The 288,358-nt window shown below is 44.7% G+C and overlaps 7 protein-coding genes across 8 annotated transcripts; 2 read left to right on the forward strand and 5 right to left on the reverse strand.

The window, feature by feature from the left end:
* The first annotated feature begins 12,919 nt into the window (after positions 1 to 12,919).
* On the forward strand, positions 12,920 to 194,848 carry NPHP1 (nephrocystin 1). Of its 2 annotated transcripts, XM_066595813.1 has the most exons (23): positions 12,920 to 12,956; positions 45,707 to 45,925; positions 74,384 to 74,602; positions 127,676 to 127,763; positions 140,972 to 141,045; positions 144,451 to 144,511; positions 147,806 to 147,933; positions 150,037 to 150,196; positions 153,401 to 153,502; positions 154,736 to 154,827; positions 157,568 to 157,619; positions 157,756 to 157,840; positions 159,852 to 159,946; positions 163,079 to 163,207; positions 164,539 to 164,613; positions 166,288 to 166,398; positions 168,575 to 168,657; positions 174,243 to 174,319; positions 178,232 to 178,331; positions 178,720 to 178,832; positions 181,998 to 182,071; positions 192,315 to 192,359; positions 193,317 to 194,848. In XM_066595813.1, the coding sequence occupies exons 3-23, from the start codon at positions 74,598 to 74,600 to the stop codon at positions 193,593 to 193,595; spliced, it is 2,028 nt and encodes a 675-aa protein (XP_066451910.1). In that variant the 5' UTR covers positions 12,920 to 12,956; positions 45,707 to 45,925; positions 74,384 to 74,597; the 3' UTR covers positions 193,596 to 194,848. The 2 variants fall into 2 exon arrangements, with proteins under 2 accessions (XP_066451910.1, XP_066451911.1); XM_066595814.1 differs by lacking the exons at positions 12,920 to 12,956; positions 45,707 to 45,925; positions 74,384 to 74,602 and adding an exon at positions 109,203 to 109,271.
* On the reverse strand, positions 32,229 to 34,166 carry LOC136619780 (protein kinase C delta type-like). The gene is made up of 3 exons (XM_066594544.1): positions 33,797 to 34,166; positions 33,556 to 33,599; positions 32,229 to 33,279 (listed from the first exon to the last, which is right to left on the reverse strand). Exons 1-2 carry the CDS (start codon positions 34,144 to 34,146, stop codon positions 33,575 to 33,577), a joined length of 375 nt encoding a protein of 124 aa, XP_066450641.1. The 5' UTR covers positions 34,147 to 34,166; the 3' UTR covers positions 32,229 to 33,279; positions 33,556 to 33,574.
* On the reverse strand, positions 34,178 to 45,606 carry LOC136620144 (protein kinase C delta type-like). The gene is made up of 5 exons (XM_066594860.1): positions 45,539 to 45,606; positions 34,752 to 35,005; positions 34,511 to 34,573; positions 34,239 to 34,351; positions 34,178 to 34,200 (listed from the first exon to the last, which is right to left on the reverse strand). Exons 2-5 carry the CDS (start codon positions 34,967 to 34,969, stop codon positions 34,178 to 34,180), a joined length of 417 nt encoding a protein of 138 aa, XP_066450957.1. The 5' UTR covers positions 34,970 to 35,005; positions 45,539 to 45,606.
* On the reverse strand, positions 63,189 to 67,072 carry LOC136620145 (protein kinase C delta type-like). The gene is made up of 6 exons (XM_066594861.1): positions 66,827 to 67,072; positions 64,849 to 65,102; positions 64,603 to 64,665; positions 63,889 to 64,443; positions 63,648 to 63,691; positions 63,189 to 63,369 (listed from the first exon to the last, which is right to left on the reverse strand). Exons 1-5 carry the CDS (start codon positions 67,070 to 67,072, stop codon positions 63,667 to 63,669), a joined length of 1,143 nt encoding a protein of 380 aa, XP_066450958.1. The 3' UTR covers positions 63,189 to 63,369; positions 63,648 to 63,666.
* On the reverse strand, positions 86,190 to 89,880 carry LOC136619665 (protein kinase C delta type-like). Its single transcript, XM_066594429.1, has 6 exons — positions 89,674 to 89,880; positions 87,702 to 87,955; positions 87,461 to 87,523; positions 86,747 to 87,301; positions 86,506 to 86,549; positions 86,190 to 86,225 (listed from the first exon to the last, which is right to left on the reverse strand). Exons 1-5 carry the CDS (start codon positions 89,878 to 89,880, stop codon positions 86,525 to 86,527), a joined length of 1,104 nt encoding a protein of 367 aa, XP_066450526.1. The 3' UTR covers positions 86,190 to 86,225; positions 86,506 to 86,524.
* LOC136619666 (protein kinase C delta type-like) lies at positions 122,882 to 125,758 on the reverse strand. Its single transcript, XM_066594431.1, has 3 exons — positions 125,552 to 125,758; positions 123,827 to 124,080; positions 122,882 to 123,440 (listed from the first exon to the last, which is right to left on the reverse strand). The coding sequence occupies exons 1-3, from the start codon at positions 125,756 to 125,758 to the stop codon at positions 122,882 to 122,884; spliced, it is 1,020 nt and encodes a 339-aa protein (XP_066450528.1).
* Positions 194,849 to 217,808: 22,960 nt separating the features above from the next.
* On the forward strand, positions 217,809 to 240,727 carry MALL (mal, T cell differentiation protein like). Its single transcript, XM_066595815.1, has 4 exons — positions 217,809 to 217,995; positions 237,791 to 237,961; positions 238,728 to 238,886; positions 240,129 to 240,727. Exons 1-4 carry the CDS (start codon positions 217,888 to 217,890, stop codon positions 240,189 to 240,191), a joined length of 501 nt encoding a protein of 166 aa, XP_066451912.1. The 5' UTR covers positions 217,809 to 217,887; the 3' UTR covers positions 240,192 to 240,727.
* Positions 240,728 to 288,358: the final 47,631 nt, after the last annotated feature.

The following is a 288,358-nucleotide window of genomic DNA, read 5'->3' on the forward strand; positions in this document are numbered from 1 at the left end:
GGGTTGGAATGGAGGTTCTAGTACCCTGTTGTACCGCCTCTAGCTTGGATACTAGATGTGATACAGGCAGGCATGGAGGCTCTAGTACCCTTTTGTACCTCCTCTAGCTTGGATACAAGATGTGATACAGGCAGGCATGGAGGCTCTACTACCCTGTTGTACCGCCTCTAGCTTGGATACAAGATGTGATACAGGCAGGCATGGAGGCTCTACTACCCTGTTGTACCGCCTCTAGCTTGGATGCAAGATGTGATACGTGTGGGCATGGATTTTCTAGTACCCTGTTGAGCCTCCTCTAGCTTGGATACAAGATGTGATACAGGTAGGCATGGAGGCTCTAGTATCCTGTTGTACCGCTTCTAGCTTGGATACAAGATGTGATACAGGCGGGCATGGAGGCTTGAGTACCCTGTTGTACCTCCTCTAGTTTGGATTCAAGATGTGATACAGGTGGGCATGGAGGCACTAGTACCCTATTGTACCGCCTCTAGCTTAGATACAAGATGTGATACAGGTGGGAATGGAGGCTCTAGGACCCTGTTGTACCTCCTCTAGCTTGGATACAAGATGTGATACGGGCGGGCATGGAAAACTCTAGTACCCTGTTGTACCACCTGTAGCTTGGATACAAGATGTGATATGGGCAGGCATGGAGGCTCAAGTACCCTGTTGTACCTCCTCTAGCTTGGATACAAGATGTGATACGGGCGGGCATGGAAAACTCTAGTACCCTGTTGTACCACCTGTAGCTTGGATACAAGATGTGATATGGGCAGGCATGGAGGCTCTACTACCCTGTTGTACCGCCTCTAGCTTGGATACAAGATATGATATGGGTTGGAATGGAGGTTCTAGTACCCTGTTGTACCGCCTCTAGCTTGGATACAAGATGTGATACAGGCGGGCATGGAGGCTCTAGTACCCTGTTGTACTGCCTCTAGCTTGGATACAAGATGTGATACGGGTGGGCATGGAGGCTCTAGTACCCTGTTGTACCACCTGTAGCTTGGATACAAGATGTGATATGGGCAGGCATGGAGGCTCAAGTACCCTGTTGTACCTCCTCTAGCTTGGATACAAGATGTGATACAGGCGGGCATGGAAAACTCTAGTACCCTGTTGTACCACCTGTAGCTTGGATACAAGATGTGATATGGGCAGGCATGGAGGCTCAAGTACCCTGTTGTACCTCCTCTAGCTTGGATACAAGATGTGATACGGGTGGGCATGGAGGCTCTAGTACCCTGTTGTACCTCCTCTAGATTGGATACAAGATGTGATACAGGCAGGTATGGAGGCTCTACTACCCTGTTGTACCGCCTCTAGCTTGGATACTAGATATGATATGGGTTGGAATGGAGGTTCTAGTACCCTGTTGTACCGCCTCTAGCTTGGATACTAGATGTGATACAGGCAGGCATGGAGGCTCTAGTACCCTGTTGTACCTCCTCTAGCTTGGATACAAGATGTGATACAGGCAGGCATGGAGGCTCTACTACCCTGTTGTACCGCATCTAGCTTGGATACAAGATGTGATACAGGCAGGCATGGAGGCTCTACTACCCTGTTGTACCGCCTCTAGCTTGGATGCAAGATGTGATACGTGTGGGCATGGATTTTCTAGTACCCTGTTGAGCCTCCTCTAGCTTGGATACAAGATGTGATACAGGTAGGCATGGAGGCTCTAGTATCCTGTTGTACCGCTTCTAGCTTGGATACAAGATGTGATACAGGCGGGCATGGAGGCTTGAGTACCCTGTTGTACCTCCTCTAGTTCGGATTCAAGATGTGATACAGGTGGGCATGGAGGCACTAGTACCCTATTGTACCGCCTCTAGCTTAGATACAAGATGTGATACAGGTGGGAATGGAGGCTCTAGTACCCTGTTGTACCTCCTCTAGCTTGGATACAAGATGTGATACGGGCGGGCATGGAAAACTCTAGTACCCTGTTGTACCACCTGTAGCTTGGATACAAGATGTGATATGGGCAGGCATGGAGGCTCTACTACCCTGTTGTACCGCCTCTAGCTTGGATACAAGATATGATATGGGTTGGAATGGAGGTTCTAGTACCCTGTTGTACCGCCTCTAGCTTGGATACAAGATGTGATACAGGCGGGCATGGAGGCTCTAGTACCCTGTTGTACTGCCTCTAGCTTGGATACAAGATGTGATACGGGTGGGCATGGAGGCTCTAGTACCCTGTTGTACCACCTGTAGCTTGGATACAAGATGTGATATGGGCAGGCATGGAGGCTCAAGTACCCTGTTGTACCTCCTCTAGCTTGGATACAAGATGTGATACAGGCGGGCATGGAAAACTCTAGTACCCTGTTGTACCACCTGTAGCTTGGATACAAGATGTGATATGGGCAGGCATGGAGGCTCAAGTACCCTGTTGTACCTCCTCTAGCTTGGATACAAGATGTGATACGGGTGGGCATGGAGGCTCTAGTACCCTGTTGTACCTCCTCTAGATTGGATACAAGATGTGATACAGGCAGGTATGGAGGCTCTACTACCCTGTTGTACCGCCTCTAGCTTGGATACAAGATATGATATGGGTTGGAATGGAGGTTCTAGTACCCTGTTGTACCGCCTCTAGCTTGGATACTAGATGTGATACAGGCAGGCATGGAGGCTCTAGTACCCTGTTGTACCTCCTCTAGCTTGGATACAAGATGTGATACAGGCAGGCATGGAGGCTCTACTACCCTGTTGTACCGCATCTAGCTTGGATACAAGATGTGATACAGGCAGGCATGGAGGCTCTACTACCCTGTTGTACCGCCTCTAGCTTGGATGCAAGATGTGATACGTGTGGGCATGGATTTTCTAGTACCCTGTTGAGCCTCCTCTAGCTTGGATACAAGATGTGATACAGGTAGGCATGGAGGCTCTAGTATCCTGTTGTACCGCTTCTAGCTTGGATACAAGATGTGATACAGGCGGGCATGGAGGCTTGAGTACCCTGTTGTACCTCCTCTAGTTTGGATTCAAGATGTGATACAGGTGGGCATGGAGGCACTAGTACCCTATTGTACCGCCTCTAGCTTAGATACAAGATGTGATACAGGTGGGAATGGAGGCTCTAGTACCCTGTTGTACCTCCTCTAGCTTGGATACAACATGTGATACAGGCAGGCATGGAGGCTCTAGTACCCTTTTGTACCGCCTCTATCTTGTATAAAAGATGTGGTGTGGGCGGGCATTGAGGCTCTAGTACCCTGTTGTATCGCCCCTCACCATGGATACAAGATGTGATGTGGGCGGGCATGGAGGTTCTAGTAGCCTGTTATACTGCCTCTAGCTTGAAAACAAGATGTGATACCGGCGGGCATGTAGGCTCCAGTACACTGTTGTACCGCCTCTAGCTTGGATACAAGATGTGACACAGGCGGGCATGGAGGCGTACAGGTTCTGTACGGTATCCTGCAACATATGTGGGTAAGAAACTGGATCAGTGAAATGGTACATACTCTGATTGGGTCACTATTACTAGTGGGGTACCACACGGGGCGGTTTAGGCTCTATTCGTTTTATTAGTGACCTGCTGGAAGGATTGCACAGTAAAATATTGATATTTTCAGAGGATACAAAACAATGTAAAGAAATGAACACACGAGAGGACACAAGGCGGCTGCAAGAAAAGCTGGATAAGTTGGGGGCTGGGCAGAAAAGTGGCAAATAAGGTGAAACACTGACAAATGTAAGGTTCTGCACATGGGCAGAGGAAATACAGTGTTTCCACGAAAATAAGACTGACATATTAATTTTTGCCACAAAAGAAGCACAGTGTCTTGTGGCAAACGGAATGGGCGGACTACAATACCCAGAGAAGTTATCAATAAAAGGGTTCAAGAGGGGCATGGATGCCTTTCTTGAGCGATACAATATTATATGTTATAATCATTAATAACATCAGAAGGGTCGGTGATCCAAGGATTATTCCAATTGCCAGATTGGAGTCCGAAAAGATTTTTTTCCCCTTAAATGGGGAAAATTGCCTTTGACCTTATTGAGTTTTTTTTGCCATCCTCTGGATCAACATTGGAGGGTAATAGGCTGAACTGGATGGACATATGTATTTTCGACCTTACATACTATGTTACTATATGGGTCCAACAGTTGCTGTAACTCACCCTTTACATCATGCAAACTCATTGGCTGTCGAAGTTGGTGTGTCAGATGGTCCCAAACGCTATCTTTTCTCCTTAGGGAGAGCACTTAGACGGTGAGTGAGGAGACTCATATGGCCATGCACGCTCCTCTGGGTAATATGCAAATAAGGGAGATGGAATAAAACCTCTACAGTGCCACCTATTGGAAGGCAGCATTCTTTTTAAGTCTGACTTTGGCTTGAAGGAATGCTGCCTTCCAATAGGTGGCACTGTAGAGGTTTTATTCCATCTCCCTTATTTGCAGATGGTCCCATACATGTTCTATTGGCGATAAATGTAGCGACCGGGCAGCCACAGAAGTGTGGTAATGTTGTGGAGGCTCCTGTGACACCTTTGCTGTTTGTGGCTGAGCATTATCCTACTGGGCAATGCTTTCTTGAATCGTTCAGCACAATATAGCGCTACGGGTATATTCTTGTGTTCTAAATCAGGGTTACGTATGAGCTGCTCAGAGAATCACTGACAGATCACAAAGAATTTGTGTAAGGGCAGACTTACACGGCCGTATGCGGAAAGCCCTGTGTGATTCCTGCAGGGTTTTACTGCTGTGGAGTCAGCAGTGAGCCAGCCTATCGCCACATATGGCAGCCATATTGTACTGCGCATGACAGCGTCTTTCATGTACGCTACCATGTGCAGTCATCCTGTTTTTTTGTTTACATTTCCTGTACTGTTGCTTTTCAATGGAGCATATATACGCCGCCTGTATGCAATGTATGTGAGCAACATAGCGTAAGGGAATGTATTTGATTGCCTGAAAATTACCGTGTATCACACGTGCGGACATTGCTTGCGTAATACATAGTAATCTTATGCCTGTGTGAGCCCGACCTAAATCACAAATGATTCACTTTATGTTAACAAGTACCAGTATTTATAGTCCTTCTAGACAAAAAAAACAAAAAGATTGAAAACAAGGCTAGAGGACCCTGACATATATATATATATATGCAGAACTTGTTACAATTCATTAATTATTTGCTATTAAAACTTAGCACATGCAGTGACGTCGGTCTCTGGACAAAACTCTTTGGTCACGTGTCGATTGCTGTATCTTGGATTATAAATTGGTGAATATATAAGAATTCCTCAGCTTAGTTAAAGGGGCTGTCTCGCGGCGAAAGCGATTTTTTTTTTAAATGGACCCCTGCATTATGCCCTGTGAAAAAGAAAGCATGTGTTAGTTTTTAACAAGCACATTGCACTTACCTGCATCAGCGTTCTGCAGCTTCTTCATTTCTTCTTTTAAAGATGGCGCCGCTGGTCTTCTCCCACGGTGGACCGCGGGTCTTCCCATGGTGCACCGTGGATTTTCTTCTTCTGTCTTCCACGTTCCACTGCCGATACAGCCACCTCATTGGCTGATCGCCACCACGTGACAGAGGCGGAGCTACGATGACGACGCGGTGACCAGCTCTCCGGCACGAGCGGCCCCATTCACCAGGCAGAAGACCGCACAGCGCAAGCGCGTCTAAAAAAGCAAGAAGCCAGCGAAATTAGACGGATCCATGGAGACGGGGACGCTAGCAACGGAGCAGGGAAGTGGATAACTTCTGTATGGCTCATAATTAATGCACGATGTATATTACAAAGTGCATTAATATGGCCATACAGAAGTGTATAACCCCACTTGCTGCCGCGAGACAACCCCTTTAAGGCTTACATGGTTAAGAATATATTTATAGAAGATCAAATGAAGAATCTTTTATCATGTGTTTTAGTATTTGTATGAGCGAAAGTCAATCACAGTTTTCCTTCTTCAGACCTAGTAAACTTTTGATTGTCGTGTTCATATGCCAAAATATCTGAATACTTGTGTTAAGTAAGTTAAAAAATGAAGTGTGGAACAAGATGGTGTCCAGCAAACACTATGGTTTATCTCACACAACCCTGCCATGACAGTGACTGACTGTCGTATGTGATGGTTCCCACCAGACCATCACACCAGCAGGGGGCAGTGTGCCGCTCAACAGCAAAGGCAGGATTGTGGTGCTCACCCTGAGGGCTCCAGACATGAACACTGCTGTCACCAGTGCCTAAACTAAACCTGGATTCGGCGCTGCAGACAACCCAATTCTATTCCGTAGCAGTCCAGTTTAGTCGTTCATGACACCACTGCAAACACAGGCAACAGCAGGTGGGTGTCAAAGGCAGTACACGTAATGGGCACGATGAGACCGGATGTCCTTCAGCTAAGTGTCTGGAAATGGTTCGGACAGACACAGGGACCTGTAAAGATGGTTCCACCTGTCTCCGGAGAGCGGACCACAAAACAATTGGCCTTGTTGGTCGATCAGACGACCCTCTGTACTGGTGGTCTGTCACGGGTGACCGGAGCCCGGTCACCTTGTGTGTCCTCACACATCCACTGGTCCCAAATCCTCCTAATAGTCTGGTCAGACCGGCCAAGGTGGTGAGCAACACATCGATACAACCATCCAGATTCTCACATCCCAGTAATAGGACCGTCTCAGACTCTGGTAACGGAACAAAATTCTTCTTTGCATCGTAGAGGCGTCTAGTGGTCAAAAAGCTCTACACGAGCGGAAGAAGAGGTCACTACACACAAGGTGCCTCTGAGAGCCTTTTAGAGGGAGGAACCACTTTTAGGGCCTCAAGTGGCAAGACTGTTCATCTAATCACACCACAATACATTTGCATATCTGCCTGAGATGTAACTGCATGCCGAGTTTTGCTCCAAAACAACAACTTCTTCTAGGGGACTGATTCTTATTTTTTCCTTTTACAAAGAGTGTGTGTGAATGGGAATGCAGTAATTACCCAGAGCCAGCATGGGTTTGTAGCACATAAGTCATGCCAGACTAATCTAATTCCCTTCTATGACAGAATCACCCACTGATCAGGGAAATGCGGTGGATATAGTATATCTTGACTTCAGCAAAGGATCTGACAAAATCTTATACCATCCTTATTGAAAAAAATGACCAAATATGGTATCAACAAGGCAACTGTTAGGCTAACTTCAGACGGGCGAGTGCGACATAAAGCATGCAGTTTCCTGGTGGATGCGAGGCGTTTGTATATCAAAACCGCCTCATCACTTAGGAGAAGTAGTGATCGCACAACGCACAAATCTCGCTCATGTGAGGCCGGCCTGAAGTGGATTCCTTCTAGGTGCCTGTTTTTTTTTATAACGTGTGCACGCACCTAAGTGGTGTGGATTTTGTTGCGGACCTGCCTCGGGTTTAACCCTTGTCCGTCAAGTGCAGTAATCGTCAGCATAAATGGGCATGCTGCGGATTTATAGTCCTATACGGGGCAGAAATTTACCACTTTGTTTGGAGTTTATTTTAAGTCTCTCCCACATGGCTTGTATTGTAAATGAGGCAGAATTTGCATAGTGATTCCTGCAGTGGAAATTTCACAACATTTCCACGGTATGTGAAGATGGCCTGAGGGTGCGTTCACACGTCGGGGATTTGCTGACGATTTTGTTGCAGATCTTCTGCAGATATCACCCTCTCAATTAAATTCAAGTTGAGTGCAAGTTTTAAGTCACCGTTGGCAGAAGAAAACTAGTAATCACCGAAGGGAACAGAAATGAAATAAAATTTAACCTTTATTAAATATATTTTTAAAAGTTTTATTCAGTGAAGATATGTAAAAAGGTTGTTATATAAACTTCAACAACCCAACTTATTGTGACCCCTTGACTCCTATATTCAGATCAAGCCTCTATAGAATAGCTTCCTCTCTGATTGTTCTGCCCTGAGAATAGACAATAAATGATTGTATCAGCTTACAAATGTATACTGCGTTGAAATCCTGTGTATTGTATATAGTTCCTCATTTATATTTCGCAATAAGCGATAGATCTTTAGAAGCTAAATTGTCCCCAAAGATTTAAATTACTCAGATGACTCCCTCTACCATTTTCTATTATAGGTTAACCGTAATCACATATTGTATATCAAGTCTATATCATAGTATAGCCAAAGAATAAGGGTAAGGATATGTAGTAAGTGTTCCTTAATATAAAATCATCACTACAATATGTATCATTGAATTGATATACGTCTTGTTTAAGTCAGAGTGTAAATTATCCTTACCCTTATTCTTTTGTCTATACTATGATATAGACTTGATATACAATATGTGATTAAGGTTAACCTATAATAGAAAAGGGTAGAGGGAGTCATCTGAGTGGTTTGAATGTTTGGGGACAATAGAATTTAACAAATTTAGCTTCTAAAGATCTATCGCTTCTTGTGAAATATAAATGAGGAGCTATATACAATACACAGGATTTAAACATAGTATACATTTGTAAGCTGATACAATCATTTATTGTCTATTCTCAGGGCAGAACAATCAGAGAGGAAGCTATTCTATAGAGGCTTGATCTGAATATAGGAGTCCCCTTTAGACCCCGGTTATGATCTGAATAGAACCGGGCTATCAACTTTACCATGAACAGGAATATATCTAATACTATCCTTTAATCTATAGGGGTCTCCAGAGTGATATTAACAGTATAAGTGAATTATATATATATATTCACTTATGATAGGAATAAGTGGTCACAATAAGTTGGGTTGTTGAAGTTTGTATAACAACCTTTTTACATATCTTCACTGAATAAAACTTTAAAAAATATATTTAATAAAGGTTAAATTTTATTTAATTTCTGTTCCCTTCGGTTATTACTAGTTGAAGTTTTCCATTACTGCTTCTTGCAGTTTTCAAAAAAGCCAAACTTGACTTGTGCTACGTCTCCATTGAATTCAATGGCAATGCAAAGTCACTGGGCTACACTGGGATCTTGGGTGACATGACCCCTGTTGTGGTCAAAGTTGCCATGTAGCTGTAACCTTAAACAATGGCCTGCTGCATTGTATGGTCCAATCAAACCCTTGTGTTTGTTTCCCTTGCCCTGGCAGGCAACCCTCACAGAGCAACTACTTGGCAACTTAAAGGGGTTGTCCCGCGCCGAAACATTTTTTTTTTGTTTTTTTTTAACCCCCCCCCCGTTCGGCGCGAGACAACCCCGATGCAGGGGTTAAAAAAACAACCCACACAGCGCTTACCTGAATCCCGGCGGTCCGGCGTCTTCATACTCACCTGCTGAAGATGGCCGCCGGGATCCTCTGTCTCCGTGGACCGCAGGGCTTCTGTGCGGTCCATTGCCGATTCCAGCCTCCTGATTGGCTGGAATCGGCACATGACGGGGCGGAGCTACACGGAGCCGGCATTCTGCACGAGCGGCCCCATAGAAGACTGCAGAAGACCCGGACTGCGCAAGCGCGGCTAATTTGGCCATCGGAGGCCGAAAATTAGTCGGCTCCATGGGAACGAGGACGCCAGCAACGGAGCAGGTAAGTATAAAACTTTTTATAACTTCTGTATGGCTCATAATTAATGCACAATGTACATTACAAAGTGCATTAATATGGCCATACAGAAGTGTATAGACCCACTTGCTGCCGCGGGACAACCCCTTTAATGATAATTTATTACAGGACTCATATTACGTGTTGGAGATAAAGAACTATTCAGAATTTTATATCTGATCATGCTATTTGTTACGTCCGTGCAGCGTACTAAACCCGCAAACACACTCCCATAGAATTTGCAATGACAAATTACATCACTCCAGGCAAAGACAGAAGGAAACCTGTCCCTTACTAATCAGGGAAAGTTGGGGCACCCCTGCCTAAAAGTACAGCCCCACTGTTGAACCTGGTTATCCCTTATTAGGAGAGATGCACCAAACACAGGACACATACCTGTTCACACCTATAAACAGAACAGGACAGTTCATACAGCATGTCTGGCCATCTGCACAGACCCAATGCACAAGCCGCTGTCCACACCAACACACCAGGTGATGCATACCACACAGAACAGGAACCCAACTCAAAGATCACATGCAAACAGCTAGTAAACAATAGGTAGTCCAAATGTCCTTACACCAAGGGAAAGAGAGTCAGCCACTGTGCTGACATAAAGGGAACAGTGTTAGGAATCAACTATCTGACCATACATAACATCAGACGTCTGTAGGCAGCACTTGTAAAAGGGGAAGGAAGCGGGAATCTGCATAAGATGCAGATGGGGAAAACAGGTCTCCAGACCATCCTCAGGGAGGGTGAAAGAGACACTTCAGATTAACAAGCATACCACAGACTGAGTAAAATAACTAAATTAGAAGTCTGCAAAAAGAGTGCACACGTCCTAAGGGGGAAAGAGATGGCAACCCTTCCTACTCACACCACATCATATAGGTCTTATCTATACGGGCCTCGTGCGGACGCAAACATGTCAGATAGGATGGGAATAAAACCCAGGTACATAGCACACAGGGGTCTGATACAAAAGGTAAGGCTGGTCTTTATGTTATGTCCGCTGAGTGCACCATGCCTCAGAATGGACGCAGTGGAGATATCACGCTCAAACAAGGACACGTTGGCTGCGTAACCTGAGATACTACACAAACGCACACACGGAACACCAAGGGACAGTGAACTGCGTACTTGGGAACAGGACTCACAGACAGACATAACATATGACTGAAAAACGCCCAAAACACTCAGCAGCATACCTGCACACATAGCCGGATGGAATAACTATAGAATATGCAAGATATTAGTTTGTATTTTGGCAAAGATACTGAAGCCAGCGAGCCCACTTCAAGGGACCTCGTTATCTTGTGGGTCCCTACTCTAATGAGACAACTAATTTCAGGAAACGTGCCTGCAAGTGGGATGATCGTTCTGATATGAACGGCCCCACCCAGAAACCTAAGGACCTAACTTGCCCAAAGATGGTAAACAATCAAAAGCAGGACAGGACACAGTTCACAACAACACACTGGTGATTGCATGCAACACAGAACAGAGATGCTCATACACCACATATCTGGCCACCTGCACAGGTCCACAGAACACATCACTGTTCACACACATGTCCGACCACCTGCACAGACACACACACTACACATCATGCATGTGAGTGAAGGGATACCAGCTTCCTCTTCCAGAGGGACTGGTATATATACAGCAGATATGATTAGCAATGGAGATTGGCTGGCTGGAGAAATCTACACCCAGCTAACACAATTATTCCACACCTGTAAAGGTGTGCTCCTGGAAACCCGTAGTACTACAGGTCCAAGCAGCACAACCTAACACTTCTGATCCAACTTCTGCCCCTATTCAATGGGAGGCTCTGAAATGTAGTCTAAGGCCGCCTGCAGACGGGCGTAAATTCCATGGCGGGATTTCCCACGGAATTTCCGCCCCTGGAAGCTGCCATAGGATTGTGTTAACAAACGCAATCCTACGCAGACGGACGCAATTTGGCCGCGTGAAATCTCGCGCGGCAAACAAATCGCGGCATGCTGTATTTCTGAGCGGGCCTCCGCTCTGCGCATGCGCCGGTAGCCGACACATGAAAGAGTCGGGGCCGCGGGAGCAGGTGAGTGTCACGCTGCTCTCTGCAGACGCTCGAGTCAGGTCCCGCTGCGAGAATTCTCACAGCCGTATCCGACTCGGCCGTCTGCAGGCAGCCTTAGAGTTCCTTTTTTTTTTTTCTCACAGTGGCAATCTGAATTCTTTGTATGGGCATGTAAAGGGTTCACAGAGGGAGCGTGCTCGCTCTGTGATGTCATTGGGCTCTGTGATGTAATCGCAGAGAGTCCGACTGGTTGCCATGGCAACAGGACGCCACCTACTGGCGTCCTGTACTGCCAATGCTTATGATGACTAATCCAAGCGATAAAGCATTGCAGGACAGAAGTCCTGCAATGCCTTATCATAGCGATCATAGGTGCTGTGGTGCAAGTCCCCCACAGGGACATAAAAAGTGTTAAAAAAAAGTTCAAAATAATGGAAAATAAAAGAAAAAAAATAAGCATTTTACCTTCCAAAAAATACAAAAAAAGTTTACAATATAGTCTATGTACCCAAAAATGGCACAAATAAAAACTACAGTTCGCCACGCAAAACAGAAGCCCGTATACGGCCTCATCGACGGAAAAATAAAAAAGTTATGGCTTTTGAAAAATGGAGATGAAAAAAATACCAAAAATCGTTTGGTCCTCAGGGACAAAATAGGCCACGTCCTTAAGGGGTTTAAAAGTACAACTTGTCGCGGAAAAAAAAAAAACTCACAGCATCTTTGACAAAAAAAGAATAACGTTCGGGTCTTTTGTATATCTGCGACCATACAGAAAAATGGTTTCTATCCACGGTGAAATAGAACATGCTGCGTATCACACAATTCCGACATGCTAATGTGAGCGGAACTGTGTAATCCAATGCGTATGAATGAACCTCGTATTACTGCGAATGAAACGCTCGCACAATCCGCAATTCAAATCCGGTCGTGTGAGACCGGCCCAACAGTGCGCCCTGCCAGATTACCTCAGCTGCTTCCACCTCCGGGCAGATGGCGGTGTCTCACCACCTTCTCGGTGCCAGAGCGGTTTTATTTTCATGCTGGTGGTGCTGTAGGAGTTTTTTCTTTTTTTGAGGCTTCTTTTATTTAACCATCCATTTTCTTAAACTTTCATCCCTTTCATCTACTTCTGTGACACCATATCCACCATATCCATGCTGTTTATAGTGCATACCTCTATCACCACCAAGTGGTGGAAAGCAGAACTGCTGCCATATAATTCGGCAGCGTTGACTAGAGTCGTGGGTGTTTCTAAGGCAACAGGGAAGCTCCATCTGCGGCCACTAGTGATGACGTAGAAGCTCCCCTTCGGGCTCTTACGACTGGCAGAAGCTGGAAGGCTGCAGATATGGGGTATTTACGTTGTATTGTTGTTTTGTCCTTCTGATCAGGGTGTTTAGTAGTTGTGGAGGCACAATGCAGGATTTGAGGAGGATCTGCAGCAGACTTCAAATAGTGTGGGTTTACCCACTGCAGAAAATCTGCGCCAAAACCAAACATGCAAATATCATTGAATCTGCAGCAAAATCCGCAGTATAGTTTCCACTACGGATTTTGGCACAGATCTTTACCAAAATCCATGCCGCGATCCGGAACAGATTTCATTCCTTCGCTTGGTGCGGATTTTGCCGTGTATCCTGCTGCTGTGGAAGGAATATGTGGAAATACGGTTTTTCGTGTTTAAATTCCGCATGCAGATTTTGCCAAATAACAGGACAAAAATTCTGCGTTCAGATCCCCATAAAAACCGCGCCATAAAGCTGTGGGTTTTGCCTCAGTTTTTGAGGTGGAATTAGCCGTAGAAAGTTCCGCGGTGAATTTCACCGTATGAGCCTACGCTGAGGGCGCGCTCACACCTGCCGGATCTTGGGGTGGATCTGTATCAGAATACACACAATTTGCTGCAAAATTTGTTGCGATCCGCAGCTGATTACACTCCATCAACTGAGGGCTCCCACACACTTACGTTTTTTTAACGCGAATATCAATGGGACTTTCTAATGTTAAAAATGCATCGCACAAAAAGCGCAGAAGCAAAAACTTGTGATACGTTTGTAACATTAGAAAGTCACATTGACATTTGCATTAAAAACACATAAGTGTGTGGGGGCCTAAAGGGCCGCTAGCTGTGAACGTGCGCTAAGGCTACATGCACATGGGAGAGCGCGATATCGGGCGTTTTACAGAGATGATGCTGATATCCCCCATGCTATAGTCTCCATAAGTGTAACATCCTATAGATATGCCACGACCGTCTCAGATGGTAATACTCATGTAACTCATTTCAGTAATGGCTGAAGTATTGTATTAGACCACAGAGTGAAGCAGGGGCTGTCTGTCGGGGGGCTGTGTCTGCGCTCTCCATTTACCTGACCAAATGTATTATTATTAGGGTGCTTTCACACGGGCCGGAATTAGTCCACAGTACGCACAGCGAGGCGCCGGGAATTCTGCACCAAAGTCTGCAGGCGCTGATGTGGGCGCATCCAACTAACTAATCCTGTCGTGTGTGTAAGCACGGTTAGGCTGGGTTCCCATGGAACGGAAATCTCGCAGCTTGGCCGCACCGAAAAACCACAAGATTTCCGCGGGAGAGCCGCAGCTTCAAAACCCACTGCATTTCGCCGCAGGTTGTGGAGGAGTTTGGCCGCCGGCGTTCCGTTGCGGCTTTTTCTCCCCATAGAGAGGAGAGAGGTCGCAACGGCAAAAAAAAGAATTGACATGCTGCAGCTGTCAAATCCGCGCTGCATCACCGGTTCTGCCCGGCTTTGCCATGGTCAATTGGCCGCCCTGTGGGGACGATATTTTTGCAAAATCTCGTCCACATGGCTGGCTAATCCCAGGATTAGGAGCCGCCGGCGGATTTTTCACACCGAAATTCTGCACAGAATTTCCATGGCAAATCCGTTCTGTGTGAACCCTGCCTTAAAGTTTAAGAAGAAGTGAGAAGGCAAGAAGGAATAAGGAGCCGCGGGGATAAAGGCCATCTAGTATTGTAGAGCAAAACAAGTCTGTAGGAAACTGTTATGTAATGAGTGCAGAAGCAATGAACCCGGGAGCAAATCTATAAAAGCAGACATGCAGTTATGTGGTTGGAGGGGAAATGTGCCTACAGGATATAAGATGAAAAGATAGAACTGGCGGTATTAGGCTGGGTTCAGACAGAGCGGATTCCCATCGTAAATCTTGCGGTTTGGCCGCAGCAAAAACCGCGAGATTTCCATCGGGAGAACCGCCGCGGCTTAAACCGCGGCCCGGCTGCTTGCTTTTCCATTGCGGCCGGCGCTCCCATAGAGGAGAGCGCGGCCGTGACCTAAATAAACAAAAAAGAAAAGGTAAATAGACATGCTGCTTCTCTTGAAACCGCGGCTTCAGCCGGATTTACCGCAGCGGATTAGCCGGCCCGTGTGGACGAGGTTTCTGAGAAATCTCGTCCACATGGCTGGCTAATCCCAAGATTAGCGGCCGCGGGCGGATCTGCTGCGACACAACCGCACCAAATGCGCCCTGTGTGAACCCAGGCTTACTGTAGGAGTAAGAAAAGGGAGAAGAAGAGAGAACTATGAGGCCATGAAGGTTTAGATGACACCATATCAAATGATGGAAAGTTCTATATTTTTGTCCTATAACTGTACATTTGGTAGTGACTGTTCTGAATATTGAGCGTTCCCTCAGTCATTTCAGTGGAACAAAGCTGCAATATTCACAAGGGCTGCTATGATAAGTATAGCGTTATGAGTAAGGCCCAGCCTGCAACATCTGAAGGAAAGGCCAAGACTTGTAAAAGCCCCGATAACTCCTGTAACAAAGAGCAACGGCAAGAAAATGTTTACTACAAAGATCTCTTTTAAATGGGTGCTGATAGATGAGTCTCACGGCTGCCGCTAAGTACTGAGGGGCCTTTATTAGGCCCATGGCTATACCTTAATATCCTCAGCCCCGGTAATCTCTATGGGACAGAGGGGAACCCCTTACCTTGTGATGCCATGATCACTATTGATCGCAGTATCACAAAAATTAAACGGCTATGATAGGAGTTTTCTTCCATTCTGGCCATTGCCCCTTTATCATAGCTACCACTTATGGGTGTTTGCATGTGCCCAACTGCTGTGCCATCACATTACCATAAATGTGCAGCGCTGGGTGATAAGCGCAGGCGCCCAATGCCATCCATTGACAGGTGGTAATGCCAGAGCTCCATCCAGACCTTGTTTCATCACTTCCATCAGATATATTGTCCCAACAGTATATGTGGACCCGCCGTGCCACTAACTGATATGGGTTGGGGCTATTCCTGAGGGAAGCAGCTGGGATTCACCCTTTAACCCAGACTATACAGATTTTACCCTCTACTGGGGTGTAAGGCCATGCGGAGGCCAGATGAGGCACAGAATGACTTAGGTTGACAATAATAAACAGGTCCATGAAGTTCAGCCGTTTCGGATGACTTATAACCCTCAGTGCCATTTGTTATTAGATAAACCTCCAGCCCTTCTTTAAATGTCTTCTATTGTCTTAGCAGTTGCCCCCCTCTTGGAGAAAGATGTTTCATAGCTTCCCTGCTCTACTTGTAAAGAACCCTTTCCTATATAGATGCCATAATCACCTGTCTTGCACATGTAACCAATGTCTCCTGGTTCTTTGCTCAGTCCTTGGGAAGAATAAATCCCGTGCCACTTCTTTGTACGGAGCGCACATATATGTATCACCTTTAAGAGGGATCTGGACGGGACAGATTTGCCGCTCGATTTCTGTGAGGAACCTCAGCACGGATATTCCCTGGCATTTAGGCCCAATGCCCACCGACGGGTTATCGCTGCGGAATTCGCGGCCAAATGTGAATTCCGCAGTAATGTCCGTCCATAGCATGCCATGTTAAAAGATTCTTCCACACTGACGAGCGGACATAAACTGCGATTTTCCACACGCGGGGAGGAATCACAGCATGCTATATTTTGTGCGGAAAATCGCACGGATGGCATCCATTGCAATCAATAGAAGCCGTCCGTCACGCCTCGAGTTGCCGCGGATCCGCGTCATCGCCGACGCGATGGCACGTCATGCCCTGCACTGCGCATGTGCCGGACAGGTGAATGTGGGTCTCTGGGGGTCACTTTTGGGGAAACTGGGTCAGATTCCGGTGCAAGATTTCGTAGTCGGAGTCTGACCCGGCCGTGGGCAGGAGGCCTTACAGGAGCAGTAGAGTAGATCAGAGTTTGAAAATCCCCTCCACAAGCTGCGGAAATAATCCACATAAAACCTGTACGGAAATTGATATACGGTGCAGAATTCAGTTCCACGGCATGTCAATTTTATCGGATTGCCGCTGTGGAATTCACCTCTTCTCAATGAGGGGGAGAATTCTGCGTAGAATACACAATAAAACCCGTTTCAAAATCCGTGTGTTTTAAGGTAGGCTTTCATAGCAATGGTGCGGCGTCCCCTGTACTGCGCATGTGCCACCCAGCCCATTGCCAGCGAAGTAGAAGACGCTGGGGTCACCGGCCTGGCACCGGGGCCAACTCTGCTGCTGTTCCGAACCCACCCGTGTGCAGCAGGCCTAAGACGTCTCTTCTCCAAGCTGGACAAGCCAGTTGTCTTTTCTAGTCTCTCATTATGAAACCCATCCCATTTAATAATCTAGTCGCCCGCTTTAGAACCCTCTCCAGCTCGCCTCTTTACTGATCCCCCTACTGGAGATATGGCCTTATAGGGGTTTAGAGGGATATTACTCTGGGATCTCAGGTTTTTATCTCTTTTTCTTAATCCTAATTGTTTTTGCTGCAGCTGCTTGACATCACTGTGTTTATCTGTAACCAGTATACCCAAGTCTGTTGCTTCTGCCCCCAGCTCTGTGCCCTTTAGGCCTCCCTCACACGGGCATTTTTGTACATCATTTAGCGCTGCGTTTCAGCACTGTACAACGCTCCTATTCATTTCAATGGAGCTGCTCACACAAGCGTTAAAACGCCGCTCTTTGAAAGTGATATATGTTCTATTTTTGGCCGTTTTCAATTGTGCGTCGCCCATTGAAATGAATGGGCAGCGGTTTCAGTGCTGCTGAAAATGCGGCACAACTTGGTAGCACGTTTTTGGCAGCGTTAAAGACAGGTTGCTACCCTGATTTTTTTGGAACGGAGTGTAGGTGGGGGTGTGTGTGCTTGAAATATAAGCCCTACCCCGGAAGCTACATTACTTTTAAAAAAAGCACTACTCACCTAGCAGGTGCCATCCGGGTCCCTCCCGCTGCTCTCCAGAGCTCCGGGCAAGCTTCCAGGAACTTATCACCAACAGGGCATCTCTTGATGGTAATGGGGCTTGAAGACCCCGCCTCCAGCAAGAGATTGCTCTGATTGGTTCTTCGAGCGTGGATTTAGCCAATCGGAGCCAGTGCTCGTTGAACCAATGACAATGAATGGCTGTGAATGGTGCATCAAGCGCTGGCTCTGATTGGCTGAGCCTGAGGCTCAGTCAATCAGAGCAGTCTCTTGCTGGAGCCGGGGTCTTCAAATCCCTTTACCATCAAGAGATGCTCTGTTAGCGATGACAAGTGCAGGGAAGCCGGCAGGGATGCCAGAGAACAGTAGAGGGACCCAGACGGCCCCAGCTAGGTGAGTGTAAAGCCTCCCTCACACAGTTCTGTCGTTTTTAGCCAATGAGTGCCAAATTAGAACATGCCACAATTTTTTTTTCGTGTCAGTAATATGGACTATTGGCATCGCCTGTTTTGGGAAAAGTGCGCACGTGACGCACACTGACAATAAGCCTGTGTTTACCAGCCTTAGGGTGACTATCCACCAGCGTTTTTTTTTCCACTGCGAATTCGCTGCATTTTTTTTCCAGTTGTCAGTGGGGCTTTCTAATGTTAAAAACGCAATGTTGCGTTGCGTTTTTAACATTAGGAAGTCCCATAGACAATTGGAAAAAAACGCAGCGACTTTGCAGCGGAAAAAAAAAGGTAGTGGGTAGTTACCCTAACAAGGGTACATTTTCCTGCGTAAGAGTCAGTGTTCTTGCCTATATTCAGGGAGCTGTATTCAAATATGGCAACCAAAATTGTCTGTCAGGCATGAAGTTATAGATGTCATAAAAAAGTAGGATATTCAATATTGTACAATTTAGTAACTTCCCATATTTTCCTGGAAGTTCTTTTTTTCTCCATCTGCCAGCTGCTTGTATCTAGGATTTACTGTTCATGGGGACATTTATAAAACATACCTAATTACAATTATATCGACACTTCTTTACTCTACTGTTAGGTCTCATATCCGCGGCACGTGCGGATACCGTGCAGAGAATCCAGCAATACCCATGGCAAGAGGACATTACTTAACCGTCCGGATCCTCTGTGTGGCAGTGCGGGTACTCCATCTGCTACACTGCGCAGTGGATTTAAAAAAAAAAAGGCTCACTTTCCCATGGGATCCGCAAAACGTCCGCACTTTAATGAAATGAAAGGTCTGCACTTCAACGAAAGCCTCCCGTACAGGACCCGCAGCAAAATGAAGCATGCTTAAATTAAAAGGGGTTGTCTCGCGAAAGCAAGTGGGGTTATACACTTCTGTATGGCCATATTAATGCACTTTGTAATATACATCGTGCCATACAGAAGTTATTCACTTACCTGCTCCGTTGCTAGCGTCCACGTCTCCATGGCTCCGTCTAATTTCGCTGGCTTCTTTCTTTTTTAGATGCGCTTGCGCTGAGCTGTCTTCTGCCTGGTGAATGGGGCCGCTCGTGCCGGAGAGCTGGTCACCGCGTCATCATCGTGGCTGTATCGGCAGTGGAACGCGGAAGACAAAAGAAGAAACTCCACAGTGCACCATGGGAAGACCCTCATGTCCACGGGCAAATTATGAATTAAAATCTGGAGCGTTTTTCCTGCACGCAGATCCGCACCCTATAGGGATGCATTAGACACCGGCAGGTAGTTAAATACCTGCGGATGTCATTTTTCCCTGCAGGCGCAGGTTCCGTGTGCAGGAAAAAATCCGGACATGCTCCATTTTAGTGCGGGTCTTCAGCGGGGACGGCTCCCGCAGGCTTCTATTGAAGCCGTCCAGATCCGCGGGAGACCCGCACCAGAATTTAACTCACCTGCTCCAGACGGTAGGGGTCTTCCCTTCTTTACGGACGGATCTTCTTTCTTCGGCCCGGCGCATACGCGCGCCACTCAGCCGGCGTGCCGAGTACATCTGCCAGGCCGAAGAAAGAAGATCCGGCCGCGATGTAGAGAAGATCAGGCCGCAAAGAAGAGAAGATCCGGAGCGTGCGGAGAGGTGAGTAATTCTTATTTCCAGAGCGTCATACCGACGGCCCTATTACATATGGAGGTTGCCCTCTGACCCAGGTAGGGACAGGAAGAGTTTAAAAGCACCTCCCTTTCCACCCGTGCTTCAGTGTCTTCCTGTCCCTACGGTGGGACAGAGGAGCAGCTTCAGAGCTGCAGGAGAAGGAAGAAATCTGCGGAGGCAAGAGACTTACCGCAAGGAATACTTACCGCACGCTGTGTGGCCCCCCTGGAGGGGTAGAGGTCGGGGCCGCACACTCAAGAGTCCCTGCATCCCCGACCTGCACCGCCGACGTAGCCGTAAGTCGCCTCAGTAGCGCTGGTCTCCCTCGCGCGGATCGCATGTTCGGGCCGCCGCTGCCGCGATGGGATAGTTCCTCCTGGCAGGGGAACGGCAGCGGCGGCCTCCCTGGACCTCGGGCGCATAGCGGTGACGTCATCCGACGCGGTGACGTCACGCGCACAACGTAGGGGGCGTGGCTACCGGCGAGAACCCGGAAATGGCGCCAAGTTTGAAAATCCTCCCCTTAAAAGCAGGCTAAACTCCCAAGGAGGATCCTGCTGACTGCCAGCAAGTGTATGTGAGTATGTCTACCTGCGACAGCTCAGCACGTGAGGGAGAGATTGACACCCTACCAACTGTAAGTAGGCTATACGCCAAAAAAGAATGCGCAAATGGTCACTTGTACAGCGGATGCATATATGTTCCCCTTCTTGTCTCCCCTCTCCCCCACTTTCATGGGTAGATGGATAAGGAGGGTCCAAAGAAAATGGACCCGAGGAAAAAATCGAAAAAATGCGTCCTATGCAACAAAAGGCTCGAGGAGAGCTATAAAAAACCCCTATGCGAGGAGTGAGTGTATTACCACAAGTAATGCTCCTGAATCCAACGCTTGCACTGCTATAACGGTGAATTGCTCTGCCTTCACAGATGCATGGGGAAAATTCTCGCAGAGGAGAAAGCAGCATTCAAATCCGATATCCGCTGCATGATAAGGGAAGAGCTGCAAGCTTCCATGGCGTCCCTTCCCCAGGCCCAGCCAGGTCCGTCACGGGTCCCTAAAAGACCTAGGCAGACCGAGTCGGCGAGTATGGTCTCCGGTGAATCACTGGAGCTCCTGTCCGAAGGGGAATTAGAGGACCCACCAGTTCCCATAGAAGCCGAGAAGAAATATTACTTCTCATCAAGCGACATTGCGCACCACATCAAGGCGGTGAGGGAAACAATGCAAATTGAGGAAGATAACCCGCCAAGAACAATCCAGGATGAGATGTTTGGCGGCCTCCGATCCAGGAAAAAGATCATGTTCCCGGTCAACCAGACGCTGCAGCAAGTGATTACGGACGAATGGCAGGAACCGGAAAAAAGGATAACGGTTCCAAGAGAAATCCGAAACCGGCTTGCATTCGCTACCGAGGACGTCCGCCTGTACAGGGAAACCCCTAAGGTGGACATCCAAATCGCAAAAGTGGCCAAGAAGACCCTCTTGCCCTTCGAGGACACCTCCCAGCTATCCGATCCGATGGATAAAAAAATCGACGGATTAATGAAGAAAGCCTGGGAGGCAACATCCTTCACTATCGAGGCTAACATAGCCTCAACCTCAGTGGCTAGATCCATGGCGCTCTGGCTAAACAGGCTAGAAGCCTCCATAAAGGATCGGGCCCCCAGAGAGGAGTTGGCCAGCTGTCTCCCCCTCTTAAAAATGGCTACCGCCAGGGGCGTACCTAAAGGCTCAGGGGCCCGGGTGCAAAATTTCAGCTCGGGGCCCCCCCACCCCGGGCCTCCACCCCACACGCCCCCGTACCCATACCTAGATCGTGCTGCATACTTGATCTGCCCCATGGCGTAATCTTTCCAAACATGATGCATTTCCTGCACTACATGAATATTTGTTTGTAGCCCCGCAGGCCACTCTCACACACACCGCTTTTTACCGCTATTAGCACAGCGCCCCGAGTGCCGTACTAACCGCAGTACAACAACTCCCATAGATTTCGATGAGGTTACTCAAATTAGCGCTCGAACATGGTGTTTCTAACACTGTGATTTTCGAGAGCTGTCTGTTCTGTTCCTGCATTTTTGTGGTTTTTAACACACCTCATCACCCATCACAATGATGGGGTGCATTGAAGAGTGCTGTCAAACGCTGTAACCTGTGTCCGAAAACGCTGCTCGAAATTACGGTAAAAATGCCACGATTTTGAGCTGCGTTTTCTGAACACGTGTGAGAGCGGCCTTAGGGGGGTCATGTTTATGTTGCACTTTAGAACCACAATTAAGACACATAAAAACCTGCATGCAGTATTTAAAGACCGCGTACGGTATTAGGGTGACTGCCCACTACAGTTTTTTTTCACGACGAAATTTGCAGGGTTTTTTTTTTCTGCAGGGGTCTATGGGACTTGTAATGTTAAAATCACGATCGCGCAAAACCGCGATTTCGCGGTAAATTGCGATTTTCCGCGATCGTTATTTTAGCATTACAAGTCCCATAGACCCCTGCAGAAAAAAAAAACCCTGCAAATTTCGCCGTGAAAAAAAAATGTAGTGGGTAGTCACCCTAAAGGAGCTGCAGACACAATTAATAACAGCATGCGGTTTTGATGCGGTTTTTAATTGCGTGTAAAGGGTGCAAATAAATACAGTAAATCCAGGGAGAAGGAGAGGGAGAGAGATACACACACAGAGACACACACACACACACACACAGATATACACACACAGATATACACACACACACACAGATATACACACACACACACAGATATACACAAACAGAGACACACACACACACACACAGATATACACACACACACAGATATATACACACACACACACACAGATATACACACACACACAGATATATACACACACACACAGATATACACACACACAGATATACATACACACACACAGATATACATACACACACACAGATATACACACACACACAGATATACACACACACACAGATATACACACACACAGATATACACACACACAGATATACACACACAGATATACACACACACACAGATATACACACACACACAGATATACACACACACACAGATACACACACACACACACAGATATACACACACAAACACACACAGATATACACACACACACACACACACACACACACAGAGATACAGATAGATACACACACACACACACAGATATACACACACACACAGATATACACACACACACACAGATATACACACTTACCCCAGGGCTCGGTCCACTTCTCCTCTATGTGACAGCAGCAGCAGCAGGAGAGGTAAACTCAGAAGCTTCCCCGTTCAGCAGGAAGCAGGGGGGGCAGCACATGATCCCTGTCCCCTGCCGTCCCATGTGACCTCCTCCCTCCTCCCCTGCCGGCCCATGTAAGTACCTCCCTGCTTTTCCTTTCAGGCTGGCTGTTCTGACTGCCGCATCATGCGGGGGAAAGAACTGTCAGCCATTAATGCACTGAATGTGCATGGGTGTATGTCGGAGGGCGGCTCCGGGGCCCCCTGAGCTCACGGGCCGGGTCGCCATGGCGACCCCAGCACCCCCTGACGCTACGCCTATGGCTACCGCCTTCCTGGCTGACGCATCAGCGGAGACGGTAAGATACGGGGCAAAAACCGGAGTCCTCAGCAACTCAGCGAGAAGGGCATTATGGCTGAAGACTTGGGCCGCAGACATTACATCAAAAAATAAGCTCTGCGCCATCCCCTTCCAAGGGGAATATATGTTTGGGCCCGTCCTGGACAAAATCCTGGAAAAAGTCGGCGACAAGAGTAAAACCCTGCCCGACAGACAACCTTTCAGGAAACCATCCTTCCCGAAGAGGACGCGCCAGCCACCTCCCGAAGTTAAAGGGAAAGGGAAGACTGGAAGATGGTCGTACCCCAAGGGAGGTCGGGGTAAGGAAGTCCAACCCTCCCCTGAACAAACAGGGGGTAGATTAGCGGGCTATCTAATCCAGTGGCAAGGGGTAACATCTAACCCCTGGGTACTCCGAATAATTGAAGCGGGGTACCAAATTGAGTTCCACTCGCTACCCCCTAGGAGATTCCTCATAACCTCCCCTGGGTCCCTACAGGAACAAGGGAACCTCATAAAAGGTGTTCAGGAACTCAAGGACCTAGGGGTCGTTACACAAGTCCCTGATTACGAAAGGGGTGAGGGATTCTATTCCCCCCTATTTCTAATAAAGAAACCAAACGGTTCCATTAGGACTATATTTAATCTTAAAGCCCTAAATAAATTTATCTTGTACAAAAAATTCAAGATGGAAACAGTAAGATCCATTGTCTCACTAATAGATCGAGATAGCGTAATGTGCACCATAGATCTTAAAGATGCATATTACCATGTCCCAATAACGGCAGCCCATCACAAGTACCTGAGATTTGCTCTGCGGGAGGGAGACAAAATCCAACATTACCAATTCACGGCCCTTCCATTCGGAATCTCCACCGCCCCTCGGGTGTTCACGAAAATCGTAATAGAGATGGTAGCCTACTTCAGGCGGAACCAGATCCGCATATTTCCATATCTGGATGACTTTTTGTTGGTGTCAAGGACGGAGAAGACCATGCGTATAGACCTATCCATGGTCTTGTCCACCCTAAACAGTTTAGGGTGGATAGTTAACAAACAGAAGTCCGACTTGAACCCTGGTACACAAAAGGTGTACCTGGGTGTATTACTGGACTCCCACATCCAGGAATCCCGGCTTCCATCATCTAGGAAGGAAGACCTCACCCAAAGAGTAAACTCCCTCTGTCAGGCTACGACGGTTTCCATTAGAGAAGCAATGAAGGTGCTGGGCATTCTGACAGCTTGCATTCAGATAGTCCCATGGGCACAAGCCCATACCCGGCAACTACAAGGATTTATCCTTGCCAACTGGGACAAACGGCAGACATCCCTGAATAAGAAGGTGAGCCTGTCCGTCCGAGTCAAAGAGTCCCTACGCTGGTGGACCTCACAGAGGAACCTAAGCAAAGATACCTCTTGGTCACAAGAATCTACTGTACCCATCACAACAGATGCCAGCAAAACAGGATGGGGAACTCAAGTAGCCGACCTAAATCTACAGGGAATCTGGGACCCCCAAGTAGCTAAACGCTCATCCAATTTCAGAGAACTAAGGGCAATCTGGGAGGCCCTTCAGGCAGCAGAACCCCTTATAAAAGGAAGGCATGTCAAAATTCTAACCGATAATATGACAGCTCTGTCATTTGTTCGTCACCAGGGGGGAACGCGACACCCACACCTGCAACAACTGGCAACAAAGATACTCCGCTGGGCGGAATCCAACGTGCTGTCCTTCTCAGCGATCCACTTAAAAGGGTCCACAAACGTCGCTGCCGACTTCCTGAGCAGACAGAGCATTCATCCAGGAGAATGGGGACTGAACCAGCGAGTCTTCGACCAACTAATCTGCCAGTGGGGAGAACCGCAGATAGACCTGTTCGCCACGAAGAAAAATTCAAAGTGCCAGGACTTTTACTCGCTGAACCCCAGAGACAATCCATGCGGGGTAGATGCCCTGTCCCAAAGCTGGGACATGGACCTAGCCTACGCCTTTCCTCCCTTCCCACTGATCCCCTGCACCCTCAGGAAAATCCAAACCAGCCGGGCGTCAGTCATACTAGTTGCCCCTATGTGGGACAAAAGGCCCTGGTATCCCCTGCTAAAAGCCTTGGCGATCCGAGGTCCATTCCTACTACCAGCCGTGGAAGATCTTCTCCTCCAGGGCCCACTAACATACCCAGGGGTCGAGAAAGTGAAGCTAGCAGCATGGATGCTGAAAGCATGATACTGCGTGGGAAGGGACTCTCCCATAATGTAATTACTACCCTGACAAAAAGCCGTAAACCTATCACGACAGCTATCTACGATAGGATATGGAAGAAATTCACAGAGTTCTGTAAAATAGAGCCAGGGAAAATCCCAGGGATTGACATTCCCGTAATCCTGGAATTTTTGCAGGCAGGCCTAGAAAAAGGCCTTAGTCCTAGAACCCTTAAAGTTCATACAGCAGCACTAGGGTCCTACCTAGATTTTCCCTTGGCAGAACACCGCTGGGTGCGTAGGTTTCTCAAAGGGGCAGAACGGCTTCGACCCTTTGTTAGAGAAACTTTTCCTACCTGGGACCTAAATATAGTCTTAACTAGCTTTTGCCAACCCCCCTTCGAACCCCTCTCACAACTCTCCTTGAGGCTACTCACGCTAAAAGTTACCCTTTTAGTTGCCATAACTTCGGCTCGGAGAATAGGGGAATTGCAAGCATTACATTGTATTGAACCATACATGGTAATACAAGACGACAGGATTACCTTCAAACTAGACCCAGCCTTCCTTCCGAAGGTAGTGTCAAAATTTCATAGGGAGCAGACGATCACTCTGCCCTCCTTCTGTCAAAATCCCCGTAACGAGAAAGAGAGAGAATTCCATAACCTAGACGTTAGGAGAGCTGTTCTAGCGTACCTAGAGGCCACCCGTTCTTTCCGTAAAAATAACCACCTCTTTATCCAATTTCAGGGGCCGGCAAAAGGAAAGACGGCAACTAAGAGCACCATCGCGAGGTGGATCAAGACCGCCATCCAAGAGGCATATAAAGCCAGGGGGTCTCGATCCTCCGGGGAAAATTAGAGCCCACTCCACTCGCGCTCTCTTCTCCTCTTGGGCAGAAAAAGGCCAGGCGTCTGCCAAGCAGATTTGCAAAGCGGCAACCTGGTCTAGTATACATACATTTACCCGACATTACAGGGTTAACGTCCAGTCGGACAAAGACCTGAGTTACGGACGGAAAGTCCTTCAGGCAGTGGCCCCACCCTAGAGCCACGTATAATCTGGTATACTCCATATGTAATGGGGCCGTCGGGATGACGCTCTGGAAAGATACGGATTACTTACCGGTAGTCCCATTTCCAGGAGTCATCACGACGGCCCATAGTTCCCTCCCTTTTAGAATAATTTATGTTCTTCAAATGTAAATATGACCGAATAAAGGTAAAATTTGGTTTAGTAAACATTGTCCACCGTAATAATTTATAAGTCACTGAAGCACGGGTGGAAAGGGAGGTGCTTTTAAACTCTTCCTGTCCCTACCTGGGTCAGAGGGCATATGTAATGGGGCCGTCGTGATGACTCCTGGAAATGGGACTACTGGTAAGTAATCCGTGTCTTTTCAGCCCTCATGTCTGCGGGGCAGGAGGGACCCGCTACGGATTCTCCATGGTGAATCCGTAGCGGGCCTGATTTTCCCCGTGGACATGAGGTCTTAAGGTTATTATCTGCATATCTGTTCCTGACAGCCAAAATCTGAGCAGAAATTTTGAATCAGCAGCCAAAACTCATTTTTTGCCACACCGCTCTTTTCATCTGCCGGGATTCTCTTTTAATACCCTCTAATAATTTGCATATAATAGTATCGCAGGTGTCAGACTTATAGGATGGTAGTTGCATGATTCACATATTTGGCCTCATGTCCACGTGGAAAAGATTATTTAAAATCCGCAGCGTTTTTCCTGCATGTGGATCTGCGCCCCATAGGGATGCATTGGACACGCACAGGAAGTTATATACCTGCGGATGTCATTTTTTCCTTCAGGCGCGGATCCGCGTGCGGGAAAAAACCCGCGACATGTTCCATTTTCGTGCGGGTCTCCCGCGGGGACGGCTCCTGTAGGCTTCTATTGAGGCCTAAGGAAGCCGTCCGGATCCACGAAACGCCCGTACCAGAATTAAAACTTACCTGTCCGGACGCTGCGGATCTTCTTTCTCGGCCTGGCGGATGTGCCTGGCGCATGCGCGCGGCACGCTGCTGACGTGCCAAGCACATCCGCAGGGCCGAAGAAAGAAGATCCGGCCGCAACGGAGGGAAGATTCGCAGCGTCCAGACAGGTGAGTTTATTCTTATTTTCAGCCTCATGTCCCTGGGAAAGGAGGGACCCGCTGCGGGATTCTGCATGGAGAATCCGTGGCGGGCCTGATTTTCCCCGTGGACATGAGGCCTTTACCCTTCTTAAGTCGCACCTGTGCTTTCAAAAACGTTTTGACATCATCTTCTAAAGCATTTGACACCGTGCCGCATAATGGGTTAATATATAAGATGAGACAGCTCAGTCTTGGCGAAAACGTGTATCTGGGTAGAGAACTGGCTCGGAGATAGAAAGCAGAGGGTGGTAATAAATGGTTTGTACTCTGATTGGGTCACCGTTACTAGTGGGTACAGTGCAGGTACTCTGAATATTGCTACAACATCCGCCAGCTTCCAATCTTGAGGTTCTGAACCTGTTGCTAGAGTCTAAGGAGCAGCCGGCATGGCCTCCTCCTTGACCCAGGGCTCCGTTCCAAGTCCGTCTTTACACTGTGTTTATTCTGCAACTCCGCAGCGTTTCTGAACACCACACATATGGGGGCACTGTGGTTTGGGCAGCGTGAGCCCAGTGATGCCAGCTAGGCCAGGGGCTTATATATATGGATGGACCAGTCAATACTAAAAGTGAACAATTGCTTTTTGTTGTCTCATTACATTAGATCACCATTAAACCTATGTGACCCATTACTTTACATTCTATAGGAAGCTCCATAAATATTGCTTTGCCATCCACTTCATCCTCATTCCCCATAAAGTCAAGGACAAGCTATATCCTAACAACCGACTCTTCTTGTCTCCCTTCTATTCCAACACGTCCATTTACAACATCTCACAAGTCATTTTCTCCTCTTCATCTGAAGGGCGTCTAACGATCTGTAATTGTTCATTAGTAGAACCCGGATGTCAATGATGGCTGCAGAAACTTGTCAGTAACGGCTGGAGATGTCCCACTTGGTACTCCGTAGGACACAGCGGATCGGACGAGCCGTCGGCTTCATGGTTTATAAAGCTGTTATTATGGCAGGAGCTTTGGTTGGTTTCATGGAAATATATCATCATATTCATACCTGGGGTCAGAGCCCTACACTATACTGTCCTTGCTGCTGAAGGGGAATCTATGGGTTATTAAAGGGAATGTCACACAAAAAAAACATTTCCCCTATCCACATGATAGATGTAATCAGTGGGGTACCAGAGCTCCGTCCTCCCCCAGTCTGATACTTATCCGCTATACTATGGATGGGTGAGAAGTTATATTCATGTCACAACCACTATAAAGCCAAGGGTTCACTTACTTTTTTTTGGTAAATCTGGTATAATAACAAATCCAGCGACTCTGGCCATCATGTAACTGGGCGGTTCTTCCCACTGAAGTAAGAATGACCGCGTCTAATGAGATGCGGAGATCTCTGAATATTGTCAGCAGTTTATATGGACAGTTACTGGATAATTCAATTACTTCTCATTATTGGGGCTGCAGCAGACGGCACCCGGCCAGCAATTACCCGTTATAGTCAGGATGAGCGCGGCTTCAGATCAGCGTGATAATCACCACCGCCTGATGGGACGAAACAAAAGCATTGATTTCTATTAGCGGTATTCTTATCTGTAGTATTATCTGAATGTATACTCTGCTGGGAAAGATAGGTCTTGCCTTATATTTAAGCAGATATACGCTGGCGGCTCCCATAGACTCCTATGGGAGCTGCAGATAAAGGGAGGGAGGGGGAGTTTAATGCCAAAAGCGTACAGGTGCCTCTATTTAGGCATTATTAGTCATCCAAGGATTTATGCCGACCAAGGGATTTCCGCGCTGTGCCGTATTTTTTGCTAATACATTGCACCAGGGCATATGAATCGACAAAAAAATGTTAGTTTTGGCCACGACTCAATCACAGCCTTTTCCTTTTCACGTGTATTTTGACCAAGATGCAGCTGGCGTGCAAACGCATTACTCATGTGGAAGAGCATTTGGAGATACGCTTTATAGCAGCCTCATAGATCATTCACACAGTGGTCAGGATGGACTCATAGCTTCTAGGCATGTTCTATGACCTGTGCAAAGGTCATTTGGCAGGGAGGGGAGGAGGTGAGCTGTGACCATCACCTTTTTTGAATGGTAGATCCTGTTTTATCCATATGAAGGGTAGGTGTTACCTTCCATTGCAATCCTGCCTGTGATAATAATGAGATGACAGTTGCCGGGTGCAACATATTAGCAAAAAAATACGCCGCAGCACGGAGATCCCTCGGTTCTTTACAGAACAGAAAAGTCAGCTTATCATTTGGGCTCAGGTGTTTAAAAATATAGGATTTTAGGGTTTTTTAAAATACAAATCATGACTGTTTGTTTTTTTTAAATTATTTTTAAAGTATCCAAAAATTCTTAAAAACTATTCTCATTAAGGCCGGCTTCACACGGGTGAGAAAATTGTGTTAGATTTGTGTATTGCGAGACGCACAAATCTTGCACAATTATGAACCCCATTCTTTTCACTGGGGTCATACACATGAGCGATGTTTTCACGTGTGGCACCGCGATGCGATGTTGTGTGGGAAACAAATCGCGGCATGTTGTATATTCCTGTGTGCTCTTGCATCGCAGCGCCTATTGTGTGCCATGGGCCCGGCGGCAGCATCGCGCCACGTGTTAGGTACACAATGCGAGGTCTCCTAATGAAAACAATGGGATTAACTCTGCAATCCTCCGCTGCGACACAGTAATGTGAGGCTATTTTGATATAGAAACACACATGGGGGTGTGATTCACGGCCACTTATCGCCCTCGCTTGTGGGAAGTTAGTCCATGGGTTTCATTGGGTTCTTTCACGCGGCACGCTGCATTGTCCCGCTCATTAGTGCTGGAAAAGAACCCCTCTGACACCATTAAAGAATTTGGCCATTTTAGTGGCTGGGAACATCGGTACGTATTTTTTTGCGCACGACTTGTACGTGCAAAAAGTCCAAACACAGTTGTGTTCATAAATAGACAACTTGTATTCTGCAGAAACGCATCCACTCCTGTGCAGACGGCATATTCAGAAGAGCGGCCTGATTTGGGTTTGTGAAAACCTGACCAATTGTAATACATGTCTATTGTCCGTGCTGACCTGTATTTGTTCCGTGTGTCACCCGTGTGTCATGTGTTTTTTTTATTTGTGTACAAAACGGAACAAGGCCCAATTTTTTTTTCTAGCTTTGCCAGCAAACGTGTTAGAAACGGAGCACCGATGGAAACATATAAAAGCCTCCAGTATGATAGAAGGTCGGATATTTCCTGATATTTTTCAGGCATCATAGATGGTAAAAAAATTGTTACATAAATAAAAAAAAATATACATAACAAAGAAAATGACCCAAAGCCAACGTCAACCAAAACTGCCACCGTATGCACCCTGTAATCTAAAACCATTCGTATTACATATCAAAACGAGAAACAGCGCTTAGCTAATCACAGGCAGTGCTTGGCCATTCATTAAATTAAAGACAGTGATTGGCTGAGCGCTGTGACCAATCATAGGCAGCACTCAGCTGTCATTTAATCAATAGCTGAGTGCTGCCTGTGATTGGCTGAGCGCTCAGCCAATCAGATACATTCCTTTGAGAAGGTGGGGATTTTACATCCCCACCTTCTCAAAGAGATTCAGAGCAGTGCATGGAGAAGAAGCTGCTGGATGCGCCTGAGCAGCTGCTAAGAGGTGAGTATATATATATATATATATATTTTTTAACACATTCTAGGGATGATTTTCAGGGACGGACTTATATTTAAATCCCTTCCCCTAAAATCCCTGCAGGGCTTGCCGGCAGCCCATTGCTTTCAATGGGGATGCAGAAGCGCCGGTCCCATTAAAAGTAATGGGAGAACATCGCAATCTTTTGCCACAGCTATCACAGTGCTGTCACAGTGTTCAGTGACAATGGAGCTTCCTGCGGAGGTGAAAAAAACTTCTGCCACAGCTGTGGCAGGGGATTCTTTACTCCCCGCAGCGAGTCCCCTTGTCACTGAACACTGTGACAGTGCTTTCACAGTGCTCACTGACAAGGAGACTCCCCGCTGGGAAATATTGACATGCACCACAGTCTATGGTGCACGCATGTCCTATCATTTACAGGTGCTCACATTTGTACGCCTGTAAAACACGGACATGTGAACACACCATAGAGAACCAATGGTTCTATTGACGCATGGTTTTGTGCGCACCTATGTACGCATACGCTCATCTGAAAGCACCCTAAGTGGTGACCCTGTGGTTTATGCACTCTTGATGATCCATCTATTCTTCTTAGAACTCAAAAAGACAGATGTGATCTGAAGGGTGATTGAGTGTAACTACACGGGCGCCCCCTCCCCCCATCACTGCTCCTTAGGTATACGATCCCTAGTGGCATTGAGAGAACATTAAGATATCCAATAGAAATAAAGACACCGACACAAAGATCTATGGAGAAAGAACATTTTATTTCTAGTTATAGGAAATGGTAGATTTTTTTTATAGGGGAATGTTGAGGCTGTTGATCCAGAGGAAGGCGAAAACCCTTTGATAGGAAAAAGCCAATTATCCTTGTATAAAGGGGAAAAATTCCTTCCTGACCCCAAATATGGCGATCAGAGCAAGTCCCAAGATCAAAGCCGAAATCTGACCTGACTTTATAAAATGTATTATTGTTTCCATAAATCTATATAAATCTATTACCATTTATTGTTTGTGTGAGATATAATGTGTATTGGACTAAAGCTGTTTATAGACTGTGTTGATCCTGAGGAAGGCGAAAACCCCCTTCAGGAAAGAGCCAATTATCCTGTTTTAAGGGGGGAAAATTCCTTCCTGACCCCAAATATGGCGACCAGAATAAATCCCAGGCTCAAACGCCAGCCGCTCACCTCCCTAGTGTATGTGATGTCAGCTAAAGATTGTGTTTCTTTATGTTTATATTATGTTATTTATGTGGCTGATTCCTTATAAATAAGACCTAACCCTATTTACGGCTGTGAGTTAATCCAGAGGAAGGCAAAAACCTCCTTGAGGTATGAGCCAATTGTCCTCAAGTTGGAAAAATTCCTTCCTGACCCCAAATATGGCGATCAGAGCAAGTCCCTGGATCAAAGCCAACAACTACACCTGTCTGTGTGTATACTTGTGTCTATGTATGTGTTAGTGTCTACACTAGTGTCTAACCTTCATGTATGTGGTGCGTGCTACTTACCCGGCCTGTGCCGAGGTCTTACTAGTAACCAGGAGTTCAGGGATAATAGTCACTCGGGCTATTGTTCCTGAACTCGCCAGTTACCAATCAAGCACAGACCGCTCCTGGGGGCGTAGAGGGTTTTCAGGACAGGATGATGTCTGATGTCAGCTGCAGGATGTTGGGGTTCGGGGTAGCATGATGGTAAGGTAGGATGTAGTTGGTGGAGAGAGGATGTCGTTGGTAAGCCGGGGTCTTCTACAGCAGCAGAGTCGTGGGTTCAGCAGACAGTTGGCACGGGCCGAGCCTACAAGACATAAGAGGGAATTATCAGTTTTACCAGTTGTGGATATAAACCAGTGAACTAATGTAACATGACGACTTGTATCATGATCTGATTTGTATCTGATCTAAAGAAAAGATATTTTATATATTAAACTTTCTATGGTGTGTGAGGTTCTGCTACAGCGTATGGATATAATTGTCGGTGTCCTGTTCGTATAGGTGTATATAGGTTTACAGATGTGTGTAGGTGTATATAGGTGTATAGATATGTATGTGTAGGTATATAGAGGGTACTTACCAGATGGTTGAGGCTTCCTTCACAATCGAATTCTTCTCGTCATCCTAAGAAGAAGCACAGACATAGTAATTACAGGAGCAATTATAATGTAGCCGAGGAGGGAGTAGTCTGCGGACCAGACATGGTGACATGAAGCAGGGTTATTATATGACCTCCTGTGCTGTCTGACACCAGAGGAACAATGATGGTGAACACAGAGGTCTGCCTGAAGAACATCATTCCTGGAGGAGGAAGATCTTACCGGGTCCAGCTTGGTGAAGTGTACGAGAATCCGTCTATGGGGTGAAGAGGTGTCCCATCCTCCGGCCACGGAAGGTCTCGGTTCCTCGGAACTCTGCTGAAGGGCTTGAATGGCGGTTCTGCTCTTCTCAGTTCCAGCTCCTCCCAATTTACGGTGTTGAAGAAGCGGTGACCTCTGATGTTCTTGTGGACACCCAGCCTCTTCTTAGGCTTCTTTCGCAGCAGTCTCTTCACAAGATGCTTTACGTCCGCATCCAGCCAGGATGGGAATTTTGGCTTCTTTCTTTTGATGGACTTGATGATCTTCCTCCTGGAGGAGCCTTGGTAGAAAGGGGACTGTCCTGTTGCCATCCAGGATACGACAATCCCCAGGCTCCACCAGTCAACTGCTGCGTCGTAGTCTTTCTTACGAAGCACCTCTGGGGCCATGAATCGGTATGTGCCCGTCACTCCGCTGATCTTCTTAGACGGGACAACGCCGTCTTGGGCCAGCCCCAGGTCAATCAGGCGGATGTGTCCATCTCCGTCCAGCATGATGTTCGCCGGCTTTATGTCACTGCAATGAAAAAAAGAGAAATGTTAATCTGTTCAGTGATACAGAGGACTTAGGAATGTACCGCAGCCAAACCAGACCTAACTCAGGACTCTGGGAAAGCTGGGTACATTTTCTTCACCATCACAAGGAAGCAGGGAAATGTGGGACAGTTGTACTTACCGGTGGATGATGTAGCGTCGGTGCAGGAACTGGAGACCGCATGCTATCTCCGCTGTGTAGAATCTGAGAAAAGAGTGTAGTATCAATGACATGACATCATTCCCCTGACATCATGTTACCATCATAGTGTCACCACCAGAAGAGGCGCTGTTTATGGCAGCCTGTACGCCCTCCACTCTTCTGTACCTGTCATGTCGCCCTCAGTACCCCCCCTCCGTCTCCTGATTAGTCATTTACTCACCTCACATGGTTGATGTCCAAGCTGCCGCACATCCTGATCATAGCTGCCAGGCTTCCGCCGGACAGATACTCCGTGATGAAGTAGGCCCGGTCTGCAGACTGCTGTGCGGCGTACAGATGGCAGATGAAGGGGCAGTCTTGGGCCTTTAGGAGTATCCGCCGCTCTCTCCTTATGCTGTCTGCCTTGCTCTTTTCTCTGTCGACAACCTTGATGGCCATGAAGGTGTTCCTTCCGGGGAAAGATGCCAGGACCACCTCAAGAGAACAAATAGGAAATTATCACTGACAGCCGCCAGAGCGGAAAGTCATATACATTTATTACATGGGGTATTTATCGCTAGGCCGCCTTCACACGACCAAGAAGAGCGCGCAAGATTTGTGCGCAGCGAAATGCACAAATAAGAACCCCATTCAAAAGAAAGGAGTTCTTATTTGTGCGTCTCACAATTGCCACGAAGCAGATTTACAATCCGCATTGTGAGCATAGAGCTGGGCGCACACGACATATAGAAATTGCGTATTATGCAGGCGCTGTAAACCCATGTGATACGCTATATCTCGCAGGTAATTTATTGCATTGTCTTACGCAGTGCCGCTCACATTCGCTTGTTGGAATTGCGTAATACGCAAATGCAAAATAGAACGCAGCATGTCCTATTTTGCCGCATACATAAGCAAAATGGAGCCCATTGTTCTCTATTGTTGCGTATATACCCTCCACAATGGAATTAACATTAAAGGGGTTGTCCCGCGCCGAAACGGGTTTTTTTTTTTTTCAACAGCCCCCCCGTTCGGCGCGAGACAAACCCGATGCACTGGTTAAAAAAGAAAACCGGACAGTGCTTACCTGAATCCCCGCGCTCCGGTGACTTCTTACTTACCTGGTGAAGATGGCCGCCGGGATCTTCTCCCTCGGTGGACCGCAGGGCTTCTGTGCGGTCCATTGCCGATTCCAGCCTCCTGATTGGCTGGAATCGGCACGTGACGGGGCGGAGCTACACGGAGCCGCTCTCCGGCACGAGCGGCCCCATTCAGAAGAGAAGAAGACCGGACTGCGCAAGTGCGTCTAATCCGGCGATTAGACGCTGAAAATTAGACGGCACCATGGAGACGAGGACGCCAGCAACGGAGCAGGTAAGTGAATAACTTCTGATAACTTCTGTATGGCTCATAATTAATGCACAATGTACATTACAAAGTGCATTAATATGGCCATACAGAAGTGTATAACCCCACTTGCCTTCGGCGGGACAACCCCTTTAATTTACACCGTCTAATGCAGAAAGATAATCACAAAAACATTTTGGATGGATTTTTTTTTATTAGTGGAAACAAACATTATATAGTATTACATCGCAGTATTATAATAAGTAGACATTACCAGCGGACAGTTTGGATACGGTAAATCTAGCTGCGGCTCGGACCTTTTCCACAACCATCATTCAGAGCTTTGGGTCACCTTGCCCAAAGCAGGTTCTCACACCCTTTATTCACTCCTGTGGACTTGGACCCCTGGGACTGCGGCCCCCGAGACCACGGCTAGTGTCCCCCCCTCTCAGTATTAAGGCTGATATAGTGGAAGATCTTCTCTAAATATAGTGTAATAATACCAAGTTATATTCGGGCATGTTTGTCTTCAGGCATTTTATGACCTTCTTTATATGGCTTTAGCGCCTCAGTCTGGGCCTTTTCCAACCTCCTCCTTGGACTGGGGTCCTGCGTTACACCCGCCTGCTGTCTGCAATACCCTCAGCACTTCCTTTTTTGTTACCCAGATATTAAAAAAGTTAATAAATTCTTAAACTTGAAACAAAAATATGCATTTTTGCCACAGCTCTGCCACACTTGGCGTAAAAAACTGCATCAGAACCGCTGCAAAAAAAGAATCCCCACATTTGATCCCCACAATCAAAGCTATCTGTCCCTTGAGTAGAAAAAGCTTATAAATTCATATATATATAATTAAGTCATATAACTTACCTCGCTGAAGCTTCCTCTGCCCAAGATCTGAAGGGCGGTGAAGCGATTGATGTTAAATCCGCGGTCTGATGGTAGAGGGTCCTGGCTGGTGCCCGGTCTTGGCTCCTCATCCTCTCCGCTCCTCCTCCTCTTTATCTCCGTGAGTCCAATCAAATTGTCCTCTTCTCTCTTACGCTTTTCGGCATTTCTATGTCCATTGGACGACATTTTTCTCAATCCAGTAGTCTTCGCTCCAACCGCTGCCGTCGTCAGTTGAAAGGAAATGGCAGTTGGTCGAGTGGAGGTCAAAGGTCAGTGAAGCTGCCAGTACTTTGCTTGCCAGTACCCTGCTCTGCCATATACACTGTGATGTGGGCACCATGAGTGATGGTCTAGTGCCCAAAGAAATGGAGAAATTCATTGCTGGTTCTTCTAGTGCCACATTTTTAGTAGATGGGCAGGGATGGCACTTCATGTCTGGGTTGGCAGCGGTGCCCATAGTTTATCAGAAACATCTGGAGTTTTGAAAACTTACAGTTGTGTGGACATCGAAACAAACCCGCTGGAGGGATAAACCATAAATTGTACCAATGAGAGGAATAATAAAGCCTTGTGAGGGTCATTTTCTGCTGCATTGGCGTGTATTTCCATAGGTTACAATGGGCAGCGCCCTCGCCAGCGCAGATCTGGGTGTAGCGTGGGGAGATGCTTCTATGAAGGTTACAGACGGATTTATCCTCAATGGGGGTTTATTTTGAGGTGTGGAATTTTAGAAAGGGGTCACACAGAAATATTAGGAGGGTCTTATAAATCTACGGTCGCGGTGTGAGTTATTGTTGGGGGCTGTAAATTGGCGCAGTAATGTATATACGGTATTATAGGACTTTTTATTTAGACTGATCCAATAAAGACTATTTTATTAGACAAGTTTGTGAGTCCAATCTGAAGTCTGGGAGACGGAGAGGTTGTGTACAAGGTATAGCCGGGTTTATGGTTTCAACAGACGAGCGTGTAACAGAATACGCTCACTGCTGCGCATTTTTTGTGTGTGCAGTGAACAAGTGTATTTAACGCTCATGCTTGTGTAAATACGGAGCGTATGTCTGCAGGCACCATTTGTTCGCACAAGCGGGGGAATCGCTGCTCCCTGATTTAAAAGGCTAACTTGCCTAAAGTGGCGCCTGTGATTGCAGGTAGGCGCTGCGCTTAGTGCCAACCCACGCGGGCAGATGTGCGTGCCTCGCACCTCACATAGACTCTGTGGGACTTTTTGGTGCACAAACATAAGATAGGGCAGAAAAATTGGTAATGAACCAGTTAAAGATCAGTGGGTTGTATTCTGCACATTCTCTTCTATCACACGCATCTGTTTAATCCCAAAAATCACATACGAATGCATTTTTTTTTTTTTTCAGGCACCCATAGTAAATAGTGGGCATTCATGAACAAAAGCACAAAGATAGGTCCTGCTGCAATGTTTCACTATGGGTGCGAACAAGAAAGCATCGCTAATGTACATTAACCCATTGTAACCAGTGGCTTATTTTCCCATGCGAGTTCCATCCATTTCGCAATCAGACAGAACTCGCACGGGAAAAACATTTGCGTAAACAATCCCTGAGAAGCACATCTAGTGTGATGGCAATTCAAAAGTCAGAGAAGGAAAACCCCTGTCCATGTGCAGCCATGCTCCGTAGCGGTGAGTGGAGTTGCGTAGACGGCCATTTGTTTTTCCCTTACTCCGCAGACATGTTTTTTAACGCGGCCCTATTGCGGTCTGATTGTTTGGATGACAGTCACACATTCAGGGCGCCTCTACTTATATACAAGACATGATACGGGTGGGCATGGAGGCTCTAATACCCTATTGTACCGCCTCTAGCTTGGATACAAGATGTGATACAGGAGGGCCTGGAGGCTTTAGTACCCTATTGTACCTCCTCTAGCTTGGATACAAGATGTGATGCAGGTGGGCATGGAGACTTTAGTACACTGTTTCACCGCCTCTATCTTGTATACAATATGTGGTGTGGGCGGGCATGGAGGCTCTAGTAGTACCCTGTTGTACTGCCTTTAGTGTGGATACAAGACGTGATACTGGTGGGCATGGAGGCTCTAGTACCTGTTATACCACCTGTAGCTTGGATACAAGATGTGGTACAGGTGGGCATAGAGGCTCCAGTACCCTGTTGTATCACCTCTAGCTTGAATACATGATGTGATACAGGTGGCATGGAGGCTCTAGGAAACTAGCGCAGTGTTGAATCGCTACTAGCTTGGATACAGGATGTGATACAGATGGGCATGGAGGAACTAGTACTCTATTGTACCGCCTCGAGCTTGGATACAAGACGTGATACAGGCAGGCATGGAGGCTCTAGTACCCTGTTGTACCGCCTCTAGCTTGGATACAACATGTGATACAGGCAAGCATGGAGGCTCTAGGAAACTGTTGTATCGCCTTTATCTTGTATACAAGATGTGGTTTGGGCAGGCATGAAGGTTTTAGTAGCCTGTTATACCGTCTCTAGCTTGGATACAAGATGTGATATGAGCGGGCATGGAGACTCTAGTACCCTGTTGCATGGCCTCTAGCTTGGATACAAGGTGTGATACAGGCAGGCATGGAGGCTCTAGGACAGTGTTGTACCACAACTAGCTTGGATACAACATGTGATACAGGCAGGAATGGAGGCTCTAGTACCCTGTTGTACCGCTTCTAGCTTGGATACAACATGTTATACAGGTGGGCATGGAGACTCTAGGACCCTGTTGTACTGCTTCTATCTTGTATACAAGATATGATAACAGCGAGAATGGAGGCTCTAGTACCCTGTTATACCATCTCTAGCTTGGCTACAAGATGTGATATGGGCGGGCATGGAGGCTCTAGGACCGTGTTGTACCACTACTGGCTTGGATATAAAATGTGATACAGGCGGGCAAGGAGGCTCTAGTACTCTGTTGTACCGCCTCTAGCTTGGATACAAGATGTGATACGGGCAGGCATGGAGGCTCTAGTACTCTGTTGTACCGCCTCTAGCTTGGATACAAGAAGTGATATGGGCAGGCATGGAGGCGTAGAGGTTCTGTATAGTATCCTGCAGCATATGTGGGTAAGTAACTGGATCAGTGATAGAAAGCAGAGGGTGGTTATACGAAGGGGTGCTGATAAGTCTTTGGCTTTACCCAGAAAGAAACAAGATAGGAAGATGAAACGTTACATTTCTTCCACATACTCTCCACTGATGCCAACACACTTCTTACATCGGTATTCAAAGTTCTGTAAGCCTTGCAAAAAGAAGGATTTCGGTTGTGCCTCAAACCGGTCATCATCAGAGCTGCCTTCAATTGGTCCAAAAGTTCAATGTGATTCCGTGCATTGATGGTGGAACCATTTTGAAGGTAGTCCACTAGCATCACGCCCCATATCCCAGAACACAGATGCCAAAACCTTTGTGGCTGATTTTTGCACCCTGAACTTCTTTGGGCGAGGAGAACCACTGTGCCTCCACTCTTTTGACTGATCCTTGGTTTCAGATCATACAAATTAATCCAGGTCTCATACATAGTGACCAGTCGATCCAGGAAGTTCTTATCAGTCCGGAAACGCTGACAAACGGACCGGGAAGTTTTCACTCGCATGCTTTTCTGATCTGTTGTCAAACATTTGGGGACCCACTTTGCAGATGGCTTCTTCATGTTCAAATGTTCATAGATATTTGCATTCTACCATTCAACCCATGTTACCAGGAAGAGAATGCTCTTGCAGCGCTGAGGACGACACGGAAGACTGCCGGAGTGCCTAGAGAGCGGAACAGGGACAGCGCCTGTGAGGTGAGTACTTTTTTATGTAGTGTAGCTAGGGCTTATTTTCAGGGGAGGGCTTATATTACAACCCCCCTTAAAATCAGGGTAGGCCTTATTTTTGGGGGTAGGTCTTATTTTCTGGGAAACATGGTACATGTCACCATTACACACTGAATGGGAAATCACTGGGTAACACTGATATGAAAAAGGACTTGGAGGTTTTTGTTAACTGTAAACTTAACTGGAGCAACCAGTGTCAGGCAGCTGCTGCCAAGGCAAATAGGATCATGGAGTGCAACAAAAGATGTCTAGGGGCACATGATGAGAACATTGTTGTTCCTCTTTACAAGTCACTGGTCAGATCACACATGGAATATTGTGGACAGTTTTGGGCACCGATACTCAAGAAGGACCTATCAGAGCTTGAGCGGATACAAAGGTGGCAACTAAAGTAATAAACGGAATGGGCGGACTACAATACCCAGAGAAGTTATCAACAAAAGGGTTCAAGAGGGGCATGGATGCCTTTCTTGAGCGATACAATATTATATGTTATAATCATTAATAACATCAGAAGGGTCGGTGATCCAAGGATTATTCGAATTGCCAGATTGGAGTCCAAAAGGATTGTTTTTAAATGGGGAAAATTGCCTTTGACCTTATTTGTTTTTTTTGCCTTCCTCTGGATCAACATTGGAGAGTAATAGACTGAACTGGATGGACATATGTATTTTCGACCTTACATACTATGTTACTATATGGGTCCAACAGTTGCTGTAACTCAGTCTTTAGATCATGCAAACTCATAGGCTGTCAAAGTTGGTGTGTCAGATGGTCCCAAACGCTACCTTTTCTCCTTAGGGAGAGCACTTAGACGGTGAGTGAGGAGACTCATATGGCCATGCACGCTCCTCTGTGTAATATGCAAATAAGGGAGATGGAATAAAACCAGCAAAAGTCTGACTTTGGCTTGAAGGAATGCTGCCTTCCAATAGGTGGCAGTGTAGAGGTTTTATTCCATCTCCCTTATTTGCAGATGGTCCCATACATGTTCTATTGGCGATAAATGTAGCGACCGGGCAGCCACAGAAGTGTGGTAATGTTGTGGAGGCTCCTGTGACACCTTTGCTGTTTGTGGCTGAGCATTATCCTACTGGGCAATGCTTTCATGAATCGTTCAGCACAATATAGCGCTACGGGTATATTCTTGTGTTCTAAATCAGGGTTACGTATGAGCTGCTCAGAGAATCGCTGACAGGTCACAAAAAATTTGTGTAAGGGCAGACTTACACGGCCGTATGAGGAAAGCCCTGTGTGATTCCTGCAGGGTTTTTCCGCTGTGGAGTCAGCAGTGAGCCAGCCTATCGCCACATATGGCAGCCATATTGTACTGCAAATGACAGTGTCTTTCACGTACGCTGCCATCCGCAGACTTCCTGTTTTTGTTTGTTTACATTTTCTACACTGTTTCATTGCAATGGAGCATATATACGCCGCCTGTATGCAATGTATGTGAGCAACATAGCGTAAGGGAATGTATTTGATTGCCTGCAAATTATCGTGTATCACACGTGCAGACATTGCTTGCGTAATACATAGTAATCTTATGCCTGTCCTAAATCACAAATATTGAAAACAAGGCTAGAGGACCCTGACTTAGATATATGCAGAACTTGTTACAATTCATTAATTATTTTCTAATAAAACTTAGCACATGCAGTGACGTCGGTCTCTGGACAAAACTCTTCTTTAGTCCCGTGTCGATTGCTGTATTTTGGATCATAAATTGGTTAATATCTAAGCATTCCTCAGCTTAGTTAAGGCTTACATAGTTAAGTATATGTATATAGAAGATCAAATGAAGAACCTTTTATCATGTGTTTTAGCATTTCTATGAGGGAAAGTCAATCACCGTTTTTCTTCTTTAGGCCTTGTAAACTTCCGATTATCGTGTTCATATGCCAAAATATTTCAATACTTGTGTTAAGTAAGGCCCCCTGTCCACGGCCGCGGGGGAGGAGGGGAGAGCGCTGGCAGGTCTCTAAGGTAAGCCTATCTGACAGATAGGATCACCGTGGGGAATCATGGCAGTCGCAGCATGCCGCGATTTAAATCCCATGAGCAGAGAATCGTTAGGATTCTCCACTCATGGACGCTGACGCTGCGCTTTCCATAACAACCCTATGGAAAGCTTCACAGAGCGTGATCCGTGGGCAATTTATCGCAAGCAGATCCTCGCCTGTGGACAGGCTGCCGAGGTTACAAAATTAAGTGTGGAACAAGATGGTGTCCAGCAAACACTATGGTTTATCTCACAAAACCCTGCCATGACAGTGACTGACTGTCGTATGTGATGGTTCCCACCAGACCATCACACCAGCAGGGGGCAGTGTGCCGCTCCACAATAAAGGCAGGATTGTGGTGCTCACCCCGAGGGCTCCAGACACGAACACTGCCGTCACCAGTGCCGAAACTAAACCTGGATTTGTGGCTGCAGACAACCCAATTCTATTCCGTAGCAGTCCAGTTTAGTTGTTCATGACACCACTGCAAACAGAGGCAACGGTGGGTGTCAAACGCAGTACACGTAATGGGCACCATGAGAGCAGATGTCCTTCAGCCAAGTGCCTGGAAATGGTTCGGACAGACACAGGGACCTGTAAAGATGGTTCCACCTGTCTCCGGAGAGCAGACCACAAAACAATTGGCCTTCTTGAGCTATCAGATGATCCTCTTTACTGGTGGTCTGTTAAGGGTGTCCTGAGCCCGGTCACCTTGTGTGTCTTCATACATTCGCTGGTCCCAAAACCTCAGTCTTTTCAGAACGGTCCGTGGGGGACAATTCATCGATACGACCAACCAGCTTCTCATTTCCCAAGAATGCGCCCCTCTCAGAATCTCTTCTCTGCGTCGTAGAGGCGTCTAGTGGTCAACAATCTCTACACAAGTGGAAGAGGAGGTCACTACACACAATGTGCCTCTGAGAGCCTTTATAGGCCAAGGGGGGAACCACTTTTAAGGCCTCCGGGGGCAAGGCTGTTCATCTAATCACACCACAATACATTTGCTTATCTGCCTGAGATGTAACTGCATGCCGAGTTTTGCTCCAAAACAACAACTTCTTCTGGGGACTTTTTTTTTTCCCTTTTACAAAGAGTGTGTGTGAATGGGAATGCAGTAGAGATGAGCGAACGTACTCGGTAAGGCCGATTTCGCAATCGAGTACCGCGATTTTCGAGTACTTCACTACTCGGGTGAAAAGATTCGGAGGTCGCCGGGGGGCGTGGCGTGGCGTGGTGGAGCGGGGGGTAGCAGCGTGGAACAGGTGGGAGCTCTCTCTCTCTCCCTCTCCCCCCCTACTCCCCTCTGCAACCCCCCCGCTCACCCACAGCGCCCCCGAGTACTTTTCACCCGAGTAGTGAAGTACTCGAAAATCGCGGTGCTCGATTGCGAAATTGGCCTTACCGAGTACGTTTGCTCATCTCTAGAATGCAGTATTTACGCAGAGCCAGCATGGGTTTGTAGCACATAAGTCATGCCAGACAAATCTAATTCCTTTCTATGACAGAATCACCCACTGATCAGGGAAATGCGGTGGATATAGTATATCTTGACCTTAGTAAAGCATTTGACAAAATCTTATACCATCCTTATTGAAAAAAAAATGATGAAATATGGGATTAACAAGGCAACTGTTAGGCTAACTTCACACGGGCGAGTGCGACATAAAGCATGCAATTTCCACGCGGATGCGAGGCGTTTGTATATCAAAACCGTCTCTCATCACTTAGGGGAAGTAGTGATCGCACAACGCACAAATCTCGCTCATGTGAGGCCGGCCTGAAGTGGATTCCTTCTAGGTGCTTGGTTTTGTTTTACGACATGTGCACGCACCTAAGTGGTGTGGATTTTGTTGCGGACCTGCCTCGGGTTTTAACCCTTGTCCGTCAAGTGCAGTAATCGTCAGCATAAATGGGCATGCTGCGGATTTATAGTCCTATACGGGGCAGAAATTTACCACTTTGTTTAGAGATTATTTTAAGTCTCTCCCACATGGCTTGTATTGTAAATGAGGCAGAATTTGCATCGTGATTCCTGCAGTGGAAATTTCACAACATTTCCACCGTATGTGAAGATGGCCTAGGTGTGCGTTCACACGTCGGGGATTTGCTGACGATTTTGTTGCAGATCTGCAGATTTCACCCTCTCAATTAAATTCAAATTGAGTGCAAGTTGAAACTTTCCATTACTGCTTCTTGCAGTTTTCAAAAAATCCAAACTTGACTTGCGCTGCGTCTCCAAGGGCTACACTGTGATCTTGGGTGACATGACCCCTGTTGTGGTCAAAGTTGCCATGTAGCTGTAACCTTAAACAATGGCCTGCTGCATTGTATGGTCCAGTCAACCCTTGTGTTTGTTTCCCTTGCCCTGGCAGGCAAGGCCACCTACTAGCGTCCTGTACTGCCAGTGCCTATGATCACTAATACAAGCGATAAGGCATTGCAGGACAGAAGTCCTGCAATGCCTTAACATAGCAATCATAGGTGCTGTGGTGCAAGACCCCACAGGGACATAAAGAGTGAAAAAAAAAAAGATGTAAAAAAAAAACCTTCTTGTGCTTTTCCCCATATTAACATAAAAAATGTTTTTTAACATATTTGGTATCACCATATCCGTAATAATGCATACAATAAACTGAACACGCTTTTTATCCTGCAAGGAAACCCCCCATCCTAAAAAACGAAAATGAAAAAAAAAAAGCATTTTGCCTTCCAAAAAACGCAAGAATAACGTTCGGGTCTTTTGTATATCTGCGACCATACAGCAAAATGGTCTCTGTCCACGGTGAAATAGAACATGCTGCGTATCACACAATTCCGCACATGCTAATGTGAGCGGGACTGTGTAATCCAATGCATATGAATGAACCATGTATTACTGCGAATGAAACGCTCGCAGAATCCGCCATTCAAATCCGGTCGTGTGAGACCGGCCCAACAGTCCGCCCTGCCAGATTACCTCAGCTGCTTCCACCTCCGGGCAGATGGCGGTGTCTCACCACCTTCTCGGTGCCAGAGCGGTTTTATTTTCATGCTGGTGTTGCTGTAGGAGTTTTTTCTTATTTTTGAGGCTTTTTTTATTTACCCATCCATTTTCTTAAACTTTCATCACTTTCATCCCTTTCAGCTACTTCTGTGACACCATATCCACCATATCCATGATGTTTACAGTGCATACCTCTATCACCACTAGCAGCACTGCAGCCATATAATTCGGCAGCGTTGACTAGAGTCGTGGGTGTTTCTAAGGCAACAGGGAAGCTCCATCTGCGGCCACTAGTGATGACGTAGAAGCTCCCCTTCGGGCTCCAACGACTGGCAGAAGCTGGAAGGCTGCAGATATGGGGTATTCACGTCGTATCGTTGTTTTGTCCTTCTGCTCAGGGTGTTTAGTAGTTGTAGAGGCACAATGCAGGATTTGAGGAGGATCTGCAGCAGACTTCAAATAGTGTGGATTTACCCACTGCAGAAAATCTGCGCCAAAACCAAACATGCGAATATCATTGAATCTGCAGCAAAATCCGCAGTATAGTTTCCACTACGAATTTTGGTACAGATCTCTACCAAAGTCCATGCCGCGATCCGGAACAGATTTCATTCCTTCGCTTGGTGCGGATTTTGCCGTGTATCCTGCTGCTGTGGAAGGAATATGTGGAAATACGGTTTTTCATGTTTAAATTCCGCATGCAGATTTTGCCAAATGACAGGACAAAAAGTCTGCGTACAGATCCCCATAAAAACTGCGCCATAAAGCTGTGGGTTTTGCCTCAGTTTTTGAGGTGGAATTAGCCGTAGAAAGTTCCGCGGTGAATTTCACCGTATGAGCCTACGCTGACGGCGCGCTCACACCTGCCGGATCTTGGGGTGGATCTGTATCAGAATACACACAATTTGCTGCAAAATTTGTTGCGATCCGCAGCTGATTACACTCCATCAACTGAGGGCTCCCGCACACTTAGGTTTTTTTAACGCGAATGTCAATGGGACTTTCTAATGTTAAAAATGGATCGCAGAAAAAGCGCAGAAGCAAAAACTTGTGATACGTTTGTAACATTAGAAGGTCTCATTGACATTCGCGTTAAAAACACATAAGTGTGTGGGGGCCTAAAGGGCCGCTAGCTGTGAACGTGCGCTAAGGCTACATGCACATGGGAGAGCGCGATATCGGGCGTTTTACAGAGATGATGCTGATATCCCCCATGCTATAGTCTCCTTAAGTGTAACATCCTGTAGATATGCCACGACCGTCTCAGATGGTAATACTCATGTAACTCATTTCAGTAATGGCTGAAGTATTGTATTAGACCACAGAGTGAAGCAGGGGCTGTCTGTCGGGGGGCTGTGTCTGCGCTCTCCATTTACCTGACCAAATGTATTATTATTAGGGTGCTTTCACACGGGCCGGAATTAGTCCACAGGACGCACAGCGAGGCGCCGGGAATTCTGCACCAAAGTTTGCTGGCGCTGATGTGGGCGCATCCAACTAACTAATCCTGTCGTGTGTGTAAGCATGGTTAGGCTGGGTTCCCATGGAACGGAAATCTCGCAGCTTGGCCACACCGAAAAACCACAAGATTTCCGCGGGAGAGCCGCAGCTTCAAAGCCCCACTGCATTTCGCCGCGGGTTGTGGAGGAGTTTGGCCGCCGGCGTTCCGTTGCGGCTTTTTCTCCCCATAGAGAGGAGAGAGGTCGCAACGGCAAAAAAAAGAATTGACATGCTGCAGCTGTCAAATCCGCGCTGCATCACCGGTTCTGCCCGGCTTTGCCATGGTCAATTGGCCGCCCTGTGGGGACGATATTTTTGCAAAATCTCGTCCACATGGCTGGCTAATCCCAGGATTAGGAGCCACCGGCGGATTTTTCACACCGAAATTCTGCACAGAATTTCCATGGCAAATCCGTTCTGTGTGAACCCTGCCTTAAAGTTTAAGAAGAAGTGAGAAGGCAAGAAGGAATAAGGAGCCGCGGGGATAAAGGCATCTAGTATTGTAGTGCAAAACAAGTCTATAGGCAGCTGTTATGTAATGAGTGCAGAAGCAATGAACCCGGGAGCAAATCTATAAAAGCAGACATGCAGTTATGTGGTTGGAGGGGAAATGTGCCTACAGGATGTAAGATGAAAAGATAGAACTGGCGGTATTAGGCTGGGTTCAGACAGAGCGGATTCCCGTCGGAAATCTCGCGGTTTGGCCGCAGCAAAAACCGCGAGATTTCCATCGGGAGAACCGCCGCGGCTTAAACCGCGGCCCGGCTGCTTGCTTTTCCATTGCGGCCGGCGCTCCCATAGAGGAGAGCGCGGCCGTGACCTAAATAAACAAAAAAGAAAAGGTAAATAGACATGCTGCTTCTCTTGAAACCGCGGCTTCAGCCGGATTTACCGCAGCGGATTAGCCGTCCCGTGTGGACGAGGTTTCTGAGAAATCTCGTCCACATGGCCGGCTAATCCCAAGATTAGCGGCCGCGGGCGGATCTGCTGCGACACAACCGCACCAAATCCGCCCTGTGTGAACCCAGGCTTACTGTAGGAGTAAGAAAAGGGAGAAGAAGAGAGAACAATGAGGCCATGAAGGTTTAGATGACACCATATCAAATGATGGAAAGTTCTATATTTTGGTCCTATAACTGTACATTTGGTAGTGACTATTCTGAATATTGAGCGTTCCCTCAGTCATTTCAGTGGAACAAAGCTGCAATATTCACAAGGGCTGCTATGATAAGTATAGCGTTATGAGTAAGGCCCAGGCTGTAACATCTGAAGGAAAGGCCAAGACTTGTAAAAGCCCAGATAACTCCTGTAACAAAGAGCAACGGCAAGAAAATGTTTACTACAAAGATCTCTTTTAAATGGGTGCTGATAGATGAGTCTCACGGCTGCCGCTAAGTACTGAGGAGCCTTTATTAGGCCCATGGCTATACCTTAATATCCTCAGCCCCGGTAATCTCTATGGGACAGAGGGAACCCCTTACCTTGTGATGCCATGATCGCTATTGATCGCAGTATCACAAAAATTAAACGGCTATGATAGGAGTTTTCTTCCATTCTGGCCATTGCCCCTTTATCATAGCTACCACTTATGGGTGTTTGCATGTGCCCAACTGCTGTGCCATCACATTACCATAAATGTGCAGCGCTGGGTGATAAGCGCAGGCGCCCAATGCCATCCATTGACAGGTGGTAATGCCAGAGCTCCATCCAGACCTGGTTTCATCACTTCCATCAGATATATTGTCCCAACAGTATATGTGGACCCGCCGTGCCACTAACTGATATGGGTTGGGGCTATTCCTGAGGGAAGCAGCTGGGATTCACCCTTTAACCCAGACTATATAGATTTTACCCTCTACTGGGGTGTAAGGCCATCCGGAGGCCAGATGAGGCACAGAATTACTTAGGTTGACAATAATAAACAGGTCCATGAAGTTCAGCCGTTTCGGATGACTTATAACCCTGAGTGCCATTTGTTATTAGATAAACCTCCAGCCCTTCTTTAAATGTCTTCTATTGTCTTAGCAGTTGCCCCCCTCTTGGAGAAAGATGTTTCATAGCTTCCCTGCTCTACTTGTAAAGAACCCTTTCCTATATAGATGCCATAATCACCTGTCTTGCACATGTAACCAATGTCTCCTGGTTCTTTGCTCAGTCCTTGGGAAGAATAAATCCCGTGCCACTTCTTTGTACGGAGCGCACATATATGTATCACCTTTAAGAGGGATCTGGACGGGACAGATTTGCCGCTCGATTTCTGTGAGGAACCTCAGCACGGATATTCCCTGGCATTTAGGCCCAATGCCCACCGACGGGTTATCGCTGCGGAATTCGCGGCCAAATGTGAATTCCACAGCAGTGTCCGTCCATAGCATGCCATGTTAAAAGATTCTTCCACACTGACGAGCGGACATAAACTGCGATTTTCCACACGCGGGGAGGAATCACAGCATGCTATATTTTGTGCGGAAAATCGCACGGATGGCATCCATTGCAATCAATGGAAGCCGTCCGTCACGCCTCGAGTTGCCGCGGATCCGCGTCATCGCCGACGCGATGGCACGTCATGCCCTGCACTGCGCATGTGCCGGACAGGTGAATGTGGGTCTCTGGGGGTTACTTTTGGGGAAACTGGGTCAGATTCCGGTGCAAGATTTCGTAGTCGGAGTCTGACCCGGCCGTGGGCAGGAGGCCTTACAGGAGCAGTAGAGTAGATCAGAGTTTGAAAATCCCCTTCACAAGCTGCGGAAATAATCCACACAAAACCTGTACGGAAATTGATATACGGTGCAGAATTCAGTTCCACGGCATGTCAATTTTATCGGATTGCCGCTGTGGAATTCACCTCTTCTCAATGAGGGGGAGAATTCTGCGTAGAATACACAATAAAACCCGTTTCAAAATCCGTGTGTTTTAAGGTAGGCTTTCATAGCAATGGTGCGGCGTCCCCTGTACTGCGCATGTGCCACCCAGCCCATTGCCAGCGAAGTAGAAGACACTGGGGTCACCGGCCTGGCACCGGGGCCAACTCTGCTGCTGTTCCGAACCCGCCCGTGTGCAGCAGGCCTAAGACGTCTCTTCTCCAAGCTGGACAAGCCAGTTGTCTTTTCTAGTCTCTCATTATGAAACCCATCCCATTTAATAATCTAGTCGCCCGCTTTAGAACCCTCTCCAGCTCGCCTCTTTACTGATCCCCCTACTGGAGATATGGCCTTATAGGGGTTTAGAGGGATATTACTCTGGGATCTCAGGTTTTTATCTCTTTTTCTTAATCCTAATTGTTTTTGCTGCAGCTGCTTGACATCACTGTGTTTATCTGTAACCAGTATACCCAAGTCTGTTGCTTCTGCCCCCAGCTCTGTGCCCTTTAGGCCTCCCTCACACGGGCATTTTTGTACATCATTTAGCGCTGCGTTTCAGCACTGTACAACGCTCCTATTCATTTCAATGGAGCTGCTCACACAAGCGTTAAAACGCCGCTCTTTAAAAGTGATATATGTTCTATTTTTGGCTGTTTTCAATTGTGCGTCGCCCATTGAAATGAATGGGCAGCGGTTTCAGTGCTGCTGAAAATGCGGCACAACTTGGAAGCACGTTTTTGGCAGCATTAAAGACAGGTTGCTACCCTGATTTTTTTGGAACGGAGTGTAGGTGGGGGTGTGTGTGCTTGAAATATAAGCCCTACCCTGGAAGCTACATTACTTTAAAAAAAAGCACTACTCACCTAGCAGGTGCCATCCGGGTCCCTCCCGCTGCTCTCCAGAGCTCCGGGCAAGCTTCCAGGAACTTATCACCAACAGGGCATCTCTTGATGGTAATGGGGCTTGAAGACCCCGCCTCCAGCAAGAGATTGCTCTGATTGGTTCTTCGAGCGTGGATTCAGCCAATCGGAGCCAGTGCTCGTTGAACCAATGACAATGAATGGCTGTGAATGGTGCATCAAGCGCTGGCTCTGATTGGCTGAGCCTGAGGCTCAGTCAATCAGAGCAGTCTCTTGCTGGAGCCGGGGTCTTCAAATCCCTTTACCATCAAGAGATGCTCTGTTAGCGATGACAAGTGCAGGGAAGCCGGCAGGGATGCCAGAGAACAGTAGAGGGACCCAGACGGCCCCAGCTAGGTGAGCGTAAAGCCTCCCTCACACAGTTCTGTCGTTTTTAGCCAATGAGTGCCAAATTAGAACATGCCACAATTTTTTTTTCGTGTCAGTAATATGGACTATTGGCATCGCCTGTTTTGGGAAAAGTGCGCATGTGACGCACACTGACAATAAGCCTGTGTTTACCAGCCTTAGGGTGACTATCCACCAGCTTTTTTTTTTCCACTGCGAATTCGCTGCATTTTTTTTCCAGTTGTCAGTGGGACTTTCTAATGTTAAAAACGCAATGTTGCGTTGCGTTTTTAACATTAGGAAGTCCCATAGACAATTGGAAAAAAACGCAGCGACTTTGCAGCGGAAAAAAAAAGGTAGTGGGTAGTTACCCTAACAAGGGTACATTTTCCTGTGTAAGAGTCAGTGTTCTTGCCTATATTCAGGGAGCTGTATTCAAATATGGCAACCAAAATTGTCTGTCAGGCATGAAGTTATAGATGTCATAAAAAAGTAGGATATTCAATATTGTACCATTTAGTAACTTCCCATATTTTCCTGGAAGTTCTTTTTTTCTCCATCTGCCAGCTGCTTGTATCTAGGATTTACTGTTCATGGGGACATTTATAAAACATACCTAATTACAATTATATCGACACTTCTTTACTCTACTGTTAGGTCTCATATCCGCGGCACGTGCGGATACCGTGCAGAGAATCCAGCAATACCCATGGCAAGAGGACATTACTTAACCATCCGGATCCTCTGTGTGGCAGTGCGGGTACTCCATCTGCTACACTGCGCAGTGGATTTAAAAAAAAAAAAGTCTCACTTTCCCATGGGATCCGCAAAACGTCCGCACTTTAATGAAATGAAAGGTCTGCACTTCAACGAAAGCCTCCCGTACAGGACCCGCAGCAAAATGAAGCATGCTTAAATTTAAAGGGGTTGTCTTGCGAAAGCAAGTGGGGTTATACACTTCTGTATGGCCATATTAATGCACTTTGTAATATGCATCGTGCCATACAGAAGTTATTCACTTACCTGCTCCGTTGCTAGCGTCCACGTCTCCATGGCTCCGTCTAATTTCGCTGGCTTCTTTCTTTTTTAGACGCGCTTGCGCTGAGCTGTCTTCTGCCTGGTGAATGGGGCCGCTCGTGCCGGAGAGCTGGTCACCGCGTCATCATCGTGGCTGTATCGGCAGTGGAACGCGGAAGACAGAAGAAGAAACTCCACAGTGCACCATAGGAAGACCCTCATGTCCACGGGCAAATTATGAATTAAAATCTGGAGCGTTTTTCCTGCACGCAGATCCGCACCCCATAGGGATGCATTAGACACCGGCAGGTAGTTAAATACCTGCGGATGTCATTTTTCCCTGCAGGCGCAGGTTCCGTGTGCAGGAAAAAATCCGGACATGCTCCATTTTAGTGCGGGTCTTCAGCGGGGACGGCTCCCGCAGGCTTCTATTGAAGCCGTCTGGATCCGCGGGAGACCCGCACCAGAATTTAACTCACCTGCTCCAGACAGTATGGGTCTTCCCTTCTTTACTGCCGGATCTTCTTTCTTCGGCCCGGCGCATACGCGCGCCACTCAGCCGGCGTGCCGAGTACATCTGCCAGGCCGAAGAAAGAAGATCCGGCCGCGATATAGAGAAGATCAGGCCGCGAAGAAGAGAAGATCCGGAGCGTGCGGAGAGGTGAGTAATTCTTATTTCCAGAGCGTCATCCCGACGGCCCCATTACATATGGAGGTTGCCCTCTGACCCAGGTAGGGACAGGAAGAGTTTAAAAGCACCTCCCTTTCCACCCGTGCTTCAGTGTCTTCCTGTCCCTACGGTGGGACAGAGGAGCAGCTCCAGAGCTGCAGGAGAAGGAAGAAATCTGCGGAGGCAAGAGACTTACCGCAAGGAATACTTACCGCACGCTGTGCGGCCCCCCTGGAGGGGTAGAGGTCGGGGCCGCACACTCAAGAGTCCCTGCATCCCCGACCTGCGCCGCCGACGGAGCCGTAAGTCGCCTCAGTAGCGCTGGTCTCCCTCGCGCGGATCGCATGTTCGGGCCGCCGCTGCCGCGATGGGATAGTTCCTCCTGGCAGGGGAACGGCAGCGGCGGCCTCCCTGGACCTCGGGCGCATAGCGGTGACGTCATCCGGCGCGGTAACCTCACGCGCACAATGCAGGGGGCGTGGCTACCGGCGAGAACCCGGAAATGGCGCCAAATTTGAAAATCCTCCCCTTAAAAGCAGGCTAAACTCCCAAGGAGGATCCTGCTGACTGCCAGCAAGTGTATGTGAGTATGTCTACCCGCGACAGCTCAGCACGTGAGGGAGAGATTGACACCCTACCAACTGTAAGTAGGCTATACGCCAAAAAAGAATGCGCAAATGGTCACTTGTACAGCGGATGCATATATGTTCCCCTTCTTGTCTCCCCTCTCCCCCACTTTCATGGGTAGATGGATAAGGAGGGTCCAAAGAAAATGGACCCGAGGAAAAAATCGAAAAAATGCGTCCTCTGCAACAAAAGGCTCGAGGAGAGCTATAAAAAACCCCTATGCGAGGAGTGAGTGTATTACCACAAGTAATGCTCCTGAATCCAACGCTTGCACTGCTATAACGGTGAATTGCTCTGCCTTCACAGATGCACGGGGAAAATTCTCGCAGAGGAGAAAGCAGCATTCAAATCCGATATCCGCTGCATGATAAGGGAAGAGCTGCAGGCTTCCATGGCGTCCCTTCCCCAGGCCCAGCCAGGTCCGTCACGGGTCCCTAAAAGACCTAGGCAGACCGAGTCGGCGAGTATGGTCTCCGGTGAATCACTGGAGCTCCTGTCCGAAGGGGAATTAGAGGACCCACCAGTTCCCATAGAAGACGAGAAGAAATATTACTTCTCATCAAGCGACATTGCGCACCTCATCAAGGCGGTGAGGGAAACAATGCAAATTGAGGAAGATAAACCGCCAAGAACAATCCAGGATGAGATGTTTGGCGGCCTCCGATCCAGGAAAAAGATCATGTTTCCGGTCAACCAGACGCTGCAGCAAGTGATTACGGACGAATGGCAGGAACCGGAAAAAAGGATAACGGTTCCAAGAGAAATCCGAAACCTGCTCGCATTCGCTACCGAGGACGTCCGCCTGTACAGGGAAACCTCTAAGGTGGACATCCAAATCGCAAAAGTGGCCAAGAAGACCCTCTTGCCCTTCGAGGACACCTCCCAGCTATCCGATCCGATGGATAAAAAAATCGACGGATTAATGAAGAAAGCCTGGGAGGCAACATCCTTCACTATCGAGGCTAACATAGCCTCAACCTCAGTGGCTAGATCCATGGCGCTCTGGCTAAACAGGCTAGAAGTCTCCATAAAGGATCGGGCGCCCAGAGAGGAGTTGGCCAGCTGTCTTCCCCTCTTAAAAATGGCTACCGCCTTCCTGGCTGACGCATCAGCGGAGACGGTAAGATACGGGGCAAAAACCGGAGTCCTCAGCAACTCAGCGAGAAGGGCATTATGGCTGAAGACTTGGGCCGCAGACATTACATCAAAAAATAAGCTCTGCGCCATCCCCTTCCAAGGGGAATATATGTTTGGGCCCGTCCTGGACAAAATCCTGGAAAAAGTCGGCGACAAGAGTAAAACCCTGCCCGACAGACAACCTTTCAGGAAACCATCCTTCCCGAAGAGGACGCGCCAGCCACCTCCCGAAGTTAAAGGGAAAGGGAAGACTGGAAGATGGTCGTACCCCAAGGGAGGTCGGGGTAAGGAAATCCAACCCTCCCCTGAACAAACAGGGGGTAGATTAGCGGGCTATCTAAGCCAGTGGCAAGGGGTAACATCTAACCCCTGGGTACTCCGAATAATTGAAGCGGGGTACCAAATTGAGTTCCACTCGCTACCCCCTAGGAGATTCCTCATAACCTCCCCTGGGTCCCTACAGGAACAAGGGAACCTCATAAAAGGTGTTCAGGAACTCAAGGACCTAGGGGTCGTTACACAAGTCCCTGATTACGAAAAGGGTGAGGGATTCTATTCCCCCCTATTTCTAATAAAGAAACCAAACGGTTCCATTAGGACTATATTTAATCTTAAAGCCCTAAATAAATTTATCTCGTACAAAAAATTCAAGATGGAAATAGTAAGATCCATCGTCTCACTAATAGATCGAGATAGCGTAATGTGCACCATAGATCTTAAAGATGCATATTACCATGTCCCAATAACGGCAGCCCATCACAAGTACCTGAGATTTGCTCTGCGGGAGGGAGACAAAATCCAACATTACCAATTCACGGCCCTTCCATTCGGAATCTCCACCGCCCCTCGGGTGTTCACGAAAATCGTAATAGAGATGGTAGCCTACTTCAGGCGGAACCAGATCCGCATATTTCCGTATCTGGATGACTTTTTGGAAAATCCAAACCAGCCGGGCGTCAGTCATACTAGTTGCCCCTATGTGGGACAAAAGGCCCTGGTATCCCCTGCTAAAAGCCTTGGCGATCCGGGGTCCATTTCTACTACCAGCCGTGGAAGATCTTCTCCTCCAGGGCCCACTAACATACCCAGGGGTCGAGAAATTGAAGCTAGCAGCATGGATGCTGAAAGCATGATACTGCGTGGGAAGGGACTCTCCCATAATGTAATTACTACCCTGACAAAAAGCCGTAAACCTATCACGACAGCTATCTACGATAGGATATGGAAGAAATTCACAGAGTTCTGTAAAATAGAGCCAGGGAAAATCCCAGGGATTGACATTCCCGTAATCCTGGAATTTTTGCAGGCAGGCCTAGAAAAAGGCCTTAGTCCTAGAACCCTTAAAGTTCATACAGCAGCACTAGGGTCCTACCTAGATTTTCCCTTGGCAGAACACCGCTGGGTGCGTAGGTTTCTCAAAGGGGCAGAACGGCTTCGACCTTTTGTTAGAGAAACTTTTCCTACCTGGGACCTAAATATAGTCTTAACTAGCTTTTGCCAACCCCCCTTCGAACCTTTCTCACAACTCTCCTTGAGGCTACTCACGCTAAAAGTTACCCTTTTAGTTGCCATAACTTCGGCTCGGAGAATAGGGGAATTGCAAGCATTACATTGTATTGAACCATACATGGTAATACAAGACGACAGGATTACCTTCAAACTAGACCCAGCCTTCCTTCAGAAGGTAGTGTCAAAATTTCATAGGGAGCAGACGATCACTCTGCCCTCCTTCTGTCAAAATCCCCGTAACGAGAAAGAGAGAGAATTCCATAACCTAGACGTTAGGAGAGCTGTTCTAGCGTACCTAGAGGCCACCCGTTCTTTCCGTAAAAATAACCACCTCTTTATCCAATTTCAGGGGCCGGCAAAAGGAAAGACGGCAACTAAGAGCACCATCGCGAGGTGGATCAAGACCGCCATCCAAGAGGCATATAAAGCCAGGGGTCTCGATCCTCCGGGGAAAATTAGAGCCCACTCCACTCGCGCTCTCTTCTCCTCTTGGGCAGAAAAAGGCCAGGCGTCTGCCAAGCAGATTTGCAAAGCGGCAACCTGGTCTAGTATACATACATTTACCCGACATTACAGGGTTAACGTCCAGTCGGACAAAGACCTGAGTTACGGACGGAAAGTCCTTCAGGCAGTGGCCCCACCCTAGAGCCACGTATAATCTGGTATACTCCATATGTAATGGGGCCGTCGGGATGACGCTCTGGAAAGATACGGATTACTTACCGGTAGTCCCATTTCCAGGAGTCATCACGACGGCCCATAGTTCCCTCCCTTTTAGAATAATTTATGTTCTTCAAATGTAAATATGACCGAATAAAGGTAAAATTTGGTTTAGTAAACATTGTCCACCGTAATAATTTATAAGTCACTGAAGCACGGGTGGAAAGGGAGGTGCTTTTAAACTCTTCCTGTCCCTACCTGGGTCAGAGGGCAACCTCCATACGTAATGGGGCTGTCGTGATGACTCCTGGAAATGGGACTACTGGTAAGTAATCCGTGTCTTTTCAGCCCTCATGTCTGCGGGGCAGGAGGGACCCGCTACGGATTCTCCATGGAGAATCCGTAGCGGGCCTGATTTTCCCCGTGGACATGAGGTCTTAAGGTTATTATCTGCATATCTGTTCCTGACAGCCAAAATCTGAGCAGAAATTTTGAATCAGCAGCCAAAACTCATTTTTTGCCACACCGCTCTATTCATGTGCCGGGATTCTCTTTTAATACCCTCTAATAATTTGCATATAATAGTATCGCAGGTGTCAGACTTATAGGAGGGTAGTTGCATGATTCGCATTTTTGGCCTCATGTCCACGGGGAAAAGATTTATTTAAAATCCGCAGCGTTTTTCCTGCATGCGGATCCGCACCCCATAGGGATGCATTGGACACCCGCAGGAAGTTAAATACCTGCGGATCTCATTTTTTCCTTCAGGCGCGGATCCGCGTGTGGGAAAAAACACGCGACATGTTCCATTTTCGTGCGGGTCTCCCGCGGGGATGGCTCCTGCAGGCTTCTATTGAGGCCTAAGGAAGCCGTCCGGATCCGCGAAACGCCCGTATCAGAATTAAAACTTACCTGTCCGGACGCTGCGGATCTTCTTTCTTGGCCTGGCGGATGTGCCCGGCGCATGCGCGCGGCACGCTGCCAACGTGCCAAGCACATCCGCAGGGCCGAAGAAAGAAGACCCGGCCGCAACGGAGGGAAGATTCGCAGCGTCCAGACAGGTGAGTTTATTCTAATTTTCAGCCTCATGTCCCTGGGAAAGGAGGGACCCGCTGCGGGATTCTGCATGGAGAATCCGTGGCGGGCCTGATTTTCCCCGTGGACATGAGGCCTTTACCCTTCTTAGGGCAAGCACCCACTGGCGTTTTTTTACCTGCGTTTTGCGTTTTGCGTTTTTCCTGCACAGGCATAGAGATAACATGTGTTCCTGTCCACTGGCGTTTTTTTTGCGTTGCGTTTGCGTTTTTAACATAGGAGCTGTCAGTTGCATATGTGTCCTTATTTTTCTCCATGGAAATTAATGGAAAAGCCGCAAAAACGCCGCGAAAACGCCGCGGAAAACGGGCGGAAAAAACGCGGGAAACGCGGCGAAAACGCGGCGTTTTTTTCCCGCGGAAAACGCAAACGCCAGTGGGTGCTCGCCCTAAAGGCGCAGCTGTGCTTTCAAAAACGTTTTGACATCTTCTAAAGCATTTGACACCGTGCCGCATAATGGGTTAATATATAAGATGAGACAGCTCAGTCTGGGCGAAAACGTGTATCTGGGTAGAGAACTGGCTCGGAGATAGAAAGCAGAGGGTGGTAATAAATGGTTTGTACTCTGATTGGGTCACCGTTACTAGTGGGTACAGTGCAGGTACTCTGAATATTGCTACAACATCCGCCAGCTTCCAATCTTGAGGTTCTGAACCTGTTGTTAGAGTCTAAGGAGCAGGCGGCATGGCCTCCTCCTTGACCCAGGGCTCCGTTCCAAGTCCGTCTTTACACTGTGTTTATTCTGCAACTCCGCAGCGTTTCTGAACACCACACATATGGGGGCACTGTGGTTTGGGCAGCGTGAGCCCAGTGATGTCAGCTAGGCCAGGGGCTTATATATATGGATGGACCAGTCAATACTAAAAGTGAAAAATTGCTTTTTGTTGTCTCATTACATTAGATCACCATTAAACCTATGTGACCCATTACTTTACATTCTATAGGAAGCTCCATAAATATTGCTTTGCCATCCGCTTCATCCTCATTCCCCATAAAGTCAAGGACAAGCTATATCCTAACAGCCGACTCTCCTTGTCTCCCTTCTATTCCAACACGTCCATTTACAACATCTCACAAGTCATTTTCTCCTCTTCATCTGAATGGCGTCTAACGATCTGTAATTGTTCATTAGTAGAACCCGGATGTCAATGATGGCTGCAGAAACTTGTCAGTAACGGCTGGAGATGTCCTACTTGGTACTCCGTAGGACACAGCGGATCGGACGAGCCGTCGGCTTCATGGTTTATAAAGCTGTTATTATGGCAGGAGCTTTGGTTGGTTTCATGGAAATATATCATCATATTCATACCTGGGGTCAGAGCCCTACACTATACTGTCCTTGTTGCTGAAGGGGAATATATGGGTTATTAAAGGGAATGTCACACAAAAAAAACATTTCCCCTATCCACATGATAGATGTAATCAGTGGGGTTCCAGAGCTCCGTCCTCCCCCAGTCTGATACTTATCCGCTATACTATGGATGGGTGAGAAGTTATATTCGTGGCACAACCACTATAAAGCCAAGGGTTCACTTACTTTTTTTTGGTAAATCTGGTATAATAACAAATCCAGCGACTCTGGCCATCATGTAACTGGGCGGTTCTTCCCACTGAAGTAACAATGACCGCGTCTACTGAGATGTGGAGATCTCTGAATATTGTCAGCAGTTTATATGGACAGTTACTGGATAATTCAATTACTTCTCATTATTGGGGCTGCAGCAGACGGCACCCGGCCAGCAATTACCCGTTATAGTCAGGATGAGCGCGGCTTCAGATCGGCGTGATAATCACCACCGCCTAATGGGACAAAACAAAAGCAACGATTTCTATTAGCGGTATTCTCATCTGTAGTATTATCTGAATGTATACTCTGCTGGGAAAGATAGGTCTTGCCTTATATTTAAGCAGATATACGCTGGCGGCTGCCCATAGACTCCAATGGGAGCTGCAGATAAAGGGAGGGAGGGGGAGTTTAATGCCAAAAGCGTACAGGTGCCTCTATTTAGGCATTATTAGTCATTCCAAGGATTTATGCCGACCAAGGGATTTCCGCGCTGTGCCGTATTTTTTGCTAATACATTGCACCAGGGCATATGAATCAACAAAAAAATGTTAGTTTTGGCCACGACTCAATCACAGCCTTTTCCTTTTCACGTGTATTTTGACCAAGATGCAGCTGGCGTGCAAACGCATTACTCATGTGGAAGAGCATTTGGAGATACGCTTTATAGCAGCCTCATAGATCATTCACACAGTGGTCAGGATGGACTCATAGCTTCTATGGGAGACTGTTCTATGACTGTTCAAATCATGACTGTTTGTTTTTTTTAAATTATTTTTAAAGTATCCAAAAATTCTTAAAAACTATTCTCATTAAGGCCGGCTTCACACGGGTGAGAAAACTGTGTTAGATTTGTGTATTGCGAGAGGCACAAATCTTGCACAATTATGAACCCCATTCTTTTCACTGGGGTCATACACATGAGCGATGTTTTCACGTGTGGCACTGCGATGTGATGTTGTGTGGGAAACAAATCGCGGCATGTTGTATATTCCTGTGTGCTCTTGCATCGCAGCGCCTATTGTGTGCCATGGGCCCGGCGGCAGCATCGCGCCACGTGTTAGGTACACAATGCGAGGTCTCCTAATGAAAACAATGGGGTAAACTCTGCAATCCTCCGCTGCGACACAGTAATGTGAGGCTATTTTGATATAGAAACACACATGGGGGTGTGATTCACGGCCACTTATCGCCCTCGCTTGTGGGAAGTTAGTCCAAGGGTTTCATTGGGTTCTTTCACGCGGCACGCTGCATTGTCCCGCTCATTAGTGCTGGAAAAGAACCCCTCTGAAACCATTTAAGAATTTGGCCATTTTAGTGGCTGGGAACATCGGTACGTATTTTTTTGCGCACGACTTGTACGTGCAAAAAGTCCAAACGCAGTTGTGTTCATAAATAGACAACTTTTATTCTGCAGAAACGCATCCACTCCTGTGCAGACGGCATATTCAGAAGAGCGGCCTGATTTGGGTTTGTGAAAACCTGACCAATTGTAATACATGTCTATTGTCCGTGCTGACCTGTATTTGTTCCGTGTGTCACCCGTGTGTCATGTGTTTTTTTTATTTGTGTACAAAACGGAACAAGGCCCAATTTTTTTTTCTAGCTTTGCCAGCAAACGTGTTAGAAACGGAGCACCGATGGAAACATATAAAAGCCTCCAGTGTGATAGAAGGTCGGATATTTCCTGATATTTTTCAGGCATCATAGATGGTAAAAAAATTGTTACATAAATAAAAAAAAATTACAGATTAAAAAAAAAAAAAAACATAACAAAGAAAATGACCCAAAGCCAACGTCAACCAGAACTGCCACCGTATGCACCCTGTGATCTAAAACCATTCGTATTACATATCAAAACGAGAAACAGCGCTTAGCTAATCACAGGCAGTGCTTGGCCATTCATTAAATTAAAGACAGTGATTGGCTGAGCGCTGTGACCAATCATAGGCAGCACTCAGCTGTCATTTAATCAATAGCTGAGTGCTGCCTGTGATTGGCTGAGCGCTCAGCCAATCAGATACATTCCTTTGAGAAAGTGGGGATTTTACATCCCCACCTGCTCAAAGAGATTCAGAGCAGTGCATGGAGAAGAAGCTGCTGGATGCGCCTGAGCAGCTGCTAAGAGGTGAGTATATATATATTTTTTTTAACACATTCTAGGGATGATTTTCAGGGAAGGACTTATATTTAAATCCCTTCCCCTAAAATCCCTGCAGGGCTTGCCGGCAGCCCATTGCTTTCAATGGGGATGCAGAAGCGCCGGTCCCATTAAAAGTAATGGGAGAACATCGCAATCTTTTGCCACAGCTATCACAGTGCTGTCACAGTGTTCAGTGACAATGGAGCCTCCTGCGGAGGTGAAAAAAACTTCTGCCACAGCTGTGGCAGGGGATTCTTTACTCCCCGCGGCGAGTCCCCTTGTCACTGAACACTGTGACAGTGCTTTCACAGTGCTCACTGACAAGGAGACTCCCCGCTGGGAAATATTGACATGCACCACAAACCTATGGTGCACGCATGTCCTATCATTTACAGGTGCTCACATTTGTACGCCTGTAAAACACGGACATGTGAACACACCATAGAGAACCAATGGTTCTATTGACGCATGCTTTTGTGCGCACCGATGTACGCATACGCTCATCTGAAAGCACCCTAAGTGGTGACCCGGTGGTTTATGCACTCTTGATGATCCATCTATTCTTCTCATCACTCAAAAAGACAGATGTGATCTGAAGGGTGACGAAGTGTTACTACATGGCCGCCCCCTCCCCCATCACTGCTCCTTTGGTATACGATCCCTGGTGGCATTGAGAGAACATTAAGACATCCAATAGAAATAAAGACACCGACACAAAGATCTATGGAGAAAGAACATTTTATTTCTAGTTATAGGAAATGGTAGATTTTTTTTATAGGGGAATGTTGAGGCTGCGTTGATCCAGAGGAAGGCGAAAACCCTTTGATAGGAAAAAGCCAATTATCCTTGTATGAAGGGGAAAAATTCCTTCCTGACCCCAAATATGGCGATCAGAGCAAGTCCCAAGATCAAAGCCGAAATCTGACCTGACTTTATAAAATGTATTATTGTTTCCATAAATCTATATAAATCTATTACCATTTATTGTTTGTGTGAGATATAATGTGTATTGGACTAAAGCTGTTTATAGACTGTGTTGATCCTGAGGAAGGCGAAAACCCCCTTCAGGAAAGAGCCAATTATCCTGTTTTAAGGGGGGAAAATTCCTTCCTGACCCCAAATATGGCGACCAGAATAAATTCCAGGATCAACGCCAGCCGCTCACCTCCCTAGTGTATGTGATGTCAGCTAAAGATTGTGTTTCTTTATGTTTATATTATGTTATTTATGTGGCTGATTCCTTATAAATAAGACCTAACCCTATTTACGGCTGTGAGTTAATCCAGAGGAAGGCAAAAACCTCCTTGAGGTATGAGCCAATTGTCCTCAAGTTGGAAAAATTCCTTCCTGACCCCAAATATGGCGATCAGAGCAAGTCCCAGGATCAAAGCCGACATCTACACCTATCTGTGTGTATACTTGTGTCTATGTATGTGTTAGTGTCTACACTAGTGTCTAACCTTCATGTATGTGGTGTGTGCTACTTACCCAGCCTGTGCCGAGGTCTTACTAGTAACCAGGAGTTCAGGGATAATAGTCACTCGGGCTATTGTTCCTGAACTCGCCAGTTACCAATCGAGCACAGACCGCTCCTGGGGGTGTAGAGGGTCTTCAGGAGAGGATGATGTCTGATGTCAGCTGCAGGATGTTGGGGTTCGGGGTAGCATGATGGTAAGGCAGGATGTAGTTGGTGGAGAGAGGATGTCGTTGGTAAGCCGGGGTCTTCTACAGCAGCAGAGTCGTGGGTTCAGCAGACAGTTGGCACGGGCCGAGCCTATAAGACATAAGAGGGAATTATCAGTTTTACCAGTTGTGGATATAAACCAGTGAACTACTGTAACATGACGACTTGTATCAGGATCTGATTTGTATCTGATCTAAAGAAAAGATATTTTATATATTAAACTTTCTATGGTGTGTGAGGTTCTGCTACAGCGTATGGATATAATTGTCGGTGTCCTGTTCGTATAGGTGTATATAGGTTTACAGATATGTGTGTAGGTGTATATAGGTGTATAGATATGTATGTGTAGGTATATAGAGGGTACTTACCAGATGGTTGAGGCTTCCTTCACAATCGGATTCTTCTCGTCATCCTAAGAAGAAGCAGAGACATAGTAATTACAGGAGCAATTATAATGTAGCCGAGGAGGGAGAAGTCTGCGGACCAGACATGGTGACATGAAGCAGGGTTATTATATGACCTCCTGTGCTGTCTGACACCAGAGGAACAATGATGGTGAACACAGAGGTCTGCCTGAAGAACATCATCCCTGGAGGAGGAAGATCTTACCGGGTCCAGCTTGGTGAAGTGTACGAGAATCCGTCTATGGGGTGAAGAGGTGTCCCATCCTCCGGCCACGGCAGGTCTCGGTTCCTCGGAACTCTGCTGAAGGGCTTGAATGGCGGTTCTGCTCTTCTCAGTTCCAGCTCCTCCCAATTTACGGTGTTGAAGAAGCGGTGACCTCTGATGTTCTTGTGGACACCCAGCCTCTTCTTAGGCTTCTTTCGCAGCAGTCTCTTCACAAGATGCTTTACGTCCGCATCCAGCCAGGATGGGAATTTTGGCTTCTTTCTTTTGATGGACTTGATGATCTTCCTCCTGGAGGAGCCTTGGTAGAAAGGGGACTGTCCTGTCGCCATCCAGGATACGACAATCCCCAGGCTCCACCAGTCAACTGCTGCGTCGTAGTCTTTCTCACGAAGCACCTCTGGGGCCATGAATCGGTATGTGCCCGTCACGCCGCTGATCTTCTTAGACGGGACAACGCCGTCTTGGGCCAGCCCCAGGTCAATCAGGCGGATGTGTCCATCTCCGTCCAGCATGATGTTCGCCGGCTTTATGTCACTGCAATGAAAAAAAGAGAAATGTTAATCTGTTCAGTGATACAGAGGACTTAGGAATGTACCGCAGCCAAACCAGTTCTAATTCAGGACTTTGGGAAAGCTGGGTACATTTTCTTCACCATCACAAGGAAGCAGGGAAATGTGGGACAGTTGTACTTACCGGTGGATGATGTAGCGTCGGTGCAGGAACTGGAGACCGCATGCTATCTCCGCTGTGTAGAATCTGAGAAAAGAGTGTAGTATCAATGACATGACATCATTCCCCTGACATCATGTCACCATCATAGTGTCCCCACCAGAAGAGATGCTGTTTATGGCAGCCTGTACGCCCTCCACTCTTCTGTACCTGTCATGTCGCCCTCAGTATCCCCCCCCCCCTCCGTCTCCTGATTAGTCATTTACTCACCTCACATGGTTGATGTCCAAGCTGCCGCACATTCTGATCATTGCTGCCAGGCTTCCTCCGGACAGATACTCCGTGATGAAGTAGGCCCGGTCTGCAGACTGCTGTGCGGCATATAGATGGCAGATGAAGGGGCAGTCTTGGGCCTTCAGGAGTATCCGCCGCTCTCTCCTTATGACGTCCGCCTTGCTCTTTTCTCTGTCGACAACCTTGATGGCCATGAAGGTGTTCCTTCCGGGGAAAGATGCCAGGACCACCTCAAGAAAACAAATAGGAAATTATCACTGACAGCGGCCAGAGGGGAAAGTCATATACATTTATTACATGGGGTATTTATCACTAGGCCGCCTTCACACGGCCAAGAAGAGCGCGCAAGATTTGTGCGCAGCGAAATGCACAAATAAGAACCCCATTCAAAAGAAAGGAGTTCTTATTTGTGCGTCTCACAATTGCCATGAAGCAGATTTACAATCCGCATTGTGAGCATAGAGCTGGGCGCACACGACATATAGAAATTGCGTATTATGCAGGCGCTGTAAACCCATGTGATACGCTATATCTCGCAGGCAATTTATTGCATTGTCTTACGCAGTGCCGCTCACATTCGCTTGTTGGAATTGCGTAATACGCAAATGCAAAATAGAACGCAGCATGTCCTATTTTGCCGCATACATAAGCAAAATGGAGCCCATTGTTCCCTATTGTTGCGTATATACCCTCCACAATGGAATTAACATTAAAGGGGTTGTCCCGCGCCGAAACGGGTTTTTTTTTTTTCAACAGCCCCCCTGTTCGGTGCGAGACAAACCCGATGCACTGCTTAAAAAAGAAAACCGGACAGTGCTTACCTGAATCCCCGCGCTCCGGTGACTTCTTACTTACCTGGTGAAGATGGCCGCCGGGATCTTCTCCCTCGGTGGACCGCAGGGCTTCTGTGCGGTCCATTGCCGATTCCAGCCTCCTGATTGGCTGGAATCGGCACGTGACGGGGCGGAGCTACACGGAGCCGCTCTCCGGCACGAGCGGCCCCATTCAGAAGAGAAGAAGACCGGACTGCGCAAGCGCGTCTAATCCGGCGATTAGACGCTGAAAATTAGACGGCACCATGGAGACGAGGACGCTAGCAACGGAGCAGGTAAGTGAATAACTTCTGATAACTTCTGTATGGCTCAAAATTAATGCACAATGTACATTACAAAGTGCATTAATATGGCCATACAGAAGTGTATAACCCCACTTGCCTTCGGCGGGACAACCCCTTTAATTTACACCGTCTAATGCAGAAAGATAATCACAAAAACATTTTGGATGGATTTTTTTTATTAGTGGAAACAAACATTGTATAGTATTACATCGCAGTATTATAATAAGTAGACATTACCAGCGGACAGTTTGGATACGGTAAATCTAGCTGCGGCTCGGACCTTTTCCACATCCATCATTCAGAGCTTTGGGTCACCTTGCCCAAAGCAGGTTCTCACACCCTTTATTTATTCCTGTGGACTTAGACCCCTGGACTGCGGCCCCCGAGACCACGACTAGTGTCCCCCCTCTCAGTATTAAGGCTGATACAGTGGAAGGTCTTCTCTAAATATAGTGTAATAATACCAAGTTATACTCGGGCATGTTTGTCTTCAGGCATTTTATGACCTTCTTTATATGGCTTTAGCACATCAGTCTGGGCCTTTTCCAACCTCCTCCTTGGACTGGGGTCCTGCGTTACACCCGCCTGCTGTCTGCAATACCCTCAGCACTTCCTTTTTTGTTACCCAGATATTAAAAAAGTTAATAAATTCTTAAACTTGAAACAAAAATATGCATTTTTGCCACAGCTCTGCCACACTTGGCGTAAAAAACTGCATCAGAACCGCTGCAAAAAAAGAATCCCCACATTTGATCCCCACATTTATCAAAGTTCCCTGTCCCTTGAGTAGAAAAAGCTTATAAATTCATATATATATAATTAAGTCATATAACTTACCTCGCTGAAGCTTCCTCTGCCCAAGATCTGAAGGGCGGTGAAGCGATTGATGTTAAATCCGCGGTCTGATGGTAGAGGGTCCTGGCTGGTGCCCGGTCTTGGCTCCTCATCCTCTCCGCTCCTCCTCCTCTTTATCTCCGTGAGTCCAATCACATTGTCCTCTTCTCTCTTACGCTTTTCGGCATTTCTATGTCCATTGGACGACATTTTTCTCAAAGCAATAGTCTTCGCTCCAACCGCTGCCATCGTCAGTTGAAAGGAAATGGCAGTTGGTCGAGTGGAGGTCAAAGGTCAGTGAAGCTGCCAGTACTTTGCTTGCCAGTACTTTGCTTGCCAGTACCCTGCCCTGCCATATACACAGTGATGTGGGCACCTTGAGTGATGGTCTAGTGCCCAAAGAAATGGAGAAATTCATTGCTGGTTCTTCTAGTGCCACATTTTTAGTAGATGGGCAGGGATGGCACTTCATGTCTGGGTTGGCAGCGGTGCCCATAGTTCATCAGAAACATCTGGAGTTTTGAAAATTTACAGTTGTGTGGACATCGAAACAAACCCGCTGGAGGGATAAACCATAAATTGTACCAATGAGAGGAATAATAAAGCCTTGTGAGGGTCATTTTCTGCTGCATTGGCGTGTATTTCCATAGGTTACAATGGGCAGCGCCCTCGCCAGCGCAGATCTGGGTGTAGCGTGGGGAGATGCTTCTATGAAGGTTACAGACGGATTTATCCTCAATGGGGGTTTATTTTGAGGTGTGGAATTTTAGAAAGGGGTCACCCAGAAATATTAGGAGGGTCTTATAAATCTACGGTCGCGGTGTGAGTTATTGTTGGGGGCTGTAAATTGGCGCAGTAATGTATATACGGTATTATTGGACTTTTTATTTAAACTGATCCAATAAAGACTATTTTATTAGACAAGTTTGTGAGTCCAATCTGAAGTCTGGGAGACGGAGAGGTTGTGTACAAGATATTGCCCGGTTTATGGTTTCAACAGACGAGCGTGTAACAGAATACGCTCACTGCTGCACATTTTTTGTGTGTGCAGTGAACAAGTGTATTTAACGCTCATGCTTGTGTAAATACGGAGCGTATGTCTGCAGGCACCACTGATTCGCACAAGCGGGGGAATCGCTGCTCCCTGATTTAAAAGGCTAACTTGCCTAAAGTGGCGCCGGTGATTGCAGGTAGGCGCTGCGCTTAGTGCCAACCCGCGCGGGCAGATGTGCGTGCCTCGCACCTCACATAGACTCTGTGGGACTTTTTGGTGCACAAACATAAGATAGGGCAGAAAAATTGGTAATGAACCGGTTAAAGATCAGTGGGTTGTATTCTGCACATTCTCTTCTATCACACTCATCTGTTTAATCCCAAAATTCACATACGAATGCATTTTTTTCCTTCAGGCACCCATGGTAAATAGTGGGCATTCATGAGAAAAGCACAAAGATAGGACCCGCTGCAATGTTTCACTATGGGTGCGAACAAGAAAGCATCGCTAATGTACATTAACCCATTGTAATCAGTGGCTTATTTTCCCATGCGAGTTCCATCCATTTCGCAATCAGACAGAACTCGCACGGAAAAAACATTTACGTAAACAATCCCTGAGAAGCACATCTTGTGTGATGGCAATTCAAAAGTCAGAGAAGAGAAACCCCTGTCCATGTGCAGCCATGCTCCGTAGCGGTGAGCGGAGTCGCTTAGACTGCCATTTGTTTTTGCCCTTACTTGGCAGCCATGTTTTTTAACGCGGCCCTATTGCGGTCTGATTGTTTGGATGACAGTCACACATTCAGGGCGGCTTCACACAGGCGGATGTGTTTTTGCGCACGCCTCAGCACAACGTATTTGCGATATGTAGGAGGCTTTTTTGCGTGCGTATTGGCACATATTTTACTGTACTTTTTAGGCTAGCTTTGAACGGGCGAGCGCGATATGGGGCCGTTTTTGCACACGGAAAAGAAAAATGGAACACCAAAGTGTAAAATAGAAGCACGCCATCTATATGGACATGCAACCGGATTAAAATGGGATAAGGGCCTATTCAGACAAACGTGTCCAATTTAGATCTGTGAAAAAATGGAACAATTTTAATCTGCGTCCGTGTCCGCATTGCGTGTGCCTGTTTTTTAGGGCGCCTTTACACTGGTGATGAAATTGCACCATTTTGTCAGCGCTGCGAGAAATCGCAAAATGATGCAGTTAATGGCTAACAATGGCTCCCTTCACACGTGCGATATATTAACGCTTGCCACACATCGTTAAAACAGAATCACAGCTTGTCCATTCTCTTTGTGATCTTGCCCGTTCTGGACTCCCCACGACAAGGAAAAAAAAATCCCTCGCCTAGAAGAAGATGAAGGAATCGAATGATATTGTATGTGTGATTATAACGCTGATATAAGTGAGTGATCACAATATCAGAGCAAAAGGAGAATATATTGTGGAGAACAGAGTCCTAGAAGAGAGGCTCTACTACCCTGTTGTACCACCTCTAGCTTATATACAAGACATGATACGGGTGGGCATGGAGGCTCTAATACCCTATTGTACCGCCTCTAGCTTGGATACAAGATGTGATACAGGCAGGCATGGAGGCTCTAGTTCCCTGTTGTACTGTCTCTAGCTTGGATACAAGATGTGATACAGGCAGGCATGGAGGCTCTAGTACCCTGATGTACCGCCTCTAGCTTGGATACAAGATGTGATATGGGCGGGCATGGAGGCTCTGGTACCCTGTTGTACCGCCTCTAGCTTATATGCAAGACATGATACGGGTGGGCATGGTGGCTCTAATACCCTATTGTACCTCCTCTAGCTTGGATACAAGATGTGATGCAGGTGGGCATGGAGGCTTTAGTACCCTGTTTCACCGCCTCTATCTTGTATACAATATGTGGTGTGGGCGGGCATGGAGGCTCTAGTAGTACCCTGTTGTACCCCCTCTAGCGTGGATACAAGACGTGATACTGGTGGGCATGGAGGCTCTAGTACCTGTTATACCACCTGTAGCTTGGATACAAGATGTGGTACAGGTGGGCATAGAGGCTCCAGTTCCCTGTTGTATCGCCTCTAGCTTGAATACAACATGTGATACAGGCAAGCATGGAGGCTCTAGTACCCTGTTGTATCGCCTTTATCTTGTATACAAGATGTGGTATGGGCAGGCATGAAGGTTTTAGTAGCCTGTTATACCGTCTCTAGCTTGGATACAAGATGTGATATGAACGGGCATGGAGACTCTAGTACCCTGTTGCATGGCCTCTAGCTTGGATACAAGGTGTGATAGAGGCAGGCATGGAGGCTCTAGGACAGTGTTGTACCACAACTAGCTTGGATACAACATGTGATACAGGCAGGATCCATTATTTATCCATCTCCCTTATTTGCAGATGGTCCCATACATGTTTTATTGGCGATAAATGTAGCGACCGGGCAGCCACGGGAGTGTGGTAATGTTGTGGAGGCTCCTGTGACACCTTTGCTGTTTGTGGCTGAGCATTATCCTGCTGGGAAATGCTTTCTTGAAACGTTCAGCACAATAGAGCGCTACGGGTATATTCTTGTGTTCTAAATCAGGGTTACGTATGAGCTGCTCAGAGAATCACTGACCGGTCATAAAGAATTTGTGTAAGGGCAGACTTACACGGCCGTATGCGGAAAGCCCTGTGTGATTCGTGCAGCGTTTTACCGCTGTGGAGTCAGCAGTGAGCCAGCCTATCGCCACATATGGCAGCCATATTGTACTGCGCATGACAGCGTCTTTCACGTACGCTGCCATCCGCAGACGTCCTGGTTTTTTTTGTTTACATTTTCTACACTGTTTGATTGCAATGGAGCATATATACGCCGCCTGTATGCAATGTATGTGAGCAACATAGCGTAAGGGAATAAGGGAATGTATTTGATTGCCTGCAAATTATCGTGTATCACACGTGCAGACATTGCTTGCGTAATACATAGTAATCTTATGCCTGTCCTAAATCACAAATATTGAAAACAAGGCTAGAGGACCCTGACTTAGATATATGCAGAACTTGTTACAATTCATTAATTATTTTCTAATAAAACTTAGCACATGCAGTGACGTCGGTCTCTGGACAAAACTCTTCTTTAGTCCCGTGTCGATTACTGTATCTTGGATCATAAATTGGTTAATATCTAAGCATTCCTCAGCTTAGTTAAGGCTTACATAGTTAAGTATATGTATATAGAAGATCAAATGAAGAACCTTTTATCATGAGTTTTAGTTTTTCTATGAGGGAAAGTCAATCGCAGTTTTTCTTCTTTAGGCCTTGTAAACTTCCGATTATCGTGTTCATATGCCAAAATATTTCAATACTTGTGTTAAGTAAGGCCCCCTGTCCACGGCCGCGGGGGAGGAGGGGAGAGCGCTGACAGGTCTCTAAGGTAAGCCTATCTGACAGATAGGATCACCGCGGGGAATCACGGCAGTCGCAGCATGCCACGATTTAAATCCCATGAGCAGAGAATCGCTAGGATTCTCCACTCATGGACGGACGCTGGCGCTGCGCTTTCCATAACAACCCTATGGAAAGCTTCACAGAGCGTGATCCGTGGGCAATTTATCGCAAGCAGATCCTCGCCTGTTGACAGGCTGCCGACATTACAAAATTAAGTGTGGAACAAGATGGTGTTCAGCAAACACTATGGTTTAGCTCACAAAACCCTGCCATGACAGTGACTGACTGTCGTATGTGATGGTTCCCACCAGACCATCACACTAGCAGGGGGCACTGTGCCGCTCCACAATAAAGGCAGGATTGTGGTGCTCACTCCAAGGGCTCCGGACACGAACACTGCCGTCACCAGTGCCGAAACTAAACCTGAATTTGTGGCTGCAGACAACCCAATTCTATTCCGTAGCAGTCCAGTTTAGTTGTTCATGACACCACTGCAAACAGAGGCAATGGTGGGTGTCAAACGCAGTACACGTAATGGGCACCATGAGAGCAGATGTCCTTCAGCCAAGTGCCTGGAAATGGTTCGGACAGACACAGGGACCTGTAAAGATGGTTCCACCTGTCTCCGGAGAGCGGACCACAAAACAATTGGCCTTCTTGAGCTATCAGATGATCCTCTTTACTGGTGGTCTGTTAAGGGTGTCCTGAGCCCGGTCACCTTGTGTGTCTTCATACATTCACTGGTCCCAAAACCTCAGTCTGTTCAGAACGGTCGGTGGGGGACAATTCATCGATACGACCATCCAGCTTCCCATTTCCCAAGAATGCGCCCCTCTCAGAATCTCTTCTCTGCGTCGTAGAGGCGTCTAGTGGTCAACAATCTCTACACAAGTGGAAGAGGAGGTGACTACACACAAGGTGCCTCTGAGAGCCTTTTATAATCCAAGGGGGGAACCACTTTTAGGGCCTCAGGTGGCAAGACTGTTCATCTAATCACACCACAAAACATTTGCCTATCTGCCTGAGATGTAACTGCATGCCGAGTTTTGCTCCAAAACAACAACTTCTTCTGGGGACTGTTTTTTTTTCCTTTTACAAAGAGTGTGTGTGAATGGGAATGCAGTAGAGATGAGCGAACGTACTCGGTAAGGCCGATTTCGCAATCGAGTACCGCGATTTTCGAGTACTTCACTACTCTGGTGAAAAGATTCGGAGGTCTCCGGGGTGCGTGGCGTGGTGGAGCAGGGGGTAGCAGCGTGGAACAGGTGGGAGCTCTCTCTCTCTCCCTCTCCCCCCCACTCCCCTCTGTAACCCCCCGCTCACCCACAGCGCCCCCGAGTACTTTTCACCCGAGTAGTGAAGTACTCGAAAATCGCGGTGCTCGATTGCGAAATCAGCCTTACCGAGTACGTTGGCTCATCTCTAGAATGCAGTAATTACCCAGAGCCAGCATGGGTTTGTAGCACATAAGTCATGCCAGACAAATCTAATTCCTTTCTATGACAGAATCACCCACTGATCAGGGAAATGCGGTGGATATAGTATATCTTGATTTCAGTAAAGCATTTGACAAAATCTTATATCATCCTTATTGAAAAAAAATGATAAAATATGGGATCAACAAGGCAACCGTTAGGCTAACTTCACACTGGCGAGTGCGACTTAAAGCATGCAGTTTCCACGCGGATGCGAGGTGTTTGTATATCAAAACCGCCTCTCATCACTTAGGGGAAGTAGTGATCGCACAACGCACAAATCTCGCTCATGTGAGGCCGGCCTGAAGTGGATTCCTTCTAGGTGCTTGGTTTTGTTTTACGACATGTGCACGCACCTAAGTGGTGTGGATTTTGTTGCGGACCTGCCTCGGGTTTAACCCTTGTCCGTCAAGTGCAGTAATCGTCAGCATAAATGGGCATGCTGCGGATTTATAGTCCTATACGGGGCAGAAATTTACCACTTTGTTTAGAGATTATTTTAAATCTCTCCCACATGGCTTGTATTGTAAATGAGGCAGAATTTGCATCGTGATTCCTGCAGTGGAAATTTCACAACATTTCCACCATATGTGAAGATGGCCTAGGGGTGCGTTCACACGTCGGGGATTTGCTGACGATTTTGTTGCAGATCTGCAGATTTCAGCCTCTCAATTAAATTCAAATTGAGTGCAAGTTGAAACTTTCCATTACTGCTTCTTGCAGTTTTCAAAAAATCCAAACTTGACTTGCGCTGCGTCTCCAAGGGCTACACTGTGATCTTGGGTGACATGACCCCTGTTGTGGTCAAAGTTGCCATGTAGCTGTAACCTTAAACAATGGCCTGCTGCATTGTATGGTCCAGTCAACCCTTGTGTTTGTTTCTCTTGCCCTGGCAGGCAAGGCCACCTACTAGCGTCCTGTACTGCCAGTGCCTATGATCACTAATACAAGCGATAAGGCATTGCAGGACAGAAGTCCTGCAATGCCTTAACATAGCAATCATAGGTGCTGTGGTGCAAGACCCCACAGGGACATAAAGAGTGTAAAAAAAAAGATATAAAAAAAAAGAAAGTGTAAAAAAAAAACCTTCTTGTGCTTTTCCCCATATTAACATAAAAAATGTTTTTTAACATATTTGGTATCTCCATATCCGTAATAACGCATACAATAAACTGAACACGCTTTTTATCCTGCAAGGAAACCCCCCATTCTAAAAAACGAAAATGAAAAAAAAAAAGCATTTTGCCTTCCAAAAAACGCAAGAATAACGTTCGGGTCTTTTGTATATCTGCGACCATACAGCAAAATGGTCTCTGTCCACGGTGAAATAGAACATGCTGCGTATCACACAATTCCGCACATGCTAATGTGAGCGGGACTGTGTAATCCAATGCATTTAAATGAACCACGTATTACCGCGAATGAAACGCTCGCAGAATCCGCCATTCAAATCCGGTCGTGTGAGACCGGCCCAACAGTCCGCCCTGCCAGATTACCTCAGCTGCTTCCACCTCCGGGCAGATGGCGGTGTCTCACCACCTTCTCGGTGCCAGAGCAGTTTTATTTTCATGCTGGTGTTGCTGTAGGAGTTTTTTCTTATTTTTGAGGCTTTTTTTATTTAACCATCCATTTTCTTAAACTTTCATCCCTTTCAGCTACTTCTGTGACACCATATCCACCATATCCATGATGTTTACAGTGCATACCTCTATCACCACCAGCAGAACTGCAGCCATATAATTCGGCAGCGTTGACTAGAGTCGTGGGTGTTTCTAAGGCAACAGGGAAGCTCCATCTGCGGCCACTAGTGATGACGTAGAAGCTCCCCTTCGGGCTCTAACGACTGGCAGAAGCTGGAAGGCTGCAGATATGGGGTATTTACGTGGTATCGTTGTTTTGTCCTTCTGCTCAGGGTGTTTAGTAGTTGTGGAGGCACAATGCAGGATTTGAGGAGGATCTGCAGCAGACTTCAAATAGCGTGGATTTACCCACTGCAGAAAATCTGCGCCAAAGCCAGCCATGCGAATACTGCGAGTCTGCAGCAAAATCCGCAGTATAATTTCCACTACGAATTTTGGTACAGATCTCTACCAAAGTCCATGCCGCGATCCGGAACAGATTTCATTCCTTCGCTTGGTGCGGATTTTGCCGTGTATCCTGCTGCTGTGGAAGGAATATGTGGAAATACGGTTTTTCATGTTTAAATTCCGCATGCAGATTTTGCTAAATGACAGGACAAAAATTCTGCGTACAGATCCCCATAAAAACTGCGCCATAAAGCTGTGGGTTTTGCCTCAGTTTTTGATGTGGAATTAGCCGTAGAAAGTTCCGCGGTGAATTTCACCATATGAGCCTACGCTGAGGGCGCGCTCACCCCTGACGGATCTTGGGGTGGATCTGTATCAGAGTACACACAATTTACTGCAAAATTTGTTGCGATCCACAGCTGATTACACTCCATCAACTGAGGGCTCCCGCACACTTAGGTTTTTTTAACGCGAATGTCAATGGGACTTTCTAATGTTAAAAATGGATCGCAGAAAAAGCGCAGAAGCAAAAACTTGTGATACGTTTGTAACATTAGAAGGTCCCATTGACATTCGCGTTAAAAACACATAAGTGTGTGGGGGCCTAAAGGGCCGCTAGCTGTGAACGTGCGCTAAGGCTACATGCACATGGGAGAGCGCGATATGGGGTGTTTTACAGAGATGATGCTGATATCCCCCATGCTATAGTCTCCATAAGTGTAACATCCTATAGATATGCCACGACCGTCTCAGATGGTAATACTCATGTAATACATTTCAGTAATGGCTGAAGTATTGTATTAGACCACAGAGTGAAGCAGGGGCTGTCTGTCGGGGGGCTGTGTCTGCGCTCTCCATTTACCTGACCAAATGTATTATTATTAGGGTGCTTTCACACGGGCCGGAATTAGTCCGCAGGACGCACAGCGAGGCGCCAGGAATTCTTCACCAAAGTCTGCAGGCGCTGATGTGGGCGCATCCAACTAACTAATCCTGTCCTGTGTGTAAGCACGGTTAGGCTGGGTTCCCATGGAACGGAAATCTCGCAGCTTGGCCGCACCGAAAAACCACAAGATTTCCGCGGGAGAGCCGCAGCTTCAAAACCCACTGCATTTCGCCGCGGGTTGTGGAGGAGTTTGGCCACCGGCGTTCTGTTGCGGCTTTTTCTCCCCATAGAGAGGAGAGAGGTCGCAACGGCAAAAAAAAGAATTGACATGCTGCAGCTGTCAAATCCGCGCTGCATCACCGGTTCTGCCCGGCTTTGCCATGGCCAATTGGCCGCCCTGTGGGGACGATATTTTTGCAAAATCTCGTCCACATGGCTGGCTTATCCCGGGATTAGGAGCCGCCGGCGGATTTTTCACACCGAAATTCTGCACAGAATTTCCATGGCAAATCCGTTCTGTGTGAACCCAGGCTTAAAGTTTAAGAAGAAGTGAGAAGGCAAGAAGGAATAAGGAGCCGCGGGGATAAAGGCATCTAGTATTGTAGTGCAAAACAAGTCTATAGGCAGCTGTTATGTAATGAGTGCAGCAACAATGAACCCGGGAGCAAATCTATAAAAGCAGACATGCAGTTATGTGGTTGGAGGGGAAATGTGCCTACAGGATGTAAGATGAAAAGATAGAACTGGCGGTATTAGGCTGGTTTCAGACAGAGCGGATTCCCGTCGGAAATCTCGCGGTTTGGCCGCAGCAAAAACCGCGAGATTTCCATCGGGAGAACCGCCGCGGCGGCTTTGAAGCGGCCCGGCTGCTTGCTTTTCCATTGCGGCCGGCGCTCCCATAGAGGAGAGCGCGGCCGTGACATAAATAAACAAAAAAGAAAAGGTAAATAGACATGCTGCTTCTCTTGAAACCGCGGCTTCAGCTGGATTTACCGCAGCGGATTAGCCGTCCCGTGTGGACGAGGTTTCTGAGAAATCTCGTCCACATGGCTGGCTAATCCCAAGATTAGCGGCTGCGGGCGGATCTGCTGCGGCACAACCGCGTCAAATCCGCCCTGTGTGAACCCAGCCTTACTGTAGGAGTAAGAAAAGGGAGAAGAAGAGAGAACAATAAGGCCATGAAGGTTTAGATGACACCATAGCAAATGATGGAAAACTCTATTTTGGTCCTATAACTGTACATTTGGTAGTGACTATTCTGAATATTGAGCGTTCCCTCAGTCATTCCAGTGGAACAAAGCTGCAATATTCACAAGGGCTGCTATGATAAGTATAGCGTTATGAGTAAGGTCCAGCCTGCAACATCTGAAGGAAAGGCCAAGACTTGTAAAAGCCCCGATAACTCCTGTAACAAAGGGCAACGGCAAGAAAATGTTTACTACAAAGATCTCTTTTAAATGGGTGCTGATAGATGTGTCTCACGGCTGCCGCTAAGTACTGAGGGGCCTTTATTAAGCCCATGGCTATACCTTAATATCCTCAGCCTCGGTAATTGCTATGGGACAGAGGGAACCCCTTACCTTGTGATGATCACTTTTGATCGCAGTATCACAAAAATTAAACGGCTATGATAGGAGTTTTCTTCCATTCTGGCCATTGCCCCTTTATCATAGCTACCACTTATGGGTGTTTGCATGTGCCCAACTGCTGTGCCATCACATTACCATAAATGTGCAGCGCTGGGTGATAAGCGCAGGCGCCCAATGCCATCCATTGACAGGTGGTAATGCCAGAGCTCCATCCAGACCTGGTTTCATCACTTCCATCAGATATATTGTCCCAACAGTATATGTGGACCCGCCGTGCCACTAACTGATATGGGTTGGGGCTATTCCTGAGGAAAGCACCTGGGATTCACCCTTTAACCAAACTATATAGATTTTACCCTCTACTGGGGTGTAAGGCCATGCGGAGGCCAGATGAGGCACAGAATGACTTAGGTTGACAATAATAAACAGGTCCATGAAGTTCAGCCTTTTCGGATGACTTATAACCCTGAGTGCCATTTGTTATTAGATAAACCTCCAGCCCTTCTTTAAATGCCTTCCATTGTCTTAGCAGTTACCCCCCTCTTGTAGAATGAAGTTTCATAGCTTCCCTGCTCTACTTGTAAAGAACCTTTCCTACATAGATGCCATAATCACCTGTCTTGCACATGTAACCAATGTCTCCTGGTTCTTTGCTCAGTCCTTGGGAAGAATAAATCCCGTGCCACTTCTTTGTACGGAGCGCACATATATGTATCCCCTTTAAGAGGGATCCGGACGGGGCAGATTTGCCGCTGGATTTCTGTGAGGAACCTCAGCATGGATATTCTATGGCATTTAGGCCCAATGCCCACCGACGGATTATCGCTGCGGAATTTGCGGCCAAATGTGAATTCCACAGCAGTGTCCGTCCATAGCATGCCATGTTAAAAGATTCTTCCATGCTGACGAGCGGACATAAACTGCGATTTTCCACACGCGGGGAGGAATCACAGCATGCTATATTTTGTGCGGAAAATCGCACGGATGGCATCCAGTGCAATCAATAACAGCCGTCCGTCACGCCTCGAGTTGCCGCGGATCCGCGTCATCGCCGACGCGATGGCACGTCATGCCCTGCACTGCGCATGTGCCGGACAGGTGAATGTGGGTCTCTGGGGGTCACTTTTGGGGAAACTGGGTCAGATTCCGGTGCAAGATTTCGTAGTCGGAGTCTGACCCGGCCGTGGGCAGGAGGCCTTACAGGAGCAGTAGAGTAGATCAGAGTTTGAAAATCCCCTCCACAAGCTGCGGAAATAATCCACACAAAACCTGTGCGGAAATTGATATACGGTGCAGAATTCAGTTTCATGGCATATCAATTGTATCGGCATTACCGCTGTGGAATTCACCTCTTCTCAATGAGGGGGAGAATTCTGCGTAGAATACACAGTAAAACCTGTTTCAAAATCCGTGTGTTTTAAGGTAGGCTTTCATAGCAATGGTGCGGCGTCCCCTGTACTGCGCATGTGCCACCCAGCCCATTGCCAGCGAAGGAGAAGACGCTGGGGTCACCTGCCTGGCACCGGGGCCAACTCTGCTGCTGGTCCGAACCCGCCCGTGTGCAGCAGGCCTAAGACGTCTCTTCTCCAAGCTGGGCAAACCGGTTGTCTTTTCTAGTCTCTCATTATGAAACCCATCCCATTTAATAATCTAGTCACCCGCTTTAGAACCCTCTCCAGATCGCCTCTTTACTGATCCCCCTACTGGAGATATGGCCTTATAGGGGTTTAGAGGGATATTACTTTGGGATCTCAGGTTTTTATCTCTTTTTCTTAATCCTAATTGTTTTTGCAGCAGCTGCTTGACATCACTGTGTTTATCTGTAACCAGTATACCCAAGTCCGTTGCTTCCGCCCCCAGCTCTGTGCCCTTTAGGCCTCCCTCAGGCCTCCCTCACACGGGCATTTTTGTACATCATTTAGCGCTGCGTTTCAGCACTGTACAACGCTCCTATTCATTTCAATGGAGCTGCTCACACAAGCGTTAAAACGCCGCGCTTTGAAAGTGATATATGTTCTATTTTTTGCCATTTTCAGTTGTGCGTCGCCCATTGAAATGAATGGGCAGCGGTTTCAGTGCTGCTGAAAATGCAGCACAACTTGGTAGCACGTTTTTGGCAGCGTTAAAGACAGGTTGCTACCCTGATTTTTTTGGAACGGAGTGTAGGTGGGAGGCGGGGGTGTGTGTGCTTGAAATATAAGCCCTACCCCGGAAGCTACATTACATTAAAAAAAAGCACTACTCACCTAGCAGGTGCCATCCGGGTCCCTCCCGCTGCTCTCCAGAGCTCCGGGCAAGCTTCCAGGAACTTATCACCAACAGGGCATCTCTTGATGGTAATGGGGCTTGAAGACCCCGCCTCGAGCAAGAGATTGCTTTGATTGGTTCTACGAGCGTGGATTTAGCCAATCGGAGCCAGTGCTCGTTGAACCAATGACAATGAATGGCTGTGAATGGTGCATCAAGCGCTGGCTCTGATTGGCTGAGCCTGAGGCTCAATCAATCAGAGCAGTCTCTTGCTGGAGCCGGGGTCTTCAAATCCCTTTACCATCAAGAGATGCTCTGTTAGCGATGACAAGTGCAGGGAAGCTTGTAGGGATGCCAGAGAACAGTAGAGGGACCCAGACGGCCCCAGCTAGGTGAGTGTAAGGCCTCCCTCACACAGTTCTGTCGTTTTTAGCCAATGAGTGCCAAATTAGAACATGCCACAAATTTTTTTTTCGTGTCAGTAATATGGACTATTGGCATCGCCTGTTGGGCCTCGGAAAATTGCGCACGTGACGCACACTGACAATAAGCCTGTGTTTACCAGCCTTAGGGTGACAATCCACCAGGGTTTTTTTTTCCACTGCGAATTCGTTGCATTTTTTTTCCAGTTGTCAATGGGACTTTCTAATGTTAAAAACGCAATGTTGCGTTGCGTTTTTAACATTAGGAAATCCCATAGACAATTGGAAAAAAAACACAGCGAAATCGCAGCGAAAAAAAAAGGTAGTGGTTAGTCACCCTAACAAGGGTATATTTTCCTGTGAAAGAGTCAGTGTTCTTGCCTATATTCAGGGGGCTGAATTCAAATATGGCAACCAAAATTGTCTGTCAGGCATGAAGTTACAGACATCATAAAAAAGTAGGATATTCAATATTGTACCATTTAGTAACTTCCCATATTTTCCTGGAAGTTCTTTTTTCTCCATCTGCCAGCTGCTTGTATCTAGGATTTACTGTTCATGGGGACATTTATAAAACATACCTAATTACAATTATATCGACACTTCTTTATTCTACTGTTAGGCCTCATATCCGCGGGACGTGCGGATTACGTGCAGAGAATCCAGCAATACCCGCAGCAAGAGGACATTATTTACCTGTCCAGATCCTCTGTGTGGCGGTGCGGGTCCTCCATCTGCTACACTGCAGATGTGGGCAGGCGTGCAGTCCGGTCCACCACTGCACACGCGCAGTGGATATAAAAAAAAACAAAAAATGTCTCACTTTCCCATGGGAACCGTGAAATGTCTGCAGTTCAATGAAATGAAACGCCTGCACTTCAATAAAAGCCGCCCATACAGGACCCGCAGCAAAATGAAGCATGCTGCAATTTGTTTTCCAGACCAAAAGGTCCGCAAATCAAATCTGCATGCTTAAATTTAACTGCAGGCGCCCATGATCGTCTATGGGAAGCTTGAACTGCGGATCGTCCGTGCGGGTGCCCCCTGTAGATTCTGCAATACAGTTTTGCCTGTGGACATGAGGCCTTAAGGTTATTATCTGCATATCTGTTGCTGACAGCCAAAATCTGAGCAGAAATTTTGAATCAGCAGCCAAAACTCATTTTTTGCCACACCGCTCTATTCATGTGTGAGGACTCTCTTTTAATACCCTCTAATAATTTGCATATAATAGTATCGCAGGTGTCAGACTTATAGGATGGTAGTTGCATGATTCACATTTTTGGCCTCATGTCCACGGGGAAAAGATTATTTAAAATCTGCAGCGTTTTTCCCGCATGCGGATCCGCGCCCCATAGGGATGCATTGGACACCCGCAGGTAGTTAAATACCTGCGGATGTCATTTTTTCCTTCAGGCGCGGATCCGTGTGCGGGAAAAAAATCGCGACATGCTCCATTTTAGTGCGGGTCTCCCGTGGTGACGGCTCCCGCAGGCTTCTATTGAAGCCTATGGAAGCCGTCCGGATCTGCAGAACACCCGCACCGGAATTAAAACTTACCTGTCCGAACGCTGCGGATCTTCTTTTTTCTCCGGCCAGGATGGAGGGAAGATCCGCAGCATCCGGACAGGTGAGTTTATTCTTATTTTCAGCCTCATGTCCCTGGGAAGGGAGGGACCCGCTGTGGGATTCTGCATGGAGAATCCGTGGCGGGCCTTTACCCTTCTTAAGGAGCACCTGTGCTTTCAAAAACGTTTTGACATCTTCTTCTAAAGCATTTGACACTGTGCCGCATAATGGGTTAATATATAAAATGAGAGAGCTCAGTCTGGGTGAAAACGTGTATCTGGGTAGAGAACTGGCTCGGAGATAGAAAGCAGAGGGTGGTAATAAATGGTTTGTACTCTGATTGGGTCACCGTTACTAGTGGGTACAGTGCAGGTACTCTGAATATTGCTACAACATCCGCCAGCCTCCAATCTTGAGGTTCTGAACCTGTTGCTAGAGTCTAAGAAGCAACCGGCATGGCCTCCTCCTTGACCCAGGGCTCCGTTCCAAGTCAGTCTTTACACTGTGTTTATTCTGCAACTCCGCAGCGTATCTGAACGCCACACATATGGGGGCACTGTGGTTTGGGCAGCGTGAGCCCAGTGATGCCAGCTAGGCCAGGGGCTTATATATGTGGATGGACCAGTCAATACTAAAAGTGAAGAATTCCTTTTTGTAGTTCTCTCCATTACTGTAGGCTGTTGTCACATTACATTAGATCACCATCAAACCTATAGGACCCCTTACTTTACATTCTGACGGTTCTTCCCACTGAAGTAAGAATGACCGCGTCTACTGAGATGCGGAGATCTCTGAATATTGTCAGGAGTTTATATGGACATTTACTGGATAATTAAATTACTTCTCATTATTGGGGCTGCAGCAGACGGCACCCGGACAGCAATTTCCCGTTATAGTCAGGATGAGCGCCGCTTCAGATTGGCGTGATAATCACCACCGCCTAATGGGCCGAAACAAAAGCATTGAGTTCAATAGTTTCCATTAGCAGTATTCTCGTCCGTAGTATTATCTGAATTTATACTCTGCTGGGAAAGATAGTTCTTGCCGTATATTTAATCAGATATACGCTGGCGGCTCCCATAGACTCCTATGGGAGCTGCAAATAAAGGGAGGCAGGGGGAGTTTAAATGCCAAAAGCTGACAGGTGCCTCTATTTAGGCATTATTAGTCATTCCGAGGATTTATGCCGACCGAGGGATTTCCGCGCTGCGGTGTATTTTTATGCTAATACATTGCACCAGTGCATATGAATCATAATAAAAAAAATGCTAGTTTAGGCCGCGACTCGATCACAGCCTTTTCCATTTCACGTGTATTTCGACCGAGATGCAGCTGGCGTGAAAACGCATCGCTCGTGTGGAAGAGTCCCATGAAGATACGCTTTATAGCAACCTAATAGATCATTCACACAATGGACAGGAGGGGATGCATAGCTTCTATGGGAGACTGTTCTAGGCATGTTGTATGACCTGTGCAAAGGTTATTTTGCAGGGAGTGGAGGAGGTGAGCTGTGACAATCACCTTTTTTGAATGGTAGATCCTGTTTCATCTATATGAAGGGTAGGTGTTACCTTCCATTGCAATCCTGGCTGTGATAATAATGAGATGACAGTTGCCGGGTGCAACATATTAGCAAAAAAATACGCCGCAGCACGGAGATCCCTCGGTTCTTTACAGAACAGAAAAGTCAGCTTATCATTGGGCTCAGGTCTGTATGAAAATGTAGGATTTTAGGGTTATTTAAAATACGAATCATGACTGTTTTTTTTTATTTTTAAAGTATCAAAAAATTCTGAAAAACTATTCTCATTAAGGCCGGCTTCACAGGGGTGAGAAAATTGTGTTAGATTTGTGTATTGTGTATTCTTTTCACTGGGGTCATACACATGAGCGATGTTTTCCCATGTGGCACCGCGATGCGATGTTGTGTGGGAAACAAATTGCAGCATGTTGTATATTCCTGTCTGCTCTCGCATCGCAGCGCCTATTGTGTGCCATGGGCCCGGCGGCAGCATCGCGCCACGTGTTAGGTACACAATGCGAGGTCTCCTAATGAAAACAATGGGATAAACTCTGCAATCCTCCGCTGCAGCACAGTAATGTGAGGCTATTTTGATATAGAAACACACATGGGGGTGTGATTCACGGCCACTTATCGCCCTCGCTTGTGGGAAGTTAGTCCAAGGGTTTCATTGGGTTCTTTCACGCGGCACGCTGCATTGTCCCGCTCATTAGTGCTGGAAAAGAACCCCTCTGAAACCATTTAAGAATTTGGCTATTTTAGTGGCTGGGAACATCGGTACGTATTTTTTTGCGCACGACTTGTACGTGCAAAAAGTCCAAACGCAGTTGTGTTCATAAATAGACAACTTTTATTCTGCAGAAACGCATCCACTCCTGTGCAGACGGCGTATTCAGAAGAGCGGCCTGATTTGGGTTTGTGAAAACCTGACCAATTGTAATACATGTCTATTGTCCGTGCTGACCTGTATTTGTTCCGTGTGTCACCCGTGTGTCATGTGTTTTTGTTATTTATGTACAAAACGGAACAAGGGCCAATTTTTTTTTCTAGCTTTGCCAGCAAACGTGTTAGAAACGGAGCACCGATGGAAACATAAAAGCCTCCAAGTGTGATAGAAGTTCGGATATTTTTTTATATTTTTCAGGCATCATAGATGGTAAAAAAATTGTTACATAAATAAGTTTAAAAAAATTACAGAATAAAAAAAAATATGTATACATAACAAAGAAAATGACCCAAAGCCAACGTCAACCAGAACTGCCACCGTATGCACCCTGTGATCTAAAACCATTTGCATTACATATCAAAACGAGAAACAGCGCTCAGCCAATCACAGGCAGCGCTTGGCCATTCATTAAATTCAAGCCAGTCATTGGCTGAGCGCTGTGACCAATCCCAGGCAGCACTCAGCTGTCATTCAATGAATGGTTGAGTTCTGCCTGTGATTGGCTGAGCGCTCAGCCAATCAGATACATCCCTTTGAGCAGGTGGGAATTTTAAATCCCCACCTATTGAAAGAGATTCAGAGCAGTGCAGGGAGAAGAAGCTGCTGGATGCACCTGAGCAGCTGCTAAGAGGTGAGTGTGTGTATATATATATATATATATATATATATATATAATATAATATTTAACACATTCTAGGGCTGATTTTCTGGGAAGGGCTTATATTTAAAGCCCTTCCCCTAAAATCCCTGCAGGGCTTGCCGGCAGTCCATTGCTTTCAATGGGGATATAGAAGCGCCGGTCCCATTGGAAGCAGTGGGAGAACATCGCAATCTTCTGCCACAGCTATCACAGTGCTGTCACAGTGTTCAGTGACAAGGGAACTTCCTGCAGAGATGAAAAAAACCTCTGCCACAGCTGTGGCAGGGGATTCTTTACTCCCCGCGGCGAGTCCCCTTGTCACTGAACACTGTGACAGTGCTTTCGCAGTGTTCAGTGACAAGGGGACTCCCCGCTGGGAAATATTGACATGCACCACGGACCTGACCCGGTGGTTTATGCACTCTTGATGATCCATCTATTCTTTTTAGAACTCAAAAAGACAGATGTGATCTGAAGGGTGACGAAGTGTTACTACATGGGCGCCCCCCTCCCCCATCACTGCTCCTTTGGTATACGATCTCTGGTGGCATTGAGAGAACATTAAGACATCCAATAGAAATAAAGACACCGACACAAAGATCTATGGAGAAAGAACCTTTTATTTCTAGTTGTAGGAAATGGTAGATTTTATTATGGGGAATGTTGAGGCCGTTGATCCAGAGGAAGGCGAAAACCCTTTGATAGGAAAAAGCCAATTATTCTTGTATAAAGGGGAAAAATTCCTTCCTGACCCCAAATATGGCGATCAGAACAAGTCCCAAGATCAAAGCCGAAATCTGACCTGACTTTCTAAAATGTATTATTGTTTCCATAAATGTATATAAATCTGTTACCATTTATTGTTTGTGTGAGATATAAAGTGTATTGGACTAAACCTGTTTATAGACTGTGTTGATCCTGAGGAAGGCGAAAACCCCCTTCAGGAAAGAGCCAATTATCCTGTTTTAAGGGGGGAAAATTCCTTCCTGACCCCAAATATGGCGACCAGAATAAATTCCAGGATCAACGCCAGCCGCTCACCTCCCTAGTGTATGTGATGTCAGCTAAAGATTGTGTTCCTTTATGTTTATATTATGTTATTTATGTGGCTGATTCCTTATAAATAAGACCTAACCCTATTTAAGGCTGTGAGTTGATCCAGAGGAAGGCAAAAACCTCCTTGAGGTATGAGCCAATTGTCCTCAAGTTGGAAAAATTCCTTCCTGACCCCAAATATGGCGATCAGAGCAAGTCCCTGGATCAAAGCCGACAACTACACCTATCTGTGTGTATACTTGTGTCTATGTATGTGTTAGTGTCTACACTAGTGTCTAACCTTCATGTATGTGGTGCGTGCTACTTACCCGGCCTGTGCCGAGGTCTTACTAGTAACCAGGAGTTCAGGGATAATAGTCACTCGGGCTATTGTTCCTGAACTCGCCAGTTACCAATCAAGCACAGGCCGCTCCTGGGGGTGTAGAGGGTCTTCAGGAGAGGATGATGTCTGATGTCAGCTGCAGGATGTTGGGGTTCGGGGTAGCATGATGGTAAGGCAGGATGCAGTTGGTGGAGAGAGGAAGTTGCTGGTAAGCCGGGGTCTTTACAACAGCAGAGTCGTGGGTTCAGCAGATAGTTGGCACGGGTTGAGCCTACAAGACATAAGACAGAATGGTCAGTTTTACCAGTTGTGGATGTAAACCAGTGAACTTCTGTAACATGACGGCTTGTATCAGGATCTGATTGGTATCTGATCTAAAGAAAAGATATTTTATATATTAAACTTTCTATGGTGTGTGAGGTTCTGCTACAGCGTATGGATATAATTGTCGGTGTCCTGTTCGTATAGGTGTATATAGGTTTACAGATATGTGTGTGTAGGTGTATATAGGTGTATAGATATGTATGTGTAGGTATATAGAGGGTACTTACCAGATGGTTGAGGCTTCCTTCACAATCGGATTCTTCTCGTCATCCTAAGAAGAAGCAGAGACATAGTAATTACAGGAGCAATTATAATGTAGCCGAGGAGGGAGTAGTCTGCGGACCAGACATGGTGACATGAAGCAGGGTTATTATATGACCTCCTGTGCTGTCTGACACCAGAGGAACAATGATGGTGAACACAGAGGTCTGCCTGAAGAACATCATCCCTGGAGGAGGAAGATCTTACCGGGTCCAGCTTGGTGAAGTGTACGAGAATCCGTCTATGGGGTGAAGAGGTGTCCCATCCTCCGGCCACGGCAGGTCTCGGTTCCTCGGAACTCTGCTGAAGGGCTTGAATGGCGGCTCTGCCCTTCTCAGTTCCAGCTCCTCCCAATTTACGGTGTTGAAGAAGCGGTGACCTCTGATGTTCTTGTGGACACCCAGCCTCTTCTTAGGCTTCTTTCGCAGCAGTCTCTTCACAAGATGCTTTACGTCCGCATCCAGCCAGGATGGGAATTTTGGCTTCTTTCTTTTGATGGACTTGATGATCTTCCTCCTGGAGGAGCCTTGGTAGAAAGGGGACTGTCCTGTCGCCATCCAGGATACGACAATCCCCAGGCTCCACCAGTCAACTGCTGCGTCGTAGTCTTTCTCACGAAGCACCTCTGGGGCCATGAATCGATATGTGCCCGTCACGCCGCTGATCTTCTTAGACGGGACAACGCCGTCTTGGGCCAGCCCCAGGTCAATCAGGCGGATGTGTCCATCTCCGTCCAGCATGATGTTCGCCGGCTTTATGTCACTGCAATGAAAAAAAGAGAAATGTTAATCTGTTCAGTGTTACAGAGGACTTAGGAATGTACCGCAGCCAAACCAGTTCTAATTCAGGACTCTGGGAAAGCTGGGTACATTTTCTTCACCATCACAAGGAAGCAGGGAAATGTGGGACAGTTGTACTTACCGGTGGATGATGTAGCGTCGGTGCAGGAACTGGAGACCGCATGCTATCTCCGCTGTGTAGAATCTGAGAAAAGAGTGTAGTATCAATGACATGACATCAGTCCCCCGACATCATGTCACCATCATAGTGTCCCCACCAGAAGAGGCGCTGTTTATGGCAGCCTGTATGTCCTCCACTCTTCTATACCTGTCATGTCGCCCTCAGTATCCCCCCTCCGTCTCCTGATTAGTCATTTACTCACCTCACATGGTTGATGTCCAAGCTGCCGCACATCCTGATCATCGCTGCCAGGCTTCCTCCGGACAGATACTCCGTGATGAAGTAGGCCCGGTCTGCAGACTGCTGTGCGGCGTACAGATGGCAGATGAAGGGGCAGTCTTGGGCCTTTAGGAGTATCCGCCGCTCTCTCCTTATGCTGTCTGCCTTGCTCTTTTCTCTGTCGACAACCTTGATAGCCATGAAGGTGTTCCTTCCGGGGAAAGATGCCAGGACCACCTCAAGAGAACAAATAGGAAATTATCACTGACAGCGGCCAGAGGGGAAAGTCATATACATTTATTACATGGGGTATTTATCACTAGGCCGCCTTCACACGGCCAAGAAGAGCGCGCAAGATTTGTGCGCAGCGAAATGCACAAATAAGAACCTCATTCAAAAGAAAGGAGTTCTTATTTGTGCGTCTCACAATTGCCACGAAGCAGATTTACAATCCGCATTGTGAGCATAGAGCTGGGCGCACACGACATATAGAAATTGCGTATCATGCAGGCGCTGTAAACCCATGTGATACGCTATATCTCGCAGGCAATTTATTGCATTGTCTTACGCAGTGCCGCTCACATTCGCTTGTTGGAATTGCGTAATACGCAAATGCAAAATAGAACGCAGCATGTCCTATTTTGCCGCATACATAAGCAAAATGGAGCCCATTGTTCTCTATTGTTGCGTATATACCCTCCACAATGGAATTAACATTAAACGGGTTGTCCCGCGCCGAAACGGGTTTTTTTTTTTTTCAACAGCCCCCCCCCCCCCGTTCGGCGCGAGACAAACCCGATGCACTGGTTAAAAAAGAAAACCGGACAGTGCTTACCTGAATCCCCGCGCTCCGGTGACTTCTTACTTACCTGGTGAAGATGGCCGCCGGGATCTTCTCCCTCGGTGGACCGCAGGGCTTCTGTGCGGTCCATTGCCGATTCCAGCCTCCTGATTGGCTGGAATCGGCACGTGACGGGGCGGAGCTACACAGAGCCGCTCTCCGGCACGAGCGGCCCCATTCAGAAGAGAAGAAGACCGGACTGCGCAAGCGCGTCTAATCCGGCGATTAGACGCTGAAAATTAGACGGCACCATGGAGACGAGGACGCTAGCAACGGAACAGGTAAGTGAATAACTTCTGTATGGCTCAAAATTAATGCACAATGTACATTACAAAGTGCATTAATATGGCCATACAGAAGTGTATACCCCCACTTGCCTTCGGCGGGACAACCCCTTTAATTTACACCGTCTAATGCAGAAAGATAATCACAAAAACATTTTGGATGGATTTTTTTTATTAGTGGAAACAAACATTATATAGTATTACATCGTACTATTATAATAAGTAGACATTACCAGCGGACAGTTTGGATACAGTAAATCTAGCTGCGGCTCGGACCTTTTCCACAACCATCATTCAGAGCTTTGGGTCACCTTGCCCAAAGCAGGTTCTCACACCCTTTATTTATTCCTGTGGACTTGGACCCCTGGGACTGTGGCCCCCGAGACCACGGCTAGTGTCCCTCCCTCTCAGTATAAGGCTGATACAGTGGAAGGTCTTCTCTAAATATAGTGTAATAATACCAAGTTATACTCGGGCATGTTTGTCTTCAGGCATTTTATGACCTTCTTTATATGGCTTTAGCGCCTCAGTCTGGCCCTTTCCAACCTCCTCCTTGGACTGGGGTCCTGCGTTACACCCGCCTGCTGTCTGCAATACCCTCAGCACTTCCTTTTTTGTTACCCAGATATTAAAAAAGTTAATAAATTCTTAAACTTGAAACAAAAATATGCATTTTTGCCACAGCTCTGCCACACTTGGCGTAAAAAACTGCATCAGAACCGCTGCAAAAAAAGAATCCCCACATTTGATCCCCACAATCAAAGCTATCTGTCCCTTGAGTAGAAAAAGCTTATAAATTCATATATATATAATTAAGTCATATAACTTACCTCGCTGAAGCTTCCTCTGCCCAAGATCTGAAGGGCGGTGAAGCGATTGATGTTAAATCCGCGGTCTGATGGTAGAGGGTCCTGGCTGGTGCCCGGTCTTGGCTCCTCATCCTCTCCGCTCCTCCTCCTCTTTATCTCCGTGAGTCCAATCAAATTGTCCTCTTCTCTCTTACGCTTTTCGGCATTTCTATGTCCATTGGACGACATTTTTCTCAATCCAATAGTCTTCGCTCCAACCGCTGCCGTCGTCAGTTGAAAGGAAATGGCAGTTGGTCGAGTGGAGGTCAAAGGTCAGTGAAGCTGCCAGTACTTTGCTTGCCAGTACCCTGCTCTGCCATATACACTGTGATGTGGGCACCATGAGTGATGGTCTAGTGCCCAAAGAAATGGAGAAATTCATTGCTGGTTCTTCTAGTGCCACATTTTTAGTAGATGGGCAGGGATGGCACTTCATGTCTGGGTTGGCAGCGGTGCCCATAGTTTATCAGAAACATCTGGAGTTTTGAAAATTTACAGTTGTGTGGACATCGAAACAAACCCGCTGGAGGGATAAACCATAAATTGTACCAATGAGAGGAATAATAAAGCCTTGTCAGGGTCATTTTCTGCTGCATTGGCGTGTATTTCCATAGGTTACAATGGGCAGCGCCCTCGCCAGCGCAGATCTGGGTGTAGCGGGGGGAGATGCTTCTATGAAGGTTACAGACGGATTTATCCTCAATGGGGGTTTATTTTGAGGTGTGGAATTTTAGAAAGGGGTCACCCAGAAATATTAGGAGGGTCTTATAAATCTATGGTCGCGGTGTGAGTTATTGTTGGGGCTGTAAATTGGCGCAGTGATGTATATACGGTATTATTGGACTTTTTATTTAGACTGATCCAATAAAGACTATTTTATTAGACAAGTTTGTGAGTCCAATCTGAAGTCTGGGAGACGGAGAGGATGTGTACAAGGTATAGCCGGGTTTATGGTTTCAACAGACGAGCGTGTAACAGAATACGCTCACTGCTGCGCATTTTTTGTGTGTGCAGTGAACAAGTGTATTTAACGCTCATGCTTGTGTAAATACGGAGCGTATGTCTGCAGGCACCATTTGTTCGCACAAGCGGGGGAATCGCTGCTCCCTGATTTAAAAGGCTAACTTGCCTAAAGTGGCGCCTGTGATTGCAGGTAGGCGCTGCGCTTAGTGCCAACCCACGCGGGCAGATGTGCGTGCCTCGCACCTCACATAGACTCTGTGGGACTTTTTGGTGCACAAACATAAGATAGGGCAGAAAAATTGGTAATGAACCAGTTAAAGATCAGTGGGTTGTATTCTGCACATTCTCTTCTATCACACGCATCTGTTTAATCCCAAAAATCACATACGAATGCATTTTTTTTTTTTTTCAGGCACCCATAGTAAATAGTGGGCATTCATGAACAAAAGCACAAAGATAGGTCCTGCTGCAATGTTTCACTATGGGTGCGAACAAGAAAGCATCGCTAATGTACATTAACCCATTGTAACCAGTGGCTTATTTTCCCATGCGAGTTCCATCCATTTCGCAATCAGACAGAACTCGCACGGGAAAAACATTTGCGTAAACAATCCCTGAGAAGCACATCTAGTGTGATGGCAATTCAAAAGTCAGAGAAGGAAAACCCCTGTCCATGTGCAGCCATGCTCCGTAGCGGTGAGTGGAGTTGCGTAGACGGCCATTTGTTTTTCCCTTACTCCGCAGACATGTTTTTTAACGCGGCCCTATTGCGGTCTGATTGTTTGGATGACAGTCACACATTCAGGGAGCCTCTACTTATATACAAGACATGATACGGGTGGGCATGGAGGCTCTAATACCCTATTGTACCGCCTCTAGCTTGGATACAAGATGTGATACAGGAGGGCCTGGAGGCTTTAGTACCCTATTGTACCTCCTCTAGCTTGGATACAAGATGTGATGCAGGTGGGCATGGAGACTTTAGTACACTGTTTCACCGCCTCTATCTTGTATACAATATGTGGTGTGGGCGGGCATGGAGGCTCTAGTAGTACCCTGTTGTACTGCCTTTAGTGTGGATACAAGACGTGATACTGGTGGGCATGGAGGCTCTAGTACCTGTTATACCACCTGTAGCTTGGATACAAGATGTGGTACAGGTGGGCATAGAGGCTCCAGTACCCTGTTGTATCACCTCTAGCTTGAATACATGATGTGATACAGGTGGCATGGAGGCTCTAGGAAACTAGCGCAGTGTTGAATCGCTACTAGCTTGGATACAGGATGTGATACAGATGGGCATGGAGGAACTAGTACTCTATTGTACCGCCTCGAGCTTGGATACAAGACGTGATACAGGCAGGCATGGAGGCTCTAGTACCCTGTTGTACCGCCTCTAGCTTGGATACAACATGTGATACAGGCAAGCATGGAGGCTCTAGGAAACTGTTGTATCGCCTTTATCTTGTATACAAGATGTGGTTTGGGCAGGCATGAAGGTTTTAGTAGCCTGTTATACCGTCTCTAGCTTGGATACAAGATGTGATATGAGCGGGCATGGAGACTCTAGTACCCTGTTGCATGGCCTCTAGCTTGGATACAAGGTGTGATACAGGCAGGCATGGAGGCTCTAGGACAGTGTTGTACCACAACTAGCTTGGATACAACATGTGATACAGGCAGGAATGGAGGCTCTAGTACCCTGTTGTACCGCTTCTAGCTTGGATACAACATGTTATACAGGTGGGCATGGAGACTCTAGGACCCTGTTGTACTGCTTCTATCTTGTATACAAGATATGATAACAGCGAGAATGGAGGCTCTAGTACCCTGTTTTATCGCCTCTACCTTGGATACAAGATGTGATACGGGCGGGTATGGAGGTTCTAGTAGCCTGTTATACCATCTCTAGCTTGGCTACAAGATGTGATATGGGCGGGCATGGAGGCTCTAGGACCGTGTTGTACCACTACTGGCTTGGATATAAAATGTGATACAGGCAGGCATGGAGGCTCTAGTACTCTGTTGTATCGCCTCTAGCTTGGAAGCAACATGTAAAATGTGATATAGGCGGGCAAGGAGGCTGTAGTACCCTGTTGTACCTCCTCTAGCTTGGATACAAGATGTTATACGGGCAGACATAGAGGCTCTAGTACCCTGTTGTATCGCCTGTACCTTGGATACAAGATGTGATACGGGTGGGTATGGAGGTTCTAGGAGCCTGTTGTACTGCTACTAGCTTGGATACAAAATGTGATACAGGCAGGCAAGGAGGCTCTAGTACCCTGTTGTACCGCCTCTAGCTTGGATACAACATGTAAAATGTGATACAGGCGGGCAAGGAGGCTGTAGTACCCTGTTGTACCTCCTCTAGCTTGGATACAACATGTGATACAGGCAGGCAAGGAGGCTCTAGTATCCTGTTGTACCTCCTCTAGCTTGGATACAAGATGTGATACGGGCAGGCATGGAGGCTCTAGTACCCTGTTGTACCTCCTCTAGCTTGGATACAACATGTGATACAGGCAGGCAAGGAGGCTCTAGTATCCTATTGTACCTCCTCTAGCTTGGATACAAGATGTGATACGGGCAGGCAAGGAGGCTCTAGTACCCTGTTGTACCTCATCTAGCTTGGATACAAGAAGTGACACGGGCAGGCATGGAGGCGTAGAGGTTCCGTATGGTATCCTGCAGCATATGTGGGTAAGTAACTGGATCAGTGATAGAAAGCAGAGGGTGGTTATACCAGGGGGTGCTGATAAGTCTTTGGAAAGAAAGAAACAAGATAGGAAGATAAAACGTTACATTTCTTCCACATACTCCCCACTGATGCCAACACACTTCTTACATCGGTATTCCAAGTTCTGTAAGCCTTGCAAAAAGAAGGATTTCGGTTGTGCCTCAAACCGGTCATCATCAGAGCTGCCTTCAACTGGTCCAAAAGTTCAATGTAATACCTTGCATTGATGGTGGAACCATTTTGAAGGTAGTCCACCATCAGCACACTCTCCTTATCCCAGAACACAGATGCCATCACCTTAGTAGCTGATTTTTGCACCCTGAACTTCTTTGGGTGAGGAGAACCACTGTGCCTCCACTCTTTTGACTGCTGCTTGGTTTTAGGGTCATACAAATAAATCCAGTTCTCATCCATAGTGACCAGTCGATCCAGGAAGTTCCTGTCAGTCCGGAAACGCTGACAAATGGAGCTGGAAGCTTTCACTCGCATGCTTTTCTGATCCCTTGTCAAACATTTGGGGACCCACTTTGCAGATGTCTTGTTCATGGATAACGACACAAACACGTTCACGAGAAATCTCCATGATGTCCACTATTCCTTTAGCTGAAATTGGCCGATTCTCCAGTATGAGGTTGTGCAGAGCATCGACGATCTCCGGGACAACCTCCCTCGGTCGTCCAGGACTGTTGTAGTGACTGCTGTAGTGATCACTGTTGTAGTTAGTGACTGTTGTAGTGATCACTGTTGTAGTGACTGCTGTAGTGATCACTGTTGTAGTGACTGTTGTAGTGATCACTGCTGTAGTGACTGCTGTAGTGATCACTGTTGTAGTGACTGCTGTAGTGATCACTGTTGTAGTTAGTGACTGTTGTAGTGATCACTGTTGTAGTGACTGCTGTAGTGATCACTGTTGTAGTGACTGTTGTAGTGATCACTGTTGTAGTGACTGTTGTAGTGATCACTGTTGTAGTGACTGCTGTAGTGATCACTGTCGTAGTGACTGTTGTAGTGATCACTGTCGTAGTGACTGCTGTAGTGATCACTGTTGTAGTGACTGTTGTAGTGATCACTGTTGTAGTGACTGTTGTAGTGATCACTGTTGTAGTGACTGTTGTAGTGATCACTGTTGTAGTGACTGCTGTAGTGATCACTGTCGTAGTGACTGTTGTAGTGATCACTGTTGTAGTGACTGCTGTAGTGATCACTGTTGTAGTGACTGCTGTAGTGATCACTGTTGTAGTGACTGCTGTAGTGATCACTGTTGTAGTGACTGCTGTAGTGATCACTGTCGTAGTGACTGTTGTAGTGATCACTGTTGTAGTGACTGCTGTAGTGATCACTGTTGTAGTGACTGTTGTAGTGATCACTGTTGTAGTGACTGTTGTAGTGATCACTGTTGTAGTGACTGTTGTAGTGATCACTGTTGTAGTGACTGCTGTAGTGATCACTGTCGTAGTGACTGCTGTAGTGATCACTGTAGTGATCACTGTTGTAGTGACTGTTGTAGTGATCACTGTCGTAGTGACTGTCGTAGTGATCACTGTTGTAGTGACTATTGTAGTGACTGCTGTAGTGATCACTGTTGCCATAAGCTACAAACACAAAAGTTTGAAAACACATATTAGAGACATAAGGTTTTTGATGGGATGTAACATTCGTTACCATAGAAACAAAAAAGAACACAAAGCCAAAGACTTATCAGCAGCCCCTCGTAAATGGTACATACTCTGATTGGGTGACTATTTCTAGTGGGGTACCACACGGGGCGGGTTTAGGCTCTATTTGTTTTATTAGTGACCTGCTGGAAGGATTGCACAGTAAAATATTGATATTTGCAGAAGATACAAAACAATGTAAAGAAATGAACACACGAGAGGACACAAGGCGGCTGCAAGAAAAGCTGGATAAGTTGGAGGCTTGGGCTGGCAAATGAGTTGAAACACTGACAAATGTAAGGTTCTGCACATGGGCAGAGGAAATACAGTGTTTCCACGAAAATAAGACTGACTTATATTAATTTTTGCCACAAAAGAGGCAGAGTGTTTTAATTTTGGCGGTGGGGGGATGGGTGGTGGTGGTGGCTGCATTCTACCATTCAACCCGCGTTACCAGGAAGAGAATGCGCTTGCAGCGCTGAGGATGACACGGAAGACTGCCAAAGTGCCTAGAGAGCAGCGAGCGGGACGGGGACAGCGCCTGAGAGGTGAGTACTTTGTTTTTCATGTAGTGTAGCTAGGGCTTATTTTCAAAGGAGGGCTTATATTTCAACCCGCCTTAAAATAAGAGTAGGGCTTATTTTTGGGGTAGGTCTTATTTTCTGGGAAACATGGTACATGTCACCATTACACACTAAATGGGAAATCACTGGGTAACACTGATATGAAAAAGGACCTGGAGGTTTTTGTTAACTGTAAGCTTAACTGGAGCAACCTGTGTCAGGCAGCTGCTGCCAAGGCAAATAGGATCATGGGGTGCATCAAAAGAGGTCTGGGGGCGCATGACGAGAACATTGTTCTTCCTCTTTACAAGTCACTGGTCAGACCACCCATGGAATATTCTGTACAGTTTTGGGCACCGATACTCAAGAAGGACATATCAGAGCTTGAGCGGATACAAAGGTGGCAACTAAAGTAATAAACGGAATGGGCGGACTACAATACCCAGAGAGGTTATCAACAAAAGGGTTCAAGAGGGGCATGTTTGCCTTTCTTGAGCGATACAATATTATATGTTATAATCATTAACCCATTCCCGCTGCAGGGCGTAAGTTTACGTCCTGGGAGCGGGGTACTTCCCGCAACAGGGCGTAAACTTACGTCCTGGAGATAGCGCTGGATCATATGTGATCCAGCGCTATCCCGCAGCGGGAGCCGGCTGTCAGTCACAGCCGGCGTCTCGCTGCAGCAGCGGGGGGACATCGGAGATGTGCCCGCCACTGTTAACCCCTTCCCTGCCGCGATCTAAGTAGATCGCGGCAGGGAAAGAGTTCACAGCGGGAGCGCGGCTCCCTCTGTGTCTCCGGCCGGAACTCGCGATGTCATCGCGAGAGCCCGGCCTGTCACCATGGCAACAGGACGCCAGACACTGGCGTCCTGTATTGCCTATGCCTAAGATCGCTGTATGAGCGATAAGGCATGGGAGAGCAGTAGCTCTGCCATGCCTTATGACAGCGATCATCAGGGCAGTGATTAAAGTCCCTCAGAGGGACACAAACAGTGTAAAAAAAAGAAAGATTTAAAAAATGAATTAAAAAAAAATGTAAAAAAAAGAGTAAAAAAACCATTTTTTATGCTTTTTCTCAGATTAGCATAAAAAAAAGGTAAAAATAAAATAAAACCCCACATATTTGGTATTGTCGCGTCCGTAACGATGCGTACAATAAGTTGCACATGCTTTTGACTGTGCACCGAAAAAAACGCTAAAAAAAAAAGCTAAAAAACTGAGGCAAAATGCTCATTTTTAGCATTTTGCCTCACTAAAAACGCAATAAAAGTGATCAAAAAAGTCGTATGTACGCCAAAATGGTACCAATAAAATCTACAGCTCGTCTCGCAAAAAATAAGCCCTCATAGAGCTCTGTACATCAAAAAATAAAAAAGTTACGTGACTTTGAATGCAGCAATTTAGAATAGAAAAAAGATTTCCAAAAAAAAGGGTTTTTATTGCAGAAAAGTGGGAAAACCTAAAAAAAATGTTAGAATTTTGGTATTGTTGTAACCGTACCGGTCTGCAGAAAAAATGGAAAGTCTCATTTATGCTGCATGATTAACGGTGTAAAAAAAAAATAAAAAAATCTATGGCAGAATTGATGCGTTTTCTCTCTCTGCTATCATTAAAAAAAAATAAAAAAATTTTACAATATAGTCTATGTACCCAAAATTGGCATCGATAAAAACTACAGTTCGCCACGCAAAAAACAAGCCCTTATACGGCCGCGTCCACGGAAAAATAAAAAAGTTATGGCTTTTGAAAAATGGAGATGGAAAAATACCAAAAAATCGCTTGGTCCTCAACGCCAAAATAGGCTGTGTCATGAAGGGGTTAATAACATCAGAAGGGTCGGTGATCCAAGGAATATTCCAATTGCCAGATTGGAGTCCAAAAGGATTTTTTTTTCCTTAAATGGGGAAAATTGCCTTTGACCTTATTGGTTTTTTTTGCCTTCCTCTGGATCAACATTGGAGAGTAATAGGCTGAACTGGATGGACATATGTATTTTCGACCTTACATACTATGTTACTATATGGGTCCAACAGTTGCTGTAACTCACCCTTTACATCATGCAAACTCGTAGGCTGTTGAAGTTGGTGTGTCAGATGGTCCCAAACGCTATCTTTTCTCCTTAGGGAGAGCACTTAGACGGTGAGTGAGGAGACTCATATGGCCATGCACGCTCCTCTGGGTAATATGCAAATAAGGGAGATGGAATAAAACCTCTACAGTGCCACCTATTGGAAGGCAGCATTCTTTTAAGTCTGACTTTGGCTTGAAGGAATGCTGCCTTCCAATAGGTGGCACTGTAGAGGTTTTATTCCATCTTCCTTATTTGCAGATGTCCCATACATGTTCTATTGGCGATAAATGTAGCGACCGGGCAGCCACGGGAGTGTGGTAATGTTGTGGAGGCTCCTGTGACACCTTTGCTGTTTGCGGCTGAGCATTATCCTGCTGGGAAATGCTTTCGTGAATCGTTCAGCACAATATAGCGCTACGGGTATATTCTTGTGTTCTAAATCAGGGTTACGTATGAGCTGCTCAGAGAATCACTGACCGGTCACAAAGAATTTGTGTAAGGGCAGACTTACACGGCCGTATGCGGAAAGCCCTGTGTGATTCCTGCAGGGTTTTACCGCTGTGGAGTCAGCAGTGAGCCAGCCTATCGCCACATATGGCAGCCATATTGTACTGCGCATGACAGCGTCTTTCACGCACGCTGCCATCCGCAGACTTCCTGTTTTTTTTTTGTTTACATTTTCTACACTGCTTCATTGCAATGGAGCATATATACGCCGCCTGTATGCAATGTATGTGAGCAACATAGCGTAAGGGAATAAGGGAATGTATTTGATTGCCTTCAAATTACCGTGTATCACACGTGCAGACATTGCTTGCGTAATACATAGTAATCTTATGCCTGTGTGAGCCCGTCCTAAATCACAAATGATTCACTTTATGTTAACAAGCACAACCCCCCCCCCCCCCAAATATTGAAAACAAGGCTAGAGGACCCTGACATATATACAGTATATATATATATGCAGAACTTGTTACAATTCATTGATTATTTGTTATTAAAACTTAGCACATGCAGTGACGTCGGACTCTGGACAAAACTCTACTTTAGTCACGTGTCGATTGCTGTATCTTTTATCATAAATTGGTTAATATCTAAGCATTCCTCAGCTTAGTTAAGGCTTACATAGTTAAAGGGGTTGTCCCGCGGCAGCAAGTGGGTCTATACACTTCTGTATGGCCATATTAATGCACTTTGTAATGTACATTGTGCATTAATTATGAGCCATACAGAAGTTATCAAAAGTTTTATACTTACCTGCTCCGTTGCTGGCGTCCTCGTCTCCATGGTGCCGACTAATTTTCGGCCTCCGATGGCCAAATTAGCCACGCTTGCGCAGTCCGGGTCTTCTGCTGTATTCAATGGAGCCGCTCGTGCAGAATGCCGGCTCCGTGTAGCTCCGCCCCGTCACGTGCCGATTCCAGCCAATCAGGAGGCTGGAATCGGCAATGGACCGCACAGAAGAGCTGCGGTCCACGGAGGGAGCAGACCCCGGCGGCCATCTTCAGCAGGTGAGTATGAAGACGCCGGACCGCCGGGATTCAGGTAAGCACTCTCCGGTTTGTTTTTTTAACCCCTGCATCGGGGGTTGTCTCGCGCCGAACGGGGGGGGGGGGGGGTTAAAAAAAAAAAAAACGTTTCGGCGCAGGACAACCTCTTTAAGTATATGTATATAGAAGATCAAATGAAGAACTTTTTATCATGTGTTTTACTATTTTTATGAGGGAAAGTCAATCACCGTTTTTCTTCTTTAGGCCTTGTAAACTTCCGATTATCGTGTTCATATGCCAAAATATTTCAATACTTGTGTTAAGTAAGGCCCCCTGTCCACGGCCGCGGCAGAAGAGGGGAGAGCGCTGGCAGGTCTCCAAGCTAAGCCTATCTGACAGATAGGATCACCGTGGGGAATCACGGCAGTCGCAGCATGCCACGATTTAAATCCCATGAGCAGAGAATCGCTAGGATTCTCCACTCATGGACGCTGACGCTGCGCTTTCCATAACAACCCTATGGAAAGCTTTACAGAGCGTGATCCGTGGGCAATTTATCGCAAGCAGATCTTCGCCTGTGGACAGGCTGCCGACGTTACAAAATTAAGTGTGGAACAAGATGGTGTTCAGCAAACACTATGGTTTATCTCACAAAATCCTGCCATGACAGTGACTGACTGTTGTATGTGATGGTTCCCACCAGACCATCACACCAGCAGGGGGCAGTGTGCCGCTCCACAATAAAGGCAGGATTGTGGTGCTCACTCCAAGGGCTCCGGACACGAACACTGCCGTCACCAGTGCCGAAACTAAACCTGGAATTCGCCGTTGCAGACAACCCAATTCTATTCTGTAGCAGTCCAGTTTAGTTGTTCATGACACCACTGCAAACAGAGGCAACGGTGGGTGTCAAACACAGAACACGTTATGGGCACCATGAGAGCAGATGTCCTTCAGCCAAGTGCCTGGAAATGGTTCGGACAGACACAGGGACCTGTAAAGATGGTTCCACCTGTCTCCGGAGAGCGGACCACAAAACAATTGGCCTTCTTGAGCTATCACATGATCCTCTTTACTGGTGGTCTGTTAAGGGTGTCCTGAGCCCGGTCACCTTGTGTGTCTTCATACATTCACTGGTCCCAAAACCTCAGTCTGTTCAGAACGGTCGGTGGGGGACAATTCATCGATACGACCATCCAGCTTCCCATTTCCCAAGAATGCGCCCCTCTCAGAATCTCTTCTCTGCGTCGTAGAGGCGTCTAGTGGTCAACAATCTCTACACAAGTGGAAGAAGAGGTCACTACACACAGGGAGCCTCTGAGAGCCTTTATAGGCCAAGGGAGGAACCACTTTTATGGCCTCAGGTGGCAAGACCGTTCATCTAATCACACCACAAAACATTTGCATATCTGCCTGAGATGTAACTGCGTGCCGAGTTTTGCTCCAAAACAACAAGTTTTTCTAGGGAACTGTTTTTTCTTTTCCTTTTACAAAGAGTGTGTGTGAATGGGAATGCAGTAATTACCCAGAGCCAGCATGGGTTTGTAGCACATAAGTCATGCCAGACTAATCTAATTCCCTTCTATGACAGAATCACCCACTGATCAGGGAAATGCGGTGGATATAGGTTAAGGCAGTAACGTTGGGGACAGAGGCCCCATATAGTGGAGGCCGCACATGACGCGGGGGGGCAGACAACTTGAGCAGTAAGGGAAGGTAAGGGTTAATGAAAGTTAGGGGGTTTGGTAGAATGTTCTGGGAGGTAAGGTAAGGGTTAACGAAAGTTAGGGTGTATAGTGGAATGTTCTGGAATCAGGGGGGGAAGATAGTGATTGGTAGAAGGGGTAGAAGGCGGGGGGATATATAAGTAGGGGGTTAGAGGCAGCGCCATCTTTTCCAGAGAAATCTGCGTGTCAGAAAGTACGGGAAAAGGACTTACCATGGCTGAGATAGATAGGTTGTTGCAGGAGCTCAGGGCAGCGGCGTCTGTTCATGGCCAGGACTGGCTGCAAGCCCAGGTGTCTGGTCTGCTAGGCAATGTCGGTGGGGGAGAAGCAGTTCCAGCAGTGCAGGAGAGGAGGTTGCGGCGGGCTAGACCTCCGTCGCGGCTGCGAGATGATGACGTCACCCCTCCAGCTCGTCGGCGGCTCCGGAGCCCCTCCGGGGACCCTTTGGGCAGCGGTTCCCTTCCTAAGCCTCGGGGAGAGGAGCAGCGGTCCAGGAGGAATCCAAGCAGGCTGCCGGTGAGCACGGTGAGCAGGGGCTCCCGCTCCGGTCAGGGGGCGGGGCCTGCAGCATCAGTCGGCACACAGCAGGCAGGAGGAACGGAAGCCTCCCCTGGTGATGCACCGGCTGGGGGAGCTTCTGGCAAGCGTCCAGCAACGAGAGGAACGGCCGCAGGGGCTGGTTGCAGCGTCAGGACCAGTGGGAGGAGGAGATTCCCTACGGCGGCCCCCCGTGGTGATGTACCGGCCAGGGGCCGGACCAGACAGACCAGATCAAATGTGCAGTCTCCTGTGATGGATAGTCGGCGACAGATTTCGGAGGGTGCTGCTGGCAGCGGCACAGTGCGAGTCCGGTCGGTCGTGGTTGTTCCGGGCCGGGGACAACGAGCGGGGACCAGTCAGAGCGCAACGGCCGAGCTGGCAGGACAGCGGCTGGAAGACGGCGAGCTTGCAGAATCGGGGAGCGACGAGGATCTGACGACTTCCCGGGACCCGGCTGATGGTGACACAGCTTCCATGCAGCCTGGTGAGCATAGCTCAATGTCATGTTTGTCAAATGCATTATGTGATAGAGAGTTAGTGAGTGAAAGTTTGGGGGTGAATGCTAGTAACTTGAGAGGTGAGTTTGGGGGTGAATTACGGGAGTTGCTAGGTAACGTTAGGGAGCTTTTGCAGCGGTGTGATAGGGAGAGGGGGACGGCATTACCAATCCCGTCTCCGGTGGCGGCATGGGTTCCGCAAGGGGGTAGAAGCGCAGTGGGGCTCATGGAGGGCCCGGGTTTTTTAGTGCCGGCGGAGGTTCAGCGTGGTGCGGGGGTGACGGTAGCAGTGCAGACAGAGAAGGATGGGGAGGCAGTAAGGCTTGATGACAGGGCAAAAGGTGAGGTCTATGTATGCTTTGAGGGCCCGCTAGGGGCTCATTTAAAGAAGGAGGTGCGTGAAAAGATCTGGAAAGACGAATACGTCGAGATCTTTTCATTGCTGCCTCTTGAAAAATTTAATTTAGAGAAAGGGAAGAGAACGGAGACCAAAAAAGAAGAGGAGGAGAAAAAACGCTGGAGGCTGATTCCACAAACGTTTGCGAACTGGCTTCAGGCGTTTGCTATTTTGGCCGGGGTCATTGGGGAAAAGGCGCCAGAAAATTGTTCGGCCCTTTTCTGCTACATGGATTCCATAGGTGAGGCACATAGGACTTACGGGGGTCAGGCGTGGTTGCGTTATGACGAGCAATTTCGTCAACGCAAAGCAGTGCGCCCCAATATCCGGTGGGATCACAAGGATATTGGTTTGTGGCTCAAGGTCATGGCCCCAGCACGGTATGGGCAGTCCTTTCCTGGGAGTGCCGGATCTTCCGGCACAAGCAGTGGAGGAAGTTCTGCCGCGAGCGGCGGGGCATCAGGAGTGCGGAAGGCGGGTTTTTGCTGGCAATTTAACGAAGGCCAGTGTAAATTTGGAGCCAGTTGTCGTTTCAAACACAACTGCTCCGTGTGTAGCGGAACGTCCCATGGGGCGTCAAAATGTTTTAAGCGCGGAAAGGGAAAATCGGCAGGGTCGGATAATAAGAGGGAGGACGCCGGTGAAGGTTCTAGAGATGGCCCCCTTTCTAAGTAGGTATCCAGATGTGGAGAAAGGGCGGCTGCTATTATTGGGGTTTTCCGAGGGTTTTAGAATCCCGGCCCCTTTGCATCAGGTTCCTTGCGCGCTAAAAAACCTACGTTCGGCGTTGCAATTTCCGTCGGTGGTGAAGGAGAAGCTGGAGAAGGAAGTCCAGTTGGGACGTATGGCAGGGCCATTTTCGGCCCCCCCACTTCCTAATCTGGTGATTTCTCCATTGGGGGTGGTTCCTAAGAAGGAACCAGGGAAGTTTCGCCTTATTCACCATCTGTCTTTTCCAAAAGGTGAGTCGGTGAATGACGGGATAGATCCTGAACTCTGTTCAGTGGTCTACACGTCATTTGATGCAGCGGCAAAATGGGTGCAGCGATGCGGTAAGGGGGCACTATTGGCAAAGACAGATGTGGAATCGGCGTTTCGTTTGTTGCCAGTTCACCCCGACAGTATTCATTTGCTGGGGTGTGTTTGGGAGGGTCAGTTTTTTGTAGATCAATGTTTGCCTATGGGGTGCTCGATTTCTTGCGCCTATTTTGAGGCATTTAGTTCGTTTTTAGAGTGGGTGGTTAGGGACGTGTCCGGTTTGCAATCCATTTTGCATTACTTGGACGATTTTTTGTGTATAGGTCCGGCAGGTTCAAGCGTGTGTAGTTCCCTTTTGTCTACGGTGCAGTGGGTTGCTACAAAATTTGGGGTTCCATTGGCACCCGAAAAGACGGAGGGTCCAGTTACTTGCTTGAGTTTTCTTGGTATCACAATTGATACTGAGAAGATGGAATGCCGCTTGCCGGAGGAAAAATTGATTGCGCTACGTTTGCATTTGGGGAGGGTAGCTCAAGCAAAGAAGGTTACCTTGCGGGATTTGCAGTCGTTGCTCGGTAAATTGAATTTTGCTAGTCGAATTATACCGATGGGGCGAGTATTTTGTAGAAAAATGGCGCGAGCGACGGCCGGTGTTAAAGCAAGTCATCATTTTGTGCGTATCTCTACTGAGATCCGTGCAGATCTTTCAGTTTGGTCCTCCTTTTTGGTTAAGTATAATGGGAGGTCGTTGTTTATTGACCAGGCGGTGGATAATTTTGATTGTGAATTATTCACGGATGCGGCTGGGGCGTTTGGTTTCGGAGCATTTTTTCGGGGTCAATGGTGTGCAGGTCATTGGCCGGACGAATGGCGGCGATGCGGGGCCGTAAAAAATTTAGTATTGCTGGAACTGTTCCCAATTGTAGTAGCGGTGTCGGTCTGGGGTGAATGGTTTAGGAACAAGAAGGTGCGGTTCCATTGTGATAATTTGGGAGTAGTGCAGGTGATTAATAGTGTGTCGGCCCGGTCGCCGCCAGTAGTGGATCTATTACGGCATTTAGTCTTGGTTTGTTTGTCTTTGAATGCATGGGTGGTAGCGGTCCATGTTCCGGGGGTGGAGAACAACATAGCGGATTCTCTTTCTCGTTTCCAGTGGGATCGTTTTCGGGAATTGGCGCCGGAGGCGGAACAGGAGGGTCTGCGGTGTCCACCGGAGCTATGGACCGTGGTCGACGTGCGGCGGAGCAGTTGATTATCGGTTCGTTGGCACAGGTTACATGGTCGGCTTATTTATCGGCGTGGGAGCAGTGGCAGGGATGGTTGAGTGGGTTGAGAGGGGATCTGTCTGAGGATGATCAGGTGACGGCGTTACTTGCGTGGTTGGGTAATGTGTCCCTTATGGAGTGGTCAGTGGCGAGGGTCAACCGTTTTATGGCTGGGTTGGCTTTTGGTTTTAAGTCTCGAGGGCAGCGAGATTTGACAAAGGCCTTCTTGGTGCGGCAGGCGTTGAGAGGCTTTCGGAAGGATAAGCGAGTAAAAGATAGGCGGAGGCCGATTACTTTTGAATTGTTGGAAAGGATGGGCGTGGAGTTGGGAAGTTTTTGCACAGACGCTTTTGAGTTGCGGCTTTTTCGGTGTGCATTTGCGTTCGCGTTTTTCGGGGCTTTTAGATTGGGGGAATTAGTCTCCCCCAGTAAGGCAGTTCAGGGGGGTTTAGCTAGGTCGGATGTGGTCGCGTTCGGCAACGGGTTGCAAATCTGGTTGCGGCGGTCTAAAACGGATCAAATGTGCAAAGGCAAAGAAATTTCTTTGTCGCAGGTGCCTGGGGCATTGATGTGCCCGGTACGTTGTTTTAACGAGTATGTACATTTGCGGGAAGAGGTTACGGGGCCGTTGTTTTGCCATAAGGACGGGTCTTTTTTGTCGCAGTATCAGTTCAACGCGGTGTTGCAAAAAACTATGTCGGTTTTGGGGTTGGCAGGAGCCGTATATTCGTCTCATTCTTTTCGGATTGGGGCCGCAACGGAGGCTGCGCAGTGGGGCTTATCAGCAGAAGCGGTAAAAAAGATTGGAAGATGGGAGTCCAGTAGATATCGGCTGTATGTGCGGCCTGAATCGGTGTAATCGGTTGTGGTAAGAGTGGTTTGAGTGTTGTCATAAAAAAAAAAAAAAAAAATGTTTCCGTTGTAAGATGTCATACAGAGGGGGAATAACTGGATTATGTATGATTCCTGGTTTTTGTATCCCATTTCAGGTCCCATTTTAGGTCCCAGGTATCCTGTGTTGCTTTGGCTGATGGGACACTCTTTCGTGTACTGGGCTGCAGAGAGGGCAAGGGTGAGACCGACAGGGAGGCAGTTAGGGTTCGCGAAGGAGTTAGTATCAGTGCGTTGGTTGGGTGTGAGGGGCATGAAGTGGAGCCAGGTGTTGCGGGATGTAGATAACTATGTGAGATTAGACAGGAGCCCGGACATTTTGGTCCTGCATGTTGGGGGCAACGACTTGGGGAGTCGCCCGGCGCGTGAGTTGCGCCGTGACATCACGCATGACTTCCTTCGTTTGCGTTGCCTCTTTCCATGCATGATCATTGTGTGGTCAGAGATTATTCCGAGGAGGAGCTGGAGGGGGGTTCGCTCAATCGAAGGGATTAACCGGGCCAGGGTAAAGTTGAACAGGCACGTGTCAGCTTTCGTTGGGAGGAATGGAGGTGTCAGCGTTCGGCACATCGACTTGGAAAAAGGTGAGGGAAACTACTGGGCAGCCGATGGGGTCCACCTTAACGATATTGGGACCGATCTGTGGGCAGTTGCCATTCAGGAAGGTGTAGAGAGGGCATTAGGCTTGTTGGGGGCGGCGCAGACTGAGGTGTAAGTCGTGCTTGCGTTGGCGGGTGGGGGGTCCTTGGAGTAGTTGGAAATCGTGTGGGGGGGGGGAGTTGGGTGGGCATGGGCTCACCTGTTTAGACTCCCTCCTTAGGTAGTAAGATGGTGTCTGGTGCGATTACTTGGGATGTGGAGGGGGCAGTAGACTCCCTCCGCCTTAAGTGACGGTAGTGGTAGCCACCCAATGGGCGGCCTGTTGCCCTTGAGCCTGTATGCCGGCTGTGGGGCGAAGTTCTGGTTTTTATGGTATTGTCGCACCAGAGTTGGTAACTCCAAGGACTCCCCCCTCGTGCATTGGTATAATCTTGTGTGTTTTTGTTATATATTTTGTTTGTTAATAAACTGGCTGCTGTGGCCAATTTAGCCAAAATAAGTCTATGTGTGATTTTTGGGGGGTGAAAGGGGGGTAGATGGCTACAGCAAAAGGGCGTTCTGCCCTCCCCGGGTCAAGGTTAAGGCAGTAACGTTGGGGACAGAGGCCCCATATAGTGGAGGCCGCACATGACGCGGGGGGGCAGACAACTTGAGCAGTAAGGGAAGGTAAGGGTTAATGAAAGTTAGGGGGTTTGGTAGAATGTTCTGGGAGGTAAGGTAAGGGTTAACGAAAGTTAGGGTGTATAGTGGAATGTTCTGGAATCAGGGGGGGAAGATAGTGATTGGTAGAAGGGGTAGAAGGCGGGGGGATATATAAGTAGGGGGTTAGAGGCAGCGCCATCTTTTCCAGAGAAATCTGCGTGTCCCACCCTCCCGCCCGTATTATTTGGTGAGAAGGTGTGGGGGATCTTGTTTGTCATGGCAGCTTGGCGGGTGGGGGGTCCTTGGAGTAGTTGGAAATCGTGTGGGGGGGGGGGGTTGGGTGGGCATGGGCTCACCTGTTTAGACTCCCTCCTTAGGTAGTAAGATGGTGTCTGGTGCGATTACTTGGGATGTGGAGGGGGCAGTAGACTCCCTCCGCCTTAAGTGACGGTAGTGGTAGCCACCCAATGGGCGGCCTGTTGCCCTTGAGCCTGTATGCCGGCTGTGGGGCGAAGTTCTGGTTTTTATAGTATTGTCGCACCAGAGTTGGTAACTCCAAGGACTCCCCCCTCGTGCGTTGGTATAATCTTGTGTGTTTTTGTTATATATTTTGTTTGTTAATAAACTGGCTGCTGTGGCCAATTTAGCCAAAATAAGTCTATGTGTGATTTTTGGGGGGTGAAAGGGGGGTAGATGGCTACAGCAAAAGGGCGTTCTGCCCTCCCCGGGTCAAGTATATCTTGATTTCAGTAAAACATTTGACAAAATCTTATATCATCCTTATTGAAAAAAATGATGAAATATGGGATCAACAAGGCAACTTAGACTAACTTCAGACGGGCGAGTGCGACATAAAGCATGCAATTTCCTTGCGGATGCGAGGCGTTTGTATATCAAAACCGCCTCATCACTTAGGAGAAGTAGTGATCGCACAACGCACAAATCTCGCTCATGTGAGGCCGGCCTGAAGTGGATTCCTTCTAGGTGCTTGGTTTTGTTTTACGACATGTGCACGCACCTAAGTGATGTGGATTTTGTTGCGGACCTGCCTCGGGTTTAACCCTTGTCCGTCAAGTGTAGTAATCGTCAGCATAAATGGGCATGCTGCGGATTTATAGTCCTATACGGGGCAGAAATTTACCACTTTGTTTGGAGTTTATTTTAAATCTCTCCCACATGGCTTGTATTGTAAATGAGGCAGAATTTGCATCGTGATTCCTGCAGTGGAAATTTCGCAACATTTCCGCCATATGTGAAGATGGCCTGAGGGTGCGTTCACACGTCGGGGATTTGCTGACGATTTTGTTGCAAATCTTCTGTAGATTTCACCCTCTCAATTAAATTCAAATTCAAGTTGAAGTTTTCCATTACTGCTTCTTGCAGTTTTCAAAAAGTCCAAACTTGACTTGCGCTGCATCTCCATTGAATTCAATGGCAGTGCAAAGTCACAGGACTACACTGGGATCTTGGGTGACATGACCCCTGTTGTGGTCAAAGTTGCCATGTAGCTGTAACCTTAAACAATGGCCAATCAACCCTTGTGTTTGTTTCCCTTGCCCTGGCAGGCAAGGCCACCTACTAGCGTCCTGTACTGCCAGTGCCTATGATCACTAATACAAGCGATAAGGCATTGCAGGACAGATGTCCTGCAATGCCTTAACATAGCAATCATAGGTGCTGTGGTGCAAGACCCCACAGGGACATAAAGAGTGTAAAAAAAAAGATAAATAAAAAAAGAAAAATGTAAAAAAAAACCTTCTTGTGCTTTTCTCCATAATAATATAAAAAATGTTTTTTTAACATATTTGGTATTGTTGTATCCATAACAACGCATACAATAAATTGAACACGCTTTCTATCCCGCAAAGAACCCCCCCCCCCCCTCCTAAAAAACGACAACAAAAAAATAAGCATTTTGCCTTCCGGAAAACGCAAGAATAATGTTCAGGTCTTTTGTATATCTGCCACCATACAGCAAAATGGTCTCTATCCACGGTGAAATAGAACATGCTGCGTATCACGCAATTCCGTCATGCTAATGTGAGCGGAACTGTGTAATCCAATGCATATGAATTAACCATGTATTACTGCGAATGAAACGCTCGCAGAATCCACAATTCAAATCCGGTCGTGTGAGACCGGCCCAACAGTCCGCCCTGCCAGATTACCTCAGCTGCTTCCACCGCCGGCAGATGGCGGTGTCTCACCACCTTCTCGGTGCCAGAGCGGTTTTATTTTTTTGTTGGTGTTGCTGTAGGAGTTTTTTCTTATTTTTGAGGCTTCTTTTATTTAACCATCCATTTTCTTAAACTTTCATCCCTTTCAGCTACTTCTGTGACACCATATCCACCATATCCATGCTGTTTACAGTGCATACCTCTATCACCACCAAGTGGTGGAAAGCAGAACTGCAGCCATATAATTCGGCAGCGTTGACTAGAGTCGTGGGTGTTTCTAAGGCAACAGGGAAGCTCCATCTGCGGCCACTAGTGATGACGTAGAAGCTCCCCTTCGGGCTCTAACGACTGGCAGGAGCTGGAAGGCTGCAGATATGGGGTATTTACGTTGTATTGTTGTTTTGTCCTTCTGCTCAGGGTGTTTAGTAGTTGTAGAGGCACAATGCAGGATTTGAGGAGGATCTGCAGCAGACTTCAAATAGTGTGGATTTACCCACTGCAGAAAATCTGCGCCAAAACCAAACATGTGAATATCATCGAATCTGCAGCAAAATCCGCAGTATAGTTTCCACTATGGATTATGGCACAGATCTTACCAAAGTCCATGCCGCGATCCGGAACAGATTTCATTCCTTCGCTTGGTGCGGATTTTGCCGTGTATCCTGCTGCTGTGGAAGGAATATGTGGAAATACGTTTTTTTGTGTTTAAATTCCGCATGCAGATTTTGCCAAATAACAGGACAAAAATTCTGCGTACAGATCCCCATAAAAACCGCGCCATAAAGCTGTGGGTTTTGCCTCAGTTTTTGAGGTGGAATTAGCCGTGGAAAGTTCCGCTGTGAATTTCACCGTATGAGCCTACGCTGAGGGCGCGCTCACACCTGCCGGATCTTGGGGTGGATCTGTATCAGAATACACACAATTTGCTGCATATTGTGATGCGATCCGCAGCTGATTACACTCCATCAACTGAAGGCTCACGCACACTTACGTTTTTTTAACGCGATTATGAATGGGACTTTCTAATGTTAAAAATGCATCGCACAAAAAGCGCAGAAGCAAAAACTTGTGATACGTTTGTAACATTAGAAGGTCCCATTGACATTTGCGTAAAAAAAACGCAAGTGTGGGGGAGACTAAGGCTGGGTTCACACGGGGAGGATTTGCAACGGAAATTCCATCTGGAATTTCGCCGCAGCAATTCCACCTGCGGCCGCTAATCCCGGGGTTTGGCCAGCCATGTGGACAAGATTTCTCAGAAATCTCGTCCACACGGGACGGCAAATCCGCTGCGGCAAAGCCGGCAGAAGCATGCACTGTGGCGCGGATTAGCCGGCCGCAGCAAGCTGTTTCTTTTTCTTCCTCCGCTGCGACCGCGCTCTCCTCTATGGGAGTGCCGGCCGCATCGGAAGAGCGAGCGGCTGGGCCGCTTCAAAACCCGCGGCTAAGTGCCGGGGGTTTTGAAGCAGTGCTTCTCTCGGCGGAAATCTCGTGTTTTTTTGCTGCGGCCAAACCGCAAGATTTCCGCCGGGAATCCGCGTGTGAGAAGCCAGGCTTAAGGGGCGGCTGATGCTGCGGATACGAATCAAAATGAGCACAACCTCCGCTAGCTGTGAACATGCGCTAAGGCTACATGCACATGGGAGAGCGCGATATCGGGCGTTTTACAGAGATGATGCTGATATCCCCCATGCTATAGTCTCCATAAGTGTAACATCCTGTAGATATGCCACGACCGTCTCAGATGGTAATACTCATGTAATACATTTCAGTAATGGCTGAAGTATTGTATTAGACCACAGAGTGAAGCAGGGGCTGTCTGTCGGGGGGCTGTGTCTGCGCTCTCCATTTACCTGACCAAATGTATTATTATTAGGGTGCTTGCACACGGGCCGGAATTAGTCCGCAGGACGCACAGCGAGGCGCCGGGAATTCTGCACCAAAGTCCACTGGCGCTGATGTGGGCGCATCCAACTAACTAATCCCGTCCTGTGTTCCCCTTTAGGCTGGGTTCCCAGGAGATGCAAATACCGCGGTATGGCCACACCAAAAAGCCACGAGATTTCCACGTGCATTTCACAGCGAGCTTTGGAGCGGTTCGGCCACCGGCATTCCGTTGCGGCTCTCTCTCCCCATAAAGAGGAGAGAGGCCGCAACGGGAAAAAAAGAATTGACATGCTGTGGCTGTTAATTCTGCACCACTCTTCCGGTTCCGCCTGGCTTTGCCGCAACGGATTGGCTGCCCCGTGTGGACGAGATTTTAGCAAAATCTCGTCCACATGGCTGGCTAATCCCGGCCATCTAGTATTGTAGTGCAAAACAAGTCTATAGGCAACTGTTATGTAATGAGTGCAGAAGTAATGAACCCGGGAGCAAATCTATACAAGCAGACATGCAGTTATGTGGTTGGAGGGGAAATGTGCCAGAATGGAAAAGATAGAACTGACGGTATTACTGTGGGAGTAAGAAAAGGGGGAAGACAAGGAGAGAACAATGAGGCCATGAAGGTTTAGATGACACCATATCAAATGATGGAAAGTTCTGTATTTTGGTCCTATAACTGTACATTTGGTAGTGACTATTCTGAATATTGAGCGTTCCCTCAGTCATTTCAGTGGAACAAAGCAGCAATATTCACAAGGGCTGCTATGATAAGTATAGCGTTATGAGTAAGGCCCAGCCTGCAACATCTGAAGGAAAGGCCAAGACTTGTAAAAGCCCCGATAACTCCTGTAACAAAGGGCAACAGCCAAGAAGATGTTTACAGCAAAGTTTCCTTTTAAATGGGGGCTGATAGATGAGTCTCACGGCTGTCGCTGAATATCATCCACCCCGGTAATCGCTATGGGACAGAGGGAACCCCTTACCTTGTGATGCCATGATCGCTACTGATCGCAGTATCACCAAAAGTAAACGACTATGATAGGAGTTTTCTTCCATTCTGGCCATTGCCTCTTCATCACAGCTCCCACTTATAGGTGTTTGCATGTGCCCAACTGCTGTTACCATATTACCATAGATGTGCAGCGCTGGGTGATGAGCACAGGCGCCCAATGCCATCCATTGACAGGTGGTGATGTCAGAGCTCCATCCAGACCTGGTTTCATCACTTCCATCAGATATATTGTCCCAACGGTATATGTGGACCCGCCGTGCCACAAACTGATTTGGGTTGGGGCTATTCCTGAGGGAAGCACCTGGGATTCACCCTTTAACCCAATCAATATAGATTTTACCCTCAAATATACCTACACTGGGGTGTAAGGCCATGCGGAGGCCAGATGAGGCACAGAATTACTTAGGTTGACAATAATACACAGGTCTGTGAAGTTCAGCCATTTTGGATGACTTATATCCCTCAGTGCCATTTGTTATTAGATAAACCTCCAGCCCTTCTTTAAATGCCTTCCATTGTCTTAGCAGTTACCCCCCTCTTGTAGAAAGACGTTTCATAGCTTCCCTGCTCTACTTGTAAAGAACCCTTTCCTATATAGATGCCATAATCCCCTGTCTTGCACATGTAACCAATGTCTCCTGGTTCTTTGCTCAGTCCTTGGGAAGAAAAGGGCCTTATGTCCACGGGGAAAATCAGGCCCGCCGCAGATTCTCCATGCAGAATCCTGCAGCGGTTCCCTCCTTTCCCGCGGACATGAGGCTAAAAAGATTAAACTTTCTGTCCGGACGCTGCGAATCTTCCGTTTGTCGCGGCCGGATCTTCTTTCTTCGGCCCGGCGGATGTGCTCGGCATGCGCCGGGCACTCCATTTTTTTTTAACTCCTGCTCTCCCACGCTCCTGCGCCAGAGAGCAGAGTTTCAGGTACGGGTGTGCCGCGGATCTGGACGGCTTCCATAGGCTTCAATAGAAGCTTGCGGGAGACCCACACTAAAAATGGAGCATGCCGCGGGTGTTTTCCCGCAGACGCAATACGCGCCTCAGGGGGAAATGACATCTGCAGGTATTTAACTACCCGCGGGTGTCCAATGCATCCCTATGGGGCGCGGATCAACCTGCGGGGAAAACGCTTCGGATTCTTAATTTTATTTTACCACTGGACATGAGGCCTTAATCCTGTGCCACTGCTTTGTACGGAGCGCACATATATGTATCAACTTTAAGAGGGATCTGGACAGGGCAGATTTGCCGCTGGATTTCTGTGAGGAACCTCAGCACGGATATTCCCTGGCATTTAGGCCCAATGCCCACCGACGGATTATCGCTGCGGAATTCGTGGCCAAATGTGAATTCCGCAGTAATGTCCGTCCATAGCATGCCATGTTAAAAGATTCTTCCATGCTGACGAGCGGAAATAAACTGCGATTTTCCACACGCGGGGAGGAATCACAGCATGCTATATTTTGTGCAGAAAATCGCACAGATGGCATCCATTGCAATCAATGGAAGCCGTCCGTCAAGCGTCAAGTCGCCGCAGTCCGCGTCATCGCCGACGCGATGGCACGTCATGCACTGCACTGCGCATGTGCTTGACAAGTGAATGTCTCTGGGGGTCACTTTCGGGAAAACTGGGTCTGATTCCGGTGCAAGATTTCGTAATCGGAGTCTGACCCGGCCGTGGGCAGGAGGCCTTACAGGAGCAGTAGAGTAGATCAGAGTTTGAAAATCTCCTCCACAAGCTGTGGAAAGAATCCACACAAAACCTGTACGGAAATTGATATGCGGTGCAGAATTCAGTTCCACGGCATGTCAATTTTATCGGATTGCCGCTGTGGAATTCACCTCTTCTCAATGAGGGGGAGAATTCTGCATAGAATACACAATAAAACCCGTTTCAAAATCCGTGTGTTTTGAGGTAGGCTTTCATAGCAATGGTGCGGCATCCCCTGTACTGCGCATGTGCCGCCCAGCACATTGCCAGCGAAGGAGAAGACGCTGGGGTCACCTGCCTGGCACCGGGTCCAACTCTGCTGCTGGTCCGAACCCGCCATGTGCAGCAGGCCTAAGACGTCTCTTCTCCAAGCTGGACAAGCCTGTTGTCTTTTCTAGTCTCTCATTATAAAACCCATCCCATTTAATAATCTAGTCGCCCGCTTTAGAACCCTCTCCAGCTCGCCTGTTTACAATGTGGAGCCCAAAACTGATCCCCTAATGGAGATGTGGCCTTATAGGGGTTTTAGAGGGATATTACTTTGGGATCTCAGGTTGTGCCTGAAATATAAGCCCTTCCCCGGAAGCTACATTACGTTAAAAAAAGCAGTACTCACCTAGCAGGTGCCATCCGGGTCCCTCCCACTGTTCTCCAGAGCTCCAGGCAAGCTTCCGGGGACTTGTTATCATCGACAGAGCATCTCTTGAGGGTAATGGGGCTTTAAGACCCCGCCTCCAGCAAGAGATTGCTCTGACTGGTTCTTCGAGCGTGGATTTAGCCAATCGGAGCCAGCGCTCGTTGAACCAATGACAATGAATGGCTGTGAATGGTGCATCAAGCACTGGCTCTGATTGGCTGAGCCTGAGGCTCAGTCAATCAAAGCAGTCTCTTGCTGGAGGCGGGGTCTTCAAATCCCTTTACCATCAAGAGATGCTCTGTTAGCGATGACAAGTGCAGGGAAGCCGGCAGGGATGCCAGAGAACAGTAGGGGGAACCAGACGGCGCCAGCTAGGTGAGTATAAGGCCTCCCTTACACAGTTCTGTCGTTTTTAGCCAATGAGTGCCAAATTAGAACATGCCACAATTTTTTTTTTTGTGTCAGTAATATGGACTAAGGCCTGTGTTGACCAGCCTTAGGGTGACTATCCACCAGCGTTTGTTTTTTCCGTTGCGAATTAGAACATGCCACAATTTTTTTTGTGTAATATGGACTATTGGCATCGCCTGTTGGGCATGGGAAAATTGCGCACATAATGCGGGATGACAATAAGCCTGTGTTGACCAGCCTTATAAGGGTATATTTTCCTGTGTAAAAATCGGTGTTCTTGCCTATATTCAGGGGGCTGTATTCAAATATGGCAACCAAAATTGTCTGTCAGGCATGAAGTTACAGACATCATAAAAAAGTAGGATATTCAATATTGTACCATTTAGTAACTTCCCATATTTTCCTGGAAGTTCTTTTTTTCTCCATCTGCCAGCTGCTTGTATCTAGGATTTACTGTTCATAGGGACATTTGTAAAACAAACCTAATTACAATTATATTGACACTTCTTTACTCTACTGTTAGGCCTCATATCCGCGGCACGTGCGGATACCGTGCAGAGAATCCAGCAATACCCGTGGCAAGAGGACATTACTTAACCGTCCGGATCCTCTGTGTGGCAGTGCGGGTACTCCATCTGCTACACTGCGGATGTGGGCAGGCGCGCAGTCCGGTCCACTAATGCACATGCGCAGTGGATTTAGAAAAAAAAAAAAGTGTCACTTTCCCATGGGATCCGCGAAACGTCCGCACTTTAATGAAATGAAAGGTCTGCACTTCAATGAAAGCCTCCCATACAGGACCCGCAGCAAAATGAAGCATGCTTAAATTTAAAGGGGTTGTCTCGCGAAAGCAAGTGGGGTTATACACTTCTGTATGGCCATATTAATGCACTTTGTAATGTACATTGTGCCATACAGAAGTTATTCACTTACCTGCTCCGTTGCTAGCGTCCACGTCTTAACTTCGCTGGCTTCTTTCTTTTTTAGACGCGCTTGCGCTGAGCGGTCTTCTGCCTGGTGAATGGGGCCGCTCGTGCCGGAGAGCTGGTCACCGCGTCGTCATCGTAGCTCCGACTCCGTCACGTGGTGCCGATCAGCCAATGAGGTGGCTGTATCGGCAGTGCAACGCGGAAGACAGAAGAAGAAACTCCACGGTGCACCATGGGAAGACCCGCAGTGCACCGTGGGAGAAGACCAGCGGCGCCATCTTTAAAAGAAGAAATGAAGAAGCTGCAGAACGCTGATGCAGGTAAGTGCAATGTGCTTGTTAAAAACTAACACATGCTTTCTTTTTCACAGAGCAGAATGCAGGGGTCCATTTAAAAAAAAAAATCGCTTTCGCCGCGAGACAACCCCTTTAACTGTAGGCGCCCATGATTGTCTATGGGAAGCTTGAACTGCGGATCTTCCGTGCGGGTGCTCCCTGTAGATTCTGCAATGCAGTTTTGCCTGTGGACTTGAGGCCTCATGTCCACGGGCAAATTATGAATTAAAATCTGGAGCGTTTTTCCTGCACGCAGATCCGCGCCCCATAGGGATGCATTAGACACCGGCAGGTAGTTAAATACCTGCGGATGTCATTTTTCCCTCCAGGCGCAGGTTCCGTGTGCAGGAAAAAATCCGGACATGCTCCATTTTAGTGCGGGTCTTCAGCGGGGACGGCTCCCGCAGGCTTCTATTGAAGCCGTCCAGATCCGCGGGAGACCCGCACCAGAATTTAACTCACCTGCTCCAGACGGTATGGGTCTTCCCTTCTTTACGGCCGGATCTTCTTTCTTCACATACGCGTGGCACTCAGCCGGCGTGCCGAGTACATCCGCCAGGCCGAAGAAAGAAGATCCGGCCGCGATATAGAGAAGATCAGGCCGCGAAAAAGAGAAGATCCGGAGCGTGCGGAGAGGTGAGTAATTCTTATTTTCAGCCCTCATGTCTGCGGGGCAGGAGGGACCCGCTACGGATTCTCCATGGAGAATCCGTAGCGGGCCTGATTTTCCCCGTGGACATGAGGTCTTAAGGTTATTATCTGCATATCTGTTCCTGACAGCCAAAATCGGAGCAGAAATTTTGAATCAGCAGCCAAAACTCATTGTTTGCCACACTGCTCTATTCATGTGCCGGGATTCTCTTTTAATACCCTCTAATAATTTGCATATAATAGTATCGCAGGTGTCAGACTTATAGGAGGGTAGTTGCATGATTCACATTTTTGGCCTCATGTCCACGTGGAAAAGATTATTTAAAATCCGCAGCATTTTTCCTGCATGCGGATCCGCACCCCATAGGGATGCATTGGACACCCGCAGGAAGTTAAATACTAGCGGATGTCATTTTTTCCTTCAGGCGCGGATCAGCGTGCGGGGAAAAACACGCGACATGTTCCATTTTCGTGCGGGTCTCCCGCGGGGACGGCTCCTGCAGGCTTCTATTGAGGCCTATGGAAGCCGTCCGGATCCACGAAACACCCGTACCAGAATTAAAACTTACCTGTCCGGACGCTGCGGATCTTCTTTCTCGGCCTGGCGGATGTGCCTGGCGCATGCGCGCGGCATGCTGCCGGCATGCTGCCGGCCGCAACGGAGGGAAGATTCGCAGCGTCCAGACAGGTGAGTTTATTCTAATTTTCAGCCTCATGTCCCTGGGAAAGGAGGGACCCGCTGCGGGATTCTGCATGGAGAATCCGTGGCGGGCCTGATTTTCCCCGTGGACATGAGGCCTTTACTCTTCTTAAGGCGCAGCTGTGCTTTCAAAAACGTTTTGACATCTTCTTCTAAAGCATTTGACACCGTGCCGCATAATGGGTTAATATATAAGATGAAACAGCTCAGTCTGGGCGAAAACGTGTATCTGGGTAGAGAACTGGCTCGGAGATAGAAAGCAGAGGGTGGTAATAAATGGTTTGTACTCTGATTGGGTCACCGTTACTAGTGGGTACAGTGCAGGTACTCTGAATATTGCTACAACATCCGCCAGCTTCCAATCTTGAGGTTCTGAACCTGTTGCTAGAGTCTAAGAAGCAGCCGGCATGGCCTCCTCCTTGACCCAGGGCTCCGTTCCAAGTCCGTCTTTACACTGTGTTTATTCTGCAACTCCGCAGCGTTTCTGAACACCACACATATGGGGGCACTGTGGTTTGGGCAGCGTGAGCCCAGTGATGTCAGCTAGGCCAGGGGCTTATATATATGGATGGACCAGTCAATACTAAAAGTGAAAAATTGCTTTTTGTTGTCTCATTACATTAGATCACCATTAAACCTATGTGACCCATTACTTTACATTCTATAGGAAGCTCCATAAATATTGCTTTGCCATCCGCTTCATCCTCATTCCCCATAAAGTCAAGGACAAGCTATATCCTAACAGCCGACTCTCCTTGTCTCCTTCTATTCCAACACGTCCATTTACAACATCTCACAAGTCATTTTCTCCTCTTCATCTGAATGGCGTCTAACGATCTGTAATTGTTCATTAGTAGAACCCGGATGTCAATGATGGCTGCAGAAACTTGTCAGTAACGGCTGGAGATGTCCTACTTGGTACTCCGTAGGACACAGCGGATCGGACGAGCCGTCGGCTTCATGGTTTATAAAGCTGTTATTATGGCAGGAGCTTTGGTTGGTTTCATGGAAATATATCATCATATTCATACCTGGGGTCGGAGCCCAACACTATACTGTCCTTGCTGCTGAAGGGGAATCTATGGGTTATTAAAGGGAATGTCACACAAAAAGAACATTCCCCCTATCCACATGATAGATGTAATCACTGGGGTACCAGAGCTCCGTCCTCCCCCAGTCTGATACTTATCCGCTATACTATGGATGGGTGAGAAGTTATATTCGTGGCACAACCACTATAAAGCCAAGGGTTCACTTACTTTTTTTTGGTAAATCTGGTATAATAACAAATCCAGTGACTCTGGCCATCATGTGACTGGACGGTTCTTCCCACTGAAGTAACAATGACCGCGTCTAATGAGATGCGGAGATCTCTGAATATTGTCAGCAGTTTATATGGACATTTACTGGATAATTCAATTACTTCTCAGTATTGGGGCTGCAGCAGACGGCACCCGGCCAGCAATTACCCGTTATAGTCAGGATGAGCGCGGCTTCAGATCAGCGTGATAATCACCACCGCCTAATGGGACGAAACAAAAGCAACGATTTCAATGGTTTCCATTAGCGGTATTCCTGTCCGTAGTATTATCTGAATGTATACTCTGCTGGGAAAGATAGGTCTTGCCGTATATTTAATCAGATATACGCTGGCGGCTCCCATAGACTCCTATGGGAGCTGCAGATAAAGGGAGGGAGGAGGAGTTTAATGCCAAAAGCGTACAGGTGCCTCTATTTAGGCATTATTAGTCATTCCAAGGATTTATGCCGACCAAGGGATTTCCGCGCTGTGCCGTATTTTTTGCTAATACATTGCACCAGGGCATATGAATTGACAAAAAAATGTTAGTTTTGGCCGCGACTCAATCACAGCCTTTTCCTTTTCACGTGTATTTTGACCAAGATGCAGCTGGCGTGCAAACGCATTACTCATGTGGAACAGCATTTGGAGATACGCTTTATAGCAGCCTCATAGATCATTCACACAGTGGTCAGGATGGACTCATAGCTTCTATGGGAGACTGTTCTATGACTGTTCAAATCATGACTGTTTGTTTTTTTTAAATTATTTTTAAAGTATCCAAAAATTCTTAAAAACTATTCTCATTAAGGCCGGCTTCACACGGGTGAGAAAACTGTGTTAGATTTGTGTATTGCGAGAGGCACAAATCTTGCACAATTATGAACCCCATTCTTTTCACTGGGGTCATACACATGAGCGATGTTTTCCCGTGTGGCACCGCGATGTGATGTTGTGTGGGAAACAAATCGCGGCATGTTCTATATTCCTGTCTGCTCTTGCATCGCAGCGCCTATTGTGTGCCATGGGCCCGGCGGCAGCATCGCGCCACGTGTTAGGTACACAATGCGAGGTCTCCTAATGAAAACAATGGGGTAAACTCTGCAATCCTCCGCTGCGACACAGTAATGTGAGGCTATTTTGATATAGAAACACACATGGGGGTGTGATTCACGGCCACTTATCGCCCTCGCTTGTGGGAAGTTAGTCCAAGGGTTTCATTGGGTTCTTTCACGCGGCACGCTGCATTGTCCCGCTCATTAGTGCTGGAAAAGAACCCCTCTGACACCATTAAAGAATTTGGCCATTTTAGTGGCTGGGAACATCGGTACGTATTTTTTTTGCGCACAACTTGTACGTGCAAAAAGTCCAAACGCAGTTGTGTTCATAAATAGACAACTTGTATTCTGCAGAAACGCATCCACTCCTGTGCAGACGGCATATTCAGAAGAGCGGTCTGATTTGGGTTTGTGAAAACCTGACCAATTGTAATACATGTCTATTGTCCGTGCTGACCTGTATATGTTCCGTGTGTCACCCGTGTGTCATGTGTTTTTTTTATTTGTGTACAAAACGAAACAAGGCCCAATTTTTTTTTCTAGCTTTGCCAGCAAACATGTGTTAGAAACGGAGCACCGATGGAAACATATAAAAGCCTCCAGTGTGATAGAAGGTCGGATATTTCCTGATATTTTTCAGGCATCATAGATGGTAAAAAAATTGTTACATAAATAAATTTTTAAAAAATTACAGATTAAAAAAAAATATATACATAACAAAGAAAATGACGCAAAGCCAACGTCAACCAAAACTGCCACCGTATGCACCCTGTGATCTAAAACCATTCGTATTACATATCAAAACGAGAAACAGCGCTTAGCTAATCACAGTCAGTGCTTGGCCATTCATTAAATTCAAGACAGTAATTGGCTGAGCGCTGTGACCAATTACAGGCAGCACTCAGCTGTCATTTAATCAATAGCTGAGTGCTGCCTGTGATTGGCTGAGCGCTCAGCCAATCAGATACATTCCTTTGAGCAGGTGGGGATTTTACATCCCCACCTGCTCAAAGAGATTCAGAGCAGTGCATGGAGAAGAAGCTGCTGGATGCGCCTGAACAGCTGCTAAGAGGTGAGTATATATATACATTTTTTAACACATTCTAGGGATGATTTTCAGGGAAGGGCTTATATTTAAATCCCTTCCCCTAAAATCCCTGCAGGGCTTGCCGGCAGCCCATTGCTTTCAATGGGGATGCAGAAGCGCCGGTCCCATTAAAAGCAAATGGAGAACATCGCAATCTTTTGCCACAGCTATCACAGTGCTGTCACAGTGTTCAGTGACAATGGAGCTTCCTGCGGAGGTGAAAAAAACTTCTGCCACAGCTGTGGCAGGGGATTCTTTACTCCCCGCGGCGAGTCCCCTTGTCACTGAACACTGTGACAGTGCTTTCACAGTGCTCACTGACAAGGAGACTCCCCGCTGGGAAATATTGACATGCACCACAAACCTATGGTGCACGCATGTCCTATCATTTACAGGTGCTCACATTTGTACGCCTGTAAAACACGGACATGTGAACACACCATAGAGAACCAATGGTTCTATTGACGCATGCTTTTGTGCGCACCGATGTACGCATACGCTCATCTGAAAGCACCCTAAGTGGTGACCCGGTGGTTTATGCACTCTTGATAATCCATCTATTCTTCTTAGAATGCAAAAAGACAGATGTGATCTGAAGGGTGATGGAGTGTAACTACACGGGCGCCCCCTCCCCCCATCACTGCTCCTTAGGTATACGATCCCTAGTGGCATTGAGAGAACATTAAGATATCCAATAGAAATAAAGACACCGACACAAAGATCTATGGAGAAAGAACATTTTATTTCTAGTTATAGGAAATGGTAGATTTTTTTTATAGGGGAATGTTGAGGCTGTTGATCCAGAGGAAGGCGAAAACCCTTTGATAGGAAAAAGCCAATTATCCTTGTATAAAGGGGAAAACTTCCTTCCTGACCCCAAATATCGCGATCAGAGCAAGTCCCAAGATCAAAGCCGAAATCTGACCTGACTTTCTAAAATGTATTATTGTTTCCATAAATGTATATAAATCTATTACCATTTATTGTTTGTGTGAGATATAATGTGTATTGGACTAAAGCTGTTTATAGACTGTGTTGATCCTGAGGAAGGCGAAAACCCCCTTCAGGAAAGAGCCAATTATCCTGTTTTAAGGGGGGAAAATTCCTTCCTGACCCCAAATATGGCGACCAGAATAAATTCCAGGATCAACGCCAGCCGCTCACCTCCCTAGTGTATGTGATGTCAGCTAAAGATTGTGTTTCTTTATGTTTATATTATGTTATTTATGTGGCTGATTCCTTATAAATAAGACCTAACCCTATTTAAGGCTGTGAGTTAATCCAGAGGAAGGCAAAAACCTCCTTGAGGTATGAGCCAATTGTCCTCAAGTTGGAAAAATTCCTTCCTGACCCCAAATATGGCGATCAGAGCAAGTCCCTGGATCAAAGCCGACATCTACACCTATCTGTGTGTATACTTGTGTCTATGTATGTGTTAGTGTCTACACTAGTGTCTAACCTTCATGTATGTGGTGCGTGCTACTTACCTGGCCTGTGCCGAGGTCTTACTAGTAACCAGGAGTTCAGGGATAATAGTCACTCGGGCTATTGTTCCTGAACTCGCCAGTTACCAATCGAGCACAGGCCGCTCCTGGGGGTGTAGAGGGTCTTCAGGAGAGGATGATGTCTGATGTCAGCTGCAGGATGTTGGGGTTCGGGGTAGCATGATGGTAAGGCAGGATGCAGTTGGTGGAGAGAGGAAGTTGCTGGTAAGCCGGGGTCTTTACAACAGCAGAGTCGTGGGTTCAGCAGATAGTTGGCACGGGTTGAGCCTACAAGACATAAGACAGAATGGTCAGTTTTACCAGTTGTGGATGTAAACCAGTGAACTTCTGTAACATGACGGCTTGTATCAGGATCTGATTGGTATCTGATCTAAAGAAAAGATATTTTATATATTAAACTTTCTATGGTGTGTGAAGTTCTGCTACAGCGTATGGATATAATTGTAGGTGTCCTGTTCGTATAGGTGTACAGATATGTGTGTAGGTGTATATAGGTGTATAGATATGTATGTGTAGGTATATAGAGGGTACTTACCAGATGGTTGAGGCTTCCTTCACAATCGGATTCTTCTCGTCATCCTAAGAAGAAGCAGAGAAATAGTAATTACAGGAGCAATTATAATGTAGCCGAGGAGGGAGTAGTCTGCGGACCAGACATGGTGACATGAAGCAGGGTTACTATATGACCTCCTGTGCTGTCTGACACCAGAGGAACAATGATGGTGAACACAGAGGTCTGCCTGAAGAACATCATCCCTAGAGGAGAAATATCTTACCGGGTCCAGCTTGGTGAAGTGTACGAGAATCCGTCCACAGGGTGAAGAGGTGTCCCATCCTCCGGCCACGGCAGGTCTCGGTTCCTCGGAACTCTGCTGAAGGGCTTGAATGGCGGCTCTGCCCTTCTCAGTTCCAGCTCCTCCCAATTTACGGTGTTGAAGAATCGGTGACCTCTGATGTTCTTGTGGACACCCAGCCTCTTCTTAGGCTTCTTTCGCAGCAGTCTCTTCACAAGATGCTTTACGTCCGCATCAAGCCAAGATGGGAATTTTGGCTTCTTTCTTTTGATGGACTTGATGATCTTTCTCTTGGAGGAGCCTTGGTAGAAAGGGGACTGTCCTGTCGCCATCCAGGATACGACAATCCCCAGGCTCCACCAGTCGACTGCTGCGTCATAGTCTTTCTTACGAAGCACCTCTGGGGCCATGAATCGGTATGTGCCCGTCACTCCGCTGATCTTCTTAGACGGGACAACGCCGTCTTGGGCCAGCCCCAGGTCAATCAGGCGGATGTGTCCATCTCCGTCCAGCATGATGTTTGCCGGTTTTATGTCACTGCAAAGAAAAAAGAGAAATGTCAATCTGTTCAGTGATACAGAGGACTTAGGAATGTACCGCAGCCAAACCAGTACTAATTCAGGACTCTGGGAAAGCTGGGTACATTATCTCCACCAGGGAGATGTGGGAAAGTTATGCTTACCGGTGGATGATGTAGCGTCGGTGCAGGAACTGGAGGCCACATGCAATCTCCGCTGTGTAGAATCTGAGAGAAGAGTGTAGTATCAATGACATGACATCATTCCCCTGACATCATGTCACCATCATAGTGTCACCACCAGAAGAGGCGCTGTTTATGGCAGCCTGTACGCCCTCCACTCTTCTATACCTGTCATGTCGCCCTCAGTATCCCCCCTCCGTCTCCTGATTAGTCATTTACTCACCTCACATGGTTGATGTCCAAGCTGCCGCACATTCTGATCATTGCTGCCAGGCTTCCTCCGGACAGATACTCCGTGATGAAGTAGGCCCGGTCTGCTGACTGCTGTGCGGCGTACAGATGGCAGATGAAGGGGCAGTCTTGGGCCTTTAGGAGTATCCGCCGCTCTCTCCTTATGACGTCCGCCTTGCTCTTTTCTCTGTCGACAACCTTGATGGCCATAAAGGTGTTCCTTCCGGGGAAAGATGCCAGGACCACCTCAAGAAAGCAGATAGGAAATTATCACTGATAGCCGCCAGAGGGGAAAGTCATATACATTTATTACATGGAGTATTTATCACTAGGCCGCCTTCACGCGGCCAAGAAGAGCACGCAAGATGTGTGTGCAGCGAGATGCACAAATAAGAACCTCATTCAAAAGAAAGGAGTTCTTATTTGTGCGTCTCACAATTGCCACGAAGCAGATTTACAATCCGCATTGTTAGCATAGGGCTGGGCGCACATGACATATAGAAATTGTGTATTATGAAGGCTCTGTAAACCCATGTGATACGCTATAGCTCGTATGCAATTAATTACATTGTCTTACGCAGTGCCGCTCACATTCGCTTGTTGGAATTGCGAAATGCCCAAATGCAAAATAGGACGCAGTATGCCCCCTTTTGCCGGATACATAAGCAAAATGGAGCCATTGTTCTCTACTGTTGCGTATATACCCTCCACAATGGAATTAACATTAATTTACACCGTCTAAGGCCTCATGTCCACGGGGAAAATCAGATTCGCTGCGGATTTGTAACGCGGATTTGGGCTGCGGATGCACTGTAATTGTCTTTTACTTTTCATGTGGGAGATCAATTGAGCTATGTGCTCTATGAGGTTCCGCACACGTGATCCGCACTAAAATGGAGCATGTCCATTATGCTCCACAAATTTTTTAATTACCATCCGCCGGTATTTATCTACCCGCGGGTGGTCAATGCATTCGTATGGGGCGCGGATCCACGTGCGACAAAAACGCTGCGGATTTTAATTCTTATTTTCCCCGTGGACATGAGGCCTTAGGCAGAAAGATAATCACAAAAACACTTCAGATGCAATTTTTTTTTATTAGTGGAAACAAACATTATATAGTATTACATCGCAGTATTATAATAAGTAGACATTACCAGCGGACAGTTTGGATACGGTAAATCTAGCTGCGGCTCGGACCTTTTCCACAACCATCATTCAGAGATTTGGGTCACCTTGCCCAAAGCAGGTTCTCACACCCTTTATTCACTCCTGTGGACTTGGACCCCTGGACTGCGGCCCCCGAGACCACGTCTAGTGTCCCCCCTCTCAGTATTAAGGCTGATACAGTGGAAGGTCTTCTCTACACATGGTGTAATAATACCAAGTTATACTCGGGCATGTTTGTCTTCAGGCATTTTATGACCTTCTTTATATGGCTTTAGCACATCAGTCTGGGCCTTTTCCAACCTCCTCCTTGGACTGGGGTCCTGCGTTACACCCGCCTGCTGTCTGCAATACCCTCAGCACTTCCTTTTTTGTTACCCAGATATTAAAAAAGTTAATAAATTCTTAAACTTGAAACAAAAAAAGCATCCAAAAAATATGCATTTTTGCCACAGCTCTGCCACAATCCCCACATTTATCAAAGTTCTCTGTCCCTTGAGTAGAAAAAGCTTATAAATTCATATATATATAATTAAGTCATATAACTTACCTCGCTGAAGCTTCCTCTGCCCAAGATCTGAAGGGCGGTGAAGCGATTGATGTTAAATCCGCGGTCTGATAGTAGAGGGTCCTGGCTGGTGCCCGGTCTTGGCTCCTCATCCTCTCCGCTCCTCCTCCTCTTTATCTCCGTGAGTCCGCTCACGCACTCCTCTTCTCTCTTACGCTTTTCGGCATTTCTATGTCCATTGGACGACATTTTTCTCAATCCAATAGTCTTCGATCCAAACGCTGCCGTCAGTTGAAAGGAAATGGCAGTTGGCCGAGTGGAGGTCAAAGGTCAGTGAAGCTGCCAGTACTTTGCTTGCCAGTACTCTTCTCTGCCATATACACAGTGATGTGGGCACCTTGAGTGATGGTCTAGTGCCCAAAGAAATGGAGAAATTCATGGCTGGTTCTTCTAGTGCCACATTTTTAGTAGATGGGCAGGGATGGCACTTCATGTCTGGGTTGGCAGCGGTGCCCATAGTTCATCAGAAATTTCTGGAGTTTTAGAAAACTTACAGTTGTGTGGACATCGAAACAAACCCGCTGGAGGGATAAACCATAAATTGTACTAATGAGAGGAATAATAAAGCCTTGTGAGGGTCATTTTCTGCTGCAGTCAATATGTGCCCATCATCCAGATACATGACGGGTATTTACATAGGTTACAATGGGCAGCGCCCTCGCCAGCGCAGATCTGGGTGCAGCGGGCGGAGATGCTTCTATGGAGGTTACAGAGGGGTTCATCCACAATGGGTGTTTATGCTGAGGTGTGAAATGTTAGAAAGGGGTCATATAGAAATATTAGGAGGGTCTTATAATTAAGCGGTCGCGGTGCGAGTTTCTGTAGGGGCTGTAAATTGGCGCAGTGATGTATATACGGTATTATAGGACTTTTATTTAGGCTGATCCAATAAAGACTGTTTTATTAGACAAGTTTGTGAGTCCAATCTGAAGTCTGGGAGACGGAGAGGTTGTGTACAAGATATCGCCCGGTTTAGGGCTTAGACAGACGAGCGTGTAACAGAATACGCTCACTGCTGCGCATTTTTTGTGTGTGCAGTGAACAAGTGTATTTAACGCTCATGCTTGTGTAAATACGGAGCGTATGTCTGCAGGCACCACTTGTTCGCTCAAGCGGGGGAATCCCTGCCCCCTGATTTAAAAGGCTAGCTTGCATTAAGTGGTGCCAGTGATTGCAGGTAGGCGCTGCGCTTAGTGCCAACCCGCGTGGGCAGATGTGCGTGCCTCGCACCTCACAGAGGCCTTGATGGGACTTTTTGTTGCACAAATACCCACGGTTTGGCTGCACTGAAAAAACACGGGAATTCTGCTGGAAAAGTGCAGCTTCAAAACCCACAGCATTTCGCTGGGGGTTTTGAAGTGGTTCGGCCGCTGACATTCCGCTGCGGCTTTCTCTCCCCATGGGGAAAAAAAATTGACATGCTGCATCTTTTGATTCTGCGCCCCAACACTGGTTCCGCCCGGCTTTGCAAATTCTCGTCCAAATGGCTGGGCAATTACGGGATTAGCGGCCGCAGGCGGATTCGCCACATGTGAACTTCCGCATGGAAAATCCGTGGCAAATCCACCCCGTGTGAATCTAGCCTAAAACCTGTAGGGATGTCCCCTTGCCAGAGGCCATTAAAGGGGTTGCTATTGGATTCTGGCTGGACAGCATCCTTGGGACTACTATGGGGGTTACTGTTACTACTAGGGCCACTATGCGGTTCATATTGGAGCCCATTCACACAGACATAAGCCCATTTTGGTCGTGTAAATGCGCTGCTCACACAAAGAACAATGCAGACAGGCTCATTGAAATGGTGCGCAAATACACAGTGGATATGCAGGTTGTGTATTCACTGTGTATTTCCCCCCCCGCCCATTCACTTCAGGGTCCTATGGCAGTGCATAATACACACCAAAACAGGTCAAGTAAACTGGTCCTTACTATACAATTGGCCCTTTAAAGGCAACCAAAAGGCTGATGTGGCCTTTGGTGAAAGTGAGTTTGACCCCCCGATATACAGTATAGCATCCGTCTTTATCTTGTATGCTATTTTGCTTTCCTGATGGGTATTTTATTTGTCTCCATCTAAGTAACTTTGTTCTGTTTTCTTTTGCTTAGGGAATTGTTGTACAAGACCATGTCTGCGAAAAAGACGAGAGGACCTCTGCAGAACGCCATAAAAGTGACAGACGACCTGAAGCGTCAGGTATATATGACTCCAAAATGTGTCTGAACGTATACTTCACCCATTGTGAACTAAAGGCGGACTTACACATTAGATGAACGCTGGTAAAGCTCGCAGGCTTTAACACGACCGGCTGATCATGTGATGTGTACGGGGGATCCCTGACTCTAAAACTGGTGGCAAACGTTAGGCGAAAAAAAGGATCGGGCTGTTGGATTCAACATAACAAATGCTTTATTCTCACAAGAGATAAGCTGCTGTAGTCTAGTCTGGCAGCGGCTTTTTCCTGTCTCCCTGTTGAGAACATCTGCACGATTAGTCAACAAGTATCTACGGGAGCGAGTGTATGCGGGGACGAGTGTCGGGCATCGTTTGCCATCTAAATGGGCCATAAGGTGTACAGCCAACTTTACTTGTTTCACAAATTAATATTAATCTTTGCATAAAGAAGTTACACAGCGTTCTAGTGAACTTTCTGTGTCAACTTTTCAGTGTGTTCAAGATCTCTGCTGTCAGGCATTCAGTAGGAACTTTCAGATTTTACTTCCAGTGGATAATCATCTGCCCTGGTCATGTGATATACACATACATACACATGGGTGCGTGGTTCGTGCGTTGCAATGCTAAAGGCTTATTCACGAGAGTGGTTTTCCTCTGTCATTGGGTGTCCCCGCAGAATGCCTCGCCCATTGTTTTCAATGAGGCCTTAAAAGCTATTGCACGGTACTTGCATGCCGTACGATATGCATGAGAGTGTGATGTGATGTTTGCCATTTAAGTCAATGGGATACACTTGTGATCCATTCACACGCCTGAGGATCACAATTTCACAGAAGCGATGCAAGGCATTTTTGAACCAAGAACTGTTCGCATCTCCATGAAAAATGCACTTGGCAAGCACGATATCGGGTTGAGTTTCTGGGCCTGAGATCGCTCTTGCCCAAGTGAATGTAGCCTAATGATGCATGCTAGTGCACAGTGTGCTTCAGGTAGTCCGAGAAGCTGGTGTGTGTTTGTTTTTCCAAACCCGGACGGTTGCTTTAACCTCTTGGGATGTGATTTTTTTGGGGGGGGATTTTCATCTCCACTTTTTAAAAGCCATAACTTATTTATTTTTTCCATTGGGATGGCCGTATGAGGGCTTGTTTTTTGAGTAGCAAACTGTACTTTTTATGGGTACCATTTTTGGGTACATATACTATATTGTACAACTTTTTTCTTTAGAGCAGTGAGCGAAAACGCATCAATTCTGCCATTGTTTTAAAATTTTTTTTGCAGTGTTAGGGCTCCTGCCCACAGATGGATATTTGCCGCCGTATCCGCGGCAGGTGCCTGCACTGCAGATCCACAGCAAATAGCGCCTATTGCAAGCTATGGGAAACCGATTCTTCCTGCACACTTGCACGAAACCAATTTTGGTTTCCGCAAGTGGAGGAAAAACAGCAGCATGCTCTATTTTTTTGCAGATTCCGCACAGACAGCTTTCATTGAAGTCAATGGAAGCCGTCCGATCCACGGCCCTTCTGCGATGTAATTGCGAAAGGGTCACGGGTTTTGCGGGATGACGCAGGTGAAGCAGGAGTTTTAAAAGAAATCTGTACTGCACGTGTCCAAGCCACTGACACAGGGCTGGCTGCAGGGTCGTTGTGGAGAATGTTCTTTTGCCATTGCCCTTCTCCCCCACTGTATTATTATAATATCATTTTAGTGGAATTAGGAATAGTCATCTATTTCAATTATACAAAATACTCAGGGCAAACTAATGTGAAGGTCCCCCTTGCGTGTTACCCCACTGGCCTACTTTTGTAAACACTGGTGAAACTTTTCAAAAGTCTCCATAGGTCCTTTTTTTTCTTTAGTGCATCTAATTAAAATATTTGCCAGTAAACACTCTAGTAACTTTTATTGCACAGGGTGGACCACGCAAAATTGGCTCGGCACCTCACTCTCAGCTGTCTTAAGGTCCATTCACATGTAGCAGCAATGTTGTGGATTTTCTATTGTGGAAAATCTGCAACAATTCTGCATCAAAATCTGTGTCAAAGTCCACAGCATTAGAGTGGATTTTGGTGCGGATTCGCAGCAGAATTTATGCATTCAATTGAAAGGGTTAAATGTGCTGCAGATCCATGGCAAAGAAACGTTAAAATCCTCCTCAAATGTTAAGGTTTTTGGTGTGGATCTGAACTAATCACAACGCAGCTTGCATTTTACCCTAGCAGTCAGCATAAGAAATGAAAGCTGCGCTGTGATTGGTTGCGATGGGTAACAAAGGTTTTCTTTTAGACAGCTTTCATAAAAGTGCGGTGCCGGGATACTTTTCCGTGGCCGACTCTGTAGATGCTGTGATAATCATGAGTGTGAAGCAAAGCATGTAGTTACAGAATGCATCCACATGAGGGCAGAGTTGTTTTGAAAACAATCCACACAACATCAGGCTAAAAGATGTGTATATTTCTGTATATACAGTATTAGATATATTGTTCATTTACTACTAAGCAACTTGCACTGTACTTTTTCGCTACTTTAGGTAGTCTGGCTATGATACTGCTATCTAAGGTAGTCAAAATGTGCTAGTGGTCACAACACAAGACCACGCTGTTTACAGTATAGGACAGTTTTACTTAAAACGAAGTTGACCTCTTACTGTCCCCTTTGACCACAGAGGGACGCCAACCCCTAAGGGCTGTCTCACACGGGCATACTGTCCTTGCGCGTTGCGCCTGCCACACACGGTGCTAACATCCCACTGATTTCTATTGGGCCGCTCACGTCTATGATGTATATATATATTTTGCGCACTTATTTGCAACATGTTCTATTGTAGCATGTATTATGTATGCATACACGCTAAGATAGGCTATGGGCACTGGCGTCACACAGCAAGTAAGCATATAGATGCATGCGTGCTAGCGCAAGGGAGATGCACGTTGTGTCCGCAGGAGCATACGCTCGTGTGATTCCGGCCTGAGACTGTGGTCATGATGTAGCAGAATGTCATTTGAGTAGGATAGGAATCTTGAGGGAACGGTTTTAGGTTATGCGGCTCTTAGAAAATGACGGTTCCCTTTAACACCTTGTTTTCTTTTACATCTCTCTTGGATTAGGAGATAAAGTCTAAGTAAGCATAACTTGAGGCATACCATGTATGCATTGTGGATGACACATATACCGGCCTGGTATGACACCATCAATGTTCCCTTGTATTGCCATCATATTCAAATAGTGATTCATGATCTGGCAAGCAACCGATGACATTTTAAGCATTGTTTGTTACATATTAGTAAGAAAGGTTCACCTGTGCAGAATAATCTGTTCTCACAGAGTTTAGCTTTGAAATGTTAAAAGGGTTTTCCAGTTTAGACGGGTCATCAGTAGTTGATCAGCTCTGACGAAAATAGCGCTTTTTCATTTTTTTCCATTTCATCCTACTTAGAAACTAAGTCAATGGAAATTTTAAAAAGTTAAGGTTGTTTGAATGTGGGAGGAAAAAGCCAAAATGAGAAAAATGATCTTAAAAGGTTTAAACCATATTGCAAACAAATGGTTTTCAGCACCAAATACTTGGATTTAAGTAAAAATGCTCCCAAAGGTGTGCCCTTAAAGGCTTGAAATTCTCTACTTGTGGCCTACTGCGTGCTACAGGTTCCCTCAAACTGGAAGCGGAATGTAATGTCCAATAAAGAGACGACTGCGGAGCTCTTGTGTTCGGGGATGCCTTCTGCCTGCAGCAGGGATGGATCTTTTATTACTAGTATATTAGAAATGTCAAAGGCCAGTTGGCTGAAACGCGTTGAGCGTTCAGGTGTACCTCTTCTGTAATAAATAAAGAAGACTAAAAGTGGTTGAAGCCTTCCTCCCATCGTTCTTTATATTAGAACTGGTACACGCCGCAGTTTTGTAGGTTTTATTGTTGCTCATGGGTTTCAGCTTAGCATAGATCCATAATTGTAAAGCAGTGACAGTGCAGGGCAGGCCTGATACCTCTGATGTGCATTCAGGAATGTGCAGGAGTAGATTATGTGGCCTCACATCAGAGCTTTAAATAAGTGATTTCCAGGTAAGAAACCGAGCACTCCCAAGTAATCAGTCACTGCGACTGTAACACATGCTGACGTATGAGGTGTCCGTAAAATAAGAGTACCCGCCATGCTGATTGTATAGGTTCACTCAATTTTTCTAGTTTTTATTGATATTTATACAGTTTCTCAAGTGTACTTTAAAATGAAAGCATTGAACAAATAAACTGGTTAAGGTGAAAAATAATTATTAACTTTGTTTCACCAAATTCTAGATTTTTGACTCTTCAAAGTAACCACCTTTAGCTGATATAACAGCTTTACACAATCCAGGCATTCTTTCTACAATTGCATTCATATATTGTTCATATATTTCTTCCCAACATCGTTGCAGAAGTTCCCATAAATGCGCTACACTTGTAGGTTGCTTGCATTCACCCTCCTGTCCAGTTCATCCCAAACAAGCTCAATAGGTTTAAGGCCTTATGTCCACAGGTACGCACGGTAGAATCCTGCAGTGGTTTCCACCCAGGCCCGCAGCCATGAGGCCAAAAATGACACTTACTCACCTGTCTGGATGCTGCTGTGCTGTCCTCCGTCGCAGCCGGATCTTCTTTTTTCTGCCCGGCGGATGTGCTCAGCATGCCGGTGATGTGACGCGCTTTTTTTCTTTTTCTATCTCCTGCTCTCTGGCGGATCCGCAGCACAGCCACAGTGACAGCTGTGGCTGTGTCACGGATATGACAGCCTCCATTGAATTCAATGGAAGCTGTCCTGGCGGGATCCGCAGAAAAATGGAGTATGCACTGATTTCTTTCCGCGCGTGTGATCCACATGCCGGGAAAATAAATCACATCCGCATGCATTAAATTGCCCTGTGGATGCTAATGCATTCCTATGGCCTTCTAGATCTGTGGATCTCCTGCGCGGGAGACTTATGCAGATTTTATAATTAAAATTCGCCAGTGGACATTGGGTCTAAGCCTAAAGACTGTACAGGTCATTCATTCTTTAAAACCTACTGGCTTCTTCTTGTCTTCTTAAGTAGTTCTGACATAACCTAGAAGTATGTTTTGGATTATTGTCTTGCTGTAATATGAACCCCTGACCAACTTATGATAGCAATGTGCCCGGTCCTGAAGAGCAAACCTAGCAGCCCTTTTTTATGTGCTCCCTTAGGGCACATGGATGTCCTAGAAGGAGTTCTGAATAGGGGACACCCTTCTGTAGGTCAGGATGGAGGGCCACTAAATATTAGTTTTCTATCAATCTGCTCAGCTCCTTTTGCTCTATAATGTACTGCCCGATTTTGCAGCTTTATGCGGATCATTACATGAAAGAATTTTGAGAGAGCTGTTAGTTGAAATGTATCCTGCAGCAGACGTGTATGAGCGAGCGTAACTTCTCTGGTATTAACCCTTTCCAATCCACTGTCTGACCTCTGAAGACATTATGATTTAAGACTGTACAGCTCCGATGTTGGAAGACGTCCGTCGGGGTTCTCTTACTGTATATTGCCAGCCTCTCTGCTGTCGGAGCCTATCCAACGTGTTACCTCATGCAGTACTGTCTTTAGCCAGAATATAGCGCCGTTGTATAACAGCAGAAAAAGAGTAAGTCCCCTAGGAAAACCAGAATACAAATTGGATTGGAAAGGGTTAACAGCTGATCTGGGGGTTCAGAGGCTGAAGAGTAATCAGCTGATTAAAAAACTTAATTTCAGCCACATTGGAGGGCTTTCAACCATTAACTGCTTGTTTATATTTTTGCCATTGAATTTCATTGTGGTTCAAGTGAAGATGTTAGCTTGGCCACCCCAATAATTTTAAAGGGTTTGAGAAAATATAAAAAAAGTTGTTTTTTTTATTTATTTTTTTGCAAAACCGTTACCTCTCTTGTCCATGGGTGGTGTCTGCTATTGCAGCTCAACACATCCACTATCCATTGATGTGAGACAGAGCTCACAGACCCAGAACAATGCTGCTCATCAGTGGCATGCCAGAACTGATAAGCAAAGCTTTACTTTTACAAAGGGTAAAAAAGATTGTGCTGGGTCTTGCTCTCAAGCCCCCATTCAAACAGCTGTTTTTGCTAGGAAGGGTGGAGCCATGACCAAGCAAGCATTTACAATGCCATGCTAGGTGAAGAGAAATATAATATTTAATGGTAGCCATTCAGATGAATGCCCGTCCATGTAACGCAAAGACTTCTCAAGCCCGCCTGAATGGGAGTTGCTTGTGCAACGTAGCTCTCTGTTCAGGGCTTATAGAGTGGTATCGTGAGCTGGGGGACCTTCTGCTATGTTGTCCATGTGCTTTAATAGAGTATATGGACCAGGGTTGTCTTCATGAGACCCCCACCCCTTTAAGACAGTGTTTACAGCTCATTATCTGTACATATTAGCAAATGCACTGGGAAGGCTCCCGGCATTTTCGCCAACTGTATCAATGGGGCCCCATGCACTTGATGTAAAGGCCCATTTACACGCAACGATTATCGCTCAAAAGCCATTGTTTGAGCGATAATCATTGTGTGTAAATGCTGTCATCTTTCACTCTTTGGCTAAACGATGATTTTTAGGTGAGCATAAAATCCATCTTTCAGCCAGAGAGATAATAACACAAAACATGTGCTGTGTTTGCTGTCCATGCTGCTATATTCTCCACGGGAGTGCTAATTACATTGTATTCAACTTGCAACCCCGCAGCAGAACAAAGGAGCTGAATTCAGAGAACAGACCAATTGCTGTTCTCTGCATACAGCTTCTGGAAGCTCCTTTACATGCAAATGAAGGTGATAAGCTGCTAATGGACATTAGTGTCCATTAGAAGTTTATGCAAAACGATTGCTCAAAACCAATCTTTTGAGCGATTATCTTTGCGTGCAAATGGGCCTTAAGAGCTCATGCCCACGGTTGGGTCAGATTCCTCCTGCAAAGAATCAGATCTGGTGCCCCCCAGAGACCCTATACTCACCTGCCTGTCCTGTCCGGTGAGCAGGCACGCATGTGCAGTTCAGCGCATGATGCATCGGTGCTGGGCTGTGACGCAGATTCCCGCAATACTCCCGCAGTGCTTACAGCAGAAGTATCGGGGCATGGATGGCTTCTATTGACTGCAATGGAAGCCGTCCGTGTGTTTTTTTCACACAGCATAGAACATGCTGCGATTCTCCCCAGCGGGCGGAAAATCGCAATTGATTTCCGCTCGTGGGCAGGGGAGAATCATTTAACGCTGTATGTCTATGGACGGACATTGCTGTGGAATTCGCGGTGGGTGTCTGACCATGATTTCTGCAGTGATAATCCATCCGTGGGCATTCGGCCTAAGAGTTCCTCTTGGCGTGTGATAGGAGTTTCCTGCAGATGCAATTTTCTAATGTACATACACAGGTTTAACAATTGTGAACAAATGCTTTAAGTGACCTTTCCTGCCAATTCTCTTAAGTTTCCTCTTGTTACTGGGCATTCCGTGATGAAGCAGTGACATTAGACTGTATTCCATAGCAGACAATGACCAGCGCAGGTTAGTATTCACTATGGAATGCTGGCTATGTGAAACTATGACAGCTTTAGCATTCAGAGAAATCTCATCCCTCTTATGTTCCATGGCAAGTTGCTAATTATGTGTTTAGAATAATTACAGCATACTTTTGTCAGCTGCCTTCAACACTGACTGGGCAATGATTAGCATTGGTTCAATTGTGATCATTTTTTACATTAAGTAAATACGTATCCAGTATTCTCCTCCCTATATCTAGGTTGGCTTAAAGTGGTTTGTCCACAACTAGAAAAAAAAAAGTCTGCTGTTTTTCAAGATACAGCACCACATCTGTCCACAGGCTGTGTCTGGTATTGCAGTTTAGCTCATTTCACTTGAATGTTAATGCCCATACAACACTTAGCAGTTTCCATCAAGTAATGTCTACCATCACAGTGCCCATTGAGTAGGATCATACAGTAGTTGCAGTCCTACTAGTGCCCGTACTTTTGTGCCCCTCAACATACTTGTGCCCGTGCCATAGCACTAGTCCTAGTGTTGTCATTAGAAATGTGCTAAAAAGTCTTAATTGTATATGTTAATAATTGAACTAACATAGTACTGAAGTGAAACGGGGCAAGAATTCGGTAATTACAGCAGATGCTAATCGCAAAAGGTTTGTTCGGTTCTCAGACAGTTTTTTAAATCATAGCTGCGAATGTGTTAAAATAACAAAAGCAGCGATACTTACCTTCCTCTCTCCCAGCGATCCAGCGCTGGAACCCCACAGTCCTCCCAGACAAATCATAGAACGCAGCAGTCAGGCGCTATTCTTCTTAGCAGTAATGCTAAGGGAACGGCACCCGACCGCTGTGGCCTCTGATTGGTGAACAGCTGTTGACGGATCTGATTACAGCTTGTCTATTATAATCTATTATAATATTATAATGTCCCTTTTACACGGGCCGACAGTCGAGTAAACAACCGCACGAGTGCTTACATTACTGCTAAGGTCGTTAGCACTCGTGCAAAGCATTTACACAGAGAGACTTCACCGCTGGATCGTGGACTTCTCGCTCAGCGCTTCTCAGCCCGAGATCCAGCAATGGTTTTTAAGTTTGTTTCAAAGAATGTTGAGCGATAATTGCCCCGTGTAAATGGCCCATAAGGGCGGTTTCACATCTGCGTCAGAACCTCTGGCCGGAGGTTCCACCACAGATGCCGCTGCATACCCCAGAAGAAAAGCACTGCATGCAGCACTTTTTCCTCCGTACAAAAACCGGCCAGCTTGGGTGTAAAATAGGCGGACTACATTATAGTCAATGTGGTTCACCCGGCGCTGTTTGGCTCTGTCCAGAGATGGAACCACTCGGCTGCGGGGATTTTCCTTTCCTGCTCCCCAAATGAAGCAGGAAAGCAGAATCCTCAGCACATACAGGCGGGTCGGATTCTGCATGCGGAATCCCGCAGCGTAACCCGGTCCTGGCAGCCGTGGCGTACGCACAAACCTGCTTTTCTTTTCTTCAATCTGTACTACAGATGGTCGGACATGCGCAGTACAGATTTTTTTTTTAAAATTCCTGCTTTTCCCACGTCATTGCCCAGCGATGACGCAGAAACCGCGACCTTACCGCAATGTCAATTGCGGAAGGGCCGCGGATCAGACAGCTTCCATTGACTTCAATGAAAGCTGTCCTTGTGGAATCCGCTCAAAAATTGAGCATGCTGTGATTTTTCATCCGCGGGTGAAAACGGTAAATGGTTTATGCTGGTGTACAGGAAGAATGCCTTTTTCATAGCATGCTATGGGCAGTATTTGCTGTGGAAGCCGAACGCGGACACTCGCTCTGTATTCCATAGTGCAAATCTAGCCGTGTGCATGAGACCTTAAGCCACTCTCACACACAATTCTTTTTACAGCATTTTCCGTCAAGTTTCAAACGCCGCGCTAAACCCTGTAAAACGCCTCCATCAATTTCAGTGGGGCTTCGCAGACTAGTGTTCAACGCAGCGATATTCAGGATTCTCGCTGTGGGATGCAGACCCGTGCCCCCGCAGAGGCCTGCGGCTCACCCGCTCCCGGCGTCTTCCGTCTCTGCTATGTGCCGGCTGCCTGCGCATGCACAGAGCAGAGCCGGCCCTACTGACATTTCCGTGCGGGCCTCTGAGAGACCTGCACAGAAATAGAACATGCCGCGATTTGTTTTCCATGTGTGTTTTCACACGGACAAATCGCGGCTGTGTGACACAATTCTATGCAGGCGGGCACGGACGAAAATCCTGCGGGAAATCCCACTGCAGAATTTCCGCCTGTGTGCAGGGGGCCTTTTAGTGCTTTTTAACGCACCTCGTCAGCCATTGTCATGATGGGGTACATTAAAAAAACGTGTACATTAAAAAAGAATGTGTTCAAAAACGAGTTAAAATATCGTGTTTGAAGCGGTGTGTGTGAGAGCGGCCTAAGGGTGCTTGTACATGCAGCGATTCTCCACCAAAACACAGACTCCATTGATCGCCACCTGAACCTCTTACCATCCCTTTTAAGATATTCTCTACATGTTTATTTTTAAGGCAATTCCATTAGACATACTACAAAAGTGTGATTTCTCTTTGGCTTTCACAATCCCAAGTGAGAGATTTGGGGATGATCCCAAAGGTCAGATCCCTAACCGTCACAGTTTTATGGCACAGTGTGTCTAATTCATATACCATAAGTTATCAGAACTTGGTTACAAGAGAAAGCCTTTTATTATACATATCTCGTACATCTGACATGTTTGACCTTTTGTATATTTTTGTAATGGGGATGATCAGCAATTGCATTTTAGATATGTGTAATGCAAATATAAATTCATGATTTCTAGGTAGTTATGCAATAGAGAAACCAATGGCGGTGATGCCTGATTGTCATTTACATTGATCGAGTATTTTTTGGGTGTGATGCTTTAGAGGCATGAAGAGCTTTTTGAGTCATTGTTATTTATATGATACTAGGAGTGTCGGCTTTATGAGAACACCTGACCACACCTCGATGTTGCCTACACGAACTGCTGAAATCCTTCTTGGACAAGTAAAACTGATGTTGCTATCAGCTTGTTAATCATATCCATTTAATGACTTGATTCCAAAATTGTAGCAAGCAATAAAATTTTAAGATGTTTGAGTGTTCAAATCAAAAAGCATCAGTAGATATAATTCCTGAAGATCTTAAGAGTTGTATTCAGCCCATTAACTTCTACATGCTCCACTAGTACTTGTACAGAACTTGTCAAGGTTGACGCCCAGCTTTCTCAAACTCTTGAGTACTGGGTAACTTGGTGGATTCACATTGTGGTCTATTAACCCTTTCCAATCCAATTTTTATTCTGGTTTTCCTAGGGGGCTTACTCTTTTTCTGCTGTTATACAATGGCGCTATATGCTGGCTAAAGCCAGTACTGCATGGGGTGACACATTAGATAGGCTCCGACAGCAGAGAGGCTGGCAATATACAGTAAGAGAACCCCGACGGACGTCTTCCAGCATCGGAGATGTACAGCCTTAAATCATTATGTCTTTGGACGTCAGACAGTGGATTGGAAAGGGTTAAAGCTGGGTTACAAACCCTATAGAAACAGTTACTCACCCTGTTTTCCTCTAGGAGATATGAGTGAAATGTAATGTGTATGTAAGGCCGCTTTCACATGGGCAACAAAATCGCGTGAGACTTTGTTTTTCGTCGCATTGCAACGCACAAAATTGCGGTTTTCATGCAATGCGACTTTAACATTAGAAAATAAGCCCTACTCCAAAAATAAGCAGTATCTGCACTCCAAAAAAAGAATACTTACTTAAAAGGCTGAGGCCAGGTCCTCCCACTGCTCTCCGGAGCTCTGTCACGTGTCCTGCAGTTGTCGTTCGCCCACAGAAGATCACTTCCTGGTTGTAGGATTGATAAATCCCACCTCCAGGGAGCAATGGCTCTGATTGGTTTTCGAGCTCTGCTCAGCCAACCAATGCAACACTGGGTGAACCAATGCGATGGCTGTGAATGATTCATCCAGCGCTGCATTGATTGGCTGAGCAGCGGCCAAAGAACCAGTCAACAACCAGCATGTTGTGGAGGCGGGGTTTATGAATTGGCTGAGCTGCGGCATTGATTGACCAATTTATATATCCCACCTCTACAATGTGATGGCTGTGAATGGTTCTTCGGACACTGCTCAACCAATCAGAGCCATCGCTTTCTGAAGGCGGGATTCATAAAATCACTAGGAAGTGATATTCTGTGGGCGAACGAGGACTGCCGGATGCGTGGCAGAGCTCCGGAGTGCAGCAGGAGGACCTGGAACAAGCCTTTTAGGTAAGTATTGCTTTTTTCTTGGAGTGCAACTAAGGCTTATTTTCAGGGTAAGGCTTAACTTTCTTGCTATAAAATTGCACGATTTTATCACCAGCAGCGATGCACGCTTTTTCACAAGAAAACGCAACGCTAATACTACAAAACCATGGAGACAAAGCTGCTATATTACCATGATTTTGTTGCGGTGATATTGCTGTCACCCATGTGAAAGAGGCATAAATGTTAAACTAGGTTTACGGTCCAAAAATATACTAAAGGGAACCCATTCCATTGAAAATGCAGTCCATTGTGCAGACAGCATCTTATAGAGCATGAAGAGCTGAGCAGACTGATGTATGGTTTTGTGGGAAAAGATATACCCTGCAATGTATTGGTCTGACCTTAGGAGTCCAGTGGGCGGTCCTAATCAGTGACTGACAGCTAGCTCTGTATGTGCTCCTGTATCTCATGCAAAGAATGCATCAATCATTGAATGAAACCACTCACTGGATTCTGATGCCAAGTTCAGAGCCCCGGCGCAGATCCAGTATCAATTCCTGGATGAATTGGCATAGTATACAGCCTTATTTCAACTGGAAAAATGCTGGAGAGATGAGTGGAAGCTGGACGGACACCATTATAGTCAATAGGGTCATCCAGCGCCATTTGAGTTCAGCGTGTTTCTTTCCTCTTGTTCCCCTCTTGTGACGGAGCCGAACAATGGAAAATCTAGCGCAGGTAAAGGAAATCCTGGTGGATCCTATAGAGATTGATGCAGTTTGTTACAAATTTTTTTATGGATCTGAAAGACACCGAAGTCCAACGTTATCCTGCAGTGTACTATAATGGGGCCCAGAGGCTGGATGAAGCATAAATTGCTACTTTCTGTCTGGTCTCTTTGTTTGTAGTTTCAGCAAAAGTGACTGGAAATATAATACTGTTGTTCTTCTGGTCAAAATGACAAAAATTTTAATGATCACTGACAAAACTGATTGCAAGAAAAATGGATGCCAGTGATATCCATTGTGCGGCGCATCAGCTTAATGTCATGATTTCCGCAAGACCGGAGACTGCAACAGAAGTGTGAACAGGGCCTAATGTACACTATTCCTAAACTTTGTCTCTATGCATCAATCACAGATACGTTTACATAGCATGTTATCTAAGACAGGTTCTTCTGTATGTAAAAGCTGCTATAGAATTGGCACGCCTTCACATGAGATTATTGCAATCAAGAGGCAAAATTGGGGTGTGGTGTATAATAAAAAGTTGCAGCCTATCTTGACCCCAGCGTTTCCTTATCGTGCAGAACCCCTTTTCATAGTGTCTAGATTCACCTTATGTTTGTGTCCATAGGCTGAAAATATCATTGGACATTTACACTACTGTAATTCTTTTTATTTGTATCTAGTTTGATGGTTTACTTCAGGAGACACTAGAAAAGGATGTTTTGGAGCCCAAAATCAGGAAAGATATTTATGAAAGGTAAGTTAATACCTATAAAGTAAGGCCTCATGTCCACGGGGAAAATCAGGCCCGCCGCGGATTCTCCATGCAGAATCTGCAGCGGGTCCCTCCTTTCCCGTGGACATGAGGCTAAAAAGAAGATTAAACTTACCTGTCCGGATACTGCGGATCTGCCCTCCGTCGCGGCCGGATCTTCTTTCTTTGGCCTGGCGGATGTGCTCGGCACGCCGGCAGCGTCCCGCGCGCATGCGCCGGGCACTCCATTCTGTTTTGAACTTCTGCTCTCTCACGTTCCTGCGCTGGAGAGCAGGAATTCAGCTGCAGGTGTGCCGCGGATCCGGACGGCTTCCATAGGCTTCAATAGAAGCCTGCGGGAGCCGTCCCCGCGGGAGACCCGCACTAAAGTGGAGCATGCCGCGTTTTTTTCCCCTGCAGACGCAATCCGCGACTCAGCGGAAAATGACATCCGCAGGTATTTAACTACCTGCGGGTGTCCAATGCATCCCTATGGGGCACGGATCACGCGTGCGGGAAAAACGCTGCTGATTTTAAATTACAATTTAGCAGTGGACATGAGGCCTAAAAGATATAAGGCCATACTTTACAGTTTCCACCCCACACCTTAATAATGTCCATTATGTAATAGCCAGATTTAGTTTACCGTATTACGAGAGGATTTCTAAGTAGTAGTGCAGTTAAAACCTGGAATTTTCTGCTTTTCTTGTTTAACCAGCTGGTTGGCAAATCCTGCTAGAAACCTTCATTAAACATTAATATGGTATTAAAAACATTTACTGTTTACCTTATTCAACCTCGTATAGACAGTAAAACTAATATTATTTTCAGTCACTACTTTTAAAAGAGCTTGAACTAATTAGTTTAGAAAACCCATTTTCAAATACTCTTAGGCTAACTTCACACGGGGGAGCGTGATATGGGTCCATGAATCCCACCCCCATATTGCACTCCCCACCAGGTGAACATCCCAGGGAATTCATGCCAAAATAGCCTTGCATCACTTCAGGAAAGAAGCAATCCACAGCTGTCATAGCTATGGCGGAAGATCACAGAGTTTCTCCCGTTGCTTTCAATGGGAGACCTCGCGATGTTACCGCCGGCCTCATTGAAAACAATGGGCGCTGCGATGTGACCGCACACAGAAAGATAGAACATGCTACAATTTCTTTCCTGTATAGCATCACAGTGCCATGCAGGAAATCACCGATTAAGAGCATGACCCCATTCAAAATAATGGGGTTCATATTTGTGTGTCTCGCAACACACAAATCTCGCGGGAGTTTTGTGCATTGCAAGACACACAAAACTTGTGCAAACATGAACTCCATTCTTTGAACTGGAGTTATACACATGTACAATATATTGTTATTTTTTTTTCTATTTATTTTTTTCCTCACAGCAGGAGGAAAAAAAATCGCTGCATGTCCTATAATTTTCATGTCCCTCAGAACACATCGCCCATTGTTTTTATCGTCACAGTCAAGCACATCTCATGCTGTGTGATGTGCACACAAGTGCGATATGTTTTCCATTGAAATCAATGGGAAACACTTGCGATCCTCCAATGCGCGTGAAACAAGTGCCGGAATATTGGATGAAAAACGCCTCGCATCCGCCGGTAAAGCCCACGTTGATCAGTGCGATTTTAGGCTGTATTTCTCGTCCCGATGCCACGTTTAACCATGTGAAGGTAGCCTTAGTAAAACCTAAGGTAAAAGGGTAGAATGGGGCGCAAAAAAATAATAAAAAATGTTCTCAGTTCTCTGTAAAAACATAGTCCTACTCCTTTCATTGCTTTTCTGAATCTTGGGGTCTGTCTGTAGGGAGAGGTGGGTCAATAAGAGTCACACTGTTTGACATCATTTCCAGGCCTTGGAATGATGAAAATAGTCCAAGGAAAGAGATAGGTAGCCCTAGTGCTTCGACTTCGTGAATACTTTGCATAATTAAGGGAATTAAAGCACAGCATTTTTTTTTTTTTAACTCCTATTGGCTTACCATTTTTAGGAGAGGCCATGGTGTCACAAATTCTGTGTTCTATAATGAGTGGGCCAAAAAAACACATTTAAAGCACATCCTCCCCAAAGCAGATATAGGCTTATAGCAGTGATGGCGAACCTTTTAGAGACTGAGTGCCCAAACTGCAACTCAAAACCCACTTATTTATTGTAAAGTGCCAACATGTCAGGGGGCGGGGCTTATCACAACGTATGATTTTTATCCCCGTCGTTCTTAAAAGGACAAGGCTGTTTCAAAATAGACTGGGTGCAGATTTTGACTTCTTTTGGATGCGGAAATGCTGTGGAATTTGCCATGGAAATTTCCGCTGAGGACATTCTGCAGCATTTCCACCTCGTGCAAACATATCCCAGCAGTGATATTGACCCCTCCCCCAGAGCGGCCCCAGCAGTAAGGGTGACCCCCCCCCCCCCGGAGGAGCCTCAGCGCCAATAGTGACTCCCCCAGAGTGGCTTTTGTGGTTATAGTGTCCCCGCACAGCGGCCCCATCGGTAATAGTGACATCCCACAGTGGTCTTGGTGGTAAATAGTGACATCCCACAGTAGCCCCAGTAGTAATAGTGACATCCCACAGCAGCCCCCAGTAGTAATAGTGACACCCCACAGTGGTCCCCAGTAGTAATAATGACACTTCACAGCGTCCTCGGTAGTAATAGTGACATCCCACAGTAGCCAGTAGTAATAGTGACATCCCACAGTGGCCCCCAGTAGTAATAGCGACATCCCACAGTGGCCCCTCCCTATGAGGCCCAAATCCCCCCCACCTCCTCTGCTTGGCACTGTTGCTGCCACTGATCCCAGGAGCATACTGTGATGTGCTGCCAGACACCTCCTCCCCTCCCCTGCTCTCGCGGAACCAAGTAGGAGACGTCAGAGGAGGGGGGAGGAGGATCCCGGCTGCACACTGACATCACAGTGTGCGCCGGGATCAGCGCCTCTAGCAACCCTGCTGAGTGAATACCAGCAGGGGAGCTACGGCACCCCTGCCGGTATTTACTAATGTGGTGAGCGGCCGGCGGCGGCGGCAAGTGCCACCTGGGAAGGCTCTGAGTGCCGCCTCTGGCACGCGTGCCATAGGTTCGCCACCACTGGCTTATAGGCTCTTGGCTCTTCATCTCTGTATGCCTTGTATCTGTTCCCAATGGAGAGTTACAAGGCCCTATACAATCTTTCTCCAATATAGCCCATGGGAGGAGTGGAAACCGTCAAGTGCTCTTACTCATCTACTGTATTTCCATAAACTTTACCTTTCGACCAAAAAGATGGGTTCAGGTACTTTCTTTAGATTAAGGTCCCTTTGGTCAGAAACAGTTTAATTGTATGAAAACCCCTTTATTTTATTCTGATGTAGTTACAGTATGTTAATTGTTCTCTCATTTTTTATAGATGTGTTATTCTTAATCACGGAATTCAAAAAAACAGAGAGGCGCTTCAGAGACTGAAAAAGGTAAGCAAATAATTTATATGTTGTTCTGTATCAGAAGTCTGTGTGCATTATATGTAATATTGGATAAAGTAGCTCATAACTATTGTTCACTTAAAGGAAGGGAGGGGCCATGCATAAATAATCTTTAAGAATGCTGTTAGTGAATGGGAACATTCTCCATTATGTTTCAAAGGTGTTTCAAAGGTTTCTCCAAAATACCTATGGTCTCCTTTTCCTCATAACTGAGATCTTCCACATTGCTTATTTATTTAGCTGCCCATCTCTGCATATTATGAATTCCATAATGTCCTCTTTTTAAACTGAAGGCCCCATGAAATACCATACACCTTAAAAGAATAAGGCCCAATGCACACCGGCATGTTTGTATTGCGGAATGCAGAGCGGGCATCTGCCTCTGGATTCCGCAGCAAATATTGCCCGTAGACATGCTATTGACTTTTCACCCCTCTATTCCAGCACAGATTCTGCGCGGATGTCTTCCATTGAAGTTAATGGAAGCTGCTCGATCTGCAACCCTTCCGCAATCATCATTGCGGAAAGGTCGCAGAATCCGCATCATGGCCTAGCAACGACGCGGCATAATCTATACTGCGCATGTGTGCTGATGCATCGGCTGACGCATCTGCATTACGGATTGTGAAGAATCCGGAGAGGTATGCAGGGTAAAGAAGTGGCAATATAAATGATAGTAGTCCAATAAAAATAACCTTTGGTGCTCCATGTTCTTTAAAAAGGCAAGCTATGTTTTGGCCACTTTTTCTAGCTTGTAAAAGGCCTTTTAGTGGCTGAAACGTAGCTTGCCTTTTTAAAGAACATGGAGCAATAAAGGTTATTTTTTATTGGACTACTATCATTAATGCTGCCACTTCTGTACACTATTTTAGGATTATATGTGGAGTTTTTAGGTTCAGACTCCGATTCGGTGGCTTGCATTTTTTTCACCTCACCCTGAGTGGGCATTGACCGAGTGCTGCTGGAGACCACTGTTTCTGGAGAGGTATGCAGGAGTCAGCGGCCGGGCACAGGGTCGGATTCCGCTGCGGGATCCCACATGCGGAATCCGACCCGGCTGTGTGCATTTAGCTAACTTTGGGTTTTCTTAGTTTTTTTTAGGGGGAAGATGCTTGAATTTTACGAACAATTTTAGGATAAATTGTAATATTCATCATCAGAGAATTTTGTGTTTCTTCTCAAACAGTTTCTAAACTTTGACAGCTTTGGCAGATAAGCAGTGAGTACAGGGTTCTGATGTTAGGTATCTGAGTACAGAAGGGACCTCTGTTAACTGTGTAGTTAGGAGCCTTCTTATCAGCTGCTTATTAAGGCCCATTTACACAGGACGAATGTCGGGGAAAACAATGCCCAACACTCATCCCCGCATGTCCTCACTCCCCAGCTGTCACACAGGAGCTAGTATCGCTGGCTCGCTCACGGAGCGGCAAGCAGAGGGACAGGGTAGTGCAGGAGATTTCTCTCCTCTCGCTCCCCCGCCATTGACATAACACAGCGGCCATTCACTACTGAGCGGCCACCATTTACCCTGAATGTTGATCGATGTGACAGTCTCTGCCACAGAAGTATGAAATAGCTGATAAGAGAGGTGAAAATATGGCTTCTCCATACTCAGATAAAAGAGTTGTGCATGGGAGGGAGATCTTTAACCAGAGTATTGAGGAGCCCTCTTTTCAGCTCTCTTATCGGCAGTTTCATACTTCTGTAACGGAAGCTGTCACAGAATCATACACTTCTGCTACGACCAATTGTCACGGACAGCGGTTTATAAGTCTGACAGTGACCAATCTCTGACGTCGACACCAGGGGCAGACCTGTAAGGCCGATTCAGTTGCAGCTCCCCGGATCCTGCAATCGCCCAAGATGGGAGCTCAAATCGCACCCTGTAAGGCCTAACACACCCAAACACACTTCACTGCCACCACTGACCATTGCCAACAGGTAGGTCAGCCACCACACACACACACAGTCACCACACTTCGGAGTTACGGATCTCTTAAATTGTTCAAGGAAGACTAATAAAGTTTAAATTTTTACTATACAAAAGGAGGTAACGGTGCTTACATAAAAATATACAAAAGGGGATTTACATAAGAGGGTAAAGAGCTACAAGTACACACAAACAGTATAAAACAAAAGGGACAAAATAAGAGAAAACACCAGGAAGCCACTGCAGAAAGGGGGACAGACAGACTGCAACTTAAGTGCCACTCCGGGGGTCTGACGTGTTGGGTAGGGAACCCAATAAATTTTAACGACTCCACAGAACCACATCCCCGTCTGCCCTTTTCTGACGTTCTCAAGGGTAGGTTGATCATCTGTATCGAACTCTGATTGAACATTTCAACTATATTTTCCCGGGAGACGCTCCAATGGAAAGATATGGCTGCCATGTTTAATCTCAGGAATCCACCTATGCATGGATACCAAACATTATATGGGATAGATGATCGGTCTATACATATAGGCAATTCTGGGGGTCGCACATCGATGGGGGTAACTGTACCAGGTCTGCAGTGTCCTCATGGTTCTGAAAATGTACCTGACGTTGATCTGGGGCCTTTGGGTGACCCAAAATCTCCATGATAAAATTCTCCTTTGATAAGAACACTAGTCACGGTGCTGAAACGTCTTGCTGAAATATAAGAGGCGACAAAGGCCTGTCACTGGATAACTTTATGTCCATCGGGATCAAGGACTTCCTGGGACAAATGGGCATCAAAGGTCCCTGCAGATGTGAGGGTGGGAGGAATGAATATTGAGGAGTTCAACCTAGCTTTCCCCTAGTCCAGAATGATGGCAAATTGACACAGAAAGCTCGGTGACACTTTACTGATATCATTATATCACAGAGGCTGCTGGCAGAATCTATCTATGGAGTGTAATAAGCAGCTGATAAGAGGGCTCCTCGGTACACAGTTAACAGCGGTCCCTCCTGCACACGGACACTTCACATCCGAACTCTGTACTCACTGCTTAACTGCAGTGGCTGTGGAATGCCCTATCAAAGAAAGCTTAGAAGCTGTTTGAAAAGAAACTAAGCTAAATCCTCTGATGGTGGATCTTACTAATTATCTTAAAGTCTTATATAAAACTCAAGCATTCCCCCCCCAAAAAAATAAATTTGTTTGGTTGTTCTTTGACTCTCGGTGCATCAGAATTACATTGTATTGCATTTTTTTCAGTTTTTGACTAATTATGACGCATTGTCTTCAGTAGTAAAGCCATTGTAAGATCTGCTTTTTAAAAGCACAATGTATCGTCTTTCTCCTTCACCTTTAGACGGATGAACCGGCACCTGTTGGGAACTATGACCAGAGAAAAGAGGATGAAGAGCGGAGATTGGTGCAGCTGTCTAACCAGTTACAGAATCTTGCTAAGACTTTAGCACATGAGGAAGAAGATGTCAAGTAAATGTTATCAGAAATACTAAACACAAGTTTACTTTTCTAAACAATGACTACTTCAATAATGTCTTATCAGATTAGAGAGGACCTGCTGCTCACCTGTCATGTTTATTTTAGTAAACCTGTATTCCCCACATAATGACCAATCTAGATCACCCTTTCTCCTAACTCTGTTTTTTTTTTTCCTTTCTCCTGAATATTTATGAATACATTAACAACTGGGTGTTACAGTTCTTATATAAAGGATGTGTCCTTACATGGTCCGGAACTATTAGCAGTCATTGAACACTGTCAAACACACCACCAACTGGCAACACCCAGGTGTCCTCACGTTCTGGGAGGAGTAACAAATTCTAAGAGCAGATGCTTCAGACATGCTATTCAATGAAAATGGAATTATGTGATAAACAGGCAGGCCTGGAGACCTGATGGGTCCTCTTCTGGTATCTAAGATATTTACTCTAATTGGAAAAACTTCCCCATTAGAGATGAGTGAGCACCCAAATGCTCGAGTTTGCGTTATTTGAGTCTAGCGTTTCGTAAAATTCGAGAGCACTACTCGAGTAACAAACCCAATTGACTACAATGGGAGACTCGAGCATTATTGTATGTGGGACGCCAAGTGCCTCGTTTTTTTTCCCTAGGTTCGTCCCTCCCCCCCTCTTCTCTCTCTCCCCCTCTTCTCTCTCTCTCTCTCTCCCCCTCTTCTCTCTCTCTCTCCCCCTCTCTTTTCTCTCTCTCTCTCTCTCTCTCCCCCTCTCTTCCCTCCCTCTCTCCCCTCCTTCTTCTCTCTCTCTCTCTCTTCCCTCCCTCTTCTCTCTCTCTCTCTCTCTCCCCTCCCTCTTCTCTCTCTCTCTCTCTCTCTCTCTCCCCTCCCTCTCTCTCTTCCCTCCCTCTTCTCTCTCTCTCTCTCCCCTCCCTCCTCTCTCTCTCTCCCCTCCCTCTCTCTCTTCCCTCCCTCTTTTCTCTCTCTCTCTCTCTCTCTTCCCTCTCTCTCTCTTCCCTCCCTCTTCTCTCTCTCTCTCTTCCCTCCCTCTTCTCTCTCTCTCTCTCTCTTCCCTCCCCCTCTCCCCCTGTTTACCAGACAAAAAAATTGCCAGTGACGCACGCTGCGGCGGGGAGGGGCCAAAACAGAGACGTCATAGCGGGGAAAAGCCAAAAACTGGGTCGGGGTCAAACACGGCTTGATGCTTGTTCGAGTAACAAGCACCATCAAGTACACTAATACTCGAACGAGCATCAAGCTCGGCAGAGTATGTTCGCTCAACTCTATTACCTATTCAAAAATGTATCTGTGTCTCTTCCAAGATGTTTGAGGATTTTCTTTTTTCTGCCCAGATACCTTCCATGCCTCTTCATATCCTGCACCCTAAACCTATGCAAGTACCAAATGTTATTCAGTGTACTGCCATTCATGTAATAAATGCCAGCGTCTGGACTGCACAAAGATGCCTGCCAGCACCGAATAGCATGTCAGTTGAGGATATAAATTTGACCTCTTGATACCTAGTAAAATTTACAAGACTGAGTAACCTATGAGAATTGTGTCATTGCATAATAATATTTGTTTAAGCCTTCGAGCAATTTGAATAGGTAAACCCCAACCTTTAAAGAGATATTCCCATTATCTTGTGGATATGCCATAAAAGTTTGATAGCTGCGTGTAACTTCTCTGGGACCCACTCTTATCTCGAGAATTTCGTTGCCAGGCCTGGCTGGATGCAGTGGTTGGAGGTTGATAGTATGGAAATAGTGAAATTGGCTATCTTGTGCTATTTCCATAGCTTCTGTAGAAGTGAATAGAAGTTACAGAAATGGTGCAGCTAGTTGTGCTATACTCGTACTATCCCATAACTCCTATTCACTTCTATGGGAGTTATGGAAATAGTATAGCACAGCCTGCTTTGTTGTTTACATACTCCTTGCCACCACTTAAGAGAAGCATTGCCTTCATGGCCTTGATTGACCGAAATGGAATTACCCCTTTAAAATAGTGACCCCCTAAAAAAAAGCGTTGTTTGTACCAGAAATCTAGTGTAGAAGGCAGGAGATACAAATGTTATTACATTTGGTTAAAGCACAATGTTCCCTACTTTTTACTAATAGAGATACAGGTGACGATGACGAGGAAAGTGAAGAAGAGGAGGATGAAGAGGACGAAGAAGAAGAGGAGGAGGAAGAAGAGGATGAATTAGATGTAACTGCAAAACACTTTATAACTCTTGGAGATTTTCAGGCTCAGCAGAAAGAAGATTTAACATTTCAAGTAAGGACTTGTCATGTATTGATATATAATTATTGTGGGTTATATGAAAACCTCCCTTTATTAATATGGAATTCTTCTCTTATGCCCATGACAGCACCCATGAAAGCTTGCCTCCTATGGGTGCTATGATGGGCTCATGGAAAACCGATTACCAGTATGGAATCTTGTTTGTTTCTTCCTAAAATCACTAACAATTCAAATATGTGATAAATTTCCATAAAAGTTTGATTTTTTTCTTTATCAAATAGAAGATAATAGAAATCCATGCAACTTGCAAACTAATTACAGTAGCATGCAAAGTCTACTGTTGTCTATAAAGAGAAAAAAATACACAGATGAGAGGAATTAAAAGATTTCTTGTATGAAATTGCTTTGTTTGCAATCTGTTTATTATGTAAATAGTCGTGGGGGGATCCCTACTTTCTGTGGATCAAAAAGATGAAACCGATTCATATACAGTAAACCCTTGAGTAGCATTGCTCTTAAGTAAAGCTGCTTTCAACTTAAGTCGATGTGTCAGGGCAGCAGCGGTCCCCCAAATAAAGTTGCATTCCTCAGATAAGGGCGCCGCTCAGTGAGCTGGCGCGCAGCTGATGCCAGTCACTTCCTGCTTCTCCTGCATCAGTGTGCGCCTACTCCTCCCCCTCCCCTCTCCACAGTGCACGGCTGAACGTTGCTGTGTCTGCCTGCCTCCTGATACAATACAGCAGCTAAATCCCCAAAGTGCCGGCTGAACGCTGCCTGCCTCCTGAATCCCCACTGTACTGCAAAATGTAAGTACTGTACAGATAAGTACAGTACAGTAAAGAAACGTTTGCAAATAAATACTGCAGTCCTAGGTAAAAGCACAGATAACACAGTGATACATACTGCTAATGATGTCCCTGCAGTCCTATGTCAAACCACAGATAACACAGTGATACGTACTGCTATAATGATGTCCCTGCAGTCGTATGTCAAATCACATATAACACAGTGATACATACTGCTAATGATGTCCCTGCAGTCCAATGTCAAAGCACAGTAAGCTAAATGTCCAAAAACCTGTTAAATGTTAATTTATTCTTTACAGTTGTGTTTTATATTTATTCAGTATTGTTTTTGTTTTTGGTATTAAAGACCAGAGTTATTCTCTAGAGATGAGCGAGTATACTCGCTAAGGCACAGTACTCGATCGAGTAGTGCCTTAGCCGAGTATCTCCCCGCTCGTCTCTAAAGATTCGGGGAGCGGCGGGGGAGAGCGGGGAGGAACGGAGGGGAGATCTCCCTCTCTCCCGCCCGCTCCCCGCTGCAACTCACCTGTCACCGGCGCCGGCCCCTGAATCTTTAGAGACGAGCGGGGAGATACTCCGCTAAGGCACTACTCGCTCGAGTAATGTGCCTTAGCGAGTATACTCGCTCATCTCTATTATTCTCTATTAAATGGGGGTTTGTGTGTTTTTGGAACGTCTAGAACCAATTAATTGGATTTACATTCATTCCTATGGAAATAATGTCCGCAACTAACATTGATTTCTACTAAAGTCTATTGCTTCTGGACGGATTAATGACGTTAGTTAAGGTTCTACTGTACTTTATTTGTGACTTTGGACGGAGTTGATAAAAATATCAAATCACAGAAGTTTCGAAAGGGGTCTGTGGATCTTTGGCACATTAAACTAGAAAACGTGTGTGTGTGTGTGTGTGTGTGTGTGTGTTAGCTGGTTTCTATATTACTTCCTTTATTCTCAAGAACTTCTTATTCTGACATGCTGCTTGTGGATTTTCAAGTTCAGAGCTACATGGGCATAAATTACTCTCTGAAGGCTGTATTTACATGGCCGAGTATCGGGTACGATTTTCATGTACGTGCAAATCACAAGATGTTCCAATTGTAAAAATAGAAACTCACATTGCACTTGCATGAAGATCACACTTACACGTGAGTACAATCCAATTTATTTCTGTCTCCCATGGGTGACCATGGGCGATTCTGGAACAATATTGCTCAAAAATAGGACATGCTGCAGTTTTTCAATCGCACACTATTGATGCTAGCGAAAAATTGCTCATGTAAATTAACCAAATGGGTTATTTTCCCATGCAAGTTCCATCCATATCGCAATCAAACAAAACTTGCATAGGAAAATTGTTTGTGTAAGTACACCCTAAGGGTGCATTCACACGAACGTATATCGGCTCGGTTTTCACGCCGAGCCGATATACGTCGTCCTCATCTGCAGGGGGGGGGGGGATGGAAGAGCCAGGAGCAGGAACTGAGCTCCCGCACCCTCTCTGCCTCCTCTCCACCCCTCTGCACTATTTGCAATGAGGAGAGGCGGGACGGGGGCAGGGCTAATTTGTGAAATTTAGCCTTGCCCCCGCCCCGCCTCCTTTCATTGCAAATAGTGCAGAGGGGCGGAGAGGAGGCAGAGAGGGGGCGGGAGCTCAGTTCCTGCTTCTGGCTCTTCCATCCCCCCCCTCCTGCAGATGAGGACGACGTATATCGGCTCGGCATGAAAACCGAGCCGATATACGTTCGTGTAAATCCACCCTTAGGGATACATAACATATTGTGTGTGAATAACAATAATTTGTCCTGACCACGGATGCTTCTATAGTTTTCAGAAGTTGGTTGACAGGATATTCTAATTAATGCTATATGTCAAGTTGTATTTTTTTAGATAGACTGGAGAACAAATTGGTTGCAAAGGCGACCGCAGCCTTTAATCTTAACTACAGAACCAAGCTTCGTTAAATGGAACCTGTCAGTTGGTTTTACTCCACTTGACCATAACTACCATGTTACTCAGCTCGTTAATAGCTTTACGATCATGCTTTTAGATAAACTGTCTGATACTGAATAATGTAATACTGAATAATGTAATAAATTAAGTTATAATCATGTACGCAAAGTTTGCATATTATCTACGACTAGTCATCTAGGCAGTTACATTAATATGGCATGTCATACAGTCCAGGCTGTAATCGCTTGTAGTATGTCTGATGTCACAAATAATATCCAGCATTACCCGAACCATTCCTGAAATACTGCACATGCCCCGTGAGTCCTATTTCATGGACATGTGCAGCTAAGTGGGGCGTACACAAATCATATAGAAGTTAACCAGAAAACTACTGTGTGAAGAAAGCTATGATGTTCTTTTGTCATTTTCTCTGCGGACTAAAATAAATTCACTAGACATGTATTTTATACCTTTACAGAAAGGAGAAGTGCTGCAGATTCTAAACAAAAAGCCTGATGGCTGGTGGGTGGCCCAAAACTCTAAGGGGGTTCAGGGTCTAGTACCCAAGACCTACTTGCAGGTGAGTCCCAAATTAAATGTCTTCTACTTAAAGAACTAATTTCAAGTCCCGCTGTAAAATACTATTACCATTCTCTTACAAGATGCCCTACCGTTTCATCATTGTGTGAAGCAGTACACTTAGTCATGAAATCTATTAGCATAATTCACCCATGCACAATGTAGTTGTTTACTGCAACTGCAGGCAGATCTCAGCTGATTGCCGAGTAACACCTGGACTTATGATATTCCAGGTGCCATCCAGCAATCAGTGGGATTCCGCCTGCAGTTGGACAGATAAATGGACTACATACAAGCACCCTAAGGCTTCTTTCACACGAGCGCATATTGGTCAGCGTTTTTACGGCCGGCCAATATATGCTTCCACCTGGGGCATAGAAGTTTGCGAACAGGCGCACAAATCTAGCGTCTGTGTGCAAGTTCACATGGCATAGGGCCCGGTGCATATGCATCGAGCTCAACATGCCGACGCCCATTTCCCCTCTCTCCCCATCGCAGGCTCACCTCTCCTCTCCTCCATGCCCCACCCCTCCCATTGACAGCTATGGACAAGGGGCAGGGAGAAGGCGATAGCTTAGCTCTACCCACGCCCCGCCCCTTGTCCAAAGCCATCAATGGGAGGAGGCGGGACGGGACGGTGCTTGGCTCTGCCCTGATCCGCTCCCTTCCATTGTACAAAACGAGTGAGGAGGAGATGAGAGGTGAGTCTGCACGGAGGGAAATAGAGCAGAGGGAAGGAGTTTAGCAGCTATGCCGCTAAACTCCCTCCCACCTACGGCCGCTGCATGGGCTCCTACTGGAGACGTATTCTGGACCAAAAGATAGTTCCAGGACTATCTTTTGGGACGGACGTAAAAATGCCCGGCGCTATATTGGCCTTGCCGGGCGCTTTTATGTCTTAGTAATACGCCCATGTGATCTGATGCATTGGAATCCAATGCATCAGATCACAGCGCATATCGGCCGGCCGTGAAAACGGCGGCCAATAAGCGCTCGTGTGAAAGAAGCCTAACTTTGCTTTTGATATAACCAGTGCTGAAAAATGGCTGTTTTCATTGATCAATATTGCATAATATGCATCTTGGCTATTTTTTAAGACTTCTGTAGATGGAAGAATCATATTTTTTTCCCAAGACAAAAAAGATATTAATGCCTTAGCAATTAGTCCTTTAGCAATACAGAGAAAGCATTTTGATTACTTAATGAAGGTGTCTTTATATTTTATAATTCAAAGGTGTACAAAGGGGCCGACCAAAGTCCAGGTTCCAGTGAAGAAGAAACTGAAGATGAGGAGGAAGAGTCAGCAGAAGCGAATGTTACTAAGAGGTGATATAAGTGTTGTGCTAATTTCATTGTATATTTCTTCCTGTTGGATTTACATAAATTGCAAAAATATCTCAATGTGTCGAGAGACGTAAGGGAGCTTTTAGACAGAACGATAATTATTGTTCAGAAGATCATTCAAACGAGCAAAAGCGAACAATTTTGTTCTAAATGTGAGCCAATGACTAAATAATGAACGATGATCATTCACTTTTCGTTCATCATTCATTTGCTGCAGGAATAAAAACCATTGCTGGCTCATTCACTTATCATTCGGTTTAAACGGCAATCGTTCAATCCCTCTCATTTGCTTATACTGTGAATGTGGAAGACTGAACGATTCTTGTTTGAACGAGCCAACAATGCATCTGCCTGTCTAAACGGGCTGGAGGAGAGCGAACAAGCTAGCAGGGACGTCTCATTCAAACGATAGATGGCTTTTCCAAAAGGACCCAAGAATAGCCCTTTGAGCATCACTGCAGATTTTGCACTATAACCCTCCTTTTTATCTTACTTTTTTGACAATGATGTAATTTCTTGCAGCAGTGATGACCACAATAATACCCGTTAGAGACAGCCACATTGCTCCTTGTAACCCCCACAACAGGGCTAGCTACACAACTTGACTTACCTTCTACTATCCTTTGAAAGTGTGAAGTTACTGCAAGTGGCTAGTTGATGCAAGGGGCAGGCTTCTTCCTGTCCTGATATCCTCCTAAAAGTTAGTAGCTCTTGAACTATAGAAATTACATTACAGGATGTATTGTGATACCAAAGCTCATACTGTCAAACAGACCCCAATTCTGAGTGGCGGGGCATTCTTTACTCCCCGCAGGGATCAAGAAATCCTCTGCCACAGCTGTTATAGCTGTGGCAAGGGATTCTTTACTCCCCGCGGGGAGTCCCTTTGGCACTGATCACTATGACAGTGCTGTCATATTGATGTGCACCACAGACCTATGGTGCATGTATGTCCTCTTTTTTGCAGGTATGCGCGTTTACACCCCTGTAAAACACAAACATGTGAACACATCATAGGGAACCAATGGTTCTAATAGGCGCGTATTTTTCTGCACACAAATGTACGCACATAAACGCGCTTGTGTTAATTCACCTGTAAACTGCGGACTGCATCTCAACAGGAGAGATGTCAGTGTGCTGCCCTGATGGTTTAGGGTCCTATTACACAGGATGATTGTCAGGTGCTTAAACGCACAACGGTCGTCAAAGCAATAATCGCTCAGTTAATGGAGGTGGAGCAGACTGGAGATCGCTTCCATCCACCCGCCTCCATTCGCAGTAAACATGCATAAATAAACAATTGCCTGTTTACCCAGGCCGATCCCTTTGATTATTATGCCTACCTAAACTGCGCAACAAACAATAAGAGAAGAAATTTTCTTCTCTATTTCCTTCTGCTCCCTCTTCTCTTGACCCTTCTAATCAGCCAAATTATGACCACACAAAAGTTTATTTGCTGTGGTCATAAATTAGCTAAGAACATTCAGTAGAGAAGAAAGCAAAGAGAAACTAATAGTCCTTTTACACTAATGGACTCAAACATTCCTCCGAACGTTTGTTTGCCCAAGATTCGAGCCATGTTAAACTGCCAATGATCTTCAGATGAAGGAGCAATCGCATGGAACACTTGATTAAAATTTTGTACAAGATGAAAAAAGTATTTAGTGGGACTGCATTTTCCAGTATCAAGTGTTCCTATCAGTATTCAAATCGTCAGAATAAACTCTTTAGATATGCTGAGCCATCTAAAATGCTTGATTACAGCTCTGTAGCCTCAAAATTGTTAATGCATATCTGGATCGGTGAAAGATAAATAATGCAAGGTTGCTCAACATTTTTTGTAGATTAAAGCCATAGGAACTGTAAAATTCTAAAAATGTCATGTCATTTCAACAGGAAATCAAGATCTGCTTTTTCCAATTATGTTATCATAAATATATCAATTGAATTTAAACTCTTTACCTTCATCCACAAAGCCCTCGACAGCACTGCACCACCCTACATTGCTTCCCTCATCTCATTCCACCACCCAGTCCGCGCCTTCCTCTCCACCAACGAAATCAGATTAAGCGCCCCTTTAACTCGAATCTCTCATTCCCACCTCCAAGACTTCTCCAGAGCAGCACCGGTCCTCTGGAACGCACTACCCAAAACTATCTGGGCAATCCCTGATTCGCACAACTCCAGGCGTGCTCTAAAAATGCACCTCTTCAGGGAGGCATACCATATCCTCTAAACCAAACCCCTCTTTACTCCCCCTGATTGCATGCTTCCTGTCCTACTGACTGCAATCCCTGCTAGACGGCCCCTGCAGTCATACCGTTTCAGCCACTTTATGGCTCAATTTGACTATTGTCTGTGTATAGCATCCCACACTCTCCACCTCGCCATACCGTGCACATCTCCAGCCCCTTTACCTTCTGTATCACCCCATTATCTGTAGTATGTAAGCTAGTTGGAGCAGGACCCTCATCCCTACTGTCTCCATCAATTGCTCACTACATGTAACCGTGGTTTTACTTCTGTTCCCCCTGTTTTGGAAGAGCTGCGGAATATTTTGGCGCTATATAAATAAAGATGATGATTACTATTATATGTCATGTAATCATGAAGGTTCTGTCTTGCAGTTGCTTTGGGACAGGGTATTCATCTGTACGTAATTGGATTCTATAACTGCAATTTTGGGTAAATATATTCTTATTTTAATTGTCTATTTTAATAGGCCTGCAGAAGACACAGTATCTCAGATGAGTACTTCTAAGAAAACCCAAGAGGTAGGCAGTATGTCATTTATTATAGAGACTTTCATTTTCAAAATTACATTCCGTTATTGTTAGTAATAAAACTATAAGATTTTCGCATTCTGTGTCTGAAGATAATTTGACTAGGATATGTTTCTTCTTATTGAAGATGAGTGCTACAGAAGCACTGGCCACAATGGGCACAATCCCTTCTGGGTTCCGACCGTCAACTCTGTCACAGCTTCTGGAAAATGGTAAAAATTCTGTGCTTGTTCTGAAAGTGTTTTATGTTATATGAATGATTACAGTATACCCTATGTATGGCTTGAGCTTAAAGGGGCTGTCTGATTTGCACAATTCCAGTTGCGATTGATCGCCCCACTCCCTCCCCACTATCAACTGTCGTTGGTAGTGTAGGCTAAGACTGTGTTTATTTTTACTGCAGTGGCGCTTCAGGAGAAACAATATTATATGGTGCCTATAGAAATCAATATCCTGTTCCTTATGAGACTGGCATTCGAGAGAGAAATTCTCTTTTGTAGTTGCTTCCCATTCACGAATGCAGAAGGGTCCTAAGTAGTGGACGCTCTTCTATTACAGCCAAATCCTTAACAGGACAGATGAATTGATTTTTATGTTAGTTTTTGCAGTGTATTCTTTATAACCTGATTGATTGTAGCCAAGTAATTACTGTATAGTAAATCCTATAGTAAACCCCTATGTGATACATTGTAGCTTTTTGGTACACACCTCTGATAATGGTATTTACTAATCAGTTGCCTTAAAGGGAAAGTGTCATCAGAAAATTACCGTATATACCGGCGTATAAGGCGACGGGGCGTATAAGACGACCCCCCAACTTTCACCTTATACGCCGGTAATACAGTGGAGAAAAAAAAAAATCATTACTCACCTCCCCCAGCGTTCTGTCGCGCTCCGGCAGGATGTCGCTCGCTCCTCGTCCCCGGCGCAGCATTGCTTTCTGAATGCGGGGCTTGAAATCCCCGCCTCCAGAAAGCTAATACACACGCCGTCAGCCAGTTACAACCATTCAATGACATCATTGAATGGCTGTGATTGGCTAAAACACACGTGGCTTCAGCCAATCACACTATTCAATGACATCATTGAATGGGTGTGATTGCTAACACACGTGCGCCTTCAGCCAATCACAGCCATTCAATGCTGTCATTGAATGGCTGTAACTGGCTGACGGCGTGTGTATTAGCTTTCTGGAGGCGGGGATTTCAAGCCCCGCATTCAGAAAGCAATGCTGCGTCGGGGACGAGGAGCGACATCCTTCCGGAGCGCGACAGAACGCCGGGGAAGGTGAGTAATGATTTTTTTTTTTTACACTTTTTTTTTTGTATTACCGGCGTATAAGACGACCCCCGACTTCAGAGCAGATTTTTCGGGGTTCAAAAGTCGTCTTATACGCCGGTATATACGGTAACTATTGTATTAATCAAGTTTTTATGTTAGCCATAGTTTAAGAATTTTTGGTGTGCTTTAATTTAATTTTTGATGTTGCAATCTATATTTTAAAAAATCCTAAAAACTGCAGTTTTCACACTAACCACTGAGTCTAATAAGAGTATGATACTTCTTGTTCTGTGGAGAAAATTACTTAGCAGTCGTATAATCATTACAGGCAGGATTACAATGAAAGCTGACCCTTACTGTAGGTATAGATAACACAGGATTCACCATCTGCTATAGGTGATGGTCACAGCTTACCTACTACCCTTCCCTGCACAATGACCTCTGCACAGGTCACAGATCATGCCTAGAACAGTCTCCCATAGAAGTCAATGTGTTCTTTGCATTGTGTCTTTACTGTCCATTGTGTGAATTACCCATGATTTATGCTCTAAAGCTTCTCCATGTGCCATTAAATACTGACAAGCAAGATGGTAGCCCTCACAGTCATGTATAGACAATACAATAATAAATTCTGCAATCACAAAATAAAATCAGACTAAGTGTACTATTTAAAGGGATAGCATAACAAAAATATGGCTTTTTTCTTTCAAGAACAGCGCCATACCTGTCCACAGGTCGTGTGTGCTACTGCAAGAAAGCCCCTTTCCATTCAATGAAGCTGAAATGCAATACCAGACAGTACCCATAGACAGCTGTGGTGCAAGCAGGCATGTTTTTGTAATCCTGAACGAACACCTTAATTAATATATCATTGTTACAATTGTTAATATTGTCTGAACAGTAAAATAAAAACACAAAAAATGGACTACATTTCTCATCTAGGAGATCAATACAAGGCCGGTAGATACCTCCAACCTGAGCTCACCACTTCACAGCTGGGCTTTAAAGATTTATTGTGGAATTCAGGGAGAGGAGAGGTAAGTTCTAATATAGCTGTATAATTTATTAGTAATGCTTATGAGATTCAAAACTGAAGGGGCTGTCCATTGTAGTTTTGTGTCCCCCCCATACTATGCTTCATTAATATACTTGCCATGGTACTAGAGTGCTGATTCAGCATGTGACAGGTGAAGACACCAGGGCTTCTGACCTGGGGATGTCTCGTAAACATGTCCATGTGGGCTTCTAACGTAGAAGCCTCGACCTCTTTATAGGACGTCACTGATATCTATATCATCCCCTCGCTGCCACCAATGTTGTTATATGTGGGGAAACGTCTTTAAAGTCACAGGAACGACTGCTGAAGAGGATCTACTTGTATGTCCTTTGTGCGCAGGGTTAATGTGCAGGCTTGGAAGTCATGTTCATGGCTGGTGAGTGCATGCGGATCGTGGCTGTTAACCCTTTAAATGCCACTGTTTTTTCTTAATTGTAAAAGATTATGCATATTAAGATTTTAAAAAACACAATTCCTGTATTTCTTAAATTCAGAACAACCCCCCCCCCCCCCCCCAAACATTTGGCATCACTGTATTTGTAAAAGTTTGATCTATCAAAATAACGCAGTTTTTAAAGATTTATTTTTTTAATGTAGTACAGCAGAAAAAATTTAAATTAAGAAATACGTGATCATACTGACCCACAGAATAACACTACCATGTCATTTTTGCCATAGTGTGTACGCCATAAAAACAGGACCGCACCCTCAAAGATGGAGTAATTGCTTTTTTTTCCATTTCAATCTGACATTTGAACTTTTTTTTCAGCACATTATATGGTGCATTAAGTAGAATCATTGAAACGTACAATTCGTCCCGCAAAAAACAGGCACTCGGACTGCTACATCGATGGAAAAAAAAGTTATGATTTTTTTGACAGTTTGGAAGACAAAACAATAATGAGACAGCAAAGAAATGACTATGTTATTTAAGGGGTTAATGAGTGCTCATGAACATGACAGCCTTGAAATACTTTGTGTCATTATTGAGACAAGCACTCTCTATGTTGGGAGATACACAATACCCTAATTTAGGCAAAAAAGAAGGCTGAGAGAAGACTTAACAGCGGTCTACAAATATGTGAAGGGCTGTCACAGTGCAGAGGGATCAGCCCTATTCTCATTTGTACAAGGAAAGACTAGAAGCAATGGGATGAAACTGAAAGGGAGGAGACACATTTATTAGACAGTGAGGGTGATCAATGAGTGGAACAAGTTACCACAGGAGGTGGTGAGTTCTCCTTCAATGGAAGTGTTCAAACAAAGGCTGAACAGACATCTGTCTGGGGTGATTTAGTGAATCCTGCATTGAGCAGGGGGTTGGACCCGATGACCCTGGAGGTCCCTTCCAACTCTACAATTCTATGATTCTATGATTCTAGGCCCTAAAAGCTAATGTTGAAAAGCGCAGCCCCACTAAACATGTTGTTTGCCTACATAAGAGGTGTACATGGATGGTTTCTTGGCACAGAACCTGCGCACACATACAATATTTCATTTTTTATTGGTTAAACCTAGTTTGTGTGAGGCCATGATTTGTGCAAGTCAAATGTGTTTCGTATCCTTGTATGACACTGTGAACCTGAGAGCCAATAAACTTTGCAGGTGACAAGCTGACTCATTTACTAAGGAGTATTACTTTATCATACATCTTACTTTACAAGCAGGAGCTTTATGTGAATCCATATCTCCTGGTAATACTCTGCAGACATAAAGTATCATGTGCTGGCAGTTTTCAGAAGCCTGTAGTACCTGTAAGGTAGCTGGTGCGGACGGTCAGGCTATCAAGGATGCTACACACAGCTCACCTTGTCTACGATCAGATTAGGGCTTCGTTCACCACAATGTTGGAGATTTAGTTCAGAGCTGCTGTTGCTGAATGCCATTCAAACCCCCAATGAAATAGCGCTGCGTGACAGAAAACAAATGGATTCCATTGCAATCAGTCAGGTCCATTCAATGCCATTCCTGATGGCGATGAACGATTATTCTGGGAACGTGCTGTCAAAGAAAGTTCTTTTCTCTGACTGCTGGACAAAAATTTCAAATGTGTTTGAATTGTTTCCATCTGATGATGATGATGTGTGATTGGTCAGCTAAAATGTTGTTAGATTTCACCCGAGAAATGATTGTTTTAGTTGAAAACGTCCATCTACATCAAACTTGGGGTTTCACATGGGTGATAAAATCGCAAAGTTTTGTGCATTGCATTGTGCATTGCGAGACGCATGAAAATAAGAATCCTCCTTATAAGGGGTCTATTTACATGGGTGATTTGCAGCGAGTCTCACATGAGAATAGATGTGCAGTCTCCCGCGCAGGACACGAACGGAGTCTTCATGTCCTGTGCGATTCAAGTCGCACTCAAGAATGGCAGACGCGACTCACGCTTGCCCATGTGAATCCACCCTAGGGCCGGCTTCACACTGGCTAGAAAATTGCACAAGATTTGTGAGTTGCAGAATGTACGAATATGAACCCCATTCTTTTGAATGAGGTCCTACACATGAGCAATTTTTTTTCCCCGCGCCGCAATGTGATGCAGGTAACAAATCGCGCCACTTACTATCTGTGGCCGTGCTTTCGCATCGCCCATAGTTCTCAATGGGACCAGTGGCAGCATCGTACCACATGCTAGGTGCACATGGTGCAATGCGAGCTTCCCCCATTGAAAACAATTGGAGAACGTCACTTCCCTGAAGTGATGCTAGGTGGTTTTGTTACAAAACACCTCACATCTATTGGGAAATCGCATATTGGCGAGCACAAAATTGTGCGGTAATGCATCTTATTTCACCTGAACAAACCATCTGCTGTGCTTTTTCATATACTGATTAATATAGTGTATCCTGCCAGCCTGGCATTATTTACTGCTATTTACTATCTATTCTGCATATTAGTAGTTTATGCTGCTTGGCACACTTAGACTTTATTACGTCTCATGATCTCAGCTTCACTTATTTGTTACTTGAGTCCACTAGTGTCAGTTGTCGTGCCTAAACCCCATTATTTCGATGTGCTAAAGATCCATTCTCTGCTCCGTCCATGCTCTGCTGCAGCAGTCCATATCGTTTTGTATGTGTAATGGCGGTCTATTCATTTCTAAATGCAGATTCTGCCTCTGCCTACTCGAGTCTCCGTGTTTTTGACATTATGGAGCTGTAAGATGATACCTCTCCCTGGGGCTAGCATTCAGATTCTCAGCAGACATGTACGATTCTGTCTATTTGATGGCAATAAGGTAAGCATAAAAATGAGTGCACTGGAATCAATTAGAATAGTCATAGTTTTAGGACGAATGAAGAAAACGCCAATAAATATCGGACATATTACCTCTCAGATACACAATACTGGAAATATTAACATTGTTAAGTTTTATTGATCTGTTTCTTTGTTACATGTGTCTTAGGGAAAGCTACATGATGCCCACTAAGGCCATAATGGTTGTCATCCAGCTTTCCCAGACCCAAATCTGCCTAGATATGCTGTAGCTGATCAGTATCAGTAGAAAAATGAATATGTTACACAGACCTTGTTTACTGTTAATGGTTTTAAAATCATGACTCTTGACCTAATACCTGTAAAACAGAATATAGCACCTTTTCATCCCTAAGGGCTCATGTCCACGGGTGGTTTTTCACAGCGTATCATGTTTGTGATGCACGGCCGTTTGAATGGAGTCAATGAAAGTCACTGGATGTCCATGTGATACACGGGCATGCTCGATGCACTCGCAGCCACATGCGGTCTCTGGCGGCAGAGTTGGTATTTACAAACAACCGTAAAACGCTGCAGGGAGACAGTAATTATGTTAAGTACAAAAAGCCATCAATAACATGAACAGTATGTATCTGTAGCATAGTTATTTTTCTCACCGCTATGGGTCGTATGTGTCTTCATCAACCTCCGGTTCTCTACCAAAGGCCTGGTGGTTCGAAGGTTATGCACAGATAACCTAACAGCATAGCTATTCCTAGCATTACAGTCTTCTGGACAGTGCAGTGTGCTCGGATGTTATCCTTGGGATTTGTTGGAGCCATTCCCCAAGTTCTACTACCACCACCAGGACCACTTTGGCCTTCACATTCTAGATGCTCTCTAATTGTTCTATTAGGCCCTGGTACTTCTCCAGCTTCTCATACTCTTTCTTTTTATCACCACCGCTGTCTTCTTTTTCTTGTCAATTAACACAATATCTGGTTGGTTGGCCAATACCTGTTTGTCCTTATCTGGATGTCTGATAGGATCTTAGTACTGTTATTCTCCACAACCTTCTGTGGAGTCTCCCATCTGGATTTTGGAGGGTTTAGCCCATACGCTGGGCAGATATTCCTGTGCACAATTACCGTTACTCCGTTGTGCCGTTCAGTGTATATTGATCCTGCTTTCGTTGAACTGTCTTTGAGGCCTCTCTGCATAGTCTACACCTACTTCTATGGATCTGGTGCTTCGCGACTGTTCTTATGCTGCTATGATCAATGCCGCAGTGCTGTTTTTGACTCCAGCCACTGGTAGGAGAGATACATATTTATATATTCATTTCTGTATAGTGCTGTATTTTTATATTTTCAGGTTCTAAGCAACATTCATACCGTAAGGGCTGCATGGTTGCCCAAAAACTCAAGAACATGGACGTTTTCTCCTCGGGTAATTGTCTTTATGGTTTATATTAGCTTATTTTGGTGCTGTATGCTTTATGACATGCTGTTTATTTACAGGTCTACTGTTGTTCTAAAGCAGACCCGTCAGAAGAAAATCATATTACCATTTACTAAAATTATACACCATATAGCACTATGGGTGAAATTGTATTCTGTATCCTTGTGAGTTTAGGCAGCAGCACCAAATCTGCCCTAAGGCCCCTTTACATGGAACGAGTCGTTCAAATGAGTGAAAATGAATGATATATTTGAGTGCAAACACAGTTGACGATCGAACGACGAACGATAAATCATTCTCTTTTCATTCATCATTTATTTTATGCAAGCATAATAATCATTGTTTGCTCATTCTCTAACACTGGTCAACACTGAAATTATTACTGACATTCGGACTGAAAGGTCCTAATCTGTAGTATCTTGGGTGCGGAACGCAAATATGATCATGAAAATTTTTTATTGGCTCTCATTTTGAAGATATTTCATATAGTTCATTTTCTGTGTTTCACGGTGTAAATTTATCCAGTAGCACTCTAAAAATATCCTTAGGGGCCTACCCACTTGCGTTTTTTTAGCGCAAATGTCAATAGGACTTTCTAATGTTCAAAACACATCGCAAGTTTATACTCACCTCTCTGCCGCTGTTGGGACTCAGACGCGTCTAGCCACTTGGATCTCCCGGTAGTGTAGTGATGTTCTTTCAGCAGGCGGGGATTTAAAATCCTCGCCTGCTGAAAGGGTTGTATCTGATTGACTGAGTGCTCAGCCAATCACAGGCAGCGCTCAGCCATTCATTAAATGACAGCTGAGCTCTGCCTTCAATTCAATTAAAGCCCTTCCCTGAAAATTACTGCAGGGGTTGCTGGCAGTACATTGCTTTTAATAGGGGCGGCGGCCCCATTGAAAGCAATGGTGCATGAAACTGCATTCACCCGTGCTTTTGCACATATGCGGGGGGGCGGTTTCGTGCACACCCATGTACGCGCGAACGAGGTCTTAAATTGAATGTGTGAAGACTGCTATGGAACTACATCAAAAACATGTCTAAATCAATACCAATAGTGCAGGTTTTGATAACTATTTTCTGCACCACATTTGCTACATGTGAATATAACCTGCATTCATGCGTGTTTGTGCACGTACGTGAGCATGCCGGTTTTGTGCACACCTATGTATGCACGAGCACAAGCTTGTGTGAATGAGGCCAAACCTCTCATGCTTTAAAGTGTAACTGTGGTTTTCAAAAATTTTTGACATATCACAGAGGCATGTCAAAAATTTTGACCACAAGGGGTCTGGATCATGAGACTCCCTCTAGTGCTAAAAAGAAGCAACTAAAATGTTTATTCCGGCACTGTCACTGCTCTCTAGCTGAATCATTCGACTTTCTTTTGAGCCCATCTTCCACTAGTAAACAGTGACAACGCTCGGATGAACGCATCAGTTGCTTCTTCTAGTGGATCTATAGGGATCTCGGCACCCAGATTCCCAGCAATCAAAACTTTTGACCTGTTCTTATGACATGCTAAAAGTTTTGGAAAGCACAGTTACTCTTTTTAAGTTAAATTAAAAACGTTTTAATTCCAGGTACTTATGGTTCCTAAAACCCATTTGATTAACTGATTTAGAATGTATATTTAGGATTGTGACTTTATCTGCTTAGGTCACTGGTATTCTTCCAAGTCTACTGGATGGTGACTGTTTTGTGAGGTCTGGAAGTCAGTCCCCCGAAATAGGAATCCTCTTTGAAATTGGAGTTACATATATTCGCAATGTAAGTGATCCATGGAATGATAAAGAATGGATGATTATCATATGTAGCACTTCTATCGTCTGTCTCGAGACTATAGCACTCCTGCACTTACATATTGCATGTTTCTGTAAAAATGTAATGATCTCATTATGTACAGATTCTTTTAAAGTGTATGTAATTTTTCAGGTTTTGCCGCAGCGAAAAAAATGCAAGATTTCCGCCAGGAAAGTGCTGCTTCGAAACCCGCGGCATTTAGCCGCGGGTTTTAGAGCGGGTTGGCCGCATGCTTTACTATTGCGGCTGGTGTTCCTATAGAGGAGAGTGTGGGCGCAACAGGAAAAACAAAAAATAGACATGCTGCGGCCGGGGAATCTGCACCGCAGCGCTGGCTTCTGCTGGCTTTGCCACAACGGATTGGCCTTCCCGTGTGGACGAAATTTTTGACAGATCTAGTCCACATGGCTGGCTAATCCCGGGATAAGCCGCTGTAGGCGGATTTGCCGCAGTGAAATTCCGGAAGGAATTTCCGCGGCAAATCCGCCCTGTGTGAGCCCAGTCTTAAAGTGTTAAAGACGTTAGCTACTTTATGATGAAATCGATACAAAATGTTTTTAATATGACTGTGAAACACTAGTATACTTGTGTTGCAACTTCTCTTCCATTCTTCTGTATGATAAAGCTATGTCCTGTGTTGGCCCTGCTTCCTCCTCCCATCCTCAAATCTCCTCTATGCATAAGTTGGCTGTTTATGGAGGGGCATGTGACCAGAAACATCACTCGGCCTCCTCCACTGCATCTGCATCAGTTTCCTTTGGGTAGTGTATAGATATGGAGGAGGCTCAGTGGTCACATTCCCCTCCATAAGTACCCATCTTATGGATGGTGGTCATTTCAGGATTTGAGAAGGATATGCAGCCAGAAGCGGGTATAAACTAAAGAATAAGACACAAGTTGCATTATGAGTATATTATTAAGTGTCACACAGTCATATTAAAAATGCTTAATGCTGATTTCACCTTAAAATTGGCATTAAATATTGGATATGTATATTCTAAACCCAGTATTTTTGGCAAACCAGCTAGCAATTTGACGTATTTTTCGCTTTATAAGATGCACTTTTTCCGCCTCCAAAGTGGGGGGGGGGGGGGGGGGGAGTTCCTGCGTCTTATAATGCGAATGTGGCGAAAATTCGTTCTGATCGCCATTTTTAGCGCGATCGCGAATTTAACGCGCGGACGCGATTTATTTAGCACGATTGCGCGTTACATTCACGATCGCGTGAACAAATGTGCGATCAGTTAGAAGATTTCTCTCCTCCTGTCAAAAAAAAAAATCAGTACTCACCTCCCCCGGCGTTCTGCGGCGCTACTGCAGGCTGTCGCTCCCTCCTGGTCCCCGGCAGAGCATTGCTTTCTGGACGCAGGGCTTGAAATCCCCTCCTCCAGAAAGCTAATACTGTGATTGACTAACACACGCCGTCAGCCAATCACAGCCATTCAATGACATCATTGAATGGCTGTGATTGGCTAACACACGTGCGCCTTCAGCCAATCACAGTATTAGCTTTCTGGAGGCGGGGATTTCAAGCCCTGCGTCCAGAAAGCAATGCTCTGCTGGGGACCAGGAGGGAGCGACAGCCTGCAGCAGCGCCGCAGAACGCCGGGGGAGGTGAGTACTGATTTTTTCCCCCCTATTTTCCCGCTCTAAAACGGGGGTGCGTCTTATAGACCGGTGCATCTTATAAGGCGAAAAATACGGTAATATGTATGTTTTTGGGAATTTTGGCTTCCCCCTTGGCCAATTCTTTGTTCTCCTGAGAGGTAAGCTTTGACTCAGATTTCCGTTATTGACTTATCCATCTTCCTCTAATGAAATAAACATGTATACTTGGATCTGTTTATGTGTTAGTCAGGGAAGATAGTTGTCTAATATGTATAGCCAGCATAGTTGCATGCAATAGAACATGGAAGGCTTGGGTGTTTGAACAAAAGCAGAAAATATAAGAGTACAACATCCATATGGGTAGGTTCATTATAGAACAATACTGTCTAACTGTATCTCCATGTATGACCGAATAAGCTATTATACATTACAGATGTAAGTTAGAAGCTTTTTCTCTCGGCTATAAATGTCAAAATATAGCAGAATTACTTGAGTAGAGTAAGCAAATTGATTGTGTTCCATTCCTCCACTGCAGTCCACCGGAGAGAGAGGAGAGCTAAGCTGCGCTTGGGCTTTTTTAAAACTCTTTGATGTGAATGGAATACCATTACCTACCCGGTAGGTTGAAGCTCTATGTTTCTGAGACTAAAATGAATGTTTCTTTCCCATTGAGATATTGGGCATATGGCTTATATTTGTATTTTTTTTACCATTTAATTTTTTACGTAAACTGCATATTAGAAAGTATAGAGAATCCTCCTGCTAAATGTGGCAATAAACGTGAAGACCAACAGTAAAAATAATGGGTTATGCTTTCAAATTATTCTTGCTCTTTAGTGGTAAATACTATCAATGTAATATTCCAAAAAATACAAAGCAGCACTCGGGAGCTCTAAATGGCAACCAAAATGGTTTCCAACACGCCGAAGATGTTTTTCTAATGGTAGTGAAAGAGAGAATTCTTCTGTATTTAGCAGCTGTGACTCACACTGGACACGCATGCTAGGTTACTGGGTCCCTGAACCACATGTTGCCCAAATGGAAGGGCAACGTCAGCGCTGTGCTGCTGCCACCTCCCTTGTGTGTAACATGAGCCACATGGCTAGTGGCTGCCATCAAGGGGGAAGCAGATTTTAATTTCAATACATTTTTATTCAAGGGTGACAATTGTACAGCCATATATATGCATTAGTTGCTCAATAAAAGGAATCACATTGTGACATGTAACAATACATTTTTTTATACTCATAACATTTGTGAGTAAACCTTATCTTATCTCTTGTTTTAATTCAAAAGTGAGTGAAGTAACTTTGGTTTAACTTGATCTGATGAAGGGATAGTAGGGGGGTGGGAAGTACGAAGGGAGGGAAATGACGGAAGGTGGGGGGAGAGGAACTTGGAAAGCTAGAGAGATAGGGGTAATGGGAACATGGGGCAGTAGGGAGCCACATTTTGTTTAGAAGGTTTCCATATATGCATCAGTATTGACTTGGAGGTGAACGGGGAATCCTATCAAGAGAAATGAGAGGGATCTCCAAAAAGGAGGAAGGAGATTTTGAGTGGGCTCATGTAATTACTATGGACAGCAGGTTCAGATGAGTAGGCTCAATTACTGCAAAGAACTTACTTAATTACTTTAAACAAAAGAGAGGGGGATGAACGGGCTTAATTAATTACTATGGACAGCCAGGGAAGGGGGGGGGGGGGGGACAGGCTTAATTAATTACTATGGATGACTCATTTAATTACTATAGAGGATGGGGAGGATTAATGGACACAGTTAATTACTATGGACAGCAGGAAGGAGGGGGGGACATGGTAAATGACTATAGACTGCTTAATTAATTACTATGGATGGCTCAATCACTATGGATGGAGGGGGTGAAGGGCACATTTTATTTTGAATTGGTGGGATGAGCAGGCTCAGTTCATTACTGTGGGGAGTGGAGACGAATGGACTCATTACTAGACTGTGGGGGCTGAATTTATTGCTATGGTCTGAGGTGAGTGAAGTGATAGAGTTCATTACTATGAGGGTGGGGATGGCAATGATCAGACTGATTTCATTGCTGTGGATGTTTGTGGGTGGGGGTATTGGGGAGGGTTCGCCTTTGACTTCACTAGTTTGTCATGGTTGCTCTGGACCTCTGAATGTAATTTTACCATAGGGTGTTAGGGAAGCTCTGGATGTGGTTTATACTGTGGGAGTAGCATCTATATCCTAGATGTATTTAAGCTGACCGACTCAAAAATTTTATTCTGCTTCTAAATTTTTCAGGTTAGGAGCCAATGGGTTAGGAGCTCCTAGGTAATTTTTTACATTTTTGGTTCTTTAGTCTGAAGCCACTGAAAAGCCTTATCCGGTCAGGGGCGATTATTTAGATCTGTAACCACAGATTCCCATTTTGGCATGTCCATAAATATCTAATAGATGGGGGGTCCTGTGACCTCATTTACTGATTTAATGCAGCCATCAGCGATCATTTATACCAGTATGACTAATTATGATCTCTACAGTAAAATGCAGTAATCGACTCTTTCTAAATCTCTCATAGACTTCGATGGAATGAGCATGCACTGCCTTGTCTACACCTCACCATATGAAAGGGCTTTCCCCCCTATATCTTTACAAAGGTTATGAATCATCTATGATACGTCACCGATGAATCTTCATTTGATGGGTGTTACTTTGTCTGACAATTCTGCGCCCTTTCACATCCATGTCCAAGAAACCTTTCTTTTCTAGGTCCTTGAATCTGCTTAATTATGAAGTGAAACATTCTTCTCCACATTTTTCTCATTACTTTAAATTTGGTCAATTTGCCACTCAGGAATCTTGTACGGCAGAAAAGGCTGCTATATTGACTGTCGCTGAAGTTTCTTTGAAAGCCACATAATTATATTTTTCATTCCATAAATATTATTAGATATGCAAGGTATTTTATTATAGATCAATATGACTGCCTGAAATCTGGCAACACTTAATGATATACTAGAACGTCTCCTACAATTATAGTCCGTGTCTAGGAACATAAAGCAATGTGATCATTGGAAAAAGGCAAGTCAGTTGAGTCATCTGATGGTAGTGTTTAGAAAATGTAAGACTTAGCCTGAAATGACCCGCAGTCAGGAAGCCAAATTATTTTATTTGATTGTAAAGTCGAATATACAAGCTAGAAAAATCCTAAGTAGCTCATTGCCCAGAGGCCACGTACAAACTCTCTCCATTTCTGGCTACTAATTCATTACTGGTGATGCACAGTAAATATACCCTTCATATACAGTATGTCAATATTATGTAGCCATTATAATTTATGAATGTTTTACAGCCTATTAACTGACAGGGAATGTTTTGATGATTAGTGGAGTCTGATCATAAAATCAAACCATAAAAAACTTTTATATATTTACATTATATTCATATAGACAGTGTAACATTCTCAGCAAACCTTTGCAAATGTTGGCCATTTTGATGCCACCAGTTACTTGTTTTGGGTCTCATAATCTCTTGGGAGTTTCTTTCTGGCTTCTTTTAGTCCATAACACCACAAGTCAGTACATGGCATGTCATGACCTGTTTTTTGTATGTAGACGATATTCTCTGTACCAACACAGGGAATATTATACTATGAACCAGAGCTAAGTGAAGTATTGAAATGACTCAAAACATTCCCCTATCCGGCCTCTTGGGAGTCATGGCAGCCTGGGACTGAACATTTGCCTATCTTAAGAGAATGCCTGTTAAAATACAGTATATTGCAATACTATAGTATTGCGGAATATATGGCATAAACGATTGAACAATTGCAAGTTCACGTCCCTCCAAAAAAAAAACTTTCATCACATTAAAAAACAATAAATTGAAATTTGGATTTCAGCTGAACAGAGAACGCTATCAGAAAAAAATATGCAGTGCCAGAATTGCAATTATTTTTTTTTTGGTCACCCTCGTCTCCAAGAAAAAAATGAATTAAAAGCAATCAAAAAATCATATGCACCCCAAAAAGGAGCTTGTTTTTATTGGTACTAATCTACAACTTACCTGACAGCTGGAAACCATTCCACCCAGTGCCCAGTGGGTATGAATATACTCATTACTCGCACTCTCATGATTCCCGGTCTCATTTATACAATATTCTACTTGGTTAAGCATTACTAGCTAAGATATGGCATATCCCAATAGAAGAACTGGTAATTTCTGACTCATATCCAAGGGGCACTGACTGTCAGTGGCGACTCCCTACATTCTTGTTAAAAGACAAAAACCTTGTAAGCCTTCTTAGGGAATGGTGGCTAGAGTTTGCCCATGACAATTGGGAGTATGCCTTCATAGTTTTCTGGGAGACCACTAAAGCAGTCTTTAGAGGTCAGCTCATATCTCCTGCTACTGTCCTAGAGAAGATAAATTGTAACCAATTTCAGAAAGCCAGTATAAATTAAGAGAGTCCTATACAACTTTCAAGAGGGTAGAAACACTGAATGCAAATGAAAAATGGGTTTTGAGTAAACACGAGTTTGACGTATGGGTAGAACGTTGAGAACGTTGCATTAAATCGCAGCTGGATCTGGACCTTCTTTGCTGTGTGGACAAGTCAGGGCGACTGCCAGCTAACATGGCCAGGGGTTGGCAACCTGTGACCATTATTCAACAACTTAAAAGGGCTGCATTTTGGGGGACTTCTATGGGTCATTTTAAACTGATGTGCCAGGGAACCTGGTTTTAGAGTTGGGGTTTTCTGACATGTGTAACACTTCCTCGGCTCACTTTAGAGCAATAGGAATTTCAAAACGCCACAACAGAGACAATACAGGATGTAATTAAACTTCTCCCGGCAGGCTCAGATGGATATACAGCTGAATTCTTTAAAGCCTTGCAGGTAGAAGTCATTCACAGGTTATCAGGGTTATTTAATACCATACTGATGGGTAATGCCCTTACGCCCCATATATATATCCTACATACAACTGTTACCGAAAAAGGGGAAAGGAGAACCGTAATCCTATAAGCCAAATTCCCTGATCAATCAGGAGCTCAAAATCTTCTCCAAACTGATGGTCAATAGACTGACCATAGCCCTTTCATCTCTGATTTCACCCTCGAATGTAGGCTTTGTGCAGGGAGGGTCGGTGGTAATGAATGTTAGTAAAGCGCTGATGGCATTGGACAGGGGTCATGGGTTGAACCATGGGGAGAGAAACCTCCGGCCCTGGTCACTATTGACGCAGAAAAGTTGTTTGTTAAAGTTCGATGGGGGTGGCAGCAACAGGCTCTGGATGTTCGGTTCTTTTGCTAGGATTTAAAGGTATTTAATTGTGCCAGATAATGAATATAGCGATATAGGTTTGTCAGGACACATTACATTGTCGCCTCAAGGCGAGCTTCAAGTTTATATTTTTTATGGAATGTTGTCTCCTTTTTGTTCTGTCTAGGGGCCTGCAAGCTCTGTTTCCTTGCTGTTCGTTTTTGTTTAGTGAAGTGGAATTTAATCCCTCTGCTTTGTTTGGTATATCTCTGGTTTGATGTCAAAACAAAGCTTGTTAAAAAAAATTTCAAGTCAAAATTTTTGGTGCTTTACAAGTAAAACACTGGTGCCAAGGATCGCAGAAGACGTTTAGGATTGCATTTTGGTGCAGTTTTCAAGTTGCATTTTTAGACAGTTTTGGATACCACAGCTTTGGGTCACACCACAATGCAGAGTCTGAACATTGTCCATTGTGTCATGGGGTGTGAATTATTGCCATCTGTCGTGCGAATCATAGGTGTTCAAAGAAGAGATAAAACGTGTATTCACATGTGGTCATGCCATGGTGTTTACTTTGTAGCACAGGTTACTACACCAATATAAAGGCCCCCTTTACTCATTAGCCAAAAGTCATCTAAACCCAGAGATTTCTATAAGACCAGCTAACTATTTGAAGGATCATCTGGCATGTTAAATTTCAACGCCAAATCCTCTTATTCACCCTGGAGATCAGCTGCCGCCACATCTATCTCACTGTTGTTTTTTCCACTGTCCCCATGGGAAACGTGAATGATTGGCCGAACTGAATGTTCATGTTTATGGGGGAGCCAGGTAAAATAGCTGTCGACCCAATGAGTATTTAGCCTGGAGCTATTGAGGGTGTATGGGAACCTAAAATCTCTGCTTTTAGACATAACCTGATAATTAACTTCTTTAGACTTTTTTTTTATTTCTGTTTAGGACATATGAACTGACATTACATGGTGGAACTCCATATGAACGAGGAGTAGAAGTTGATCCATCTATTTCAAGACGAGGTATGCGCAGACAGTATCATTTTTTATTCAAGTCCCGAGAATTGAATGTTCTTGAAAATGCTTAGCTCTCCAAAGTGCTGTGCATGTCAGATGAGGAAACAATATTCTTTCTACTACATTTCCACAAATTCAGCAAATAACAAGTATTGTTGGATTCAAATTAGCATTTATCCCTTGCAGACAATTAATTAATTTCTTGTCTCTTAGACCGTCACGGATATAGAATTTAAAAATTGAAATTTTATTAGGAATTATTTTAAAAATGAAGGCCAACCAAAGAAAAACAATTACATAAAACGTATAGTGACAGGACAGACAAACAACTAAAAAGAGGGATCTTGGGATGGGCGAGGGAGGGAATTATGTGTCACCCACTCCCGTCTAACCATCACCAGAATCCTCAAGAGTCACTTGTGATTTAGTTGATGGGGCAGATCTCCCTATCAAGGTAAGTATTTAGCACTTGAGGTGTTGTATGATTCGTATGTTCTCCAAATGGAGACTGTTTTTTAATAAAGGTATATATGTTATACGAATCAAGCAAACCACTTTTCTTTTGGGACTCTTGTAGTTTTTAATGTTTGAATCAATGTCGTTTAGTGCATTTGTTTTCACTGTTTTATACACTTTCTGTTTAGATTGCTCTTCAAACCAGTATGGTATTGAGTTTACAGTGTTTAAAGCTTTTCCGTTTATATTGCTTTTGCTCGACGCGTTTCCCTATCGGGGTACTCGATAGTTCATCAGGAGCCGGGCATCGATAAGCCCCTAAATAAGTAGAAAAAGATTTGTTTTAGAATATATATCAAAGATGATCACTAGATAGGTGGCTGAAACACGCCTGTCACTATTCAATAATAGAAGATTCCTCAGAGTTGCCTAGTTTATATAATAAACTTGGACCCTACCAATCGTATGGGTCCCAAACGTGCTCTAGTCGTTCAGAATCCAGAAAATGGATTTAAACTGGATATTTCTGGCTCACATAAGGTCTGCCACATTCATGCGGCTCTGGTGTAGAATAGAAAAGCTGTGCATCATGTGCATCCATGAAAATGATGCATATGGTGTGTATCAAAGCTGCCAGAGTTAGTCTGTCCAAAGTGGCACCCAGGTTAGCATAGGACTGTCATATGTCCTCCAAGACTGGTAGCTCCTAGGTTAGTGGCTGTAAGATTAAATATCTATTCGCCCAACAAGAAGATAACGTACGGGGAACAATATCCCAAATCAGCCTAGGAACTACTAGTAACTGCCACAATGGCAAAAAGCATTTTTAAGCTAGCTAGAAGGCTTGCATTAGTAAGACGAGGTCAGCTCTGGTAGCTTGTAGAGCAAGAGAGAAGACATAGAGCAAGGCAAAGAGGAGTGCTAGGAGTAATCTCCAGCAGCGCCTGCGGCTCTGGTGGTGAGCTGCAGGCATCTGAGGTCTCTGTGTGTAGGTCTGAGTTATATATCTTATAGCTCCTCCCAACTGGGATGTCTTAAATTAGATAACCAATCCCAAAAGACGGAAGGTGGTACTTCTGTTGGTGCTGGCTAGTCACAATGAAACTCCGTAGTTAACTCAGGCTGTTTATAGAGCCTCGTGTGGTGCAGAGTGTAAGCTCTCGCCTACGACCTGAAGGTTGCAAGTTTGATCCCTGCGCGAGTCAGGTAGCCGGCTAAAGGTCGACTCATCCCTCCGAGGTCGGTAAAATGAGAACCCAGCCTGGTGGGGGGTAACAAGTAATAATTACCCGAAAGCGCTGCGGAGTAAGTTGGCGCCATACAAATACCAAGATCCATTTATTTTTATTTCTATCCAATATGTCCTACTGCTGGTCCTAGATCATCTATAGGTAGATCAGACTGTGGTGTTCCCTTTCGATCATACAAGTTCCCTCTCGCTATGTCGTTATATGGATTGGGGAGCTGGAGCTTCCGCGTTCCATAGTGGAACGCAAGCGTGCTAAGTCATCACGCCGCGTCCCACCCGTCGCGGCCGAGTCAGCTATTGCTGCGTCCAGGGTTGGGCGTGGCTATGTGACGCTCTGAATAACGTCACCGCGTACTGTCCACACCTACTGGATACTTGCTGTCCGGGTTCTAATGCGTTTCCATAGTACATGGGGGCGCGTCGTTGGAGAGGTGTGACTTGAGGGCATGTTACCTGATTCACCCATAGCATCCATGGATTCACTGCTCAATTCGCGCTGGACTGTCCGCGGCTGTATGTCCCCACTCAGGACATCAAACCGCAACATCATCCAGGGTGGGAGATGTATTAACATTGTGCATAAAGGCCCGACATTTAAAGACATATCCGAGAGTCACATAAGTCCAGATAGACCATACCAAATAGATCACGGCCGTATGACGCCCACATTGCCCCGATTTTCAAAACCCAGGATGTCTTCCCAACAGGTTAAGTGTGTCCAATATATCATCTCACCCATGCTGTCACTAGGTGGATCAGAGCATCATTAAATAAAGTATATGCGAGCATCATCTGTTTCACGGTAAAGATAACTTATGAGTATTAAATTGATCATAAATAGATGTGATCGCTTGTATAGAGAGCACACGTATCCGTAACTGAAGAGAACCATCATGCAGAGGTATCCAGAGGGATTCATATCGACTTTTGAGAGAGAGGAGATACAATCATATAACTAGAGTTACCCCAAGTGGGAGGAAAAGGGGCAATTCATATATATTTCAAGAAGATCCATGCCTTACATTTAAGGTAATTGGGCTTTAACATATGATTTTATGCGTGTTTATTTAATAATAAAGTGCTGATATCCTACACACATTTTTTAGGAGAGAAAAATTCATTGGTATTTGTTGCCAATATTTAAATGTAGAGATATATAAATGATGCAGACAGAATGCTAAAATGAACGATATTTAGATCCATCGCTAATAGATGCTCAAGCACATAAACAGTATAACAGTCATATTTAGATGTAGTAGGGATAGTCATGATATATTCGTTATTGGACCGAGAAAGAGGGAAACAAGGTCCAGACTTCCATAGTATTTAGACAGAGAGATAGCTTATTATCGCCCTGAGGAATTGAGTGCCTTGTCCCAAGTATAGACAAGTTTCGCTTTAATATTCGTGTATAGATGTTAGAGGAAACAATTAAAGTTTAGGGTGGCATTCAGGCCTTTAGGAGTCAAAGTGTCCAGGCGAAAAATCCAAGATGCCTCCTTCTGTAGGAGTCTTTTGTCGATATGGCCTCGTCTTAAATCGGTACGGATCATTTCGATCCCTTGAAATCTTACGGCGTTTTCGTCCCCTTCATGGACAGTCTTGATGTGGTCTGCCAGGGGTGTTGATTCCCCCCGGCGGATGTTCCCTATATGTCCAAGTATACGTCTGCGGAATTGTTGTAACGTCTTGCCGATATAGTTCTTTGGACAAGTACAGGATGCCATATAAATGACGTTTTTCGATCGACAATTAATGAAGCATCTGTTTACATAAGTTTTTTCCGTACTGGCACTTACAAATGTGTGACTCGTAAGGATGAAAGGGCATGCTGCGCAATCATGACATTTAAAGGTTCCGACAGGTCTACTGTTGTTAAGCCAATTGGATTGTGTTGATGAAGGTGCCAAGTGGCTTTTAACCAGATGATCTCGTAAATTATGACCCCATCTGAACGTGATTGCCGGTCGTGGTGGGATCACGTCTATCAAATCTATCAAATCGGGGTCTTTAGTGAGAATGTTCCAATAATGCCCAAGGATACTTTTTACATGATTACTACCCGTATCGTAGGTCCCGATGATTCGAGAGATATTAGATGTTTCTCGTTGGCGTGGAACCAAAAAGAGTGTTCCTAGGCTGTTCGTCTTCGTGATTTGTGTCTTGTCTCTTAGAAAAGCAACAAAACATCTCCTTTATATCTTATTCCCTAGCAACCAGTGGAGTCTTCCAACAGATGATAACACAAAGAAAACAACCCCGACTTCTAGTGAAAATTAGATCACTGAATAAAAGAAGAAGAGAAATGTTAAAGTAAGTACATAACACATCGGGTACACTTTTAGGAAAAGCAAATCTTGGGCCTGTAGGGTAGGTGATAAAACTTGGATCGGCGAGGTCTCACCATTGATTTCCCCACCGATCCTGAGAATGGTGGTCCCATGTCCCCCTCTGCTCCTCACTGCAGCCCCCCCCTCACTGCAGGAGGAGTTTCAGTGGAGTGGACAAGCAGGCATGGTGCCACTCCACTCATTGTCACTGTCACTGAGGATAGGCCATTAATAAAAATAGCCTGGAAAAATTCTTTAACTCAACCATAATTGTTAATCTGAACACATTTTGAAGAGGAAACTATAGAAAATGAATTATGGATTTTTAAAAAATACTTTCCTTAAATATAAGTAATTTATGTTTATTGCAGTCTACTTCCAGAGACATTGGTTGGCAGCATGTGCCATATTCCTTTGTTGGTGTTGCACCGTCAAATCCTTGGTGATGTGCTTCTGAATGAAAGAACAAGTATGCAGAGCACAGGTACAAATGTTTTCTTTAGCTCTAAGTTCAGTTTTTATATTTTCATATTCCTATATTACCTTGTTGCTCATGCATTTGCACACCTGAAATAAAATATTTTTGCAGCCGTAAACACATTTTTTTATATTTATGTATTTGGTGTGTTGTTATGGTATTATATGAGTTTTCTGACCCCTAAAACTTAACCTGTAAAAAAATGTAAATCTGTGCTATTCCGATAGTGTTAGTCACTGGAGTCATCTACCACCACATTTTATGTTGGCAACATGATAGTTGATTATCAGTTTGTGATAAGTTACTTCAAATGTACAGTAAAAAACAATTGTATTTTCTCATCACTTTTGTAACTATGGATGGGCTCATTCAATGCTGCCCTACTAAAAGCTATTCGGTAGCAGTAGTCAGAATATTCAAATGCAGCTGTACCTGAAGGACATAGTTATACTGATTATTCTGTTTAGGATAAACAGGTTGTACAAACGCATTTGTTCATTTCTTTTGCAGGGCAAGCTGTCTACAGTTTACCCAGCTTATGTTTCTAGATGCATTAGATAGCTTGATTGTACTCTGTAACAAATAAAGAATTTTATACTTGCCTTGCCTTAATCCCTGGAAGTGAACCGGACAGAAACGCTTTATCCTTCTGATACCTTTAAATCAGATAGATGTCCTGATGGTTAGTTATCTGGATGTCAGACTGATTGGAGCCTTTACCATACGGTGTACACCCATCCATATACTGCAATGTAACATGTAAAACAATGAGGCATTGCTATAAGGATCCGGCAGTACCATAGTAGTCATTCTTCTTTACTAAAAGTTCAATTTGTAAATGTTGTGATTGGTGTGATTGAATGGTGTATAGAGTATGACTATAGTTTTTTTCAAAGCTGATGAAACATGTAGATATGTAATTTTTAAAAATACTCATTTCAGGCTGTTTATATTACTTTACTTAAAATCGATAAAACGTTTACATGGCTCAATAAGAGACAGATGACGAGAGGAGATCAACAATATTGGTGCTTGTTCTCCTGGCCTTCACACAGGCCATTGCAGACTGCGTTGGGTACAAATGATCATTAATTTAATTGTCCCTCCCCCATATGGTTTAATTATTGTCAGCAGCAGATTGCCCACTATATATACACTACCAGTCAAAAGTTTTAGAACACCTCAATTTTCCCAGTTTTTATTTATATTTTAAACAATTTAATGTCTCAGATGTACTTTGAAATGAAAGCATAGTACAAAAAACAGCTTAAGATGAATAAAAATAATGAATTACCTTTGTTTCACAAAAATAAATCTAGATTTGTGACATTTTAAAGTAACCACCTTTAGCTGATACAACAGCTTTACACAGTCAAAGGATTCTTTCTACAATTGCATTCAGATATTGCTCAGAAATTTCTTCCCAATATTGTTGCAGAAGTTCCCACAAATGTGCTGCACTCGTATGTTGCTTTGCTTTCTCATTTCTGTCCAGTTCAGCTCTAACAAGCTCAATGGAGTTTACGTCTGGAGACTGTACAGGCCATTCATTCCTAGACGCCTTCTAGCTTCATCATCTTGTCTTCTTAAGTAGTTCTTAAATCACCTAGAATTATGTTTTGGGTAATTGTATTATTCTAATATGAAGCCCTGACCAACTAGGCATACACCAGAGGGTATTGCATGGCATATTAAAGTGCTGTGGTAGCCCTTTTGTCCATTGTGCCAATCCCCCTGTGCAAGTTGCCAACTCTGGATCCAGCAGAAGAGTCCCAGACCAACAAGCTTTCTCCTCCAGTTGGTGTCACACACTGAAGAACCATCCTTTCGTCTACTAGACTGCATATAAAAACCCTGAGTGAAGTATCAAAGATGTCAATTTTTGATTCATCAGTCCATGAGACCTTCTTTCACTTTTCAGTAGTCCATTGGAGGTGCTGTTTGGCCCAGGCAAGTCTTCTTTTTTTTTGCTTTGCAATCTCTGCAGTAATACTGTACCTGTCCAACCCGCAGACAGAATTCCTAGTTGAACTGGAAACTTGTTTATTTTTGACTGCATTAAGCTGGGCTTGAAGATTTTGTGTCATGAAGCTCCAATCACACAAATTGTTGACTTTCAAAAACTTGTCATCTGATTTTGGAGTGGCCTTTGGTCTAAAAAATCTTTTATCATTTGTCTTCCTTCATTTGAAGGCATAGGAAACTGTACTGGCCACCACCTTGGCTTTCTTAGTAATTTCTCAGTGGGACATACCTACTTTTCTAAGGGTTATAATGGTCTCTGTCTTATTTGGTTAATTGCCTTTTTCTTGCCATTATGATAGCAATGTGCTCTGTCCGGAAGAGCAAAACTGTTCAAATCCTGCCCTAGAGAGAGTGTTGTAATGTAGTCTGTTCCAACACTGGTTATATGGAATCAGAGGGTTTGAAAGTAATATACAAAGGTTGAGACACTTGGAAGAATAGTTTGCATCTAATTTCAAACCATGATTCGCTTTCTGTGCTGCAGAGTAGCTGTACTTGATGTGTTCCCTGAAAAAAGCCCTTTGGTTAAAATTAGAGATGAGCGAGCGTACTCGGAAAAGCACTACTCGCTCGAGTGATTTGCTTTATCCGAGTATCGCTGTGCTCGGGTCTGAAGATTCGGGTGCCGGCACGGAGCGGGGAGCTGCAGGGGAGAGCGGGGAGGAACGGAGGTAAGATCTTTCTCTCCCGCCCGCTCTCCCCTGCTCCCCGCTGCGACTCACCTGTCGGCCGCAGCGGCACCCGAATCTTCAGACCCGAGCACAGCGATACTCGGATAAAGCAAATTACTCGAGCGAGTAGTGCTTTTCCGAGTACGCTCGCTCATCTCTAGTTAAAATCATAAATTCAGACTATTATTGCGTTTCTGGTTAAAACTGCATCATATTTTTATGTTTTTCATTTATTTTTGAACCTTTGAACCCTTTTAATATATTTGCTAGACTGTGTAAGAAATAACTGGAAAAATAGTGTTTGTGGTTTTATTTACTTGTCATTGTTTTTTCTCCATTCCATGTTTCCTTTTCACTTAATCATTTGGCTTATGTCACTGATGCTATAAATTCCTATTTGCAATTTTTTATAAGATTGCTTGGATTAATTTCCAAAACTGTTCTTGGCTGGTTATGTTCTTGTTTTCCATTTCAGATTTGATTTGCAATCCTCTGCTAGCAACATTTCCCAGACTTCTGGAGCAGACTGATGTCCTGGATGCTTTAAGGGTCAGTGTATAATCATTGATATAAGTTCTGTCAACCTTCTAAAGCAGTATCAGACTGCTATAAGCTACTATTTTCAAAGTGATCTAATAACTCTTACTAACCTAACCCTCTGATCTGCCATTAGGACAGATTTTCGTCCATAGATGTATACAGTGTAGTCATCTTTTGAATGACTGTAAGTAGAGTTCTTACATGTTGAATTGATATACAAAGTATGTTTAAAAATTCTATAGGTTTTCCTTAACCAGTGAATAACTTTTATGTATTAAACCCATGATACGTATTTAAGATAATACTGATAGGAATACTTTGACAATCGCCAACAACAACCCATAAAAGTATGATGAAAGATGAGAGAGGAAAAGAGGGAGCGGAGCAAATCTATATATCAAGATGTTTTGGTTTGAGAATTTTGTTTGGTTTTTCACCTCCCTTATTCTATATATGGGAGTGAGATTGATCGATTCTTGACGAGTCTGAGAGGATGCAGCCAATCCACGAAACGTCATACCTTCCAAGGTAAATGTGCAAGTATAGGAGATAAATGTAGGAGAAAAATGTGGTAGTAGGCGTAAACCCTTGACTCAAAGAGGCACAAGACGTGTTTTTAAGCTTGACTTCTCTATTTTTATCAAAGGTTATTACAGCATATAATAATAGACGCATTTCGGGGGCCGTTGCGCCCCTTCCTTAGTATTGTAGCTGGGGACACACAGGCAGCATTGGTGTGTTCTCTTTGCAGAAGAGTGCTCCAATACTAAGGAAGGGGCGCAACGGCCCCAAAATGCATTTGCATTATATGCTGGATTAACTTTTAATAAAAACCGAGGAGTCGTGCTTAAAAACACGTGCTTCTTTGAGTCAAAAGGGTTTGCGCCTACTACCACATATTTGTCCTACATTCATCTCATAAAAGTACGATGGTTGGGCATTCGACTTCTAGGACTTTCACCATTTCTAAGAACAAGAGACTTTTTTATTTTCCTTTTATGACCTGCTGTGGATCATAACTGCTAGAGAGAATGAGGCTTATTAAGCGTCCTCTTGTTTCTAAAAACTGCCTCAATTTCTAAGGAGGGTGGCTGCACGTGCACCACTAACTTTGCGGTAAGAATGGCTACTTGGAATTATGGCAACACCACTTTATTTTTGGCCAGGAAAACAATGGCATTACATTGGGTGAGTGAGCAACCACCAGCGCTTAGCTTATAGGTACACTTGGTGAACTCTATCATCACATTCAAAAAGATAGCATATGTGGGTCTTGGCTGTCTGCAGAAGTTTTCCAAAGCCTGGGACATATGGAATTATGCACCCATAATGGTTAATTCAACTGATATCCCTTAAAAGAGTTGTCCAGGGATCCGATTTTTTTAAAAAAGATCAAATCTGTTAAAACAATAAAAGCAGTGGTGCTTAGCAGTCCTGTTCCCTGGTGTTCCAGTGCAGCAGACCCATGCTCACCACCTCACCACTGCAAGCAATCAGAGGAGGGGATGGATAAGTGGCGCTGCTTTTTTCGTTGCAATATTGATCAAGTTAAATAAAATCGTGTAACTTAAAAGTTTTTATGATATTTTATTCCAGCGTGCTGAAATGCTGAGGTTTACTTTTTCCAGTTAGCAGTACATTAAAGCCCCATTTACACGGGACAAATGTTGGGCAAACGACGCCTGACTCTCAACTCCGCATGTTCTCGTTCCCGTGCTGTTGCACAGGACTGAGTATCATTGGCTTGTAGCGGGGCAGCTGCAGGAGATTTCTCTCCTCGTGCTCCACCGCCCCTCTCCATTCACTTAACACAGTGGCCGCTCAGTACTGAATGGCTACTGTTTATACTGAACGGTCATCGTTCAGCTCATCTTTCATCATTTATGCAGCCTAGTAGTGAAAAGCCACTGTGTTAAGTGAATGGAGAGGGATGGGGGAGAGTGAGGAAAGAAATCTCCTCCAGCTATCCCGGTCCCCTACTGACTGCTCTATCAGAGTGCCAGCGATACTCGCTCCTGTTCAACAGCACAGGAGCGAGTACATGTGGGGACGAGTGTCGGGCATCATTTGCCTGACATTCGCCCCGTGTAAATGGGCCTTTTGAATATCAATGAAAGTGTTCTCATCTGCTGCCATGTGTTTTCAGTGGCCTTGTGCAATGTGAATAGCTGCCATAGATATGTTACTGGCTGAAGATGTTCAGGCTTTTTGCAAACTGGAGTTCCTGATCTCTTAATTGATGGCAGTTATATTAGATCACCAAAAAGGGCAGATTTGTACCACCAAAGGACTCATTGTCTTGGTTATTCAGCTTTGTAAGTCGCACAGCAATCGTGCATAACAACTGGTAAGAAATCATGTATATTGCATTGTTTAGGATGAACTTTATGTCTCTCCATTGTTGTCATAACCTGTCATTATGATAGCTTAATCGCAAAAATTGCGGTGGATTTCCGCTCGTGTACATCGGGCTGCACTTTTCATAGTTATCGTATGGAGCGTTTCATGGGTTACCCACGTGCAGATTATCGCCACGGATAACGCAATGAAGAATTTCCCATGCACAGGAGGCCTCAAGGTGGTATGAATGGTTGAGGCATTTACTAGTCCAGTTAATGCACACTCCTTGACTGTTTCCTTCACATAGTAGCTGTTGATGTCATTTTTTTGTAGCAGGTTCACCAGGAATGCCCACAAGAGCTCCACCAGTGAAGGATATTCTTAGTCTTTTCTCCAATTTCTTTGGATTGCCTGTCACGTAACTTGAGATGACATGGCACTTCCATCAGGGTATTAGTATTTTTGGTCAAGATCGTAATATTGTCATCAGTACTGAATATTTATGCAAAATTTAAAGAGAATCAGTTTGGTGGAAAAATGGAGAAAAATGACTTGATCATTTTGCACATATTTAGAAAGTCATTACATTACGGTGTATTTATTTGCGGATTACTACAGGTCTGACTGCAGTGACCCCACAGATCACGGGAGTGAAGGCACATAAACACTATTTTTTCTTCATAACCCCACTTTGTCCAGGAGCTATACAGAGAAATATTGCTTACGGCTTGCAACTACACATATAGCAATTGGTGCAGCTCCCAGCAGATTGACCCCTACCGATCAACAAGTGACAGCATGTCTTATCAATGTGCCAACATAAACTTAGTAATTTATTTACCACTCCCATGATGCACCCATTCTTTCATTTTGGTGTCGATTCTCGTGATCTGTGATGTTACACTTCATCCTAGCCCAGTGACATTCTTTATACAGATCACGTGGTCCAGGAGCTTGCATTCAATAGCCTGCAAAGGTCGTGTTGGGTAGTCAAGCACGTGACTGCTGGGCACAAGTAAACAAAGACTGATGGGTAGAAAGAGATTAGTTACGAGAAAGGTCTTGGTTGTTTGTTTATTATTTTAGGGCATTTCCTCTCTCTTAGGCTGCCTGTCCACGGGCGTTGCGGCATCCCACGGTGGAGATCCGCCACAGGAGCCTCCATTGGGGAGCAGGAGCCAGAGAATGGAACTCCGCTGTGAGCTGACAGATAGGCTCACTGCAGAGAATCGCAATGATTCTCCGCTTGTGGACAGGGTGGCTGCGTTTTCTATAGCAACGCTGTGGAAAGCGTGCACTGCGTTCCCGCGGCCGGATTATAGCCGCGGGGAACGCAATGCAAAGACTCCCGTGGACATGCAGTCTTAGTTTTTAAAACTTGGGTAACTCCTTTAAGTCTCATCACTTCTTTCATGCTGTATTCCGAGGATCACAAGGAAATAAGACTTGCTTGAAGTAATATATAGAGCTGCCTACTGTAGTAATCTCTAGATTTTGATGTCATTACTCAGGCTTAACATTAAAAATATTCATTAACAGAAAATGTCATAAATTTAATGGTAGTTACAGTGAAATCTGTGATCATAGCCAAAAACGTCTACATAGTAAATAAATGCTGATAGGATAGAGTACGTGACATGATTATGAAACCAGTAATATATGCAGTCCACCCTGGAAGACCGATCTGCAGCTAAATTACTAATGTCTATTGCATCATGAAAATAGAAGCTCCTGCAGGACTTGTTAGTGGAGTTTTGATGTATTCATTAAAAGGCTTCCACTATAATTAACCAGCGTGTTGGCAGGCAGTGGTGGCGCTATAGGGGTGCACAGGTTGTAGTCACACCCAAATGGCCCCTCTGGCTCATAAGATTACAGAAGTACTACAAATGGTGATGTTGAAGGACTTGGCACAGAATTTCCATTAGTGCCTAGGAGCTACAAGCTACATCTCTGTTTTCAAGTATGCCTCATAATTCTTGCTCAGTGGCTTGCTTAGATTTACCTATCCACAAACTGAAGACAAAGCAACTCCGTTGTTAGATAACTTACAACACAAAACGCATTTTGTGCCAACACACCCACATGCTCATTTTTACTCTTGCTAGTAGAAAAAAGCTGGAATGGAACTAACCACGAAGTCAGTTTTGTGCTGGTGGCAGTGGTAAGGCTACAGTTATTTTATGAGATTTAATATGCGCATAAAGGTGCACTGTCATTTCTTAGCCCTAGAATTATACTCCCATGGTTAATCTTTCGACATATCCTTTCCCTTGTACTTTCTCTTCTGCCTTACATCTGATGATTTATTGGATCATCAGATGTATTCTTTATTGGAGTTAAGGCCATCCTTTGTTCCTTGGCCCCAGTTTGATACCTTTATAGTATTAAGCAATTATTGAAATATTCAGATCGGGAATGATCGACCCCCATTTAGAAAAAAAAAAAAAAATTGTGATTCGGGACTCCCGATTTCTATTAAAATCAATAGGATTGAAAACCGGGTTTTCTAATTTAGCCTCCATATATATCCCTTGAGCATCAGTGGAGGTGGCATGCTAATGGTTAGCACTGCTGCCTTGCAGTGGTGGGGTCCCAAGTTCAAGTCCCCCATCAAGGTCAAATTCTACAGCTCTAGCAGCGGTAGTGGCAGCAGTGCTAACTACTAGCACGCCGCCAAATCGGACCATCCAATTCAGCCAAATTCTGATGACTGATCACAATGAGCAACACTATTAGTTGTTACTCTACTACCCTGTCTACCATGATCTAATCAGATTTGTGTGTTGTACTTGGTTGGTGTAAGCAAATGCTGTCTTTCAGTGAGAAAAATAAATCAAAATTGTATCCATTCTTCATTTTTTCATTTCCTTTTTTTTTTTAAACTTTTGGCTTGGATAAAGTTTTATATTTCTGTATGAAGTAGTGGTTTAACGTGAATTTACACATTATTTTGAAATACTCTGCCAGACATCTACACAATATTTTCTTAAACGTTTTCCATAAAATATTAGTGTTGGAGGCGGGGCCTAATAAGAGTTACATGGTAGTCATGCAGACCTTTCTCAGACTTCTAGCTGCCATCGCACCCATTGGTACCTCGTGATCGAACTGCGGAGTGCTGATGGATGACAGAAAGTAGCCCTTCCACTGTTGTCTGCTTACATGCTGCAATTGCTATTGATTGTGGCATGTAAAGGGTTAAGCTGCCAGGATCTGAGGTTTCTCCTCTCCTGGCTAGTAGAGCAGGAACCTGGCTGTCAGTAGTCAGGCAAACCACTACCTTAAGGACCATTTACACAGGATAAATGTCGGGCAAACGATGCCCGACACTCATCCCTGTGAGCTGGCTGGTTCACGGAGCGGCCAGCAGGTGGATGGGACAGTGCAAGAGATTTCTCTACTCTCACTCCCCTGCACATCTCCATTGAGATAACACAGCGGCCGTTCACTACTGAACAGCCGCTGTTCGCTGTTTAAATTGAACGATAAGCGATGAAGCTCATCGTTTTTGCCACAGAATTTTCCACTGTGGAAAATCCACAGTATTTCTGTGATTTTACCCTTAATCTTCATTGCCTAAGTGATGTCAATGACCTTCTTCCTTTTATTGAAAAAGAGTGAATAGTTGTCGTAGCCCTGCCCTATTCAGCAAGATTGGACCCTTAATTCCTGTGAAATGCTGCAGTGGCAAGTTAAGCTTTTATTGGTTCACCTAAACACAATCCTTATTCTAGTTCCAGAGGGCATATACCTAGGTGAGAGTAAACATTTTGATAGAAGCTTGATCCTCAAAGTAGAAGTTCAAGTCAAAGTTTAAAGTTGGAATCCTTACAGACTTTTGAATGTGTGCATGTCTTTATTGCATTATAATGCAGGTTAATAGTGGAGCCATACAGCAAGCAAAGCCTTGGTGCTTTCACTAAAGGCCCATTTACATGGAACGATGATCGCTCAAAGATCGCTCAAGCGACAGTGAGTGACAGCTTTAAGCGATCATTTTGCATAAACTATTAAGTAGCTACTCAGCTACTTAATAGTAAGTTAGTTTGCAAATTAAGCCTTCAGCTGAAAGCAGTTAATAGCCCGCGGGCTCTTATCTCCATTCAGCCCTTTGCTCTCCAATGGGAAACATGCTATCAGCAATACCCATGGAGAACTGCTAATAAGGCTGAACGACGATTTTTAGGTTAGACTGAATTTAACAATCAGCTAGCAGTGCACGAAAAGTGCATGATGGCTGCGCATTTAGACACAACGACTATTGCTCAAACAATCGCTTTTTAGCGATTTTTGAGCGATCTTCGCGCTGTGTAAATGGGCCTTAACACCTGAATCATATTATTGCTATGACTACACCAGGTGACAGTGCTGGATCACGGGAGTGGGTAAATATAAAAAATACAGCACACAGCTCTCTGTCATGTCCCCTAACAGCCGAATAACATAGTTAATGGTGCCATGGAGGCATGATGGGTTCCCTTTATCCTCCGCCTTCTGCTAATTCTGTCCCAGCCTACACAGCAAAGCTGACAAGTGAAACATAGAAAAGTGGTTGTAACAGTGTATTGTGTGCATCAAGTCCCCTAACAGCACCATGGAATCTGATAGAGCTGTCCTGTAAATGGAACCTATTACAATGCTGGAGGTTTAGATGAGGCATGGTAGCAGCACTATACACAAAGATAATACTCTGTATGCATCTCCACTGTCACTCCTGGTCGCTTCTAGATAGGGCTGCACTCCATCACTTTTTGGAGACACTAGGACGCTATGACATTTTTCTGTCAATTAGCTCCTATATACTGCAGCAACCGTAAAGCACACCCCACTTTGTAACTTACCTACAATTTACAGACACCACAGGAAAAATGTGCATGCCACACAAATATCTACAACATAAAAAATGATATCATATATGACATATTCCTATTAAACCTAGTACATAACCTAATTATGCCGTGTCATCGATGTTAATTGACCCAATTAGGGTAACAGTCTTGTAAAACTGTATAAGCCATAAAGTGTATAAGCCATAAAACGTACCTTTATGGTATTGTATTGAATCCTTTTTAGGCTGTAGAAGAGAGGAGACCATGGCACTCGCAAAGGCAGCCCGCGGGATAAAAATCCACTCGGAGGGGGATTATTTCCAAGACCTAAGCGTCATCAATAAATGCAAAGCCACCCTAGGGGCTATGGACCTAAGCCCCATGGAACATGCAAATTATGTCATACAAAGGAACATGTTTATTGCGTCCAAGTTAAGTTAGGCAACGTTTCGACCTATAATTAGGTATTTTTCAAGCCAAATAACAGAAGGATCATGATATGCAGTCCATGTTCCACAGTGAAACATGGACTGCATATCCTGATCCTTCTGTTATTTGGCTTGAAAAATACCTAATTATAGGTCAAAACGTTGCCTATCCTAACTTGGACGCAATAAACATGTTCCTTTGTATGACATAATTTTCTGCATCATTTTATGCTGCCGCCTCCTCCATTCTTCTACTTTGAATCCTTTTTAGTACATTGCTAATGTTTTGTAAATCCTTGATTTGTAGCACAGTACATCATTACTTTAAAGGGTAGATGAAAGCAAAGTCAAAAAATGAAATCTCTGGTTTAGTGCATCTCCACTGCTTTGTTACCATCAATGAATAATAGGCCTATGTTAAAACACTAGTGCAAAAAAGCCATGCCATCTAAGAGATTTTTTGCTTTGTTGTTATCTCGTCTAAAGGCGAGCTCCCTCCATATTTTTTGGTTTTGCAATGCTTCTTTTAATTGATTGATATCTATGCCAGTATCAGCTTTGTCAGGAGGCACTGTGCTTAAGATTCCCCCTCTATTTGCCTCCGCAAAGAGCAGCTCTTCCTCTGGGGAACAGCTATTGATTTTATTGGGTGCCTTGTAATATTTAAAGCAGACCTTTCATGTTGAACATGTTGTCCTATCTGCATACAGTGTCCTGATATCAGAAGTTGATGAGTAGATTAATATGTAATAATTATCATAAAAGTGTCAGTATAAGGCTTCCTGCACACAGGCTAATTTGTATTGCGAAATCCGGAGCGGGATTCCGCCTCTGGATTCTGCAGCAAATCCAGCCCACAGCATGCTATGGCAAATCACGATTTCCTGCCCACGAGAGGAAATCTATTGCGATTTTCCACTCGCGAGGGAGAAAGCGCTGCATGCTGCAATTTTGTGTCGGCGACGCACAGCCAGCTTCCATCAAATTCTGCAGTCTCCCTTTACAACTGTAGACGATTTGTGGTTGACATGGACTTTTATTTCTGTTATTCCTCCCTCTTTATCAATCAGAGAGCATGCTTGCTCTCTAATTATCATATATAGGGTCTGTTTTTCCTTCAAAAAAGGATAGAGAAGATGGATATTTGCCTATCCAATCGCACCTCTTTATCTAATTAGGTTGTTTGCTAGAAAACCTAGATGTTTAGTGGGTCAGAATTGTGACATCAAATGAGTGGCACGCACTCTACCTCACGTACACCAACCTCAATACAATTGATACATTTTACATTGCCCCTATCCTGTTCATGCCTGATCTTTAGCTTACAATATGCTGACTACCTCTATAGTGATACCTGTTACACACTTTCCTTGTTATCAATATATTTTAAGAAAAATGTCTAATCCAATGTCTAAAAAGACTTCTGTCAGTCAGAACATTTTCAACCACTGACTGATGCCATAAAGGATCATTTTCAGCTGTTTTCGCAACAAAAATTGGCATTTAGCCTTATTGCAGACACAATACTTGAACATCCCACTTTTTATCAAAGCTGGAATTAAGGTTCTCATTAACCTAAGAGATTTTGATGTTGTGTCCTTAATATAGGAACAAACAAGCACCCTTTTTACACCCGTCTTAAAGTGGCCCTATAAAAAGCATTACATTAGGTTTAGGTATTTATAGAGTTACTATTTGTATAGAGAAATGAAAAATGATAGACATATATAATGTCCAATTTAATTAGCATGAGAAAATTTGGTTGGCACATTCCTGTGATGAAACATATGAAGTCCTCACATCTTAAGACCCTTTTATACAGAACGATTATCGTTAAATAAAAAATCATTGAAACATGCGAAAATGAATAATAATCGGCAGGTGTAAACACAGCCAATAATCAGATGACTAATAACAATTTGTTCGATCGTTCATCATTCATTTAATGCAAGCATGAAAGACACTGTTGGCTCATTCGCTAATCGTTTGATTTAAATACCAATCGTTCAGTCGTTCTCATCCACTAAAGGCCCATTTAGACACAACGATTCTCTCTCAAAATAGGCTCAAAGCCGTCTTTTTAGCGATAACCGTTGCGTCGAAATGCACGAACATCGTGCAGTTTTCGTGCACAATTCGTTCCTCGCTCAATTCTAGTTTTGAACTATGAACTCTTATCAGCAGTGTAGGCTGTTATCACAGTTGGCAGTGCTGATTAAGATTCTTTCAGCTCCTGTCCAGCTGGTAGTTCACAATGGGACGTGAGCTATAAGCATGGAGAACAATACAGCTGTTTGCTTATATAAAACAGCTGTAGTATTCGCCGAATGATAGAGATCTGCTAATATAGCGGAGCACATTTACTTTGTTTTTTCCATCTGCACCATTGAACATACAGCAGTGCCATTTATGCACTACCACCTTTCCATTTAATCTCCACATTACTGCAGGTGAGTGCAATAATGAGAAATGGAGAATACAGGACTCCAGTTCTCCAGATTAGTGAGGGTCTCAGCAGACCCCCTCCAATAAGGACTTTGTCACTTATCCTATGGATAGGTGATAAATCAGTTGTGATATAATCCCTTTAACATTGCCTGACATAAAATACATTTGTATCTTTTTTATGTTTATTTCCTTGTTACCTTTCAGAGCGCATGGGCAGAAAAACAGAACTCTTTAAGAAGATCTGAGAAGGTAATATTATAGAAATTACTTTTAGTCTTCACTGAGCTCTTCGTGACATGTGACGTGCCTAGCTGCGACTTTTAGAAATCCCAATTTTCTTAAACTAGAATACAGTACTACTACTTATGAGTGTTGTCATGCCTGTTATGTTTGTGTGTGCATGGATCCTACTGGTGATGCTTAGCATTGCACAGCTAGATGAGATTAAAGGGCTGCTCACATCACTTTTTTAATATGTTTAGCGTATATTTTAAACGTACATGAAAAAACGTATATATTAAATGGATAGCCATTAGAGATGAGCGAGCATGTCTTAATTCATGGGATTGGCCGGTAGTAAATTATTGCTAGCCTTTTCTTCAGATAGGTCATCGATAGTAGATCACTGGAGGTCGGCCACACAGGACCACCACTGATCAGCTGTTCTCTAAGCTGATTTCTGCAGGAAGACTCATAGAGTAGGAAGCAGACAGCTCTGTTCTTATTCCAGTGACCAGGCTTGGTATTGCGGGCCAAGTCCCCACTGAAGTAAATGGGAACTTTTCCATTTATAATACCAAGTTTGGCCACTGTAGTGAAGAACAGAGCTATCTGCTTCCTGAAAAAATATCTCTGAGCACAAGCACACCAACCCAGAGATCAACTAATCAGTGGGGTCCAAGGCGGCAGACCCCTTTAAATCTACTATGTATAGCCTAACCTGAGGATAGGTCATCAATAATTTAAACTCCAAAACATAAAAAGATTGTCCAGTTGTAAAAGTTTTTTCTTTCCTTAAAGGCATTTGAAAAAAAAAGTATGAAATAAATGTATAGAAACAAATAGCCATAAGGTTATAAAACCCCTTCAGTGCAGAAAAAAGTACTAAAGAAGGGGTCATAATCAGATCTAATAAGAAATGATGTTTCTATGGTATTTTATGTAGTTGCTATTGCTGCTTACTGTACATCTGTTATTTTATTCTAGAGAGATGTAGAATTCATGAAGAAAACATTCATCCAAGTGTACCATGACACTGCATACCCTCTACTAGAATCAACCTTCCTTCGAGCTCCTAGATGGGCAGAGGACGAGACAGAAGCTGCACGCTGGAAAGCCATTGCTGATTTCCTAAAACAAAACAGGGAGAAGGAAGGGTCCATTCATTTCCTTCTGTCTGCTGACAGTCTTCACAAACCTTTTGATGTTTCAGAGATATCGTATGATTTTCTTGAAGCGGCAAGGACATCTCTTGTCACATTGTAACTTCCCTCATATAGGATCCTGTAACCTTAAAACACATGAGTATCTGGGAGCATCTTCAACAGTCATACATACAGTAGCAGCATAACACTATTGAATAACAATTATTTAAACAGACTCACTGCTTTGAGCCCTATAAGCCAAGCTTACAGCCTTAAAGTAGCAGACACGCTGGGGATTTAAGTTTTACACTTGCCTTCCCCGCCGTTCCTCCGCTGCCAGCTTTCAAGCGTGCCGCTGCATTGCATTCCACAGGCTACACCTGCGCGCACTGAGTATTTCTCTCATTCTAGGCACGCTAAGTAGTTCAAAGAAAATGTTCAGCGGTGGGTTTGACAGCTGACACCCAGGGAATGGCGGGGAAGGTAAGTATAAAATTATATTCCTGGACTCAAAGTGTCAGCTACTTGTAGCCCATAAACTTTGCTTATAGGACTCAAAGTAGCTGACAAATTCCCTTTAATCCCTTCAGTGGCAGATTTATTATTACCATGTCAGCACAACAAGCCCCAGAGATTTTCTTGAGGTAATTCGAAGTGGCAAACGTGTACAGTGGCACAATAACTGTGTGTTCTGGCTAGCATTTCAGCACTAGAGCTGTCCACGGAAATCTTCTGGGGTTTAACTGCATGGTCAGTGCAGCAAAAGATTTTCTGGGCGTGCCACTAAAGGGGTTAATAGCGAGAGGAGAAAGCCTGTAACACATATTTATGCTAGGCATTATAATTCCTATACAGTGTTTCTTTTATTTTATACAGGTATAAAATGGCAGATTTAAATAAAAGGCTGTGCCCTTGACAGTCATGTTTTAAGCTACAGGTTTGCACTGCTTGAATAACTTTTTTATGACTTTTATGTATTGCTGTTTCATCATTCATGTAAAGTTATCCTCTGGGCCTATGGAAACAAAGATGGCTGCATGGCTTCTCTGACTACCTGAATCAGGTAGTCTAAGGCACTATATGCTACTCTTGACAGTTCAGTGCTGCTCCTATGGGCAGTACTGGCTAATGATGCATACTAGTGCACAATGTACATCAAGCAGTCAGAGAAACTGGTGCAGCCATCTTTGTTTGTCCAGGATCGGAGGATTGCTTTAAACGTTCAATTGCACAATATGATTCTTCTTTTATGCAGCAGATTATTTATATAACACATATTATGTGTGTTTTTCTAGTACTATTTATAATTAACTGAGCAATGTACAAAATTATTAGTGTTTGTAAGCTTTTTATAATTCAATTATTAAAAAATAACCTATCATTATTGTCATTATCTTCTGTTATATACTTAGTAGAAGACAGAGCCAAAGTCCTATGACTGAATGGCTGCCAAGAAACAAGTGAAATTAAGTTGCTCATAAAAAGTATAATTATTTTAGGTGTATAACCTATATAGAAGGTGAAGTTGCTTTTGCAGTCAGCAAACAATTAGAAAATATGTAGTATTAATGCAAACCTAATATACACAGAGAGATTTAAAAGCTACCCCCCCTTCCCCCCCCCCCCCCCCGCCTCCTCAGTTTTTTTCCAGTCCTGGGTGCTGGGATCTCTCCGAAGTTCCTGGCATGGAGAATGAAGAAAATAAAATACCATGGATCAGAAGCAGCAGAGGCTGTATTTCCTTCCTGAGGATCGTCTCCTGGGACACTGCAGGGGCAGTTCACCCATGCCGGATTTCTCCTCACCGTGGTCCAGGGGGGCTTTATGTGGGAGTGAGGTCCATCTTCTCCTTTCCTCCTTACACTGCCGATGCATAGAGCTTGTGGGCCCACATAGGAGCTGGCGCGGCGCTTCAACGCTCCCCTAGGCGACAGCGGAGGGCGGAGCCTGCAGTACCAGGTGGCCGGCGCGATGATGCAATTGCGACGTCGGGGGGGGGGGGGGGGGACGACAGGGCTGCTAGCTAAGAGCGGCAAATTTGACATTTGAAAAGGAATCCAAGAGAAGACAGAAGGTGGATTCTACAGGATCAGCGCCCATTTATTCTGCAGTACTTTTCAGCATGAGTACTCCAGCACTGAACATCCCTGAGCTGGCCGCTATCTCTGGGGTTGTAATTAGCCTGTTGGGTAACCACTCGTGAAACTGTTGTTTGTTTTTTTTTATAACGTTTATATATTTATACGCGATTTCCTTGTTGTTATTGCCAGGGGGACAAGATGGTAGATGGACCACCAAAACCAAGGTTAAAAAATGCGCTGCATGCCTAAAAAAAATTACCGCCCGCATATACTAAACAGCTGTGCAAATTATGCATAGCTAAAGTCATAAAAAAGGAATCAGGAGGATTTATGGATGACATCAGGTTGCTGATTAGGGAAAAAGTCCGCTCAGCTCTAACATCTCAGGACGCATATCCGTTTACTACCTCTATTTCAAAACACCTAGTAGCTAAGCTCCGACTCTAAAAAAAAAACAAAAAAAAAAAAAGTATTTTCAGAAGTCGAGGAACAAGCAGACCCCGCAGAATTCTCAGACAAGAATGACTATAAAAAATTCCTCTTTAATTTTCAAGCTCAGAAAAGCTGTCAGGGCCACTCTCAAAATGGAGCAACCCAGAAGACTGCGTACCATTCAGGATGAGGTCTTCGGAGGCCTAGGGGGAGAGACGTAAGCACACCTTTCCGATCCATGCCAACCTACACAAATTAATTAAAGGCTGGAGCAGACCAGATATGGGGTGTTTTACTACTAAAAGCATCTAAAGATGCTATCCTTTCTCAGAGGAAGACTGCGTACATTGGGAAGAGGTGTCCAGAGTGGACATTCCTGTAACCAAGATGGCTAAATGCACAACCCTGCCTTTTGAGGACGCCTCCCAACTAAAGGATCCCATGGACCGTAAGGTGGAAAACCTCCTAAAAAAGACCTCCTAAATATCTCCAACAAAACTGCGAGAAAGCAGATCCTCAACTCACTCATAGTTTTGAAGATGACGACTAGTTTCTTAGCAGATGCCTCAGCTGAAACTGTGAAACTATTGGCACACACAATAACCTTATCCAATGCTACACGAAGGGTGCTATGGCTCAAGTCCTGGATCGGAGGACTTGGCCTCCAAGAGCAAGCTATGCTCATTTCCTATTTATGGGCAATTTCTGTTCGGCCCAGATCTAGACAAGATCCTGGAAAAGGTGGATGATAAAAAAAGGAGAGACAACAAAAGCAGAAACCTCTTTTTTGGGCCTCAACACAGCAATCGGAACCTTATAAAAGGCAAAGGCAAAACAGGCCGCAGGAGCTACCCTAAAGGGAGCAGAGGGAGAGGCTTCCTCCAAAACCCACATCAGGGGAGGTTCTCCAAACCAAGACCATGATGCCATCCCAGTAGGGGTGAGACTGCAGGCCTTCTCAAGTCAGTGCACCCCATTTTGCGAGAGCACCTGGATCCCCCAAATCCTAGAGCAAGGGTACCAGATACAGCTCCTTTCTCGCCTCAAACATAATTTCTTGACCACTTCAGACTCAAATCATCAGTTACATCTTCTCCAATAGGGGGTACAGGATTTGCTGTAACTGAGGGCAGTAACTCCTGTTCCCCAGGGGGAAAGATCTACAGGCTATTACTCCGGGCTTTTTTCTGATTAAAAAACCCTGCAGGAAATCTCACATGATTATAAATCTAAAACCGCTAAACACCCACATAAAGAACAGGGGATTCAAAATAGAGTCAGTTTCTTCCGATGTGAAACTAATAAGGGAGCTTTTATGGCATCCATAGAATTGAAAGATGCCCATTTTCATGTCCCGATCCATGCCAAATCCCAGCAGCTCCTCAGATTCGCACTGCGTATGGGGAGGAGAATAAGTCACTTCCAATTTACTTGCCTGCCGTTTGGGATATCATCAGCCCCCCGCATTTTCAGGTGGATTAACAATTGGGAGCAGTTGGACATACCCACCTGCCAGTGAAAGTCCTTTTTGGGAATCCTGCTCTACTCAAAGAGACAACACTCCTACCTCCCCACATACAAGATAAAGGAACTACAGTTCCTTATCAGGTCATTCATGAAGCGTAGGACCTGCTCCATACAGACAGCCATGTCCCTGTTATGGAAGCTAACTTCATGTATCTTGGCGGTAGCATGGGCTCAGGCCCACACAAGGACTTTACCGAGGTCAATCCTCTTGGCCTGGGACAGAAAACAGTCCTCACTGGACAGAAAAATGATTATAGTGCATACAGTAAAAGTGGTGGCTGCAGGACCCAGTGGTCTGCATTACAACAGACACCAGCGCCTGGGGTTGGGGCACCCATATAAGGGACTTATATCTTCAGGGGTCCTTGCCACTGTGGGTCAGCAAACGATCCTCGAATTAGAAGGAACTTTGGGCAGTCTGGGAGGCTCTGCAACAGTCAGGAGTGACCATGCACAACCAACACCTGAAAATCCTGTCTGACAACATCACAGCAGTAGCCCACATTTGGCATCAAGGGAGAACAAGACACCCATCCTTGCAAAACATAGCAATTTCAGCAACCCACTTGAGGGGAGTTCTAAATCAGAAAGCGGACTACCTCAGTCGGCAGTGCCTAAACCCTGGGGAATGGTCCTTGTCTCGGGACGCATTCAGGATCTTGGCAGACAGTTGGGGGACCCCACAGATAGACCTGTTTGCATCAAAAAAAGATGTAAGGTATAAAAGTTTTTCTCTCTCAGCCTGGGGGACCATCCGACAGCGGTGGATGCACTAACCCACGAGTGGGGCAAGGGGTTATCCTACGCATTTCTCCATTCCCGCTAATTTTAAGGGTCCTCCAAAAATGTTGTCAACAAAAGTGCACCCTTCTACTAGTAGCCCCATTCTGGCCAAGGTGAAGTTGGTTCGGCTTGCTAAAAAATCTAAGTCTGCAGGATCCAGTCCACCAACCAGTTCAGTCAGACCTTCTATCCGAGGGTCACCTAAACCATCCAGACATAGCGAACCTTTATCTATCAGCTTGGACATTAAGAAATCCATACTGCTAGGAAGAGGCCTCTCAGAAAAGGTAATGCAGACACTCTTGTCCAGCAGAAAAGAAACAACTAATGAGATATATCACAAAGTCTGGAAAAAATTTGCATCTTGGTGCCAGGAGAGAAAATTTCCATTTAATTCCCTGAACATACCAACGAGTCCTAGAATTCCTCCAGGAAGGTTTGGATAAGGGCCTCTTTCCTAGTACACTGAAGGTCCACATGTCGGCTCTCAGTGCTTTTTATGACACCAGACTCTCCGAAATAAGCTGGATCTCTAGATTTCTCAAAGCTACAGACAGGTTAAAGCCTAAAATCTTTAACCAAGTCCCCGAATGGACTCCCTGAATTGAGTCATTAGAGCTCTATCCTCCGCTCCATTTGAGCCTATAGACTCAATTGCCATCTTGATATTAAAGGCAATCTTTCTAGTGCCCATCACATCAGCAAAAAGGATAAGCGAGATACAGGCCTTATCCATCCGCCAACCTTTCTATAGAGTCACTGACAATAAAATTTAAACTAAACCCATCTTTCATACCTAAAGTGCACAATTCCATACGTCATAAAACATAATCATTCTCTCGTTTTGCAACAATCGTCAAAATGAGCAGATATGCAAAGCCGCGACATTGAAAAGGTTGCATACTTCCAACAAACACTATAGGATAGATATGCAGGCAGATAAGGATTTGGCCTTCGGATGTAAGGTCCTCTCACTTGTAGTCCCACCCTGATGAAATTTAGTTGGTACGTCTCAGGTGGTGCTGTTGTGCAGATGATAGGAAAAAGTTAGAGTAGACTTACCGGTAATTGTTTTTCAAGGAGTCTCCACAACAGCACCGTACATCCCCTGCCCCCTGAAAAAATACTTTATTTTTTCCATTTAAACATTCCGCTGTAGGTAGTTCTTTTTAGTTAGCCTCCTACCTGTCTGTTCGTTATAAACACTGAGGAAGGTGGGAGAGGGGGAGCTTTTAAACCTCTTTGTGTGTTCCTGAGGAGGCGATCTTGGGTGGTGGTGCTGTCATGGAGACTCCCTGAAAAAACGATTGCTGGTAAGTCTGATCTAACTTTTTTTTTTTTTTTTTTTTTTTACAATATATGTAAAAAGAAAGGAGTATTATATTGAATGACTTTATGTTGGCAGAGACACTCTCACACCATTGTTTGCAGTGGAAAGAGCTCATTGTGTTCCATCACACGCGCCTCCAACGGGAACTCCTCCATGATCCATTCTGATCAAACTCCTACACTTTAAAGACTGCTGCATAATTTTGCACAAAGCCAGAGAGCAGAAAAAATTTTGGTGGATGGGGCTAAAATCTCTTTTTTTTCCAGGTTTTTCAGCAGAGGTCCAAAGAAAGCGTGTTACCTTTCAAGATATAAAACACCGCCTGTGTAATTTACATATCCCCTATGCCATGTTGTATCCAGCGAGATTACAAGTTATATCAGGTGGTGCAACACATTTCTTGAAAAGCTCATGTGCAAAATGGAATGTGCTTACCGCATAGAGCAATGATAGCTGCTGATAAATGACTGCTGATCATTTATGGATTACAGAAAAGTCGATACGTGGCTTGTACACCCTCCTCTGCTATGGACGATTAAAGAAAATCTTTTTTACTATTTGATGCCTCTATATTGTTTGTAAGTGTGATTTGGAAACCTCAGGGGTCTGGTTCCTTCCTGGGCTCTGCATATCAATTTACCTTGCACCAGTGGTGATGTATATGGAAGTGCTGCTGCCTTTTCTACTTTTACAATTGGAGCAAAAACACGATCTGATCATAGGAAAACAGTCTGATCGGCTTACAGATTGGAGAATACTTATCTACAGGATTGCCTGTGTGGTCATTTGTATTTACAGATTATCACTGTATGTAAATGGATGAAAAATTTACAGTCATCTCATAGAACATACATGGCATGAGTGGCTTGGGTAAGTGCCTTGCAATATTCCAAATGCTAAAACATTACCACCCATTAGCCCCTTAGTGACGGCCCCATAGTGTTTCTACAGAGTTGCAAAGTGTAGACCAGGCAGCATCAGATGTAATTTCAAATAATTTTCAACCTTTATTCCTCCATAAAAAAGACCAGCGACGTTTCGGCCACTACTTAGGCCTTTCTCAAGCTTAGTCAGCCAACATACAATGACACATATATATATACCAAAAGACATAATGACACATACTAATCAGGTGTGGACACAACATCTCACCCATCATTAAAGGAGATGTCTCGAGGAAGCAGTTAAATTTTTTTTTTGCCCAGTCCCCCCCATTAAGTACACATTACTAAGCCCCCCTGTAAATGACATTTCTAGCTGGTCTGTACTTACCGTTCCAGCGTTTCAGCAACTTATAAAACTTTCCTCAAGATGGCCGCCGGCTCTTTCCCCGTCGCTCGCTGCAGCCCGACGTGCGCGCTCCCGAGACGCCGCCAGCTGTGTCTCCATGGCAACCGGACGCCCCGCAGCCGCCGACCAGACGCCCCGCAGCCGCCGACCAGACGCCCACCGCCAGGCAGCAGGTAAGGCGCTAGCCCCCGGCTCCCCAGCGCTAGACCCTCAGCCCAGGTGAAGGCCCCGGAGCCCAGCGCTAGTTCCCCCGGCCTAGCGGCAGCCCCCCCATCGCAGCGGCAGCCCCCCCCGGCCTAGCGACAGCCCCCCCATCGCAGCGGCAGCCCCCCCCGGCGCAGCGACAGCCCCCCCGGCCTAGCGCTAGTTCCCCCATCACAGCGGCAGCCCCCCCCCGGCGCAGCGACAGCCCCCCCGGTGCAGCGGCAGCCCGGCGCAGCGACAGCCCGGCGCAGCGACAGCCCCCCCCCCCCGGCGCAGCCCCACAAATCACTTACCTGGGAGGCTTCTCGGGGCTGCTGGGCTGGGCTGGGCTTCTCCGCTGGGCAGCTCCAGTTTCTGCACCTTCCTCTAACAGAGGAAGGTACAGAATGGCCGCTGCAGCGCGCTCCCGAGCAGTGACAGCTCGTCTGCGCATGCGCAGAAGAGCTGTAGCGGGGAGCACACTGAAGCGGCTCGTGCTGAATGGAGAAGACCGGACTGCGCAAGCGCGTCTAAAAAAGCAAGCTGCCAGCGAATTTAGACGGAACCATGGAGACGAGGACGCTAGCAACGGAGCAGGTAAGTGGAATAACTTCTGTATGGCTCATATTTAATGCACAATGTACATTACAAAGTGCATTAATATGGCCATACGGAAGTGTATAACCCCACTTGGTTTCGCGAGACCACCCCTTTAATTACTTAACCCTAAGTGTGCACATACATACCTCACAGTGTTAAAAGACCATTCCGGATCCACTGGTGACATACAAAGGCTATGTAGGGGTTAAAGTAGATTGGAATTGGGTATCACCACCCACTCCAAGGCATCATGTGATTCATTCATCAATGCCTGGGAATCTTATCTACCCTCATGTATATCAATATGATTTACTCTCTTATGTTCCCAATATTATCTCATCTGCGACATAACAAACATCACCTCGTGTGGCGCAGAGTGTAAGCTCTCGCCCACGACCCGAAGGTTGCAAGTTCGATCCCTGCATGCGTCAGGCAGCCGGCCCAACATCCCTCTGAGGTTGGCAAAATGAGAATCCAGCCCGGTGGGGGGCAATAATTACCCGAATTATTAGCGCCATACAAATACCAAGATTTACAAATACCAAGATTCATAATGAGCGATCACCTTATTCTGCATTTAAGTCCTATTTTTGTCCGATCGTTCTCCTACAAGGTTATAAAATCGTGTCTCCGCGCTAACTTGATGACGCGCCCGGTCACGTGCTCCGCCGCATCTAAACCCAGATACAGATACAATCCACAACCATGTGATCACCAACGTCACCGCGCCAGTGACGCACCACACGTCGCCACGCTACTGGCGGCACTCCGTCCGAGGACGCGCCCCCCGAGATCCCGAGAATGATGGGTGAGATGTTGTGTCCACACCTGATTAGTATGTGTCATTATGTCTTTTGGTATATATATGTGTCATTGTATGTTGGCTGACTAAGCTTGAGAAAGGCCTAAGTAGTGGTCTTTTTTATGGAGGAATAAAGGTTGAAAATTATTTGAAATTACATCTGATGCTGCCTGGTCTACACTTTGCAACTCTGATGACTACAAGGTTTTGATCCGGACCAAACTGGGCTGGTGCATCCATTTACTCCTCACTGCTTATACAGCAGAATATCAGAATCTGATCACATAGATTCTATGAGAGTGCTGCAGTTGACTTACACGGTTTATTCGTTCCATAGTGTTTCTACGTCCTCACTAAGTGGGCTTTAATCTTAGAGGACGTAGAAACATGCATCCTCTTAGGATTAAAGCCCTGTTAGCTGAGGACGTGACAGCTCCATGCTGTCGGTGCCCACAGGTAGCCGACAGCATGGAGCTGTCATCCTGGGCTGCGGGCTATCCCCCCAGGCAATGCGATCGGCGCTATCCAATGGATAACAGTGATCATTTAAAGTGAAAAAAGGTGTAAAAAGTTTTTTAAAAAGTTTTAAAAAGTAAAGAAAAAAAAGTTTTAAAAAGTAAAAAAATAGCTTACATTTCATCTCCCCCCACGGATCATATCCATGAGGGAGGATGAAATGACGTACCTAAGGCCCCTGGATTTATCCGTGGACCTTACCCCAGCTTCTGCACACAAAATGGCAGACGCATGCGCAAAAGCCGTAGATTGCCAGGGTAATTTAAAAAATCTCCCTGCTCCTGGCTACAAAACTTAGCCGAGAGCCTGGAGATTTCACGGAGAGCCGCAGTGAGCGGTTCCTGATTACGTGTTCGCCGTTATCCAATGGATAATGGCTATCACGTAAAAGTAAAAAAAAGTTGAAGCTTCATCTCCCCTCACCGATGCGATTGGTGAGATGAGATGAAACTTTTTACCGGAGGCCTCCGTATTTGAACCCCGACGTAATCTTCCTCCGTGAACTTTCCCGGATTCTGCACATGCAAAACACCGGACACATGCGCAGGAGTCGGGGAGCCCAGGAAATTTAAAATCTCCTTACTCCCAGCGACCAATGGTTGCCGAGAGCCTGGAGCAGTGACCCTGTTGAGCGGTCGCCTGTCACGTGATAAAAAGGTAGCTATTTACCTTAGGCCGATCTCACATGACCGGATAGGAATTACAGACTCCGCATGCGTCTGATCCATGGTAATACGCAGATCAATCGCATTAGATTACACAATTCTGCTCACATTAGTTGGTCAGAATTGCGTAATCCACTCGCAGAAAAGAGAACGCAGCAGGTTCTATTTTACTGCGGATATTCCCAACATAGAGCCCATTGTGCTCCACGGTCGCGGATATACCCGCAGCCCATACGCAACTACATTGTGTACGGGCTGCGGGTACCCGCGTCATCGCTAAGTGAAATACAAGCAAAAAAAAAGTGTACTGCGAATGACCGCCTGTGTGAGTAGGCAGTTATGCACAGTACATTACGCAGCCGTACGCAGGGCTCACAGCTGGAATCCGCTGCGGGCCTCCGAAAGGCGGATTCCACATCTGGCCGTGTGAGCCCGGCGTTATTCAGACCGCTACCAGTAATACGTAATTTACAAGAAGCCTTGGGAACGCTCGCCTTCATGCAGTTCCAGGAGCAGCTAGTTGAGCGCCCTCTGTGTGTGACCGCCGCACCTCAGCAAGCTTACGGAGACTCACAGAGTGACACTTTTTACACCCCATACCTGCCGCTGAGGTCACGAAATACCCCCCAAAAAGCATGAGAGGAGGGGGGATACCGGTTTTATTGCCCCATGTACCCATCCCAACCAGCCTCTGAAATTACCCTTGTCTTCGGAAATACCACACAGTTCACATTATTACTTTTATCTAAGATTTGGGGAAAGCCGAAAAGGGCGCAAAGTGGGGGGGGGGGATTTTTAGGGAGTCAATTTTTATTCCGTACAAGCGATGGGGTCTTGAATTTATTCAGCTGTGCCCTGTAATCCAACGGGTGTTCCCTCCATTATAGGCCTTGCCATGGGCCCTGTAAGTAGATTAGGGCCACAATGGGTATGTTTCTGAACTCGGGACAAATGGGGGTATCCATTTTGAGGTGAATGTCTTCATTCCTATGTACGCTGTACAAAAAAACTTTTTAAATTGAAAAAATTGCCCAAAAAATTGAAAATCGTAATTTTTTCCTTCTGTTTTGCTTAGATTCATTCAAATACCGTGGGGTCAAAATACGCAGTACACCCCTAAATGAATTCTTTAAGGGGTCTAGTTTTCAAAATGGGGTCACTTGAGTTGGTTTCTTATAGATTTGGCTGCCCAATGACTCTATAAGTGGGCAATGGGGCCTGGAATTTATTCAGTTGTACCCTGAAATCCAATGGGTGTTCCTTTCATTATAGGCCTAGCCATGTGTCCCGTAAGTAGATAAGGGCCACAATGGGTATGTTTCGTAACTCGGGACAAACGGGGGTATCCATTTTGGGGTGAACGTCTTCATTCCTATGTACGCTGTACAAAAAAACTGTTTTTAAATTGAAAGAATTCTCAAAAAAAATTGAAAATTGTAATGTTTTCCTTCTGCTTTGATAAAATTCAGTCAAATACTGTGGGGTTAAAATGCGCAGTACACCCCTATATGAATTTGTTAAGGGGTCTAGTTTTCAAAATGGGGTCATTTGAGGGGGTTCCTTATCGTTTTAGCCGCCCAATGGCTCTATAAGTGGGCGATGGGACCTGGAATTTATTCAGTTGTACCCTGAAATCCAACGGGTGTTCCTTTCATTATAGGCCTAGCCATGTGTCCTGTAAGTAGATTAGGGCCACAATGGGTATGTTTCTGAACACGGGACAAACAAGGGTATCCATTTTGGGGTGCAAGTCTTCATTCATGTGTGTGGTGTACAAAAAAAACTGTTTTTAAAATGACAGAATTGCCAAAAAAATGAAAATCACAATTTTTCCCTTGCTTTGCTTGAATTCATTCAAAAACCGTGGGGTCAAAATGTGCAGTACACCCCTAGATAAATTCGTTAAGGGGTATAGTTTTCAAAATGGGGTCATTTGTGGGGGTTCTCTATTGTTTTGGCCGCTCAAAAACTCTATAAGTGTGCTATGGGGCATAAAAGGCCTTCAAGCAAAATTTATGTTCTAAAAGCCACCGACTGCTCCTTTCATTTTGGGCCCTGTTGTGCATCCAGACATAAGATTAGGACCACAATAGGTATATTTCTGAAAACAGCACAAACAGGGGTATCCATTTTGGGGTGCAAGTCTTCATTCACATGTGTGCTGTACAAAAAAAAGCTGTTTTTAAAGTGACAGAATTGCCAAAAAAATAAAAATCACAATTTTTTTCTTTTGCTTTGCTTAAATTCATTCAAAAACTGTGGCATAAAAATAGGTAGTATACCCCTAGATAAATTCGTTAAGGGGTCTAGTTTTTAAAATGGGGTCATTTGTGGAGGTTCTCTATTGTTTTGGGCGCTCAAGAACTCTACAAGTGTGCTATGGGGCCTAAAAGGACTTCAAGCTATGTTCTGAAAACCACCGATTACTCCTTTCATTTTGGGACCCGTTGTGCATCCAGAGATAAGATTAGGGCCACAATGGGTATATTTCTGAAAACAGCACAAACAGGGGTATCCATTTTGGGGTGCAAGTCTTCATTTATCTGTGTGCTGTACAAAAAAAGCTGTTTTTAACGTGACAGAATTGCCAAAAAAACGAAAATCCTAATTTTTTCCTTTTGCTTTGCTTCAATTCATTCAAAAACCGTGGGGTCAAAATACGCAGTACACCCCTAGATAAATTCGTTAAGGGGTCTAGTTTTCAAAATGGGGGTCATTTGGGGGGGTTCTCTATTGTTTTGGGCGCTCAAGAACTCTACAAGTGTGCTATGGGGCCTAAAAGGACTTCAAGCAAAATCTATGTTCTGAAAACCACTGATTACTCCTTTCATTTTGGGCCTCTTTGTGCATACAGACAGAAGATTAGGGCCACAATGAGTATGTTTCTGAGCACAGGACAAACAGGGGTATCCATTTTGGGGTGAAAGTCTTCATTCATATGTGTGCTGTACAAAAAAAGCTGTTTTTAAAATGACAGAATTGCCAAAAAAACGAAAATCACAATTTTTTCCTTTTGCTTTGCTTGAATTTATTCAAAACCTGTGGGGTCAAAATGGTCAGTACACCCCTAGATAAATTTGTTAAGGGGTCTAGTTTTCAAAATGGGGTCATTTGTGGGGGTTTTCTATGGTTTGGGGCACTCAAGAACTCTACATGTGTGCTATGGGGCCTAAAACTCCTTCAAGCAAAATTTCTGTTCTGAAGGACACTGACTACTCCTTTCATTTTGTGCCCCGTTGTGCACTCAGCTATAAGATTAGGGCCACATTGGGTATATTTTTGAACACAGGACAAACAGAGGTATCCATTTTGGGGTGTAAATCCTCATTTACATGTAAACTAAAGAAAAAAAATGTCTTTAAAATGAACAGGCTTGGTCACTAAGGGGTTAAAATATCACTCAGATTAAACGGAATAATAGTGCATTAGGAAAGGCTCTTCAAAACAATTTGGCTTGTGCGAAGTCTGTGTTTGCCAATGGCAGTACACCTTACGCAATACCTAATTGGAAGGAGGCAGAAGAGTCATTAACCAACTGCATCCAATATGCAAAGCTTTATGAAGCAGACCTGTTTTGAGGAGGGGGATAGAATTGGTCATATGGTAGCTGTCATAGCTAGAATGCACAGGAGCTAGTACTGCTGGCTCACAGCGAAGAGGCTGCAGGAGATTTCTCTCCTCGCTCTCACCTGCCCCTATCCATTGACATAACATAGCGGCCGTTCAGTACTGAATGGCTGCTATTTACAATGAGCGATCTGTGATTGGTTGCTAGTGCTCAGCTTTCATTTCTTAAATAGCTGAGGTAAAATAAAATCAGCGCTGTGATTGGTTGCTATTTGTTATACTGCTGAGGTAAAATAAATGCTGCGCTGTGATTGGTTGCTATGGGTAACACGGATTTTCTTTAAAATCTCAATCCATGTTAATATGTCTTTCATTCAAATTTTAATAATGGGCAATGCTGTGTATCCCTTCTAGCTTAATAATCGCATACGTGTGGCAATGACGTCTCCACTCACGTGTCTGCCCCGTTTAGGAAGGTCTAGCTTATGATGTGCACCCCCCTCCCCTCCGCTCCGCCCCACCACACTTAATAATTGCATACGTGCAGCAATGACATCTGCCTTCACATGTTTGCCCATTTGTGTAGGCATAGCATATGATATGCACCCCTAGACCTTGCCTGTCGGCATCAGCCCTCGAGCGGATTTGTGCATACGCGTTACCGAATAAATCAGTTTTGTTGCACTCCCTAGAGAACTCTATACATTTTCAAGATAAAACATAGCCAATGTCCTTCTTCAAGATGCAAGCTATCTCTCTGCCAAATTTCATTAAAATCGCCTCAGCACATTTCACACACAGACAGAGTTACTTTCGCATTTATAATATTAATATTGACTAAATCTAGAACCGTTGTTGTCTAGCTTCTGTTTAAATCTAGATGTGTGGTGTAGGCTCCCTTTCTCAGTAATGGGTAGAGTGAATTTAATTAGGATGCTCTTGATGCCCCAGCCTCTATCTACTGCATAATTCACCACAATGGATTGTGTAACGCTTCTTCTATAAAGTCTGTTCAAAGATCTCATATGGCGGAAAAAATGTGAACGGATAAAACTAGAGACACTTTACAACCCTGAAGAGGAGGGTAGTTTAGCTGTACCTAACCCTAGGACATACTTTTTAGCCTCTTCGATGCAACATCTTATGAGATGGGAATCGGAAGACATACGAGATGCTACTTATCGGATTCTTAAAAAACATTTTAATGGAAGACACTTATTTGAAGCTCTGGAGAGACAGTTTCAAGTGTAAATGCCCAATTATTCACCATGCTTTCCCTTATACATAGGGATTCTATGGGTATTAAGGGTTGTACGCAATATGCTTCTATTCGGCATAACTCGTGGTTACCAGAGTTTAAATAAATTAAAGGACTTTGATATTTGGAGAACTGGGGGCATTAAGCGAGTCTTCAAATTCTATCAGGGACAGAAGTAAAATAATTTGATCAACTGCATTCAGAGTATGGTCTGTCGCATATGCAGTTGTAGAAGTGAGATAAAAATCTCTAATTTTATATTGGCAGATCTTCCTCTACTTTGGAGGAAATATCATTGCTATACAGCCATGTGCAGAGACCTTTAGATTCACCAAATCCGGTTATGGCTAAGAGTAAATGGGAGGCAGATATTGGCCTAATTGAAGATTCACAATGGGATGAAATTCCACAGATGGCTCCTAAATTATCGTTGAGCGAGTCACATAGGTTGTCACAGTTATATCTACTACACAGAGTATATCGCACTCCTGCTTTTTTATATTAGAGATCCTCATATAAGGAGCGATACTCCTATCTGTATATGTTGTAAGACCCAAACCACAGGGTTAATACATATGATGTGGCGTTGTCCAAAGTTGGACAGAAATACATTCCTCAATTAATATGTATACGAGGTTGATTTGTACTTTACTCCATTAGGATGTATACTAGGATGTGTTAATGATCTACCAGTGGAAGAACAAGAACAAGAATTGCGAGCAATTTGATAACTCAAAACTGGTTAGATGAAGCGGCTCCCACGCTTATGGAATTTCAAACTAAAGTCAACAATCTTTTACCTCGGGAGAAAGGGATATATCTTAAATGTAAATCAGGATATAAATACGAAAGGATATGGATAAAGTAGTTCAGCTTCCCTGGTCTGACTCCTCGAAACTTGTTGGGCAATGTTCAATTGAGTTGATCTCAATATAGTTATATGCAAATTGAATAAACTGGGAATGGATAAGGCGGTTATAGAAATTCCTTAGAGATGAACTATAGTAGGCAGGGATATCCGTGACATGTGTGATACTGGATAGGATTGGTTATAACCTCACCTATGTATGTCCGCTCTTAATCTGTCTCAATACTCTGTGATGTAATTAAACAGGAAGCTAAGTAAAAGTGATGGACAAGATAAGAAACATTTCTGAACCTCCCTCAGAATTCTTAAGACTGCCTTTTCAAAGTGATATGGACGGAAGGAATATAGACCAGCGACTCAAGCACTACATGTTCATAATACAAGCATTTGCTCTGCAGGGGAGGAGGTAGATCCGGATCGCAACACCAACTTCTTCTGCTGACATTGCCTATTCTGATCAGTGGAAATGCATAAGAGAATTGAGGGGTTTGGGAAGTGGGGGTGCTTATGATGTTTATGTTTTTCAAAAAGGGCAAAACATTTTAATAAAAATCATTTAATAAAAAAAACATGGTATGGCTTAAACAGGGGTTTAACTGGCACTGTTTCATAATTTCACTTTCTATAATCACGGCATTACAAAAAAGCCAACAAAGTAGAAAAAGATACGATATTTTAAATTTAGGGAATTTTTAATATTTTTGATTACCTAAGCACATAAACCAATGTCACTGTGTGAAAAGCTGCTCAAACATGCAATATGTAATACAAAGTCTAGGGGAATTTCCATGTAATTCTATTACATGCTAATTCCTATGGGGCTTCAAGACCAGTACTATACCTACTCATAGTTGCAAAAAGAAATGCAGTACAATCATGTTCTAAAATGTTTATGATTGATAAGACATGATAAATTTTGTAAAGGGCCCTTTTAGACAAGCCAATTCTCGTTTGAACGAGCGAGTGACGTTACCACTAGCTCATTCGCTCTTGTACAGCCTGTTTAGACAGGTAAATGGCTCGTTCAAGCAAAAATCGTTCAGTCCCTGTATAAGGGAATGTGAAAGACTTTTGCTCTTTAAGCCGATCAATAAGTGAACGAGCCAATGATGGTTTTTCTGCCTGCATAAAATGTACGATGAACGAAAAGCAAACGATTCTCATTTGCCGTTCGTCTATTGGCTCCCGTTTAGACTGAACGATTATCTTTCACTTTCACTCGTTTGAACTATAATCGTTCCGTCTTAAAGCACCTAAAGTTTTTTTTATCTGAGACCACGACTAATTTCCAAAATAAAAGACTGATTTATACAGATTTTTGGTAACTAATTTTGTCCTGTCCTTTCGTGTTAAAAGTTCATTGTATCTTACACATCAACAGCCATTGAAGTCATGAGTGACTAATCCCATTTCCCATTGATTTTTCTCTTTTTTTCAATGGGAACGTGACTACTTGTGATCTGAAGGAATGCATTAGAAATGACTGTTCTCATGGTTACAACTGTTTGTTAGCAGAGTAATCTCATGTCACAATAGGTCAGAAATAGAATAGGCGTTCCCTACGCCGCGGTCGTCAGGTTAAAGGAATGTTTGAAGTACAGGAGGATTTGATTATAAGTGGAGGTGTGTCTTGCCTGTTCATCAGGTTTTCTATATTCTGGATAGCAAACAAGTTTCTGGGTGTTTCCTCTCCAATTCCTTGGAGGCTTGAAATGTGTAGCACAGTGTGTTAAGGCAGGTTTACAAATCTGCACAGATGCAAGAATGGATGACTACACCAATAGAGTCCTTACAGTGCCATGTGTGACCTACAGATCCAGGTGATACTGTAGTAGCAGGCTGCTTCATAGCAACCATCTCTGGGAGTACTTGCATGAAGAAACGAGTATAAATTGTTTAACCATGATCAGCATTCATTTGTATTCATAATCCAGGTTAATTCAAACATCTCCTTTGCACCAACTTCCTTGTACAAGCACTGTGGGATAAAACTTTAACAATTTCCTGCACTGCATGCAAATAGTTTCCGAGCCGTCTGGGATTTGGATCTTTCCATGAATGATGTAGGAGATGTCATCCATATTACTCGACCTGAGAGGGGCCAGGTTATTGAGCCAAGTGCGCTCAGCAGAGACACTTCTATCCGGCATGCCCACTGGACAGCTAATACACTATTTTATATGCAGCGCAGGGAATTTTAAAAGTCTATTTTTTAAGATCTGCTGGCTTCAGGCGACGTTACAAGATATGAATCAGAAAGAGCTCTACTTTATTGTTCTGCTTCTGTACGTGGTTTAACCTGCTCAGAAATGCTGACGGGCACCCTTTAATAGAATGTGGTCCTATCACAGAATAGACATTAGTTAAAATATCAAAATGTTATTAATAATCATTAAAAATTACCAGGGCTAATACAAACAAACTCTCACAAAACAACAATCAAACCAGGATGGAGAACCGATTCCTGTTAGGAAAGTCGACAGTACTAAATTGATGAGTTCTCACATCAGGTTTGCAGAGGGAGTAATCTTTGGGACTTATTCACTGACTAGTCACTGACAATGAGAGAGAGACCCTCAGAGAGGTACAGCGACAGTCTCCAGTAATAGATCCTTCCTGAGATAAGTGGGCTCACTTCACAGTCCAGGACTATTAAAGTTTTCCTGAATTGACTAGTATGCATCAAGAGTCCAACAGATCAAGATAAAATTCTGTGCCTTATACATGGGACTAGGAATGTGTAGGTCCCGGGTTAGGTGCCACAGATTAAATATTAGGTCTTTAAACTTTGATTAGTGATTAGTCTTTAATAGAATGTGGATGGAATCTTTTGGTACAAAAAAACATTAAATGAAAGTCAGCTTGGCTGAATGAATGTGCATTTATGCCCAATATTAGCAAAATGGAAAATGTTTAAGGATCTGAGTTCGGTAGCCCCATTAGGGGTTTCTGTCACTTTTCATGGCAGACATGAAATACTGTTCTTAAAGAAGTTAAAACAATGGAAATCTTAATACCCCAACTTAATACCCCTATTATAAGACAAAAAGGTTCATCTTTCAGATCCATTGTGCAACTGTTCCAGCACATAGCTACATCGTCCTTTATAAATGGATGCCACATGTGGAAAAAACCTTATCTAGTCAACGTTGGATCAAGGTCTGTAAAGAGCCATTGATTATAGTTGGGTCCAGCCACTTTCTGCCCAACTGCCCAGATTTTGGACCGAAGAAAAAATGGTGCATTCAGAGCTTTTTCTTCCAGTATTTTCAACTGGATCTGGGATGGATCCTTTCGATGGAGGTTCTGATGCAGCTGTGAAACCAGCAAAGTACTGCCATAATACTGTTAAAATACAGGGCTAGATAAATCTTTTGAATGACTGCTTCAGAGTGTGTCACTGCGAACTTGTAAGAGAACGATGGATTGTTCAAAATAACAGTGCTATATGATGTTGAAATGATTTCACACATAGGCCGCCTACAGACAGGCGGAAATTCCGCGTTGGGACTTCCCACGGGATTTCCGCCGCTGGAAGCCTTCATAGGATTGCGTTAACAAACGCAATCCTATGCAGATGGCCGCGGTTTGGCCGCGCGAAATCTTGCGCGGCAAACAAACCACGGCATGTTCTATTTCTGTGCGGGGCTTGCAGAGCCCCACACAGAAACGTCGCCCACCCGCCGCCGGCTCCGGTCTGCCCGGCAGTCGGCACATGAAAGATCCGGAGCTGCAGGGCGCGAGTGAGTACGCGCTGCTCTCTGCAGCAACGGGTCAGGTCCCGGGGCGAGAATTCCCACTGCCGGATCCGACCCGGCCGTCTGCAGGCGGCCATAGAGCTGGCTACATGTAGGAAAATGGTGCCAAAGTTTGTCTGTGGTAAAATCTAACTCTTTATCTGGGAAAATATGAACAGAAACATTGTGTGGAAAATTCCTTCTTTACTGAATCTTAGGATGAGAGTTTTATGATGACGTAAAAGTTTTTATGAATACACATTGTCATCATCAATGAAAACAGAAGACATAAAAAATAAAACTATCACGTGGTAAGATATCAGTAAGGTAATGTGTAACAAAGTTTGTTGAACTGTAGCCCACACTAAGGGTTCTTTTAAACGAGTCGATTTATTATTTGAACGAGTGAGTGACGTCACCGCTGGCTCGCTGGCTCTCGTGCAGCCTGTTTAGACAGGCACATACATCGTTGGCTCGTTCAAACGAGAGTTGTTCAGTCCTTCACACTCGCTGTATAAGTGAATGAGAGGGACTGAATGATCGCTGTTTAAACCGAACGATAAGTGAATGAGACAGCGATGATTTTTATGCCTGCATAAAATGAACAACGTATAAAGGGTGAACAGCTGTCATTTTCATCACTCAGTCATTGGCTAGCTTTAAGACCAAATAATTATTTTTTATTTTCCTCGTTTGAATGATTTCTTTTTTTTTAACAATAATTATTCTGTCTAAAAGCACCTCACCTCGTCTAATATCAGTGTTTGTGGCCATATTTTAACATCCATATTATGGTTGCAATATTTGGAACCCTACTGTTCTACTGACTGGAACATGAAAGACCATACATTAGGGTTCCAAGGTGATCTACTGTAAGTCATGATTATGTTAGTTGCTATTGGAATTAGACCACAAGCTTGTAAGCAAACAACTTCCTAACAGCTTAGTTACTATTATACAGTGGAAACACGTGGTCTATGCAATGAAAATTAAACGGGCCACAGGAGCAAACAAGCTTGTCATTCCCTTGTTCAAACGATAAATCAGCTCGTCTAAAAGCACCCTAAGTCAAAAGAGTGGTCCCAAAAAATAAAGAGAGGAGATCGTTGTCTTGCATAAACAAGGAAAAGGATACAAAAAGCTAGCAAAGGCATTGAATGTTCCTAGAGATACAGTTCAAAGCATAGTTCACAAGTTCATAGTGAAAGGAACACTGGCTATATTAGCTGGACATGGCAAAAGACTAAGCTGTCCCCGGCAGCCACCAGATTCCTGATGAGGCAGGTAGTAAAACACACTTGAGTGACTGCAATAGACGCACAGCAAGATTTAATGGCAGCAGGCACTGAGGTTTCTGTTTGCACAGTAAAATGTATATTAATTTAAACACTGAAGGTCTTAATGTTAGAACTCCAAGACGTACACCTCTAGTGACCAAAAAGCACAAAAAAAGCTGTCTCTGATATGTTCAAAACCATATAAATAAGCTAAAGAAGTTTTGGGATTCTGTTCTGTGGAGCGATAAAATAAAACAGGAACGTGGTATGTCTGGAGTTTGAAGAATAAAGAATACACTTGAAGAGGGAAGCATGGCAGTGGCTTAGTGGTGCTCTGGGACTGCCTTGCTTCCTGGCACTAGAGACTTGCAGCATGTGAAACGTAAGATGGATTCAATCAAGTATCAGGAAATCCTTGGAGAAAATGCCATGCCTTCTGTGAGGAAACTGAAGCTTTGGTGTCACTGAACCTTCCAACTGGAGAGACAATGATCCCAAGCATACCTCATAGTCCACCAAGGCTTGGATTCAGAAGTCCTGCAAGGAGTGGCCATCGCAGTCACCTGACTTGAACCCCATAAAAATCTTTGATCGCATTTGAAGAAAGTGGTTGCTGCATGCAAACTGAAAATTATTGGTAAATTGGAGGCCATTGCCCACTAGGGGTGGGCTGAGATTCTTTATGAATGCTGTCAGAGGTTGGTGTCTGACTATGCAGATCATAACCAAATGGAGGTTGAATCATTTTGATTGCAACTGTATAAAAAGGGGATCCAAGGGGTCTTGTGGTGGGGAAGTGGAGGAGAATTTTAAAATAGCATTATTACAATTTTTTTTTTTACCAGAATCACTTATGATGTAGTTAGCATTTTTATACATCTACCATACCTAATGAAGTGTGAGTTTCTTCTAACATTTATTTACTCTTTATTCATTTAGATTCTATTTTTCATTAATCCTTCCTACCTCTGCAGCATATGATTCAATTGCAGAACATAGGTCGATTGGTAGATACTGCAGACAACATAATCAACATGCCGATAGTTGTTCTGCTTTGAATTATTTGCTCCCCTTATCTGATTTCTTGGGTGCAACTTTTACACCTTGTAAATATTGGTTGTAGGCACATATGAGCCAAATTGTATGGATATTTTTCAGCAGACTCTTTTTTTTAGTTTTGAACATACCCCTCTCACAGAATTACCCTTAGGCCTCCTGTCCATGGGCGGGTCGAATCCGGCATGCAGGAGCCCGCAACGAATTCCCACCCTGCCCATGGCCGAGGACACATATTTACCTGTGTGGGTCCTGTGCGGGCATCCTGCATCCCGTCCAGATCTTCTTTCTTTTTCACTGCAGATGTGTGCAGAAGCGCCAGCTGGCGTGCTATGTGCATGTGCAATTATTATTTGTTGAACTCCTGCTTTCCTACGGTATCCACGGCCCATCCGAAATTCAATTGCGGACGACCCGCAGATCGGACAGCTTCTATTGACTTCAATGGAAGCCATCCATGCAATTTGTTTTCTGGACTTCCGCTCTTACACCTCCTCCTCCCTCCGTTCCCCAGCGGTGCATACACATCTGGTGGCATCTAATTGTGGCTGTTCCATGGGGCCCACTTTCTGAACCTCAACCTGGCCCCTGTGCAGTTCCCTGCTACCTCCTGCTATGTAACTTAAGCTGCACATGTGGCAGGCAACAGATTTTGCTGTCACCCAGGCGCCAAGGATTCCAGCAGGGCCTATGATAAAGATTACTTCAATCAAGTGGCTGTGGACAGGACTGGACCTGTGTACCTTATGTATATGAAATGGATGGATGCATATGGGCAGCGTATCATACACAACCCATACAAGTGTAAAGGGCTCACACTGTGTGGTACGCAGAGAAATAGAGCATGTTGCGATTTCTTTCTGTTGCATATCGATACGCAGTGTCCACACACTGGTGCACATGGAACAATGAAAGTCTATTAACTTTCATTGGCTCTATTCACTGTGTATTACCAGCAGGATATACGTGTGCATACTACGCCCATGTGAGTGTATTATGGGTGTATTTTTGCATCCATAATACAGATGAGTGACCCAGCCCGGCCACAGGTTTACTAACCTGAATGTACAGCAGCCTAGGAGTCTATGAAGCTTTATGTTTCGTTCAGTAAACCCACGATCAAGCCGGCACAATCGTCTGTATTATGGATGCAAAACTACGTCCATAATACACTCATGTGAAACTGGCCCAAAGTTTGTATGGTTGTGTATATATAAAAGTGTACCAATATGTATGTATTGAAAAGAGTACCCTGTGTGTGAGTAAAAGTGTGCCGCTGTTGTGTGCATGTAAACATTAATACATTTTCAAATGTATTTTTTTCTTTTTTACATACCACAAAAAAAAGAATGTGTCAGTCTGCCAACTATATGCTCTTTTACATATTTGTTTCCGGTCCTACTGTTCACATTTGTTTGATGGACACTTGGACTGTACAAGCATAACTTCTAACACTTCAACATGTCTGCCATTGACGTCCATTATACAAAAATGTCTATAATGGTTGGTTCTGTTACGGTATCTGTAGTGTAAACTAGATTGTGTTATCACATCTATGCATTATGCTTGGTCCTGGTACTGTATCTACATAGTAATTTTAGTTCTGGTACTGTATTAATGCAGTGAGTTTGGTTCTGTTGCCGTATCCATGTAGTAAGTTCAGTTCTGATATTTATTTATATAGTAAGCTTGGTTCTATTATTGTCATTTATAGCTGACTACATGGATGGCTTATGGAATGCAGTGACATCAAAATGTTTCTTTCCATGAAACGGGCCGTTATTGTGCTAAATGTGCCATGTGTGACACATTGAAAAGAGGCCCACTTAAACACTGTTGCCTAAGGTCCCACATGAACCTAGGAGCCAGCCCTGGCTCTGCGCCTTCATTGTATGGATTGGCAGAGGTCCTAGAGATTGGCTCCCAGCCAATCATAGTGTTGCGGCATGCCAAAATGTAAAATTATGGGAGATTGCATTTCATTTCCAAAATTGCAATATTATCTTGTTGGAATTCCTGAAAATTGTCTTCTTTTTTTCCCTAATATCTATGTTTATTATAATTAAGGTTTTAATAATAATAATTTAACACTATATTTAAATATCCAATGGAATAATATACATACTTGACACTGTTGTATTGCTAGAATCTCAGAATCATTCATTAAATATGTGTGCCGTAGAGGAGCCACTTGAGAAAGTCATCATTTAATTGCATATTTCATAATCATTCCATACCTGACAGATTAAACATAGATCACTTTGCCTTTGTTATCTTGATAGGTTGGAGAAGTACAAAACAGGTTTTTCCATCTAGTACGTCGGTGTAGGTGTGTCTCTGTGCAGTATAACATCTTAAACCTAACTGATTGATATGTTTGGTGTACAGATAGCTAGGTGAGAGGACAGCAGACACCTTGTACAGTGAACTAAGGGGGAAAAATGGCATCACAAGGAATTCAGATGCCGTCCAGCAACGAGGTGGTAGATATTCCATACGGACTAGCCATTTTCAGAACACTTCCATATGCGTTTATGATCCCTGAACTGGTGAGTTACTTTTTATAGTTTTTACTGTCACTTTAATTTTTTTTTTTTTTTAACAAACTCTTCTCTAAGTAATTTGCAAGTCTTAACAAGTCTGAAAGCTTTCTTACACTATACAAATACTGTGATTATTGCAACTGACACCATAAATTTCCATGTAGCAATATATACACACTTAAGAATATATATATATATATATATATATATATATATATATATATATATATATATATATATATATACCAAGCTAGAATACATTGATATTTTCTTCAACTTCATTAATAGAGTTTGAATGGAGGAATATAGTATAGAGGTTTACAAAAGAAATACCTTAAATTCACATTCAAATGTCAATAGACCGTAGAATCCAGAAGTTTACAGTAGACAAGCATTGTCAGACTCATAAAGTTAAAGAAAAAGAAAGTACAGATCAGGAAGACAGTGTATACTGTGCAGCGATTGAGGCAATAAATCTACATATTCAGGGACTGATTTGTTTGCTTCACATTTGTGGTCTAGAGGATGGAGTATGGATAATAGGGTATACATATGAGTACGGATGTGGAATTAAGGGTAGGTGGTGCAAAGAGATGAGAATTTCATCATTGAGTACTTACCCCTCTACACCCTCTTGGGTTGGCTGTATGCACTCAGTGCAAGATTCGTTTATTTTTCTGAGTGTCATTATTGTTTTTAGGCAGTGGATGTCATTAATTAAACAGAAATGACTCACATTATTTCAAGCAGTAAGCAAACAGGCTGGTATTTGCATTAGATGCCTTGATTTGAAAGCTAAGCTAATGTGTTCTATATTACTTTCTTAAAGACAGAAGGCAAGAAGTTTGCACTTTTTAGTTACATGAATTGTATCTTCACATTCACTGCTCACATGTATTAAGTTACTGTCTATTTTACAAACAAATGAAATACATAATAACTTTTTCACTGACCCTTCTATTTGTAACTTCATAAACTAATGAGTATTAGTGCATTCAGAACGTTTCCATTAGAGCCCCCCAACCACATCCTTCAGTTTAATATTTAGTTGACGTTTCAATCAGTGCTTGTCAATCCAGAGGGGGGGCAGGGTTAGGTGGAGATTCATTTGGAAAACACTCATTTACATTGGGACACTACAGTTGGGGTTTGGCAATAGCTAAAATATCCTTTAATTGCTCACCATGATTTGGTCAACCGTAAGTTGGCCATATCATGTGAGATGTCATAACGACATCTATGATTATTCAAACCTCTCCTGCCATGAAACTTGTTTTGCCTCTGGGCTCATAAACATCATTTTTTATTGAAGTTGAATTTCTATTTTGTTGGAAAATCTCTTCTGTGATATTGAGGGCGTTTGTTAGGCAGACATGGTCAACTTTGTATAACTCACTAGTATTGCTCTCAGTCCTTCAACTGTCAATGGCTAACTTTATCTGGATAACAATGTCTCAATGACTGTGTTACGTTTTAATACTCAATCAATGCACTTATTTGTTACAAAATACAGCATGTTACATAAACACTATAAATATCTATTGATTTCAATGGTTCGTTCACATTTCTGTACTTTTCCTGCACATTTTGATCACACAATCAAGAGAATAGAATATGCTCTATTTTTTAGTGTATTTGCGCACCAAAGGTCCCCATAGACATCAAATAAGCATCGTATGTTCCACAAAAATATTTTAATAATGAAAGGGAAGATTAACATATGAACTTGTCATAACCTGTAGAGATAAACTGCATTGGTAAGGAATTAATGTCTCAGTCTCTTTCTCTCACTCAGTTTCTCTTTCCAAATCTTAGATTAAAAAAAAATAATTAAAAAAACCATGGCTATTAAATCCATAGAAACTCCAGCTATGAAATCAGTAAACCATTGCTTTCATGGTACTTGAATACTTTACCATAGAATTGTTGCATTACTGAACCAGGACATTAATGCCTTGCATTTTTGTGACATGTATCAATGTGCTTTCATTGGTGTTTCAGCTAATAACAATGCTAGCTACAGTAAATATTGAACATTGGTCAGATAATGGTACTATCTTATTATATTATAAGAAAAATATAAGATAGAAGTTATATAGCGGCTGATCAAGGAGAGCATATTCAGGGCGGTTTCATAACGTAGCATTTTTTTGGAAAAATTACACATTTTTTGCTGTGGCCAGGTGTTAACATCAGGGGTTTTGATTTCCAGAATGTTTTTTTTCTCTTTCAAAATGCAGTATACTCTAGGTATGGCTTTTTTCAGGTAGCTTCCTATTGGCTCCTTTATAGGAAAAAAATGCTTGTGTGTACAAGAAAAAAAAACACACAAAAATGCTTTTTAAAAAAGCATGAAATTCATCATGTTTACAAGTATCAAAAAGAACAGAAAAAAACTCTCTGTGAAGGAGGACTTAAAGATTATCTTCCTTTGTCCCTGGAGTGCTATATGGTTCTCTTCGCCATCTGTTCAGCTAGAGGTCTAGATGAGTGGTTTCTTATATGGATGTGATTTCCTTAGGGCCCTTTAATGCAGGACGACTGTTGGGTGCAGAAGCCCGCAAGAGTCGTTCCAGCGATAGTCGTTCCTATGCTTTTACACAAGAGTGATCATCACTCCTTGAGTGAATGGAAGTGGAGTGGGCAGTGGATCATTCCAGCCCATTCGCCTCCATTCATAGTCATCAGGCTGTCGTTCATAGATGAATGACTGCCTGTTTACACAGGCCAATCGTCGTTTGACATTTATGCCTCCATGACTCGAAAAGCGAGCAAATTATTGTTTGTCGTTAAGATCATGTAGACATTTACACTCAACGATTATCGCTCAGATTCCCGCGATCCAGCGAGAATCTGAACGATAAAGGGGCTCCAGCATGTGATGTCCATATAAAGCTCTCTAACACACTCAGACAATTCCCATCTCAGATTTTGTATCGCTGATGCTCTTTAAAGAACACCCACATATTAAAAGAGAGAAAAAAATATCACAATATAATATAAAAAACCTACTCAACTATTTTTTTATGTAATAATCACTACAAAATGTAGACTTGCCGGAACTTCAGTATGATTCGTTTCCAACAACAACATGTCATCCAATTCTCCCTAGCGACTCAGTGTTGTCAATCGAAAAGCCACAAGATCACGCTTCACTTTTCAAACCCTATTTGAAGAATGCCAACTAGACTGTGTATTTAACATGGCATTATACGGGTGTTGTTGGCTGACGAATGAACAAGCCATGACCCCAGCAATGAAAGACTGGATTGCTAAATACTGCAAGGAGATGTTATCTTTGGCTTTAGTGGTGCTTTTGTTATATATCTAACTATAACAAACTGTTGGCATAGTTTAGGTGTGCAAGATCTGGTCTACAAAAGTGATGATGCATTGAAATACAATGATAGTAAAAAAGAAATAGTTGTTTATAAATGGTGCTCAATGGAGTCAAAAAACAGAACAAGAAAAAAATACTATTGGTCTCCTAGGATGTCTGAAGTCTTGCGTATTATATTAGTCCACATCTGCCTACTCCTTAATCTGTTTAAACATGAAATATGTTTGTCAATGCCCCTCCCTCATGAGCTCTTCATTCATCTAGCATGGGAAGGTATTTAATTTCACAATCAAAAACAGACAATAGAAGTAGATTTATGACAAATGCTAGATACATGTAGCCCGCAGGACTTCCTAAGATCCCTCTGACCACAGAAACTCCTTTCATAGGCTGCAGATGGCTACACATGCACCTGAACAGGCTATCGGGAGACACCCCTGATACTGCTATTATATTCTCTAGCTGTCATGCACAAAGGCCACACCCTTCTCCTGTAGTTCAAAATGGCAGCTGTGTGTATGCTGGAAAGTTCTACTAATCGGCGAAGTCTTAAACCCCTAAGCAGCATGTGGGCTGCAGGTTTACAAAATACTTAGCACTTAGATCTTTTTGTCTCTTTGTCTTTTACCCAAATGTTTTTTTTTTAATAAAATTGCTATATCGACAACGTAAATGACAGCTTTTGAAACAATATATATTATATACTGAAACATATACTGAAAGTTGTAGGCTTATTAAACAGTAGCACAGGCACATATATCAGCAATATAAATTGCAAAATTCTATAAAATATGATAATGACCATAAATGATTGATCTACTCGCATTTATTTGTATTCATGTATTCAGGCTAGTCCATACTTTGTGCTCCCTAGCAAGATGAGCACGCCTTAGTTGAAACATTTTGCGACACACCTTGTGTCTCACACCCAAGGGAAAAGGACAGGGATCCAGAAATAGCTTTTATGTAGATTTATGAAGTACTACTCGTGATCCACCATGCAGGTTTAATGCTGTGCATACCATCTACTAATATCAGTAAGATACAATTTTAACTTCTAGTTTCTACAGTCAATGTCTAACCAATTCATAGACATTTCATAAATACATATATTCTAGGGGTGCACCAATTTCCAGGTTTGTGATGTAGACAAATCTTAAATGTTTATCTCTGAGGACACAGGCCAGCAAACTGTGGGGGAGGGGTTATTTTCCAGGTAATTTCACTTCTATTCAGTTGGTTTGCAAAAGTGTAACCTAGTCAATCTAATTCTCCCTGAGATCAGAGGCCTCAATCAATCAATACTTTCTTAGATTCAGGGTTGACTATACACACCAAGAAACCCTTGAGCAGGCCCAGCAACTGGGCTTCTACTTTGATTTCTGATGGCAGCACAACCCTTGCCCTTGGAGCTCATGTGCTTTTGAAGAACTTTGCATGTTGCAGGACCACTCATTTATATTATTTCATTATATAATTATGTATATATAAGGGTGGTTTCACATCTGCATTGGGAGTTCCGGTTTCCTGCTCTGTTCAGGGAGCAGGAGAGGGGAATCCCCTTGCCAAACATCTTTCTCTTAGACCCCATTGACTATAAAGCTGTCCAGCTTTTGCCGGAAGAAAAAGTGCAGCATGCAGGCCTTTTTCTTTCCGTATTCTGTACCGAGACTGCAATGGAACCTTCGCCGGGGATTCAAACACAGATGTGAAACCACTGATATAAGAAGAATCCACTAGTGTAGGGCACTTGAATATCTTATAGGGCGAATTCACTTTTACTGTAGGCATTCTAGTTAAGTTCTCCTTTGTATTTTCTATGCAAGCCTTGTAGTTCCTTTGGTTGTTCAGTGGCCGTCCTTCTCTCCCTAAATTATTCTTCCTTGTAATTTGTGATATGTATAGAAATTAGTTTCATACGTTTTCAGCCGGTCTGTCAGGAACAGAAGCAAGAACAAGAAAAATTACAATAATGGGTGTGTTACCGGAATTTAGGGTGTAATTATTGGCAGGCTTGTGAGATCAAAGCATTACATTTCAGCGAGAAAGGAAATGAAGTTTAATATATTTTCAATTTGTTTTATGTAATGTCCTCTAAAATTTAACCTCATTAGCAAATATATTCTCTTCAGTTTTGCTTGTCTTTCAGGGTATTGAAATTAGATTCAATATTTCTTAGCCTTATCTGTTCCTGAAAAAGCTTGGTGACAACCAGCATGACCACCAATATGGCTCAAGGAGTTGTCACTAAGCTTATCCAGTTTTAAACAGTCTACAACTACTGTACTCAGAACAGGCAAGCTGAATAGTTACATCTACCACTCCCATAGTGCTGCATAGAAAGCCTGCTGGATGACAACCATGGTTGCAGCTGAAATGTGGCAAGGTTAAAGGTGTGCAAGAAGGAACACTATTAGCGAATGTTATGCTTTGTATGAACATACCGTAGACATTTTTTTGGATGATTCTTGGTCCAGCGACTACATTAAGCTTACAGTATTTGGTGTAATATTTCACCCAAATACAAGAGAATCGGAGGAATAATTGGAAACTGTGTGATTCATTATTGAGTGATTTAGATTAACAGAAACACATGTTGAAATAAAGCAACGCTTTATGATAGTCTACCTGCAATGGTTACGGTGACACCATCACTGGACAGGATCTGGAATTGGAAGATGTTTAACAAACCATAAGTTGTCTTTGGATATCTAAGACCAACTTCATATTGGCTGTTGACCTCAGTAGAGAAGATTCTGTAGAACCTAAAGAATCAAAAGATGTAAAATCACTGTGATATAAATGGCTATTTTTGTTGTTATTTAGTGCATCTTTGTTACTTGCCTGGTATAAGATGGGCTTGGATACCAATGTTTCTAAACCATTAGAAGGCTGATCCACATCTACTGGATTTCTGCATTTCCATCTGATTACATTGTATTTGGATAAATCTTACATCATGTCTGTGTGATCCTTATAATATATGATTACATATGTTTGTTCACTGCTTACTATGGTTGTGCTGGAAAGAGGCAAAAATTCAGAGTTGGCGAAATAAGCAAAATCACCTCCATCTCAAGTCACACTCATATTGGGTGCTCCTCTGTTTAAGAGCTGCTTTACCTCTTCTGTTTGCAGAACATACATGGCGCAAAGAGGCCTTTCCCTGGTTACTTGATACAGCAGTTACAATTTTGTTAAAGAATTCAATTCATTTTGCATCAACTTATTATCTCAAATGGACAACTTTAGGCTCTTTTCACATTTCCATTATGGAACAGAAGAACCAAAATAAAACAGATGCCTGTTTGACAAAATGACAGATCCCTGTGGCACCTGATGGAACTCATTGTCTATATTGGGGTCTGTCCCATTCCCCCGCGCTATTTGTCCAGCATTTATGACTGAACCTTTAAACAGAACAAGTAAATGGAAGTGTGGACACAGTCTAAAGCAAATTGATGCGGAAAAAAGAGCACACTAGATCTCAACTTCTCAAGCCTGTTTGGGTATCATTTAAGGCACGGTGGATGCTTTGTTTAAATGCACCTAAATCTATCAGACTTAGTTGTAGTTGACCATTAAATATTTATAAACAGAATATTGTGTAAGCTCAGAAGTGCTGGCCAATATGAACATGGAGAGCCTTGAAATGACCCTAGTGTTACTAACATCATGAGTAAGTTGATCATCCCAGGTGTTGTATTTTGCCTTTGAGATGCTGAAGTCAACACCGCCACCACAACAGAAGAACTCACAGAAAAGAGACTGGGATTGATTATTGATATAGTAGGTGCTTGGTATTTCCAATGATGGACGATGACTATGTCTTAGAGGGTTGGAGGATAAAATATGAATTTTTGGAGCAATGTATAAGAAGAATTAAATTAAATGATGAAAAATGTAAGAATGGAATTAACAGCTTATGTTAGCTTCTTTGAATTTCCCCTTTATGTCATAGAGTCTATGGTATCGCAGTCACCATTCTGTTTCCTTAACTTAGGTTATAGTCTCTAATTCTTCCCAGTGCACTGTTTTCCTTGTCATTAAAGGTTTGCGGCCTGCAATATACTGTAAATTAGTCTCATTCTATGAAGTTAATTTCTACTTTGTTAGTTATAAGTACATTCTGAAACCTTTTAATGCAAGGTAATTGAAGATGGAAAATATGTTAACGCAATACATTGAATGAATCAGAAAACTTTACTAGTTGTTCTACAGTCTTAGATGCTTAATGACTACTGAATTAGTATAATATTAAAGCAATCTCACATCTATTTATACAAAAACTGGTTTCACAGTGGTGAGGAGAATGACTAAGGTCTTATTCCATGTTTGTACTATGAGTATCTTATCCGCCCTTTTGCACATCTCCATGTCATTATGCAACATAATTACCTTCAAGTCAAGTGTTAATTAAAAAAATGAATTGATTTAAAGGACGGTGTCCAGCACAGATCTGTAATATTATGGGTGTAGCACACCCTGTTTTTTTAGAATACATTGATGTCATTAGTCAGTCCTATAATTTTCTCACATTCTTGCAATTTTAATGGATGTATTGATTACATTCATTGACATAAGCAAATTTACAAACTGATTTAATGTAAGCAAATTTATGTCAAATAGATATAGAGTAAATGAAAGTTAAAGGTGTGGTCCATTTTGGAGAATGTGTCCACTGACTATAGGCTGATCACATGTTGACCTGCTGCTTGGATCTTTAGTGATTAGTCGTATTCTCTAGGAGAACCTGGTAGTAAGTGTTCAATATTCCTGTAGAGCCATCACAATGGAAATGTAGCATAGCTCATTGCCCATTGACAACAATGTACATTCTGTGTAAAGCTTAAGGTGTTTTTACACTGAACGATTATTGCTCGAATTCCTGCAATCTAGCGAGAATCTGAACAATTATTGTTGGGACAATCTGTTGGGCATCTCTTGCCTAACAGATCATCCCATGTAAAAGTACCTATAGATGTGATGAATTTTCCACAGTGAGACACACACTTTTTGTAGCTACTACCAAATTACTAAATGGTTGGAAATGGGTTTTCTAAACCAGACAGTTCCTGTATATATAATAGGCATCCTCAACAAGTAATTGCAATGGGAAATTCTATTTCCCCTTTAGCTTTATCATCTCATATTATAACAACTAGGAAATATGTGGTTAAATTAGACCATGATATCCTCATAATTTTTGATCCAGTCGTCGTAAAAGGTGTTATGTAGAAAGTTTAATTTTCTATGTATGTATTCTGTCTGGTAAATTTACAATAAAAAGTTGGTTTGCGAGGATAAATGCAGACAGTTGAGGTCGTGTTTGAAGGATATTACCATTTTAGTGTCTATGATGAGCTTATTGTACAAACTTGTAGGTCTAATCATTGACTATTTAGGGAACCTTGCAGGGGCAATGAAATTGGTACGCAGGTATGCAGTTAGTTTTAGGCCACATGCCAGTTTAATCACATATTTGATCAGCATTGTAGAGCTGCTCTGCATTCTTTCACCATGACTGATTTAGGCTATGTTCACACCTGTGTTTATTTGCAATTCTTAGCGGATTCATTAAAGTTTTTAGAGCATGGGTGGTAAAATCGAAAGCAAACTGAAAGCAATTTAATATATCTTTACCCCTGTTTTTTCCGCATCTGGATGCTTTTCTTTCCATTTTTATCTGTAATTACTGTCCATTTGCATCCATTTTAATGGACCTGTTTTAAAATGTCAGTACATGTTTTTTCTTTACCGTTTTTTGGGACCAAGAAGGTCACCTATTTTGCCCTGCACATACCAAAACAAAAAATGAATCCATTTAACAGAATAGATGATGGATCCTAAAGGAATACCTTCCGTTATACACAGACTTCAATGTTAGAAAAATAGATACATATGACATCTGCATTCTGTGTTATTTCTTCCATCAAAAAAACAGAAACCTAATGCAGCGAGCATATAGAGCATATCTGAAGCCCTATACATTTCAATAGGGAAAAAAATGGACATGATGCTTTCCATTATTCTTCTCCCATAACGCAAAGGAAAAATGCAGGTGTGAATACAGCCTTCGCCAGGATACTTAGAGCTTTTGATCCAATTAATCTAATGATAAATCAATGTTAATATACTTGTAACCCCTTTTGTGTAGAAAATGAACTCGTGCTCTCATTTTCAATGTACATTGATGTTGAATTGTGGAGACTTCCATTGTCCTGTTGCTGACATCTGGATAGGGAAATATTTTAAACTTTTGGACAGTAACTCTTTGTCCTTGAGAAGTATTTGTCCTGAAGCCAATCATTGTATTTTTGGGCACTCATTGTGCATTCCTGAGGAGCCCTATCCTCATGGGTAGTGCTGAATGATGTGTTCACCACCAAGCTAAAGCACAACTAAACCTTCAATAAGTTTTAACATGTCCTAGTGACTTGTCAGAAGTTTTGATTGGTAGAGGTCTGAGTGCTGATACTCCAATTGTAGAAGCACTTACATAAGAGTTACGACCAATTGGTTGTTTTTTGGTTTCCTCAGAGGGGTGTACAGACTCAATAGACAATCCAAGGATCTGTATACTGTTAGCTGACCACACCAACACAGGCAAAGCTCTCAGGTGAGCACTTCTGCCCCTTTGTTTTAGCAATCAGTGGGGGTCTCAGCATCAGGATCCCCCACTGATGGACACTTCTGACATCTTGCTATGAAATGTCAAAAGGTTTATGACATTTAATAAATTGTAATTAAAAATAGAAGAAGATATCTGGTAAATAAATATTGCTAAGCACCAGTCATATGTAGTGACATAAATATATACTTAAAGGGTTCACCTAGGATTAGCAAAAAGGATCTGTTTTCTTGCCCATGGGTTGTGTCTGACATTACAGCTCAATCCCATTCACATCAATAGCACCAAACCCTTAAGTGTGTACAGTATGTCTAGACATATGGTAATGGTAGGGTGCTGATATTGTAGGGTGCTGACCAATATTATTTGCATACGTGTAAGGTTAAGGAGCAGAAAACAGATCCAATTCTTCTTTGCAATTAAAATTCTTGTCTAGAATGACAAAGTAATTCTGATCTATAATATGTGGGAGGTTAAATGTGGATGATTATAATATTAAAGCTTAAATAGGGTTGTTTAATTACGGCACATTTGTAGTCAGTGACATCACAAGTTTTAATTAACTTTTTTTGTTAGAACTTTTTCTACTTATGGACTCATGACTGTGGGTATAATATGATTTTGTACAAGCTTTGAGTTGTATGTAGTTGCAATATGGCACCTATAGGACCATTCTGTGTGGAATCATGACATGCTTGTTACCCATAATATAACTTCTGCTCTCCTGCAGCCCACTGTGTGTACTTGTATAGGCAGTTGGCTGGGCACTCATTTCTCCTGTCTTGTTGGTCTTTTTATCCTCTTCCTACTAGTAGACCTGCAGTCTTTCAGCTCGCTGCTCCACTAATGGCACCCCAGCAAGCTGCAGGACTACTAGTAGGATACAGTTAAACAACAGGACATATGGGTCAAGTTAACAAAGGCAGAAGAGGGAGGAATGTGGATGTTTGCGTTGCTTTATAGCATTTTTAGCAGATTTTTAGGTTTAGAAATGCTGCAAGGGCCTTTTTACACGGGACGGTTGTTGGGTATATATGTGCCTGACAGTCATCCCATCGATAATCACTGCTATGCTTTTACACAGGAAATCACAGAGGCAGAATTGTCTAATATTAAACTAGGACGCCCTTCACAGTTTAGACAAAAAATATGAATAAAATCATTAAACTTTATTAGATATATTTAAAATCAGTTAGCACAAATAGGGCACTACACAAAACAATCCTCTATATCTCAAGAGGTGTACAAGTCTCACTCGAACGGAGACTATCACCACTAATTGAATTATTATTTTCTATACAAAGGTCCCTCATATGGGTACAATGCTAGTAAAGTGGTGAAACAATAGAACGCAGGAACTAGTAGATGGAAAGAAAATAAATTCCTTTCTTAGTTTAATTTCCACTACCCTATGTCTTCCTTTTTAGACGTATTCGTATAATATTTTATCGGGGTTGATTGGCTATTATCATCATTCCGATACTTTCATTGATGCATATTTTGGAAAGACACGGTGTGGAAATATACTTGTCTCTCCCTTGTTTTGAAAATGTAAAGTTACCTAGGTGACAGTGTCTTAGACACAGATAGTGTATGATGCTTGAACGGTTTCCAATTGTCTCAACAACGTCACCTTGTATATTCGTATAATAGTACTCGTAATATAGGAGAGAAAGGTACCAAGCACTCTCTTATATATTTTCTGATCGACAATTCAAAATCAGATATCAATTAGTAGTACTGTGCATGTTCTGGATCTCATGCATACTTTCAATCCCAGTCTCGTATATTCGTATAATAGTACTCGTGATATAGGAGAGAAAGGTACCAAGCACTCTCTTATATATTTTCTGATCGACAATTCAAAATCAGATATCAATTAGTAGTACTGTGCATGTTCTGGATCTCATGCATACTTTCAATCCCAGTCTCGACGCGTTTCCCCGTTCATAGAACGGATCATCAGGAGAACTCATTAATTAGTACCATCCATGTATCATCATGACTGTTCCAGCGTTTTGGAAAACAGTGATATATATAATGTATCTCCCTCCTTTTATTTATAGCAGCAGATAAACTCACTAGCGTGTGTCATCAGTCTATTGTTTTAACTGTTTTGACTAATAGAGTCTTAATATATGGGCAGTATAGTCACTTGTCAGGGTATTCTTGGTGAGTCAAAGGAGCGTGTTAAACAGTGCCCTGTACTTGAGGTTTGTACATTGTGCACATGATGTTCTTTTCACTCTCTTTGTTTTTGCTCACAGGTAGCTAAGATACCCAGTATTCAAGTTGTTCATATATTATGCGATGATAAGCATACTGCTCTTTTTCACAGAGTTATTTACACTCAGTTAGCAGTGTTGGTAAAACTCTATGATAGATGCAATTATTGTAGAGGGAATATGACGTATATCTTTTTGTCACATCCCTAATTGGCCAACCACATTAAGCTTATTATGAGACTGCAAAGTGTATGCAGAAATCAAAAATCTTAATATATGAACAGTATAATCGCTTATCAGGGAATTCTTGGTGAGCAAAAGGAGCGTGTTAAACAGTGCCCTGTACTCGAGGTTTGTACACTGCGCACGTGATGTTCTTTTCACTCTCTTTGTTTTTGCTCACAGATAATTAAGATACCCAGTATTCAAGTTGTTCATATGTTAAGCGATAATAAGCATACTGCTCATTTTCACCGAGTTATTTGCACTCAATTAGCAGTGTTGGTAAAACTCTATGATAGATGCAATTATTGTATCATAGAGGGAATATGACGTATATCTTTTTGTCACATCCCTATTTGGTCAACCGCATTAGTCTAATTGTGAGACTGCAAAATGTATGCAGACATCAAATTATACTGGAAGGCAAGCAATGTCAAAAACTGACATAGTTAGGCTAGCGTTCCAGACGAAGATGCAATTTTGCTAGAGGTTATTTGATCTTTTTCTGCTATATTGTAGGAGTATCCATATGTTTTAGATCAGAGAGGTAGCGCCTCTGGCCTTGGTGGTAGGTCAGGGCTATCTGTGTGCTGTTTCAAAGTTGAGCTATATAAAGCTAGCTTGTCCCCTCCCCTAGGGGAGGTATCCCAGGTGTCAGCCAATGATCATGTAAGTAGGCGGGATCCTTTTTAAACTATTGTATTTGTACATATCATACTTCACTAATCCCCCCTTCCAGGTATCTTTATTGTTTACTTATTCTTCAGGGAGGAAAGGTATGTATGGCGATCGTTTTGTTCATATCCGGATTAACCGCAATATCGATATTGGACTCTGCATTGTATACATATCGTATCCTAGCAATATACTATGCCGTGTTAGCGGCCTTCCCATAGGTTAATTCGGGAAGGCGCTGTCTCTGATGCGCTAACTCGGCGCCACAGCGTCATAGCTCCGCCCCCGTGTCCTTCTATACTACATACGGGCCCGGCATCACCTAGTGATGCGTTGCATCACATGACGCGTCTATCAAGCATTAGCTCAATACATACGCGCCGGGACCTTTTGATCATGTGATCCTGTCACATGATCGCCCTGTCGACGTCGCCATGCCATCCGGACGCCATACCGTTTGTATCCACGCTGTTCTGCCCTGTATCGCCGCGCCGGGACCTTTTGGTCATGTGATCCGGTCACATGAACGACGTGGTGACGTCACCGCGTTGCTTATACGTCATCACGTTTGTATCTATAGTGTTCTGCAGTACGGCGGCATTAGTAAGGATGTAAGATGATACAGCATGATGACGTGACCTAGTTCTATTTGCTTGAAAATATTCAGGATGAATTAAAGGGCGCGAGGAACTTTAATATAATAAAGGTATACTAGGATTGAAATCTTGTCGTTCTTTTCATCTTATTTTTCAGCATATGTTTAATTAGATATTAATACATAAAATGTTATGCAGCATGGTAATATCTGATGTACAAATATATCATGCATACAGATATCATATTGATCTTATTGGAAATACAGGTAAGTCATGACAGTATATAAGGTATAGCAAGATGGCAATTTAGATGTGATATTATTTAAACCAGTATGGCACTAGTAATGCATAGGGGTCTTTGTATATGCAATAAAATATACTCAAATTGGTGTATTGTCATTCTTTTCATCTCATTTTTCATCATATATCTGATTCAAATATCTATATCAAAGTTGTTATGCATCGTAATGATGTCTGATGTACATATGCTAGTGAGTCCAAATAAGTGATCAAAAATAATATGCAAATCACCAAGAATACCCTGACAAGTGACTATACTGCCCATATATTAAGACTCTATTAGTCAAAACAGTTAAAACAATAGACTGATGACACACGCTAGTGAGTTTATCTGCTGCTATAAATAAAAGGAGGGAGATACATTATATATATCACTGTTTTCCAAAACGCTGGAACAGTCATGATGATACATGGATGGTACTAATTAATGAGTTCTCCTGATGATCCGTTCTATGAACGGGGAAACGCGTCGAGACTGGGATTGAAAGTATGCATGAGATCCAGAACATGCACAGTACTACTAATTGATATCTGATTTTGAATTGTCGATCAGAAAATATATAAGAGAGTGCTTGGTACCTTTCTCTCCTATATCACGAGTACTATTATACGAATATACGAGACTGGGATTGAAAGTATGCATGAGATCCAGAACATGCACAGTACTACTAATTGATATCTGATTTTGAATTGTCGATCAGAAAATATATAAGAGAGTGCTTGGTACCTTTCTCTCCTATATTACGAGTACTATTATACGAATATACAAGGTGACGTTGTTGAGACAATTGGAAACCGTTCAAGCATCATACACTATCTGTGTCTAAGACACTGTCACCTAGGTAACTTTACATTTTCAAAACAAGGGAGAGACAAGTATATTTCCACACCGTGTCTTTCCAAAATATGCATCAATGAAAGTATCGGAATGATGATAATAGCCAATCAACCCCGATAAAATATTATACGAATACGTCTAAAAAGGAAGACATAGGGTAGTGGAAATTAAACTAAGAAAGGAATTTATTTTCTTTCCATCTACTAGTTCCTGCGTTCTATTGTTTCACCACTTTACTAGCATTGTACCCATATGAGGGACCTTTGTATAGAAAATAATAATTCAATTAGTGGTGATAGTCTCCGTTCGAGTGAGACTTGTACACCTCTTGAGATATAGAGGATTGTTTTGTGTAGTGCCCTATTTGTGCTAACTGATTTTAAATATATCTAATAAAGTTTAATGATTTTATTCATATTTTTTGTCTAAACTGTGAAGGGCTTTTACACAGGAATGAACATCGCTCAGTGAATGGGGGCATAGCACGCTGAAATTTGCTCTAGCTGCTCGTCTCCATTTACAGTAAACAGGCAGTCGATCCTAGATGAAATCCCGCATGTTTACGCAGGCCAACCATTGTTCAGTTTTTATGTCTTCAGTAACTGGATGACGAACCAATTATTGTTATTCAGTTGCTGCAAGCACTTACACTGAATGATAATTCCCCAGATTGCCGTGATTCAGCAGAATCTGAATAATTATCAGGGAATGAAAACACCCTTTCTCCCCTTCTGCCTTAAAGGGGTTGTCCCGCGCCGAAACGGGTTTTTTTTTTTCAACCCCCCCCCCCCCCGTTCGGCGCGAGACAACCCCGATGCAGGGGTTAAAAAAGAACGCCGCACAGCGCTTACCTGAATCCCCGCGCTCCGGTGACTTCTTACTTACCTGCTGAAGATGGCCGCCGGGATCTTCTCCCTCGGTGGACCGCAGGGCTTCTGTGCGGTCCATTGCCGATTCCAGCCTCCTGATTGGCTGGAATCGGCACGTGACGGGGCGGAGCTACCAGGAGCCGGTCTCCGGCACGAGCGGCCCCATTCAGAAAACAAGAAGACCGGACTGCGCAAGCGCGTCTAATCTGGCGATTAGACGCTGAAAATTAGACGGCTCCATGGAAACGAGGACGCTAGCAACAGAGCAGGTAAGTGAAAAACTTCTGATAACTTCTGTATGGCTCATAATTAATGCACAATGTACATTACAAAGTGCATTAACATGGCCATACAGAAGTGTATAGACCCACTTGCTTTCGCGGGACAACCCCTTTAATATTAAAGGGGTATTCCCATCTCGGCTTTTAATAGGCAAGATGAGAAACCATTGCCATAGCTACTGGCCAACCAGCCCGAGTCTGCAAAAAGAGCCAAGAGCTTAGTGCAGTACTGCTTTTGTAGCTCTCATTGAAGTGAATTGTCTCTGTAGCGCTCATTTCTTTCAATGAGAGCTTTGAAAACAGCACTGCGTAAGATCTGGGCTCTTTCTCACTGGTGTTTGGAACAGAGCTTCCAAGTTTACCAATCTCAGCCATGAAAGGCCCAAATGGCAATATCCCTTTAACTTATCTAATGTCTAATTTGTCCACTAGAACCATCTCCAGGAATCAAAGCTGACTGGAACATTAAAGGGGTTGTCCATCATAAAATATTTTAAAAACAGAGCCGCCATGCTATAACATAACAAACAGTCATATGCTCACCTCTCCACATCTCTAGTGCTGCAGCTTTGTTTTCCATGTGCTTGTTTACAAGCTGCAGTCAGTCTGTGTACAGGATGTCACAGGCTGCAGCAGCTTGTAATATACCGCAAACAGGCTGCTGCAGTCTATAAACATGATGTCACAAGCAAAACCAAAGATGCGGTGAGAGGTGAGTATATGACTAGTTGCTGCTGCCAACCTGCCAGCCGTCTCCCCAGTTTATTGCATGCTAGGGATAATTTAATCGCTCAATAACACCTTTAGTTTTGAAATCTCCCTGAGTCAAGGGCATTTTTTGACTCTGTGAAATGGGGGCATGGTCTCTAAAAAGGGGTGTAAAAATTTTAGACTGTCCTTGATTTTTTAGCTGACTGGTCCAGAAAAAATGACGATGAGGTTGGCAACCTTGGAAGTCATTCAGATCTGTTCAGCGCTTTTTTCCCCTCTATATCTGTGAATATACTTTAACTTATTCCCCCTCCATTCATTGAGCGATGATTGTTCCTGTATAAAAGCACAGTGATTGTTGCTAGGATGACCTGTCTGGCCTCGATGCAAAAGGACCCTAAAACATTAATGGTCTATCTTTAGTATAATCCATCAGTGCTTTATCAGTGGGGATCTGACCTCCAGGACACAACAGATCGGGACAGTGGGGGACAAGGGACCAGGGGAGTAACTATAGGGGATACTGTTGCACTTGGGCCCAGGAGACTTAGGGGGCCCATTAGGCCCCTCTTCTCCATGTAGGGAGCCCAGTATTATGAATAAAGCATTATAGTTGGGGGCCCTGTTACAGGTTTTGCATTGGGGCCCAGGAGCTTCAAGTTATGTCTCTGGAAGGGACCCATTATATTTACATAGGCACAGTCACTCATCTATTCTTGAACTGTAAGCTAGACCAATTCACTTGCATTGTCCTGATCAACAAGGGTTCCAAAATCACCTCTCTAGGACATTTTAGTATATAAGATAATATTAAGGTGCTTTTAGGAATGAATATCCTTCAAAAAACGTTCATACGAGTGAAAGTGAACGATAATTGTTCAGTCTAAACATGAGCCAATGACGAATGAAACTCATTCGCTTTTCATTTGGCGTTTATTTTTGCAGGCGTAAAAACCATCGTTGGCTCATTAACTTATCTTTCGGTTTATACAGCAATCGTTCAGTCCCTCTCAGTCACTTATACACGAATGTGAAAAACTGAACAGTTCTTGATGCATCTACCTGTCTAAATAGGCTGCACGAGGACTAGCGAGCTATCAGTAATGTCACGCGCTCATTCAAACGATAATCGGCTCGTCTAAAAGGACCAAGGCATTACTCCATGCCTTTATCCTACATTATATGCTTTATTGAAGCAAGAAAAGCATTCAGAGAAATCTGTTCATGTTTAAATAGTACGACAATGCTGCAAACCCTCAGCTCCTTCACCTTATGCCATTGACAGTTCAATAAACTCTGAAACAATGTCACTGTAACAGGGGCCACATATAAAGATAAGAAGTCTGATCACAATTCCCTTCTGCTCAGCAGCATATTTTTTATTTTGTTGTGTTCTTTTTTTACGCTGAAGTATAAATGATCTATTAACTGGGAAATAGCAGACACACCCGCATGTGAAATGCCATTGAGGGTGCGGGCAGACGAGCGTAGGCGTATTTACGTTCGCTCGAGCGCAACGTATAATCGCCCGAGCGATCGTTTTTCACCGATCATGACCAGAGCTAGAAAGCGTATTATCGTTTGTTCCTACTTTGCAAACGGTCTTTTCGGCCATCGAATATGCGTTGGCGCGTATTTCGGTCGCATATGTTCCGTTTTTTTTCGAATTGCCGTTTTTACGCGCCGTAAAATCGCCCATGTGAACGAATACATTCGAAACCATTGCCTCAGATGGTCACGTATATACGTTTGGTCGCAAAAACGCGCCGTTTATGCGCTCGTCTGCCCGCACCCTTAAACAGGGCATTACAACTATCAGTCTTCATGCAGCGGGCAGAGAGGCTGGCATGGTCCGCACCCGTGACTTGGAACTCAACTTCATAGTATATTTATTCTGAAACACAAGAGTTTCAGAATAAAACACTCATGGGGTCAATAGGCATCTCTGTCCCAGGATCATACTGCCCGAATCACGGTGATAGAAGCCCTTTAAGTTAATGACAAAAGCCTATAGAACAGTCATGTATTCTTATTCCATTTATTAGCTATCAACTACTGAATACCTGACTAAGGGCTCATGAAAAAGGCTGCACTCAAGGAGCCTGTACTGTAGCACATGGACTTCCTAAGTCTCCATACTATGGAGAAATTCTATCAGATACTATATAACACTGTATTATAAATGTAAAAAAAAATATATAAATCTTCCTATTTGTATAGCGCCAACTTATTCTGCAGCGCTTTCAAGTAATTTATTTATTACCCACCACAAGCTGAGTACTCATTTTACCAACCTCAGAATGATGGAAGGCTGAGTTGACCTTTAGCCGGCTACCTGAACTACGCGGGAATCGAACCTGCAACCTTCAGGTCATGAGCGAGAGCTTCCAAACCACTGCATTTCTGCTGCCTTAGCACTCTGCACCACATGAGGCTCTAGTATGGCCCTTAAGATTATTTTTCTCAAAGTGATCACTCATATTTACACATGATACATCTAATGTATGATTGGAACCAACCAGTGGAAAAGAAGACAGCGGACCTTCCGAACCACGTTGAATTGTAAAATACAATGTTTTGTAGGTTTAAGTAAGCAAAGAAAATGAAATATCTCCAGAAGGCCTACACGAAGGCTATTTAACAAGGTATTGTTTGGCAAGGGCATTTGGCTAGAATGAAAGTTGAGTCGTAAATTAGGTCTAATCTTTTGGAGATCCTGAATATCTGCTTCGAAGCATTACTGGTGAATATGTAGCTATGATACCTGTTCAGCACTGATTGCTCCTACTGTACCTAGCAGATCATTCCCTGGGTGCACACCCTAACTGAAGCATTTATGGTCACACCTTACCAAGTTCTCACACCCAAAGATACACACAAGAATTCAAAGAGATCTTGGAGGGTGATAAAGTTTCTTGTATACGTCAGATGTTTTATGTGGATCATCATGAAATGAAGGTTACACTCAGTCAATCTAAAATATACAAAATGTCCTTCCAGAGCTGGTAACCTGCAACCATAGCAAGCATTTACGCCGTAACATTGTCCAATAACAACTGTTTGTTCAACTAGTTACATGTTGTACAATCATTTATATATATATTTTTTTGCAGGTATTTGGTGCATGGGTGTGGATCTTGGTTGCTGCTACTAGAGTATGGTATTACACAACCCAAGGATGGGTCATGTATGTCTCTATATCTTCATTCTTCTTCTCTTTGTTGCTCCTGATGGTCTACGTGTTCGGTTTCCACAGAAATAACGCCGGGACATGGAGATTAGTGGTAAGAAAGTCTAATATTGTTTTTGTAAAAGTACAAAACTGTGCAAGGTTAGACGAGACACTTCATGGATTACACAAACCTGTGCACTGTTATACGGCTGTAACTTAATGACTTGTTTACGTCAGTGTTCGGGGATTCCCTTTTCCTACTCTGTTCAGGGAGCAAGAAAACGTCACACCCTGGCCAAACGGTTTCGTCTTATGACAGAACCAAACTACACCAAGCAGCCCCCATTGATTATAATGGGGATCCGTTCGATTTCTGGCCTGCATTCCAGCATTTTGCTGGAATTTACACGATTTATAAAATAATGCTGCATGCAGCGCTGTTTTGTCTTGTTTTTCGCGGAAATCAACTACGAAAGTTCCGAATGGAACCTCCAATGCTAATGTGAACAAACCCTTTTGTTACTAGCAAATACACATATTGTATATATAAGTCCAATGCTATCTACTGTAGTAACATGGCAGTATTGTGTATCTATATTGCTAACAGGTTTTCTAACCCATTCCTGGGAGTCCTACCCTGACCTACGTAGCTCTATAGCTTTATATTGTGCAATATTAGATTAGTATATACTATGTATAGACTGGCCAACCATGTTCCTATCCTTTTCGAAGGGCTACCAGATCTAAGTTTCTTATACATTTGGATACAAATGGTCTGTTGTTACTATGCCTATTTGTTTCTCCAAGTGACTTGAGTTATTCAACTACTGTTAATAGTGTATGTAAATGTAATAAAACAACATTTATTTACTTCATAGGATGTTATCTACCATGGTATTTCGGCAATATTCTATCTCAGTGCCGCTGTCTTGCAAGCTAGCGCTACCATATATTGTGATGCATTTATACCAGCAGGCATACCAGATCTTTTTCGGAAGTGCACTGCTGTATATTATCACTTGAATGCTGCATCTACGGTACGTATGCTTTATGATATTTTTTTCATCATGGGTCCTTTGTATCTACAGAAGCAGTAGAGACACCACATTCCGACAGCATGCAGACAGGCAAATTGCTATATGGAGGAGGTTGCACATGTGCAAAATACTGAAACAACCACTTGCATACCTACCCTATAATGGCTGCTTAGTATTACAGATAAGCCATGTCCCACTGATACGTGTAGTGCACCATCAGGCTTACAACCTAATAATGACACCCCATAGGATAAAGCCCAGAGGGCTGCACTGCAACTCAAAAGTGAACCACATTGATATTGACAGCCCAGGCTCCACCAGCATTTTAAAGTCAGACTGCTTGCTGCAAAAATAAATAAAAAATAAATACTGATAAATATGAGGTACTGGTTAATCTTTTGGCCAAAATACGCAAGCTCGCAGCCCACGTCAAGAGTCCTCGTAGTCTTGCGAGCCCCTACACTGGAAATACAATAAATCAAACTAAAAGGACATCTCTATTCAAAAATCATAGAAGACAGTCATACTTACTGATGCAAAAACAAAACGGCAGGTATAGACACTACATCCCAACAGCATGCAGACAGCCAAATATGGCTATATGGGGGAGGTACGGATTAAAAAAAAAAAACACTCACACCTACCACACAATGGGGAGAGGGGTGGGGATTGCTGCTTAGTATTATATTTGCACATAGATAAAGCATAAAGGGTGCCAATCCCAGCCATATGTGTAGTGCACCACACAGGCTTGCAGCCTATTAATGACGCTCCATACAATGAAGCCTAGGGGGCTAGCCTACATCCCAAAAAGGAATTGCACAAGGGTTCCACCACTCTTAATTCCTGCTGATCAGCTGATTGAAAAGACTATGTTGTTCGAGTGAGGGCCATTGCCTCTTCTCAAGCCAGTGACATCATGTCCATCGGTCATATAGCTTGAAAGTAGCTGGGTCCCATTCAAGTGAATGGGACTGACGTACAATACCAGGCAGAGCTGTAGAGACAGCAGTGCTTGCCTGAGCGCCACTGTCCCTTCAATCAGTTGATCGTGGAGATTCTGAGGAGTGGACCCCCACCAATCAACTATTGATAACCTATCCTGAGGATCAATATTGTAGTCCTAGAAAATCCCTTCAACTAGAACTGATACTTTTTTTTTTTACATTATATTCTTTTCAGGGCAATATTTAGTTTGGATAAAATCTAAAAGCTAATACTTTACTGTATGTTTTGTTCTAGATCTTTGCTTTCTTGACGACATTGATGTATGTTCTACACAGCTTCCAGTCCTACGTTCACTAAACACCTCCAAGAAGACCTATTGTTTCTTTCGTGAATGTACAGATTAGATGGGATTACAGAGTTCCTCAGTGTGACAACTTGAAACCCCCCATCAACCATAGAGTCTAGACAATAATTCTTAACATTGCCATGACCCGTGTAAATGTCTAGGACTCAAAATGTATATTTTTGTACTTTATATTAGACCCCTGTTAATATTACAGTGGAATAAGCACGCCCTCTTTGGTACTAATAGAGTTGGGGATGTATCCTTTGTTTTATAAGGCGTGCAGGCCATAGTAAATACCTCCTAATCCATGAGCTTGGTTGATTCATAGTATAGACCAGGCTATGATAGATCCATTAGAATGCGATTATACACTTATAACATTACCGTTCCGTGAAAAGTATTACTATGACATGATTTTATTTAGTTTTGGCACCGTTCACTGTATTATGCTCTGTTTGAACTGATTATATTTATTTTTTTCGTACTTAATGCTCTTACTATTCCTTCTTCAGCTTACAGCATGTAATAAAAACACAAATATAATATATTTTCAGGACTTCCAAATTATTATGTACTATCCTTAAAGGGGACAGTTTTTACACTCTTTCCACTTATAAAGTAAAGTATATTGGATACCCAAGACATGCAGGCTATAAAAAAATCACAGCTTAAAAATTACTTTGTAACTAGTTAGAGCATGGCAACAGTAATATATATTGGGAGGATAATAATGTTCATGAGCATATAAACACGATAAGACATTTGTAGCCTGTAATTTTTTTTCCTTTTGTATCTGGCCAATGTGTCACTAGTAGGTTTTTTTTGGATTCATTTTTCATTTTTCTAAATACAATGATCTAATGATGCATGATTTAGCTAAATCCAGCACAAAACCGCATTACAAGAGTTTTGGGATTCCCAGTATTTCTTGCCTATTTATTAGGATACTCAAAAGTTCCATTTACATAGTACAGACAGGCTGAAATAGTATCTTGTAGCCTCCACACCAATAGTGTACTTAAATGGTAATTTTCCAGAGCTGCCCTACAATAGAATCAACTATGCATTTATTATTCTGTGGCCTAGTAAACAATGATGACACCATTAGGAACGTGGTCTTGTATTTAAAGCAACCCTCTGGTTTAGGGACAAAATGCTCTTCCTGGAACTGGGAGAAAAGGAAGTATATTACCCGCAGTTGTTCTGTGCCTGCCCTTTGATTGGCCTGTTCTGGGTCTCATTTTCAGCCATCCAAGATGTCTGATGCAATCTTCAGACTACCTTATACAGTGCATTGACAGTGTTAGACAATTAATGTAGTATACCTGCTCTCTAATTGGCCAGGGCTGCTCACATGATCAGTGCTGGACAATCAGAGAGCAGTGCGTTAGGTAGTTCAAAAATTGTTTGTCATCTTGGATTGCCGAAAACGGCATTCGGAACCGGCAGATTGGAGGGACAGCAGAGAAGGATAACTGTAGTTAATATACCTCCGGTACCAGAACTGAATTTTGTTAAGAAATCGGCGAGACGCTTTAAAGTCCTGAAAATATACAAGTCTGTAGAAAATAGGAGGCAAATCCAAGTACAATTATGATTGGTGGAGTACTAATATTGCACGTGTAAGGCTTAATGAAGCATATACTATTTTTATAAGTAGGCTTCTTATATGCAAATTTTCCATTTACAATAGTACATTACTTTTATATTTAATTGCACAATTAAGGGGTCAGAGTTGAAAATTAATCTTAATGTTGTGCCACGGTGCAGTGGCATCTATGATGGCTCCCATCCAGAGTAATTTATTTTCAGCAAGTTTTAAAAGAATAGCCATCATGATGCGTCCTTCTCTTCTTCACCAACAGCAAACTTCAATGTACATAAAAACTTAAATTGCCGGTACGCTGTGAGCAAAGCTGTTTTTATGACTACATAATGTACTACATTTGGATTGGCAGTTTACAATAAAAAGCTATCAGAAAATGATGTATAAAAGTCTTCAGTTATTTAGAAATGACTGGTTTGAGTGTTACACTATGAAAGGGCTTATGTCAGAAGTCCCTGTCATGTATTACTAATGCTAGGGTGATTCCTACATTATGGAACCTCCGTCATCACTTTTAGGGAAAGCTGAGATAGATAAAGCTCGGATGGCACAGAGGTAATAAAGGGAAAATGAACAGTAGTGTAAGCCGTCTCCAGGCTCACCAGAAAGGCATGAGGCTCTGAACCAGCAATTGCAGCTATAGGCTGGTGTGAATAACTTGACACTGGTACGGATTTAGCAAAATTGTACCTGTTGTGACTGATGTCGCAAGGGGTGAGACACGATGGCGCATAAGTAGTTATTGTCGACCTTGAACAGCAGTAAACAAGTTCTTACTGGTCTGGTGGAAACAGCCGTATAGCTTATTTGCTTGGCACTGGGTCGGCATTACTCTGATCAGATGAAGCAGGGTGGTGCAACTTTACTAAACTTGGCCTTGTATCACTCTATAGGAGGGTATTTCGTATTTGAATGTTATGTATTTTTTTAACTGGAATTCACACAACATATACATCCACATATCCATATAAGCGGAACACCTCAGCGAGACAAGACACTTTGAGCTTCAATCATTACCAACCCCTGTCCTCATAGTACTCCATATTCATTGTTATACTCCGTACTATTATCCTAGAAGGTCCATAGCATGACAACATCACAGCCTCACCAATTTAGGAATTCTGTGTCACAGCAAAGGACTGCTTGATGCAAGTGAATTTGGCGTTGGTGAGAAATCTGCCCCCTTTACGAATCTGTATCCAAAATCTAAATGTACATCCTCTTTGGCTCAATTTCATAACATAGACACTTGCACCCACCTTGCTGTCAACAAGATCATGAAAATCCCTGAATGGATGAAAGACTGGCATTAGAGGATTTATGCAATAACTGGGAGACAGTCATTAAGCCCTCTGATAAGAGCAGGAATATTGTCATCACGGACCAACTTGATTATAAGATTATGGTGGAAAGACTGCTGATGGACAAACAGATCTATAGAATGCTCCTCAGCGACCCAACTGCACAATTTCTCTCGGATTTTCATGGGGTCCTGTTGGCAGCTTGGGGAGGCATAGTTGTGATTCCTCGAGGAGTTTAAATTTATCTGTAACTCCAATCCTACTCCATAGCAACTTTTATGCTTTTCCTAAATGACACAAAAATATTATACCTGTTACTGGCAGACCTATTGTATTGGATAATAATAATCTGACTAAAGGAGCGAGCATCTATATTGATACTGTATTAAGACCCTTTGTCACTTGTCAACCATCTTATCTACACCAAAGATGCCATCAGAGGAATTCATGATATCAGCTTCCCTGAACAAGCCTTATTGGCAAGTATGGATGTTAAGAGCCTATGTACTAATATTAGACATTGGAGTTAGGCATTGCAGCTGTAAAATATGAGGTACTCTTGGACATCTACTCCACTTTCTGTTGACACATTACTATTTTCTATTAGATAGGACCTTCTTCATGTAGACACGTGGCACTGCCATGGGGACGTTTGGTGTGCCTACTTATGCTAACCTGTTCCTAGGGTAGTATGCTAACCACTTTTTTGAGGAATAGGGCATACAACAGACATTCTTTTTTGGGGTTGTTATATTATTAACATTCTCGTCCTATTGATTGGTTTGTCACCAAGTTCCACGTCTTCATGAATAAACTCAATCACAATTCCATAGGCATGACATTCATATTTGAGGTCTCTAAATCCACTGTACATTTTTTTGATTTGACCATCACACTTTGGGCTCTCCAGCCACCTGACCCCTGACCATCCCTCAACATGATGATTGGTCATTTTTGTGGCTCATGCCGCTCTCAGTCTTTTCAAGAAGCCTCCTGCTGCTAGCTTCTCACAGAAAATGTGGCAACAGCTTAGGCCTACGCTGCAATCCCCACAATGGCTGGTGCCATGTTCTTGGTGCCACTCTTTTGGGTCTTGGGTCTTCATAGGTCATGAATAGAAAAAAATGCCAAAAGTCCCAGAGATCTCCTTTAAATCCAACCCAATCAGTCCTCCTGGTGAAAATGGAAGAGATCAAAAGGAAATTAAATGCTCTGTGCAAGACGCTTTTATGACCCTTTGATAGATCGATGGGCATCTTACCGCTGGGACCCCCACCGATCCCACCGATATATATATATCTAGCAGGCTCGTTCTAGGTCCCTCCCACTGCTCTCGGGAGCTCTCGACACGCTTCTTGCAGTGCTCGGTTACAGATTCATAAATCCCACCTCCAGAAAGCGATTGCTGATTGGTTCTTCGAGCGCTGCTCAGACAATCAATGCAGCGATGAACCAACGTGATGGCTGTGATTGGCTAATTGAATGCTGCATAATTTGGTTAAACAGTGGTCAAAGAACCAATCACAGCCATTATGTTGTGGAGCCGGGATTTATGAATTGACCAATCGATGCAGTGGCTCAGCCAATTCATAAATCCCACCTGCGCAACACGATGGCTGCGATTGTTTTTTTGGACCGCTGCTCAGCCAATCAATGCAGCGTTTGATGAACCAATCACAGCCATCGCATCAGTTCATCGAGCGTTGCTCAGCCAATCAGGGCCATCGCTTCCTGGAGGTGGGATTTATGAATCCTGTAACCAGGAAGGGATCTTTTGTGGGCTGAGGACTGCAAGAAGCATGTCAGAGCTCTAGAGTGCAGCGGTAGGGACCTGGACCAAGTCTGCTAGGTAAGTATAATAAGACATCCCCTGAAAATAAGTGCTAGCGCCTTTTTCAGTGTAAAAATTAATATAAGACAGGGTCTTATTTTGGGGGAAACACGGTACTAACTCCAGCGGGTCCCCATTCAGTGCTGGAGTTCCAATGCCTACCATTTTGAATCCAGAAGGGGCAGGGAGTCAGTCATATGACATTTATTGAAAAAAGGAAGTGTGGCACTGATAAGGATGTGAGAATTTTATGGTCTCTAAATTGATGTCACAGTTACATAATTTTATACTTCTAGTAGCGAGATACAATCCACAGCTAGATATAATAAGAAAAGCTGAAAGAAAACTTTATCATACACTGCACCAGGATGACCACCTAAAAAACATATTCCCGGACCCTCCCCTCCTATGTTACAGGCAACCTCCAAATTTGAGGAACCTTATAATCAGGAGTGCATTGCCCTCTGACACAGTCATCCCTGTAATGTAGGGAGCTGCAAGACCTGCTCACATGTACTGACCAAGGACAGGATGTTATATGTCACTACTAGAAGTATATAATTGTGTACCACTAAGGCTGCTTTTAGATGAACCAATTCTCATTTGAACCAGCGAGTGGCGTCATTGCTAGCTCATTCACTTTCATTCACATCATTGGCTCGTTCAAACAAGCATTGTTCAGTCTTTCACATTCGCTGTATAAGTGACTGAGAGGGACAGAACGAGTGCTGTTTAAACTAAACGATAAGTGAACGAGCTAACAATGGTTTTTATGCTGTGTAAAATGAACAATGGGTGAAACCTGAACTGTTCTCGTTTGTCATTCAGTAGTTGGTTCACATTTAGACCAACTTTCGCTTGTTTGTTGATTGATCTCCAGCCTACCATCTGGGCTGAAGATTCTGCCTTATCCCTGTTTTTTGTTTTTGGTGCTCTTACTAGGGGGGTTTTGTGCCAGAACTAGGCAGGCTTGTAATTGTGGTATTTGCCACTACTAAGCATAGCTGTATCTTAACCGGTACCTGCCAGGCACCTAATGTTTATGCCTTATGATCAATATAGCATTGAGGACTATTGCAGCAGCATTCTGTGACCCCTTTTCGGTCGCATTACTGCAGCAGGCTTCCATTTGTTCCTCTCTCTATTCTCTATCTGGAGAGGTGGTGTGAGCTTATCATGTCAGCAGTGTGATGACTATTGTTTCACGTGACCGGCTAGCAATCTATACCAGCGGTTAAGGAACAGGGATTATCGGTAGTTGACGACCTATTGGGGTATCACTACCTGTGGTTGGACAAGTAATATCACCTGTCTACGTATTTTTACATTTTGTTTTGAAAGTACTTTGGTACTAATTTTTGGGTCTCCTCACTTATACATCTTTGAGGGATTCTAAACCCCGTTCTGGGGTTAGTTCTATTAGATCCAAGGTTCCTGATGTGTCACTAATATGACGGAAGCGCGTTAAACTAAAACAAGTCAAGTTTTCTCAATGAGACAGTTCTAACATCCCACCTATACTTCAAGCGGTTTTGAGTGGTACATTAGCAACTGTATAACCGCCTATTGATAAAAACGAGTTTGAGTTCTTTATGAGTACTCAACATCTCTCAAGTGCGTACGTCTTTTTGTTCTTTGAGGCTCCTAGTTTTTAAGCATCATAATAAAAGTTAATTTTTAAGTGTCATTTAAGTGAAATAGTTTTGCAATTGTTGATTCCTCTGCCTCAGTGAGTACCTTTCGCTTGTTTGAATGTATATTTGAAATATAATTGTTACGTCTAAAAGCACCTCAGCATCAATTTAGTGACCATACAACTCTCACATCCTTTTCAGTCGACTAATTTAGTATTTACTCTTCAACATTCCATACAAGAATGGACTGACTGTCTTTCAGGAACACCTTGAGGCTAATTGGATTGCCTCTGAATCTCTGCTACAACTTACAAAATATATCCTTACTCACAACTATTACTCTTTTGGCAAAGAGATTTATGTTTTCAAATCAAATTTTTATTAATTTTTTCAATAAACACAAATGTATACAAACATAGTTGTCTGATGTCTCTGGATAAGCAGAAACAGATATCTCCATGTTAGCAATATCAGCGGTTCAGACCAACAGGTAATATCACTCGGGATAAAACACTACAACCCGGTAAACAATAACGATGAGTTATACACACAAAGGAGGGAGGGGGGGGGGGGGGGAAGGAATGAGGGGGGGGGAAAGAGGGGTGGGGGGGGGGGGCCTTAGGGTATGGTGAATCTCTGCCTAGTGAATAGAAAACAGTCAGATAGCAGGTGTACCTCGTCTCGTTAATCCCACAACGCCAGGAGCCGAACCTCGCGCCATGGTGCCCAGGTTACGATAAACTGGTCATACATGTTGTTTGTCCAGCTGTGCAGTTCCTCCATAGAGTATAGGTTATCGACTCTCTCCCTCCAATGACCCATCGAAGGGGGGGTGTTTTGCAGCCAAAGACAGGGAATCAGTGATTTAGCTGCATCCAGAAGTAGGGCTATCAGTTTGTTCCTTTTAGGATGGAAATGTGTCTGTGGCCTCCATAGAAAGACTAGGTCTGGTGAGATTATCGTCTTTGGAGAAATCTTCCTAATAATTGTGTCCACTCCCCTCCAGAAGGGAGTCAGGAGTGGGCATGACCACCATATGTGTAGGTATGTCCCCTCCCCGGTCCCACATCTCCAACAGAGATTCTGGGTGGCGAGCTTGCGGTCAAAAAGCCACTGGGGGGTCCGATACCATCTTACGAGCAACTTGTAATGTGCCTCTTGGGCTATAATGCAAGGGGACAAGCCGAATGCCGTGTTCAAGATTGATCTAGACTCTTCTGCATTAATGTGTATACCCAGTTCCTTCTCCCATGAGGAGAGGAAGGCTGGTTTGTAGGACTGTCCTGGGGAGACAAAGTTCTTCCTGAGATAGGAGATGCTTTTTTGGGATGTTTTATTTCCCAGCCAGGCCCTCTCAAAGGGAGTACAGGGTCTGGTGGATTTGAATTTATTAAGGAAAACTCTGATCGTGCCCGTTACCTGGGCCCTCTCTAAGAATGTGAAGTTCTCTTCCGGGCGCAGCATCTGAAGAATGCTGTTCGGATCGCAGTGAGCCATGGCCTGCAAGTTAGAGATGTGAAGGGGCCTAAGTTTCTCCCACACCGGCGCAATGTCCCCTCTCGACAGAGGGTTCAGTATGTTCGGCATGGAGGACATCGGTAGCATTGGTGAAGGGGCCGGGGCCAATATATCTCTAAGTCTGTCCCAGACCTCGCAGGGGCCCCTGAGTAGCGGACTGTAGGTTCTGGACTGATAGCGTGCTCTCACTGGAAACCATAGGTCGTCATCTAGAGAATGCCTGTTGTAGCCATCTGCCAGGCTCACCAGAAGCTTATCCCCCTCCCTCTGAGTCAGGTCCCACCAGTAGCGAAGTTGGGACGCCTTGTAGTAGTCACAAAGGTTGGGGAGATCAATGCCGCCCTCTTTACGGCCCCTTATCATCAGGTTATGTGCCAGTCTCGGTCTCCTCCACCTCCACACGAAGCCCGAGAAGGCCGCTCGGAGCTCTTTGAAAAAACTCGAGGGGAGGTGGATAGGGAGCATCCTGATCTTATATAAAATAATGGGTAGGATGTAGGTTTTGATGATATTTTTCCTCCCAAACCACGACACACACGGTATGTCGTAGGATTTGAGGAGCTGTTTGACTCTGTCGATAAGGGGGGCAAAGTTCTCATTAAATAGATCTTCCGCTCTTTTAGTTAATTTGATACCCAAGTACTCTATGTAAGAGGGTGCCCAGGTTAAGGGCGAATTGGTTCTTATTTGCTCAAACTGCACTGATGGGATAGAGATATTTAATGCCGTCGACTTTGCTAAATTAATCTTGAAGTTTGATATTCCGCCGAATTCATCCAGGGTTTCTAGTAATCTGGGCAAGCTTTTCTGGGGATCGGTAACTATGAATACCGCATCGTCCGCGAAAGCCGCTACCGAAAGTTGTTGTCCACCAATGTCAAGGCCCCTGACTCTCTTGTCCTGTCTTACTCTCAATAAGAGAGGCTCTAATGACAGGATAAAGAGGGAGGGAGAAAGGGGACACCCCTGCCGAGTACCATTTTTTATAAGGAAGGGAGGAGAGAGAATCTCGTTTACTCTCAATCTTGCGTGAGGACACGCATAAAGTGAAAATATCGCTCGGATAAACTGCGCTGAAAAATTAAATCTATGCAGCACCCTCTCCATGTATAGCCAGTCCACCCTATCGAAAGCCTTTTCGGCGTCAGTACCTACCAAGGCGAGCGGGATCTTATGGTGTTGAGCGTATCTGGCCGCATGGAGAAGCCTGAGACAGTTATCTCTCCCCTCCCTTCCCTTGACGAAGCCTGCCTGCTCCCTGTCTATCAAAGAGGGCACCCAGGGAGACAATCTGTTAGCAAGCAGTTTCGCCCAGAGCTTCATATCTTGATTGATCAAGGATATGGGCCGGTAGTTCCCACATAGTTCAGGATTTTTGTTGTCTTTCTGAATTAAGACAATGTGGGCTTCCATGGCTTGTCTCGGCAGGGACGCCCCCCCCATCAAGTCATTGAACAAAGTCGACAGTCTCGGGCCAAGCACCTTAAGGAAGGTTTTATAATATTTGAGAGGGAAACCGTCGGGGCCCGGGCTTTTATTTGGGGGACTGGACGCTATCAAATCTTCAACTTCGGATATTGTTACTTGGTCAGTCAGCGAGGAAGTCTTAGCCGAGTCAAGTTTAGGCATTCGAATCTGTCCCAGAAAACCATCTATCAGGTCGGCCATGTCTCTCGAGGGGAGAGCATCTCCATCTTTTCTTATATTATATAAGCTCGAATAATATTTTCTGAATTCCTCCGCAATGTCTACGGAGGAAGTCATTGCTACCCCCTCCGGGGACCTGATGGTCCCTATCTGGGTCTTGGCCCGGGATTTTTTGATCAACGCTGACATGAGTCTACTGCCCTTGTTACCTTGGGCATATATCTTGTGTCTGAAGTTCAATTGTTTCTTGTTAAATTTAGAGTTTAATAATAGTTTCAAGTCAGCTCTGACCTCCGCTAGCTTACTCAGGTTTTGTTTTGTTTGGGACAGTTTCGCAGAGAGCTCAAGTTTAGCAATTTGAGAAAGTTTATCATCAACGGCTTTCTGTATACGCTTTTTGACCCGGGAGCCCAGGTCAATCAGCAGGCCTCGCATGTAGGCCTTATGGGCCTCCCACACCAACGGGGAACTGGTCTCCTCTACTGAGTTAAGGAGGAAGTACTCCTCGAGCTGCTTAGACAGGTATTCCCTGTCCTCAATTTGGTCAAGAAGGGAGGTGTTCAAGGACCATCTCCATTCCTTGACACTTGAGTGTGGTGGGCGGATCGTCACATGCACGGGGGCATGGTCCGAGATCGTCATAGTATCTATATCGGCTCTGATCAAGGTCGCGAGAAGGGCGGAAGAGACCAGGACGTAGTCCAGCCTTTGGTATGTTGAGTGTACCGCGGATAGGTACGAAAAATCCCTCGTGGTGGGGTTTAGGAAGCGCCATGCGTCTACTAAATCAAGTTCCCGAATCCGTCTACCCAGCTTCCTCAGTTTTCCCTGCGAGATCTGGGACCGGCCCGAGGACGAATCCAGCACCGGGTTAAAGGTAACGTTAAAGTCTCCCGCTAAGATGACCTGTCCTGCGCTAAAGTTTTTCAAAATTTCTAGCTGCTTTAGCAACCAGGGTATCTGATCTGTATTGGGGGCGTAAATGTTCGCAAGGGTAATCTTAGTGTTATTCAAGGTGCCTCTCAGGTAAAGGACTCTGCCCTCCTCGTCCCGGAATTGAGCCTCCTCCACAAAATTAACCGAATTGTGTAGAAGTATGGAGACTCCCTTCGAGGCCGACGAGGGGTGAGTGCTGTGGTATGTGATAGGGAAGGACTTCCCCGGAAGGGAGAAGGATTTGGTACCCTTGTAGTGGGTCTCTTGGAGGAAGAGAATCTTTGTATCGTACCTTTTCAGAAGCAACTCCAGGTCGTGGCGTTTTTGTGGCGAGTTGAGGCCCCTGACGTTGAAGGAGGTAAGGCGCAAACCGCTCATCGTAGGGCTCCTGTTCTGAAAGAGAGAAGGACCAAAAATTACTGTCAGTTATAGGACCCACTTATTTGCAGGTGTTAGGCCAAAGGGACCCACTCGGGGCTCCTCTGCGAGAGCACCCCCTTAAATGAAGGAAGGGTGACAAGTCGGATTGAGGGGGGGGGGGTAGAAAGGAGGGGAGATGAGGATGAGGAGGAGGAGGGGGGGCGGGGGATGGGGAAGGGTGTGCACCAGTCACACTTGTTAGAAATACACGCTAGGTTCCCTATCCAGGGAAACTTGGTTTCGAGTGTAACTAGTAGACAAGATAGTGATTGAGCAGAAATGTGCTCAATATTTGAGGACGGAGTTCCGAAGTCCCGGGGAGTCACAAACTCTGACGGGAGTACGGAATAAAAATTACTGCCTGGACATTACAAGCAGTCACCCAACGTCTCCTCTGGAAAAAAAAAAGAGCGGGTGGGATGACACCCGCTGAAAAAAAATAAAAGAAAGACAAGTAAGAATTATGCAACGGCATAAGCACTTATAGATTACATTCTAGTACAAGCATGAATCTTGTGAAATATTAGCAAAGGTAGCATTAGTGGCAACAATAGGACTAATACTAATACAACTAAACGGACAAAACTCAAAGGTCACAGTCACCAATCCCATGTCCTGAGCCGTGGAGGGGGGTATCAGGGGGGTAAAGGCCTTCAGCGTCCATCAGGATCAGTTCTTTACTCTCCGACCCGGCCGTAGGAAAAAGATGCTGCAGAAATCTGAAGAAAGAACGTAGTAAGAACGTAATAAAAAACAACCGGCAACAGGTCGGTGAATGCAAGACCAGCAGCAGGGCAGTAGCAAAACCCCTTCAGTAAGCAGACACTGTGGATGGAACTAGGTCTGCCTCTGGGGTATGCAACGCCTCCGGGCAACCATGGTAAGTGGTACGAATGAACACGGTCTTTAAGATCACGGGTCCTGACGTGGCTTCTTCTTCCTCCCCTTAGGGGATTTGGAGTTATTAGCTACCAGCCAGTCCCCAGGGTCCTCAAGCGGTTGGAACTGAATCGGATCTGGAATTGATTGCCAGTTTGGGAGGGCTATAGGCTCGATATCCAGAAGCTCCCATAAATTATGCATTTCCTCCTGGGTGCGGATGTTGACTCGCTTGCCCTGGATAGTGATGCTGATTCCGAACGGGAACAACCAAGCGTAGCGTAGCTCCCTGGATTTAAGGATCTCTAGTAACGGGCGTAAAGCTCGGCGTTTAGCAAGGGTAGACGGTGCCAAGTCCTGGAAAATCCGAATCAGCGAGTCTGAATATTTCAGGTCTCCGTGCATTCTGGCTGCCCTCAGCACTGCGGTCGTGTCTGGAAATGCAAGCAGTTTGCAAATTATGTCCCTGGGGGGTTCCGCAGCGCCAGGTGGGGATCTGAGAGCTCTGTGGATTCTCTCGATATTAATGACGGAAGCCCTTTCTTCACCCAGCAGAATGGCGAATATTTCTTTGGCAACTTTCGCTAAACTTTCGCTCGCACAAGATTCGGGGATTCCCTTTAGGCGCAAGTTGTTGCGCCTATTTCTATTCTCCAGATCTTCTTGGAGTAGGAGCACTCTGTTAAGGTGTAAGTGCTGATCTTTAACAGCTTGCTCCAGTTGCAGGGAGTGTGACACTATGGCAGCGGAGGAAGTCTCTAAGTCCTCCACTCTGTGACCCAGCTGTTTCAGATCGTTCTTTATCTCAGACAAGTCTGAGCTGATGGGGAGCAGTGCTTGGGAGAGTAAGCTTTTCATAAACCCTCTGGAGACAGACTCACCCTCCTCTCCGTCCGAGGGCATCTCTTTTTCTTCCTCTCGGCTGGATGCAGGGATGAGCTCACGTGCCGGCGCCATCTTGGATGGGGGTCGCGGGGACCGGGCCTGCCGTTCTCTGAAGAAGCGCTGGACGTCTGCCTGCACTTTGGCCGGTCGAGGGGTTCCCTGCAGGTCTGTGCTTCTTTCCCTTGAAGTTTTGCCCATTTTTGAAGCTGTTTGCCGTTGCTGTGAGGCTCCGTGGGTCACTGCATGCAGGAGCGCGGCTCTCAGTCAGCCATCACGCTCGGCGTCCAGGCTCCGCCCCCCTTGTATAAGTTTTAGATTTGCTTTTGAACAGTTTGAGCTGGATGCTCTTTTGAGAAGAGAAGCCTCTGTTTTGCGGGGTGAGCCACTTTCCCGACTTGGCGATCTTTAATTGCAGGGGGGGGGGGGGGTGAGATATTCTAGAGTTCTTCCTTGCCTGATGGCTAGGATTGACTTTAAATGGTAGTGAAGAATGCGTTGAAGAAGGGATATGTAGGAGTTCAGGTCCTGCTTTTATTAATTTTGGCCACTAGATGGTGCTGTGGTGCACTTTAATGAGGAGACTGGAGTTTTGCTTAATGGAGCCTGCTGTTAACGGAGAGTCCTTAGAAGCAAGTCTCCGTGCCCCTGCTGGACTTCAATGCAGTGAGTAAAGCCGTGGGGTGTGTGTTTTAACTTTATATTCCCCTTTATTGCCGGTGTGGATGTGCTGGGGTTGCAGATTTCTCCCTGCTTTGCTGCCCTGCTCCAGTAGCGCTGAGCACACAAGGTGATTTATTAAACAGTCTTTATGCAGGATGGCCGGCTCCTCACAGAGCTGGACGCTGATCTCCAGGTGCACCCTCCCGTGGAGCCCTGTTAATTACAGCTTCCGAGGGGGGGGGGGGGGGGGGGTGAGTGTGTTATGTGCCGGTGGTATACCTAGCGGGAGTGCGGCCGCCGATAGTGTCCGAGGTTCCCCTCTCCGGGGGTTACCTTAGGCTGCTTTCCCCTGCCTGGAACTCCGCTGATCCTCTCCCCCGGGTGTCTCCAGACGCGGGTCTCCCGGTGCAAGCTGTGGGCGGGCGCGCGCCGCTGTGCAGGGCCGCGGTTCTCCGGTTCTTTCCCGGCGACTAGGGACTCCGGGTAAACTCTCCCCGGGTCGGGTGCAGGTTCTGGAGGGTCCCTGAGTGTCTTATCTCTGCTTTGGTCCCTGGTTTGGGTCCAGAAAAGGCAGAAAATGCGGGTTTTGTGGAGGAGCAGGGCAACGTGCGACTTCTCTCTTCGCTTGCTAGGCCACGCCCCCCGTATTAAACCAGAGATTTATGTTTAACTCACTGAATCGGCCATGGACAGTAAAATGGCAACGCAATACGCCAACCTTTGCATGGCAAAAGTGGAGAGTGACTTCCTGGCCTCCTGCTCCATTAAACTGTTGGCCTATGTCTGCTATATTGATGACATCTTAACCATCCAGAGTGATTCCGCAGAAGAACTAATAAAATTCCATGAAAGGTTCCATGAATTTCACCCCTCCATAAACCTGATATCTAGTGAGTGCAGTGCTGCTGGTCAGGTGATGCGGAGGTGGCAGCGGTACTGCACTCCCTACAGGCTGCCGAGCGCTGGTTGAAAGGCTGCACTGATAGCATGAAGAATTGGGAGGTGAGGAACTTTATGATCAAGAATGCATTGCCCTCAGGCACACAAAAAGGAACTTGTCCCTGCAATGTAAGGAACTGCAAAACCTTGTCAAATATAGTCTGACCACAGACAGAATACGGATCCCCAACACACAGCAGAACTATAAGATTCCTGGAACATTCACATGTTCCATGTCCAACGCTGTGTACCTGATCCAATGCAGTAAATTTCCGATTGGGGTCTTTATGTTGGAGAAACAGGGCAAAAACAAAGATGAGATCTCATCGCCACACAATTAATTATGTTGTAAGATCCAGCATGGCAAATCTTGTACTGTTTACCTGCTACAGAACATCTAACATATGCACATTGCTGAATAAACTATGCTTTATGAGGAGTCGTTAATAAACTGCCTAATTTCATATTCCTTTGCATTAATCACAATACTTTAAGTCATAGCAAGTTTACACATGCTTTGTATTTACTACATTTGTACAAAGCAACTGGTTCAGTCGCCATCCAGCTCCAATGCGTCTCTGTTCTAAAAAAAAAACTATACACTAACAAATCTTTTTAATTTTTTTCTCATCTGTAAATTAACAGTTTCATGGTCAATACTTAGGCTCTCAACAGCCAACAATGTCAAGCTTGACAAAGGCCGCAGTGCGATGGCTGAAACGTTGTGTCTGTTTATTGGGTCTAAATAAAAACCTGAATTCCTTTGTGCTGCTTTACCATTATCTTTAATCTACTATTGGAAGGATCATTGAAGCCCTGGACCTGGGTAAGCGTGCATGGCCTATCACTCCCACAGGCAGAGCCTGTTTATTGTAGTGCTGCTGGAATTGCTTCTTTTTTTGCTCACCAAAGGTGTCTGCCTTCTGCAAGACAATGCCCCAGTTCACTACTGGCATATTGTCCAAATGGAATCACGCATCAGATTTCCAACGCACTTACATGAACTTATTTTTGAAGGGCAAGCGATTTCCAGAGGATGAGACTCTGATTTCCGAAGTGTCTCCCCTTAGGTGGCACCTATGTAAAGAAGAACTAATAACTGTGCCAAGTTTTGCTGCTCTCAGTCCACAGGAAGTGGATCAGGAGAATTCTTTAATGAACACTCCTCGTATGTGTAATATATATATATATATATATATATATATATGTATGTAGTAGCCCAGAACACTATCCTGGTCCCCTCCATAAATGTCATACATGTTTTGTCATATGTAGATGCACTGTGCAAAGCTTGTCCTGTCATATCCAGTGTATGTGTTGCACTGCTGCAGCGCTTGAGAGGTTAACTCTTGCCTGCATGTAAATGTACCAGTTTGTCATGTCATGTGGTGTGAGTGAAGGTATAAATAGGAGTGCTTGAGAGCGGGAAAGGAGTTCCATCTTGACTACCTGAGAGAGTGCTAGCACAGAGCTGCATGGACGCACCTTCAGCTTCCATGTAGGTGAAGATGGAGGAAAGATATCCCGTAGCAAGTAAAATCTGGATGTGAATAGAGCGAGTCCCAAGATCAGAGAGAGAGAGAGTGCTATACAATAGTTCTCTATAAAGGATCCAATCGCATAGGTACCAGTTCACACTACAGGCTTTTTCTGTGCGGTTGTCCAAAGTCAGGATCACCGCACAGAGTTACTCTACTGAGACACACCCATGCGCCTGCTGTGCAGGGTGTTATTTTTAAGTCTTTTGCTTTAAAAATGTGTCTGCCAGAGAGTCTGCGGAGTGACCCCTTCCTCCTCTGGAGTGCTCCAAGTCCAGGAGCGGTACCATACAGGACCATATTCATCCTGTGTATCCTTCCTGTCCTCTGAGCTTTAGCCTGCTTGCACTTAAAGGGAATTGTACCTGCATTGCCTTGAATACCTGTTTGCAAAAGTTTATTCATTAATTAAAGTTATACCGGGGCCTAACCGTTCCTGGGGACCCAAGGTACTATACACAAGTCTCTGTGTTATTTCTCTGCTGCGTAGCATACCAGTGTGTGGGAATGGTGGCGTCACGAGTGATAACTACTACTACCCCTATCAGACCATTTACTGGCATTCCCTATCCTAGAGGTGTCGAAGGTAGCCTGCGATCTTGCTCTGGCCTTGGCTACGTGTCATCCCTCACGGACCAGAGCCCGGTAAGTGCTGCCATGACAAGCCAACACTTAACCCTCCCAGCTCTGCACAGTAGTCAAGTGTCTGGGGTCATCCCTCTGGGGTGTTATATATATATATATATATATATATATATATATATATATATAATGCTGTAATTTTTTTAAACAATTTTTTTTAACATCTATGTCCACCATGATGTCATATAAGACCTCTGGGGGTCATCCATGTAGTTTATTTTTTAATTTCACACTTTTCCTCTGTAATTGGGGCTTCCATAGGAGCCCCTGTTACAGGAAACAAACATTCCCCTGTAGTGACAGTAGTCACTGGCAGAACTGGTCTGGGTCTCTGCAGCTCTGCCATGGCAGGGGACACTCAGTGATCATGTAATCACCAGGTCAAAAAGTGGAATTGAGCACTATGCAGCCTACAAGAGAGAAGGAAGAATCAGTTAAAAACTGCTTCTGCCTTCTCCTCCGGGTCCTTGGCTGTGACTAACAGCCGAGGACCCGATCTGCTCCTGCTACACTGCAGGAGCAGGAGCTTTAATTCTGCACCATATTTTTACTATGGCACGATATTAAAGCCCAGGAGCAAGGACTAAATTTATGATGCTTCTCAGGTTAATATATATTTAATTGCACCAGGCTTTGGTATCAAAATTCCCAATGCATGTTTAGTTGTGCTATCCTGCAGAAACAAATGCTGTTGAAATCGTCCATTCTACTGGACAGATCTTTGTTGAGCCACTGTATGTCATTGTATGACCACAGACCACAGCACATGGAATGTTAGTGGGCAACTGCTATTCAAAGGGAGCCCTCTTCCTTTGACAATTCCACAAAAGGGGATACACAGCCAGGATTGGATTTATCTGTGATGTTTGAGCTTACAATGGGAGAATGGCTGCCAATCAGCATAATCGCAGCGGCTACTCAACTGTTTCCAAAGCTTGCATGGTCAACCATGGTCTATAGTAAGACAAATATGCGGCCTCCGGAAAAAGCTGAGCAAAGCTGACAGAAAGCAAAATGGCATGGCACTGTCCTAGTGATGCTCACAACTCATTTTAGCAACTAGCAATGGTCACATTGGGTGGACCCCGCCAATTCTACATTGACAGTATAGCTCAGTGAAAAGCCATCAATGTCTGTTATACACCAACCCACATAAAAAGCTCAACAATAACCTGAATGATACTATAACCAACAACAGAAATAAAGAATGGATGAATAAAAAGTCCATCGATCTCACCCTGTTCCAGCATATTCGTAGAATTTATAGTTTCCTCCTTCAGGAGGGTGTGAGAATTTGCAGCAAAATGGGAGTGATCTCTCAAAACATACCAGATAAGTAACCTCACCCAAGAGTTTAGCAAGAATAGAAAATTCGACACTGTTTATGCTTGTCTTATACTTGTCTATTGTGTAATCTGGAATTAAAATATTTTTATTTGAACTGTGTCCTTGCGTGGTGCAGCCTCTGAACACAAATATGTTGCCTGCGTTTTCATTTTAATTCCTCTTAACATAGGGAACAATTAAAACAAGGGACAGAGCTACAGGAGTATCCAAATTCATAAAATAGATCACAGAATGGTAGAGTTGGAAGGGACCTCCAGGGCCATCAGGTCCAACCCCCTGCTCAGTGCAGAATTTACTAAGTCATCCCAGACAGATGTCTGTCCAGCCTTTGTTTGAAGACTTCCATTGAAGCAGAACTCACCACCCTTCTGTGGAAACGTGTTCCAAATAACTCCAAAGAAATGTAGATGACTTGGTGTAACAGATCCACCCAGATTATGGGTAGACCATCACACCTGAAGTCCCAGATGGCTAATCAGATACCCAATTTGAGAGGTCTCTCCAGGACATACATATATAACTTTAACCTCTTCCCTCCCCATGACATAAGGGTACGTCATGGAACGGGGTACTTCCCGCAAAATGACATACCCTTACGTCATAGGGATAGCGCGAGATCATAGCAGATCTTGCGCTCTACCGCAGCGGGAGCCGGATGTCACTCATAGCTGGCCTCCCGCTGTTGACCCCTTCCCTGCCGCGATCTAAGAAGATCGCGGCAGGAAAAGGGTTCAGAGAGGGAGCGCGCTCCCTCTGTGACTTCAGACGGCTCTCGCGATAACCTCGCAAGAGCCCGGCTGGTTGCTTTGGCAACAGGACGCCAGATACCGGCGTCCTGTATTGCCATTGCCTAAGATCGCTGTAATAAGCGATAAGGCATGGCAGGAGAGAAGTTCTGCCATGCCTTATCATAGCGATCATCAGTGCTGCAGTGTAAGTCCCTCAGAGGGACACAGATGGTGTAAAAAAAAAAAAAAATCAAAATAACAAAAAATAAAAATGTAAAAAAAATGTAAAAAACGCCTTTTTATGCCTTTTCTCAAAAAAAGCCTACATATTTGGTATCAGCGTGTTCGAAAAGACCCGTACAATAAATCAAACATGCTTTTTATCCTGCACGGCAAAAAGCATTAAAAAAAAACGCTAAAGAACTGAAGCAAAATGCTTAAAAAAGGAGGTTTGCACTCCTCCAAAACGTGTTACACCCCCACAACTGTTAACCCTCCATTTGCTGATTTATACTTTGTAACGTTTTTAAATATCTGTATTAATAAATGACTACACAACATCAGTGCCCATAGAAATGCACCTATAATGCAACACGCTTATCTTCTTTTTGTTCCTGTTTTGCTCTCTACAGTACACCTCTAATAGGAAATTACATCTGAAGAGCCAATCAGTGGCCACATAAATGTAAGTATATGTGTCAGTCTATGCAAAGATGAGCAATGGAGAGAGCATGCCGGGCAGAAAGAATCACATATGTGTTTAATCTAATGCAGTGTTGGAAGGGCCATTCTAATGCATGAGTGGGCTCATTGTAAATGTTTTATGAGTGGGATCCCCTTCTGAATGCAATTAACCCCTTAACAACACAAGATGTACAGTCATATCATGGAGGTTCGGGGTTTCTATGGAGGGGGATTGGGAGCCAATCCCGCTCCATAAAAGGTGGGTGCCAGCTGTTTCTTGCAGCTGACACCTGCCAGCAACAGGTGCAATCAGCACACATGCTGATTGCAAATTTTAACCCTTTAAATTCTGACAGCAGCATTTAAATGTCCCGATTAGAGTTCAGTAGTCCCAAACGGCCCACCTGCGATAAGATCGTGAAGTGCCATTAGGTTTCCATGGCAGCCGGGAGCCTTCTGAAAGCCCCCAGGGCTGCCATTGTACGTTGCCTATCAATCTGCATTTGGTGCAGCTGAATGGATTGCTTGGAATTTCATCATATTGCAAGAGCGATCAAACCATCGCTAGTTCTTATCCCCTATGCAAAATTAAAAATCAGTTTAAAAAAAGTTTTATTAATTATTAAAAAAATAAAAGATAATAAAAGTAAAAAAAAAAAACATTTCTCAATATTTATAATAAGAAAATCTAAGTAACGCCCCCCCCAAAACATATTTGCAATTGCTGCGTCCATAAAAGTCCCATTTATAAGGACTTATTCAAACGACCATATATCGGCCGCGTATGCACGCCGGCCGATATACGGCGTCTCTCTCTGCAGGGGGGGAGGCTGGAAGAGCCAGGAGCAGTGCTCTGAGCTGCCGCCCCCTCTCTGCAAACTCTCCACCCCCTCTCCGCCCCTCTGCACTATTTGCAATGAGGGGAGGTGGGATGGGGGAGGAGCTAATTCCCAGAACTTAGCCCCACCCCGTCTTGCCTCCTCTCATTGCAAATAGTGCAGAGGGGCAGAGAGGGGGTGAAGAGGAGGCAGAGAGGGGGCGGCAGCTCAGAGCACTGCTCCCGGATCTTCCAGCCTCCTCCCCCTGCAGAGAGAGACACCGTATATCGGCCGGCGTGAATACCCGGCCGATATATGGTCGTCTGAATAAGCTCTTAAAGTAATGCATATTTATCCTGTATGGTGAATATCGTCAGAAAAACATGCAAAACATCAGAATTGCGCTTTTTTGGCCACACCGTCTCCAAGAAAAAATATAATAAAAAGCAATCAAAAAGTCATATGTACTCGAAAATGCTACCAATAGAAACTACAGAATGTCCTGCAAAAAATGAGCCCTTGCACAACTATGTCGAGAAATAAAAAAGTTATGGCTGTCAGAAAATGTCGGAAGAAAACACCGTAGAAACAGGACGCACTCAAAGATGGCAGAATTGTGTTTTTTTTCCATTTCACTCCACTTAGAATTTGTAAAAAGTTTTTCAGTACATTATATGGTAAATAACATATAACCATTGAAAAATACAACTCGTCCCGTACAAAACAAGCCACCAGACAGCGACGTCGATGGATAAATAAAAGAGTTATGATTTTTTGAAAGTGGGGAGGAAATAAAAAGGGGAATAAAAAAGGGCAGCAACCTTAGGGTGGATTCAGACGAACGTATATCGGCTGAGTTTTCACGCCCAGCCGATATACGTCGTCTCTCTGTGCAGGTGGGGGAGCCTGGAAGAGCGAAGAGCAGTGCTCTGAGCTCCCGCCCCCTCTCTGCCTCCTCTCCGCCCCTCTGCACTATTTGCAATGGGGAGAGGCGGGGCAGGGGAGGGGCTAATTCTCAGAACTTAGCCCCACCCCTGTCCCACCTCCTTTTGTTGCAAATAGTGCAGAGGGGCGGAGAGGGGATGGAGAGGAGGCAGAGAGGGGGAGGGAGCTCAGTTCCTGCTCCTGACTCTTCCATCCCCCCCCCCCCACAGATGAGGACACCGTATATTGGCTCGGCGTGAAAACCGAGCCGATATACGGTCGTCGGAATCCACCCTTAAGGGGTTAATTTTAATTATCTTTCCAGATGTATATAAAGGATGGATAAGCTCCATGTGTCATGTTGGCCTAACTAGGCTTTTTATGTTACGTTACTTATCTTTTGCTTTGGCAGGTTTTTCCATGTATAATCACAGTGTGCTAGCAGCTTCTTTATGGATAGATACGGAGTTCAATAAAAAGTGGATAATTTCTCTTCCCTTTGTGGATAAGAACAAACTTAAACAGTCAATAAGGTGCAAATGGTTTTCAGTCGGCTTGCTTAAAATCTACAGCTTTTCCCATCACTCCCACTAATCACTAAGTAGCCTTAGTATCCAGCCGGTTAACTTGTCACAAGCGTACCAACCTGCACACTTGTATTCTTCATTATCTCTCCTCTTAGTTTTAATTAGAATTCTTGATATATAATACAATCTGTGCCAAATCACAAGTTGAGTCATATCATATGATGTGCTTATTTTACCTTTAGAATGATTAATGTGCCCATCCATTGTAAGGTGATTATCTCCTGAGTACCCTTTCCCCAATATAGTGTAGATTGTATCACCTTTGAGTCATCTACCCCATCTTGTTTTAACTTTGTAGAGAGTTTAGAGATAAACCTTTCTTGTTTTTTGCCTTTTGTAACCTAGAAAAGCAATGGAAGAATTACCACTAAAGTTTTTGATTACTGAGCAGTCACATTCACAATAAGGGCTATTTCACATGAGCGTACATCGGCCGCCTTTTTTTCTGTTGGCCGATATACGCTACGATCTGATGCATTGGATTCCAATGCATCAAATTATATGGCCGTATTCCCACGACGTAAAAGCACCCGGGCGGCCAATATAGCGCTGGGCATTTTTACGTCGGGCCCAAAAGATAGTCCTAGAATTATTTTCGGGCCGGAATACATTGGCCGCTGCATGAGCTCCTATGGGAGCCAATGACAGCGGCCAGAGAAGGGAGGTGGGAGGGAGTTTAGCAGCTGACTGCTAAACTCCCTCCCTCTTTTCTCCTCAACTGCGGCTAATTGCAATGGAAGGGGAGAAGGGGGCGGAGCTAAGGTCCCACCCCTTGTCCGCAGCCAGCAATGGGAGGAGGCGGGATGGGGCAGCACTTAACTGAGCAGTCACATTCACAATAAGGGCTCTTTCACACCAGCGTATATCGGTCGCCATTTTTACGGTCGGACTATATACGCTGCGATCTGATGCATTGGATTCCAACGCATCAGATCATATGGCCATATTCCCACAACGTAAAAGCGCCCAGGTGGCCAATATAGGGCGGGGCGTTTTTACGTCTGGCCCAAAAGATAGTACTGGAACTGTCTTTTGGGCCGAAACCAGGGGCGTAACTATAGAGGGTGCAGGGGATGCGGTTGCACCTGGATCCAGGAGCCTCAGGGGGCCCATAAGGCCTCTCTTCTCCATATAGGGAGCCCAGTACTATAAATAAATGCGTTATAGTTGGGGGCCCTGTTACAGGTTTTGCATTGGGGCCCAGAAGCTTCAAGTTATGCCTCTGGCCGGAACACATCGTCCGCTGCATGGGCTCCTATGGGTGCCAATGACAGCGGTCGGAGAAGGGAGGTGGGAGGGAGTTTAGCAGCGTGACTGCTAAACTCCCTCCCTATTCTCTCCTCAACCCTGGCTGATTGCAATGGGAGGGCGGACGGGGGCAGAGCTAAGGTCCTGCCCCTTATCTGCAGCCTGCAACGGGAGGAGGCGGGATGGGGCAGCACTTAACTCCACCCCCTCCCATTGCAATTAGCTGGAGGGGAGGAGGGAGGAGAGAGGAGGTGAGTCGGCAAGGGGGAGGGAAGGGGCAACGGCATGGCGGCCTCAGCATATATGCGCCGGGGCCCATGCCGTCTGAATCTCACATCGTAGCGTATATCAGCTGGCCATGAAAATGGCGGCCGATATATGCTCATGTGAAAGAGCCCTAAGTGGCACAAAATTTGATTTTTCTCAGTAACAGAAGCACAGTAATCTTGTAGATATGATACTATTTAATGGATAACAAAACTACGTGATGTTACAGCTTTCAAATAGGCAATAATAGGATATATGAAGTCTATCTATCTATCCATCTAACTATCTATCTGTCTCTTCAGATATATCCTATTATAGTGGACCAATTAAGTATATATATATATATATATATATATATATATATACTTATAAAAGTACATAATTAGTCCACTGCTAAGGATGCAAGATTTTTATGGGGAGCCAGGCACTAGATTTCTCGACAGTTCACTCTGAGGCTTTATTCCCACAAACGCATATACGCCACGTTTTCATGCCCGGCCGCATATACGGTACCCATGTGAAGCATTAGTTTCCAATGCAGCCCTTCACACAGGTGAATATACGGTGCGTAAACACGCCGGCAACGGGAAAAATAGACTATATATATGCAGCTGGCGCATATATGCTCAGCCAAAAGATAGTTCTGGAACTATGTCTTGGCCAATATACACCAGCGGGTCCTATAGACTCCTATGGAAGCACGGAAAGAGAAGGGAGGCATTTTTGCAGCGTCAAATGCTGCGAAAAGCTTACAGGTGCCTCTATATAGGCATTGGAAGGTATCCTGAGATTTTTTGCAGAGCGGGAGTTTTTCAACGCTTGCGGTTGTGTGAATGGGCGAGAAAACGCAGGTCATGATCACAGAAAAATGCCCATTCAGGCGCTTCTACGGACAAGGCGTGAAAGCATAAAAACGCCATTGCTTTTTATGTGCTTGTGTGAAAGAGACCTGAGGGTTAAATCATGTCTATACTGATAGTGTCAAAATGGTCATTTATGTTCCCAAACTCTTCTGTAACACTGAAATTTGACATTGCCTTTTAATATAATAACCTTTATAATGTCCATATTATACGTTTGGCTACCACAATGCTCAGCCCCAGGTAACCCCATAAGGGTGCGGTCACACGAGCGTAGGCGTATTTACGTTCACACGAGCGCAGCGTATAATCGCCGGAAAGACCGTTTTTCGCCGATCACGACCAGAGCTAGAAAGCGTATTTTCGTTTGTTCCTACTTTTCAAACGGTCTTTTCGGCCATCGAATATGCGTTGGCGCGTATTTCGGTCGCATATGTGCCATTTTTTTTCCGGGTTGCCGTTTTTACGCGCCGTAAAATCGCCCGTGCGAACGAATACATTGGAAACCAATGCCTCAGATGGTCACGTTTATACGATTGGGCGCAAAAACGCACCGTTTATGCGCTCGTGTGAACGTACCCTAAAGCCCGATAAGTGTGCTTTAGTAAATAAGTATCCCTATTGCATACATCCCTTTCACTTGTCACATGCTAAACGATTAATAGCATTGCTAGAAAAATATGTGCACTTATGAATATTAAGGTACCGCTGCCAACACTGATTATGATGGATGGAGAGATATACATAATTATGGCTAATTGAAAAACATGAATTAAAGAGATTCTATCACCACAGACCATTCCCATACACTGTAGTAATGAGTGAATATCATCGTTTCACCCCTTCCTGCTGCAGCCCTTTTTCAATTTTCATCCTCACTTTCGAAAAGTCATAACTTTTTTATTTTTCCAGCTACATAGCTATAAAGGCTTGTTTTTTTCCGTGACAAGCTATATTTTTCGATGGTACTATTACATTTACCATAGAATGTATTGGAAAGCTTTTAAAGACTCCTGAGGCCAGCTTCATACGGGTGTATTTGAACGCAAAATATGCAGAGTAGAACCCATTGATTTCATTGGATTCATTGACATTTCCATTATTTGCCTGTACATTTCAGTCATGCAAAAGACAAAAAAAGAGCATGCTCTATTTTTCTGTGTATTTGTGCACCAAAGCTTCCCATAGAAGTTAATGGGTGGTAAGCATATGCATGCGCAATACGCAAGGAGATGCATATTACTCTGCGTAATTCCGCTGGAAGAAGACCACATCTGGAACTAATTAGCCCCACAAACAAATATGCCCTGTGGGCACAAAAGTAAAGTTAAATGCGCCGATGTGAGCGCAAAAAATAGGTTTCAGCGATTATGTGTCTATCCTGTGATCGGGAAGTGTTGTTACATTGAATTGCGTGGTTCTGCACCTTTATTCTTTATAAATGACCGACAGTACGGTAATTGCATGGGTGGCCATGCATATTGGGATCCTTGAGAATGTTCAAAATGGATCTCATTATTCCTTACCAGTCTTTAATAATAGGTTGCATAACTATAAGTGGAAAATCCATAAAATACAGGATAGTATAAGAAATAAAGATAGCATTATATCTTGAAATCCCAATAGATTAAACAAATTGCCTGTTGCTTTTTGGTCAGTAGAATTGAATGGACATTAGAGAATTATTAAGGATATATTAATAGAATAGATCCTAGAGCTCTTTGATAATAATGAGAAAACAGATGAACAGTGTAAGTCCCGTTCTGGGGTCACACACAACCGTGTACCATTCTGCTATTGCTACAGCATGTATGCAAGTACTTGGATGAAAATGGAGTAATTTACCAGAGCCTACATGGGTTTGTAAAAAACAAGTCATGCCAGACGAATCTAATTTCCTTCTATGACAGAATCACCGACTGGTTTGATCAGGGAAATGCGGTGGATATAGTATATCTTGACCTTAGTAAAGCATTTGACAAAGTATCTCATACTATACTTATTGAAAAAATGACCAAGTATGGGATTGACAAGGCAACTGTTAGGAGGTTTCACAACTGGCTAAGTGATCGTACTCCAAGAGTGGTCATAAATAGCTGCACATCCAACTGGAAGAATGTATCAAGTCCTAGGCTCTGTCCTGGGCCCAGTGTTGTTCAACATTTTTATAAATGATCTGGAGGAGGGAATTGATGGGAAACTGATCAAATTTACCGACGATACAAAGCTAGGAGGGATAGCTAACACTAGGGAAGAGAGAGAGAGAGTATTCAAATAGATCTAGAAAAGCTTGCACAGTGGGCAGCAACGAAAAGAATGGTATTTAACGAGGAGAAATGCAAAGTCCTACATCTGGGCAAGAAAAATGAAGAAAGAACATACAGAATGGGAGGAATTGGGCTAAGCATCAGCACATGTGAAAAAGACTTGGGTATACTAATAGATCATAGACTGAACATGAGTCAACAATGTGATGCAGCAGCCAAAAGGCAAACACAATTCTGGGATATATTAAGAGAAGCATAGAGTTTAGATCACGTGAGGTAATTATCTCCCTCTACTCTTCCTTAGTCAGACCTCATCTGGAATACTGTGTCCAGTTCTGGGCACCCCACTTTAAAAAAGACATAGACACACGGGCAAGTTCAGAGAAGAGTTACCAAGATGGTGAGCAGTCTGCAAATCATGACCTATGAAGAATGGTTAAGGATCTGGAAAGGTTTAGCTTGCAAAAAAGAAGGCTTTGAGTAGACTTAATATCTGTCTACAAATATCTGAAGGGCTGTCACAGTGCAGAGGAATCAGTCCTATTCTCATTTGCACAAGGAAAGACTAGAAGCAATGGGATGAAACTGAAAGGGAGGAGACACAAATTAGATATTAAAAAAACCTTTCTGACAGTGAGTGTGATGAATGAGTAGAACAGGTTACCACGGGAGGTGGTGCATTCTCCTTCAATGTTCAAAATGTGTTCAAATGAAGGCTTGACAAATATTTGTCTGGGATGATTTAGTGAATCCTGCACTAAGCAGGGGGTCGGACCCGATGACCCTGGAGGTCTCTTCCAACTCTACCAGTCTATGAGGACCAATGTTAACTGTGTTGCGTTCAATGTCCAGTACAGATTTATAAGGCTTCTTAGAATGTTTACCTGGTTACTGAGGCAACAAGTCTTTGTTTTTTTTAACCAACGCTTACAGTTGTGAGGAAATGGGGGGACAGATGTCTCTGGAGCTTTTCTTAAATAAAGGCCTTTCTCTCTAAGGAGTTCAAGCCCGCAGGGTGGTCACTGCTGCCCAACAGTGTTGCACAGGAGACTATCTCCAGCTCCTTTATCCACAGCATAGCTGCACACACTGGCTCACTTCACACTGAGACTTTGTGCCTCAGGTATTAATATGACAAGTATAATATACTTATACATAATGTCACGTTCGCTGGGCACACTGTAGTGGCCCAGTACATCATCCTGGTCCCTTCCATAAATGTCATACATGTTTGTCTTATACTGATGCACTGTGCAAAGCTTGTCCTGTCATTTCCAGTGTGTGCATTGCACAGCTGCAGTGCTTGAGAGGTTAACTGTAGAGATGAGCGAACGTACTCGGTTCGGGTGTTTTTGGACTCGAGCACCGCTTTTTCTGAGTAACTGACTACTCGGACGAAAAGATTCGGGGGGTGCCGGAGGGCGGCGTGTTGGAGCCGGAGGTAGCAGTGGGGAACAGGGGGGGAGCTCTCTCTCTCCCCCCCACTCCCCTCTGCAACCCCCCGCGCACCCCCGGCGCCCCCTGAATTTTTTCGTCCGAGTAGTCAGTTACTCGGAAAAGCGGTGCTTGAGTCCAAAAACACCCGAACCGAGTACGTTCGCTCATCTCTAGTTAACTGTAATAAAATCATAGTCTGCATGTAAATGTATCAGTCTGTCATGTCATATGGTATGAGTGAGGGTATAAATAGGAGTGATTGAGAGCGGGAAAAGGTCTTCAATCTGTGTCTTTCCTCTTGCCTGCCACCTAACACAGAGCCACATGGAAGCACCTTCAGCTTCCTTGTGGTTAAGATACTGTAGTGTCCCAGAACACCATCCTGGTCTCCTCCATAATTGTCATACATGTATTGTCTTATGTGGATGCACTGTGCAAAGCTGTCATGTAATTTTCTGTATGTGTGTTGCACAGCGTCTGGGGGGTTACCTCCCATAAAATCATTGCCTGTCAGCTCTTCTGCATGCTGAATGTATCTATCCTACTGTGTCATGTGGTACAAGTGAGGTGATAAATGTGAGTGTCTGAGAGCGGGAGTTGTTGTTGATGATTATCCATCACCCATGCTGTTAGAGGACCCACAGTGAGGCAGGGAAGCACCTTCAGCTTCCCTGTATCGAAAATGGAGAAGAAGGAAAGGCTCCCTATGAGAAGCTGAGGATCTTTCCTCTTCTCCGATCATCTGGAGAAACCTTAGGGGCACAGGGAGACATCTCTGGATTCCTTGTGTCTAATATGGAGTGCTAATATTAAGCAGTGCGGAATATGTTTGGCGCTATATAAATAAAGATTATTATTATGGAGGAGGAGAAGGAGAGACACCCCTACCACATGTGAAGCGCATGGGAGAACAAGTGAGTTACCAAATTCCCCAGAGTGAGGGCAACCCCTAAAATATTCTGTATACAGGGACTTACTGTACCAGGTACCCGTTCACACCACAGGCATATTTTTCCTGTGTGGCCGTTCACCATTACATCACATCACAACGTGATATCTACGACTACCCTCCTCATCCTGAGGACTGCTGACCGTATCCTCTGCTGTGGTAACTCCTTCCGGAGTTGGCAAGTGCCACTGTGACAGGTCCATGCACTACACCCTCCCAACTCTACCCGTATGCATTGGTAGAGTCATTCCATGCAATGTCTCCCTCCTAGGCGTTGCAGAAGCTGCCTCAGCCCCCCGTTAATATTCCTGTTATAGGATTGGGCTCCACAATTGAAGCTGAGGAGAAGTATCCCGTGATGATTGAGTTCTGGATGTGAGTGGAGTGAGTCCCCCAAATAAGAGAGTGAGCAATTGTAAGTAATTGCTTTTCTTGACAGGGCCAGTACTGAAGTACCTATGTGGCCGTCCAGAGCCAGGATCACCGCGTAGAAGTACTTTGTTCAAGTTAAAAACTGCTGTCAGAGTGTCTGTGGAGTGACCCTACCCCTTTACTCTGCCGGAGTGTTCCCCTTCCAGGAGCTGTGTCTGACAGATAACGTAGACTGCAGGACCGGTGTCATCCTGTTTTTCCTCCTTGACCTCAAATCTCTTGTCTTGCCTGCACTGTACAAACTTCAATGAAACTGCCTTGTAGTAATTGTTTTGCAAGTTTTACTAAAGTAAAGTTTATACCGGGCCCAAACCATTTCTAGGGACCTGAGGTACTCAAAGACTGTCTGTGTCTGAAGTTATTCTCCGTTGAGTATCATACCGGTGTGTGGGAATGGTGGCGTCACCTGTGACAACTACTACCCCCATCCTCCTGTTTATTGGCATTCCCTATCCTAGGGGTGTCGACGGTGGCCTGCAGTTCTACTCTGGCCTTGGCTGTGTGTTATTCCTCAGGAAAAGCGGGGCTGGTGAGTGCCGCTGTGACAAGCCATCACTTAGCCCTCCCAGCTCTCCATGTATGTCAGGTGTCCGGAGAATTCCTATGGGATGCTGCAACACCACGCCTCAGCATGGATACAAGATGGTTTTGCGTCTAAACAGGATGTGCTGGAGCAGGTTGGAGACTTTAGATACTACACCAATGTACATCGGAACACCAAAGGGAAGAACTGCATACTTGACTCACAGGCAGACATAACATAAGGACTGATGACCAAAACACTTACTGCGCATACCTGCATGCAACCAGATGGAATAGGTACGTAGTATTATAGTAACATTCAATAGTTACTGGTGGCAGTATCCAGAAAAACAACTGGCACTTAGTTTGAAGTAGGGGGATATGGGGAGTTGTTTTTCTGGATACCGACACCAGTGACTATTGAATATTGCTATGACTGTCCTATGAGCATAGAATTTTTTTTATATGATACTGTCTTTTTTTCTGTTTATGTATTGGGGAGTTACCCTCATCTGAGAGGTTCCCCCATAATCCATGCAGCTCTCCTCTTCTATAGTGGATGCCACTAGTGTAGGAATCAGCCTACTAGGATTCATCTCCAGGACCACAGGTGAGGCACCTGAAGACCGATATTGGGTCCAAGTGTTCACACCAGGTAAGTCCTCTGGACCCTCAGGGCACAAAAAAATTAGCCCCTCCTCCAACAGATAACAAACAACAGGAGGGAGTAAGCCATTGTTCACCTCTAAGCAGGACCACTGTGGCTTATACCAAAAGGCAACCAAACAGTAGCCTGCATAGAGAGTTCATACAGGGGAAAAAGATGGAAACCACCCCTACTGACACAACGTCGCACAGGACTTATCCGTATGGGCCTAGTACAGATGCAAACGTGTCGGGTAGGAAGGGAATAAAAACAGGTACATAACAAACACAGGGATCTGGTGCAAACAGTATGGCTGTTTATTATTTAACATCCGCTGGACGCACCACCTCAGCATGGACGCAAGTTGATGTCGTGTAAAAACAGGATGTGCCAGTTGGAGACTTGAGATACTACACCAATGAAAACCGAAACACCAAAGGGAAGAACTGCATATTGACTCATGGGCAGACATGACACAGGGACTGAGAAATGGCCAAAACACTCACCTAGCATACCTGCACATAACCAGATGGAAAAGTTACAGTACGAAGTATTAGTTCGTATTTTGGCCAAGATACTTAAGCACATGGCCCCATGGACAAGGGTCTTTGTTGTCTCATGGGTTCCTCTTCTAACAAGACAACTTCCAAATTAATCCTGCCTGCATGCGGGGCGATTGTCCCAATAGGGATGGACCCACACTGGAACCTAAGAACTTACCTCACCCTAGATCAGGGGTGTCAAACTCATTTTCACCGAGGGCCACATCAGGCTTATGGCGACCTTCAAAGGGCCAATAGTAAGACGGTATAGTTAGGGCCTGTTCACACAAGGGTATTTGCGTACATAATATGCAGTGAATAGAAGCCATTGATTTCAATGAGTCATTCACATGATGGATATTTTCACGCAGCAGGACCTATTTTGTTGCCTACTACGCGCCGCAATAGGCCATTGAAGTGAATGGGCCACGCAAATATGTGGTGAATGTGCAGGAAACCTGTGTATTCACTGCATATTTGGGCACCATCTCAGTGGGCCCATCTGTGTTCTTTTTGGTGTGCCCAAATATGCAGGCATAAGCGATTTTTGATTGCGCAAATACACAGCGTATTTGTGCTACCGAAATACCCATGTGAACGAGCCCTAATAGTGACCCCCACAGTGGCCCCAGTAGTAACATTACCCCCCCAGCAGCCACCATTGACGCCCCCAGTAGCCGCCATTAACCCCCCCTCTCAGCAACCACCATTAACCCCCCCCGTAGCCACCATTAACCCCCTCCCTCTCAGCAGCCACCATTAACCCCCTCCCTCTCAGCAGCCACCATTAACCCCCCCCCCTCAGCAGCCACCATTAACCCCCCCCCCTCAGCAGCCACCATTAACCCCCCCCCCCTCAGCAGCCACCATTAACCCCCCCCTCAGCAGCCACCATTAACCCCCCCCCAGCAGCCACCATTAACCCCCCCCCCCAGCAGCCACCATTCCCCCCCCCCTCAGCAGCCACCATTAACCCCCCTCCGGCAGCCACCATTAACCCCCCCTCAGCAGCCACCATTAACCCCCCCCGTAGCCACCATTAACCCCCCCTCTCAGCAGCCACCATTAACCCCCCCCCTCAGCAGCCACCATTAACCCCCCCTCTCAGCAGCCACCATTAACCCCCTCCCTCTCAGCAGCCACCATTAACCCCCTCCCTCTCAGCAGCCACCATTAACCCCCTCCTTCTCAGCAGCCACCATTAACCCCCTCCTTCTCAGCAGCCACCATTAACCCCCCCCTCAGCAGCCACCATTAACCCCCCCCTTAGCAGCCACCATTACACCCCCCCTCAGCAGCCACCATTAACCCCCCTCCGGCAGCCACCATTAACCCCCCTCTCCCGCAGCCACCATTACACCCCCTCTCCTGCAGCCACCATTAACCCCCCCTCCAGCAGCCACCATTAACCCCCCTCTCCCGCAGCCACCATTACACCCCCTCTCCTGCAGCCACCATTACACCCCTCCCCTCAGCAGCCACCATAACCCCCCCCCCTCAGCAGCCACCATTAACCCCCCCTCCAGCAGCCACCATTAACCCCCCCTCCAGCAGCCACCATTAACCCCCCTCTCCTGCAGCCACCATTAACCCCCTCCAGCAGCCACCATTACACCCCTCCCCTCAGCAGCCACCATTACCCCCCCCCTCAGCAGCCACCATTAACCCCCCCCTCCAGCAGCCACCATTAACCCCCCTCTCCCGCAGCCACCATTAACCCCCTCCAGCAGCCACCATTAACCCCCCCCTCTAGCTGCCACCATTACACCCCCCCCCTCAGCAACCATTAACCCCCCCCCCCCAGCAGCCACCATTAGCCCCCCTAAACCACATACTTACCTCCTCCTTGCTGTCTGCGTCTCCCCTCCGCTCGCATATTAACATTTTCCACATCCCTTCTGCCCTATTCAACAGTTCCAGCAACCTGATTGGTTGTTTGGGTTGGCTGATTCACCAAACAACCAATCAGGTTACTGGAATTGCTGAATAGGGCAGAAGTGTTGTGGAAAATGTTAATATGCCAGCTTGGAGCTGCAGCACCCCAGCTGGTAATCGCTTAGTGGTGAGCAGGCCACATGAAACGAGGCAGCGGGCCGGATTCAGCCCGCGGGCCTTGTGTTTGACATATGTGCCCTAGATGGTAAACAAAACACAGTTCACTCCAATACCCAAGAAAATGCATACCACACAGATAATACACCACACGTCCAGCCATCTGCACAGACAATACGTCACTGTTCACACAATCACACACACACAGAATAGGACTATCCACACCTCATGTCTGGCCACCTGCACAGACACACAAATACACACAAACACCATACATAGAGCAAACCCAAGGGTGTTGGGAAGCCAGCATCCTCTAGCCAGAAGGGCTGGTATATATGTGCAGCAGGGGGGGATTGGCTGGCTGGAGAACTCCACACCCAGCCAGCTTAATTATCCCACACCTGTGAAGCTGTGCTGCTGGAAACCTTATAGAACAACAGATCCCAGCAGCACAGCCTAACACTCAGGACTCGTTCACACAAGGGTGGTTTTAGTGCAGTATAAGTGCTCAAAAAATCATGGCTATATGCACTAAAAATTGCATGAATAGGCAGCTGCTCACTGGAGTATCTGCACTTGAAAAAGCGCAGCTGCTCCAGGAGGAGAGAGAGGAGAAGCCTCGCAGGGCTTTGGGATTTCCGCATAGCAGGGAGAGAGAGAGCAAGGGTATGGGGGAATTAACCCATAGCCCCGCTCTGTCTCTGCCTGCTATGGGTTAATCCTCTATAGCCCCGCTCTCTCTCCCTGCTATAGGGAATTAACCCATAGCCCCACTCTCTCCCTGCTCTAAGGATCCCTAAGGAATATTCCCCAAAGCGATGAGAGAGTGGGTGGGGCTATAGGGCTTCTCACAGGTATTTCCCATAGCAAAGAGAGAGGGGGTGGTGCTAGAAGGGCTGTGAAACTGAAAGGGAGGAGACACAAATTAGATATTAGAAAAATTTTTCTGACAGTGAGGGTGATCAATGAGTGGAACAAGTTACCACGGGAGGTGGTGACTTCTGCTTCAATGGAAGTGTTCAAAAAAAGGCTGGACAAATATCTCTCTGGGATGATTTAGTGAATCCTGCACTGTGCAGGGGGTTGGACCAGATGACTGGAGGTCCTTTCCAACTTTACCATTTTATGATTCTATGACTAGAAGGTAGATCCCTCTAGCCCCGCCTACTCTTCCCTTGCTCTTGGGGAAGCCCTGTAACCCTGCCCCCTCTCTCCCTGCTGTAGGGAAATCCCTTGGTGAAAGATGTGGCGGGAGTCCCCTACTGCCTCCCACTGCTGGGGAATTGCCCAGCAGCGGGCTAGAGGAATTCCCAGCTGCTTACAGCTGGACATTTAAAATCTGCTGCCCAGACGCACATTTTAAATGTCCTGCTGTAAATTTCTCTTACTCCCCGTGGGAACTAAGGGAACCCTCAGGGCTTCCCCTCAAGATTTGTAATCTCGCAGGAGTTTCTAAAGACTCCTGCTCCCATGGGAGTCTATGGAGACTCCTGCGCAGCTCGCACCAAAGATAGGTCAGGGGGTATCTTTTCTTGCAGCACGGACCTTAGATGCGGGCATTGTAGCGATGCATGTCCTATTCTTGATTGGTGTGAGAATTTAGAGTGTCTAAAATTCCTTCATGTGAATGCTTCTATAGAAAACCATTGGTTCTTATAGAAGTGCTCTTTTTACATGCCTCTAATGCAAACAATCCGTGCCCGTGTGAATGAGGCCTTAATAGCCCTCATCAACATTATATGTTGTTCTATGCATCAAGATAATAGAAGTTACTTAAAAGTAACTTCTGGCTAATAAAAGAGTTTGATCAGTGATGGTCCATAACTCGTTACCTCCAGCAATCAACTGTTTGCCGGCCCACTATCAGTGCATATGGAACCAAAAGCAGGCAGCTATGTTGCAGAGTTCAATGGAAACAGTGACTAGAATACCGACGGTGGCCACTGCAATCCAGCTCTATACACAAATACAGCAGCCTGGGGAACAGCAGATTGCTAGGGCCCAAGCGGTGCGCATGCACCTATCAATTAATTATGACCTATCCTGAGGATAAGGGCTTAGGGCTTCTTCAGAAGGGCATATGTACAACTACACTCACCCCTACCAAGTGTAGTTTTGCATGAATAGGTTTTTTTCTCCATTTTTTACGAACTCGCGCTCACTAGTGTGGAGCTTGAATAGTCCAAGAAAAAGAAAAAAAACCCTGTTCATGTGCAACTATGCTCCGTAGTGGTGAGCGTAGTTGTGCATATGCCTGTATGAAGAAGCCCTAAGTCATTAATAGTGAAGAAATGGACAAACCCTTTAAGTACTGTTTTAGACCTTGGTTTCACTACATTGTAACTTCATAATGCTGAGAATGATCAAAGTCTGACTCACGTGAAAAGGTGAGCCGACGAAAGCTGCCTATTCATACATAAATGTTGGAATCATGTGGCAAAGTGAACCTATCAGACTGCTAGCTATGACACAATATAGTCTAGAAGGAGTGTTGTCAGACTCCAATAAAAAGTTGCCACATTGCAAAGATATATTTGGAATGATTTTTGGCAGTTGAACTATGGAGATGTAACCGCAAAATGGCAAAAAAGTGATCAAAAAGTTGCATGAATTAAAAAATGCAAGCTATAGCTCTGGGCAAAAGATGTATACGCAACTTCATTCGCCACTACAGACTGTAGTTGCGCATGAACATTTTTTTTTCTTTCTCAGGCTTTTAAAAATCCACGCTAGTGTGCGTGAGTTTGGAATAAACAGTGGGAAGATAGGTCCCGTACTATCTTTCCTGCACGCAGTTAATACTATGTGCAGAAAAGATAGAACAAGTCCGATCTCTGCTCAGCTGTGCTATTAATGTGCGAGAATACCGCTAATGAAAACAAAACCTTTGAAATCAGTGAATTCACTTAGTCTTTTTATGCGGCCGTGACAAAATCACGTTCATGTGAAGAAGCCCTCACTCTGCAAAAAACAGGTCCTCACACAGCGCCATCGATGGAAAAATAAAAAAGATAGGCTGCTTTCACATCTGCATCGGGAGTTCTGGTTGCTTGCTCCATTCAGGTAGCAGGAAAGGGGAATTCTCTGGTCAAACGGATCCATCTTATGATGGAACTAAACAGCGCCGGACTGAAGCCATTGACTATAATTGTGTCCATTCGGTTTCCACTCAGCAGCCCGGCAATTTACTGGAAGAAAAACGCTGCATGCAGCGCTATATTTCTCGGTATTTTGTGCCAGATCTGTGATTGAACCTCCAATTCGAGGTTTCAGCACCGCTGTGAACCCGGCCTTATGAGTCTCAGAATATAGTGGCAAAGGGTATTTTTTGTTAAATAAAGGTTTTTTATTGTTTAGAAGTAGACAAAAAAACATAAAATTGGTATAACCATAATTATACTAACCTGCAGAGTATGGCCTCCTGCAGACGGCCCGGTTGGATCCCGCTACGAGAATTCTGACAGCAGGATCAGAGCTGTGCCCCTGCAGTGACCGCTGCAGCTTACCTGCTCCCGGTGTCCCCCACCGCTCTGCTATATGCCAGCTGCCGCCCAGCTGGCACATGCACAGAGTGGAGCCAAACCGTCACCAGTGATGTTTTTGTGCGGGCCTCTGCGAATCTCGCACAGAAATAGGACATGCCGTGATTTGTTAACCGCGTGTGTTTTCACAAGGTCAAATTGCTGCTGTCTGCATAGGATTGTATTATCTAATGCAATACTATGGCAGCGGGCACGGGCGGAAATTCCGCAGAATTTCCACCCGTGTGCAGGAGGCCTAAAGTGAATACGTCCTGTTTACTGCATTGCGCAGGCCATAAAAGCAGAAAACGGTGCAATAGTATTTTTTTTTCTGTTTTAGCTCACTTAAAATGTTTTAAAAGTTATACATTTTATGGTATATTAAATTGAGCACTGCTATGTTAACAGAAGGACTGAAAAGTTGTCATTCTTAAAAGACAGGAACGTCAAACACAAAATTGAAAAAATGAAAAATATCAGGTCTTCAAGGTATTAAACAAAATACAGCAAAGAACTGTGCTGTATTTCCTAATCCCTGCCCTTATTCACGTCACCGGAAATCTACTGAGCAGACCATGTATATATAGGTTATATACTGTTGGTTACATAGAAACTCTCTTTTATTTTGTATACAGGGAATAATCCTCTGTTTACAGAGCAATAAAAAAGTATTTGGGTGGAAGAGGGGAGAGAAGGGATAAATGTCACAATTAGAGATGAGCGAATGTGCTCGTTTAGAGCAATTCCTCGATCGAGCATCGCTTTTTTTGAGTAAGTGCCTAATCGGGCGAAAAGATTAGGGGGGCGCCGGGGGTGAGCGGGGGGTTGTGGTGTGGAGTGGGGGGGGGGGGGGGAGAGAGAGTTCCCCCCTGTTCCCCCCTGCTATCCTCCGCTCCACCCCGCCCCCCCCTGGCGCCCCCCGAATCTTTTTGCCCGAGTAGGCAGTTACTCGAAAAAAGGGATGCTCGATCGAGTAATTGTCCTAAATGAGCACGTTCGCTCAACTCTTGTCCCAATGAAGTGATATTCTTATATATGTTTACAAGGCTGTAGATTGCACTACTCCCATCAATGCCAGAAATGTCTGATAGGTGGGAGATTCATTTCTGAGATTTAAACCTATTAAAGAATGGAGAATTATGTGGTTGTGATGCTCACACATAAAGCAGACATGGTCTACTCCACTTCTCGGTCTCCAGCGCTGTATGCCACAGAAGATGCTATGATGTGCTGACCCACTTGAAGGAACACACAGAGACAATAATGCACTGGAAATCAAACCAATCATTACTGATTGCCAACTTTGTATCGCTCTACAGGAGGGTTCAAATACTTTAATGTTACAATAACAAATATCCAACACTTTGGCTCCATCCAAAGAGACACGACACTTAAAACGTATAGCTTGCGGTGCCATTAGTGGTTTCCCTTCATTAAAGTCTATAAGTGTTGCCAAAACCTCCCTGATATACAAAGTCCAAACCTCAATGCAGCAGTTTTGAATGTCTTCTATGGGAAGACATCTGTCCTGATCCTGCCTGTGACTAAACAGAACATGTCACCATCTGACATTGTGTTCTTCAAAGACCTATCGCCCCCTTCATATTTGGAAAACAAAAGCTTATGTTTTGGAACAACTCTCCAATAAAAGTTGTGAGGCAATAGGATGAAATATCCAACTTCTCTTTTATTTATGCTAGTTGCACATGGATGGGTGCAATATCGGGCTGAGAAACTCGGTCCGATATTGTGCTCATTAGCATGTGTTTTACCCGTGGATGCTAGGTGATTGTTAGGCAAAAACGCCTTCCGTCACTTCCGTGAAACTCTGATTCTCTCGTGTGAATTTCAAACGCAATAGATACCTCTGCCACCCCAAGGGTAATGTTTCTGCCAGATGACTAAAAAAGGGGTTCATCAAGAAATGCATATAATTTGCTGGTGCAGCATCGGAGCAGGGCACACCGAAGTGGGGGAGACCACGGGGAAGAAAGATGGTTGTCACGGGTGGCTCTGCAACCTCTCCCAGCAATTGCAGCAAGGTGCCGCAGCAAGGTATTCCTGACACCATTTCTCGATATAATTGCGCATGCCAAACCAGTAAAATCTCTGGCGGATGATAGCTTCTGTTTAGTGCAGTCCGAAGTGACCAGATTAATCATGGTAAGCTAACAATACTTGCCTAGCATCCCTGCAAGGAATTAGAATTTGATGAACACGATTTCCAGAAGCAAGATCAGTGGAACTCCTGAATATAAGGTTCTTCTTGAGGAAAAGTCTTTTTCTTTGTCTCCATCACTGTTGTAACTCTAGGTCAGAAGATTTACAAAGGATTCCTTTAAGAATAGCTCCAGATACTAAATGTTCTTATAATTCACCAAAAGTCATGCTATCCTGTTGCAACAGGAACCATCTTTGGAGGGTATCGGTAGATTTTGGTGGAGAATTTGAGTTGTTAGACAACAGGTAACAACTTTGTTGTGCTTGATGAGCTGCAAAATTAGGCATTTCTATTTCTTCCCACTGATCTTCCTTAGGGAGTAGGTGAATGTTTTGCGTAACCCAGAGAGAGCGTCAGCGCTGGTATTGGTCTTTCCAGCTCTGTATTTGATACTGAAGTTGAAGTTTGCAAGTCTGGAGACCCATCTCTGCTTAGGGCTCCGGGTTTTGCTGAATTGAGATGAGCCACTGGATTTTTTTACAGTATAGGCGGTAAAGATTGCAGCTGCTAGGTAATCCTTAAACTTCTTGGTTACTGCCCAAACTAGTGCAAGTAACTCTAATTTAAACAAACTATAATTTTGGTCATTTCTTTCAGACCCTTTAAGCGAGTGACTAGCAAAGGCAACTACTCTTTCCTCGCCCTCTTAAACCTGACTGAACACTGCACCTAACCCTTTAAAACTTGCATCTGTATAAGGATTGAAGGGAAGAGCATAATCTGGATAGGCAAGGATAGAAGGGGTGATCAGTTTTTCCTTGAGAGTCTGGAATGCTTGATCTTGTTTAATTTCCCATTTTATAAGTAGGGGGCTTTTGTGAACCTCTTTTGAGTGTCCTCTCAGAACTTCCTGTAGGGGGGTCGGGTATTTTGGCAAACTTAGGTATGAATCTACGGTAGTAGTTGACGAAACCTAGAAAACTTCTGACATCTTTGAGTGTTTTAGGGGTAGGCCAGTTTTTGACTGTGTCAGCCTTGTCAGGATCAGGATACACCCCCTCAGCACTAACAATATGCCCAAGATAGCGTACTTTAGTTTGGAGCAAGTGACATTTAGAGGCCGTGATCCACCAATTCTCTAAGATGCTAGAGGTGGTCCTCATAATTATTTGAATAGACAATAATGTCATCTAGATAAAAAGGAACAGACTCAAAGTTTTTGTGACCTAAGTATCTCTCCATTAATGTCTGAAAGGTTCCTGGGGCGTTGCAAAGACCGAATGGCATGCAATTAAACTCAAAGAGCACCATAGCAAAGCAGTCTTCTCTCTATCTAGTTCACTCATAGACACCTGCCAATAACTGCTGGTTAAGTCTAGAGTGGGGAAGTAGGCAGCTGTTCCCAAGGCTGTTAAAGACTCCTCTATGCGCGAACCGGATAAGTATCCTTATGAGTAACATTATTCAACTTGCGATAATCCACGCAAAAACAGATGTCTCTATGTTTCTTTTCAATCAATACAATTGGGGCAACCCAGGGGCTATAGCTCTCTCTGTTAATCTGATTCTCATTCATTTCTTCAATCATGTCTTTTATCTGTTGATAAGATGAAGGGGGAATAGGTCTGTACCCTTCCTTGATAGGAGCATGGCCATTTGTGGGGATTGAATAGGAGATGCCTTTTACTTTGCCAAAGTCCATACTATGTTGACTAAAGGTAGCTTGCTTCTCTATAACAACATCTCTGACCCCTTGAACTTGGGTGACAGAAGTTTGAGTATCCCCTATATGGAGATCATTCAGCCAGGATGGAGAACTACTGGACTCTGACCGAATGGATTGCACCTCCTGCTAGACACTTTGTTTCTCATTGTCTAACACATCATCAAGGGATAGTAATGATACTTGCGCAACAGCCGTGTATTTTTTTAACCCTTAGCAATCCAATTTTGGATTCAGGGTTTTCTAGGGGGCTTTTTCTTTCTGCCATTATACAATGGCGCCATCTGCTGGCTAGAGCCAGTACTACGGTATGGGACATGCTGGAGAGGCCCCCGACAACAGAGCGACCAGTAATCTACAGTAAGAATACCCTGTCGGACGTCTTCTGACATCGGAGCTGTACAGCCTTCAATCAGAATGTCTTTAGACGCCAGACAGTGGATTGGAAAGGGTTAATTGGATAGGGAGGGGGAGAGAGATTAGCTGCATCCAACGCTCGGAAAATAAGACGGTTGTCTGTAGTTTAGACATTAGAAGTCAATAGGAGGATTTCTACAGACCAAGAAATTTCGTACAACAGCGCATTTTTCTGCAACATGCAGCACCAGATAGTCTGAATGTGCGATTTTTTTGCTAATAAGGTTTGGGACTCGACTGAGGAAAATCGTCCATTCACACTATTTTTAGCGCAGTTAGCCCCGTTTTTGTGCAGCTATCCTCTGCGTGATTTTCACACCCGTGTGAATGAGCCCTAAAAGATAAGTTGGATTTCATCCTTTTGCCTTACGACGTTTATGGGAGCATTGCACCATCAAAATCAATGGGAGTGCTGTACTTCCTGCTCCTCGCTATGGTCAGGACCGGACATCCACATGCCTGGCAGCGTAATCTGCTGTGGATTTTAACACACATAAGCACAGGTCTGCAGCAATTCCAGTACATATGGATCTACCGTAATAGCTGGCACCTATATACATATTACACATAAATACCGTATATGCATTCCACACATTTATGGCTTCTTCAAACAACCGTATTTGCACATGTTTTTGTGTACGTTAAATATACACGCGCAAAACACAGAGAATACAACCCATTAATTTGAATTCGTTTTCATGAGCGTGTTTTGCATGCGTGAAAAAATTAGAACCCGCTTGATCGTTCTGCGATTGTGCAGCAAAGGCCCCCATAGAAGTACATGGGAGGTGATCAAATATGCAACGGGATGCAAGAAACACTGCGCAACACTGTGAAAAAAGAACACATCTGGACCTCATTAGGCTAATAGCCTTTAAATCCACGCAAGGGGTGTGTTGTGTGCGTGTGAACTGGCGCTGCATGCGTAAAAAATACAGTTCTATGCGCAGACACATGCGAAAATAAACCATGTTCATGTGCAAATACGTTGCACTGCGCTGAGCATTTTTGCGCATATGCTCATGTGAAGCCGCCCTTATATACATTCTCCCCATAAACACAAGTGTATAACAGCCAGGCGCTCGGAGCAGAGAACAGCTGTATGCAGGAGACAAGCGGGGACACCCCACTTGTCTTCTGCATCCTCCGCCCCCCTAGCTGGTAATCACTTTAATGGTGATTTCGCACGCCGAAAGCGGGAGAAATGGCTGTCCCGGGGAAAAGCAGGGAAACAGGCTCCCAAAGCGGGACTGTCCCTAACTTCTGGGATGCCGCAGATCATGCATGGTGGGTTGTAAGGATGAGGTTTAGACTTTAACCCCTTAATGACGCGGCCATTTTTCTTTTTCCATTTTCGTTTTTTCCTCCCCCCTTTAAAAAATTCGTAACTCCTTTATTTATCCATCAACGTCGCTGTATGAGGGCTTGTTTTTTGCGGGACGAGTTGTATTTTTCAATAGTGATATTTAAAGTACCATATAATGTACTGAAAAACCTTGAAAAAATTCTAAGTGGAGTAAAATGAAAAAAAAAACGACATTTCACCATCTTTTAGTGCATCTTGCTTCTACGGCACACAAACGGCAACAAAAACAACATGATAACTTTATTCTGTGGGTCGGTACGATTACTACGATACCAAACTTGTATAGTTTTTGTTTTTACTATACTCCTCTTTTTTTTTTCAAAGACATTAAATTTTTTTCAATTATTTTCTGCGGTCATTTTGTGCACGCGATAACTTTTTTATTTTTCCGTCAACATAGTTAAGCGAGGTCTCATTTTTTGCGGGATGTCCTGTAGTTTCTGATAGTACCATTTTGGAATACAAACGACTTTTTGATCGCTTTTTATTACGTTTTTTGGGGGGGACAGGGTAACTAAAAAAGTGCATTTCTGGCATTCTTTATTTTTTTTTTGGACGACATTCACCGTGCAGGAAAAATAATGCACTACTTTGATAGATCGGACTTTTACGGACGCGGCGATACCAAATACATGGCAAAAGGGGGGTGATTTAAACATTTACAACTTTTTTTTTTTTCAATTAAAAAAAACTTTATTGATTTATTTTTTTTACATTACTTTGAAGTCCCCCTGGGGGACTTTAAGATGCGATGCTTTGATCGCTCCTGCAGTATGACGTAATGCTATAGCATTACGTCATACTGCTTTTTGACAGGCAGTCTATCAAGCCACCCTGTGTGGATGGCTTGATAGGCAGTCTGTTAAGGCGATCTCACTGCGCGGGAGCCGTGCGGGACCCCCGAACATCGTTCGGGGCATTTAAATGGTTAATAGCCGCGATCGGCCGCTCGCGGCTATTGCCCGCGGGTGGCAGCTGTTATAAACAGCTGACGCCCGCACTGTATGAAGAGAGGTTGCATCGCAACCTCTTTTAATACATACCCCGCGACCACAGGACGTACCGGTACGTCCTTGGTCGTGAAGGGATTAACACTCTTCCAGAGAAAAATACAGCCTTTTTAGCCTAGAAGTCCAGACATAGTTTTGCAATGTTTTGTACAGGTAATTTCTCATGTATAATCTTTCTATTTTCAGGCCAGCGGCTCTCAAAGTTTGTTCCACAGAACAAGATGTACAGTGGGGTCTCCAAGGCACCCCTGTGTGCAGCAGACACTCCTCAATAATATTATACACTGCAGTTCCTGTCTCAGGGTGTGATTGAACATGGGTCCTAATAATGTATGGATGAATCTTAATTAGTCACATAATTAAAGCAGGAAGTGTTCAGTAGACAGGTGTGTTGGCACACTGTACAATGTGAAGACCCACCTTTTGGTTACACCTCAATCTATAAGAGTACAGAGGCGTCACTCAAAAGTGGGTCCTGCAGAGACTAATGAGTCACATACGTCTCCTTGTTGCTTCTGACAGCTGTGGCACTTGTAGCCCCCCCCCCCCCCCCCGCCCGTGATGTTATTACGAATATCTGTGATCCCGACAATTGCAGCCGACTACCTGAGCCCATTTTGTTATCAACTCTGAGCAGGGTCTCTTCTCCTTTTTCGCCACAAGATGTCAGTATTGTTTTAAGACTAAGAGAATGTTGCAATGTTATGATCACATGAGCCTCTTGTTACTATTGTAACAGTTGTATCTTATTTCACGTTAGTCATATAAAGCTAGGGTGGGTTCACACCTGCGCTGGAACCTCGATTTAGAGGTTCTGTCGCAAATCCAGCACAAAATACCGGAATTAAAAGCATGGTACTGGTGATGCAGGTCCATGCAACCTACTAATGATGTAAGGGGTTTTCCGTGCACAAAATGGAAATTCTGAAATCGTTGAACTCTACTAAGTACCGCTAAGTAGCGGCAACCTATACCTTTTATACGCCGCTCTGGAACCTCTTCTTCATCCCGTACAGCCGCTAATCTGCCACTGTGTTCTCATGTATCACTTCTGCAGGAAATACAGCAACAGACTGTTGCCTATAACTTCCAGTATGCATAGAGCTTGATTACTAGCTAGAGCTGTAGCTCCGCCCACAGCTCACATGCTATTTCTTTATAAAAGCTATTTTATTTTAAATGGCTTGTCACCCCCAAAATATTCGTACAGTTAAATCCAGCTCATAATTGTTAACATTTTTGCATTTTTTAAATTTTTTTTGCTCTTTCCAGATATTCCAGAACTAATGTTAGATGAGAGCCATCTGCTATTTCTATTCTGTGTCCCTTTAGTTATTGTTCCAAGGTGGTCACACATGCTCTTGCTATTCTCTCTGCTCCATGTGGTATGCGGAGCGATCCCTGGTGTGGTATATGGTTTTATTGTTTATTTCATGTTCTACTATGTTGGGAGTTGTAAACTTCTGTGACTTTAAAGTGGAAATAGAATGAGCAGGAAGAAGACACATAAAGTAGTTATTCTGTGCAGCTAAGATGCAGTGTGAGGAGCTGGGGATGCTTCTCTATGTCTGTGCAGCTATGCTGAGTAGTGAGGAGCTGGGGATACTCCCTGGTGTGAGGGAAACTGCGGTGTGCAAGACTAGCCATACAGGCATGGGCTCCTTAGCTGGACAAGCATTGCTTTTTAGACAGAGTACTTGAATACAAGTATTGGAGAGACTTTTGCTTCCTTGTTCTCCTCCTCCTTTCTGACTGACAACGCTGATGTGATGGTATCTCCATAGAATATATTTATGACTGAAATCCAGAGCCCTATTTTTTGTATTATTTTAGTAATTCCCAATTATGTATGTATTAGGCTGGGCTCAGATGGCCATAATTCGCTGTGTGCTGTGCGCGCGGCAGCACGCAGCAAGTACGCAATAACACGTATCTGATAAAATAAGCACCATGTCTTAGATAATTTAATACCAGTAAGAACATTCACATCTTACAAGATTGCTGTATGTGCAGGAAGGAGACACAAATTAGAAAAAACTTTCTGACAGGGAGGGTGATCAATGAGTGGAACAGGTTACCACGGGAGGTGGTGAGTTCTTCTTCACTGGAAGCCTTCCAACAAAGGCTGGACAAATATCTGTCTGGGATGATTTAGTGATCCTGCATTGAGCAGGGGGTTGGACCAGATGATCCTGGAGGTCCCTTCCAACTCTACCATTCTATGACTCTATTTTGCTTTATGATTAGATTTTACTCACAGAAAAAGAAACCAGATTAATTAGATTTTAGATGTAGAATACAGATTTTATTCCATGTACCTTTACAAAACTTCCAATAAGTGGCGCCACAGAGCCTTGTTACATCTCTCATTTGCATAAAACATGGGTGGATACATTACTTATCTTAATGAATCCATTTTCAAGGAAGTGTCTTTTTTCACATCTTTCTGTGCGCATGTTACTAATATTAAATATATTACACATGAAAACAAGAGCTTGGAAGGGTATTTCTAACAAAGTAACATCATTGTGGACGCAGGGAAAATGGTGAACCACTGCTTTTTTTAGCGCAATTCCTGCACTATATAGGATCTTCTGCATTATTGCCATATAACCAAATCAACTTTGATTGAAATAAGACACCAGATGCCAATTTTAGGAATTAAAGGCTGTGGTATTTTATTAAAGGGTTCCCAAAGGGGAGTTTTTCTCCCAACACCATTCAGCATAAACCAAATATTAATCACCATGTAATAACTGAAACCAAGACGCAGGCCTTATGCACACGGCCGTGACGGGCTCCGCAAGCAGAATACCACAGCGGAGTCTGTCACGGCATCCCTCCAAAGACCCCATACTCACCTCCGGATCCGCTGCTTGAAGTCCCGCATGATGCAGGATGCAGCCGGCGGTGGGCGGGGCCTGTATTCATGCTGCACTTCCGCTGTGCTACAGCGGAAGAATAGCGTGACGGGCGGTTTCCATTGACTACAATGGAAGCTGTCCACGCGTATACCCGCAGCAAATAGGACATGCTGTGGGTAATTTCATGCTGCGGAATTCCGCAGCATGTACATTGAGCTATTAAGTTCAATAGAACCTAATAGATGGAGTGAGACGCCACGGATTTCCGGACTCCAGTCCACACAGCACCATAAACTTTGTAATAACTGAATTGTGGATTTAGTCTTCCAGACCCAAGTCTACTTACCAACCAATACATTTGGACACCAAATCCACCCAAATTAGTGAGCAATGTCCCACTTAATTGTATACCGCGACAGCATAAATCAGAAGAAAGGGAGGGAGGATGGGGAAGCTTTGACTTGAATTCTTTAACTGCTAATGAATCACTGAACTCCAAACTTCTTATAGCTCCACTCCTTCCCACCGGTTTAGCGCCGTCCAATCAGACCTTGTTGCTAGGCCAGCTGTTCCTCTCCTCTTCTTCTCGCCATTTTCACACTGGTCAATCCAACCCTCTTGTCAAACTGGCTGTTACTTGTGCAGATATTTAGGAATCTTCCATGGATGATCTAATTTGACCCTGGAATGAACTCAAGTACAAGGTGAGATATCTAACCCTCATTACTGAGATTATATCTAAAAGACATTTAACCATTAAACGCTCAGATCCCTTGCCGCTTTTCTGCTTTTCAGGCTTACATTCTATTCCACGGAAAGGGAGTATCACGTGCACCAGTGAAGTGGCCGCATGAGCGCAAAAGTTACAGATATGCGCACATCACACTGATTATTGCCCTCTCCAAACCTTGTTCATGCACAAACACCCTGTGTTGCAACAAGCATATTTGCGCATACGCTCGTCTGTCATAGCCCATAGATGGAACAATTATCCTTTGAATGAGCGAAAGTGAAGAATATTCGTTCAGTCTAAATGCAGCAAATGGCCAACAATAATCATTTGTTCATTTTATTTTTTTTAACCCGTTCCCGCTGCAGGGCATAAGTTTACGTCCTGGCAGCCTGGTACTTCCCGCAACAGGGCGTAAACTTACGTCCTGGAGATAGCGCGGGATCACATATGATCCCGCGCTATCCCGCAGCGGGAGCCGGCTGTCAGATAACATCACAAGAGCCCGGCCGGTCACCATGGTAACAGGACGCCAGACACTGGAGTCCTGTATTGCCTATGCCTATGATCGCTGTATAAGCGATAACGCATGGCAGAGCAGTAGCTCTGCCATGCCTTGTGACAGCGATCATCAGGGCAGTGGTTAAAGTCCCTCAGAGGAACACAAACAGTGTAAAAAAAAACAAAGATTAAAAAAATGAATTAAAAAAATGTAAAAAAAGAGTATGGCCGCCTGCAGACGAGCGGGTCGGATCCGAGCGCCTGCAGAGACGAGCGCGTACTCACCCGTACTCTGCGAGCCCCGCACAAAAATAGGACATGCCGCGGTTTGTTTGCCGCGCAACATTTCGCGCGGCCAAACCGCCGCCGTGTGCATAGGAGTGCGTATTGTAATGCACTCCTATGCAGGCTTTGAGTGGCGGAAATCCCGCGGGAAATCCCGCCGCGGGATTTCCGCCCGTGTGCAGGCGGCCTAAAAAAAACATTTTTTTAATGCTTTTTCTCAGATTAGCATAAAAAAAGGTAAAAAAACCCCAAACCCCACATATTTGGTATTGTCCCGTCCGTAACGACACGTACAATAAGTTGCACATGCTTTTGACTGTGCACGGAAAAAAACGCTAAAAAAAACACTAAAAAACTGAGGCTAAATGCTAATTTTTAGCATTTTGCCTCACTAAAAATGCAATAAAAGTGATCAAAAAAGCCGTATATACCCCAAAATGGTATCAGTAAAAACTACAGCTCGTCTCTCAAAAAATAAGCCCTCATAGAGCTCCGTAAATCAAAAAATAAAAAAGTTACAGGACTTTGAATGCAGCAATTTAGAATCGAAAAAAAGATTTCCAAAAAAAAGGGGTTTTATTGCAGAAAAGTGGGAAAACCTAAAAAAAATGTAAGAATTTTGGTATTGTTGTAACCGTACCAGCCCGCAGAAAAAATGGAATGTCTCATTTATGCTGCATGATTAACGCTGTAAAAAAAAAAAAAAAAAATCTATGGCAGAATTCATGCGTTTTCTCCCTGCTATCAAAAAAAAAAAAAAAAGTTTTACAATATAGTCAATGTATCCAAAAGTGGCACCGATAAAAACTACAGTTCGCCATGCAAAAAACAAGCCCTCATACGGCCGCGTCGAC

This window comes from Eleutherodactylus coqui, chromosome 3 (genome assembly GCF_035609145.1).
Source record: "Eleutherodactylus coqui strain aEleCoq1 chromosome 3, aEleCoq1.hap1, whole genome shotgun sequence".
Lineage (NCBI taxonomy): Eukaryota > Metazoa > Chordata > Amphibia > Anura > Eleutherodactylidae > Eleutherodactylus > Eleutherodactylus coqui.

What these genes read in the sequence shown, in the direction of transcription:
- LOC136619780 (XM_066594544.1), bottom strand. Translation starts at nt 34,146, where the DNA reads ATGGCAACAGGACAGTCCCCTTTCTACCAAGGCTCCTCCAGGAGGAAG. An exon ending in ACTTCACCAAGCTGGACCCG is followed by an intron (nt 33,600 to 33,796) that starts GTAAGATCTTCC and finishes GCTTCTTCTTAG; the next exon opens with GATGACGAGAAGAATTCGAT.
- LOC136620144 (XM_066594860.1), bottom strand. Translation starts at nt 34,969, where the DNA reads ATGGCCATCAAGGTTGTCGACAGAGAAAAGAGCAAGGCAGACAGCATA. An exon ending in CGACGCTACATCATCCACCG is followed by an intron (nt 34,352 to 34,510) that starts GTAAGTACAACT and finishes TTTTCATTGCAG; the next exon opens with TGACATAAAGCCGGCGAACA. An exon ending in GAAGATCAGCGGAGTGACGG is followed by an intron (nt 34,201 to 34,238) that starts GCACATACCGAT and finishes GTGCTTCGTAAG; the next exon opens with AAAGACTACGACGCAGCAGT.
- LOC136620145 (XM_066594861.1), bottom strand. Translation starts at nt 67,072, where the DNA reads ATGGCAGCGGTTGGAGCGAAGACTATTGCTTTGAGAAAAATGTCGTCC. An exon ending in TTGGACATCAACCATGTGAG is followed by an intron (nt 64,666 to 64,848) that starts GTGAGTAAATGA and finishes CTCTTTTCTCAG; the next exon opens with ATTCTACACAGCGGAGATAG. An exon ending in CGACGCTACATCATCCACCG is followed by an intron (nt 64,444 to 64,602) that starts GTAAGTACAACT and finishes TTTTCATTGCAG; the next exon opens with TGACATAAAGCCGGCGAACA.
- NPHP1 (XM_066595813.1), top strand. An exon ending in CGCTTCAGAGACTGAAAAAG is followed by an intron (nt 144,512 to 147,805) that starts GTAAGCAAATAA and finishes CTTCACCTTTAG; the next exon opens with ACGGATGAACCGGCACCTGT. An exon ending in CTTCTAAGAAAACCCAAGAG is followed by an intron (nt 157,620 to 157,755) that starts GTAGGCAGTATG and finishes TTCTTATTGAAG; the next exon opens with ATGAGTGCTACAGAAGCACT.
- LOC136619665 (XM_066594429.1), bottom strand. Translation starts at nt 89,880, where the DNA reads ATGTCGTCCAATGGACATAGAAATGCCGAAAAGCGTAAGAGAGAAGAG. An exon ending in GCAGAGGAAGCTTCAGCGAG is followed by an intron (nt 87,956 to 89,673) that starts GTAAGTTATATG and finishes TGTTCTCTTGAG; the next exon opens with GTGGTCCTGGCATCTTTCCC. An exon ending in CGACGCTACATCATCCACCG is followed by an intron (nt 87,302 to 87,460) that starts GTAAGTACAACT and finishes TTTTCATTGCAG; the next exon opens with TGACATAAAGCCGGCGAACA.
- LOC136619666 (XM_066594431.1), bottom strand. Translation starts at nt 125,758, where the DNA reads ATGTCGTCCAATGGACATAGAAATGCCGAAAAGCGTAAGAGAGAAGAG. An exon ending in GCAGAGGAAGCTTCAGCGAG is followed by an intron (nt 124,081 to 125,551) that starts GTAAGTTATATG and finishes TGCTTTCTTGAG; the next exon opens with GTGGTCCTGGCATCTTTCCC. An exon ending in TTGGACATCAACCATGTGAG is followed by an intron (nt 123,441 to 123,826) that starts GTGAGTAAATGA and finishes TTTTCTTTGCAG; the next exon opens with TGACATAAAACCGGCAAACA.
- MALL (XM_066595815.1), top strand. Translation starts at nt 217,888, where the DNA reads ATGGCATCACAAGGAATTCAGATGCCGTCCAGCAACGAGGTGGTAGAT. An exon ending in CGTTTATGATCCCTGAACTG is followed by an intron (nt 217,996 to 237,790) that starts GTGAGTTACTTT and finishes ATTTTTTTGCAG; the next exon opens with GTATTTGGTGCATGGGTGTG. An exon ending in ACTTGAATGCTGCATCTACG is followed by an intron (nt 238,887 to 240,128) that starts GTACGTATGCTT and finishes GTTTTGTTCTAG; the next exon opens with ATCTTTGCTTTCTTGACGAC.